This window comes from Hylobates moloch, unplaced genomic scaffold (genome assembly GCF_009828535.3).
Source record: "Hylobates moloch isolate HMO894 unplaced genomic scaffold, HMol_V3 SCAFFOLD_6, whole genome shotgun sequence".
Classification (NCBI taxonomy): domain Eukaryota; kingdom Metazoa; phylum Chordata; class Mammalia; order Primates; family Hylobatidae; genus Hylobates; species Hylobates moloch.
Window position 1 is genome coordinate 146,510,781 of NW_026652281.1, and position 245,044 is coordinate 146,755,824.

At 39.8% G+C, this 245,044-nt stretch overlaps 1 protein-coding gene, 1 long non-coding RNA gene and 1 other non-coding gene across 6 annotated transcripts; 2 read left to right on the plus strand and 1 right to left on the minus strand.

Annotated features, from left to right (window-relative positions):
* Positions 1 to 120,965: 120,965 nt before the first annotated feature.
* On the minus strand, positions 120,966 to 221,781 carry LOC131383757 (uncharacterized). Its single transcript, XR_009213997.1, has 3 exons — positions 221,630 to 221,781; positions 216,633 to 216,697; positions 120,966 to 121,070 (listed from the first exon to the last, which is right to left on the minus strand). It is a non-coding gene; the product is annotated as an uncharacterized LOC131383757 (long non-coding RNA).
* On the plus strand, positions 193,599 to 193,705 carry LOC116471993 (U6 spliceosomal RNA). The gene has a single exon (XR_004248921.1). It is a non-coding gene; the product is annotated as a U6 spliceosomal RNA (small nuclear RNA).
* A 185-nt stretch (positions 221,782 to 221,966) lies between the features above and the next one.
* SPDL1 (spindle apparatus coiled-coil protein 1) lies at positions 221,967 to 243,352 on the plus strand. 4 transcript variants are annotated; one of them, XM_032158598.2, is made up of 12 exons: positions 221,967 to 222,127; positions 226,455 to 226,631; positions 229,097 to 229,273; positions 231,395 to 231,589; positions 232,186 to 232,335; positions 232,435 to 232,533; positions 232,612 to 232,722; positions 234,743 to 234,883; positions 236,759 to 236,862; positions 237,250 to 237,437; positions 239,558 to 239,903; positions 242,644 to 243,352. In XM_032158598.2, the coding sequence occupies exons 2-12, from the start codon at positions 226,473 to 226,475 to the stop codon at positions 242,789 to 242,791; spliced, it is 1,818 nt and encodes a 605-aa protein (XP_032014489.1). In that variant the 5' UTR covers positions 221,967 to 222,127; positions 226,455 to 226,472; the 3' UTR covers positions 242,792 to 243,352. The 4 variants fall into 4 exon arrangements, with proteins under 4 accessions (XP_032014489.1, XP_032014487.1, XP_058296110.1 ...); XM_058440127.1 differs by lacking the exon at positions 221,967 to 222,127 and adding an exon at positions 222,182 to 222,405; XM_032158596.2 differs by lacking the exon at positions 242,644 to 243,352 and having other exon boundaries at positions 239,558 to 240,534.
* The last annotated feature ends 1,692 nt before the right edge of the window (positions 243,353 to 245,044 follow it).

The window sequence follows — 245,044 nt, forward strand, 5'->3', positions numbered from 1 at the left end:
TCAAATGAGATTTAGATTTTTATATAAAATTGCCACCTAAAAATATCACTTAGAAACCCTGCAGACCCAAATCTCAACATGTGGAAGACATCATCTTACCACCAAAACTTGACCCTCCCTTCTCATGCCCTATCTCACTGAAAGGAACCTTAATCAATACCGTGAACCAAATAAAAAATGTGAGAATCACTCTAGACTCTCCCCTCTACCACAACCACTTTCTTCTCATCTCATCCTCCCTCTTGCCAAGGTCGCTAATTCCATCTCCTCCAATATCATTTGTATTTGTCCCCTCTGCCCCATTTCCACCACTGACTGTGGCTTTAGTTAGTATCCATCCCTTCTAACCTTGATTACTGCCACAGCAACCTAACTGGACTCTCTGGGTTTTGGAAAGGTCCTTTTCCAATTTATCTTCCACACCACTTATAAGAGCCCTCTGTCTAAATGACAGTTATAATCATTTCACTTTGTTGATTACAATCCTTCAATGACCACTGTAATTTTCAGAATAAGAGTGCAAACTCCTTATCTTAGCAATCAAAGTTCTTCACCATCTGGCTGCTGACCACTCTGCCCCCATCACTCTCTTACAGTCAACATATTATGTGGTCATCCAGCAGCATTTGCAGTTTCCCAAATTTGACAAGTGTCTTTGCTTCCTTTCCCTCAGCTGCTTCCCTGATTTGGCATGCCTTACCTCCCCTTACCAGTCCTTTTCATCCAACCAATATCTAGTGCCTGCTCAAAAGTCAACTCAAGCTCTATCTCTGTGAGAAACATCCTAGGAAACATGTTCAGCTTGACTTTGTATCTGCAGCACTTAGCCCAGTGTCTGGTACAGAGTAAGGGCTCAATACACATTTGGAATATTCATAAATTGAAAATCTACAGTTGAATCTTCAGGCACATGTGCCTGAGCTTGTTGCAGCTCCATTTTGCAGACATTCTGGGCAATGACTACTCCTCGGCTCTTCTGTCATCATAGGATTCCCCACAGACTCCTCTGATGGCTTCTCTTGGCTCAGTGTATCTCAGGGCGCTAACCACAGCCTCATAGGGGTAACCAGATAGCCTTGAGGTTCAGCTTTGCTGCCAGGCACCAATTCAGACAGAAGGAAGACTGGGCAGGCACAGAATAACGCAAACGGATTCCTGAGATCTCCAAGAACCACAGAGTGCCTCTTTGCTTGATTATGAAAAAGTCTACACTCAAAGACTCATCTCTTAAGAGTTTGGGGTTATAGCTCTTGCCTTTGCTGATACCTGTAGCCCACATTGACCGCTTTCCTGACCATCTTGAACATTTCTCTGTCATTCATTTTAGTACTTGATTATATTTTATATAACTTTCCACTTATTGTCTAGTTTCTCTGTTTCATGTAAGCATTTTGTAGGCAAAACCAAAATCAACAAAAATGCCATATTTCTCGAAGGGAGAGGTGCCAGAAACTTGTAGAAGGATAAATGTGCTGATGTTTTTAAGAAAGAAGAGATGATTCTAGAATTTATAAACTTATCGTGTCTGCAAACAAATTATTGACAGGTAATTTGTGAGTATATTTTTAAAAGAAACTCACAGGAGGCCACAGGTTCACTGAGGACAAATTATAGAAAATAAAACTAACTTTTTTCAGTAGAATTTCCAACTATTAAACTAAATTATAGCAATAATTGATATCAATTTAGAGCTTTAAAATACAAAACACTTTCACATGTATTATCTTAGCAAGGTACCACGGCTTTGTGGAAAGATGATGAAATTTCAAGCAAGACAGATATGAGTTTGATTCTTGTTGTGCTTTACGTCTCTGAGCCTCTTTTCTTCATTTGTATAGGATCTTCAAATCATATATAAGAATAAAAGATAATCTATGTTCCAGTCTAGTTACTGAAACACAATATTTGCATTTTATGGAGAATCTATTATAATTATTATCAATTCTTAATTTTCTCAATAAATGGTGATGAAGGGATTAGTGTTGCCTTTTTTTACATATGAGTAAATCAAGGGTAAGTTTAAGTAATTTTCTACAAGACACACTACAAGTGTGTTAAAGAAAAGAGATGTGAATACCTGTTCTCTGCTATATTCTTTCTCCTATGCCATGGGGAAATGAGATCACCTTCTCATTTCCTCAATTTGCAATCACTAAGTATGTGAAATGGTTGAGACCTATGAGCTGGATTTCATTAAATAGTGGAAGGTTTATAGCCATTTCATGGACCAGACCCCCATAATGTTGATTAAAATCCACCTGGATGTGGGTGGGGTGGGCTCTCTTTCATCCACAGAGCTCTGGTTTCACCTATCCTCTTCAATAATTTAATTAACTGACAATTCCACAAGAAGATATAACAATGTAAATATATATGCACCTAACTCTGGAGCACCAAGATTCATAAAACAGTCACCATCATACCTAAGAAAAGAGATAGACAGCAACACAATAACAGTGGGGGACTCAATACTCCACTGACTGCACTAGACAGATCATCAAGGGAAAAAGTCAACAAAGACACACTGGACTTAAACTACACTCTAGAACAAACAGACCTAACAGATATATACAGAACATTCTACCCAAGAACTTCAGAATATACATTCTTCTCATCAGCACATGGAACATCCTCTAAGACAGACCTATGATAGGCCAGAAGTCTCAATAAATTTTTAAAAACCAAAATTATATCAAGTATCTTCTCAGACCACAGAGGAACAAAGCTAGAAATCAGTTCCAAACTGAACCCTCAGAACTATACAAATACATGGAAATTAAACAATCTCTTCCGGAATGATTTTTATGTTTATAATGAAATCAAGATGGAAATTTAAAAATTCTTCAAAATGAATGATAACAGTGACAAAGTTGTCAAAACCTCTGGAATGCAGCAAAAGTAGTACTAAGAGAAAAGTTTATAATGCTAAATGCCTACAGCAAAAAGCAGAAAGATCACAAATTGACAACCTAACATTTCACTTCAAGGAACTAGAGAAATAAGAAAAAACCAAACCCAAAAGCTACCAGAAGAAAAGAAATAACAAAGATCAGAGCAGAACCAACTGAAATTGAAACAAAATGCAAAAGATCAATCAAATGAAAAGTCGGTTCTTTGAAAAGATAAACAAAATGGATAAACCACCAGCTAGATTAGCCACAAAAAAAGAGAGAGGAGTCAAATAATCTCAATTAGAAATAAAAATGGAGACATTACCACTGACAACACAGAACTACAAAAGATCATTCGACACTGCTATAAATACCCCTACGCATACATACTAGAAAACCTAGAGGAAATGTATAAGTTCCTAGAAACATACAACCCCCTAGCTTGAATCAGGAAGAAAGAGAAATCCTGAACAGACTTATAACAAGCAGTAAGACTGAATCAGTAATAAAAAAAAAATCTGCCAGCAACAACAACAACAACAATAAAGCCCAGGACCAGATGAATTCACAGCTGAATTCTACCAGACAGTCAAAGAAGAATTGGGACCGAGCCTCCTGAAACCATTCTAAAAGATTGAGAAGGAGGAAATCCTTTCCAACTCATTCTACAGCCTGTTTCACTCTAATACCAAAAGCCAGGAAAGGATAAAACAATGACAAAAAGAAAACTATAGACCAATGTCTCTGATGAATATAGATGCAAAGATCCTCAACAAAATAGTAGCAAACTGGATCCAACTGCACACTGAAAAAATAACTAACCATGATCAAGTGGGTTTCATCCCATGAAGGCAGGGATGGTTCAACATACCAAAGTCAATAAATGTGATTCATCACATACACAGTATTAAAAACATAAGCCATATGATCATCTCAATAGACACAGAAAAAGCATTTGATAAAATGCAGAATCTCAAAAAAGCATTTGATAAAACCTTCAAAAAACTAGTCATAGAGGGAACATACCTCAAAATAATAGAAGCCAAATATCACAAACACACAACCAACATCATACTGAATGGAAAAAAGTTGAAAGCATTTCCTGTAACAACGAGAAGAAGACAAGGATGCCCACTTTCACCATTCCTATTCAACATAGTACTGGAAGTTCTAGCCAGAGCAATAAGGCAAGAGAAAGAAATAAAAGGCATCCAAATTGGAAAAGAGGAAGTCAATGATATGATCTTATACCAAGAAAACTCTAAAGACTCTTACAAAAGACTCCTAGACTTAATAATGAATTCAGTAAAGTCTCAGATTATAAAATCAATGTACACAAACCAATAGCACTGTTCCATACCAAAAAGGACTAAGCTGAGAATCAAATCAATAACTCAATCCCTTTTTCAAAAGCTACACACACAAAAATACCTAGGAATATACTTAACCAAGGAGATGAAAGATCTCTACAAGGAAAACTACAAAACACTGCCGAAAGAAATCATAGATGACACAAACAAATGGAAATACATCCCATGCTCATGAATTGGAAGAATTAATATTGCTAAAATGTCCACACTGCCAATAGCAATCTACAGATTCAATGCAATCCCTATCAAAATACCAATGTCATTTATTCACAGACTCAGAAAAAACAATCCAAAAATTCACATGGAACCAAAAAGAGCCTAAATAGCAAAAGCAATCCTAAGCAAAAAGAACAAATCTGGAGGCATCACGTTAACCAACTTCAAATTATACCATAAGGCTATAGTAACCAACACAGCATGGTACTGGTATAAAAGCAGGCACATAGACCAATTGAACAGAATAGAGAACCCAGAAATAAAGCCAAATACTTACAAGCAACTGATCTTTGACAAAGCACACAAAAACATAAACTCTAGAAAGAACACCCTATTCAATAAACGGTGCTGGGAAAATTGGACAGCCACATACAGAAAAGTGAAACTGGATCCCTATCTTGCACTTTATACAAAAGTTAACTCAAGATGGATCAAAGACTTAAATCTAAGACCTGAAACAAAGGTTCCAGAAGAAAACCTAGGAAAAACTCTTCTGGATATTTGCCTAGGCAAAGAATTTATGACTAAAGCCCCAAAGGCATATGTGACGAAAGTAAAAATAAATAGGTATGGCCTAATTAAACTAAAAAGCTTCTACTCAGCAAGAGAAATAATCAACAGAGTAGACAGACAACCTACAGAATGAGAGAAAATATTTGCAAGCTATGCATCTGACAAAGAATTAATATCCAGAATCTATAAGGAGCTCAAATCAGCAAGGGGAAAAAAAAATCCAATTAAAAAGTGGGCAAATGACAAGAATACACATTTCTCAAAAGAAGATACACAAATGGCCAAGAAACATATGAAAAAATGCTCATCAACACTAATGATCAGGGAAATGCAAGTTAAAATCACAATGACATACCACTTTACCCCAGTCAGAATGGTCATTTTTGTTTGTTTCTTTTGTTTTCGTTTGTTTTGTTTTATTTTATTTTCTGTTCCAGGATACATGTGCAGGATGTACAGGTTTGTTATATAGGTAAATGTGTGCCATGGTGGTTTGTTGCACCTATCAACACCTCACCTAGGTATTAAGTCCAGCATGCATTAGCTGTTTTTCCTGACGTTCTTCCTCCCCTTGTCCCACCCCAACAGGCCCATGTGTGTTGTTCCCCTCTCTGTGTCCATGTGTTCTCATTGTTCAGCTTCTGCTTATAAGTGAGAACATGTAGTATTTGGTTTTCTGTTCCTGCATTACTTTGCTGAGGATAATGGCTTCCAGCTCCATCCATGTCCCTGCAAAAGACATGATCTGGTTCCTTTTTATGGCTGCATAGTATTCCATGGTGTATATGTACCGTATTTTCTTTATCCAGTCTATCATTGATGGGAATTTGGGTCGGTTCCATGTCTTTGCTATTGTGAATAGTGCTGCAATGAACATATGCGTGCCTCTATCTTCAAAATAGAATGATTTCTATTCCTTTGGGTATATACCCAGTAATGAGATTGCTTGGTCTAATGGTATTTCTGGTTCTAGGTCTTTGAGGAATCATCACACTGTCTTCCACAATGGTTGAACTAATTTACACTCCCACCAACAATGTAAAAGCATTCCTGTTTCTCCACAGCCTTGTCAGCATTTGTGGTTTCTTGACTTCTTAATAATTGCCATTTTGACTGGCCACTCCTTGTGGTTTTGGTTTGTAGTCCTCTAATGATCAGTAATGTTGAGCTTTTTCCATGTTTCTTGGCCGCATAAATGTCTTCTTTTGAGAAGTGTCTGTTCATGTCTTTTGCCCACTTTTTAATGTTTTTTTCTTGTAAATTTGTTTAAGTTCCTTGTAGATTGTGGATATTAGACCTTTGTCAGATGGATAGGTTGCAAAATTTTATTTATTTAGTTATTTTTTGAGACAGAGTCTCGCTCTGCCGCCCAGACTGGAGTGCAGTCGCATGATCTCTGCTCACTGCAAGCTCCGCCACCCGAGTTCACGCCATTTTCCTGCCTCAGCCTCCCGAGTAGCTGAGACTACAGGTGCCCGCCACCACACCAGGCTAATTTTTTGTATTTTTAGTAGAGACGGGGTTTCACCATGTTATCTGGGATGGTTTCGATCTCCTGACCTCGTGATCTGCCCACCTTGGCCTCCCAAAGTGCTGGGATTACAGGCATGAGCCACCGTGCCCAGCCAGATTGGAAAAATTTTATCCCATTCTGTACGTTGTCTGTTCACTCTGATGATAGCTTCTTTTGCTGTGCAGAAGCTTTTTAGTTTCACTAGATCCTATTTGTCAGCTTTTGTTTTTGTTGCAATTGCTTTTGATGTTTTCATCATGAAATCTTTGCCTGGGCAGAATGGCCATTATTAAAAAGTCAAAAAACAATAGATGTTGATGCAGATGTAGTGAAAGGGAATGCTTATACACTGCTGGTGGTAATGTAAATTACTACAACCTGTATGGAAAACTATGGAATTTTCTCAAAGAACTAAAAGTAGACCTACCATTTGATCCTACATTCCCCTTCCACCCAAAGGAAAAGGAGTCATATCAAAAAGACACAAAAAACAAAGACACCTGCACATGTATGTTTATTGCAGCACAATTCACAATTGCAAAGATATGGAATCAACCTAAGTGTCTATCAACAATGAGTGGATAAAGAAAATGCAGTATGTGTATATGTGTATATACATATATATGTGTATATATATATAGTATATATGTAGTATATATATAAATGCAGTATATATGTGTGTATACACACATATATACTGCATTTTACATGTGTAAAATAGTATTTTATGATATATATATTATGTAATACTATTCAGCCATAAAAAAGAATGAAATAATGTCTTTTGCAGCAATTTGTATGGACTCAGAGGCCATTGTCCTAAGTGAAGTAACTCAAGAATGGAAAACCAAATACCACATGTTCTCACTTATAAGTGGAAACTAAGCTATGTGTACACAAAAGCATACAGAGTGGTATAATGGACATTGGAGACTAAGACGTGGGGAGGGTGGGAGGGGGATAAGGGATGAAAAACTACCTATTGGGTGCAACGTACACTGCTTGGGTGATGGGTACACTAAAATCCCAAACTTACCCACTCTACAGTTCATCCATGTAACCAAAAACCACCATCGTACCCCTAAGGCTACTGAATTTTTTAAATGTTTTTAAAATTTAATTAAATGAATTGAGGGTGTCCTCAATCTGTGAATGGAGATAGTAATAAGTAGATAACATGCTGGATATCAAAATCCAGATTTACTTTTAAAGCAACTGGAAGAGAAAAATGGGTCACAATAAGAAGAATTTTATTAGAGATAAAGAAAAAACATCCTAACCGAATGTACAGAATGGTGACTATAGTCAATAACAATGTACTGTGGGGGGGATCATGGCAGATAGGAGGCAGGACTAGGTTGCAGCTCCCACTCGGACAAAGCGAGCAGTGTATGGAGGCTTACATCATGAACTTTTGTGCCAGAACAACTGCAGGAATAAATCAGGAAAACCGAGAGAACCCACAGACCCTCTGAAGAAATGGATTGCTCCTGCAGGACCTGGAAGACACCCCAAATACTGTGAGTACCTAAACTGTGGAAGTGGCAGTGGGGGATCGTCCATGCCTGAACACACACCCTCATTGGGGAACCTGAAGGTCTAGATCACAGGAGAAGATTCTGACCTTACCTGGAGCTGAGTCAATTTAGAGAGCCAAGCAAAATACAGGGGTAGAGGAAGCAGCAGAAAAAGCCCTGTGGGCTTGCTGGATCCCCTAGCAAGCCATTTCTGTCTTGCCTCACAGGGTCTTTGGGGCGGGCTGTCCAAGGTACTGGGAAAAGGCTACAGGGAGAAGGAAACCTCCAGCTGAACTCTGTAACAAGTTGAGCTGATCGAGAGGTCTCCTGGCCAGAACTCAGGGGAGGGTGTGCCGACTCCACAGGTGGAGGAAGCAGGAAAGCCCTAGTTGCTTTTGCAACTGGGAGGCGGGTAGCCTGGGACAAGTTCTCCGCCCTGCTCACCCACTGCCTGGAAACAGACTCAGTGCTATTGGAGGCGGGGCACAGTGGGAGTGAGACCAGCCCTCTGGGTTGCAAGGGAGCTGGGCAACTGCTGGCTTTCCCCCACTTCCCTGGCAACCTGCATGAAAAAGTAAAGGCAGCCATAATTATCCTAGGAACATAACTCCATTGACCTGGGAACCATACTCCCGTCCCCCACAGCAGGCACACCAAGCCGTGCCCAAGGAGAGTCTGCACTCAGACACACCTAGCCCTGCCCCCCACCTAATGGTTCTTCCCTAGCCACCCTGGTAGCTGAAGATAAAGGGCATATATTCTTGGGAGTTCCAGGGTCCTGCCAACTGTCTGTTCCTCCCCATATTACCATAGCTGAGGCTCTCTTGAAAGTGCCACCTCCCAGCAGGAGGCCAACCAGTATAAAAATAGTGCATTAAACAACCAAAGCTAAGGCCCTTCAGAGAGTCCATTTCATCTCCCTGCCATTTCCACCAGAACAGGTGCTGGTATCCACGGCTGAGAGATCCAGATGGCTGACATCACAGGACTCTGTGCAGACAACCCCCAGTACTAGCCCAAGCCTGGTAGAATTGCTGGGTGGCTAAATCAAGAAGAGAGCTAACAATCAGCTGAACTACAGCTCAGCTGTCAGGAAGCCACATCCCTAGGAAAAGAGGGGGAGTACTACATCAAGGGAACACTCCGTGGGACAAGAGAATCTGAACAACAGCCTTGAACCCTAGACCTTCCCTCTGACAGACCCTACCCAAATGAGAAGAAACCAGAAAACCAACTCTGGTGATATGACAAAACAAGGTTCTTTAACACCCCCAGAAAATCACACTAGCTCACCAGCAACAGATCCAAACCAAGAAATCATCGATTTACTTGAAAAATAATTCAGAAAGTTAGTTATTAAGCTAATCAGGGAGGCACCAGAGAAAGGCAAAGCCCAGTGTAAGGAAGTCAAAAAACGACACAAAAAATGAGGGGAGAAATGTTCAGTGAAATACCATAAATAAAAAACAATCAAAACTTCAGGAAAAAATGGATGCACTTATAGAAATGCAAAATGCTCTGGAAAGTCTCTGCAATGGAATCAAACAAGCAGAAGAACTTCAGAGCTCAAAGACAGGTTTTCAAATTAACCTAATTCAACAAAGACAAAGAAAAAGCAATAAGAAAATATGAACAAAGCCTCTAGGAAGTCTGGAATTAATGTTAAATGACCAAGCCTAAGAATAATCAACGTTCCTGAGGAAGAAGAGAAATCTAAAAGTTTGGAAAACATATTTGGGGAAATAATCGAGGAAAACTCTCCTGGTTTGCTAGAGACCTAGACATCCAAATACAAGAAACTCAAAGAACATCTGGGGCTGGCCGGGTGCGGTGGCTCACGCCTGTAATCCCAGCACTTTGGGAGGCCAAGGCGGGTGGATCACATGGTCAGGAGATCGAGACCATCCTGGCTAACATGGTGAAACCTCGTCTCTACTAAAAGTACAAAAATTAGCCAGGTGTGTTGGAACATACCTGTAGCCCCAGCTACTCGGGAGGCTGAGGCAGGAGAATGGCATGAACCCAGGGGGTGGAGCTTGCAGTGAGCCGAGATCACGCCACTGCATTCCAGCCTGGGTGACAGAGCGAGACTGTGTCTCAAAAAAACAAACAAAAAAACACCTGGGAAATTCATCACAAAAAGATCATTGCCTAGGCACATTGTCATCAGGGTATCTAAAGTTAAGACAAAGGAAAGAATCTTAGAAGCTGTGAGACAAAAGTACCAGGTAGCCTACAAAGGAAAACCTATCAGATTAACAGCAGATTTCTCAGCAGAAACCCTACAAGCTAGAAGAGATTGGGACCCTATATTCAGCCTCCTTAAACAAAATAATTATCATCCAAGAATTTTTCATCTAGAGAAAGTAAGCTTCATAAGTGAAGAAAAGATACAGTCTATTTCAGATGAACAAATGCTGAGAGATTTCGCCACTACCAAGGCAGCTCTATGAGAACTGCTAAAAGGACCTCTAAATCTTGAAACAAATCCGGGAAATGCATCAAAACAGAACTTCTTTAAAGCATAAATCTCACAGGACCTATAAAACAAAAATACAGTAATAATAAAAAAACATATACAGGCAACAAATAGCACAATGAATTGAGTGGTACCTCACACCTCAATACTAGTGTTGAATGCAAATGGCTTAAATGCTCCACTTAAAATATACAGAATTGCAGAATGTATAAGAATTCACCAACCATCTGCTGCCTTCAAGAGACCCACCTAACACATAAGGAATCACATAAACTTAAGGTAAAGGGGTGGAAAAAGACATTCCATGCAAATGGACACCAAAAGTGAGCAGGAGTAGCTATTCTTATATCAGACAAAACAAATTTTAAACCCACAGCAGTTAAAAAAGACAAAGACGGACATTATATAATGATAAAAAAGCCTTGTCCAACAGGAAAATATCACAATCCTAAATATATATGCACCTAATGCTGGGCTCCCAAATTTATAAAACAATTACCAATAGACCTAAGAAATGAGATAGACAGCAACACAATAACAGTGGAAGACTTCAATACTCCACTGACAGCACTAGACAGGTCATCAAGATGGAAAGTCAACAAAGAAACAATGGATCTAAACTATACCCTGGAACAAATAGACTTAACAGATATTTACAGAACATTCTACCCAACAACCACATAATATACATTCTATTCATCAGCACATGAAACTTTCTCCAAGATAGACCATATGATAAGCCACAAAATGAACCTCAATAAATTTATGAAAATTGAAATTATATCAAGTACTCCCTCAGACCACAGTGGAATAAAACCGGAAATCAACTTAAAAAGGAACCTTCAAAACCATGGAAATTAAATAACCTGCTCCTGAATGATCATTGGGGTCAAAAATGAAATCAAGATAGAAATTAAAAAATTATTTGAACTGAAATACAATAGTGACACAATCTATCAAAACCTCTGGGACACAACAAAGGTGGTGTTAAGAGGAAAGTTCATAGCCTTAAACGCCTGCATCAATAAGTCTGAAAGAGCACAAACAGACAATCTAAGGTCACACCTCAAGGAACTAGAAAAACAAGAACAAATCAAACTCAAACATAGCAGAAGAAAGGAAATAACTAAGATCAGAGCAGAACTAAATGAAATTGAAACAAACAAAAAAATACAAAGGATAATGAAACAAAAAAAACTGGTTCTTTGAAAAGATAAATAAAATTGATAGACCATTGGCAAGAATTACCAAGAAAAGAGAGAAAATCCAAATAAGCTCGATTAGAAAGGAGATGGAGATACTACAACTGACACCACAGAAATACAAAAGATCATTCAAGCCTGCTATGAACAGCTTTATATGCATAAACTAGAAAACCTAGGGGAGATAGATGAATTCCTGGAAAGATATAACCCTCCTAGCTTAAATCAGGAAGAATTAGATACCTTGAACAGATCATTAAAAAGCAGTGAGATTAAAGTGGTAATTTAAAAATTACTGACAAAACAAAAAGTGAAGGACCAGATGGATTCACAGCAGAATTCCACCAGACATTCAAAAAATTAGTACCAGTCCTATTGACACTATTCCACAAGATAGAGGAAGAGGGAGTCCTCCCTAATTCATTCTATGAAGCCAGTGTCGCCCTAATACTCAAACCAGGAAGGAACGTAACCAAAAAAGAAAACTACAGGCCGGGTGTGGTGGCTCATGCCTATAATCTTAGCACTTTGGGAGACCAAATTGGTGGAACACCTGAGGTCAGGAGCTCAAGACCAGCCTGGCCAAGATGGTGAAACCCCATCTCTACAAAAACACAAAAATCAGATGGGCACGGTGGCACATGCCTGTAATTCCAGCTACTCGGGAGGCTGAGGAAGGAGAATTGCTTGCACCTGGCGGGTGGAGGTTGCAGTGAGCCAAGATCGCACCACTTCACTCCAGCCTGGGTGAAAGAGTGAAACTCCGTCTCAAAAAAACAAGAAAAGAAAACTACAGACCAATATCCCTGATTAATATAGATGCAAAAATCCTTAACGAAATACTAGCTAACCAAATCCAACAACGTACCAAAAATATAATCCACCATAATGAAGTGAGTTTCACACCAGGGACGCAGGGATGGCTTAACTTATGCAAGTCAATAAATGTGATACACCACATAAACAGAATTAAAACAAAAATCACATGATCATCTCAATAGATGCAGAAAAAGCATTCAACAAAATCCAGCATCCTTTATGATTAAAACTTTCAAGTCGGCTTCATCCCTGGGATACAAGGCTAGTTCAACATATGCAAATCAATAAACGTAATCCATCACATAAACAGAACCAAAGACAAAAACCACATGATCATCTCAATAGATGCAGAAAAGGCCTTCGATAAAATTCAACATTGCTTTATGCTAAAAACTCTCAATAAACTAGGTATTGATGGAACATATCTCAAAATAATAAGAGCTATTTATGACAAACCCATAGCCAGTATCATACTGAATGGGCAAAAGCCAGAGCATTCCCTTTGAAAACCAGCACAAAACAAGGATGCCCTCTTTCACCACTCCTATTCAACATAGTATTGGAAGTTCTGGCCAGGGCAATCAAGCAAGAGAAAGAAATAAAAGGTATTCAAATAGGAAGATAGGAAGACAAATTGTCTCTGTTTGCAGATGACATGATTGTACATTTAGAAAACCCCATTGTCTCAGCCCAAAATCTCCTTAAGCTGATAAGCAACTTCAGCAGTCTCAGTATACAAAATCAATGTGCAAAAATCACAAGCATTCCTATACACCAATAATACACAAACAGAGCCAAATCATGAGTGAACTCCCATTCAAAATTGCTACAAAGAGAATAAAATACCCAAGAATACACCTTACAAAGGATGTGAAGGACTTCTTCAAGGAGAACTACAAACCACTGCTCAAGGAAATAAGAGACGATGCAAACAAATGGAATAACATTCCATGCTCATGGATAGGAAGAATAAATATCATGAAAATGGCCAGACTGCCCAAAATAATTTATAGATTCAATGCTATCCCCATCAAACTACCATTGACTTTCTTCACAGAATTAGAAAAGCCTACTTTAAATTTCATATGTAACCAAAAAGAGCCCGTAGAGCCAAGACAATCCTAAGCAAAAAGAACAAAGCTACAGGCATCAATCATGCTACCTGACTTCAAACTATACTACAAGGCTACAGTAACCAAAACAGCATGGTACTTGTACCAAAACAGATATATAGACCAATGGAACCGAACAGAGGCCTCAGAAATAACACCACACATCTACAACCATCTGACTTTTGGCAAACCTGCCAAAAACAAGGATTCCCTATTTAATAAATGGTGCTGGGAAAACTGGCTAGCCCATGCAGAAAACTGAAACTGGCCCCTTCCTTACACCTTATACAAAAACTGACTGAAGATGAATTGAAGACCTAAACATAAGACCCAAAACCATAAAAACCCTACAAGAAAACCTAGGCAATACCTTTCAGGACATAGGCATGGGCAAAGACTTCATGACTAAAACACCAAAAGCAATGGCAACAAAAGCCAAAACTGACAAATAGGATCAAATTAAACTAAAGAGCTTCTGCACAGCAAAAGAAACTATCATCAGAGTGAACAGGCAACCTACAGAATGGGAGAAAATTTTTGCAATCTATCCATGTGACAAACGGCTAATATCCAGAATCTACATGGAACTTAAACAAATTTACAAGAAGAAAACAACCCCATCAAAAAGTGGGCAAAGGATATGAACAGACACTTCTCAAAACAGGACATTTATGCAGCCAGCAAACATATGAAAAAAAAAACTCATCATCACTGGTCATTAGAGACATGCAAATCAAAACCCCAATGAGATACCATCTCACACCAGTTAGAATGGCGATCATTAAAAAGTCAGGAACAACAGATGCTGGAGAGGATGTGGAGAAACAGGAACACTTTTACACTGTTGGTGGGAGTGTAAATTAGTTCAACCATTGTGGAAGACAGTGTGGTGATTCCTCAAGCATCTAGAACCAGAAATACCATTTGACCCAGCAATCCCATTATTGGGTATATACCCAAAGGATTATAAATCATTCTATTATAAAGACACATGCACACATATGTTTATTGCAGCACTATAGCAAAGTGCTCATGATAGCAAAGACTTGGAACCAACTCAAATGCCCACCAATGATAGTCTGGATAAAGAAATTGTGGCACATATACACCATGGGATACTATGCAGCCATAAAAAAGGATGAGTTTATGTCCTTTGCAGGAACATGAATGAGGCTGGAAACCATCATTCTCTCAAACTAACACATGAACAAAAAATACCAACACCAGATGTTCTCACTCATAAGTGGGAGTTGAACAATGAGAACACATGGACACAGACGGGAACATCACACACTGGGGTCTGCCGGGGGGTGGGAGGTTAGGGGAGGGATAGCATTAGGAGAAATACCTAATGTAGATGATAAGTCGATGGGAGCAGCAAACCACCATGGCATGTGTATACCTATGTAACAAACCTGCACGTTCTGCACATGTATCCCAGAACATAAAGTATATTAAAATAAAACCTCTCAGCAAAATCAGCATACAAGGGACATACTTCAATGTAATAAAAGCGACCTTTGACCAAACCACAGCCAACATAATACTGAATGGGGAAAAGTTGAAAGCACTCCCTCTGAGAATGGGAATAAGACAAGGATGCCCACTCTCACCACTTCTAGTCAACACAGTACTTGAAAGTCCTAGCCAGAGCAATCAGACAAGAGAAAGAAATAAAGGGTATCCAAATTGGTAAAGAGGAAATCAAACTGTCATTGTTTGCTGATGATATGATTGTTTACCTGGAAAACCCTAAAGATTCCTCCAGAAAGCTCCTACAATTGATAAAAAAAAAAATTCAGCAAAGTTTCTGGATACAAAATTGGTGTACATGAATCAGTAGCTCTGCTATACACCAACAGCGACCAAGCTGAGAATCATATCAAGAACTCAACCCCTTTTACAATAGCTGTGAAAAATAACATACTTAGGAATATATCTAATCAAGGAGGTGAAAGACCTCTACAAGGAAAACTACAAAACACTGCTGAAAGAAATCATAGACAACACAAACAAATGGAAACACATCCCATGCTTATGGATGGGTAGAATCAATATTGTGAAAATAACCATACTGCCAACAGCAATCTACACACTGGATCTGTGGAATTCAATGCAATTCCATAAAATTACTACCACTGCCTGGGCGTGGTGGCTCACGCCTGTAATCTCAGCACTTTGGGAGGCCAAGGTGGGCAGATCACGAGCTCAGGAGATTGAGACCATCTTGGCCAACATGGTGAAACCTTATCTCTACTAAAAATACAAAAATTAGCTGGACGTGGTGACACGTGCCTGTAGTACCAGCTATTCAGGAGGCTGAAGCAGGAGAATCACTTGAACCTGGAGGTGGAGGTTGCAGTGAGCTGAGATCGTGCCTCTGCACTCCAGCCTGGCAACAGAGTAAGACTCCGTCAAAAAATAAACAAAGAAACAAAAAACAAACAAACACCCACCATAATTCTTCACAGAACTAGAAAAAACAATCCTAAAATTCATATGGAACCAAAAAAGAGCCCAAATAGTCAAAGCAAGACTAAGCAAAAAGAACAAATCTGTAGGCATCACATTACCTGATTTCAAATTATACTATAAGGCCATAGTCACCAAAATAGTATAGTACTGGTATAAAAATAGGCACATAGACCAATGGAACCAAATAGAGAACCCAGAAATAAACCTAAATACTTATAGCCAACTGATCTTCTACAAAGCAAACAAAAACATAAAGTGGGGAAAGGACACCCTATTCAACACATTGTGCTGGGATAATTGACAAGCCACATGTAGGAGATTGAAACTGTATCCTCATCTTTCACCTTATACAAAGATCAACTCAAGAAAAATGAAGGACTTCGATCTAAGACCTGAAACCATAAAAATTCTAGAAAATAACATTGGAAAAACCCTTCTAGATATTGGCTTAGGCAAGGATTTCATGACAAAGAACCCAAAAGCAAATGCACTAAAAAGCAAAGATAAATTGCTGGGACTTAATTAAACTCAAGAGCTTTTGCAAGACAAAAGCAACAGTCACCAGAATAAACAGACAACCCACAGAGTGGGAGAAAATCTTAACAATGTATACATCTGACAAAGGTCCAATATTCAGATTCTACAAGGAACTCAAACAAATTAGCAAGGAAAAAACAATCCCATCAAAAAGTGGGTTAAGGACATGAATAGTCAATTCTCAAAAGAAAGTACACAAATGGCCAATAAATATGAAAAAATGCTCACCATCACTAATGATCAGGGAAATGCAAATCAAAATCACAATGTGATACCACCTTACTCCTGCAAGTACGGCCATTAAAAAAATGAAAAAAATAATAGATGTTGGCATGGATGCGGTGAACAGTGAACACTTCTACACTGCTGGTGGGAATGTAAACTAGTGCAACCCCTATGGAAAACAGTGTAGAGATTCCTTAAAGAACTAAAAGTAGAACTACCATTTGATCCAGAAATCCCACTACTAGGTATCTACCCAGAGGGACAGAAGTCATTATACAAAAAAGATACTTGCACACGCATGTTTATAGTAGCACGATTTGCAATTGCAAAAACGTGGAACCAACTCAAATGCCCATCAATCGACGAGTGGACAAAGAAACAGTGGTATACATATATACAATGGAATACTATTCAGTCATAAAAAGGAATGAGCTAATGGCATTCACAGAGACCTGGATGAGATTGGAGACTATTATTCTAAGTGAAGTAACTCAGGAATGGAAAACCAAACATTGAATGTTCTCACTCATAAGTGGAAGCTAAGCTATGAGGATGCAAAGGCATAAGAATGACACAATGGACTTTTGGGACTCAGGGAGAAAGGACAGGGAGGGGGATGAGGGATAAAAGACTAAAAATTGTGTGCAGTATATACTGCTTGGGTGATGGGTGCACCAAAATCTCACAAATTACCGCTGAAGAACTCATGTAACCAACCACCACCTATTCCCCAATAACCTATGGAAATAAAAAATTTAAAAGAAATAAAGTGTATTTTATCTGAAAAAATAAAAATAAAAAAATAATAATGTACTATGTACTTGACATTTGCTAAGAGAGAGCTTAAGTATTCTCACCAGGCACACACACGCGCAGGCGCACCTGCACATGCACACATGTGCAAGGTAACTGTGCAGTGATGGATATGTTAATTAGCTTGATTGTGGTAATCATTTCACAATGCATACACATATCAAAACATCACATTGTACACTTTGAATCCTTGATACAGCTGAAAAGAATAAAAAACAAAAAAGAGAAAATGTCCTGTATTTATAATTAAAAACATTAAATTTCATGAGAATAAAATTGGAGAGACATAGCTTATCAGCAGTAAATGTGAAAATGACTTCAGGATTTAAGTTGATTGCAAGCTCAGTATTAATCACCAATATGGCATATCTACCATTTAACTTTTGGCTGCATTCTAAGAAGCTTTGCATCACATATAATGAAGCTGATGGTCTCAAAGTGCTCTGGGCTGGTCAGCTGGTGCCTCACAACCCTGTGATGTAGGCATTATTTCATTTACAAAAGAGCCTGAAGCCACCAAATTTGCCAAAGGCCAAAGGACTACATGATGGAACTGGCTTAATAAACAGGCTAATTGGTGCTAGGACATGGGCAATACATTTCACATGCATAATATCTTTGAAAACAACAATGGCTTGCGATGCATTTTGTTATTTATCCCTTTTGTACAGATGAGGAAACCGAGACAGAGGTAGATAAAGCAACCTGCTCAAGCTCATACACATAGTAAGTGACTGAGGTCAGATTAAAACCCAGGACTATTTGATTTAACCACTGAGCTATGCTGCCTCTCTCAGAGAAACAGAAAGAATTTTCTACCAGTGAAATCTTTTAAAAAATGTCTCAAGTGGCTCAAGTAGAAGCCGGTGGTCCCTATGTGTGGGTAGAACTGTAAACTGAGATACTTGGAAATTCCCAGCCTTTATGATTCTGTCCATTTGGTCTTTGGAATGCATTTTTTCACAGGGTATACTGAACACCAACTCAATGCTAATCAGTAAGCAATTGTTGACCTGAGTGGAATAGAACTGCACTCTCTAGAACGGGACCAACTCGGTGCATTGCTGTGGGAGTTGTGGCTTTGCAAGTGAGCTTTCTAGCTATTTGTGTCAAAACTAAATTAGAGGGAGGCAGGCTTCCCAGCGCAGCTAGCAATTAGAGTTCAACCCACAAATTCCTGCACTGGGCTGGCTGCTTTTGTGGGAAGGACAGGAAAGGAGGCAACCTTCAAGGGACAGTGGGACAGAGCAGAGGCAGCAGCGGGTAGCAGCCCCAGGAGCTGTGGCCACAAGAACAGCCTGGACAGCTGGCCTCAGTCTTGATTTGGATAAAGATGTTTATTCTGTTCTGCCTCCCAGGCCTCTCCCTTCCTGCCCTAAGGGCCGTCCACTGGAGTGACTGACAAGGTGATTAATTAGATACAGACTCGCAGACCCAGCCAAGAATTGTTCTCAGACTGAGGTTCATATGGGGGGTTGGAGATACCCTGCCAGCAGTACTATATAGATAGCCTCCCTCTTTGCCCTCTCCTGTAGTCTAAAGGTCATGATCCATGAAAAAAGTCTGAATCAAATGCCTACCACCCCAAGGTGATGCCTGAGCACATAATTAGCTGGTGTCGTGGAAATGGTGATGTACAGAGCACAGAACTCAAGTCTTGATCAGTGGGGTGGGAGTGGGGGGATCCCTGGAATCCAGTGCTCTCAGAGGATCAGGCATAGATTGTCCAGTTGGTTTCTGGAGGGAGTATAAAAAGCCCCTCTTACTCAACACCCATCCCACTGTTTTTCTTAAACAAACAAACAAACAGCCAAATAATCACCTCCTTGGTCAAAGCAGTGGTTCTCAAACATTTTCATCTCAGTCCCCTTTTTACTCTTAAAAATAATCAAGGACCCCAAAAAGGACTTTTGTGTAGTGAGTTTTATCTCTCACGATTAACCACATTTGAAATTAAAACTGAGAAATTTAAAAAAAATGTATTAGTTCATTTAAAAATAATCCACCATTATATGTAAACATAAATTATTTTTTCAGAAAAATAATAACTATATATTTTCCAAAACAAAAATATTTGGCAAGAAGACTGGCATTGTTTTACATTTCTGAAGATCTCTTGAATGTCTAGCTTAATGGGAGGCAGCTGGATTTGAATATCTGCTCCTGCTTTCAATCTGTTGTGATATGTTGTTTGGGTTGGAGGTTATGAAGAAAGTCTGGCCTCACACAGTATGTAACTGGAAAAGAGAGAAGTATTTCAACAGCCTTTTTAGTAACTGTGGAGATTCTTTTTTCTTTTCTTGAACTACACCAAACAGGTTAGCTGCACTGTGGGATATGCATCCATATTGGTAAGCTTCTAAAACTGTTTTGTTTCATTAAAATCTAATGAAAACCTAGGAAATACCATTCAGGACATAGGCATGGGCAAGGAGTTCATGACTAAAACACCAAAAGCAATGGCAACAAAAGCCAAAATAGACAAATGGGATCTAATTAAACTAAAGAACTTCTGCACAGCAAAAGAAACTACCATCAGAGTGAACAGGAAACCTACAGAATGAGAGAAAATTTTTGCAATCTACGCATCTGACAAAGGGCTAATATCCAGAATCTGCAAAGAACTTAAACAAATTTACAAGAAAAAAATCAAACAACCCCATCAAAAAGTGGGCAAAGGATATGAACAGACACTATTCAAAAGAAGACATTTATGCAGGCAACAGATACATGGAAAAATGCTCATCACCACTGGCCATCAGAGAAATGCAAATCAAAACCACAATGAGATACCATCTCACACCAGTTAGAATGGCCATCATTAAAAAGTCAGGAAACAACAGGTGCTGGAGAGGATGTGGAGAAATAGGCATGCTTTTACACTGTTGGTGGGAGCGTAAACTAGTTCAATCATTGTGGAAGACAGTGTGGTGATTCCTCAAGGATCTAGAACTAGAAATACCATTTGACCCAGCAATCCCATTACTGGGTACATATCCAAAGGACTATAAATCATGCTGCTATAAAGACATATGCACACGTATGTTTATTGCAGCACTATTCACAATAGCAAACACTTGGAACCAACCCAAATGTCCAACAATGATAGACTGGATAAAGGAAATGTGGCACATATACACCATTGAATACTATGCAGCCATAAAAAAGGATGAGTTCATGTCCTTTGTAATGACATGGATGAAGCTGGAAACCATTATTCTAAGCAAACTATCGCAAGGACAGAAAACCAAACACCGCATGTTCTCACTCACAGGTGGGAATTGAACAATGAGAACACTTGGACACAGGGCGGGGAACATCACACACCAGGGCCTGTTGTGGGGTGGGGGGGGATCGGGGAGGGATAGCATTAGGAGAAATACCTAATGTAAATCACGAGTTAATGGGTGCAGCAAACCAACACGGCACATGTATACATATGTAACAAACCTGCACATTGTGCACATGTACCCTAGAACTTAAAGTATAATAAAAAATAAAAATAAATAAATAAATAAAATGAGAACTATTCGTTAAAAAAATCTATTGAACTGTCTTGAACTGTGAATGAATCTTTTTTGGGGGGAGGGGCTTAGAATTGTATTGTTGGTTTACACTTCCATAAATATTTTGTACTAAAAACTCTATGCATAGGTACTTGGATTTCTGCAAGTATAAATTCCCAGAGGTAGGATTGCTGGACCAAAGACATGTTTTTGTTTTTGCTTTTTTAATTCTCACAAACAGCTATACAAATTCACATCTACACAAATGATGGATCAGGGCACCCCTCTTCCAACATCCTCACCAGCACTTGTAGTTAGCAGTCTTTTTAATGTGCACCAGTCTGATGGATGAGAAGTGGCATCTTAGTGTGCCTTTAATTTGTATTTTCCTGTTTACTAGTAAGCATCTTTCCATCGGCTATGAGTTTGTTCTTAATTTGAGTTTGTGAGACAGAATGGTATTTGAGATTGTGAGGCAGAATGGTATTGATGATGTTAAGCATATTTTTTGGTCCTTTGGATTTCCCATTCAACTGCTATTCCTATCCTTTGCCTGTTTTTTTCTTCAGGGTTTGTCTTTGCACTACCAATGTGCTGGAGCTCAGTGCAGGGTATTTATTTTTTGACATTTTTTTAAGTTCTGGAGGACCTGTGCAGGATGTGTGGGTTTGTTACATAGGTAAACATGTGCCATGGTGGTTTGCTGCACCTATTACCCATGCATGATTTTCTGACATCAAACATTGACCATTTGAAAATTATTGATTTTCTGAGTTATGTAGATTTTCTAACTGTTGACACATATCATTGTATAATATAAAAAAATCACATCTATTAATATCACCACTGATCTTACCAGAAAAAAAAATCTGTAAGTATTGGGAGACTGCCAAGCTCACTGTGGCAGATACAAATTTTTCAAAATTCTAATTTTTGCTTGAACACTCACATTTTATCATTGACATCAAATGCTGTCAGTTGCTCTCCTTGAAACGACAGGCTCACTTTGTTCATTTTTGAGAAAATGTCTGCCAAATACCCAAGTCTGAATAACCAGTTGGCCTGTCAGTCATTTTTTCATGAAAAAAAAAAAAATGGTGTTCCATGACAATAGTGGCTAGCTCAACTCACAGCTCAATCACACAAGTGCTTTCCCTTGAAAATTTGTTATGCAGCAGAAGTGCTTTATGTTTGCGTCCCATTTTGTTGCAGAATATATTTAAAAGTATATGCAAGGGTAGAGATGCAATAAAATTAATAATATTTACTGCTTCATCATAAATATTCTTAGGAAAATAGACTTTTTCCCCCCATGAGGATGATGTCGATGAATGCAATGACAGTTGAGTGCCACTACCTTGATTTGTTAGGCTGGCAGTTAGGTCCACCATTGCTTTTTCACCATTAGTGCAAATGCTAACACAGTGAAGATGACAAATAACATCTAAGTATTACTAAGAATATAGTTTCGACTTTGCAGACTTCCTGAAAGGTTTTTAGGGCCCTGGAGACCCCTAGACTGTACTTTGATAACCGTTGAGCTAAAGTGTTGAAGAACCTTATTAAAATGCAAATGCCATCTAGAAGGGATGAGTAAAAATATAAACTCTTGGCAGTCACTGACAGCTTCGTGTGGAGGCAAGAGAATGCAGCAAGGCTGACCCTCAACTTTAGGAGTCAGATAAATCTGAGTTAGAATACCAAATCCTACACTTTCTAGCTCTGTAAATCATGTAATTTTTGAGGTCTCTCTCATTCTTTTTGTCTGTAAATGAACATAATGATCCTAAACCTTTACATTTGCTAAAAGAATTTAATAGGACAAGGGAGTACCTAATGCATAGTTTGTATAATTAACTCAAGAATTATTCACTGCTTTTATAATTTATGTTCTTATAACCTAGTGAAAGTAGGATACAAGATGGCTAAGTTTTTATGGGTTTGGGGAATTGGAAGCTTCCTTGAAGTCACAGCGTAGATATTTCCTGAGTATCAACCAAGATGAGCCTTCTAGGGAGTACACAGAAAAAGGAATGAAGAAGGGACTCCAGGGGCTCCACTTTTTCATTCATTCATTCAGCGAATATTTGATGATCACCTACTGCATGCTAGTCTCCAATTTTGTCCTAAGAAAGGCCATAACGTGATGACAGTAACTGGTAGGATAGACCAGATGTTGGACTCAAATCAAGGAACCTGGCTTTTGGTAGCAGTTTTATACTGGTTGTGTCACCTGGGGCATGCCCTTTAAGTTCTCTGCAATTCTGTTTCCTTATTCACAAAATGGGAAAGATAATAAATGCTTCACTGTGATGTTTCAAAGAATAAATGTAAAAATGCGGTTAAAGTAGTCTTTCATTCGTGGTGGCTGTGGTTCTTGAAGTGACTCACTTTTTGACGTCTTGAAAAGCAACATCACATGGAAAAAGGAATCCTTTCTGACTTTTTTTGTTTTTTTGAGACAGGGTCTTGCTCTGTCATCCAGGCTTGAGTACAGTGACTCAATCATGGCTCACTACAGACTTGACCTCCCGGGCTCAGGTGATTCTGCCACCTCAGCATCCTGAGGAGCTAGAACTACAGGTGCATGCCACCATGCCTGGCTAATTTTTTATATTTTTCTGTAGAGATAGGTTTTTCCATGTTGCTCAGCCTGGTCTCAAACTCCTGGGCTCAAGGAATCTGCCTGCCTCAGCCTCCCAAAGTGCTGGGATTGCAGGCATGAGCCGTCGCACCCAGCTCTTCTGATTCTCGATCTCTTTGACTGTAAATTAGAATAGTAATACCTGCCTCCTTTTGAGGGGTTTTAGGATGTATAGTATCAATATAGTTCATATGTGGCACATAGTAGGTGCTCAACAAATAGCTACTAGTTATGACTTTGTGGTGGGACAGATATACCTCCCATGGAAGCTGGCATATAGTAAGCCAGTGTAATAAGTGGAAGAGAAAAACTTTTAGCACAATACCAAATAAAACATATACCTGCAAAGATTTAATATTGATGGATGAAAGTTCTGATCATTTAGAAACTCATTCTGTGGCTAAGTCATGGTAAAGGCATCTTCTTCCCTTCCTAGCTCCATTCTCAAGATCTAACCTCCTACCTTTAAGCAATGTTGGAAGCAAAAGAGCTGTATATGTGACTAACTGCACTGGTCAGAGCAAATGATTAGGCAGAATCTTGGTGAAAGGTAAGAAGTAAACATAGGGGAAACAAAAGAATTGAAAGGATTAAGAAAATATGGGAGCAGACAGACAAAGTGGCACCTAAGAAGCGATGTGAGATGCCTCTGTTGACCACTGGAGCATGCTCCATGGAGCACCCCAGCCTACAGCTGATATCCCAGGCCTGTCAGATGAGCTGGATGGCACAAGAAGCCTTCTCCGCTCTACCTCACAGCAGAATGTGGATGAGATGGGAAATGCTACCTAACTCAAAGACCAAACATTTTCCTGGATTCCTCACGGGAGCTTGGCAAGCTGGCAGTTAGTCTATTTGGTTGTGGGCTTTATTTTATGATATTTTACAACAAATACTCATATAGCATTTGCTAAGTTCCAGGAACTACTGTAATTCCTTTATGCATATTAATTCCTGTAATCCCCTAACAACTTTATGAGATAAATCAGAGTGCCTATTTTATAGATGAAGAATCTAAGGCAAAGTAACTTGCCTAAAGTCATTCCATTCATAAGGGGCAGATTCTCTTGAGCTAGAGGATCAAGCCCCAGTGTTCAGATGCCTAACTATACAGCTCTACCCTTACAAAGGGAGCAAATGGGGACTTCAATGATTTGGATGCTGGTGACAGTGATCAATCATGATGTGATGGTGAGAAGGAGGAGGATGGTGCTCATTGTCAAGGCAATCTCTGCACCACAAGATAAGATCTACAGACTGCAAACAAAATGAATGCTAATCCCAGTCTTTAAAATGCAAACAGTGTGTTTTAACTCCCAGCTTAATGTGCTGAGGAACCATGTGATGTCTACACAGGGGCAGCTTGGTGGAATAGGAAAGTGAGAGAGCTTATTAATATCTTCTTCCCCTATCCAACCCTTTTCCTAAACTCCTCATCCTCCCCCAAGACTCCCCACAGGAAGCAACTAGGCTCACCAAGTTGCTGCCACTGGAGCCCCTAGAGATGGACTTCCAGGAACCAGTCATCTCCTGCTAGAAAACAAATTGCTGGAGGATGGGAGGAAGAGAGATGTGAATTGCATTCGCTTGGGGTTCTTCAGCATGAAATGAATTTTCAGAGTAGATCTAAAGCTATAGTTCACATGATCCAGTGTAACCAGAAAGCCCCCAGAAAACCTTCTTTACTATGGCTGCTTCTCAAAGAATTCTCTTGTCCAAGAACAGCACTTGGAGTGCTGTGGTCTCCCCATCAGACTCTAGTCATCCAACACTGAAGCTGCCTGCTAACCATAAAGGGAGATGAGAAAGAGCCCAAGAGGGTCGTCTAAACCTGAAGCTGGAGCCCAGAATCCATGACAGTCCAATTAAATCAGACTACCTGTGGGTAGGACCACCATTCTTTTATAAAAACTCTCCAGGTGATCTCTTATGATGACAGACACTGACAGACAAACTTAAAAATCCTTCTTCACAGCGAGGACTATTCCTGTAGCTTTCTGGTCACTATGGAAGGCTTCAGTGTAGAAGAGGAGATGTCATCACAGCAGCATTGAAAAAAGCCCAGGCTGTGGAGTTCTGAGTTTAAATTCTGGTTCAGATAGTTATATTGTATACTGTATAATTTAAGCATTATGTTTCTTGGGTACTAAGAAACATGGCAGAGACAAACCAGACATGGGATCTGTCTGGAAATGAAAGGGGCCTGGGGTGGGGCCCAGGTTCTTCCAGTCACCCATTAGCTGTGTGACTTCACATCTACATCTCTTCATCTGTAGAAAGGGTATGTGATTCCTCTCTTGCAGAGGGTTGTGCTTTGAGATGATAAATTCTGTGAGTGTAGAGCTGAGCATATGGTAGCTATTATTACAAGGACTTTAGGCTCTCTTACATAATCTCCCCACCACACCCCACCAGGCCTGTGGGGTCTGAGATTTCTAAGAAGCTGGGGTAGGCAGGGGCTAGATTTGAGGTAGATTTGAAAAGACCTCTGTAATTACTAGGAGCAGCATGCAATTTATACAAAGTATGGAGAGGTCTAATTTACCCTTTGGGAAGACCCCTGTGGCTGCTGTGTGATGAATAGGTTGGAGATGGGTGAGAATGGAAGCTGGGGGCTAGGGTAGTAGTTCTGGTGGAAATGCCCGAGGTTCAGAGGAAGGCAGTGGCAGGAAGGATGCAGAGACACTGTCTCAGTAAATGAGTTTCGAAAGTAGCATGGGGAAGCTTTGTGGAACCATTTCAGGTGAGAGGAAAAAGGCAGGTTAGTATGTTTCCCAAGTTTCTGGTTTGGACTCCTAGGTGGAATATGGGTCTATTTATCAATATTGGAGAACAGTTTTGGAGGGCAGTTAAAAGTTGAGTTTTAGACATGTAAACTTGGAGATTCATGTGAGTCATTAAGTTGAGAAAACATATAGACAGTTAGGCATGCGGGTGTGAAGCTCCAGGGAGAGGACGGGACAGGTGATATATGTTTCTCAGTCATCTTCATAGAAATGGTGTGAATCCATGAGGACGACCAAGCTCATCTAGGTGAGAATAGAAAGGGAAAATAAAAGCACAGGAAAGGAACTCAGGATGCATCCCTGCAGAACACTCAAAGAAGCTTGCTGTGCTTTCTGCACGGAGTATAAATTCCCCAATGTCAAGGACTGTATCTTATATACTCCTTGGCTCCTATTACCTGACACACACTTACCAAATATTGAATAAATGAATGAATGAATCAACCAATTAATGAATCAATGAGTGGATGAAATCTCCAAAAAAATCTCTCTTTCGTATAATCCAGACTGGGGGTATCCACGTGCGTGTTTGTATTTTCTGTGACATAGGAGCAGAGAGTTTTGGAGGGAGGGCCCCGCCCCTGGGCCAATATGAGGGCTCTTGGTCATTCAGAGAATTATCACTACTGTAGCTCCATGGCTCCCACTGTCTTGCCCGAGGAAGTTATTCAATGTTAAGGCCTCCACACAGACAGGTATTTAAGGCATTAAGAAGAACAAAAATGGTTTCATTTAATTACATGCTTTCAACCCATTGGTTCTATTTAATGAGGCTCATCTCTTGAGACACTTTAATCAAGATTCAAAATAATCGTTTCTGAATGAGACTGACATTTCCGCAGAGACCAAGGTGGGGGCTATTTCATCTCTGATAGCTGTGACCCCCTGCCTATTTCTGGTCACCTCTTCATGCCCTCTCTGAGCTGTAGCCTCACTCCACTTTAAGATTCAGTGAATTCTCCCATTACTTCTTGTGCAGCTCTGGCTCCCACAAAGCGGCAGTTCCTCTCCTGGGCTCCCTTTAAAAAAAAAGCCACCAGCCACCTGGTTTTGATTTGTCAATAATGGTATGTTAGAGACCCAAAAGGAGGTTATTGAGGCACGTTGGAAAAAAAAAATTATAAGGAAGAATGTTCTAGCTGGTCTCTTTTCTCCCACTTCTGGGTGGGACAGGAGAGCAGTGCAGTGGTTAAGAACACTGGGTCTCAAGCCAGCATGGCTTGGCTCCTGGCTCTCCTGATTCTTAGCCATGGTACCCTGAGCACATTGCTTCATCTCTCTATACCTCAGTTTCCTCAACTATAAAATGCAGAGAATAAAGTTACCTATAGCCTAAGGCTTTTGGGAGGAGGACATGAGATCATGTGTATGCAATGTGTTTAGCACGGTACCTGCCCCAAAACAAGTACTCAGGAAACATACACAATTATAGCTGAAAATGTCCCAGGTTCCTTGTCCTTCAAGCCATCAGTTATGAATACAATCTCAAATTAGCATTCTAGGTATCTTCAAAGCTGTCTACAGAAATGATGACTGATGGACCAAAACTGGGGGCTTTCCCAAGTGGCTATTATCACTCTGGATCTCTCTGATTGCTTTCTGATGCTTTAAAAAGTCCAAGTCACATCTTGACATACCTAAGCAATCAAGTATAGATTTAAAAGTATGCACGCAACATTAATAGAACTTTCCCCAACAACATGCAGATTAAGAAAACACGTTCATCACTTAGAATGGGAGTCATGTGTCCAAGGTGTCTGCATCCCATACCTGGTGCAGAATATTTGCTGGACTAACGACTAAGGATTCTACTGGTGCATACATATGTAAATTAAACCTCTAGCTGCCTGAAACACCTTGAGGGATAAGAAATAACAGACACCATGTTATTCATGTCTGGCATTTATATTACATGCAGGGCCCTATCTAAGCACCATTCTGGAACTCTATCAGGTACATTTTTTACATTACAAAAGCTGTTTTCTCAGATCTCGCCATGTTCCTTTTGGGAGCTCTATTCTGAGACAGATATTAACAAATAAAGCTTGTTTAATGAGGACATCCAGGAGACAGAAGGGTTGAAATCATGTCATAAATATGTGGCAGGGGCCCTGTTAGGAAGATAATTTTGTTGTTTAGGAAAATATTTTGATAAATAGCTTTGGTATTGAAGATAAGACCCTGTGGGCATAGCTTTGAAGGAGAGAGCTCTGTGTAAGTAATGAGCAGGAATTTGAATGTTGTTAGGAAGTGGGGAGAGTAATGGAGAGGGGGAACTAGGGCAATATGCTAGACAATATAACCTAAGGAAAAAGGCAAATAACTAATTCCTGGTGACAGAATGGATAAGGGACTTGAAGAACTATAATGTCAAATATTTTATTTTCAAATTAATTATTTGGCAGCAGAAATTGCCTCTATTACCACCTTTGGTAAACTCTGCCATGCACCCAAAGGTGCTGTGAATGCAGTTTAGAGATTCAAGGGGCTGAGTACCACCATGTCAAGATGGCCATGCAGAAAGTTGAGAAAATCCAAGGCAAAATAAAAATAAAAACCCACACATGTGCTCTGTGGAATTAGGAGCTCAAAACAAGGGGTCACCTTAAGAACATAAATCCCCAGGAATTCACAGAAACCTTGGTTTGAGCTTTGGATTTCCCGCAGGATGTGGGATAGGAGGCTCTAGCCAATTTTATTTCAATCTCAAAGAAGAAAGTGTCCTCTGTTGACATCTGGTTTACATGAGTAATAATGCAAGTTGCTGGCATATCTGGACTGGAATGGAAGTTATCAAGTAGATCTATGAGCTTGAGCTATAGTTCAATATCTGAAAGAAGACTAAGGGAAAAACAAACAAACAAACAAACAAAAAACATGAAATATTCCATGTACCTCCAGAATGTAGAATCAGCACTAACACTCTGAATTTGCAGATCATTCATTTGCCTTATCATAAAAGAAGACTTTTCTAAGAATAAGAATTCTTTAACAATAAACTGTGTTGCCTTGCAAAAATGGTGAATCCATTAATTGCCCTCCCTCTTTGGATGTTCCCTGAAAAAGGAATCTTTCAATGAGTCAGGTTGAATTAGATGACTTCTAAGGTCCTTTTATAACTCTAAGATTTAGGTGATTTCATTTTAAAAAATATTTATTGGGGACTGTACTAGGCACTGAGATGTTACAACAGTCGAGATAGCCTACCCAAAGAAGAAAATGGTCTATTGGAATCTACAGTTCTTTTTTTTTTTTAACTTTTATTTTCAGTTCAGGGGTAGAAGTGCAGGTTTGTTACACAGGTAAACCTGTGTCATGGGGGTTTGTTGTACAGATCATTTTATCACCCAGGTTTTAAGCCTAGTACCCATTAGTTATTTTTCCTGATTCTCTCCCTCCTCCCACCCTCCACTCTCCAAAAGGCCCCATTGTGTGTTGTTTCCCTCTATGTGTCCATGTTGTCTCATCATTTAGCTCCTACTTATAAGTAAGAACATGTGGTATCTGGTTTTCTGTTCTTGTGTTAGTTTGCTAAGGATAATGGCCTCCAGCTCTATCCATGTCCCTGCAAATGACATGATCTCATTCTTTTTCGTAGCTGCATAGTATTCCATGGTATATATGTACCACATTTTCTTTATCCAGACTATCATTGATAAACTAGGTTTAGGTTGATTCCATGTCTTTGTTATTGTGAATGGTGCTGCAATGAACATATGTGTGCATGTGTCTTTATAAAAGAATGATTTATATTCCTTTGAGTATATACCCAGTAGTGGGATTGCTGGGTTGAATGCTATTTCTGTCTTTAGGTCTTTGATGAATTGCCACTCTTTGTGTTCCACAATGGCTGAACTAATTTACACTCCCACCAACAGTGTATAAGTGTCCCTTTTTCCTCCACAACCTCGCCAGCATCTGTTATTTTTTGACTTTTGAATAGTAGCCATAACGACTGGTGTTAGATGGTATGTCATTGTGGTTTTGATTTGCGTTTCTCTAATGATCAGTGACATTTAGCTTTTTTCATATGTTTGTTGGCTGCATGTATGTCTTCTTTTGAAAGGTGTCTGTTCATAAATGTATCTGCCTTTGTAGCCAAGTAATGATATTGAGTACTACTGCATGCCAGGCATATTGCATAATTACCTTATCCAATCATCCCATCAAAGCTAATTACTATTTACCATTTTACAGGTGGAGAATATAAAGTTTAAAAGCTATGTAAGAACTTACTAAATGTGTCAATTTGGATGACTAATTAAACTTTCTTTGCATCTATTACTTCATGGACTTGTTGTGATCATAGCGAGTTTAAACATGTAAAGTACTTAATAATTCATGTCAGTCTTTATAATTATATTTTACTACTGTCATTATTGCATAGTTTTAATAGTGAAACTTAAATGGAACATAAGCCTAATGCATTCAGATTGCCTTGGCCTCACACAGAATGGGGCAGGATGAGCAGTGAAGGAGTTTGGAACCCTTTATTTTTCTTGAATAGGAAAACAAAAGTCATTAGAGCCACTGGATATGGAGGACAGGTATCTGAATCTCCAAACTGATATCATCTCATTTCAAGTCTCACTAAACTTGGCCGTCACTCCTGCCAACAGAGAGCTCTCAGCTGAAAGATGAAAGGGGAAGAAATTAAAGTACCCCCATAGACTTCGTGACCTTTTATTCATTCCATATTTTGAGAAATTAATACACTGTGTTGCCTCTCCTATAGACCATGTAATCTTGGAGAGTGTTAAGTAGATGAAGACTAAAAAGACCAATAGGATTTATTTTCCAGCAGACACAAAAAATAAAACATGAGATAAAAAACAAACCAGACAAATATCTCTTCTATAGTCAATGGATAATTAGTTAAAACTTTTTAAGAAGTAGAAAAGGGTTCAAACCATTCTTTAATGATTTCTGCCCACTCCCTCCCGATTATTTTAGCCACAGAAGTAAATCTGAACTGGGAAAATGTTTTCTTTCAATTTGCATAACTTAAAGTTCTCAATGAGGTGCTAATTATATGATCATTTTTCCTCCTGCAAAAGAGATTTAATAGTTGCTGCATAGATGTAACAATTAGTAAGATGTAGTCCTTGCTAATAACATGATGATAACAATAGCTATTTTTAGTTAAGAGTTCATTATGTGTCACATATTTTGCTAAATATTTTGTTTATATATCATTTGGGTTCTCACAGATCAATATTTATGGACCCTATTTTATAAATGAAGAAATAAAATTTTGTTGGGTAATGGTAGATTAAGCAATCTTCCTGCTGAAGAAAATTTTTTAAAATTCTAGAAGAAAATGTAAAACATACTCCTCTAAGAGCATCAAAGAGTAATCAAGTTAGATTAGAAATATTAGGCAAAGATATGGGAGAAAACAGACATCTGAAAAGTGAGCCTACATTTGGTCCTTTTTTAGCCCACAGGATATTTACTAATGTGGGAGAAGTAGATGAGAGGCTGAGCAGTACTTTTTACAGTGTCATATAGAGTTAGGCAAACAAAAGTCAAAATCCAGGGCTTGCCAAAGTAAGGAGTCCTTATAAAATACTCTACACCAAGGATTAGGACCTGGAAGGACTTGATCCTAGAAATAATCACAAAATCACATTCATATGGAGTGCACCCTGGTTTTAAGTCATTTTGGTGGCCTAGAAAATTTCAAGCCCTAAAATTGAATTCAGATGATTTTATATTGCTATTATCCCCCACCCCTACAAGTACCTGGAAAAAAACAAGTGAGAATCCTCTCTGGACAAAGACAACAGCATGATAGTCATCAAATTATTTTTATAAATTAATTATTATATACAATAGCCAGACCACAATCGATAACAAGCCAGGAAGAGATAAGAAAACATTAAAAAAGAAAAGCAAAACAACAGAAATGGACCACAAGTACTTCAAATAGTGCAATTTTCAGGCATAGACTGTAAAAACAACTAGCTTACTATTTCCATAGATATGAAAGTTGAATTTAAGGTATTTAGCCAAGAACTGGAAATTATGAAAGCTGGCTTAGGAGATTTGGAAAATAACTAAAACCTATAGAGCTGAAAAAGGGACTCATTGGTTGTACTCAACAGTCTGTTAAATACAGCTGAAGAGAGATTTTATAAACTGGAAGAAAGGTCACAAGAAACTATTCAGAAAATAGCATGGGGAGAAATAAGTATATAACACAGAGAAAAGCAGGTAGGATCCTCAAGGATATAGTTAGGAGAGCCAACATACCTGTAACTGAAGACCCAGAAGAAACAGGGAAAAAGAGATAATGGCTGAGAATGGTTTAAAATTGATAAAAATATTAATTTACAGATTTGAGATATACTAATAAGTCCTAAGCAAAATATAAAAAAAGGTTCGATACATTATATTGAACCTTTTACAAAAGAAATATTTTTTTAAATAACTAAAGGAAAACACAGATAACTTTTGAAAGAATAGCAATAAGAGTGACAGATAAGTTTTAATGGCAATCAGGAAAGCCAGCAGAGTGGAATGACAGCCTTTTATTTGCTTTAAGAAAATAATGCCATTATAGAAATCTATTTTCAACAAAAATTATTTTCAAGAATAAAGGTGAGAGGAGAATTCTGGGAAGATAGCTATAGTGACGGCAGTGAGTGTTTTTCAATCTTTCTAAATCATTTTATAAAAATTAGAGCAAGTGAGATTGCAAAACTAAGAGACCAAGAACAATATCTAAAACAAAAATAAAGTATAAGGTATCTTCACCTACCCAAGACACAAGTGATTTGGATAGATAGCTACTGGACATGTGTGGTGTAGCATGTATGTAAGAGAAATCAGAGGGAAGCAACAGGGCATTTGATTGTCCTGAAAAGAAAACCACAGGATCCCCAGTAGTTATTATCTGAAAAGTGTGAGTCCAAATTGAGATTTAGGAGCTTTAACTGGGAAGAATTTTCACATTACAATTGACAGTTGCAGGCAAGGGACCTGTGGTAAGATTCAGTAGCTGGAACAGCCAGACCCCTACAGATTCTCAAAACTAACCAGCTCAAGGTTTCTTTCAGGACGAAACCCCACACGAGAGAAAAACTTCTATAAAAGATTTCAAATTGAATACAACAGGATCAAAAAGGGAACAGGAAAGTGAAGAGCCAGATAAAAGTAGGGGAAAGGTAAAAAAGCCAGGAGGTCTCAGGAAATATGAGGCCATTTTTTTTAACACTCTACAAAACAACAGAAGGAGGAACTCTTGAGTAGCAAGGTTAGAAAAACTATACTGATTCACTCTTCTTCCTAAATGTTCAATAACACAAATATCATATAAAAAGAAGGAAAATGGAAGAGAACATTAATCATTATCCATATGAAGTTATGATGAAAGAAATAAAATGAAGAATATAATAACATTTCTACAGGGCTGAAGATACACCACAAAGACATGTCTACAAAGATTGTAACCTAATATAGCAAATCATGCTACAAGAGATTAAGAAAACCATAAAAGACATAAAAGAAGAGCAAATATTAGAAATTTTAAAACTCAGAAATAAAGTAATAGAATTCCAGAAAGAATAAAAAATGAAAACAAATGTATTTCGAAATAATGATTAAACTAGAAGGAACACATGAGCAAACAAAATAGATAATGGCTCAAGAGAACTAGAAGGTGAAAGGGAGAAAAAAAATAACTGAAGTGAAAAGACTAAAATTATTCGAGCGAAAATAAGAGAATGGAAGTGAGGAACCATATTAAACTACAATTTACCAGGCGCAGTGGCTCACGCCTGTAATCCTAGCACCTTGGGAGGCTGAGGCGGGAGAATCACTTGAGTCCAGGAGTTTGAGAACAGCCTGGGCAACATAGTGAAACCCCATCTCTAAATAAACAGAAAAAAATAAAAATAAACTACAATTCAAGAAAACTTTGTAGAAATTGAAATGAAGAGACATGAAAATACATATTGAAATGACACACTACTTAGCTGGGAAAATCAAAACTGAACAACTAATATCAAATGTATTCTAGAAAAACAACAGAACCTCATAGAAATAGAAAAATTCCTTTGAACATCCAGACAAAATTATGAAGTCACTTATTTAAAAAATTATACTGTCATCTGATATTTCAATAGTTATATTTTATGCCAGAAGACAATGGTGTAATATATTTAAAATTCTCACGTGGGAGAATGTGAGCTGATTATGTATTCAGTTAAACTCTCTTTCAATGATAAAGGCCCCAAACAAACCATGAGCATGTAAGAATATTATTGTCATTGGTACTTTTGAAGAAGGTACTAGATGAGAGGCAATAACCAAAATTAAGAGAGAGTTACTGGCATAATATGGATGGAATTGATCATCAGTAACTTCTGTCACCAAAAAAAGGGCAATCTGATATTATGTACCTCTTGATGCATATTATCATTATCACTCAATATCATGCCTAACTGGGAAGGCTTGTTTTCATATTTAGGTCTACAATCCACTTAGAATTATTGTTTTGTGTGTGTATTGTGTTAAGATACTAGTCAAATTCCTTTTTCCCCATGCACATATCTAATTATCCCAGCAATGTTTATTGAAAATGCCATCCTTTCCTCACTGCTCTGCAGTGACACTTGGACATAAATCAAATAACCATGTATTGTGTAGCTCTGCTTCTGTTATGCCCAATCATTGAATCTGAATCCAATAAATTCTTTAGATCTAACTATCAATTTGTGGAAAATACAAGAGAGAGAGGAGCATGTTAAGTGACACTCCAGAGAGGCCATCAGCAAAAGCTAAGTTAACGGGAAACTACACAGGATAAGTAACAGTAGCTTCAAAAAATAAATTGCAAGAAAAGAAAAGCTCTATAGAGATAAAACTACAGGTTAAAAGGATTAAAATTTTTATTAACAAATTATGATGTATAGACTTCATTAGGATCCTTATTCAAACAAACAAACTGGAAAAAGATGAAGGTGAAATATAGACATTTTCAGACCAAAGAGACAATGGAGAGAATTTGCCACTAGTGGGTTTGCACTAAAGGAAATAATAAAGGATGCTGTTTAGACAGAAGGAAAATAATGTGCAGGAAGGGTCAATGCATAATGAAGATGGCAAATATGTGAGATAATCTAAATGAAATGACTAAAATAATCAACAAGATCAATATAAAAAAATCAACTGCATTTCTAAATTTAAGCAGCAGTTTGAAAATCAACTTTATAAAAAGATGCCATTCATGATAGATTTTAAAATATCAAGTTTCTAGGAATGAATCTAACAAATATCTGCAAAACCTCCTCACAGAAAATTATATGAGAGAATTTTTTAAAAATCCTAAACAGATGGAGATATACCTTGATTGTGAATTAGAAGACTCATTGCTGCAAAAACGTTCAATTCTCCCCAGATTGATTTTGCATTAAAAAAATCCAAACTGTTTGCTTTAGAAATTTTAAATATGATTTTAAAATATAAATAGAATTTCAAAGGGACAAGAAGAGTAAGACAACTTACAGAAGGAAAATAAAATGGAAAGACTTGCTCTATTGGACATTAAGATTTATTATAACGTTACAGTAATTAAGATAATGTTTTGGGCCAGGCGAGGTGGCTCACACCTGTAATCCCAGCACTTTGGGAGGCCAAGGCAGGCGGATCCCTTTAGGACAGGAGTTTGAGACCAGGCTTGCCAACAGGGTGAAACCCTGTCTTTACTAAAAATACAAAAATTAGCTAGGTGTGGTGGTGTGCACCTGTAATCCCAGCTACTTAGGAGGCTGAGGCACAAGAATCACCTGTACTCGGGAGGTGGAGGTTGCAGTGAGCCAAGTTGGCAGCCACTGCACTCTAGCCTGGGCAACAGAGTGAGACTCTGTCTCAAAAAAAAAGAAAAAAAAAAAAAGAAAAGGTGATGCTAAAAGGTAAAAGATGGGCAATATCAAATGCTGATGAGAATGGAAAGCAACAGAAATTCTTATACACTGTTGGTAGAATTATAAATTAGCACACATTGGAAACACTTCTGCATTATCAACAAAATTTGGACATAATGCATGCCTGCAACCCAGCAATTCGGAAATCCATGCCCATGTGCCCCAGGAGACCAGGACAAAATTCACAGCAGCATTACTGATCATGGCCCCAGCTGAAAATAACCCAAATACCTATCACAGGTAGAAGGTCTATACAAATTGTGGTATATTCATACAATGGAGTACTACAAATAACAAGAACAAATGAATTATATCTACAAACAAAAAGGAAGTTGAATCACAAACATAGAGGAAAATAAGCCATGCACAAAAGAATACATGCTGCAGAGTTTCACTTAACTACATTCTAAACAGGCAAAACAAACTACAGTATTTGGGAATATTTAGGTGGTAAAACTAAAGAAATGCAAGGAATTCCACCATATAATTCAGAATTGTGGGTGTATTTAGGCAAGAGGGACAGAGTGTAATAGATAAATGGCACAGGGAGGGCTTTTAAGGTCCTGGTAAAATTGAATATCATGCCCTGATTGGTAGTGACCTGGATGCATTCATTTTATATGAACTCACTAAGTTGTATACTTATGTATATGTATGTTTTATATGTTTTTTGCATGTCTATTTCATGTTATACAGTTTTAAGGGGTTTTAAAAGAAGATAGAAAATCAACGCTCAGAGATTTTGAGATTTCCAAGGAGATATACCCATCAACTCAAGGCTGCCCTGGTTTTCCTAACCCCTGAAGCCTGCACTCTCAAGCGCTACCTACAAGTTGGTCATCATCTAGTAAAGGATATTGGTTATATCTATAATACAAGAAAGAAAAGAGACAATGATATCAGAGAGGCAGAAGGAGAACCAAACAAAGGAAGAGATCGTGTCAACCCAGCTATTGGAAGGGATGTAGCATGTACAAGTCCAAAGGGCCACAGCTTTAGATTCTCAAAGCTACCAGGTTGTATGGATGTGGTCGTCCTAACCTCGAAGGGTAAATATGATGCCAGTGTTGCATCTGGTAGCCTGGAGACACAGCCTCTTCAGCACTCCCTGAAACAAAGGTAAGACTTATTTTCGGAGTAAGCAGCCTGGAGAACAACCATCTCAGACCTCAGCACCCACGTTTTCCACACAGGAAATCATGCCTTCCATGAATAAACTTTGCCACAAAATTGCAGTTCTTTTCAAATTACAGAACATTTAAGAAGGACCAGCTCTGTCAAGTTGTCCGACAGGTGGTGTAGACATGACCTAGACTCATGCCCATTCTCAGAAGGACAGTCTAGCAGGTGAGTTGCCACATTAACACATGAATGCCTTTTAAAGGGACTAGTATTATCACGGAGAAAGATTAGAAGGTGCTAGGGGAGTGGATATATTCTACCTGGGAGAGCATGGAAGGTATTCTAGAAGAGATGGCATTTCAACTGGATGTTGAAGGATGATTTGGTTTCTACCAGTTTCACAAGGGGAAGGGCCAATACAGATAGAGGCAAAACATGTGCAAAGACATGGGTACTAATTTGATATTTGTCCTAATTCTAATTTCAATTCCAATTGGTAATGCTCATGCTAATTCTAATTTATTGAGGATTATTGTGAGTTGGGATGCTATACCAATCTCTTTACATTACTTGTTTTATTTAAATCCTGTAAAGCCCATATGGTATAGAAATTATTATCATCATCCCCATTTAGATAAGGACCTGTGGTTGGAGGAGTCATACTCCTGGTAGTTGAGGGAACCTGGATAGTGAGATATTGAGGCATGTATTTGGGCACTAGGTTCCACTACCCTTGGGGGTACAGGCACCCTAACCAAGAGTGGAGTTAAGATTCAATAAGGAAGATAATCCAATATTTAGAGCCTTTCCATTTCTCCTAGAACACCAAAGAGATGAGAAGGGAGATGTGTGAGTGGCTCTTTAAACACGTATCTGTACTTGTGAAGAAATTCTTTCTTGTAGGAAAGAACTAAAGAGAGGTGTGTAATAGCATGCTGGGCGTTGATAGAGTGAACAGAGATAGGTTCAGACAGTCCCAGAAAACTAGACCTCCAGGGGTCAGATCAGCAGTAGCTAAAAATGCTATTTTACAAACCAGGCAGGAATCCTTGGATTCATTAGCTTGTGCACATAGAAATAACTCTAAAAATGGTTTAGGTAAACTCCTGAATAAAAATCAATATGTTTGGGATATAAAGCTCGCATCAAGAACATACACATCTACTTGGGCCCCAGCGAGTCTTGCCCCTGCCAGTCTGTGCTATAACTATGGAGAACAGAAAATAGGGAAGCCAGTTTCAGAGAATCCCATAGGATAAGGCTGTGTCTTTAATTTAGGACATTTATAAACACCTTTTAAAAATTTATGTTTAACTGAAAAACAATAACTGTACATATTTATGGGGCACATGTGATATTTGATACATGTATATGATGTGTAATGATGAAATCAATTGTATCATTTCTTTGTGTTGGGCACATTCAAAATTCTCCCTTCTAATTACTATAAAGTATACAATAAATTATTGTTAACTATAGTCACCCTGCTGTGCTATAGAACACCAGAACTTATTGCTCTAACAGTAATTTTGTCCTTGTTAACCAACCTCTCCCTATCCCCCAGTACCCTTCCCAGACTCTGGTAACCACAATTCTACTCTCTGCTTTTATGAGCTCAAATTTTTTAGTTCCCACATATGAGTGAGAATTTCTAATATTTGTCTTTCTGTGTCTGTTTTATTTCACTCAACATAATGTCCCCAGCCTCATCCAAGTTGCTGCAAATGACAGAATTTCATTATTTTTATGGCTGAATAACATTCCATTGAGTATACATACCACATATTCCTTATCCATGTATCTGCTGATGGATACTTAGGTTGATTCCATATCTTGTCTATTGTGAGCAGTGCAGCAATAAACATGGGAGTGCAGATGTCTCTTCAACATGCTGACATCCTTTCCTTTGGATATACAGCCAGTAGTGGAATTGCTGGATCATATGGTATTTCTATTTTCAGTTTTTTGAAAAACTATTTATACTTTTTTCTGTAGTGGCTGTAGTGATTACATTCCTACCAAAATAAGGGTGGTTTTGATTTGCATTTCCCTGATTATTAGCAATATTGAACATTTTTCGTATATTTCTTGGCCATTTATACGTCTTCTTTTGAGAAATGTCTTTTGAGACCATTTGCCCATTTTAAAAATCAGGTTATTATTATTATTTTGTTGTTGAGTTGTTTGAGTTCCCTATATATGCTAGATATTAATACCCTATGGGATGATATCCAATTATTGTAGAGATCTTTCATCTCTTTGTGAGTGAGTGTGAGAATATCCCCCTGTAAGTAGCATCAGGAGGCCCAAGGAGGAGAAAGACCAAATCTGGGGCTTGATGCAGGTAACTCCCACTAGCATTAGAGGCCCAGCAAAGTCCCTTGCTCAACCCCTGAGTTAGCAGTGCTTTGTTAAGGTGAATATGTATATATGTAGGGGTGGGAGTGGGGGTATAGAACTTCCTTCCCTCTAGACTTAGGCAGAATTTTGAAGTAGAGGGGTGAAATTCTTCTTCTCTGCACAAAGGCCTTTCCTCAGATTAGGATGCCCCATTAGGCAAACTCCATATGAAAATGACCTAATCTAGAAATTATCATTCACCAAGATGAAAACTGACCCTGGGTCCTGTGTTAGTGAGACAGGGTGTGTCTGTATATAAGTGCACCTACATGAGTGCTGTGAACACAGCTGGAGAGAGACAGTGCCTTGGTAAAGAGAGCCATCCCTCACTCCTTGTACTCACAGGAACACATAGTGAGACTGTGGAAGAGTCATTTTTATATGAAACATAGCACTTATTCTGTATATATTTTGTGAGTGAAATATAGCATTTATTAACACTATACAAGCAGAGCAGTGGGGAGTGCTTGAGTCACAAGCTTCAGAAGCCCTCTTCCTTCTAGCACCTTCTCCTTAGACCAGCTAACCTGCCATGAGACTGTTGTGTAGCCATCTCCACCTCCTCATCTTCAGGGAAGGGGATGGAAATATCTGTGCACTGCAAATGTAAACTCTCTCTCTCTCTCTATATATATATAGTAGGCCCTCCATAACCTGACGTTCCACATCTGCCTATTTTACCAACTCTGGTCCCTGCTACTCAGGAGGCTACTTGGGCCCCAGCCCAAGGGAGGATTGCTTGAGCCTGGGAAGTCGAGGCTGCAGTGAGCTATAATCATGCCACTGTACTCCAGCCTAGGGGACAGAGCAAGAACTGTTTTTGATGGATTTGGGGGCAGGTCTTTGAAGCTGTGTTGCCTCTTCTCAGCACTTGGTTCTCCTCTATCTCCAAAGAGGAACTTCAATCCCAGCCATTACAATGGGATACAGCTCAGTGATTCTCTCCTACTCCATGAGGAAATAACTTGTCTACCTATTTCAGACACGTGTCCTTTCATTTGGACCTAAAATATTTCTGGGAAAATGACATCACAATTTAATTTGAAAACTCTCCTCAGTGTCCTGAGAGGAATTCTTCCGGTTGTCCACTTGCAATGGGAATCTATGTCCTTTCCCTAGGTCCTTGCTGGAAAGCGTGGGTGGACTTTATTAAGCCATTTGTTGGCGTTGACTCTTGTCACTAGGTAATCATGATCCAGTCAGCATTTCCTCATATCCCACTTGTCAATAATTAATCAACCTCTCTTGAGATCTCTGAGAGCTTTGATAAGCTTAAGTGACAATATCCAGAGTCCATCTTGTCTGACTGTCAGGTCTAAGACTTGCCTCACTTCCCGTGCACTGTGAGAGGCCATTCCTGCTGAAATGTGTAGATATGAACTAATTTTTCTCATTAGGAAATCTAGAAATCTGTGTTTTCAACTACTCATTCATTCTACTATCCTATCTGTGACCTGCTAAATTGTAGGATGACTGGTGCCAAGCTGGGCCTTCCAAAATCACAGTCAAGAGACAGAGAGATGTTCAGGCCACTTTGATGGAGGCTGGTGGCATTTTGGGTTTTGCAAACAAAATATTGAATCACTTCCATGCATTCAGGCATCAGCATCACAATTTGAAAATGACATCGTGAATCTGATGTAGGAGATGGGCCCCTGCAAAGCTGGGAACGTGCAAAATTTTTGGAAACCAGAATTAACTTCCCATATGGATTGGCAACCACATTTCAAAGTTCCTGAATTTCTGATTCATTGTGGTCAGTTTTAGGTTTCTCTCCAAATTCTTACTCCATCCTATTCCTAGATGAATAGTTAATTTTATGAAAAACAACAATAAAAACCCAAACTTTGTGAAACTAGTGGTGGCCTCTATTAAAGAGCAGATTATTTTCATAAAGGAAACTCTTTAGGCATAAGGAATGAAAATAGATATGTCCTATTACAATGATTCCCACACTTTTAGATTTTACTGAGTAGTAAAATAGCCTCAAATATTTTAGGACTGACAGAGGACTGACAACATTTTATTTTACCAAGTTAGGATATTATAAAATAAATGTTAAAAACAAATAAATACCATTTGCAATTATCCTTATTTCATAATAATAGATGGGATATCAACACCGAAATGCAAAAAGGCTATAATCTCAAAATGAATTAAGAGATGACAGTTGGCATTAGTGCGCTGGTTTTTAAATAGAGATTTTAAAAGCTTCTAAATGTTGAAAAATTGCAAGATACATTTAATTTGTGGTGTTATTTTGAATGTAACTGATTTTTTGGTACAAGTTTGATCATGTTAGAAACACACATTCACCAGAAGTACATAAATAGAAGCTCAAACACTCAATTTTTGTTTTTATCATAGACCTTATTTAAAATCCAGGTTGGACCAGGCGCAGTGGCTCACTCCTGTAATCCCAGCACTTTGGGAGGCCGAGGTGGGCGGATCACAGGTCAGGAGATGGAGACTATCCTGGCTAACATGGTGAAACCCTGTCTCTACTAAAAATACAAAAATTAGCTGGGTGTGGTGGCACGTGCCTATAGTCCCAGCTACTTGGGAGGCTGAGGCAGGAGAATCACTTGAACCTGGGAGGCAGACATTGCAGTGAGCTGAGATCATGCCACTGCACTCCAGCCTGGGCAACAGAGCGAGACTCCATCTCGAAAAAGAAAAAATAAAAATAAAATAAAATCCAGGTTGACACAGGCATGTGGACCTAAGTGGAAGCAATATAACTAATAATACCATTGCTCTCAGTAAACATTGTTGTGGGCTGAATTTCATCTCCCAAAAAGATATGGCAAAGTCCCAATCCCCAGTACCTGTGAATGTGACCTTGTTTGGAAATAGAATCTTTACAGACGTCATCAAGTTAAAATGGGGTTATACTGGATTTGTGTGGGCCCTGGTCCAGTGATGGGGGTCGTTATAAGAGAAGGGAGGGGGACACAGAGACACACACAGAGGAAAAACAGCCATGTGAAGACAGAGGCAGAAATTGCAGCAATGGGTCTACAAGCCAAGGAACACCAAGGACTGCTAGCAACCACGAGAAACTACACAGAGGTGAGAAAACAGTTTTCCCTAGAAGCTTCAGAGGGGGCATGGCCCTATAGCACTGATTTTAGATTTTTGCTCTTCAAAACTGTGAGACAATAAATTTCTGTTGTTTTTTTTTTTTTAAGCCATCCAGTTTATAGTAAATTTGTCACAACAGCCCTAGGAAACTAATGCCAAGACTATCCTGGGTGAACTAAAGAAGCCAGGAAAAATAGCCCCTCACTTTCTAGTTCCTTGCTCTGTCTTCTTGCTACATGGTCAAAAAAAGAAGAGCAGGGAAGGTAACCAGGGGTCTCAGCAACAGGGGTTGCAGGAAAGTGTGCCCATTCAGCAGAGTCATATGTGGGGACAGAGGTTTGCAGGGCTCTGGTCACTCTCAAGAAGTAGAAATTTACATAAAAGGATTGCAATAAATTTCATCCCAGATAGCATTGGTCATCAGAGCTTTCCCAAATGGTAAAAAACAAAACAAAACAAAACAAAACAAAACAAAACAAAACAAGTAATCATGACAAAATAGCAGAACACTGTGCAAGTTCCCATTTTCACATAGTAGATTTTCTTAAAGTGAGGCACCCTTGAACTGAAACATCCCATGGACCAGGAAGGCTCCTCTGGAAACCTAAGCCCAAATGGCCAAGACTGAAAAGAAAACTCCAGGGTCTGTGGCCTTCTGAGTGAACAATTATCCTCCTCTGCCTTATGGGCTCTTCAGCTGCCTCCATTAACCTTAAGTTTCGGGCAGAGCCCAGCTGTCCCCAAGGGTGATGGGGCAATATCTCTAGGGGGACCACTGTGGGGCCATTCAGAGCACTTAAACAGCCCTATCAGAGCGGCTCCTGGACCAAACACAAGTGTTCCCATCTGTGTTTGCCTTCCTCCACTCTTGTTTTCAGGCCTAGGGAGGGTGGTATCTGTCCAGAGGCTCCTGGGTTATGGAATGTATTTAAATGCCTGGTTCAAAACCTCGTCCGCCTCTCTCAAATTTGACAATTGTTTAAGTATTATTGCTTGACTGGATGCAGATGTTCGGCTCATCTTTTGATGGGAGGAGTACTTCTTTAGATGAAGGGGGAAAATTGGCTTTTTTCTTCTTTTTTTTTCAGACACATATTTTATCTTTATGTTTGTATCAAGGGCTGCCAAGAGATGCATCTGGTCCCCAAATCAAGAATCTCACACTCCTCCTCCCAACTCACAGCTTTCCAAGTGTCTTTCTTTGTGATTTCTGCCCAAGCAAGCTGTCGGCAGAGCTCAATGGACAGATGACCAACACCTCCTGAAAGAAAGCGGAGCCTGTTCTCATCAATGCCAGGAAGAACAGCACCGATGGCATTTTTAATGTCATCTCCTGCCTTTTACTTTTTTTATACAACTCATTTTCTGATTAATATTTTCAGCAGCTAGAGTAAATGTCAGTTTAATTACATTTCCACACCACCCCCCCTTTATCCAATTAGTGGGTTCACTGGCTCCTCAACAACCTTCAGCGTCTGCGTTTTCAGTGAATGCTCAGTTGCTTTTGGTCTCGCCAAAAAAAATCTGTTACATATTAAGTTATAATAAGATATAGGCAATTATAGTAGCAGCAGGACAAATAGATTTGTATGGTTCATTACAAGGGATTTCTGGAACATACGTAGTGTAAATAACCAGTTTCTGGGGCAAAGCATATTTTGGAGGAAAATATTAAAAAAAAAAAGATTGGAGGGGAAGAGGCCATTATTAGTTATGATAAGAAAGCTCTGAATGTAAAGAACTCCTACCAGTTCAGTAGCTCTCTGTTATTTCAACACATGAACCAGAAACAGAAATAAATGATGAAGGGGCTTTCCATGGAAAATGGGTAGTGATCTGTTTTTCATATTTAGAAAGAAAGAGTAAATAATACTATTGTTATTGCCTTAGAGGAGACTGAACAAACAGGAAAACAAACTAACCTGAAGGGAGCATCTGATATGTGATAAGCCATGTGCCCACACTTTGCCATTTGCACACATTACCTCATTTAAATCTCATGACAACCCTGGGAGATATTAGGGTGAGATATTGGAATGACAATTTCATAGAGTTCACCCTAATAGCTATTGTTTTATAAAGGAGAATACTGAGGCTCATGAAGTTGGTGACTGCTCAGGGCCACCCAGCTAGTAAGTGGCTGAGTCAGAAATACATTATGGGTCTTTCTGGCTCCACAGACAGTGCTATTTCCATGATACTATTCTAGGCCAAGACACTCTTCTAGGGTCAATACATAAATAAAGTAAAAGAGGAGCCTTCCTGCCTGCAACAATTTCAGAAATGTCAGAGAAGTTCCTCTCCTAAATTAATTAATATATTGGCTGATGAACATCACTCAATATACATTAGATTATGCATCATGTCTAGCAGATCTTAGTAATGAAGTAAAGGACTGGCATTCCACTTCAAGGGAAAGAAAGGGGATTCCATAATGGGAATGAAAAGATATAAAAAGAAATGATAGATTAGGAAAAGCAAGATTGCCTGCATTTACAATTTTTTTCTAAGTAGACCCAAAGCTGGTTGACCTTAATGACTCAGCTCTGCCTCAAGGATGTAATTTTTTAAAAATCTGACATTGGGAAATATATCTTCTTCTTTACTATACTTAAGAAAAATACTACTTCCTAAGAGCTGCACCTGAACAAAACCTTGAGAAATCTTGCTCTTCCTGTCACCCAACTTATCTCTAAGCCATAAGCATTATTGTTTTTATCTTAAAAAAAAAAAAAACTTCCAGGAAGGTGGTTCTTCAGCACTCTTCAACGTTCCATATGGAGAACTATTTTTCAACCAATACCACTCTGCAGAATCCATTTTATGACTCCCAGGATAAATGCACGGCATTTTGCCTAATTCTTCAGCCCACATTGAAAAGTTGGGTTGAAAAATCCCATATAAGTAAATACTCCATGAGTTTATACAGGCTGAAGTCACTAAGCTCAGAATATTATCCAGCTCCCCAGAGAGCCTACTGCAGCATGTGAACATGACTTTAAAGAGATGTGCCAAGATGCTGACCTCTTTCCCTTTGAGAAACAAGGGTGGGAATGGAAGATTCTGAGCCAATGCTGATCACTGGGATGGGTAGAGAGCGGGGCTGAGTGAAACTTGCATTCAATCTTAGAGGCAGGTCAGCTGGATGCAGATGCCAGCAGCCAACCTGGCAGCAGAAATCTGGCTGTTGAATTCTCAGGTGGTGAGCATGGGGGTTGGTGGTGTCAACATGAGCCCACCTGCTATCTTTTGAGCTCCGTGTGTCCACTTTCACTGGCTCCTAAGTTGCCTCTTCCTTCCAGGGAAGCAGTGCAGTGAAGTGAGGAGTGCTGGATTTGGAGTACTGAGAGGTGAGTTTTGTAGGTCTCTGCCTTTACATACTTACAAAATGTTTAATCAATCCATTTCTAAAGTCTCTGTTTCCTCATCTCTAAAGTAAGGGGTCCAGAATTTATAACCCATTCTCTTTTCAAGCACTGAGATACATGAGTGTATTCTCTGAGTCATGGACAACAAAGGCCAAGGTTAAATTCCAGGATTCATAGAGTCTATTCTAATAGAACTCATATGTGGCAGAATTTAAAAAGCCGCAAACTGGACATCAGACATAATAAGACAGGGGAACTCAAACGTACCTCTCTGGACTCCTGGTCCCTTTAGAGTTGCACTACTTTATTATCAAATCCTATGGGAAAGAGCAAAGGAAAAATAATTTGTATGAGACATGTCTCCTAGAGGGACCTCCCTACCCATGGTTGTATTGAGAAGGCAAACCTGGGTTGCTATGTTGAATGCTATTGGGCCCCACCCAAATCTAGCCATAGCTGATGGGACGGGGTCCAAGAGAGCAATCCACGTGCTGTCCAGTGAATCTCGGATCAAGCGGAGTCCTACATCAAGATTTTAAAATTTGAGAACTGGATGATTAAGCCAGTAAGAGTAGGGACAGGAACTGAAACAGTATCCTGGAAAAGTGTCTAGAGAGTCCAGGGGCAATTGTCAGGGTGGATCATGAGTAAATTAAAGCTATGAGGGAGCATACGGTATGGGTGAGCAAAGGAGTGGTCCTGTGGTACCAGAGATGGCCCTCCCAGTCCACCAGTCCTCTTGGCATTCATGCCCTTTCATAGTCTTCTCACTTTGAATTGGGACTGACCGTATAACTGGTCAAACATGGTGGAAATAACAGAGTGTGGTTTCCAAAAATAGGCCATAAAAAGCCTTGCAGCTTCCACCTGGGTATCTTGGGATGTTCTCTTAGAACCCAGCTGCCACGCCAAGAGAAATCCAAGCCACATGGAGAGGACACAGTTACTGGAATTGGCAGCCTCAGCTAAACTCCCAGCCAGTAGCCATGTTAGTGGGCTACCTTGCAAGTCTAGCTAGGTTCAGCCTTCAGATCAATCTAGCCCCAGCTGCCACCTGACTGCAACTACAAGAAACACCTTGAGAAAGAACTAGAGAGTGCAGTCAACCCACAGAGGCATGAGAAATAGTGATCACTGTTCTTTTGAGCCACTCCGTCTGGGAGTGGTTTGTGGCATAGCAACAGGACCATAGAGAAGGAACCACCGTAAATATTAGGTTGGTGCAAAAGTAACCGTGGTTTTTGCAATTACTTTTTGTGGTAAAAACCACGATTATTTTTGCACCCACCTAATATATATACCTACTATATACTCACAAAATTAAAAAAAAATTTCTTTGAGACAGAGTCTCACTCTGTCACCCAGGCTGGAGTGCAGTGGCGTGATCTCGGCTCACTGCAACCTCCACCTCCTGGGTTCAAGTGATTCTCCTGCCTCAGCCTCCCAAGTAGCTGGGATTACAGGCGCCTGCCACCACACCCAGCTAATTTTTGTATTTTTAGTAGAGACGGGGTTTCACCATCTTGGCCAGGCTGGTCTTGAACTCCCGACCTTGTGATCCACCCACCTCGGCCTCCCAAAGTGCTGGGATTACAGGTGTGATCCACTGCGCCCGGCCAAAAAATGTTTTTTTCAAAAGAGACGATATCGGATAGATGGAAAGAAGACACTCTCCAAGAAAGATATTGGTGCCCAAGATTTCTAGCTCTCAACAGAGCCATATCTATCTTTAAACCAGCATTCTTTTATTTGAAGCAATTTGAGGGGATCTCCTTTCCTTATTACATAAACAAACCAACTAAAGTCCAACTGGAACAAGATAGAAATAGATACTTAGTGAGTAGAGAGTCTAGGACAGAGGTTTCCAGAAGCTAGTCTATGAATAATTACTTGCACTAACAAGGTTTTTACAACTCTGTAATGTAATGAGAAATACAAAAACAATGTAAGAATTTATGTGCATGAACCTAACTTTATTCACACTAATAAAGGCAGCCTGTAAAATGATCTACTCTGAGAGTCTGAAATATGAAGCACAAGAGCATCAGATCCCCAGCACCAAGGGTTACTCACCAGATTCCTGGTCATCAAGCGATGAAGACATTTATGTCTCTCCCTGCCTCTCCTCCCTCTGTCTTCCTTTTTCTCCCTGTAAGCCCCAGAAATGCAACGGCTGAGAATTGCTTTTACCTCCCCTTCCTGGTCGCCTGTACTGTGCTTAGGGAAGAACTCTCACTTCTGCTATGTCATGTCCTTCTTCCTCTCTACCCTGGAACCATGGCTGGGCATCAATAGCGATGGCAAAAAAAGGAAAAACAAATATTGGGGAAAGGGAGAGTACGCATAGCTTTTATCAGAGTCAATAAAGGAAGCCCCCAATATGACAGGTGGAGAATCTATTATTTCTCAATGCCTTGGCCTTGTTCTAAACTTAGCTACTTAACCTATATTTGAATAAGATAAATAGATATCTGTTAAACAAGATGCCCTCTCCTGTCTAGCTCCTCCAACACTTCACATGGTGTACATTACTGGAACTCAGGTAGTTTAACGGCTGCTGCTTTTCACAAAGACAAAAGAACAGTCCTTCCACAGACTCCACCTCGCCCAAGGTTACAGAGAACCTGGGGCTTGGGCCCATGGCATTCCCTGCCAGCCTTCTCTTAGGTAGGAGATCAAAGCCTGGGCAGAGAGCCCGCCGACCCTGATTTGCATCGTGAAAGTCACCTGTCCAGCTCTGCCCCAGAGGCAAAGAGATCAAAGCTGGGAGGGCAGCTGGGAGCAGGGAGGAAATAAAATATTGATTTAATGAGATGCATGGTAATTCTCCTCCATCCACCTTCTCAGTAATGAAAGTGAGGCTGTGAAGTGACCGTTATCCATGCTCCTTCCATGAACCCACATTATGGCTCCCACTTGCCCTGCCATATGGGCCTCATGCAGCCTTTCCCAGAAAAAGAAAAACAGGAGGGAAAAGACTGAGAGAGGCCATGCAATCAGATGGTTTCCCAAGCACCACCACCACCTTGGTGGAAGTATGCCATAAGGAGGTGTGTTCTGAACTGTTTCAGTCCCAGTTCAAAAATAATTACATGCAGAAACTCAAAATCTAAAACAGATAAAAGAGCATCTGCTCAAAAGACATGGGGGAAGGGTACTCTAGAGCCACCGATGCTTCTTCTCTAGTAACTGAAGAAGCCACAGAGGACAAATGGAAAATAACTTTGCTAACTTTGAGAATTTCTATTGCTGAAGTGCTCTGAAGTTTACCATACTCGAGCTGGGCTTCAATTAAATGGGGTGAGGGTGGGCAGAGATGAGAATAAGAAGGTATGTCAAGCTTGGTGGCAAGCTGAGATCTTAAAGCAGCAGACAAAACTCAAGTAATGGGCCTATTTTCTGGCTGGAAAGGCAAAGGAGGGCAGAGACATATTGATTTCGAGGTCTTGGGGGAATTCTCCGTCTGAAACTCCTGCCGAAGATGACGTCACTGACCCTCATCAGAGGCTGGGCCCTGGGGAGCTGTGGCTCACCACAGAAGCAGCTACAGTTTCTGTGTAAGAGGAGCCAAAGCCCTTTTGGCCCTGGCTGCAGAGTGTGGGAGGGCAACGGAGGATTTAAGGATTAAGTGGTGAAAATGTTAAGTGAGCACGGGCTCCTTATTCATTGTCTAGATTTTAACATCTTTCAGCTTTACTCCAATACCCAAGAAGGACCGTTTATGTGTTTGTTCACCTTATTTTTTTAAATATGATTAAGTTTGTCTTCAAAAAAAACTGGCCTCTCTCCCCAGGACAGTTAACCTGGTGCCATTTGCAATCTGGTCAATCTGGTTTCCAACTGAATTTGACTTGCCTCAGCCACCGTGAACTTCTTACTGGTCCCCAGCCATGTCGGGCCCTAAATGAAGGGGTGCTTCATCCTTTATCCTATATATGCACATCATCCTCTTCACAGATGGTCTTTCCACCTTTTTTAAAGCAAAGTACTGCCATCAACAACAGGGGATTTGGGATTCTGGGTTCAAATTCCGGCTCTACGATTTACTGGTTATGTGACTTCGGGAAGGTTATTGAAAGTCTCTGAGCCTCAGCTTCTGCATTTATAAAATAAAGTAAGGATGAAAAGAGACAACCGATATGCAGCTACCTCTGTGCCCAGCAAGAGCATGTGCTCGTGAAGACTTGCCATTTCCCTGGCAAACTCCAACACCATGCTTCAACATGGAGCTCTGGGGAAACAAGCCCTGAGAATTGCCAGTGACTGGGGGCTCACTTCTTCCCAAGCAAGTCTCTGCATGATTGATAGAAAGTTGCCATTGCATTGCAGCAAAACTGACTTCCACCAGCAGACGCCAAGAAATGAGCACGCCCCACTTCTGTCACACTGTTTGGGGGAGATAGACCATCTGCTGCCCCAGCGTGCCTGACTCCCGCCTAAGGAGTCACAGTGGAGCCAGGAGGATGAAATTTGCCTCTTCGAGGTTCCATGTGGATCCAAACAGGAAAAGAAAGTCACTGAAGGTCTCCTTTTTCACTATCTCTGAATCCAACCATCTCATCTCCAGTAATGCAGCAGCCCAATGATTTTCAAGCCCAGTTATTTCTTACACGTTTCATCTAGGCCCAACTATCCTTTCTTTGCCAAGAATCCACCCAAAACATCTGGAGCTTTGAATGTAAAGCAGGTATATTGAATGCTAGAATCTAATTAAGGAAGGAGAAAAAAAGAACCTTTAGAGATAGCTGAAGACTGGCTGTGATGCAGAAGCCTGATGGGCTTATACTTGTGGGGCCTCAGGGTGATGGGGTAGAATGTTCCAGTGGGCAGGATGTAGACAGTAAGAGAACTGGAGTCTGCAACATTCAAGGTGTCTGTCCCAAAACCCAAGCTCAGCAAGGGGAAGAGATGGAATCTCCATGGTACTAAACTACACAAAAGCGAAAGAAGAGACCAAAATAGTCTGAGAGGGATTTAAAACAAGATGGCCCTGCAAATATGTCTCAGTCAGAAGAATTTTCTTGGCTTCTGCTACTTCTCATCGCTCCCTAGGGGATCCCGTATTTTCAGCAGACCATCAGCCCCAAAACACATAGACCACACGAAGATATCATTCATTCATTCATTCACTGACAAATCTGTATTGCAGGTCCAGTACACTCCAGACACTGCTCTAAGGCACATTTAGACACAGTCAAGAAAACAGATGACAGTTCCTGCCCTCATGGAGTTTACATTCTAGTGAGGCATTCTTGTCTGGCTAATGCAGAACATATCATTGAGATTCAAGGCCAGGATTCATAAACCCAATGCATCCAGGGGCTGGACAGGGAACAGCCATGGGCAGAGTGATCCAGTTGCAAGGCAATAGGGAAAGGTGTGGACTGTGGGGACCAGAAATCTCATACCTCATCTAAAGGAGGAAGCTGCTGTTTGGTTCCAGGCCATTGTCTCCACAAAAGAATATAATGTCATTGCTTCCAGATTTCCTGATTTTTCAGTAGAAGTAAAAAATCTAGAATTCTGTGAAATTCTCTGATTTTTATTTTTATTTTTTTATTTTATTATTATTATTATACTTTAAGTTTTAGGGTACATGTGCACAATGCGCAGGTTTGCTACATATGTATCCATGTGCCATGTTGGTGTGCTGCACACATTAATTCGTCATTTAGCATTAGGTATATCTCCTAATGCTCTCCCTCCCCCCTCCCCCCACCCCACAACAGTCCCCGGAGTGTGATGCTCCCCTTCCTATGTCCATGTATTCTCATTGTTTAATTCCCACCTATGAGTGAGAACATGCGGTGTTTGGTTTTTTGTCCTTGCGATAGTTTAGTGAGAATGATGGTTTCCAGTTTCATCCATGTCCCTACAAAGGACATGAACTCATCATTTTTTATGGCTGCATAATATTCCATGGTGTATATATGCCACATTTTCTTAATCCAGTCTATCGTTGTTGGACGTTTGGGTTGGTTCCAAGTCTTTGCTATTGTGAATAGTGCCACAATAAACATATGTGTGCATGTGTCTTTATAGCAGCATGATTTATAATCCTTTGGGTATATACCCAGTAATGAGATGGCTGGGTCTAATGGTATTTCTAGTTCTAGATCCCTGAGGAATCTCCACACTGACTTCCACAATGGTTGAACTAGTTTACAGTCCCACCAACAGTGTAAAAGTGTTCCTATTTCTCCACATCCTCTCCAGCACCTGTTGTTTCCTGAATTTTTAATGATCGCTATTCTAACTGGTGTGAGATGGTATCTCACTGTGGTTTTGATTTGCATTTCTCTGATGGCCAGTGAGGATGAGCATTTTTGCATGTGTGTTTTGGCTGCATAAATGTCTTCTTTTGAGAAGTGTCTGTTCATGTCCTTCGCCCACTTTTTGATGGGGTTGTTTTTTTCTTGTAAATTTGTTTGAGTTCATTGTAGATTCTGGATATTAGCCCTTTGTCAGATGAGTAGGTTGCGAAGATTTTCTCCCATTTTGTAGGTTGCCTGTTCACTCTGATGGTAGTTTCTTTTGCTGTGCAGAAGATCTTTAGTTTAATTAGATCCAATTTCTCAATTTTGGCTTTTGTTGCCATTGCTTTTGGTGTTTTAGACATGAAGTCCTTGCCCATGCCTATGTCCTGAATGGTATTGCCTAGGTTTTCTTATAGGGTTTTTATGGTTTTAGGTCTAAAATTTAAGTCTTTTATCCATCTTGAATTAATTTTTGTATAAGGTGTAAGGAAGGGATCCAGTTTCAGCTTTCTACATATGGCTAGCCAGTTTTCCCAGCACCATTTATTAAATAGGGAATCCTTATCCCATTGCTTGTTTTTGTCAGGTTTGTCAAAGATCAGATAGTTGTAGATATGCGGCATCATTTCTGAGGGTTCTGTTCTGTTCCATTGATCTATATCTCTGTTTTGGTACCAGTACCATGCTGTTTTGGTTACTGTAGCCTTGTACTATAGTTTGAAGTCAGCGTGATGGCTCCAGCTTTGTTCTTTTGGCTTAGGATTGACTTGGGAATGTGGGCTCTTTTTTGGTTCCATATGAACTTTAAAGTAGTTTTTTCCAACTCTGTGAAGAAAGTCATTGGTAGCTTGATGGGACGGCATTGAATCTATAAATTACCTTGGGCAGTATGGCCATTTTCACAATATTGATTCTTCCAACCCGTGAGCATGGAATGTTCTTCCATTTGTTTGTATCCTCTTTTATTTCATTGAGCAGTGGTTTGTAGTTCTCCTTGAAGAGGTCCTTCATGTCCCTTGTAAGTTGGATTCCTAGGTATTTTATTCTCTTTGAAGCAATTGTGAATGGGAGTTCACTCATGATTTGGCTTTCTGTTTATCTGTTATTGGTGTACAAGAATCCTTGTGATTTTTGTACAGTGATTTTGTATCCTGAGACTTTGCTGAAGTTGCTTATCAGCTTAAGGAGATTTTGGGCTGAGACAATGGGGTTTTCTAGATATACAATCATGTCATCTGCAAACAGGGACAATTTGACTTCCCCTTTTCCTAATTGAATACCCTTTATTTCCTTCTCCTGCCCGATTGCCCTGGCCAGAACTTCCAGCACTGTGTTGAATAGGAGTGGTGAGAGAGGGCATCCCTGTCTTGTGCCAGTTTTCAAAGGGAATGCTTCCAGTTTTTGCCCATTCAGTATGATATTAGCTGTGGGTTTGTCATAGCTAGCTCTTATGATTTTGAGATACATCCCATCAATACCTAATTTATTGAGAGTTTTTAGCATGAAGCGTTGTTGAATTTTGTCAAAGGCCTTTTCTGCATCTATTGAGATAATCATGTGGTTTTTGTCTTTGGTTCTGTTTATATGCTGGATTACATTTATTGATTTGCGTATGCTGAACCAGCCTTGCATCCCAGGGATGAAGCCCACTTGATCATGGTGGATAAGCTTTTTGATGTGTTGCTGGATTCGGTTTGCCAGTATTTTATTGAGGATTTTTGCATCAATGTTCATCAAGGATATTGGTCTGAAATTCTCTTTTTTGGTTGTGTCTCTGCCAGGCTTTGGTATCAGGATGATGCTGGCCTCATAAAATGTGTTAGGGAGGATTCCCTCTTTTTCTATTGATTGGAATAGTTTCAGAAGGAATGGTACCAGTTCCTCCTTGTACCTCTGGTAGAATTCGGCAGTGAATCCATCAGGTCCTGGACTCTTTTTGGTTGGTAAGCTATTGATTATTGCCACAATTTCAGAGCCTGTTATTGGTCTATTCAGAGATTCAACTTCTTCCTGGTTTAGTCTTGGGAGGGTGTATTTGTCAAGGAATTTATCCATTTCTTCTAGATTTTCTAGTTTATTTGCGTAGAGGCGTTTGTAGTATTCTCTGATGGTAGATTGTATTTCTGTGGGATTGGTGGTGATATCCCCTTTATCAGTTTTTATTGCATCTATTTGATTCTTCTCTCTTTTCTTCTTTATTAGTCTTGCTAGCAGTCTATCAATTTTGTTGATCTTTTTAAAAAACCAGCTCCTGGATTCATTAATTTTTTGAAGGGTTTTTTGTGTCTCTGTTTCCTTCAGTTCTGCTCTGATTTTAGTTATTTCTTGCCTTCTGCTAGCTTTTGAATGTATTTGCTCTTGCTTTTCTAGTTCTTTTAATTGTGATGTTAGGGTGCCAATTCTGGATCTTTCCTGCTTTCTCTTGTGGGCATTTAGTGCTATAAATTTCCCTCTACACACTGCTTTGAATGTGTCCCAGAGATTCTGGTATGTTGTGTCTTTCTTCTCGTTGGTTTCAAAGAATATCTTTATTTCTGCCTTCATTTCGTTATGTACCCAGTAGTCATTCAGGAGCAGGTTGTTCACTTTCCATGTAGTTGAGCGGTTTTGAGTGAGTTTCTTATTCCTGAGTTCTAGTTTGATTGCACCGTGGTCTGAGAGACAGTTTGTTATAATTTCTGTTCTTTTACATTTGCTGAGGAAAGCTTTACTTCCAACTATGTGGTTAATTTTGGAATAGGTGTGGTGTGGTGCTGAAAAAAATGTATATTCTGTTGATTTGGGGTGGAGAGTTCTGAAGATGTCTATTAGGTCTGCTTGGTGCAGAGCTGAGTTCAATTCTTGGGTATCCTTGTTAACTTTCTGTCTCGTTGATCTGTCTAATGTTGACAGTGGGCGTTAAAATCTCCCATTATTATTGTGTGGGAGTCTAAGTCTCTTTGTAGGTCATTCTGGACTTGCTTTATGAATCTGGGTGCTCCTGTGTTGGGTGCATATATACTTAGGATAGTTAGCTCTTCTTGTTGAATTGATCCCTTTACCATTATGTAATGGCCTTCTTTGTCTCTTTCGATCTTTGTTGGTTTAAAGTCTATTTTATCCGAAACTAGGATTGCAACCCCTGCCTTTTTTTGTTTTCCATTTGCTTGGTAGATCTTCCTCCATCCCTTTATTTTGAGTCTATGTGTGTCTCTGCATGTGAGATGGGTTTCCTGAATACAGCACACTGATGGGTCTTGACTCCTTATCCAATTTGCCAGTCTGTGTCTTTTAATTGGAGCATTTAGCCCATTTACATTTAAAGTTAATATCACTATGTGTGAATTTGATCCTGTCATTATGATGTTAGCTGGTTATTTTTCTCGTTAGTTGATGCAGTTTCTTCCTAGTCTCAATGGTCTTTACAATTTGGCATGTTTTTGCAGTAGCTGGTACCGGTTGTTCCTTTCCACGTTTAGTGCTTCCTTCAGGAGCTCTTTTAGGGCAGGCCTGGTGGTGACAAAATCGCTCAGCATTTGCTTGTCTGTAAAGAATTTTATTTCTCCTTCACTTATGCAGCTTAGTTTGGCTGGATATGAAATTCTGGGTTGAAAATTCTTTTCTTTAAGAATGTTGAATATTGGCCCCCACTCTCTTCTGGCTTGTAGAGTTTCTGCCGAGAGATCAGTTGTTAGTCTCATGGGCTTCCCTTTGTGGGTAACCCGACCTTTCTCTCTGGCTGCCCTTAACATTTTTTCCTTCATTTCAACTTTGGCGAATCTGACAATTATGTGTCTTGGAGTTGCTCTTCTCGAGGAGTATCTTTGTGGCATTCTCTGTATTTCCCGAATCTGAATGTTGGCCTGCCTTGCTAGATTGGGGAAGTTCTCCTGGATAATATCTTGCAGAGTGTTTTCCAGCTTGGTTCCATTCTCCCCGTCGCTTTCAGGTACACCAATCAGACGTAGGTTTGGTCTTTTCACATAGTGCCATATTTCTTGGAGGCTTTGTTCGTTTCTTTTTATTCTTTTTTCTGTAAACTTCCCTTCTCACTTCATTTCATTCATTTCATCTTCCATCACTGATACCCTTTCTTCCAGTTGATCGCATCGGCTACTGAGGCTTCTGTATTCTTCATGTAGTTCTCGAAACTTGGCTTTCAGCTCCATCAGCTCCTTTAAGCACTTTTATGCATTGGTCATTTTAGTTATACGTTCATCTAATTTTTTTTTCAAAGTTTTTAACTTCTTTGCCATTGGTTTGAATTTCCTCCTGTAGCTTGGAGTAGTTTGATCATCTGAAGCCTTCTTCTCTCAACTCGTCAAAGTCATTCTCCATCCAGCTTTGTTCCGTTGCTGGTGAGGAAACCGCGTTCCTTTGGAGGAGGAGAGGTGCTCTGCTTTTAGAGTTTCCAGTTTTTCTGCTCTGTTTTCTCCCCATCTTTGTAGGTTTCTCTACTTTTGGTCTTTGATGATGGTGATGTACAGACGGGTTTTTGGTGTGGGTGTCCTTTCTGTTTGTTAGTTTTCCTTCTAACAGACAGGACCCTCAGCTGCAGGTCTGTTGGAGTTTGCTAGAGGTCTACTCCAGACCCTGTTTGCCTGGGTGTCAGCAATGGTGGCTGCAAAACAGCGGATTTTCGTGAATTGCAAATTCAGCTGTCTGATCGTTCCTCTGGAAGTTTTGTCTCAGAGGAGTACCCGGCTGAGTGAGGTGTCAGTCTGTCCCTACTGGGGGGTGCCTTCCAGTTAGGCTGCTTGGGGGTCAGGGACCCACTTTAGGAGGCAGTCTGCCTGTTCTCAGATCTCCAGCTGTGTGCTGAGGGAACCACTACTCTCTTCAAAGCTGTCAGACAGGGACATTTAAGTCTGCAGAGGTTACTGCTGACTTTTTGTTTGTCTGTGCCGGGCCCCCAGAGGTGGAGCCACAGAAGCAGGCAGGCTTCCTTGAGCTGTGGTGGGCTCCACCCAGTTCGAGCTTCCTGGCTACTTTGTTTACCTAAGCATACCTGGGCAATGGAGAGTGCCCCTCCCCCAGCCTCACTGCCGCCTTGCCGTTTGATCTCAGACTGCTGTGCTAGGAATCAGCGAGACTCCATGGGCGTAGGACCCTCCGAGCCAGGTGTGGGACACAATCTCCTGGTGTGCCGTTTTCCAAGCCCATTGGAAAAGCACAGTATTAGGGTGGGAGTGATCCGATTTTCCAGGTGCCGTCTGTCACCCTTTCTTTGACTAGGAAAGGGAACTCCCTGACCCCTTGCACTTCCCGAGTGAGGCAATGCCTTGCCCTGCTTCGGCTCGGCTCGTGCACGGTGTGCTAAACCGACTGTCCTGCACCCACTGTTTGGCACTCCCTAGTGAGATGAACCTGGTACCTCAGATGGAAATGCAGAAATCACCCATCTTCTGCGTTGCTCACGCTGGGAGCTGTAGACCGGAGCTGTTCCTATTCGGCCATCTTGGCTCCACTCCCGAAATTCTCCGATTTTTAAAACCTGGAACAAATCAAACTAACCATATGTGATAGCCAGTTCCCATCTGAGAGACATCTGCTTGTGACTCTCACTCTTGATGTACAATAGGGATTGGTGGGCATTGAGGGATTGAGTAGATCAATTACAAAACCTGGATCAGAAAGACATGGTCTCAAAGCAGCTTCACCCTTTGCTACCAGTGACTTTTTAAAGGCAGGTCATTTGGACTCCTGAGTCCCCATTTTTTAATCTGTAAAACAGGAATAAAATCATAGAATTGTTATTCATTACAGGGTTCTGGCAGGAAGCAGATGCACATTTAAAGGTTTCAAGTGAAGGAGTTTAATTGTTCTATTGAAGAGGCATACACAGAGGTCAGTGGGGAATGCCTAAGAGCTGATGAAACACCCTGGGACTAGAAATACCAGGGAGCCATTACTACCCCTGGCCTGAAGGAGTAAAGGCAGAAAAAGATCCCAGATTCTGGTGAGAGACACAGCTGTGGATGAAGGGCACTCGGCAAGAGCTGTGGTCCTAAAGGGATGCCAATCCTCCCAGTGTTGAGGGAATAATACCCCTACCTGACAGTCTCTCCTTCTAATCTCCTGCTGCTGCCTCCTATTGGCCCTACCAATCCAGAAGCCAGAAGGCAAGAGAGCTTGGGTGGTGTAGTCTGCAGAGCTCAGTCTCACAGGGCACAGGCCAGGGTGAAAAAGAGCAGAGCATGGGTCAATGGATCTGGAAGAGCACACAGTTGTCCTTTATGTCTCCTTTCAGTTGAGTATGCACCAACTCTCTTTCTCACTCCCTCAGCATCCTAGGGGGAAATAGTCTGGTGGAGTCCTCTCCACTCTACCTCAAAAATGCTCATGACTTTGAACTTGTCAAGCAAACTGAGAAGTGCTCAAAGGGTGATTTTCTGGGAAAGACTAGGGTCCCCATGGAAGGGCTGGGCTCTACGCAAACTCGGAGCTAAAGTCATGGTTGGTCCAAATGATTAATTATGAGGACTCCTCTTCATTACAGGTCACCAGGATGGGAAGCCAAAAAAGAATCAAGTGAGAGAAAGAGCCCACTCAAAGTGAGGAGGGGAAGGCAAGGGAGTGGTAGGAGGTAGGCTAACCTTCTCTATTGCCACCTTGTACTGGGAGTGGAGGGCTGACTAAGAAAAAGGGTGATCCGGAAAAGCTAAACTTCAAGCAACACACATGTTAGGCTGCAAGTAACTGAAAACTCACTGGTGTAACCAAACAAATCCAGGGGTTAGCGCAGTGATCAGTGTGGCTTGAATAGATCTGTGCAACTATGGCTGTGGGTCCTGCTTTCTTTCACATGAGGCTTCCTCCTCTGGCTCATCATGTGAGGGCTGCCGCAATCTCAGGACTCCCATTCAGACATGACAGTATCTAGAGGGAAGAAAAAATTTAGCTTATGATAGCTCAGAAAAGCACACTGTTTTTCAGATGCATCCTTGAATACATTCCTGTAAGGAAATACCATGTGATGATTGCCTTAGGTCTGGTTACAATAAACAATTTCTATAGCAACAAGGGTGGGTGTGATTTCTCTGATAGAGTGACAATTCTCTCAATTCTCTCGTGGCTGGTACATAATTAGTACTATTCAGAGGTATAGGAGAGAAAATAATTCATTACGTATAATGGATGTCTGGGGGCATTTAGACTTAATTCTCTTGATGAACCCCATCAAAAACGATAATCAAATTTCAGTCCTTTTTAAAAGCAAAGGTTTATTTCTTATTTATGCAAAGTGTCCAGTGAGGGTTGACGGGGAGTTTTCTTTGCCCCAAGTCTCCTCCCCTAGAGACCCAGGCATATAGAGCTTCCAACATCCAGAATGTCCCTGGTTGTCCTGGCAGGAGGACAAAAACTAATTTTCACCTGGCCACGTAAGCTTCCATCTGGAAGTGACATATGTCAATTTCAATCAGTGGAATTTTAGTGACCAAAGCAAGTCACACAGGCACTTCTAACTTCAAGGCAGTAGAGTAGTGTAATTTTACATTATGCCTAAAAGGAGGAGAAAGAAAGTTGGCAGTGCATGTTAAGGAACTAAAGGGAAGTTTATATGCTTCTTCATGTCAAACCCTCAGGAAGTAAAAACTCAGAAAATGATTTATGTACAAACATGTATACTGAAGCACTGCATACGCAAACAAAAAATAAAAACAGAAACTATCAGAACATCCAACAGTAGGTCCTAAAATATTTATTCTTAAATAAATCAGTCTAGCCATAGGATAGATAATTTTCTCGTGTTCTAAAGTGTTGCTTGTGAAGACTGTTTAATGATACAGGAAAATTCTCACAATAAGTTAAAGTGAAGTAAAGAATAAAGAATTGCACTGTTTTATTAATATTAATATAAAAGTAAAGTACCAAGAAAACAAAGGAAACATACCAAAATATTAATGATGGCTATCTCTACATTAATGTTATTATTTTCTTTGTGCTTTTCTATATTTCTTTAGTTCTTTATGCAGATGAGTAAATTTTTAAATAATCAATTTAAGAAGATTATTTAACATAGAAATATATGGATGTTTATCACAGCAATTTTTGTAATAGCAAAAATTGTAAACATCTAAAGTCTACAAGAGGGAGTTGGTAAAAAATTATAGTTCAGTCAAATAATAGATATGATGAAGCATTTAAAAATTGAGATCTATTTGATCTGCTATGGAACATTTGCTAAGATATATTAAGTGAAAAAACGTGGTGCAGAAAAGTGGGTATAGTATACTGCCATGTATTTAAACGTGTATGCATACACACATTTTTGAAAAGAATGCACAAATACTGCTAAAAGTGGTGCCTTTGGGTGGGGAAAACTAAGAGACTGAAGAAATGACTCACAGCTGTCTGTGGAAGGATGACTTTCAATTTTAAGTCCTTTACATTATTTGATTTTTTTAACCCTGTGTGTGCATTATTTACCTTGAGTTCTATTTTACAAAAAAATTATAAACAAATAAATAAATCAGATGCCAGCTCTGGCAGATATGTCATAACTGCTGGTTTCCTTCCCTGCCCTTTTCCTATCTTTAGGCTATTTCACTCAATGCCTCAGTCCTAGGCTAGACCATAGCTACAGTTTAACAAGGCTTAGGGATTGAAAATGAATTTCTTTGATCTGTCTGCCATTCTAAGCACAAATAACAAAGGGTCCCCCAAAGCTGTCTGACTCAGGTATAGGGAATACCAGTCATCTTTTCACCTGGGCTACAGGCAGCTGACACTTTTCCCATGGACCCATGAGCTAAAAGCGCAAAGGCCTCCACACGGCTGAGAGTCAACATTTCCTGCAAAATAGTTGACATTGTGAGCCCATGCCTTTGTGTCTGCTCAGAACCATTTAATTCTTGGGAGTTGCTTATATTCATAGATATTGAACTGGACCAATCACTGTGGATAACTTCAAGGTCAAACTTTCTGAAGAAAAAGCAGCACCAATACTGAGCAAGGCATGCCCTGGAGCAAGGCATTAGAGAATGGCTTCTTGCAGTTCCATGTCCCAGGACAAATTTGGTGACAGGACAGTCAAGAGTAGAAGAGATTTTGCACCTTAACTTTGTTCTGAAATTAGGCTCTGTAGTTCCCTCCTTCCCATCTCCACTGGGAATGGGCTGTGATAAGTGTTACTTATTCATGCAGCAAATCCCCGGTCCAGGCACTGGGGATATAGTAGTAAAGAGATCCAAGTAGGAAACAACTCTGCTTACAAATTATAAACAAAATTTAAATATATAGGATGACACAAGTGCTATGGAGAAAAATTAAGCAGGAATGTGGACAGGAGGTGCAGAAAGAGGCCTCACTCCAAAGCTGAAGCTCTGGTAAAAATCCGAGGGCAGCAGAGAGGGCCTGTGTGGATATGGGGGATGCGTGTTTTGGGAGAAGTGGCTGAGTTTTACCCCCAGTTTGGCAGAAGGTAGAAGTAGTCAGCCAGTGGAGGAGCAGAAATAATGTTTCAATATTTCTGCAATGAAATGTTTTAAAATTTTGTTTCCAAGATCTGAATAGTTATGAGAAATAATATAAATGTTCAGCAGCAGTTATGGTATAAGCATGAAGTAGACTATAATCTAGTCACTAACAACCCTGGATTTGCAAGAATATTCAACAAGGTGGGATAACACACTCAAAGTAAAACATTGAGTGAGAAAGGCAGAATATAAAATTATCGTCACATTTGTCATGCTCACTGTAATAACCTAGAGTGGCACCCAGAACAGTGGTTGGTACATAGTGGATATGCAATCAGTAGTGATAAATAGCTGTTGATTAAGTTAATTGCTGAGCATAAGCATGGTGGAAAAATAACTTGAAGAAAACGCATCAAATTATTAACAGTGGTTGGCCCACAGTGATGGAATTCTTGATAATTTTCATCGGTGTATTTTAAAGCTTCCCAGATGATTCCAATATGAAGCCAGGGTTGGAAATGACTGTTTTATGCGTGTCCGGTTTTATTACCTGAGGTGCGTATTTCAATCCTCCATGCATAGATAAGGAACTGAAGTTCAAAGAGGTGAGGGTCAGCTTGCCCAAGGCCATAAGGTAGGCAGTGAGAGAGCAGGTGATCTAACCCCAAACCTTATGGAACTCATTTAGCCTGCTATTTTTACTTGAAACAGCTGATACCCAAGGAAAGCTCTGGGAGGACTTCCCCAAGGCACAGACTGGTCACTGGTGAGTCAGCACTCAACCTGAAGTTCCTACACACTGTTTGGGATTCTTTTCAGACACCTCGTGCTGTTGAGACAGGGAGAGCAGATGACAAAAAAACACTCACAACTGTGACAGGGAGTTTCACCTCCGACCAAGCTCAGTCTGAATTCCAGGTTTGGCTCCATCTAGTCCTACCTTAGTGAGAATGCAGAGGCTTCCCTCTCATGCCAGAAGCTGGCCTCTAAGAGTGCAGTGTCCACTCTTCTCTTCAGGATACATGAGAATCCTGGGAACCCATTAAATAAGGGTTGTCTGCATGGGGTGCTTGAATGGAGGCCAGGCAACATCTTAAGCACAATTATTACTTGATTATGGGGACTCTCTGGCTGATGATTGGTCATCCTCACTGGGTGACAGTTACAAAGATAAATGTGTGCTACCTTGGCTGCTATTTAACTCTAGTAATGAGTAGTTTCTGCTGTGTTGGAAGCTCCTAGTTCATCATTCTCTAACTGTGGGGTCTCCCTCGTTTTTCCTCAACCCAACTACCTTTAGTCTTAAGGTAGGAAAACTGATCTAAAGGTGTCCACTAGAAACTTCCTTCCATCTCACCTTTTGGAAACATATAGTATGGATTTTTGTGGCCTTTGCTTCTTGTTTCTGCAGTGGGTGACTCAGGCCTTGTGACAGAAACAAGGAGGAGGATGGAGGAGCCTTCAGGGTTATACTCCTCTTGTCTTATTGACTCAAATGTAGAGAGGAAACCAAGATGACTGGCAAAGCAATACCTCCCTGTGACAAAGGCAACAGGCCAAGAACCTCAAGGTAGCTTTTAGAATGCTTCTTTTTACCCCTGGGTGATATATGTGAAAGAAAACTGAGTATTATCAATATTATTGCAACTATTATCTACTGTAGTCTATTACACTAAAGCTTAAAATAAATCTGTCCAGAAGCCTGCCCCTCCAACAATTGATTTCCTTTTCAGGCAGGCTGAAGAATTCCCTTGGAAGGATAAAACTACCAGGCAGTCTGAGCTGGATGGAACAAATGCAAAAGGTCACCGTTGGACTTGGCCAAGCTGGTAAATGTCAGTAAGCTGGAGCTCCTTGCAACTTCAGCTTCTGCATGTCGGGCAGTGCACCTCACCATCAAGCCTAGGCCCCCACCTCTGCAGCCCACGCTGACCCAGCTTGTCTCACTGAGAGACCCCTTCTGAATTGTTCACATGGGAACCTATCCATCCAGAGTTCTCAACATAACAAAAGCTCTGGCCAGGCCTTTTTGCAAGCTAGCCTTTTTCTGCATATAACCATTTACAGATTTGAGCCTTTCCCTCCTTGATACGAAGAAAAACAATAACAGAGAGGCTTGTGAAATTGCTAAATCATGGAACACAATTCTCTGTACCCCTTCTACAGGCACACCCGCTCAGCTCCATGAAGGAGCCCAATTCTTCATTGTTCCCAGGGCTTTTTGCCAAGAAGTGAACTTTAAAGAAATAAGATCATAAAGATCCACATATCAACAAGTCCATAGAAGCCCCTGGGAATCTCATTGGAATGGGAGGCCTAACATATCCTAGACATTAACTTCCCCAGGCCCACTGCATTGGCTCAAGCCAGTTGAGAACTTGGCTTTCTACTAAAATATATGCCTTCCTGGGAAAGGTTCTGTTCCTGGTTCGGTATCAGCATCTCTGGGAATCTGTACTGTGTATGCAGATTGTCTGCATTCAAATCCAGGTTCCAGCACTTGTTAATTAGGTGGAGTCAGGAATGTTCACCTAACTTCCTTGGCTCTCAGTTTCTCCATCAGTAAAATGGAAGATAGTAATATCTATCTTATAGGGTGTTGTAGGTAAATGTACTTATTCTATTCCTTAAAAGTAGGATCTGATCAGGAATTGTACTTAGGCAGAACAGGATCCTTCTGGGGAAAAGCGATAAAGAAGAAGGTGGAAAAGGATACAGTAAAAAAAGAAAAGCTGGGGTTACTGAAATTGAAAGGCCATCTTCAAATGGTGCCCCTGGGATCAGCTGCCGACAAGTGCACAGGCCCAAGTAGTGATAGGGGCACAGGTATCAGTGATAGGGACACAGCACTGGCAGGGTGCCAGGGAAAGCATGAGTGGCCTAAACAATGCTCTGCAGCTTTAAGGGATTCAATGTACATTAACATTATGAACATAATGAATGCTGCTATTAAAAATTTGGAAGAATGCAAATAAAAGTTTTGTAAATCAATACTTCTACTATCCACTGATCATTTTGAAGTATTTCATTCCAGTCTTTTCTGCCATGCATAACTTATAATATTCATTTTGTCCCACTTTATGTCCAATTTTAACCATATTGGAGTCATATTTTAAACTAGTTTTTCCCACTTAATACAGCTTGAACACTTTTCCCTCATTAAAGATGGCTTCTAAGGGCTATATTATATTTCATCATATGGATTCATTTATCCAATTCGCTGTAAACATTTAGGCTGTTTCTAATTTTTTATTATTGCAAAACATACAGCATTGAGCATCTATGTACATAAATCTTTATGTGCACATCTGATAACTTCCTCAGGAGAAATTCCTAGAAGTGGAATTACTGGATCAAGAGTTATACTCATTTTGAAGGACCTTGATATATATTGCCCTGTTTCTTGCTATGAATGTGCACACACAGGTATGGCACAGTCATAATTCAAACACCCTTTCTTCCTACCTCTATTTTCTTGCCTTAGTTAAATCCTTCTCATACTTCCATATTCAGCCTGCCTTACTCTATCTTTCCAGACTGGTTTATGTGTCCCTTTGTCTATACTCCTACAGCTCTTGCCCTTCCCTCTTATGTTGCATGTAGCATGCTATGTTGCACTTGCTGACTTACATATACGTCTACCTGGCTGGACTAGAAACACCGTAAGGGTAGAATAATCTCTATAGTCCTGGCACCTGGTGCAAAATGGATGCTAAGTCCATTTGTGTTGCTATAAAGGAATACCCAAGACTAGGTAATTTATAAAGACAAGAGATTTACTTGGCTGACAGTTCTGCAGGTATGACACCACCATCTGCTTCTGATGAGGGCTTCAGGCTGCTTCCACTCATAGCAGAAGGAAAAGGGGAACCATTATGTGCAGAGACCACAGAGATCACATGGTGAGAGAGGAAGCAAGAGGGTGGGGGAGGTGCCAGGATCTTTTTAACAAACAGCTGTCATGGGAGCTAACAGGGTGAGAACTCACTCCCATGAGAATGGCACCAAGTTATTCGTGAGGGATCTGCCTGCATGAACCAAACACCTCCCACTAGGCCCCACCTCCCAACATTGCCACCCTGGGGATCAGATTTCAACATGAGGTTCAGAGGTGTCAAACATCCAAACTACAGCAGATGCTCAATGGATTGTTGGAGTAAGTGCAAAGCAAGCATGTGCGTGGGCCAGCACCAGGTAGGAGTGCATACAGTACACAGCTCTGCTTGTGTGAATCGCCTCCGTCATAACCACTCTAGGTAATGTGCTCTGGGGCAATGCTGTCTGTCCTTCCAATGACCTCTGAGCCACTGAAAATGCTGGTCCAGGAATATTATTTCATCTCTCACAGAAGGCTGACCTACCTGCAAGATTGAGGAAAGTAACCTAAAGGCTAGTTTAGTAGAAGCCAAGACTCTTAACAATCTTGACTCCTGATCAGAGGTGCCAGGAGAAAAGGGCCCTGAATGACCCACAGCAGGCCATTAATGAGATCACAGATTCTTACCGTTGAAAGGAAACTAACAGACTACCTTGGATTACAGCTCAGTATACCAAGCCCTAGAGAACTACAGATAGTAATAATTATACCATAGTGGTGGTGTAAGAACTTAAAAAACAAAGAATTTTAAGTTCCTATAAATATCTGATATGTAATATTTGCTCAACCAATGGGATTCATTCATTCATTCATTCGTCTGTTTACCTAATATTTACTGAGTGTCTCTTATGTGCCATGGTCCAACAGCTAACATGTGATAGTGCTCACATATGATGTAACCTGTTCTGGGAGATGATAAAAAGACAACTGAGATGAAATGGAGCAATATCCTTTTGATCATTGTGGGGTCTGTGTTTTCTCATTAATGGAGGATGCTTCCCTGCTCCAAGCTGAAAAGCTAGCCATTCATTACATTCTACCAGCTGCCACTTACAGCTGGCACAGAAATGTGAGGGGGGCAGCTTGCTGTCCCAGAAAGAGCAGGCACCCCTGAGTCATGCAGACCTGGGTCTGAATCTTAGGTCCATCAGTTACTACTTCTGTGACTGTGGGAAAGTCATTTTGCCTCTCTGGGTCGTGGTTTCCTCATCTGTAGCATGGAGCTATTTGGCATAGATTTGTGGAAAGCAGGCCAGGTGCAGTGGCTCAAGCCTGTAATTCCAGCATTTTGGGAGGCCGAGGTAGGTGGATCACCTGAGATCAGGAGTTCCAGAGTAGCCTAACCAAAATGGTGAAACCCCATCTCTACTAAAAATACAAAAAATTAGCTGGGCATGGTGGCACATGCCTGTAATCTCAGCTACTTGGGAGGCTGAGGCAGGAGAATCACTTGAACCCGGGAGGTGGAGGTTGCAGTGAACTGAGATTGTGCCATTGCACTGCAGCCTGGGCAACAAGAGCGAAATTCCATCTCGAAAAAGTAAATAAATAAATAAATAAAAGATTTGTGGAAAGCAGAATAATTGCTCCCTAAATATGTCTACACCCTAATCCCCAGAACTTGTGAATATGTTATCTTACATGGCAAAAGGGATGTTGCAGCTGTGTTAGCACTTTGAGATGAAGATATTATCTTGCAACATCCAGGAGGGCCAATCTAGTTATACGAACCTTAAGAGCTGAGAACATTTCCCAGCTGTAGTCCTAGAACGTGGTCATGAAAGCAAGTGCGGAGAGAGAGCAGCATGAGGAGGATTTGACCCACTGTGGCTGGCTTTGAAGATCAAGGGGCCACAAGACTAGGAATTCAGGCTGTCTCTAGAAGCTGTAAAAGAGAAGGAAATTGGTTCTCTCTTAGAGTCTCTAATGCATCCCTGCTGATAACCTTGATTTTAGCCCAGTGAGACCTGTATTGGACTCCTGACCTAAAGACAAATTTGTGTTGTTTTAAGCCACTAAGTTAGTGGTAATTTGTTACAGCAGCAATAGAAGACTCATACAACTTTATAGGATTGTTATAAGTTTCAAAAGAGAATATGTGCTTGTCACCTAGGAGGCCTGCTACACATCTTTCTTTATGGTCCTCTATGGTATCCAGGCCCTCAGTGAGCTTATGACAGCCTTTGCCTGCCTGCTTCATGACTACTCTGCCCAGAACAAAGGCTTCTTGAAAGAGAGCAGGAAATAATTATTGAAGAGAAATGCTGTTTGTATTCAAATGTCTCAGAATAAGGGAAGCAAAGGAACAGATAAACAAGAGTCTCTTAATCACTGACGATGGATGTGTGCTTGGCCTCTGCTCTCTGCCTTCCATTTCTCACCATGTCACTGAATCAGCAGCAGCAGCTGGCACAAGCTTCTTTCCCTGTGGCCAACCAAGGGCCTGGCTCGCAGCCCCAGCCTCCACCTTTCCCTCTGAGGACACACATCTTCTCCCCTCACCCCACCGGAGGTGGGTTCCATAATGGGTTTCTTAAGCTCTAGCACACACATGGGCCAATCACCTAGCCCTGGGTTCAGGTTTTGGTGCTGCCATGACTCGGTTATGTGACCTTGGGCAATCATTGCACCTCTTTCTGTCCTGAATTTCCCTCTTGAGAATTAAGGGTAACTCCTTTATATGGTTGGTCAGAGCATGAAAACAGATAAATTTGCTACTTGCTTAATATAGTGCCTGTCATATAGATAGTGCCAGTAAATGGATTCATTTACCCAAGAATATAAAAGGAGTACTGAACAAATAATATGTGTATACACAAGCAAGAAATATATATTACATAAAATATATCTATATTGTTATACATAAATATCATAAATAGAAAATATGGATATATATATATATATATGAGATGAGACATAAGATCTAGGGCTTATATTTAAATTTTTCACAGTCCAATGTGGACAAGATGGGTAAAATAGGCAATTATAAGATAATGTAGTGAGTGCTCAGACAGGAGAAAGTACCAGTATTATGGCTTCTGAGAGGAGAGGCAACTAAATCCAGTTCAAGTGTAGTTTGGGTGAAGTCACTTCTAAACTGAATCTTTCAGGATTAACCGGGATCGAGTGGGTAAAAGGCAGAAGAAGTAAATAGTATATGCAGAGGAAACAGCAAGTACAAAGCCCTAAGTCTAGGGAGAATACTAGAAAGAAATCAAGAAAGGAACATAATATAATATTGCAGTGTTGATAGAGAGGAAAGAATAAAATAGGTACTTATTGATGTAATTGTTAGGTATGGGTATGACTATTATTATTAGATGTGTCAGACAAAACACATCTTTACAATATGCATAGTCTCATTTCCTCCTTTATCCACCAAAGAAAATTCTGGTTGCCACGCAACCCTGTCCCTTGCCTTTGCTTCCTGAGACTTAATGGTAAGAGTGAGGTAATCAGTGAAGCAGAGACACACTGAAAGAGGAAGGGTAATTCACCAGAAGGATAAGAACCTAAGGGGAGAGAAAGATCAGTGGTAAGGGGCAAAAGTAGTCCAGCTCTTGCGTTTTTTTAAGAAGCTATATGGGTGGGCCTGGTGGCTAATACCTATAATCCCAGTGCTTTGGGAGGCTGAGGTGGGAGAATAGGCTGAGCCCAGGAGTTCAAGACCAGTCTGGGCAACATAGCGAGACTCTGTCTCCAAAAGAATTTTGTTTTTTAATTGGCCAGGCATGCTTCCTTGTGCCTGTAGTCCCAGCTACTTGGGAGGCTGAGGTTGGAGGATCATTTGAGCCCAGGAGTTCATTGCTGTAGCAAGCTATGATCTTGCCACTGTACTCCAGCCTGGGCCACAGCATGAGACTCTGTCTATAAATAAATAATAAACATTAACATAAAATAAAATAAATAAAAAGTAAAAAGTTGTAGTAAAGATTCAAATTAGTTTCAACATTTCCAACTGTTCTTTGAATTTGATTCCATGCCAAGAGTGGACTTTGCAGAGCCTGGTTTTAAATAGCTTTCACTTCTATAAATAAATCTGAACCTTCTCTAGCCATACAATTTTATTAATTGTTCCTTTAGAGATAGGTTAGAGAAATACCTATCTCTAACCCTTCACCGATGTAGTGTGCCCTACCTGGAATGTTTTCCCTACTTACATAAATCCCTCCCATTCTTTAAGGCCTAGTTCAGGCTCCCCATGGGCTCTGTGAAACCTGCCTCTTTGATGAATCTAATGCATTTGTCTCTGTAGCATGGACTTACTACTTATCTTCCAAAAATCTTCATAAGATCAAAGGAAAACGTAGAGGAAAATGCATCACTCATTAAGACTACTGCCCTAAAAAAACAATTATTTACAACCATCCCTTCCAATCCTTTACTGTAGATATATCTAGATAATCAGTAATATCATAATCACAGTAGAAATTTTGATTTCACCTTCTAACCTTCTGCATTACAACGTTAGTGACTTTTTATGTCTACATCTAGAGAGCATATCCCTCTATGTTTTTGGCTTTTACATCGCATGGGGTCTTATAAGATTATAATCTTAAATCCTTAGTAAAAAGCAATATTTTAAATGGAGATAATGCCCAATAAATGTTCAGTGCTCCCTTGAGTAGTTTTTTCTTTTCTTTTAAATCTCCCCAGCAACTTTACAAAGGTCACTGACTCAATCACCTCTAGGAGCCAAGCATATTTTAGAAATGAATCAAACAGTAAGGCGATATGGATAGATTCAGTAATGTGCTGGAATGACTGTTCATTTCTTGCAAGAGCTGGTCATTATCAGGTCATTATTAGCTGGTCATTGTCAAGAACTTTGTGAGCAGTTTAAACAAACCTTTTATTAACTTACCATTAAATAAATTATATTATAAATAAATTACATTAAAAACAAAGATAATAAATACTCAAAACTCATCACTTCCTAATTATTTTACTAAATGTTGCTCTGAAGGTCATTTGTGTCTATTGTATCTGTATGATGGAAATGCTGTATGATGCTATATAATCCTTCATGTGTCTTCCCAGTTCCTCATTCAGGGACGTCACTTTGGAAGATTAAAGCTGGCTATGGTGGGAGTATATACATTATGTAAACTGGTAAATACCACGAATCAGGGTGTGGTTTATAGTTTTGTTGATTCTCTAGACTCAAGAGAGTGATGAAGAAAATGTCATGAATGAAGATAAAACTTAAAATTGTCTTATGTGTACAGTTGTTACATTCCAAACAACACAAAAAAATTGAGAGAATGTTCTTCTAGCATTCAAAAACTATCATGTGATTCAGCATAGAAGTTATGTCACTGAAGAACAAGTGAAGTTCTTTGAGCTGGATACAAGCTAGGATGCCCAGTTAAATCTGAATTTCAAATAACCAATATTTTTAGTATAAGTGTATCCCAAATATTGTTCAGAGCACACTCATACTAAAAATTTAGTTGTTGTTCATCTGCAATTCAAATGTGGAGTTTCCTTTATATTTATTTGCTAAATCTGGCAATCCTAGACATATATCTTTATTGTTTCATTTTCATCTTATTTGTCAACATAAGCAAAAGCATCAGTAGTCATAATGGAACTATGCTTGTTCGTCAGTTTTAACCAAAGATTGTCTGTGGATATAAAAGTTTGATAGCAATCATCAAAATAATTCCACAAGAATCAACTGGCTATATGAGATTTGCAATAAAGAGTATTTTATATGGTATTGTTTATAAATTTCTTGCAACAAATCCTTTGTATCAGTAAAATGTATAATAAACTTACATGTGTATGCGTATGTATATATATATACACACTTTTTCATTTTTGGAGAGCTGGTCATTAAATATTTATCAGCAAACCACTGGAGACAGTGACAGAGTGGTACACCATCCCTTCAAAATGCATACAAATTCACTTTTCTAAACACTGTTCTTCCAAACCAAACTTTCTCAGCTACTGTCTTCCAACTGTTCTTTTGCTGTGTCAGACTTAGGACAGGTCAAAGTCAGGGCCCCATTGAGTAATAATGACCAAGCTCACACTGTTGAGAAATCAATCATCTCCAAAGTATCTGAGCACAAACAACTGAAATAAGTTTTCTCTCTGCTTAAAGGCTAAGTTTAAAAATAATAAAGGGAGGAAGAGGATAATTCCACCCTACCCCCCTGCCCACCCTCTTTGTGAGCCTAATTCCATCATCTGAACTATTAAACATTCACTCCCATCTCCACCCAATTACCCACCCAAGCTGAGAGGCATCTCTGGGTGCCACCAGGCTCTGACATATGGGACTCATAACCATGAGCAGATAGCATCCCCATTCTTGCCAGAGTAGTGCTACATCTTGGAAAGATTGATGCAGTTGCAATACTGCCCAGTTATGCTTCTGCTACTATTCTTTCTGACTATGACTAAAGGCCAAATGGACTGTGATTAGGGCAGCCATGGGGCCCAAGAAGTCCACGGAATGAAGAGTTCTCAATTACGGTTAAATGCACGAAGAGCAGGAAGCACATCAGTGAGGCAACATCTTTAGGTCGTCCCATCCCCAGAGAGACAGACTGGCAAGGGCAGACAGGAAGACAGGCTGGGCCTCCAATCCAGATGCCTGGAAAGAGCCAGGGGCTCCAGACAGGCTGGGTTTCCACATTCCAGGGCTTAGCTCTGCTCCCACTTGATTCTCATGCCATACACTTGCTTTGTGTTAGCAACAAGAAAGAATCCACAAACTCTGGAGCAATGCACACTCTGTTGCTTATTTTATGCTCACTCTCTCTGTCTTTCTCTCCCCTCCCCTCCCTGTCTTCAGAATGAGCAAAGACACCATAGAAAAACACGTAAGTACAGAATCTCTAGTTTTAAGTAGGGAAAAGAAATTAGTAGAAGCTTGACCCTAAATGTAGGACATTAAACTTCTTATTTGGGTGTAATTATAATATTGCACATAGTATTAAACACTCCCATGGATATATTCCCAACTCTAAATCTCTGTTCTAGGCCAGCATTTCCCAAAGTGTGTTCAGATAGCTGTTTATGCATATTTTATGGAAAAATGGAGGAACAGTTCCACGGTCAAATAAGTTTGGAATATTTCATGTTAAATTTTTAATTAGATGTGTTTGCCACAGGACTTCTCAGAGACTTCAATATGCAGATGTGCTTTGGCAATCTAGTCACTGGAGGGAAGCTCACCACGTTTCCTAAATTTATTTCAGTGCAGAATCCCTCTTTCATGGAGTATCTTGTAGAACTAGTGTTCTAAAGAGATTTATAAAATGCTACTTAGGCTCCAACTATTTTCAATAGCTTCCCGTTAATCAGTGTTCAGATTTCCATGACTTCATTCACCTACTGTCTTCTCTCATCTTCAACTATCAAATGATTTGTCTTTCTTCGAGATCCTTTAGGTGCTCTCAAAGCCCCCATCATAATTCTCTTCTCTTCTTTCTTTGCTTGCACAAGACTTTCTCTGTGCCAATGCCACTATCATCACCATAAGCTTTGGGAAGGCAGTGGAGCTTGGCGGGGCAGCGGGTGGTGGTGGCCTGGACAAGAAGCCAGTGATTTGGAGTCAAAGGCCAGCCCCACGTGACCTTGGTCATGCTACTTTACCTTCTAGAGGCTCAGTTTCCTCTTATCCAAAATGGAAAAAATAATATTTTTGTCGCAGACCCATTGTGAGGAACTCATGAAAGGGTTTCATGAAAGTACTCTGCTATCATAAAGTGAAACTGAAAAATTATAATTTGCCTCATTTTTCCTAAATTTCTTTTATCATAAGAATCACCTGGGGCCCTTATTAAAAAGAGAGATTTCTCTGAGGAATCTGTTTCTGGGACCTAGAATTTGTAATTTTAACAAGCTTGCCAGGTTGTTAAATCAGAAGAATTTAAAAGGCACTGAATTATCTGAAAGAAATTAGAAATAAATGGTGATTCTCATAGCAAAAGCCACAGACAAGTGGGAGATAGTTGGCTGGGGGGCGGGAGGAAGGAAGTAAAGCCAAACACTACAGGTATCCTCTTACTGATTACACCAGGTAGGTGTGTGTATATCCCTTCGTCGGCCAGAGCTTGGTTGGATATTTGAACTTTGTGCAGTAATTCTTGAGTACACACTTCTGAAACTATATTGTAAAGTACCCCACTGGTCAGGATTTCTCTAAAGTGGTCCTGATGACTTCTTCATTTGAATCTTGAGTCTTAAAAAAAATCAGTCATAACCTATGGATCATCATAGAGATCTTCATTCAAGAAATCAATTTCACTGCATTTCTAATTAAGGATTCGCTGAGCCCAAGGAAAGGAACGTATCTATGCACCTCCTGGTGACACATAAGGCATTTATAACTCTGTATATAATTGTTGAAGTCTTTATGAATGACCAAAAGAGAAAAAATGACCCATCTCTGAAATAATCTCTTTGTGTGTATTCTTTATGCTTTCTCCATCTAAGAGCTGGGATTACTTTGGGAATTTATGTCTTCAACAGAGGAGCAAAGAAACAAAAATGATATTTGCTTTATTAAAAATAGAATCAACACCCCAAACATAAACTCATTATTTATAGAAAATCCCCTTTTTGTCAAACCACCAACGGACCCTCTACTGCAACTGATTTTTTTAAAAAGTTCAAATAAAAGCTGGGAAAATCTTGTAGCCATTAGACCATAATCGGTATGAATCACCAATTTGTTTTTCCTGACTTTTTCTGCATTCCTTCTATATTTTGCAGTTTATTTTGTTCAATGTTTTCAGCAACAGCTTTGCCAAATCCCAGAATCGAGAAGTCATCCAAGCAAGGAGTGCGTGTGTCCCACTCTGCAAGCTGCTTGCTCAAGTAACAAGGCACACGTTTGACTTCTCTCCCTTCTCATTCTTTTTTGTCTGGTTACAGGGACAGGCAGAGAACAATCCATCCTAAACACTGATAGGTAAGGCCTTAAAGAGTTGAGGATGCCACAAGAAAATTCCGAGCATTAGGACCCTTTCTTTTCCAACTACTCAACGTGCATCTTACAGAGATTGAGGCCTTTAAGAAAAAAACAAAACAAAAAAACTGCAGTTGTGACCAGTTGGCAGCAGCCACACTGTGGCTTAGTTAGTACAATAAATAGTTTACTTTAACTTAGCTCCAGCCTACTGAGTCTCTCTCTTCTACTCCTATACACAGTCTACTTTTTATTTACAAATATTACACATCTGCATGTGAAACCACACTCTCTCTTGTTAAATAGGTATTTATTTCTCTTTCTCCTAACATGGGGAACTAGTTTTGAAGTAAGTTAATCAGATCAGCTCCTTTCACTGCACTAAATATACTGGTATTTCTGGATCTATCCTAGTGGTGGCAGCAGGATGAGTATCAAGTTTATTCATTCAACCATCAATTCATTAATCCATTTATTCATTTATTTATTGTGTAAATATTATTAAGTGCCTATTCTGTGAGGCACAGGCATTGGGTTAAGTAATGGCAATTAAATACATGAAGTCCCTGCCTTGGTGAAACTGTATGGTCTAATGGGAGAAACAAACATTAAGTGAATGATTATATATATATATATGTTAAATTTTAATTCTAACAAGGGATGCAAGGAGAATTAAAGGGAGCTATGAAAGTTCGTAAAAAGGGAACTAAAGACCATGTATTATATGATTCCATTTATTAAAAATGTCCAGAGTAGGCAAATCTGAACAAACAGAAAAAATAGATTAATGCTTGCTCAGCACTGAGGAGAGAGACTGGAGGGGTTGGGAATGATGGCTAAGGGGAGCAGCAGTTCTTTTTGGGTTAATGAAAATATTCTAAAAGGGATTGTGGTGATGGATAGACAACTCTGTGAATATACTCAAAGCCATTGAATCTGCTTTTCTCTATGCAACACTACCTTCTTTGGTGCTGGATTCATTCTCAGGGTACTCCTGAGACATTACTCAGGTCTGACCTGGTAATGTCACCTACCTCTGCATCATTCATTTGTTGGCAAGAGAATGTGGTACCAGCATGGGTCACATGCTCACCCCAGGAGATGGAGTCAGCTCCACCAAAACCTTATGCTCTAAGAATAGGGGAAGAGATGGCTCTGTTACCAGATTAAGAGAGGCTAAGCATGCAAAAGCAGTCGACATCCACTTTGTCCAGTTTCCTCTTGCAGCCTTGGAATCAAGCTTTTGTCTTGAGGGGCCATGGCCCTTCTGGATACAGACTCACTATATTTCAGCTGCTGGATGCAGCCTGCAATTGCTGGGTCATTCAAAATGTCACACAGAGACCCTTGCACTCTTAACAAATTCTATTACTTAGTTAAATACAACAACAACAAAATAGTCACTAGCTATAACGTAAGATTTTTTTAAAGTTACTATTTTTTGTAAACTGACTTACACAAACATATTAATAATGCCAATTTGCATTGTGGGTTTGAGGGGTTGTTTTTTGGTGGAAGGGGAACTTGGGATTTTTGTTTGGTTTGATTTCCCTCCTATGCACATAATCAGCTTCTAGGAGCTCTGAAGTTCCAAGTGGTGTGTAATAAAAGGTAGTCAAGTAACTTACATCTTGAGATATTTCCACTAACAAATGTAGAGGAATTATAGGCAACACGTTTATCTGCTAATTACTGTCATATGAAATTTGCTTTGCTAGCAGGAAAATGGAATCACACAATGATGGCAAATTCATAACAGGCATGTCTCGCTCCCCTCTCACATGCAAACATAATGGTTCTCATTTCTACTGTGATCAGATGTGACCTCAGAATCTTCCTCAACACCATGCTTTTGGGACCTATCACCAATCAAATGGAGTTAGAGACCTAGATGAGCTCTGTGAGCGTGGAAAAGTTATTAAATCTTATGAAGCCCTAGTTAACTTGCTTGTACTTAAAAATATACTTGCACTTGATAAAAGGTAGTTATGATTGGAATTATTATTATCATGATTGCCTTCAGATTATACCAAAAAAGAATTGCCTCTGCAGCTTGTCTCCATAGGGTAGTGGTGAGGAGGGCAGGCAGCATCAATGATTCCTTTTTTGGTTTCTTTCAGACTTTTTCAATGCCTCAGAAAGAGAGTTCCTGATTACTAGGAAATGTATACTTTCACGAGTGGCCAAGATGAGAACCTCCAGAAGAAAAACTGCACAATTCCGTAGGAAGCCATGGAAAAAGATACTGTCCATTCTGTCTCTCAGTGTCTTTTATACAATGACTCATGTGATAAATGCCTAAGTATAGTTCCAGGAAAAAGTTTGTCTCTACAGAAAAATTTGTATGTTGTCCATTGTCATACAACCAAAACTAAGTAACCCAACATGTTTCCACTTCTTCTTTGCTGCCAGAAAACTTGTGCCAAGATGTATTACCCAAGTGTTATAATTAGCCCCAATCAGGTGCCTAAAGCCATCAGCTTCTTTTGCATCCTTCAGACAGTCCCAGTTTTCTTTTACCCTTGAATGGTTTATTTTATGGTGATTGAAGCTGTAAGTTTCTTCAGTCTCCCTGGAAGAGTTGGGTCACCTGACCTTTTAATGTCTCTTTCAACTACAAAACTCTATGAAGTCTTCAGTAACAATCATTAGAGCAAGATGATTAGCTCTAAATGGAACTTATAGCCTCTGGTATTCCAATGAAGAGATTTAAAATGCATTAAGAACCTAAATAGGCTAAGCACTCTACTACTCTAGTGTTCTTAAGCTTACCAGCCTGGGAGTACAGATGTGGCCATGTTGACATTTGCAGCCACATCTGCAGCTCAGCGTCCCCACCACCCCTTGCAAAGAAGCAGAGCTTCAGAGTCTCTCTTGATTATTCCTGGGAGTCAATAGCAGTGTCTCATGGGAATTCCATGTTCTTGGGATGTTGCTATCGTGAATACAGGTTTTGTCAGCTGGGCATGTTCCCATCCAGTCAACCCTCACTGCTCCTCTGGTAGGCTCTGATCTACATAGAATGAAGTCTTCTGAAAAAAAATCCCAAACATGCAAACAATGTGCCAAAATATTGCTATATATTTTCTTTCCCTTGGTGCCGTTCCATGAAGTAATGGGAAAACCATCTCCCCACTCCTTCCAGTGGAGTAAAAATGGGTGTAATATGGGCAGAATTGCCCATGACAGGAATATCAAGGGTGAAGACCATTGTTTCTAGATCTAGCCTTAAGGAGCTTCAACTCAAGCTGGCTGGGGAGGCAGCAAAGGAGACTGAAGAGGAGGAGCCAGAAAGGTGGGAACAAAATGCAAGACAGGATGGTGTTGAAAACTCTGAGAGCCGAACATGTTTCACACAGGAGCACCAAACACTGCTATAAGCGTTATTAAGCTTTCACAGCACCAAGAGGCCAATGCTGTCCCTCCCGTGTTGCAGGTGAAGAATCTAGGCTCAGACAGATTAATGTGGTTTGCCCAAGAGCATAAAGCTGGTTAGCATCGGGCTGAGACTCAAAGCCAAGTTTGCTGTGCTCTGGCCATGACACGCCTGTGTGAGATGGATTGCAGAACATGCCTTTTCTGTTCCTCTAATCTTGTCAAGGTTTATTTCCCAAACTTACAATAGACTATGTTTCTATTATTATGCTTCCAAAGTCAACTTCTCCCTCTGACAAATGCCAAGGGCAGCGACTGAACGGCTGAAGAAATCAGACACCCATCCTCTTATTTGGGCCATGGCAACAAGGAGGAAAGAACTTACAAGGGCAGATTTGAAACTGAGATAGGGTTTGGAGATTTCTCTTTTTAATGTTGTTTTCTACCAATATTCTAGTAGATGTAAATATGCTTCATAAAATTATAAAGCATATATATATATATATATGAGATTATCAGCTTTATTGGAGCATGAGAAAAGAATGGATCTTTGGGGATTCGGTATTTGCTTATTCTAGCTACAAGCCAACATCAATACATAAAGCAAGATTGAGAAACTCTATAATAATATTCTATTTTTACTAAGAGAAGTCTCTGCCCATCTGTGTCATCTGTGTGACTGACTTTTTTTGGAAGTGGGGTGGATGAAAAAGACTAGAAATACTCTGAGAGTTAGGAGACAAAATATTGTTTTGAGGGGAAAAGCATATTATCTGAATATTTTTCTAGGTTCTGGCCTTCCATTACTGCAGCCTCCTTGACTCTTTAAAAAGGGACCAACAGTATTTTGAAGCTCCTGGGAGCAAGCTGGAGGATGCTCAGCCAGACTGGGCACTCAACCTATGCTGCTCCTGAGTTCATTAACATAAGACGTGTATTGAGGCATCTCATACCACCAGGAAGCTTTATTTCCCCATAATCATACGATAGTTAGAGAGAGTAAACACTCTGAAGACGTGGCCAGTGTTTTTAATATTTTTTTAAGGATATGGAACCCTCTGTGTGCATGTGTAAATATAACAAGTTGAAAAATATTATCTTGACATTTGACATCTTAATCCCTCTAAGAGAGGAAGCTATCATTGTTTAAAAAATACCTTGGTAAACATGCCTGGGATATGACATCAGTGGGAGCCAAGACCTCAGAGGAGAAAGAAGACAAACTATTCTGGATGAGAACAGAGGAGGGACATGGGCAAATTTTTGTTTTTGCTCCTGAATGGGAGGAGGACTGGTGAGTGAGGGGGAAAAAATGGAGACAGGACTGAGAAGAACCAGAAATTAAAATAATAGTAGCAATAGCCTAACATGTACACATATATGAGATCTATCTATCTATCTATCTATCTATCTATCTATCTATCTATCTATCTACCTACCTACCTACCTATCGATCTATCTATCATCAATATATCTATTATCCATCATCTATCTATTTGCATATATAAACTATAATATCTGGCTCTGTTCTAATCGTTTTACTTACATTAACTCATTCCATCTTCATATGAATCCAAGTGGATACTATAATACTATAGTCCTCATTTTAAATATGAGAAACTGAGGCACAGAAAGGCTAAGTAACTTGCCCAAATCCCACAACTAGCAAATATGGAGGAGTTAAGGAGTAGGGGAAATGGCATCTTAAAACCAGAAATGTCAGCTATTGAAGTTAATTTGCCTTGCTGTAAAATAAAACTGTTTTTACTTCTTCCCCCTCACCCCAATCAAAAAATGCCTTTTGTAAAATCTACACATATTTTGGGTAATTGAGTTCATTTTTATGGAATCCAAAGAAAGGACCCATGTCTGGGCCCAGTGCAATGTCACAGGGTGATCCAGTGACCTGAGAGATAGGAGGGGCCATGAAAAATGTGCTCCAATTCCGGGAACTCAGAGTCTTGCAGAAAATTTTGAACTTTGGAATTGGTGGATTTTAAGCAATTTAAACAAGATCTCAGGAGGCAAGGAAAGCCCACATGACGTCTGGGAACCCTGATGGAAGCAGAGCTCCTCTGGTTGAAATGGGTGGGGCAGTGCCCTATCAGGATGGCCTCCCTCCTGCCCCAATGGCAGCCCTGAGGTTATTATGCAGATGCCAGACTCCACTGACTTAGAGCTCTTATTTTACCCATGATCAAGCTGAGAGGAAGGAAGGACTTCATTTTTACCCTAAGAGGCTGTAAACTGGCTTAATTTTGTGTTGATCAGTGATTTAGAAAGAAAAAAAAAACCTTTTACTGTAATTACTAATATTTAAAAAGTAGTGAATTTTGTATTTTAAAGGTCAGCTTTCTTGTTTGTCTTGAAAATCTGGACACCAGTGCTGTTTTCCAGCAGAAAAACACTTCACCAAAGGTGGGTCACACCACCACCTTTGCAGAGGAAGGCATGAAATTTCCAGAGTAGCCGGGTCTCCACTCTACCAGCTGTAGTTATTTACTACCTGATCAGGGGTAGAATCTGAGGCCCCTGCTATAATACACAGATGACAGAGTTAGTGCCAACTCAGACTTGCACCTAAATTTCTGGCTTCCTTGTTCAGAGTTTTTCTGTATCATAGTGATCAGATCCCAGAACCAATTTTTTTTTAACTAAAGTATTCCAGTGCCTGGTATAGCACTTGGCACGCCAGAAGAACTCAATACATATTTCTTGACACAAAGATAAATAGGTGGATGAAAGCTCGCAGGGGCCAAGGAGCAAAAGGAGATACATCCCCTTCTCTCCTTCCCCACACCACCATCACCAAAGAGCTTCACAGACAGGACAAGGGTCCCTGCTGACTTTGCTCCTTTAAAGAGAATCTGCAAGATACACTATTCTATCGAGGCCTGAAGCTCTCCATCTAAGGAAGAAATGCACCACCTCTTCTTAAGTATCAACTGTTCCAGCCAGTTCCCAAGGTCATGCTTCTCAGACTCTGGACCTGAAGAGGACAGGGCAACTCAAGCCAAAAGCAGGGGTGTGGGCAACTCAGAGGGGTTTCAAAAGATATGGTGGAACTCAAGGAAAAATCTCAAGGGAATCAGAAGCTGAGTCATCATGATAAACCCCAGATCCCACAGCACAGCTCTGAGCAGCTCTGCTGTTGGCTGGGTTGTATTTTAAGCCTTAATTATTATTCTTTTATGTTTGCAGTCTTGGAGCCTTGCTATTAAAGTGCTTTCAAATGTTTGGGAAGTCAGTGGTGTTTAAGTTTATCCTCTTACTGTTTGGATGACAGGAACTATTTGTAAACGGAGCACCCTGCCAGTTACCAGCATTTATTTGCAGTTATATCACTAATGTTTTTGAAACTTGTGTTTATCTATAATTTGACACATCAAGAGGACTTTTGCTCTTGGCCCAAGCTCCTGCCAAAGCAAAGGGTTATGTGTTAAAGTTGCTTTCATCAGACCTTCACAGACCCAATGGCCGACTCTCACACCTCCCTCGCATCAGGGTTACCCAAACTGAAGTTAAGAAAGCAATTGAACACATATGTGAAAAGTTGGAGAGCCCAAGTAAGAGAAAAGGGGGTAGGGGGTGGAGGGCAAGCTCCACTTGGAGTAATGTTTTAAATAAAGGGCTGTTTTCAGAGAAGCTGGCTCTGACATCCACAAAGGCAATTTGGCAGAAGACCTAGCAACTCTCATCCACCTCTGTACTGATTATGATGATTGCCCTTTGCTCTGCTTCAAAACTCAGAGGAAGCTGTGTCGGCACCCGGAGGCATCTGTTTCACTCTGCTTGCTTACCCACCATTGCAGTTAAGCCCTGGGAAATCCTATCTTGGCCGATATGTGGAGAAAAGCTCTCAGTTGGAAAGACGAATGCTTTTTGTGATGGATTTTGAAAATCACAGTACTTCATAGCTGGAAGGAGACCCTCAGAGATGATCTAGTCCAAACCCCAGCTTATCTAATTCATGTATTCATTCAACAGACATTTGCCAAGCTGCTTCCACATGCCAGGCACCATTCAGCACGATGGAGAAATACCACAAACCGAACAGACAGACAAGGCTCTATTTTCATGCAGCAAGTAAACAAATACCATCATCTCAGGGAGTGCAAACTTCTTTGAAGAAGACAAAACAGCGTACTGTGCTAAAGAGTGATTGAAGAAGTGGTTCTTTAGATAAGAAGATGCTGAGAGGAGGCAATGTTTGTCCTGGGAATAAATGATAAGAAACTAGTCAAGCAAAGATCTCTGAGAAGGTAGACAGAAAAAACAGCAAGTGCAACTGAGATAGAGCAAGCCTGGTATGCCAGAGAGCAGAAAACTCGAGCTTATATGGTGAAGTTGAAGAGGAGCAGGGACCAGGTATGTCCAGGGCTCACCCTGGAGCCCAGGGTGAGGGGTTTTATCTAATCCAAATGGAAGCATGAACAGTAACAGGACTCAGTGGCTGTCACAGAGCAGATGCAAGCACAGGTCTCTCCACCCCTATTTGGGACTTTTCAACCAGCACATGTTGTCCCTAAAACAAAAGCTGCTATCCTTTCTCTCATATTTTCTCACCAGATTTGTGCTTCCAGGAGGCACTGCATATAGGAAAATAGGGTTTGGCACAACACAGAGGAATTAATCTATGAATATGTCACTCTCATAATGAAAATTACTCTTGATTAAAATGATCCCTTGGCCTGAGTTGTTTTATGTTTGTGATGGTTAATATTGAGTGTCAACTTGATTGGATCCAGTGAGCAACGAGTAGCAAACGGATTGGACTTATTGGTGAGACATTTGTGTGCCAGGGGATGGGAGATAAATCCAACTAAAATTCAGGGACCTTCTACCTCAGTAAAATTTCTAGCGGTCCAATGGTGTGGGGCATGTTGAGATATGCCTTCTAAGGAGAAGGATAAGTTGCTGCATTTGGCCCCTCCTACAACCGAGAAAGAGGCTCAATGCCTAGTGGGCCTACTTGGATTTTGGAGGCAACACATTCCTCATTTGGGTGTGTTATTCCAGCCCGTTTGTTGAGTGACCCAAAAGGCTGCCAATTTTGAGTGGGGTCCAGAAAAGGAGAGGGCTCTGCAACAGTTCCGGGCTGCTGTGCAATCTGCTCTGCCCCTTGGGCCATATGACCCAGCAGATCCAATGGTGCTTGAGGTTTCAGTGGCAGATAGGGATGCTGTTTGGAGCCTTTTACAGGCCCCCATAGGTGAATCATAGTGGAGGCCTCTAGGATTTTGGAGCAAGGCCCTGCCATCTTCTGCAGATAACTACTTTCCTTTTGAAAGACAGCTCTTGGCCTGTTACTGGGCTTTGGTAGAAACTGAACATTTGACTATGGGTCATTAAGTCACCATGTGACCTGGACTGCCTATCACGAACTGGGTACTTTCTGACCCATCTAGCCATAAAGTGGGTCATGACAGCAGCATTCCATCATCAAATGGAAGTGGTATATACGTGATCGGGCTCAAGCAGGTCCTGAAGGCACAAGTAAGTTACATGAGGAAGGGGCTCAAATGCCCATGGTCTCCACTCCTGCCACCCTGCCTTCTCTCCCCCAGCCTGCACCAATGGCCTGTGGGGAGTTCCCTATGATCAGCTGACAGACGAAGAGGAGACCAGGCCTTGGTTCACAGATGGTTCTGAACGATATGCAGGCACCACCTGAAATTGGACAGCTGCAGCACTACAGCCCCTTTCTGGGACATCCCTGAAGGACAGTGGTGAAGGGAATTTTTCCCAGTGGGCAGAACTTTGAGTGGTGCACTTGGCTGTGCACTTTGCTTGGAAGGAGAAATGGCCAGATGTACAATTATATACTGATTAATGGGCTATAGCCAATGGTTTGGCTGGATGGTCAGGGACTTGGAAGAAGCATGATTGGAAAATCGGTGACAACGAAATTTGGGGAAGAGGTATGTGACCTCTCTGAGTGGTCAAAAGTTGTAAAGATATTTGTATCCCATGTGAGTGCTCACCAAAGGATGACCTCAGCAGAGGAGGATTTTAATAATCAAATGGATAGGATGACCCATTCTGTAAACGGCGTTCAGCCTCTTTCCCCAGCCACCCCAGTCATTGCCCAATAGGCCCATGAATAAAGTGGCCCTGGTGGCAGGGATGGAGGTTATGCATAGGCTCAGCAACATGGGCTTCCATTCACCAAGGCTGACCTGGCTACAGCCACCACTGACTGCCCAATTTGCCAGTGCCAGAGACCAACACTGAGCCCTCAATATGATACCATTTCTTGGGGTGATCAGCCAGCTACTCGGTGGCTGATTGACCCAGACTATCAAGACGAAATCAGTCCACTACTCCACAATGGAGGTAAGGAAGAGTACATGTGGAATACAGGAGATCCCTTAGGGCGTCTCAGTATTACCATGCCTTTGATTAAGGTCAATAGGAAACTACAACCCAATCCAGGGAGGACTGCAAATGGCCCAGACCCTTCAATAATAAAGGTTTGGGTCATTCCACCAGGTAAAAAACCATGACCCACTGAGGTGCTTGCTGAAGGGAAAGGAAATACAGAATGGGTAGTACAAGAAGGTAGTTATCAATACCAGATACAACCACGTGACCAGTTGCAAAAACAAGGACTGAAATTGTCATGAGTATTTCCTTATTTTGTTAAGAACATTTGTGCATGTATACACTTGTCCTAAGAAAATATCTTCATTTTATTTCCTTTATTTTTCCTGTATCATGGGACATAAGATTTATCGACTTTATATCAGCATTTAAGAGTTGTTAACTTTATGTAACACTATTCAGATTAAGGATTAGTGCACTTCCAGTTGTACGAAGGATAGCTGTATTATGTTGTGCATAATTGCGACCTTATTGTTGTCTTTATTTGACAATTATGTGTGATTTCAGGGGATGTGTAATGTGTTCAAGTTGACAAGGGGTGGACTTGTGATGGTTAATACTGATTGTCAACTTGATTGGATCAAAGGACGCAAAGTATTGTTCCTGGGTATATCTGTGAGGGTGTTGCCAAAGGAGATTAACATTTGAGTCAGTGGACTGGGAGAGGCAGACCCACCTCAATCTGGGTGGGTACCATCTAATCAGCTGCCAGTATATCTAGGATAAACCAGGCAGAAGAAAGTGGAATGAAGACTTGCTGGGTTTTCCAGCCTTCATCTTTTCTCTTGTGCTGGGTGCTTCCTGCCCCCGAACATCAGACTCCAAGTTCTTCAGCTTTGGGACACTTGGACTTACACCAGTGGTTTGTCAGGGGCCCTCAGGCCTTTGGCCACAGACTGAAGGCTGCACTGTTGGCTTCCCTACTTTTGAGGTCTTGGGACTCGGATCAGCTTCTCTGCTCCTCAGGTTGCGGACGGCCTATTGAGGGAGTTCACCTTGTGATCATGAAAGTCAAAACTCCTTAGTAAACTCTCCTTCATATATACATCTGTCCTACTAGTTCTGACCCTTTAGAGAATCCTGACTCATACAATGTTCTTGTTTCTCCATGTGCTTTTCAGCATTTCCCATTCTCTCTGATCCAGGTTAATAGGAGAAGAAAATGCCCATATCCAGCATTTCCCAAACTACACTAATTTGTTGATTAACTTTAGAGGTTTTGCCATATCTGTGGCTCATATTTACTATTTTTTCACCTTTTGTTTTTTGTAAGAGACAAGGCCTCATTCTGTTGCCCAGGCTGGAGTGCAATGGCATGATCATAGCTCACTGCAGCCTCAAACTCCTGAGCTCAAGCAATACCCTTGTCTCAGCCTCCCAAGTAGCTGAGACTACAGGCGCATGACATCATGCCCAGCTAATTTTGTATTTCTTTGTAGAGATGGAGTCTCACTATGTTGCCCAGGCTGGTCTCAAACACCTGGTCTCAAGCAATCCTCCTCCCTCATCCTCCCAAAGTGACGGGAGTACAGGTGCGATCCACTGCACCTGGTCCTTTTTTACTGAATATTTTTATTTAAACTGACTTATTATTTTAAAATTATCTCTACCTGCCCCAATTGATAGCACTCATAAAATTATGTTTGATATGCTAACCAGACTGTTTTTATTTTATTGCATTGTAAAGTAAACACAATATTATAGTTTAAAAGTTTTGACCTTTGTACCACCTAACATCATACCCCAGGGGCATAGTTTTTAGGGGAAAACCCCACTTCTTATACCTAATAGAGGGCATGCTCTCTAAGAAGGTAGGGAAAAGATTCCCTTTCTGCTTCTCTATTTTATTTTATATAATCCAGCATATAAACAGAACCAAAGACAAAAACCACATGATTATCTCAATAGATGCAGAAAAGGCCTTTGACAAAATTCAACAACCCTTCATGCTAAAAACTCTCAATAAATTAGGTAATGATGGGACGCATCTCAAAATAATAAGAGCTATCTATGACAAACCCACAGCCAATATCATACTGAATGGGCAAAAACTGGAAGCATTCCCTTTGAAAACGGGCACAAGACAGGGATGCCCTCTCTCACCACTCCTATTCAACGTAGTGTTGGAAGTTCTGGCCCGGGCAATTAGACAGGAAAAGGAAATAAAGGGTATTCAATTAGGAAAAGAGGAAGTCAAATTGTCACTGTTTGCAGATGACATGATTGTATATCTAGAAAATCCCATTGTCTCAGCCCAAAATCTCCTTAAGCTGATTAGCAACTTCAGTAAAGTCTCAGGATACAAAATCAATGTGCAAAAATCACAAGCATTCTTATACACCAATAACAAACAGAGAGCCAAATCATGAGTGAACTCCCATCCACAATTGCTTCAAAGAGAATAAAATACCTAGGAATACAACTTACAAGGGATGTGAAGGACCTCTTCAAGGAGAACTACAAACCACTGCTCAACGAAATAAAAGAGGATACAAACAAATGGAAGAACATTCCATGCTCATGGGTTGGAAGAATCAATATCGTGAAAATGGCCATACTGCCGAAGATAATTTATAGATTCAATGCCATCCCCATCAAGCTACCAATGACTTTCTTCACAGAATTGGAAAAAACTACTTTAAAGTTCATATGGAACCAAAAAAGAGCCCGCATCACCAAGTTAATCCTAAGCCAAAAGAACAAAGCTGGAGGCATCACGCTACCTGACTTCAAACTACACTACAAGTCTACATTAACCAAAACAGCATAGTACTGGTACCAAAACAGAGATATAGATCAATGGAACAGAACAGAGCCCTCAGAAATAACGCCACATATCTACAACTATCTGATCTTTGACAAACCTGACAAAAACAAGCAATGGGGAAAGGATTCCCTATTTAATAAATGGTACTGGGGAAACTGGCTAGCCATACATAGAAAGCTGAAACTGGATCCCTTCCTTTCACCTTATACAAAAATTAATTCAAGATGGATTAAAGACTTACATGTTAGACCTAAAACCATAAAAACCCTAGAAGAAAACCTAGGCATTACTATTCAGGACATAGGCATGGGCAAGGACTTCATGTCTAAAACACCAAAAGCAATGGCAACAAAAGCCAAAATTGACAAATGGGGTCTAATTAAACTAAAGAGCTTCTGCACAGCAAAAGAAACTACCATCAGAGTGAACAGGCAACCTACAAAATGGGAGAAAATTTTCGCAACTTACTCATCTGACAAAGGGCTAATATCCAGAATCTACAATGAACTCAAACAAATTTACGAGAAAAAAACAAACAACCCCATCAAAAAGTGGGCGAAGGATATGAACAGACACTTCTCAAAAGAAGACATTTATGCAGCCAAAAGACGCATGAAAAAATGTTCATCATCACTGGCCATCAGAGAAATGCAAATCAAAACCACATTGAGATACCGTCTCACACCAGTTAGAATGGCGATCATTAAAAAGTCAGGAAACAACAGGTGCTGGAGAGGATGTGGAGAAATAGGAACACTTTTACGCTGTTGGTGGGACTGCTTCTAATGTAAACATTTAAGCCAACTTCCAATTGCTGCTCTTATTTCAAGTATCAAATGTACAAAATCCAGCCTGGGCAACATGGTGAAACCCCATCTCCACAAAAAATATGAAAACTAGCTGGGCATGGTGGCACACCTGTAGTCCCAGCTATTCAGGAGGGGAGACTGAGATAGGAGGATCACCTGAGCCCAAGGAGGTCAAGGCTGCAGTGAGCCATGATTGTGCCACTGTACTCCAGCCTGAGCGACAGAATGATACTCTGTCTAAAAAATAATATAAAAAAAGGAATATGCAAAATCACCAGAACGTCTTATTTCTGAAAAGCGTAAGAAACCATGAACTCTTCAACTTCCTTGGAAAGTGCCACCTGTAAGTGACTACTGTAAGTAACATGGGAGAAGAGCAGACAGAATTCTCTCTGGACAGCCATCACCAAATGGCAGAGGCACGCGTGTGCCACCGAGCAACAATAGCCAACATTCAACAAAACCAAGCACATTTTAAAAAATCTTTAGTGTGAAAATTCAAACATTTAAGAGAACAATATCTCATGGACCCATCACCTGCTTTTGGCCAATTTTGTTTCATCCATACTCACACCCATTTCTCCCTCCCTAGTGTGTTACTGAGAGGCAAAATCACAAACATGGTTTCATTTCACCTGTAAGGATTTCAGTATGTGTCTTTAGAAGGAATTTTATTTTGACTATGATCATAGTATCAGTAGGTTGCAACAAAACTAAAAATTCTTTAATATCATAAAATAATTAGTGTTCAAAACATAATTTTTTACCATTGTTTTGTCCAAATCAGGATCCAAGTAAGATTCACATAACCTATTTGATTAGTATCTTCATAAGTAATTTGTAATCCATTGTCCCTCCGCCCACCTTTTTCTTGTAATTTATTTGTGAAAGAAATTTGCCCTTTCTTTGTCCTAAAGACTTACCTACATTGTGGATCTTTTTTGATTGCATCCTTGCAGTGTGCATTAAACATATTGCTCTGTTCTCTACTTGCTGTTTAACTCCGGAGCTGTTCTGTCCAATATGTAGGCACACGTACCTATTGAGCACTTGAAATATGGTCTAAACAGGGATGTTCTGTCAGTGTAAAATACATACCAGATTCCAAAGACTTAGTTTTAAAAAATGTAAAATATCCACTAATAATGTTTATATAGATTATATGTTGAAACAATAACATTTTGTGTTGGGTTGAATAAAATTATTAAAATTAATTTATACTTGTATTTATTTATTTATTTATTTATTTATTTATTTATTTATTTATTTTTGGAGACAAAGTCTTGCTCTGTTACCTGGGCTGGAGCACAGTGATGTGATCATGGCTCACTGCAGCCTAGGCCTCTGGGGCTCAAGCGGTTCTCCCGGCTCAGCTCCCCAAGTAGCTGGGACTACAGTCATGCGCCACCACACCTGGCTAACTTTTTTGTATTTTTTGTAGACACAGGGTTTTGCCATGTTTCCCAGGCTGTTCTTGAATTCCTGGGCTCAAGTGATCTGCCTGCCTCAGCCTCCCGAAGTGCTGGAACTACAAGCATGAGCCACCGCACTTAACCAATATCTTTTTATTTTTAATGTGGCTATGAGAAACTTTAAAATTATATATGTGGCTCACATATTTTTATTGGCCAGCATTATGTAAGAGCCTTAATCAGGTTCAGATTTGACGCTTCGGCAAGAGTATCTTGTGTGTACTCTCTAATATATTATACCAGGGGACACAGAATGACTGTTGTCTTTGTGTGTGTGTGATGTTAGGATTGATTAGTGGGTCCACATGTTGTTAGCTTTATCCATTTATCCTAAAACTACATATCAGACTGTCACATAACAATCTTAGCAGCCATTCATAGTTACTGTCTTAAACAAGTTTCTCAGCCTGAGTACTATGGACGTTTAGGGCAGGAGAATTCTTTGTTGTGGGAGGCTGTTCTGTTCATTACAGGATGTTTAGCAGTTTCCCTGGTCTCTATCTACTAGATACCAGCAACACTTTTCCTGGCCTCTAGATGGGACAATAAAAAAGTCTCTAAGAGATGGTCAAATATGCAAAATCACCTCTCAACCCATCTCCCCACCCCCAATTTAAGATACATTTGGTCTAGAGCCATTATCTCACTAGGGCCAAACATAAATTGAACCTCTTCAGTGATGTCTTCCCTAACACGATCTTCCTACAACCCAAAATTAACCATCGTCATTGTGCTACTTCCCTAGCACTGTGTTGCTCTCTAGGAGCATTTATTGTAATATTTCACAATTGCTTGAGTCTGTTTTCCTCTCTGGAATGTAAGTTTCTCAAGGGTAGCTTCCACACCTATGTATTCTACTGCCTGGCAAAACACCTGAATGTTGGCTCAATGGATTAAATGCCAAGTAAAGTTAAGAGCCAAAGTCTCTAGGAGTTCCCTGATCCATCAAGTGGAAAAGCGGGACCACCCAACCAGTTCCTCAGTAATTATTTGTGGAGTTTGCCTATAAGAAGATTCTTAAGTAAAATATACTGTTTTTGATAAGAAAATTAGAGTCATATCTGCCATCAGACTTGGGAATTTATTCGCTTATTCAAGAAACAGGTACTGGACAAACTATTGGACAAATGCTTTTCTCAAAACTAGAGATACAGTGAAGAATAAGCTGGAGAAGGTCCTCCCCTGCAGATGGTATATCCTTACAGTAGAGAGTACTGCTAGGGGCCAAAAAACAGATACAGAAATAAATACATAAATAAGCCAGAGAATCTCAACTTGGGATATAAGTGAATAAAGAAAATAGACAACATGATGTGCTAAAAGTATGAACGGGAAAGCAACTACACTAGACAGATTGAAAAAAATGAGATGGGAAAAGCTACGGACAAAGCAGGGAAGAGAATTCCAGACAGAAGAAAGAGAAAATGCCAGGGCTCTGCAGTAGAAAAGAGCAATCCGTTTTCAAAGTGCAGAACATCGGCCTATGGGTCGGGGTGAGCAGAGCACGCTGAGCAAGAGGCTGTGGAGCATGATAAGTCAGAGGCATGGGCAGGACAGCGTGGCTATAGTCCAGATCTGGGCTTTATTCAAAGAGTGAGAAGCTATTGCACAACTTAAACCATGGATGTAAAATAATATGAGATACATATTTTTAAAATAACAGCTTCATTGAGATATAATCCACCTACCATACAATTCATTCTTTTAAAGAGTATAATGCAGTGGTTTTTAGTATGTTTACATACTTGGACAACCATTACCACTATCTAATTTACAACATTTTGTCATCTTAAACAGAAACCCCATACCTGTTCACAGTCACTCTCATTCTCTCCTACTCCCAGATCCTGGCAACTGCTAATCACTTTTTTTTTCTATGGATTTGCCTATTCTGTTTATTTCATATAAATGGAATCAACAATATGTGACGTTTTGTGTCTAGTTTCTTTCACTTAGAATACATTTTCATGGTTCATTTATGTTATAGCATGAATCAGTACAGTACTTCATCCCTTTATATGGCTGAATAATATTATATGGTATGAATATATCATTTTATTCATCTGTTGATTAACATTTGTGTTGTTTTCACTTTTTGGCTATTATGAAAAAGGCTGTTATAAACACTTGTATACAAGTTTTTTGTAAACATATGTTTTCATTTCTCTTGGGCATAGGTTTAAAAATGGAATTATTGGCTCATGTGGTAATTCTATGTTTAATTTTTTGGGGAATTGCCAAACCATTTTCCAAAATGGCTGTACAATTTTACAGTCCCATCGGCAACCAATGGTGGCTTCACTTTCTTCACATCCTTGCCAACACATATTAATGTCTGTCTTTTTTTATTTTAGCCTTCTTAGTGGGTATAGAGTGATATCTCACTGTAGTATTGATTTTCAGCTCCATAATGACTAATGATATTGAGCATCTTTCCATGTGTCTCTTGGTGGTTTTACATCTTCTTAGAAGAAATGCTTATTCAAATCATTTGCTCATTTTTAATTGGGTTGTCTTTTTATTTTTGAGTTGGAAAAGTTCTTTATATTTCTAGATAAAAGTTCCTTATCAGATTTATAATTTGCAAATATTTTCTCCCTTTCTGTAGGTTGTCTTTTCACTTTCTTGATGGTGTTCTTTGAAGCACAATTTTTTAAAATTTTTATGAAGTTCAAATTTCCTATTTGTTTCTTTGGTCTATGATGATTTCAGTGTTATATCTAATAAGGCTTTGCCTAACTCAATGTCACAAAGATTTACTTCTATGTTTTCTGCTAAAAATGCTATGGTTTTAACTCTATGTTTAGGTCTTTAATCCATTTGAATTAATTTTTGTATGTGATGGGAGAAAGAGATCCAACTTTATCTTTTGCATGTAGATATCTAGTTGTTCCAGCATCATTTGTTTAAAACATTATTCTTTTCCCATTGAATGATCTTGACCTCTATGTCAAAAGTTAGTTGAGCTGCGCGTGCTGGCTCATGCCTGTAATCCCAGCACTTTGGGAGGCTAAAGCAGGAGAATCACTTGAGCCCAGGAGTTCAAGACCATCCTGGGCAATATGGCAAAACCCTGTCTCTGCATAAAAGACAAAAATTAGCTGGGTGTGGTGGCACACTACTGTAGTCCCAGCTACTTAGGAGGCTGAGGTGGGAGGATCACTTGAGCCCAGGAGGCAGAGGTTGCAGTGAGCTGAGATCGTGCCACTGCACTCCAGCCTGGATGAAAGAGCAAGACTCTGTCTCAAAAACAAAACAATAACAACAAAAAAGAAGTCAGTTGACTATAAATGTGAGCGTTTATTTATGATTTCTCAATTCTATTGAATGAACCTGTTGTATGCCAGTACCACACAGTCTAGATTACCATAGATTAGTTTTGAGAAGTGTAAGTCCCCAATTTTCTTCTTTAATTTCTTTCAATAGTGTTTTATACTTATCACTGTATACATCTTGTCTTCTTTATTGAGATTATTTCTAAGTATTTTATTATTCTTGATGCTACTGCAAGTGTAATGTTTTAAATTTCATTTTGGATTGTTCATTAGTAGTGTATAGAAATATGCATATGCTGCAACCTTCCTGAAATCATTTAATAGTTTTAATAGTATACACTATTCTTGTGCTTGGTCTTAGGGGTAAAGTTTTCACTCTTTCACCATTAAGTATGATGTTAGAAGTACAGGCCAGCTGCAGTGGCTCACACTTGTAATCCCAGAACTTTGGGAGGCTGAGGCAGGAGGATTCCTTGAGCCCAGAAGTTTGAGACCAGCCCAGGCAACATGGAAAAACCCCATCTAAAAAAATTTAAAAATGAGTCAGATGTGGTGGTACATAACCTGTAGTCCCATCTACTCTGGAGGTTGAGGTGAGAGGATTGCTTGAGCCTCAGAGATTGAGGCTGCAGTAAGCCATGATCATGCCACTGCACTCCTTTCAAGACCCTGTCTCAAAAAAAAGTCTGTATTTCTTAGATATCCTTTATCCAAATGAGAAAGTTTCTTTGTATTTTTAGTTTGTTAGGTGTTTCCGTCATGAAAGGGTGTTAGCATTTTGTCAACACCTTTTCTGAGTCAATGGCATTACCATGTGTTTTATGTTATTTATTCTATTAATATGATGTATTACATTGATTTTCATATGTTAAGCCAACTTTGCATTCTTGGGATAAATCCTACTTGGTCATGGTATATAATCTTTCAAATATGTTCCTGGATTTGGTTTGCTAGTATTTGTTGGGAATTTTTTCATTTATATTCATAAGGGATATTGGACTGTAGTTTTCTGGTGATACTTCTGCCTGGTTTTGGTATCAAAGTAATACTGGCTTTACAGAATGTGTTAGAATGTGCTCCCTCCTCTAAATTTTGGGAGTTTGCAGAAGGTTGATATTAATTATTTTTAGACATATGGTAGAATTAAAGAGTGAATCCAACTGGGCCTGGGCCTTTCCTTGTGGGAAGATCCTATTACTACTAATTCACTCCATGTAGTTATTGTAAGTCTACTCAGATTGTCTATTTCTAAAAGTTTGTCCATTTCATCTATGTCATCTAATTTGTTGACAGACAATTGTTTGTAGAATTCCTTTATGATACATTTTATTTTGTTAAGTTCAGTAGTGATGTTCCCATTTTCTTTCCTAAGTTTAGCAATTTGAGTCTTCTCTTTTCTTGCTCCATTTAGTTAAAAGTGTCAGTTTCATTGATCTTTTCAAAGAATCAAATTTTGATTTCATTGGTTTGCTCTTTTCTTTTTCTAATCCCTTTTTTCCTAATAATTTCCACTCTCATCTGCATTATTTTCTTCCTTCTGCTAGCTTTGCATTTAGTGTAATCTTCTTTTTCTAGGTTTGTAAAGTGGCAGTTTAAGCTGTTGATTTGGGATTTTTTTTAATATCAACAGTAACAGGTAAAGTTTCTCTCTAAGCATTGCTTTCACTACATACCATAAGTTTATGGATCTGTGTTTTTGTTTTCATTCATCTCAAAGTTTTTTTTTTTTGTTTTTTTTTCCTTTTGAGATGGAGTATTGCTCTGCCTCCCAGGCTGGAACACAGTGGCGCAATCTCAGCTCACTGCAACTTCCACCTCCTGGATTCAAGCAATACTCCTGCTTTAGCCTCCTGAGTAGCTAGGATTACAGGTGTGCATCAACACACCGGCTATTTTTTTTTTTTTTTTTTTTTGTATTTTTAGTAGAGACAGGGTTTCACTATTTTGGCCAGGCTGGCCTCGAACTCCTGACCTCCAGTGATCCACCCACCTGGGCCTCCCAAAGTGCTGGGATTACAGGCATGAGCCACCATGCCTGGCCTCAAAGTATTTTTAAATTTCCTTTGTGATTTCTCTTTGGCTCATTGGTTATTTAGGAGTGTGTTGTTGAATTTCCACATATTTGCAAATTTTCCAAATTCCCTTCTGTTACTGATTTCAAATTTAATTCCATAATGGCCAGAGAACATATTTTGTGCGGTTTTAATCCTTCTAAATTTGGGGGATTTTATGGCCTAAAATATGATCTACTTTGGGGAACGTCCCATGTGCCCTTGAGAAGAATATCTATTCTACTATTGGGTAGAACACTTCTATAATTATACATTATGTCTACTTAATTTATACTGTTTTTTACGTCTTCTGTTTCCTTTTGAATTTCTGTATAGTTGTTCTAGCTAGTGTAGGGTATTGAAATCTCCAACTATTATTGACGAATTACCTATTTCTCCTTTCAGTTCTATCAGTTTTTGCTTCATGTGTTTTAGGTTGTGTTGTTAGGTGCATATATGTTTATAATTGTTAAGTCTTCCTCGTGTATTGACACTTTCATAATTACAAAATGTTTTTCTTTGTCTCTAGTAACACTTGTTGTCTTAAATCCTATGCTGTCTGATTTTAGTATAGTCCCCCTACCCCAGTTCTCCTGGGTTATTGTTTGTATAATATCTATTTTCTATAACTTTATTTTCAACCTAGTTATGTATTTGACTCTAAAGTGTGCCTCTTTTGGATAATGTACAGTTGAAACATGTTTTTAAATCTATTTTGCCAATCTTTGTCTTTTGATTAACGTGTTTAGTTAATTTACATTTGATGCAATTACTGATAAGGCACAATTTACATCTGTCATTTTGCTACTTGTTTTCTATATGTTTTATGTCTTTCTTGTTTATCTGTTTACCATTATTGCCTTCTTTTGTGATAAATAGATATTTGCTGCTATACCTTTTTAAGTCTCTTCATTTTCTTTACTATGCATATTTTTAAGTTAGTCTTGGTGGTTGCCCTGACATCTAAACTTAAAATAATTTAGTTCAGATTAATATCAACTTATTTTCAATAATGTAAGAAAACTTTTCTCTAATAAAGCTTCATTTTTCCCCTTCTTCATGCTGCTATCATCATATCAATTACATATTTATATATTAAAAGTCCATCAACAATGCTTGCTTTATGCACTTGTGTTTTAAGTCAAATAGGAAAAAAAGAGTTACAACAAAAAATACATTTATACTTTCTTTTATATTTACCAAGGTAAGTCTTAGCTATGTAGTTATCATTACTGGTGTCCTTTATATTTTTTGTGTGTGTGAATTCAAGTTGCTGTTTAATGTTTTTAAATTTCAGCCTGAAGGACTTTCTTTAATATTTCTTGTAGGGCAGTCTGCTAGTGACAAAATCTCTCAGGTTTTGTTTATCTGAGAATGTCTTAATTTCTCCTTTGTTTCTGAAGAATAATTTTCTGGTTGCAAAATCTTGGTTGGCAGTCTTTCTCTTTTAGCACTTGGAATGTGTCATCTCAATGCTTTCAGGCCTCTATATATTCTGAAGAGAAATCAGTTTTTATTATTATTGAATATCCCTTGTTGTTTTTCTCCTGCTTTTTTCAAGATTTTCTCTTTGTCTTTCAACAGCTTGACTATTATGTGTTTAGATATGAACCCCTTTGAGTTTTTTCTACTTCAGATTTGTTGAGCATATTTGAAGTGCAGGTTTAAATATTTTTCACTAAGCTTGAAGAGCTTGGGCTATTATTTCTTCAAATGTTCTTTCTGCTTCTTTCTCTTTCTCTCTTCTTTCTAGGACTCCCATAATGGGTATGTTGATAGGCTTGATGTTTCCCACAGATTTCTGAGGCTTTGTTCATATTTTTTATTGTTTTTTCTTTCTTTTCTTAAGCAAACTTTGACTTATCTTCAAGTTTGCTGATTCTTTCTTTCTCCAGTTAAAATTTACTTTTGTGCTACTCTAGCAAACTTTTCATTTCAGTTACTGTACTCAATTCCAGGATTTCTATTTTTTAACAAATAGTTTCTATCTCTTGATTGATATTCTCCAGTTGGGAGATATCATTTTCATACTTTACTTTTTACATGGATTCTTTTATTTCTTTGAACCATTTTATAACAGCTGATTTAAAATTTTTGTCTAGTAAGTCTAATGTCTGGGATCCCTCAGGAACAGTTTGTATTTACTGCTTTTATTCTTATGTATGAGCCACACTTTCCTGTTTCTTTGCATATGTCATAATTTTTTTTGAAAACTAGACATTTAAAATAACATAACATAACAACTCTGGAAATTGGATTCCAGTCCCTTCCCAGAGTTTGTGACAGTTTCTATGTTTTTGTTTAATGACTTTTCAGGACTAATTCTGTAAAATCTGTATTCTTTATTGTGTGCAGCTCCTGAGGTCTCTACTTGGTTAGCTTAGTATTCAACTAATGATTCAACAGAAATTTCATCAAATGCCTTGACCCAATATGTCCCTCAGGTGTCATCAAGAGGTTCTGTATCTGTGTTGGGACATGTTTTCAACACCATAGTAGTTAGCTTACAACTCTGCTTTAGCCTTCAATTCTTGATTGTGAGCCAGAGGTGTGAGATTAGTGCCTTCTCATGTCTTTCCTGGACATGAGCACTGCCCTGCCTATGAATGGCCAAGAATACGTTAGGTCTTTTAAATTTTCCTATAAACATCTCATTCCCCAATTTTCCCTTTTAAGGTTTTTCTGTTTTTGTTTTTGTTTTTTGTTTGTTTGTTTTTTGTTTTCTGTAGTCTCTTGTTAGCCCCAAATGGTATGGACACCTCAGGCAGCTGTGATGTTAATCAATTGATACTGCTTGTTTTTGACAAATTCCCCAAAGATAAGGCTGTCCATACAGAGCAGAGCTCTGCATTAGACAAATAAAACAAGCCCTAAGATTGGATCTTTTTACATTTTTTTTAAAGTCAGGTTTATTGTAGCATATTCATATATAATCAAATTTACTATTTTTAAGTGTACAGATTAATAAGTTTTGACAATACCTACACTCATATAACCAATGCCACAATCAAGATATAGAACATTTCCATCAGCCCTAAAAAGTTTCCTTTCTCGAGGCGGAGCTTGTAGTGAGCCGAGACCGCGCCACTGCACTCCAGCCTGGGCAACAGAGCGAGACTTTGTCTCAAAAAAAAAAAAAAAAATTTCCCTTTTTCTGCTTTGCAGTTAATACCCTCCCCTAGACCTAAGTCCTGGAAAACATTGTTTCCTTCTAGTTTGGCCTTTTCTATAATGTCGTATACACAGGACCATATAGTAGGTAGCTCTTTTTGGGATATGCATTTTTATAAAGTACATTCCTCCACTTTGCGGGGAATGATTTGGAGAAAGCCAAGAGAGGAAGCAGTGAGAACAGTTAGAAAGCTATGATCCTAGTCCAAGTGCAAGCTGGTGGGAACTAAGGTATATTGGTAACAGAAGATGGTTGTGAACTCTACTGAAGTGGGGTAGAGGGAAATAAGAGTTCTAATTTAATCACATTGGAAATCTTTTAGGTTAAGAAAAAAAATTATGCTTCCTACAGCAAGCTATCAAAACTTACATACTTTAAAATATAAGACCATTTATCTTTTCTCATGGGACTCAGAGTTCCCCACACAAATACCCATTTCTACATGCACTCAAGAAAATGCCACTGTCAAGCAGCTCTATTGTGGACTGTATATTTATGAGCAGAGTTCTAAGTAGAGCTTTCATCTTCTCCCCAAGTACTGACAAGCTGCACAGGAGACACTCTGCTTTGCTAATCTTCCACTTAAGACAGGACCTAATTAGATTGTCTTCTGGCTTTGATCAGAGAGGGTCTTTGGAAAGTTTAACAGCTCTGAACGACTCAATTGCCAGAGAGAAACCAGCCTGCCAAAAATAAAGCATTAACCAAAGCCAAGAAAACAGTGTTGGCTGAAACATGGCTTGGTATGGGGCGCTAGGTATTTCAAACAGCCGAGTTTGATGGAAACAATTAGGAACAGCAGTAATTGCCTGTCAGGCAACATTGCCATTTGCTGAGGACAAAGCTGATAAATTTAGACACAAAGGCTGCTGGGACCTCCATTGTAGCCTTTCACTTTTGAAGATTGTCTTCTGGTTTCCATTACAATGAAGCTCAAACTGCCAGCCCCATTAAAATGTCAAGGTGGGAGGGAGGGAGAAGGTCTTGAAATAAGTCTTTCAAGGCTATTGTTATAGTTGGTTTTATTTATGGAGTAGGGTTCCTGTACACACTTACTTTACTTTTTCTTTACCTTAAGTGATGAAAGAACCAAGTCCTTTAGCCCTTATCGCCAGGGAACTGAGGAGCCAAATTTTGATCTCTGTAGTTTTTCAGGGGACGGTGGAGGGGTGCAGTCAGGTCACACTCTGCCCTTATCTGCTCTTTCCCATACCTGGAAGAGTAAGTTCAGGTGCTCCATAGAGACTATTCTGCAGAAGTCCCTTAGCCAGTGACTTCCGACCTTTCACAGGGCTTTCAATCCCCATCCCATAATTAGAAATCTTGTAGCAATCTGGAATTCCCCTATTCCTCCCTCTGTTCAGAAATGCCCCATCATCAACAGCTGCTCTCTCATTGGATTATTTGTAACCCAAATTCTGGGTCAAGGAAAAGAGACAGGGTGTCCATTCTTAGGCCTAGAAAGGCTGTAATGATACATGTAAGGTATCTGTGGGGAAATATAAGTTCATTAGTAGAGTTCACTGAGATGTCTGTGACTCAGGCACATTCATGGTCACTATAAGCACTGTCAATGTTAAAGTCACTCCTTACTTAGAGAGGACATAATTGAAATAAACCAAAACTGAAATGCTGATCTGGAAGCCTAGAGACTGGGGTTTCATATTACTTGTCTCTAAAAAGCCATGTGCCCCAGAGTACAATTTTAACTTTGTTTGGTTTAGAACTGAATACCCAAGGCCCAGAAGACCACCCAGCACATAGTAGGCTCTTGACAATTAACATTTGCCAATTAAACTTTTTCAAACCTCAGCATACTGACCAGAAATAGGGATTTTATTAGTTTCCTGAGGCATCCAGAACAGTATACTACCAACTACGTGGCTTAAAACAATAGAAATTCATTCTTTCAGTTTTAGAAGATAGAAGTCCAATACAAAAGTGTCAAGAGGGCCATGCTCCCTCTAAAATCTGTAGAGAAGAATCCTTCCTTGCCTCTTCCTAGCTTTTAGTGTTGGCTGTCAACCCTTGGTGTTCCTTGGCTTGTAGCTGCATCATGCCAAGCTCTGTCTGTCATCACATGGCATTCTCCTGTGTGTTTCTGTGTCCTCTTCTTAAAAGGGCACCACTCATATTGAATTAAGGGTTCACCTTACTCTAGTATAACCTCATCTTGACTAATTACATCTGCAACCACTCTATTTCCAAGTAAGTTCTCATTCTGAGATATTGAGGATTAGGACTTTAGTATAGCTTTTGGGAGTGCATCATTCAACCCATAATAGGGATAATTCCAGTTGTCAATCCACGTCATCATTTATTACAAGGACCTATTAGGATAACACATGGAAAAACTCTTTAGAAATAACAGATTATTATTCACATGCCTAGAGGAGTTTCTTCTCCATACCATTTACTGTGAGGATATAGTAATATGTCATAAAACTTAAATTGTCAAGTTGGATACTTAATAGGACTTCATAACTCTATTAATATACATTATCCCTCTTTAGCCTGCAAAGTGGGCAGGGCAAGAACTATTATCTCATTTTAGAGATTAAAAAACAAAACCAAAAAAAAAGAAAAAAAGACTGAGATACAAAATTAAATGACACAATCAAAGATATACAGAATGACAGCAGAAGAATTGGTACTAGATCCCATGGTGTCAGCCTCCCATTTGTAACCCTGTTGAGCCCATCATAATGCTGAGATGACAATTTCTCCCTGGAGCCTTCATTTTCTCATCATTAGGTGGTCTGTTGCGGAGAACTAGAGGTTCAACTCCTGATCCATGGAGACTCACCAGTGCTAAGGGACTTCTGTTCAATTGGATCAAACTTGGCTGTATCGTGGTGCTGAAGATGCAAGGTGGGAGAGAAGGGGATGGTGAAAAAAGGGATGAGAGTAAGGAGTAATTACAATGAGTAGGTGAACTAGCAACTCAGCCAACAAGGAATGAATTAAGTGTGGTGTACAGGATAATCAGCAGTTCTTTAGTGCAGGAAAATTGCTACCAGCTGTTCATAACCCAAGAATGAAGAGCTGATCTGTAAACAGTTATCTGAACAACGAGGGAGACGGCTCAAAATGAAGCTGTGCCTCAGGGCCTGAAGGCTATGCTTTATTGTCCAGAAACAGCCTTGCCCTGGGACGAATCCATTATACTCATTAATAGTTGTTACACACATTTCTTGTTCTAGCCACAAGCCCCTCGAGAACATTGGGCCCAGGGTCTGTAGGAGTCAGACCAAAAGGAATAAATAGGAATGTCAGAGTCCTGAAATCCCAGGATTCCTCCTCAGTTTGTTACTCCCACTTTCTTCTTTGTAGCCTAGTCAAAAAACATGATCTTATCCATCTTCAGTGCCCATTTCCTCATTGAATTTCCCTGCCTTACCCCAGACAGGGTAGATGTGTCAGACAGTCTGACGCATCTTCAATTTGGCACGCTAATGTAGCTGCTCTTCTGAGTTAACCAAGAACCTTCAGAACAACAACAAAAATAACATAGAAGAAAATGTTATGACAAGATCCTGGAATGTCTTGGCACACTGATGGCAAGAACACCATCAGAGCTTGAGAGTCATGCTAGAAAGTCAGGAGTCAACTCAATGAGGCTTCCATTGACTAAAGTGGGATGAATTGAACATTGATATAAATCATATCAAACCAAGAGATTAAAACACTTCAAATACGTCAAAAATCCATGAGTTCATAAAGATACTAAAACCAATATTCACTGTCCTCTTTGGAGTTTCTGGGGGACCAATACGTTACCCTGGAAACTGGTAAATAAAGGGAAGAACCAAGCATCCAGACCTCTTTCCTGTAGAACTGCACCTCAGATACTAAACAGGTAATGGAAGACTTCTCTAAAATAAATGAAGAATAAATTATATTACCCTTTTGCAAACCCCTAACTAAATAAGAGATATAGGCAAGGATCAGTGATGGCCACTAACAACACAAAAAGAGAGACAATGAGACATTATGTTTCTCTTGATAAAAGTGCCATTCACTTTACCTGTAAAGGATCCTTGTCACATCAGATCAAGCCTCTAGATTTAACTACCAATGTATAGAAAATGCAAAGAACAGGCCAAGCATGGTGGCTCATGCCTATTATCCCAGGACTTTGGGAGGCCAAGGCAGGCAGATCGCCTGAGCTCAGGAGTTCGAGACCATCCTGGGCAACATGGTGAAACCCAGTCTCTCTTAAAATACAAAAAATTAGCTGGGCATGGTGGCACATGGCTGTAGTCCCAGCTACTCAGGAGGCTGAGGCACGAGAATCGCTTGAGCCCAGGAGGCGGAGGTTGCAGTGAGCCGAGATCACACCACTGCACTCCAGCTTGGGCTACACAGTGAGGCTCCATCTCAAAATAAAAAAAGAAAGAAAAGAAAACACAAAGAACAGAGAAATATGTCAAATGACACTACAGGAATGCAGTCAGAAAAATCCTGAATGTGAGTAATACCACGGGACAAATGATTTGGTTTCCTCAACAAGTAAACAATTAGGAGGGAGAAAACAAAGAAAGAGAGACTGTGATAAAGTGAATTATTGGCCCCCATTCTTCATCCTTTCCTGCACCCATACCTATGCCACAGCCTCATTGTGGGAGGAGTATACTTCCCTCCCTTTGACTCTGGGCTTGGCAATGATATTTGCCGGAGTAATTGGATGCAGTGGAAGTGGCAGTGGACAAGCTCTGAGCTCAGGCCATCTTGTGCTCCTGCTCTTGTCTTGAGAAGAGCTTCCTTTAGATAGCTGTTGAGTCTTCAGCCTGGACAGTGAGTATCTCAATGACAATAAAAATGGATTGAAAACAAGAAGCCACAACTTGATATTCTAGACAAGACACATGTTATAAATTGAACATGTTCCCCATTTAGTCATATTTTGAAATCCTAAGCCCAGGTATGATGATGTTAGGAGGCAGGACCTTTGGGAGGGGATTAGTTCATGAAGGTGCAGCGATCCTTCTTGAATGGGATAAATGTCCTTATAAGCTTATGAGCTCATAAACTCAAACCATCAACCCAAGAAGACACACACAAGAGTGCTGGCTTTTTTCTCTCTCTGCTTTCTGATATATGAGGATGCAATGAGAATGCAGCTGTCCACAACCAAGGATAAGGCTCTCACCAAACACTGGATCTGCTAGCACCTTGATCTTGGACTTCCCAGCCTCCAGAACTGTGAGAAATAAATGTTTGTTGTTTAAGCCCCCCAGTCTATGGTGTTCTGGTATAGCAGCCAAAACTGATTAAGACAACATACAGACCTAAGAAAGGGAGAGCTTCCTCCCTAGCCTAGTACACACCCACTAATCTGCCACCACCACTATCCCCACTACAGTCACAACTACATTTATATTTCCTGACTTTTCTGCAGATATAACGAAACCAACAGAATAAGAAAGAATGACATATCTCATTCAACTCCATTATAGATTAATTTCAGTTGCCAATCTTCAGTGGCTTGAGTACCAAAGACAGAAAAATACATCAATTGGCCTCTAGGACAGAATCCTTTCCTCTTAGGGCAGAGAAAAATAGAGTTTGTTATCACCATCATGAGGTTAAAATCTTTATGTGGAATGTTTCCAGGCAGAGACCTGAATATGTAAAGAGGAAGAGACAGATATTTCTTACTAGCAGCTTTTCTACAAGAAGAAAGACTGCTTTTCTAATTTGGTATATTTGTTCAGGTCTCCACTCTGGGCTCTTCCCCACAAGAAGTCCTAAGGAAGCATGTGGGTCCATGCCATCAACTGGGAGGACCTTGGAATCCAAATGTTGGGAGGTTAAGTACCAAAAACATGTTCATCAAAAAGGTAGATGTGCTCAGTTGACTCTTTTAACTTTTATGAGCTGAATTTATTTTTGGAAGGTTTGCAGCCTAGAGTATGGTGGGGAACATATAATAAGATTATCTGCTGTAGGTCTTCACTTTCCTGCCAGAGAAAAACAACTGGGAGAAACCCTAAAATCCAGGGCCACATTCAGCCCTTAGCACAGCTCATAAACTCAAACCATCAACCCAAGAAGTTCCAGACCACTTCAATTAGCAGTCAATCCAGAAGTTCCAAGTATGGAATGGTCTCTTCCATTCCAGGAACTTCAGAGCTTGTAAACTGTGGCAAGTTGTAATTCCAAAAATGGCTACAGCAATATTTCTGGTCCCATATACTTTTCCAGAACTTTGTAACTCCCTATCAAGAGGTGGGATCTATTTCTCCTTCCCTTGAAACTGGGCAAAACCTTGTGACTGATGTGATGAATGCAATACAGTAAAAATGGCACCCTATGGATTCTGAGGCTAATTCATAAAAGGCTACCTCTCTCAAGATGCTTGTCCTTGGAACCCAGTCACCATATGAGAAGGCCCAATCAAGTCCATGTGGAGAGACCATTTGGTGAGGCCCATGTGAAGAGAAACTGAGGCCTCTAGCCAACAGCCAGCATCAACCACCAGGCATGAGAGTGAAGAAGCCTTCAGATGATTCCAGCTCCCAACAAACGAGTCTCCCAAATGAGGCCTCAGACATCCTGGCATAGAGCAAGTTATTCCTTCTGTGCCCTGTCCAAATTCCCAACCCATTGAATCTACAAGAAAGCAGAGTTAGTATGTAAACTCAGACTCCGAATCTCAAAAATCTCAAGGACCAAAAGCAGTAGTGTCCTGATACTCCTCTGCTGGTGTCCGATCACAATTGTATTGGCCTCAGCAATGTGTGAATAAAATGACCAGAGGAGTTAGCTCAGGCTGGAAGAAGATTGAGTCCATGCTTTGAGTGAGTAAGTTTTTGCCTCTTTAGAAGAAAGTGCTTAAGGGGCATAAACTGGGAAAGTCAAGAGTGCCATGGTAGCACAAAGTAGGATCATGGCCAGGCATGATGGCTCATGCCTGTAATCCCAGCACTCTCAGAGGCTGAGGCAGGAGGATTGCTGGGGCCTAGGAGTTTGAGACTAGCTGGAGCAACATGCCAAAATCCCATCGCTACAAAAAATATAAAACAAAAAAAATTAGCTGGGTGTGGTTTTGTCCACCTGTAGTCCCAGCTACTCAGGAGGTTGAGGTGGGAGGATCACCTGAGCCTCAGAAGTCTCAGAAGCTGCAGTGAAATCGCACCACTGCACTCCAGCCTGGGGGACAGGAATGAAATCTTGTCTCAGAAAAAAAAAAAAGAAAAAAAAGAGTGACCGGGCACGCTGGCTCATGCCTGTAATCCTAGCACTTTGGGAGGCTGAGGCGAGTGGATCACTTGAGGTCAGGAGTTCGAGACCAGCCTGGCCAACATGGAGAGACCCCCCATGTCTACTAAAAATATAAAAATTAGCTGGGTGTGGTAGTGTGAGCCTGTAATCCCAGCTACTCAGGAGGCTGAGGCACAAGAATTGCTTGAACCCAAGAGGTGGAGGTTGCAGTGAGCCAAGATTGTGCCACTGCATTCCAGCCTGGGCAAGAGTGAGATTCCATTTCAAAAAAAAAAAAAAAAAGAAAGAAAGAAAGTAGGGTCATATGGCAGAGGAAGAGCCTCCTAAGAAAAGAGTACACAATAGTGGAATGAGAGAAAAGAGCAGAGAGAGCCACATGCCCACATGAGAAGGGTCTGTAAGTTATATAATACATTGTTTAAAATTCTAACCTGTAGGCTTGAATCTCTAAGTAGAATAAAACAGTGCAAAAGGAACTTGTTTTTCTCAAGGATTACCATGTTCCCAAAACTTTCATTTATGTTATCTCAATTTAACTTTATAACTTTGTGAGATATTTACCATTTTTATCACCATGTTCTCTTTTTATCTTTTATCATAAAAGAGTTTCATTGTAAAAAATTTAAAAAAGTAGACATGTGAGAGTGAAAATAAAGATTCCCGGGGTGGAGCCAAGATGGCCGAATAGGAACAGCTCGGGTCTCCAGCTCCCAGCCCCAGCAACACAGAAGACCGGTGATTTCTGCATTTCTGCTTGAGGTACCGGTTTCATCTCACTAGGGAGTGCCTAACAGCGGGTGCAGGACAGTCGGTGAAGCGCACTGTGCGCGAGCCGAAGCAGGGCGAGGCATTGCCTCACTCGGGAAGCGCAAGGGGTCAGAGAGTTCCCTTTCCTAGTCAAAGAAAGGGGAAACAGACGGCACCTGGAATATCGGGTCAGTTCCATCCTAATACTGCGCTTTTCCAACGGGCCTGGAAAACGGCACACTAGGAGATTGTGTCCTGCACCTGGCTCCGAGGGTCCTATGCCCACGGAGTCTCGCTGATTGCTTGCACAGCAGTCTGAGATCAAGCTGCAAGGCGGCAGCGAGGCTGGGGGAGGGGCACCCGCCATTGCCCAGGCTTGCTTAGGTAAACAAAGCAGCCAGGAAGCTGGAACTGGGTGGAGCCCACCACAGCTCAAGGAGGCCTGCCTGCCTCTGTAGGCTCCACCTCTGGGGGCAGGGCACAGACAAACAAAAACTCAGCAAGAACCTCCACAGACTTAAATGTCCCTGTCTGACTGACAGCTTTGAAGAGAGTAGTGGTTCTCCCAGCACGCAGCTGGAGATCTGAGAACAGACAGACTGCCTCCTAAAGTGGGTCCCTCACCCCTGAGCAGCCTAACTGGGAGGCACCCCCCCAGTAGGGACAGACTGACACCTCATTCAACCGGGTACTCCTCTGAGACAAAACTTTCAGAGGAACTATCAGACAGCTGAATTTGTGGTCTCACGAAAATCCGCTGTTCTGCAGTCACCGCTGCTGACACCCAGCCAAACAGGGTCTGGAGTGGACCTCTAGTAAACTCCAACAGACCTGCAGTTGAGGGTCCTGTCTGGTAGAAGGAAAACTAACAAACAGAAAGGACATCCACACCAAAAACCCATCTGTACATCACCATCATCAAAGACAAAAAGTAGATAAAACCACAAAGATGGGGAAAAAACAGAGCAAAAAAACTGGAAACTCTAAAAAACAGAGCACCTCTCCTCCTCCAAAGGAACGCAGTTCCTCACCAGCAACAGAACTTAGCTGGATGGAGGATGACTTTGATGAGTTGAGAGAAGAAGGCTTCAGACGATCAAACTACTCTGAGCTACGAGAGGAAATTCAAAACAATAGCAAAGAAGTTAAAAACTTTGAAAAAAAATTAGAAGAATGGACAACTAGAATAACCAATGGAGAGAAGGGCTTAAAGGAGCTGATGGAGCTGAAAGCCAAGTTTTGAGAACTACGCGAAGATTGCAGAAGCCTCAGTAGCAGATGCGATCACCTGGAAGAAAGGGTATCGCTGATGGAAGATGAAATGAATGAAATGAAGAGAGAAGGGAAGTTTAGAGAAAAAAGAATAAAAAGAAATGAACAAAGCCTCCAAGAAATTTGGGACTATGTGAAAAGACCAAACCTACGTCTGATTGGTGTACCTGAAAATGATGGGGAGAATGGAACCAAGTTGGAAAACACTCTGCAAGATATTATCCAGGAGAACTTCCCCAATCTAGCAAGGCAGGCCAGCATTCAGATTCAGGAAATACAGAGAACACCACAAAGATACTCCTCGAGAAGGGCAGCTCCAAGACACATAATTGTCAGATTCACCAAAGTTGAAATGAAGGAAAAAATGTTAAGGGCAACCAGAGAGAAAGGTCGGGTTACCCACAAAGGGAAGCCCATCAGACTAACAGCTGATCTCTCAGCAGAAACTCTACAAGCCAGAAGAGAGTGGGGGCCGATATTCAACATTCTTAAAGAAAAGAATTTTCAACCCAGAATTTCCTATCCCGCCAAACTAAGCTTCATAAGTGAAGGAGAAATAAAATACTTTACAGACAAGCAAACGCTGAGCGATTTTGTCACCACCAGGCCTGCCCTAAAAGAGCTCCTGAAGGAAGCACTAAACATGGAAAGGAACAACCGGTACCAGCCACTGCAAAAACATGCCAAATTGTAAAGACCATCGAGGCTAGGAAGAAACTATAGCAACTAACGAGCAAAATAACCAACTAACATCATAATGACAGGATCAGATTCACACATAACAATATTAACGTTAAATGTAAATGGGCTAAATGCTCCAATCAAAAGACACAGACTGGCAAACTGGATAAGGAGTCAGGACCCATCAGTGTGCTGTATTCAGGAAACCCATCTCACGTGCAGAGACACACATAGACTCAAAATAAAGGGATGGAGGAAGATCTATCAAGCAAATAGAAAACAAAAAAAGGCAGGGGTTGCAATCCTAGTCTCTGATAAAATAGACTTTAAACCAACAAAGATCAAAAGAGACAAAGAAGGCCATTACATAATGGTAAAGGGATCAATTCAACAAGAAGAGCTAACTAGCCTAAATATGTATGCACCCAACACAGGAGCACCCAGATTCATAAAGCAAGTCCTCAGTGACCTACAAAGGGACTTAAACTCCCACACAATAATAATGGGAGATTTTAACACCCCACTGTCAGCATTAGACAGATCAACGAGACAGAAAGTTAACAAGGATATCCAGGATTTGAACTCAGCTCTATATAAAGTGGACCTAATAGACATCTACAGAACTCTCCACCCCAAGTCAACAGAATATACATTTTCTTCAGCACCACACCACACCTATTCCAAAATTGACCACATAGTTGGAAGTAAAGCTCTCCTCAGCAAATGTAAAAGAACAGAAATTATAACAAACTGTCTCTCAGACCACAGTGCAATCAAACTAGAACTCAGGATTAAGAAACTCACTCAAAACCGCTCAACTACCTGGAAACTGAACAACCTGCTCCTGAATGACTATTGGGTACATAATGAAATGAAGGCAGAAATAAAGATGTTCTTTGAAACCAACGAGAACAAAGACACAACATACCAGAATCTCTGGGACACATTCAAAGCAGTGTGCAGAGGGAAATTTATAGCACTAAATGCCCACAAGAGAAAGCAGGAAAGATCCAAAATTGACACCCTAACATCACAATTAAAAGAACTAGAAAAGCAAGAGCAAACACATTCAAAAGCTAGCAGAAGGCTAGAAATAACTAAAATCAGAGCAGAACTGAAGGAAATAGAGACACAAAAAACCCTTCAAAAAATTAATGAATCCAGGAGCTGGTTTTTTGAAAAGATCAACAAAATTGATGGACCGCTAGCAAGACTAATAAAGAAGAAAAGAGAGAAGAATCAAATAGATGCAATAAAAAACGAAAAAGGGGATATCACCACCGATCCCACAGAAATACAATCTACCATCAGAGAATACTACAAACACCTCTATGCAAATAAACTAGAAAATCTAGAAGAAATGGATAAATTCCTCGACAAATACACCCTCCCAAGACTAAACCAGGAAGAAGTTGAATCTCTGAATAGACCAATAACAGGTCCTGAAATTGTGGCAATAATCAATAGCTTACCAACCAAAAAGAGTCCAGGACCTGATGGATTCACAGCTGAATTCTACCAGAGGTACAAGGAGGAACTGGTACCATTCCTTCTGAAACTATTCCAATCAATAGAAAAAGAGGGAATCCTCCCTAACACATTTTATGAAGCCAGCATCGTCCTGATACCAAAACCTGGCAGAGACATAACCAAAAAAGAGAATTTCAGACCAATATCCTTGATGAACATTGATGCAAAAATCCTCAATAAAATACTGGCAAACCGAATCCAGCAGCACATCAAAAAGCTTATCCACCATGATCAAGTGGGCTTCATCCCTGGGATGCAAGGCTGGTTCAACATACGCAAATCAATAAATGTAATCCAGCATATAAACAGAACCAAAGACAAAAACCACATGATTATCTCAATAGATGCAGAAAAGGCCTTTGACAAAATTCAACATCTCTTCATGCTAAAAACTCTCAATAAATTAGGTATTGATGGGACGTATCTCAAAATAATAAGAGCTATCTATGACAAACCCACAGCCAATATCATACTGAATGGGCAAAAACTGGAAGCATTCCCTCTGAAAACTGGCACAAGACAGGGATGCCCTCTCTCACCGCTCCTATTCAACATAGTGCTGGAAGTTCTGGCCAGAGCAATCAGGCAGGAGAAGGAAATAAAGGGTATTCAATTAGGAAAAGAGGCAGTCAAATTGTCCCTGTTTGCAGATGACATGATTGTATATCTAGAAAACCCCATTGTCTCAGCCCAAAATCTCCTTAAGCTGATTAGCAACTTCAGCAAAGTCTCAGGATACAAAATTAATGTATAAAAATCACAAGCATTCTTGTACACCAATAACAGACAAACAGAGAGCCAAATCATGAGTGAACTCCCATTCACAATGGCTTCTAGGAGAATAAAATACCTAGGAATCCAACTTACAAGGGATGTGAAGGACCTCTTCAAGGAGAACTACAAACCACTGCTCAATGAAATAAAAGAGGATACAAACAAATGGAAGAACATTCCATGCTCATGGGTTGGAAGAATCAATATCGTGAAAATGGCCATACTGCCCAAGGTAATTTACAGATTCAATGCCATCCCCATCAAGCTACCAATGACTTTCTTCACAGAATTGGAAAAAACTACTTTAAAGTTCATATGGAACCAAAAAAGAGCCCGCATCGCCAAGTCAATCCTAAGCCAAAAGAACAAAGCCGGAGGCATCACGCTACCTGACTTTAAACTATACTACAAGGCTACAGTAACCAAAACAGCATGGTACTGGTACCACAACAGAGACATAGATCAATGGAACAGAACAGAGCCCTCAGAAATGATGCCGCATAGCTACAACTATCTGATCTTTGACAAACCTGACAAAAACAAGAAATGGGGAAAGGATTCCCTATTTAATAAATGGTGCTGGGAAAACTGGCTAGCCATATGTAGAAAGCTGAAACTGGATCCCTTCCTTACACCTTATACAAAAATTAATTCAAGATGGATTAAAGACTTATATGTTAGACCTAAAAACATATGTAACAAACCTGCACATTGTGCACATGTACCCTAAAACCCTGAAGTATAATAAATAAAAAATAAAAAAAAAGAAAAGTATGCAAATAATTGGAGAAACTCCTCTCTCTAAGTCCCATAATTAACAGGTGGTGGCCACTTGTAACTAGTACCATTGGAATGTGAAGGTGTTCATTATTTTATAGTTTTTGAGTTATTTTCTAATTAAAATAATTTTTAAATGAAAAAAAAATATTCCCCTTTATTCTCTTACCTAACTCAATTATTCTCCCCATTTCAGAAGTGCCTACTGGTATGCTACATCTTTGTAGATGTACCACTAGAGTCTTATGCCTTTCTAGAGCTTTTTCTTTGTGCTAATATACTTCTATAATTACACATATAGAGCTATTTAAAGAACATAAATGGAATTATATTATTTTTGTGCATTTTGCTTTTGCATTTAATAATATACTGTGGACAGGTCTCTTGTATCAGCATATATGATGCTAATCTCATTTCTTTATAAAAAGTTTTAGGTATTCCAAAGTATGGATAAACCATGAAATTATCTAGCTTCTCCCTCACTGATGGACCTAACTTTAGGCTATTACACATAATACTGCAACAAGTATCATTATACATATATTGTTGGACACATGTGGGAGTATTTTTATACGATCAATTCCTGAAGTACTTTGATATGATGACTCTGGACCAAGGGCATGTACATTCTAAATTTTGTATTATTCTAATTTTTAAGATAAGAAAACATATTGAGAGGTTAAGAAACTTGGCCAAGGTCACACAATTGGTAAGTGGCAGACCCAAGATTCAAACCCAAATTATCTGATTCCATGTGTTTGCTACTATGTCACGCTATCTGGAAAGACCCAGATAGCATGAATCACAGCCAATGCCTATTAGATTCATCCCTACATTTTCTTAAACTTGTGCCTACTCTTCAGAAAGCGTTTCATTGTAAAAAAAAAAAATTAAAAAAACAGACATGTGAGAAAAAGAAAACTTCTTTTCCTTCAGGAAAGAAGAAGGGCAAACAAAGCCATGATTCCCACATGAATTTTAAGCAAAGAGGCTTACTTTGTATTAGTCAGGGTACATTAACCGCTATAGCAAACACCCAAACATCAGTAGAAAACACAGCAACAGTTTATTTCTTGCTTGTGTCACAGTTCAAAAACAGAATGGTGGTAGAAGGAGGAGCTCTGCTCCACACAGTCATTCAGGGACCCAGCCTCCTTGCACATAGTTGCCTAAGATTCTGGAGCACTGCAAAGGACATAGACAAGGTACCCCTCTCTTAATCACCTTGGTTTGGAGGTGGCACATCAGTTCCACTCAGATTTCATTGGCAGAATTCAGTCATATGTCTGAACCAAACTTAAAAAAAGGTTAAGTATTAACATCCAGCTGTGTGCCCAAGAGGAAAGAAAACATGGTTTTGATGGGCACAGAGTATTGTCTCTACCACAGTGAGGAATGAGAGCACATGAAAAAAATCAACTTGTATTGAGCAAATTACTATATGCCAGAAAATGCTCTAAGTGCTTTCTTGTACAATCTCAAGTGATCCTCGCATCAACTCTGAGGTAGGGACTATTTCCTCTTTCACATTTTACATACGAGAAAACTGAGAAACAGGGCTATTAAGTTACTTGCCTAAGTTAACACAGTCAGTAAAGGGTAGAGCAGGATTCAGATAGACCAGCCCAGGGGCCACACACCCTGGAATTTCTTTACATAACCTTTTAGTTCTCAAATCACCTTCTCTTTTCTTGAAAAAACTAACAAGCAGCACTATTTGTGTTACAAAAACAGTTTTACATACAAATTTTTTTCATGTAAATGTATATGAATTTGTTCCATGAATGTTCTTTATTGCATCCTGGCCTTGACACAGGACCTAATTAATCATCTCTTTGGTTCCCCCATTATTCTCTGTGGCAACCCACAAATCCCTCTCTAAAAAGAAAACCTTCAAGTCTGGCTCTAAGAGGAAGGCTGGGGGAGAAAAGGAGGGGCCTTGTTCCTGTTTGAACCAATTGTTTACTTAACCCTGTGGCTGAAATATAAACAATTTTTTTAAGGCTAAAGAGAGAATTAAATTATTTCAATATAATGACTGAGAAGGGAAAGAGCCAAAGTCTGATGAGGTCTGAATGTGCATGAAAGCACCCACTATTTTTCATACTTTTTCTTATATACTGTGTTAAAAGTGTGGAGGGAGAGAAAGATGAAGGGGAGGGTGGAGAAAGAGAAAGGGATGAATAAGAGAGAGAGGAGGAAAAGTGAAGGAGGAGGAGGAACTGAAGGCAGCTCCAGGCACCTTGACAAACTCCTTGGAGATAAAGTTAACGTTTGTTCGCTTGTCTGAATAAACAAAGCTAGTCTGATACTCATCTGATAGTCTCAGTTAAGTCAGTACTGAAATAGTTGTAAACTGAAAATACTGAAAGATTTGCACACTGGTTGGTTAATATCCATTGCTCCCAGCCCCGTGAGTGTTCCACCATCACACTGGGTGCTTGGTCCATCCCCCATGACCAAGATGTCCACACCACCCTGCAACCAAAAGAGTATGCCTAATACTGCAGGGAGCTCCTGGGGCCTACTCCAGTACCAAGTGGGCATTGGCCAATCTTCCTGCCCTACAGGTTGTAAAATATTTTAAATATCACCCCTGTGCAGAAATCCTTATTCTGCAGCCTGGGAATGAGGTTGCCATTCTCCCTAGTCTTCCTCTCTTTGTTCACTCCTAACTGTCACTGGTTGAGCATCTGATGGTCTGAGAACAACAGTCACCAGGTCAGTCTGATGTCAGCAATTAACTTGCCTTTGGTCCCATGCTCTCACTGCCCTGTACTCAAAACGATCATAGCTAGAGGGGATTGTGTGGGCATGGAGGTGATGGACAGGCTGGGAGACAGCTGGGGTATGGGGCGGGGTCACTGTTAAGTTTTGAGGATGAGAAGAAAAACCAGAAGTCTTCTTGTTCACATAAAAAAAATTCATATGACTCCCTGTTTTGGGTGCTGTACAGTTTATATGATGTCACACAGTTTGTAAAACTCACATGCCTGATCTCACTTGATCTTTGTGCCAAATCTTTTGGTAGGCAGAGCAGGGGTGATGATTCTATTTTCACAGAGAAGGAAATATAAGTCCAGAGAAGAGATGTGGCTTGCTGACTCCTGCAGCTAAGATTTGAACTGTCGTGTGTAGATGCCAAGCCCAGCTTTGTTAGGAACGAGCACTTGTTATCATGTTCTGCATTTCTCACTTTCCTGCCTGCTCTTTCTGGCAGTTGTGAATTCCATTCCCAGACTAAAGAGGGTCAAGGCTGCTTAAATTTCACACCAGCAGCTCACCACTCTCTCTGTGCACTTTCCTAGGGGCCACAGAGGGGCTGCCAGATGGCCATTGCCTGAGGACTTGTGAATCTCCAAATGGCCTGACCTCCAGGGCCCAACTCTATTTAGGGTCAGGCTTGACTATGAGGCTACTGAGGAGAAAGTGGGGACTACCTGAAGTTCCCAAGAAGAGTGATAGGCTTGGGTCTGGCATTAATCAAGATCCCTGGATTTGTATAGCATGTTACTCATTTTGATTTTGAGGATGAAATATCATACTCAATGCTAATATATCATCCTCATCCTTTCATAGGTTTTTCATAATAACCATGTGAGGACATCAGAGGACACATCATTTCTAACATTTTATAATTGGAAATGGGATCCAAACAATATTCAGTGATTGACAAGGTCACACATGATGGGTGATTGCAGCCAGGCTGGGGATCCAGTGTTCTGGCCCCTGTCCAATGCTTGTCACTGCCCTGTGCCACCTACTACTGCACACGTATCCCAAGTCCTTCCAGGGAGGAAAGAGGCTGTTTGGGTAGAAAATGCTGATCCTTAGCTGTTGACTCTGTCAGCACAAAGAGAGTGGGACTGCAGATGACCTCCAACACTGAATAAACCAAAAAGGATTCATTTAATGTTTGAGAACATATTCTCAGGTAAGAAATCTACTTTGTTCACCATATTTTATTCTGTCTTAATAAAAAGTAAGAGAAAGCTGGGTGCAGTGGCTCATGCCTGTAATCCTAGCACTTTCGGAGGCCAAAGTGGGCAGATCACTTGAGCTCAGAAGTTTGAGACCAAAGTGGCCATCATGCCAAAACCCCATCTCTATAAAAAAATACCAAAATTATCTGGGTGTGGTGGCACAGACCTGTAGTCCCAGCTACTCAGGAGCCCAGAAGGTTGAGGCTGCAGCGAGCTGAGATGGCGCCACTGCACTCCAGCCTGGGTGACAAAGTGAGACCCTGTTTCAATAAAAAAGCAAGAAAGGAGGCTGAAAAGAAGTGAATATTTACTATCTCCACTACATTATTTCATTTAGCCATCATAACAACTGTTATGCAAAAGTATTATCATCCATTTCACACAAATGAGGAAACAGGATCAGAGAGGTTATGTATGGTATTTTGCTCAAAGTCTTGTAGCTAGGAATGAGCCTTCCCAAAAGCTCATGCATGTTAAGGGGTCCCCCCTTTTTTGGGTGCAGCTTTGCCATTTGGAAGGAAGAATATGAATTCTGGCTCTATCACTTAGATTTCTTTTGATCCAGACTAGTTATTATTTTGGTCCCGGACAATAACTTCTCTCATTTCCAAAATGCAGATAACATACCTCCTTTCCAAGAAGGTTATGAGGATTAGCATCAACTGCTAACATATTTTGCACGTTTTCTAAACACTTCTTCTAAGTGCTTTCCACCTATTATCGTATTAACTGCTCCAAGCGTCTCTATGGGAATGGGTACTACTTTTTTAGCCCCAGGTCCCAGGTGAGAAATCAGAAACAGAGCATTTAAGAGATGCTTCCAAGCCAGGAGCTGGAAAGGCCAGCTCCTTGAAGGCCTTGAAGTCAAGGCATCTGACTGCACAGTCCACACTCCCAACCACTGCACTCCATGACCTCTCTGATTTAAAATGACTGAGACATAACAAGAGCTCAATAAAGAGGGTCTGTTATATCATCGTGATGGCTGGTAGCTGAAGTGAATGGAAGGGACCTTTCACCAGGACCAACCCACAAAACAGCTGAACATACCCACATCAGGAACGGAAATGAGGGAGGAGCACTGAGTACTCCACAGACAATGGAGGTGACATGGTTTGGATGGGTGTCCCCTCCAAATCCCATGTTGAAATGTAGTCCCCAGTGTTGGAGGTGGGGCCTGGTGGGAGGTGTTTAGGTCTTGGGGGCAGATCCCTCATGAATAGCTCGTTGCCCTCCTTGTGAGAGTGAGTTCTTGCTCTGAGTTCATGTAAGACCTGGTTGTTTAAAAGAGTGTGGCACTTCCTCCCTCTCTCTCTCCCTTGCTCCTTCTTGCCATGTGACACGCTTCTCCCCCAGTGCCTCCCCCTTCACCTTCTGCCATGAGTAAAAGCTTCCTGAGGCTCTCACCAGCAGATGCTGGACTCATGCTTCTTGCACAGTCTGCAGAGCCATGAGCCAAAATAAAATCTCTTTTCTTTATAAATTACCCAGCCTCAAGTATTTCTTTACAGCAATGCAAAAAAGCCTATCCCAGGAGGTAAGGTAGGCACTGGCCTCATAGCCCCTAGGGACCCTACTCCATCCCTGACAGGTTTGAGCCTCCCATGCCATTTTTCCTTCCCAGGCTTGGATGGGAGAATAATCTTAAGGAAGTCAGCATATGTTCTAGAAACATTCAGAAGACAAAAGAGTCTGTTATGAAAGAACAAAGTATTTGTAATAATAAATTCAATGTTACATGGACACACCCAGACATACACACACAGACACACACACACACAGTTTTTCTTCTCTTTCTCTCTCCCCCCACTCCCCTCTCTCATACTTTGCAAACATGCTCCTCAGCAGCTGGTAAGCTGTTCCCTGTCCTCCCACTCAGCCGAATGCCAGTTGTCCCTCCATCCCAACCCAGGCTCTCATAATGGTTTCAGCTTCCAAGAGACAGCTTGACTCAAAATGCCACCCAGTCTGGCTGCCAGGGGAAGCATGAGGGCTTATCCAGCAGAGAGGGACAAAAAACACGACAGCCAGAGCCCTCATGCCAGAAGAGCTCTAGGAACGTGAGCATCTGCGAGGTGTTTCTGCCCACAGGTGAGGCTGTGACCTCTGAAAATTACCATCCTATTAGGGAATGTTTCATGAGGCAAGAGGGATCTTCCTCATTAGCCACTAGCCTCAGCCTACCTTTCCAGGAGTTAAATGTAGGAGACAAATTATGCATTTTATGTCACTTGTATGCATCTTGTTTCTCTCACTCAATGGTGCATCATAAATACCTCATTTTGCCCTATTTACTCATATTTTAGCAAGAAACCCCAGAGACCCAAGAGGGACAGAATCTGAAATTCTGAGAGTTCTCTGATTTACCTCTCTTTGATTCTATCTCCTTTTACCTCTCAATTCCCTGTAATGGACTAATGACAATCCTCTGTGGAAATGTCTGTGTTTTGTCTCCTTTATCTGGGAACAGACCCTGACCCGGCCCATAGCCATAGGGGTGGATGGCTGCCCTAGGCTAAGCCAGTCAGAGCTTATCACCTGTCCACAGAAGTTAGGTCAGTGGGTGAGCACAAGACCCAAGCCAGCCAGTCAGAATCCTTTCCCTAGGTTTTTCAAAGCTAGGATTGAAAAATGTACCTTCTTTTTTGGTTGTACCATAAGTTGAGCACTGCTTGCAGCCACCATTCTAGTCCACTGAAGGCAGCTGGTCAGAGAAAATGGAAAGATAACAAGCTGAGAGGATGACTGCTGTGGTTTCCCGATTCTCCATTTCACGGTTACATGAGCTAATAAATCTTCCTTTTTGAATATGGCAAATTGTTTGAATTGGGCTTCTGTTGTTTGACTAGTGGCCAGCCAGCATTTGAAATGTGGTGGTATGGCAGGGAAGGAGCTATTAAGCCATCTAGCCACCTAAACCTTGCAAAATATAGTAGTCAAAGAGAAACAGACTTTTAGGATATCTAAAGTAAGGCAATGTATTGGCAAGTTACCAAAAAAAAAAATCAATTCAAAACAGCTGAAATATTAGCGAAATATATTGGCCCAGGTAGTTGAAAAGTCCCAAGGTGACTCTCACATACAGACAGCAAAGCTTAATCCAAGAGCTGAAAAATGGTCACCAACAGCTTAGAACCTTGCATCTCTCCTTTCACCTTCTATGGTGTTAGCTTCATCCCTGGGCCCCATTCAGATCACTGAGAAAATCACTGTAAGGCAGGTAGACTCCCACCCCAGTTTTGTCACTTGCAGCTGTTTTTAGTTATGAAAGTATCTAAAAAGTGCAAGTATGATGAAAATGAGAATCGTGCTTCCATTTCTATAAAATAATCTTAAAATCATCTATCTGTATGTGTATATGTGTTTATATGTGCATATATGTGTGTGACTGTATATGCATGAAAATGCAGGAAAAGATACATACCAGGTCATTAACATTGTTTACCAGGGGTGCGGAAGTAAAGACCAGGAAAGGAGGGCGAAAGACTCAGGAGAGGAAAAGTTGTTGATAATAACGGTATTTACGGTATGTATAGAGTTCTATGGATTTTCAGCGTTTAGAGGCTGCCCACATTCCATAACTCCTGGTTCTTCCATCTTCAAAGCCAGCACTCGCTAGTCAACTCCTTTTCATATCACATCACTCTGATATCAACTCTTCTGCCTCCCTCTTCCACATTTAAAGATCCACGTGATTACATTTTTGCCTGGCAATGTAACATATTCACAGGTTTTGGAGATTAGGACAGTGATGTCATCAGGATGACATTAGGATGTCCTTGTCCCCAGAAGCTATGAAGATGTTAAATTTCATGGTGAGGGGAGTTAAAGTAGCAGATGGAATTAAGGTTGCCATTATTCCACCTTTTATACATTATGATCCCATTTGTGCAAATGTGGATGCATAGATACATAAAGTGACAAAGAGGAAATGCATGTATATATATGTAAAGTAACAAAGTGATAAAGTGGAAGATGAGTCATCAAAATGATAGTGGTTCTCACAGGGAGTAGAAGTCAATTCACTTCATGTTTTTCTCAAAATGTTATGCAGTGTTTTATCTGTCTGAATATTTGTAAATCTGGCCAAGCGCAGTGGATCACACCTGCAATCCCAGCACTTTGGGAGGCTGAGGTGGGAGAATTGCTTGCTATTTTGCCCAGGAGTTTGAGACCAGCCTAGGCAATGTATCAAGACCTCAGCTCTACAAAAAAAATGAAAAACTTAGCTGGATGTGGTGGTGCATGCCTGTAATCCCAGCTACTCAGGAGGCTAAGGTGGGAGGATCCCTTGAGCCCAGGAGATTGAAGCTGCAGTGAGCCGTGATTGAGCCACTACACTCCAGCCTGGGTAACCGAGCAGCACTCTGCCGCAAAAAAAAAAAAAAAAAGCAAATTTATGTACAGCAAAAAGCAACGAAGCTTGTTTCATTGGTGAAAATCATCAATTTTAGTGGGGTGTGAGACCTGAGCTCCCTCAAGTATCTGAAGCACTGGATCTGAAAGGTCTGTGAGAGATGGCAGTAGCACCCTCAGAGGAACTTTGTACTGACTAGATCTCCCTCCCGCCAAACACTCTTCTTCTGTACATAATAGGAGACAGTGAGCCAAAGCAATAGAAAAACTCCCATCTGCTATTAATCCAATTAGAAAGATTCAAAGCCAAGTAGAACATGCAGACTGATGGATGTGCAGAAACTACTTTGCAGCAGCTCTGCATGGAGCTGGGGGAGGCAGGGAATGAAGGCAACTCTGAAGGTCTCAGAATACGCACCCTGGAGGAAGTCACTTTCCCTCCTTCCCCAACAGCCTGGTCCAAAATGTCTACTCATTTTTGGGATCCTTCAGCCGTCCCTTTCCACATCCTTGGTCACCCTCATGCATGTCCTTTTCAACTTCTCCCTTTCCTGGTCCCAAATGGCTGGCATAACAGCAGCCCTCCAAGAGCACCCTCCCCACATTAATTCTTGCTCTCTAGAAGACAACCTGCAACATCAGTGTTCCCTGGATCATGAGATATTTATTAAGTGTTCAGTGAAACATATGATTCTGTGGTCAAAACTTTGACCACAGGTTTTCTGTGGTCAAAACTTTGACCACAGGTTTTCTGTGGTCAAAACATGGGAAGAGAGAGCTAACACAATTAAATTCATTGTTTCGCTGCAGGACACCCCAGAGGCCTTGACATGCTCATGTGCCCTGCATTGCACTGCAATACACCAGGAGGTGGCTGTAGTAAGCAGTAAATCCACCTAACTGTGGGATCATCATGTTATTAAAGGATAACAGGTGAAATTATTGCTCCATATGCTGGAAACAGTGTTAAAGACCTCTGTGTGATGGTAGGGCAAGTTAAGAATTTAATTTTGCAGCCCAAAAGAGCCTTAGAAACCATCTTGTCCAACTCCTTTATTTTAAAGCTTAAGAAAGGCACAGAGAGGAAAGTGACTTGCTTGAAGTTCCACAGCTAGTTACTAGCAAAGAAAAGAATCTCTTTCCAGTGCTCTTCTTTGCTCACTATTTTATACCATCCCAAGTTACATTTACTAACCACAGAAAGGAGGTTCCTCTCATATGGCACATCTGTGGAAATCACAAAGTACCCCTGGAAGCTTTAAGCCTTATCTAAGTTGGAATATTGGCTCTGTTACCTACTGAAGGTATTTTAGACGTCATGGTCAAATGGTGGGTTGTTTTGATTTATGATGGTGGTTGGACAGCAGGGCATGTAGAATTGTAATTCACCTTAAAGATCTCTTCATCCAACATTTCACATGGGGCATGAATGTTACCTATAGAAATCCGGAAAAGTGATTACAGTGTTTTGTAAAACTGTTTCATTAAGATTTGATATACAATCAACTATCCATTATTAATAAACTACTCATTTATAATTTAATACATTTTGACACATATATACACACATAGAACTATTACCATTATCAAAACAGTCAGTATATCCACCATCCCCAAATATTTCTTTTTTAAAAACAATTTAAAAAATTTTTTTATTTCCATAGGTTTGGTGGGGAACAGGTGGTATTTGGTTACATGAGTAAGTTCTTTAGTGGTGATTTGTGAGATTTTGGTGCATCCATCACCCGAGCAGTATACACTGAACCCAAATGGTAGTCTTTTATCTCCCATCTCCTTCCCACTCTTTCTTCCCACATCCACAGGGTCCATTGTGTCATTCTTATGCCTTGGCATCCTCATTGTTTAGCTCCCACTTATAAGTGAGAATAACGTTTGGTTTTCCTTTCCTGAGTTACTTCACTGAGAATAACAGTCTCCAATCCCATCCAGGTTGGGGTTTCCAATCCCATCCAGGTTACTGCAAATGCCATTAGTTCATACGTTTTTATGGCTGAGTAGTATTCCATCATATATATATATGCCACAGTTTTTTTATCCACTCACTGATTGATGGGCATTTGGGCTGGTTCCACATTTTTGAAATTGTGAATTGTGTTGCTATAAACATGCATGTGCAAGTACCTTTTTCGTATGATGACTTATTTTCCTCTGGGTAGATACATAGTAGTGGGATTGCTGGGATCAAATGGTAGTTCTACTTTTAGTTCTTTAAGGAATTTCCACACTGTTTTCCACAGTGGTTGCACCAGTTTACATTCCCATCAACAGTGTAGAAGTGTTCCTTTTTCATCTCATCTGCACCAAAACCTACTATTTTTTTATGTTTTGATTATGGCCATTCTTGCGGGAGTAAGGTAGTATTGCATTGTGGTTTTGATTTGCATTTCCCTGATCCTTAGTGATGCTGAGCATTTTTTCATGTGTTTTTTGGCCATTTATATATCCTCTTTTGAGAATTGTCTATTCATGTCCTTAGCCCACTTTTTGATGGGATTGTTTTGTTTTTTCTTGCTAATTTGCTTGAGTTCATTGTAGATTCTGAATATTAGTCCTTTGTTGGATGTATAGATCGTGAAGATTTTTTTCCCACTCTGTGGGTTGTCTGTTTACTCCACTGACTGTTCCTTTTGCTATGCAAAAGCTCGTTCGTTTAATTAGGTCCCAGATGTTTATCTTTGTTTTTATTGCATTTGCTTTTGGGTTCTCGATCATGAAATCCTTGCCTAAGCCAGTGTCTAGAAGGGTTTTCCTTAAGTTAGTTTTTAGAATTTTTATAGTTTCAGGTCATAGATTTAAGTCCTTGATCGACATTGAGTTGATTTTTGTATAAGGTGAGAGATAAGGATCCAGTTTAATTACCCTACATGTGGCTTGCCAATTATCCCAGTACGATTTGTTGAATAGGGTGTCCTTTTCCCACTTTATGTTTTAGTTTGTTTTGCCAAAGATCATTTGACAAATTGGTTTATTTCTGGGTTCGCTATGCTTTTCCATTGGTCTATGTGCCTATTGTTATACCAGTGCCATGCTGCGTTGTTGACTATAGCCTTGTAGTTTAGTTTGAAATCAGGTAATGTGATACCCCCAGATTTGTTTTGTTTGGTTGGTTGGTTGGGGTTTTTTTGTTTTTTATTTATTTTTTATTTATTTATTTATTTTTGCTTAGTCTTGCTTTGGCTATGCAGGCTCTTTTTGGTTCCATATGGATTTTAGGATTGTTTTTTCTAGTTCTGTGAAGAATGATGGTGGTATTTTGATGGGAACTGCACTGAATTTGTAGATTGCTTTTGGCAGTATGGTCATTTTCACAATATTGATTTTACTCATCCATGAGCATAGGATGTGTTTCCATTTGTTTGTGTTGTCTATGATTTATTTCAGCAGTGTTTTGTAGTTTTCCTTGTAGAGGTCTTTCACCTCCTTTGTTAGGTATAAAGTATTTGGGGTTTTTTGCATCTATTGCAAAAGGAGTTAAGTTCTTGATTTGATTCTCAGCTTGGTCACTGTTGGTGTATAGAAGAACTGCTGATTTGTGCAAATTAATTTTGTATCCTGAAAGTTTGCTGAATTCTTTTATCAGTTCTAGGAGCTTTCTGGAGGAATTTTAGGGTTTTATAGGTATACAATCATATCATCAGCAAATAGCAACCATTTCATTTCCTCTTCACTGATTTTAGTGCCCTTGATTTCTTTCTCTTGTCTCATTGCTCTGGCTAGAACTTCCAGTACTATGTTGAATAGAAGTGGTGAGAGTGGGCAGCATCCTTGTCTTCTTCCAGTTCTCAGAGGAAATGCTTTCAACTTTTCCCTGTTTAGTGTTATGTTGGCTACAGGTTTGTCATAGATGGCTTTTATTGCATTGAGGTAGGTCCTTTGCATGCCAATTTTGCCAAGGGTTTTCATCATAAAGTGATGCCAAATTGTGTCAAATGCTTTTTCTGCATCTATTGAGATGATCATGTGATGTTAGTTTTTAATTCTGCTTATGTAGTATATCACAATTATTGACTTGCATATGTTAAACCATCCCTGTGTCCCTGGTATGAAATCCAGTTGATCATGGTGGATTATCTTTCTGATATGCTGTTGGACTCAGTTAGCTAGTATTTTGTTAAGGATTTTTGCATCTATGTTCATCAAGGATATTGGTCTGTAGTTTTCTTTTTTGCCTATGTCCTTTCCTGGTTTTGGTATTAGGGTGATATTGGCTTCATAGAATGATTTAGGGAGGATTCCTTCTTTCTCTAACTTGTGGAATAGTGTCAATAGGATTGGTATCAATTCTTCTTTGAATGTCTGGTAGAATTCAGTTGTAAATCCATCTGGTTCTGGACTCCTTTTTGTTGATAATTTTTTCAATTACCATTTCAATCTTGCTGCTTGTTATTGATCTGTTCAGGGTTTCTAATTCTTCCCAATTTAAGCTAAGAGGGTTGTATGTTTCCAGGAATTTATCCATCTCCTCCAGGTTTTCTAGTTTATGCATGTAAAGGAGTTCATAGTAGGCTTGAATGATCTTTTGTATTTCTGTGGTGTTGGTTGTAATATCTCCCGTTTCATTTCTAGTTGAGCTTATTTGGATCTTCTTTCTTCTTGGTAAATCTTGCTAATTGTCCATCAGTTTTATGTATTTTTTCAAAGAAGCAGCTTTTTGTTTCATTTATCTTTTGTATTTGTTTGTTTCAATTTCATTTATTTCTGCTCCGATCTTGGTTATTTCCTTTCTTCTGCTGGTTTGGGGTTCGGTTTGTTCTTGTTTCTCTAGTTCCTTGAGGTGCGACCTTAGATTGTCTATTTGTGCTCTTTCACTTCTTGATGTAGGCCTTTAAGACTATGAACTTTCCTCTTAGCACCACTTTAGCTGTATCCCAGAGGTTTTGATAGATTGTGTCACTATTACTGTTCAGTTCAAAGAATTTTTAAAGTTCCATCTTGGTTTCATTGTATACTTAATTATCACTCAGGAGCAGGTATTTAATTTCCATGTATTTGCAAGGTTTTGAAGTCCCTTTTGGAGTGGATTTCCAGTTTTATTCAACTATGATCTGAGGGAGTACTTGATATAATTTCAGTTTTCTTAAATTTATTGAGACTTGTTTTGTGGCCTATCATATGGTCTATCTTGGAAAAAGTTCCATGCACTGATGAATAGAATTTATATTCTGAAGTTGTTGGGTAGAATGTTCTGTAAATATCTGTTAAGTCCATTTATTTCAGGGTATAGTTTAAATCCATTGTTTCTTTGTTGATTTTCTTTCTTGATGACCTGTCTATTGCTGTCAGTGGAGTACTGAATTCCCTCATTATTATTGTGTTGCTGTCTATCTCATTTCTTAGGTCTAGTAATAATTGTTTTATAAATTTGGGATCTCCAGTGTTAGGTGCATATATACTTAGGATTGTGGTATTTTCCTGTTGGACAAAGCTTTTTATCACTATATAATGTCCTTCTTTGGCTTTTTTAACTGCTGTTGCTTTAGTTTGCTTTGTCTGATATAAGAACTGCTTATATCAACTGCTTGCTTTTGGTGTCCATTTGCATGGAATATCTTTTTCTACCCCTTTACCTTAAGTTTATGTGAGTCCTTATGTGTTAGGTGAGTATCCTGAATGCAGCAGGTACTTGGTTGGTGAATTCTTATCCATCGTGCAATTCTGTATCATTTGAGTGGAGCATTTAGGCCACTTACATTCAACATTAGTATTGAGATGTGACATACTATTCCATTCATCGTGCTATTTGTTGCCTGTATACCTTGGGGTTTTTTAATTGTATTTTTGTTTTATAGGTCCTGTGAGATTTATGCTTTGAAGAGGTTCTATTTTGATGTATTTCCAGGAATTATTTCAAGATTTAGAGTTTCTTTTAGCAGTTCTTGTAGTGCTGACTTGGTAGTGGCAAATTCTCTCAGCATTTGTTTGCCTGAAAAAGACTGTATCTTTCCTTCATTTATGAAGCTTAGTTTTGCTGGATACAAAATTCTTAGCTGATAATTGTTTTGTTTAAGGGGGCTGAAGATAGGGCCCCAATTCCTTCTAGCTTGTAAGGTTTCTCCTGAGGAATATGCTGTTAATCTGATAGGTTTTCCGTTAGAGGTTACCTGGTGCTTTTGCCTCACAGCTCTTAAGATTCTTTCCTTTGTCTTGATTTTAGATAACCTGATGACAATTTGCCTAGGTGGTGATCATTTTACAATGAATTTCCCAGTTTTCTTTGAGCTTCTTGTATTGTTTTCCAAACTTTTAGATTTCTATTCTTTCTCAGGAACACCAATTATTCTTAGGTTTGGTCATTTAACATAATCCCAAACTTCTTGGAGGCTTTGTTCATTTTTTAAAATTCTTTTTTCTTTGCCTTTTTTAGATTGGGTTAACTCAAAAACCTTGTCTTCAAGCTTTGAAGTTCTTTCCTCCGCTTGTTGCATTCTATTGCTGAGACTTTCCGGAACATTTTGCATTTCTCTAAGTGTGTCCTTTATTTCCTGAAGTTATGATTGTTTTTTATTTGTGCTATCTATTTCACTGAAGATTTCCCCCTCATTTCTTATATCATTTTTTTAAATTTGCTTAAATTGGACTTCACTTTTCTCTGGTGCCTATTTGATTAGCTTAATAATTGGCCTTATGAATTCTTTTTCAGGTAAATCAGGGATTTCTTCTTGGTTTGGATCCATTGCTAGTAAGCTAGTGTGATTTTTGGAAGGTGTTAAAGAATTTTGTTTTGCCACATTACCAGAATTGTTTTTCTGGTTCCTTCTCACTTGGGTAAGCTATATCAGAGGGACGATGTGGGGCTCAAGGCTGCTGTTCAGATTCTTTTGTTGATGTAGTACTCTCCCCCTTTTCCTAGGGATGTGGCTTCCTGAGAGTCAAGCTGTAGTGATTGTTATTTCTCTTCTGGATCTAGCCACCTAGCAGGACTACCAGGCTCTAGGCTGGTACTACGGGTTGTCTGCACAGAGTCCTGAGATGTGAACTGTCTGCAGGTGTCTCAGCCGTGGCTACCAGCACCTGCTCTAGTGGAGATGGCACAGGTGAAGTGGACTCCATCGAGGTCCTTAGTTTTGGTTGCTTAATGCACTATTTTTGTGCTGGTTGGCCTCCTGCCAGGAGGTGGGGATTTCAACAGAGCATTAGCTGTGTTAGTATAGGGAAGTTCAGGCAGTAGGCGGGTCCTGGAACTCCCAAGAGAATATAGCCTCTGTCTTCAGCTACCAGGGTGGATAAGGAAGGACCATCAGGTGGGGACAGGGTTAGGCGTGTCTGAGCTCAGACTCTTCTTAGGTGGGGCTTGGTGCGGCTGCTGTGGGAGATGGGGGAGGGTTCCCAGGTCAATGGAGTTATATCCCCAGGAGTATTATGGCTGCCTCTGCTGTGTTATGTGGGTTGTCAGGGAAGTGGAGGAAAGCCAGCAGTTACAGGTCTCATGTAGCTCCCACACAATCCAAAAGGCCAGTCTCACTTCCACTGTGCCCTCCAACAACAGCACTGAGTTTGTTTCCAGGCAGTGGGTGAGCAGGGCTGAGAACTTGCCCCAGTATACAGACCTTCCAGCTGTGAAAGCAAGCAGGGCTTTTGCGCCTCCCTGCTTGTCAAGTCTGCACACTGGATTCACACCTCCCCCAAATTCTGGCCAGGAGACTTGGCATTTGGTTGGAATTGTTACAGGGTTCAGCTGGAGGTTTCCTTCTCCCTGTACCTTGCATGTACCTCTGGCAGCCCTCCCCAAAGACCCCTGTGAGACAAGTCTGAAATGGCTGTCCTGGGGACCCAGAGAGCCCACAGGGCTTTTCCCACTGCTTCCTCTACTCCTGTATTTAGCTTGGCTCTCTAAATTGACTCAGCCCCAGTTAAGGTCAAATCCTTCTCCTGTGATCTAGATCTTCATGTTTCCCAGTGAGGGTGTGTGTTTGGGGGCAGATAATCCCCCTTTCCCACTTTCACTCACAGTATTTGGGCCGTCTCCCGGGTCCTGCAGGGGCAATCTGCTTCCTTCAGAGGGTCTGTGGGTCTCTTGGCTTTCCTGGTATGTTCCTGCAGTAGTTCTGGACCAAAGGTTCACAATGAGAGTCTCCACACACTGCTCTGTCTGTTCGAGTGGGAGCTGCAATCTAGTCCTGCCTCTTATCTGCCATTTTTCTCCCATCTCGCAAATATTTCTTTATGTCGCACTGTAATCCTTCCCTGTTACCCTCCTGACCCCTCACTCTCAGGCAACCACTCATCTGTTTCCTATCACTGTAGATTAGTTTGCATTTTCAGGAGTTTTGTATAAATGGAAACATGCAAGGTACTTTTTTTTTAGTCTTGCTTTTTTTACTCAGCATAGCTATTTTGAAACCTATCAGTACTGTTTCCTGTATCAATAGTTTACTCCCATTTATTGATAACTAGTATTCCACTGTATGTATATATGACAATTTGTTTATCCATCCACCTGTTGATGAACTTTGGGGTTGTTTCCAGTTTGGGGATATTACAAATGAAGCTGCTATGAACATTCATGTTCAGGTCTTTATATGAACATATTCTTTTATGTCTTGGGGAAAAACTTAGGAATAAAATAGCTTAATATTTAAGTCATATATTTGATTTTTTAAGAATATGCCAAATGTTTTCCTGAAGTGATTGTAGCATTTTGCATTTTGCAACAAGAGTGCGTGACAGTTCCAGTTTCCTCTACATTCTTGGCAACACTTAACAAGGCTTAGTCTTCTTAATTTTAGTCATTCTGATAGGGGTATATCACTTCTATTTTGGTCGTATATTTTACCTATAGCTATGTAATAAATCCAAGAATACATGGCTATTATCATTGTTTAAAGAGTACTTTTTTTTTTTAGTGACACTTAGTAAGAAAAACTGTATATAATTACCCATTAGAATCTATATCTTCTCATGCCTTTGTGCAAAAATTTCCATCTGGTATCATTTTTATCCTAGTTACTTTCTCTAAAATTTCCTGTAGTGCAGGTATTCTGTTGATGAATTCTTTCAGTTCTTATATGTTTGAAAATGTCTTCATTATGTCTTTAGTTTTGAAAGATATTTTTATTGGGTATATAATTATGGCTTTAAAAGTTTTTGTTTTTTCTTTCAGTGCTTAGAGAGATTATCCTACTGTCTTCATTATTATGTTTTTAAGTAAGAAATCTGTTGTCATCCTTATCCATATCTCTCTGTATATAATGTGCTTTTCTCTAGCTGCTTTTACCATTTTTATCATCAGTTTTGAGCAATTTAATTATGTTGTGCTTAGATATCATTTTTTGTATATCTTTATATTTGAGTTCATTAAAGTTCATGATGTATGGGTTTATAGTTTCCATCAAAATTCAAAAAGTTTTAGCCACTAATTAACTCTTAAAAAGATATTTCCTGTTCTCCTTCAGAGACTTGAAGTACATGTATGCTGGCTTCTTATACTTTTTCCACAGCTCACTGATATTCCCTTTATTTTTAAAAATTCTTTTTTGCCTAGTGTTTCATTTTGGATAATTTCTATTGCTATGTCTTTGAGTTCACTAGTATTTTCTTCTATAATGTCTAATGTGACATTAATCCTATACATTGTATTTTCATCTCAGACACTGTAGTTTTTATCTCTAAACATCTGAGTTGGCTTTTAAAAATATCTTCTATGACTAACTAACTAATGTGTTCAATCTTACCTCTAGATTTGTGAACATACAGGATACAGTTATAACAATGTTTTAATGTCCTTGTCTACTATTGTTATCATCTGTGTCATTTCTGAAGCAGTTTCAATTGGTTAGCTGGTAATTTTGGTTGAATACAAAACATTGAGAATTTAACCTTATGGGCTATTGGATATTTTTGTATTCCTATAAATACTCTTGAGCTTTCTTCTGTGGAATTCTTAGGTTAATTGAAGAGAGTTTGATCCTTTTAATCTTGGTTTTAAGATTTATTATGTGAAGGCTCAGGAGGCAGGGCAAGATGGTGGAACAGAAGGCTCCACTGATTGTCCTTCCTACAAGGACACCAGTTTAACAACTATCTACACACACAAAAAGCACCTTCATAAGAACCAAATATCAGGTGAGTACTCACAGTACCACACTAGCTGGTTTTAATTTCATGTCTCTGAAGGAGGCACTGAAGAGGTATAAAATAGAGTCTTAAATTGCCAATGCCACCCCTCCCCACCCCCAGCAACATGGTGCAGAAAGCTTCTCTGGTCCCCGGGGGAGGGAAAACACAACAACTGTGAGGTATTGAAATCAGTGCTGTCCTGTTAGAGCAGAAAGGAAAACTAGACCAAATTCAGTTGTGCTGATGCCCACCCTTAAGGCAATCTAGGCCTTAAGGACTGCAACCCTTAGGCCAGGCCTAGTGCTGAACTGGTCCCAAAGACAGTGGACTGAGGGGGGCATGTGACATACACAGCACCAGCTGGGGTGGCTAAGGGAGTGCTGGCATCACCTCACCCACAACCCCAGGCTGCACAGCTTGTAGCTCCAAAAGAGAGCCCTCTCTTTTGCTTGAGGAGAGAATAGGGAAGAGTGGGATGGACTTTGTCTTACATCTTGGATACTGGCTCAGTCACAGCAGGATAGGACACGAGTTGAGTTGCGAGGCCCTCTTTCCAGGCCCTAGCTCCTAGATGACATTTCTAGACACATTCTGGGCCAAAAGGGAACCTGTTGCCTTGAAGGAAAGGACCCAGCCCTGGCAGCATTCATCACCTGCTAAATGAAGAGCCTTTGGGCCCTGAATAACCAGTAGTAATGCCCAGATACTATATCTAGGGCCTTGGGTAAGACTCTGAGACTTGCTGGCTTCAAGTACCAGCAAAGCCACAGGGGTCAGAGCAACAAATGGGCTCTAGGGGCCCCCAATTCCAGGACTTTGCTCTTGGATGGAATTTCTGGTCTTTCCCTGGGCCAGAAGGTAGCCCACTGCTCTGAAGGGTGAGTCTCAGGCCAGGCAGCCTTCACCACAGCTGACTGAAGAGCCATTGGGCCTTACAAGAACGTTGGTCACAGTCTAGCAGTACTCCACATTGGCCTGGGGTGGTGATGGCCATGGGATGAGGCTCCTCAGGCTTCAGAAAGGGGAGTGAAAGGACTATATCTTGTGGTTTGAGTGCCAGCTTCGCCACAATATAATAGAACACCAGATAGACTTCTAAGGGTTTTGGCTCTAGTCCCTGGCTCACAGACAGCACCTCTGGACATGCCCAGTGCCCAGAGGATCTCACTATTCTGAAAAGAAGGACACAGGCCTGCCTGGCTTTGCCACCTGCTGATTGTAGAGCCCCAAGGCCTTGAGTGAACATAGGCTGTAGCCAGGGCGTGGTTATGGCAGGGCTCGGGTGACACCCAGTGCTGTGGCTAGCTTCAGATCTGATCCAGCACAGTTCTAGTGGTTGTGGCCACAGGGGTGCTTCTGTCATACCATACCCAGCTCCAGGTGGCTCAGAACAGAGCCACCGTTTGCTGGGGAGAAAGTAAGGGACGAGTACAACAGTCTCTGCCTGATAATCCAGAGAATCCTTTTGGATCTTGTCCAAGATCATCAAGGCAGTAACTCTTCAAGTCTGCCAGAACCACAGCATTACTGGGCTTGGTGTTCCCCCTAAAACAGACACAGTTTAGATCACAACACCTAAGTCGTTTTGAATATATGGAAAGTGTTCCCAAGGAGAACAGGTACAAATAAGCCCAGACTGAGAAAACTACAATAAATATCTAACTCTTCAATGCCCAGACACTGAAGAACATCTACAAGCATCAGCACTATCCAAGAAAACATGACCTTGCCAAATGAACTAAATAAGGCACCAGAGAATCCTGGAGAAACAGAGATATGTACCCTTTCAGACAGATAATTCAAAATAGCTATGTTGAGGAAACTCAAAGAAATTCAAGATAACACAGAAAGAATTCAGAATTCTATTGGATAAATTTAACAAAACGATTGAAATTATTTAAAAGAATCAAGCAGCAATTCTGGAGCTGAAAAATGCAATCAACATACCAAAGAATGCATCAGTCTTTTAATAAGACAGAATTAAGCAGAAAAAAGAATTAGTGGGCTTGAAGACAGCCTATTTGAAAATACACAGTCAGAGGAGACAAAAGAAAAAAGCAATAAAAAACAATGAAGCATGCCTAAAGGATCTAGAAAATAGCCTCAAAAGGGCAAACCTAAGAGGTATTGGCCTTAAAGAGGAAGTAAAGAAAGAGATAGGGGCATAAAGTTTATTCAAAGCAATAATAACAGAGAACTTCCCAAACTTAGAGAAAGATATCAATATTCAAGTACAAAAAGATAGTAGAACACCAAGCAGATTTAACCCAAAGAAGACTACCTCATGGCATTTAATAATCAAATTTCCAAAGATCAAAACTAGGCTAGGCATGTGGCTCATACTTGTAATGCTAGCACTTTGGGAAGCTGAAACAGGAGGATTGCTTGAGTTCAGGAATTCCAAACCAGCCAGGGCAACATAGTGAGACTCTGTCTCTACTAATAAAAAAGAAAAAGAAAAAGAAAAAAAAAATGTCAAGGATAAAGAAAGGATTCTAAAAGCAGCAAGAGAAAATAAACAAATAACATACAATGGAGCTCTAATACATTTGGCAGCAACTTTTCAATGGAAACCTTAGAGCCCAGGAGAGAGTGGCGTGACATATTTAAAGTGCTGAAAGAAAAAAAACTTCTACCCTATAAGAGTAGATTCAGCAAACATATCCTTCAAACATGAAGAAGAAATAAAGAGTTTCTCAGACAAACAAAAGCTGAGGGAGTTCATCATCAAACCCATCCTACAAGAAATGCTAAAGGGAATACTCAATCAGAAAGAAAAGAACATTAGTGAGAAATAAGAACTCATCTGAAGGTACAAAACTAACTGATAATAGTAGGTACACAGAAAAACACCAAATATTATAACACTGTAACTATGGTATGTAAATTTCTCTTATCTTAAGTAGAAAGACTACATGATAAACAATAACTACAACAACTTTTCAAGACATAGACAGTATGATAAGACATAAATCGAAATAACAAAAAGTTTAAAATTGGGGTATTAAATGAAGGCATAGAGTATTTGTTTTCTTTTTGCTGGTTTCTTTGTTTATGCAAACAGTGTTAAGTTGTCATCTGCTTAAAATAATGAGTTATAAGATACTATTTGCAAGCCTCATGGTAACCTCAAACCAAAAAACATACAACAGACACGCAAAAAATAAAAGCAATAAATTAAATCATATCATCAGAGAAAATCGCCTTTACTAAAAGGAAGAGAAAATCGCCTTTACTAAAAGGTAAATAAAGAAGGAAGAGAAGACCACAAAATAACCAGAAAACAAATAACAAAATGGCAGAAGTAGGTCCCTATTTATCAATAATAACATTGAATGTAAATGGACTAAACATTCCAGTAAGAAGATATGGAATGGCTGAATGGATGATGAAAAAAGACTCAATTATCTATTACCTACAAGAAATATACTTCATCTATAAAAATAAATACAGACTTAAAGAAAAGAAAAAAAATATTTCATGCCAATAGAAACTAAGAAGAGAGAAAATCCAAATAAATAAAATCAGAGATGAAAATGGAGTCATTACAAACTGATATCACAGAAATTTGAATGATCATTAGTGGCTGCTATGAGCAACTATACGCTAATAAATTGAAAAATCTTGAAGAAATGGGCAAATTCCTAGAAACATACAACCTACCAAGATTTAACCATGAAGAAATCCAAATCCTGAACAGACCAATTACAAGTAACAATATTGAAGCTGTAGTAAAGTCTCTCAGTAAAGAAAAGCCTGTGACCTAGTGGCTTCACTGCTGCATTATACCAAACATTTAAAGAAGAACTACTCCAATCTTACTCAAACTATTCCAAAAAAAATAAAGGAGGGAATACTTCCAAACTCGTTCTACAATGCCAGTGTTACCCTGATACCAAAACCAGAAAAGACACAACCAAAAATGAAAAAAAGAAAACTACAGGCCAATATCTCTGATGAATATTGATGCAAAAAGCCTCAACAAAATACTAGCAACCCAAATTCAGCAATACATTAAAAAGATCATTCATCATGGCCGAGTGAGATTTATCCCTGGAATGCAAGGATGGTTCAACATATGGAAATCAATATGATACATCACATCAACAGAATGAAGGACAAAAACCATATGATCATTTCAATTGATGCTGAAAAAGCATTTGATAAAATTCAATATCCCTTTATTAAAAAAACTGTAAAAAAAACTGGGTATAGAAGAAGCCTACTTCAAAATAATGAAAGCCATATACAACAGACCCACAGCTAGTATCATACTGAATGAGGAAAAACTGAAAGCCTTTTCTCTAAGATCTGGAACACAACAAGACACCCACTTTCACCAGTGTTGTTCAACATAGTACTGGAAGAACTAGCTACAGCAATCAGATGAGAAAAAAATAAAGGGCATTTAAATTGGAAAGGAAGAAGTCAAATTATCCTAGTCTGCAGATGATATAATATTGTAATTGGAAAAACCTAGATTCCACCAGCAAAAACTATTAGAACTAATAAACACATTTAGTAAAGTTGCAGGATACAAAATCAGCATACAATAATCAGTAGCATTTATATATGCCAACAGTGAACAATCTGAAAATGAAATCAGTAAGGTAATCCCATTTGTAATAACCACAAAAACAATTAAATACCTAGGAATTAACTTAACCAAAGAAGTGAAAGACCTCTATAATGAAAACTACAAAACATTGGTGAAGAAATTGAAGAGGATGCCAAAAAATAGAAAGAAAACCCATGTTTATGGCTTGGAATGATCAACATTGTTAAAACATCCATACCACCCAAAGCAATCTACAGATTCAATGCAATCCCTATCAAAATACCAATGACAATCACAGAAATAGAAAAAAAAATCCTAAAATGTATGTGGAACCACAAAAGACCCAGAATAGCCAACCCTATCCTAAGCAAAGTGAATAAAACAAGAATCACATTACCTGACTTCAAATTATACTACAGAGCAATAGTAACTAAAATGGCATGGTACTGGCATAAAAACAGACACATAGATGAATGGAATAGAACAGAGAACACAAAAATGAGTCTACACATGTACAGTGAACTCATTTTAGACAAAGGTTTAAAGAACATATATTGGAGAAAGGACAGTCTTTTCAATAAATTGTGCTTGGAAAACTGGGTATCCATATGCAGAAGAATGAAACTAGACCCTTCTCTCTTGCCATATACAAAAATAAAATCAAAATGGATTGAAGTCTTAAAATCTAAGACCACTGGCTGGGCACAGTCACTCATGCCTGTAATCCCAGCACTTTGGGGGGACAAGGTGGGTGGATCACCAGAGGTCAGAAGTTCGAGACCAGGCTGGCCAACATGGCAAAACCCCATCTCTACTAAAAATACAAAAAAAAAAAAAAATAGCTGGGCATGGTGGCAGGTGCCTGTAATCCCAGCTACTTGGGAGGCCGAGGCAGGAGAATTGCTTGAACCTGGGAGGCAGAGGTTGCAGTGAGCTGAGATCATGCCATTGCACTCCAGCCTGGGCAACAGACTGAGACTCTATTTCAAACAAACAAACAAAAAATCTAAGACCTCAAATTATGAAACTGCTACAGGAAAACATCAGGGAAGCTCTCCAGGACATTGGTATGGGCAAAAATGTATTGAGCATTAACCCACAAGCACAGGCAACCAAAGCAAAAATGGACAAATGGGATTACAGCAAATTAAAAAGCTTCTTCACAGCAAAGGAAACAATAAATAAAATGAAGTGGCCCGGGTGGAACATGGCTTATGCCTGTATTCCCAGCACTTTGGGAGGCCAAGGTAGGCAGATCACTTGAGGTCAGAAGTTCGAGACCAGCCTGGCCAATATTGTGAAGCCCCATCTCTACTAAAAATACAAAAATTAGCTGGGTGTGGTGGTGTAATCCCAGCTGCTTGGAAGGCTGAGGCAGGAGAATCGCTTGCACCTGGTGGGGCAGAGGTTGCAGTGAGCCGAGATTGAGCCATTGCACTCCAGCCTGGGGAAAAAGAGCAAAACTCCATCTCAAAAGGAAAAATAAATAAATAAATAAATAAATAAATAAATAAATAAATAAAATGAAGTGAATAACAAAGTGAAGAGGTAACCCACAGAAAGGGAGAAAGTATTTGCAAGCTACCCATCTGACAAAGGGTTAATAATCAGAATATATCAGGAGCTCAAACAACTCTATAGGAAAACATCTAATAATCAAATTTAAAAATAGGCAAAATATTTAAATAGACATTTCTCAAAAGAATACACACAAATGGCAAAAAGGCATTTGAAAAGGTGCTCAACATCTCTGATCATCAGAGAAATGCAAATCAAAACTACAATGAGATATCATATCACCCCAGTTAAAATGGCTTTTATCAAAAAGACAGGCAATAACAAATACTAGCGAGGATGTGGAGAAAACAGAAACCTTGTACACTGTTAGTGAGAGTGTAAATTATTACAACCACTATGGATAACAGTTTGGAAGTTCCTCAAAAAACTAAAAATAGAGCTACTGTATGATATAGCAATCCCACTGCTGGGTACAAATCCAAAAGTAACTAAATCAGTATATTGAAGAGGTATCTGCGCTCTTACGTTTGTTGCACCAGTGTTCACAATAGCAAAGATTTGGAAACAACCTAGGTGTTCATCAACAGATGAATGGACGCAGAAAATATGGTGCTTATACACAATGGAATACTATTCAGCCATAAAAAAGAATGAGATCCTGCAATTTGCAACAACATGGATGGAACTGGAAGTTATTATGCTAAGTGAAATAAGCCAGGCACAGAAAGACAAACATTGCATGTTCTTACTTATTTGTGGGATCTAAAAATCAAAACAATTGAACTCATGAAGATAGAGGGCAGAAGGATGGTTACCAGAGGCTGGGAAGAGTAGTAAGGGGTTGGAGGTGGGGATGGTTAATGGGTACAAAAAATTGTAGAAACAATGAATAAGACCTAGTATTTGATAGCACAACAAGGTGACTATAGTCAATAATAATTTAATTGTACTTTGAAAAATAACTAAAAGAGTATAATTGGATTGTAACACAAAGGATAAATACTTAAGGGGATGACTATCTCACTTTACATGATCTGATTATTACACATCGCATGCCTGTATCAAAACTAAAAAAAAAGAAAGAATTGAAAAAATACCTATTAGGTGAAAACAGATCAGCATTGATTGTAGGGCTAATTTACCATACTACTCGATAAACTCCTTCTGAGTACTCTCCCTCATATTAATACACAATGAAGTATGAGCTTTTCACTCTGGTTGGTAGTCCTGACACTACTTCCAGCCCTGTATATATGAGTCCTGGTGTCAGGTCATTTTTTCTTCCTTGGTTTGGGGGTAGTTTTCTTGCAAGCATTGATTAGTGCCCTTCTGAATACTCAACGGGCACCCTCTAAAGTTCTTTTTTCTGTGTAGTTCTCTTCCTCTGGTATCCTGTCCTATGAATCCTAACTGCCTCATCTCCCAGACTCTCCACTCCGTCTATTTAACTCATAGACTCCAGAGGGCACTGCCAGGGTCTCCAGAGGTCCCTCCAGGGGTCCCTCCTCTGGGCTGAAGCCCTAGAAACTTTCTCAAGGCAGGAACTTGGTGCAATTTTAGGATTTGCTTCATTTGTTTTCTATCCCACATGCATCATTATCCGTTGTTGCCTGATATTCAGTGTCTTTACATTTTGTTTTATAATATTTTTCTGTTTTGTTTATGCTGTTGTTTCATGTGGGAGGGCAAATTTGGTCACATTTATCCTCCATTAAGTGAACATGGATGTTCCCGATTATAGGATTTCAATTAAGGCTGTGCCTCCTCAGTTTTTCACGGATATTGCTCCTGTTCACTCTAAAACTTCATGTTTTCCATGCAACCATTCCTCACCTCATCTTTTTCTCCCTAAGAGATCTTATTCCAAAGTTTCAAACAAACCTATATATTGAATCTCAAATTTCCATTATCATCTCAGTCTATCTTAATTCCTAGACCTATTTACTGAATGACTTACTAGTCATATTTTTCTAGATTCCCATAAGCTGCTTGAACTCAATATGTAGAAAATAAATAGCACCCCACCCTACAAGTTTCTATCATCCCTGTATTTAAATCTCCCTGTAGCATTCATCACACTATTTGCATTTTTAAAAAATATTTTTTGTCTTTAGATTGTTAGCAGAGATTATGTTTTTATCATTTTTTAGCACCTAGCACAACTCCTGAACTAAAGCACTTCTCAATGAATATGTTTAATTAAATTAAATCCTACATACAAAGGAAATTGTCAGAGAGAGGAGAGAGAAATAATTTAAGTGAAACTCTATCATATTGAACAGGACCTGCCTTGTTCCTGAAAGGATGGATTAGAAAGCAGATCCAGTGTGGGGCACTGTCTGACTTCCTGTCTCCAGCCACTGTGAAGGAGATACCTCGGAATAAGCAAGGATGGAAAATTAAGTGTAAAGAATGGAAGGAAGCCAACTTTCTGGGCTCCCAAGTGATAAACATTGCTGCTTAGAACCATGTCCAAATTAACCACTTTTATTGCTCCCTTCTGTGCTGAATGTGCTTATACCAAATGCATTATACATTGCTTTTTGAAGTGTTTTTGAGTCATTTTAGGCAAAGATGTTTCATCTCATCAATCATATTATAAATTCCAACTAGACATAACAACGCCCATTTTCTCGGTAGTTCAGAAAGACTTTAGGAGCAAGGACCATGTCTTTCTTAAGAGACCAGGTGCACCCCAAGGATAAGGACCATGACTCTTTCTCCCAGGGAAAGGTAGTGCCCACGAATATTGATTATCTATGCAGGAGTGGCGATGCAGGGCAGGCTTGCGGTCTGCAGTCACAGCTGGTCATAAGCCTAATTTCACCACACTTTCCCTATTCATGTAACAATCCTGCTCCCATCACACTGAGGAGCTGGGCTGTTCCACACTGGCAAATCTAATTCAGCTTTGCCTAAAGCTTGTTTGCCAGGGAAATCTTGGCCCAGCTCCTCTGGACACAAACTCCCTGGCAGAGCATGTCTGTCTGTCTTTGGGGAAAGTTCTCAGCATGTTCTGCTTCTGTTCAAACTGACTGGGTGGAGCTAGAATCAACAGGGGATTTGGCGAGCAGGCCAGGCAGGTGTGAAGGCTTCTTTCAGTAACCCAAATAGTAGAAAGTCTTTTCAATCATCTTGTCTGGTGCCCAGGTCTTGTTCCTCTCAGAGAAGAGCTGGAATGGCTCAGCCCGCCAAATTCCAAGACCCAGCATTATAGAGAGTGTGAAGTAATCAGGCCCGGCTTAGAGGACTATTAGTTATAAAGAACAGTCCAACTTCCCAGCAGCTACATGGTACTCACATCCTAGTCTAATAAAGTTTAATAGATTCTTCAAACTGGAGATATAAGGTCAAAAGTAGCTTAAAATAAAGATTCTAAAATGATGTTTAACACATTAAAGCAACTATGGGACAGCATCATTTGCCCAAATTGACAAGCTTTAAAACAGATAATATCCAGTGTTGGCAAAAGGCATGGAGAAAAAATAATTCTTATATACTGTTAGTAGGAATATAATTTGGTGCACCATTTTTAAGGGAATTTTATAAGTGTCTGTCAAAACCTAATAGGAGTGTATGCCTTTCAACCTAACAATTCCAGTTCTAGCTATCTGTCCTTGACAACCACTTTCACATGTGTACAAAGATATACATGTAAAGATGTTCAAGTCAGCATTGGTTTTTTCTGTTTGTTTTTTGTTTTTTGTTTCTTTTTTGGAGATGGAGTCTCGCTGTGTCGTCCAGGCTGGAGTGCAGTGGCGCGATCTCGGCTCACTGCAAGCTCCGCCTCCCGGGTTCACGCCATTCTCCTGCCTCAGCCTCCCGAGTAGTAGACTACAGGCACCCACCACCATGCCTGGCTAATTTTTTGTACTTTTAGTAGAGACGGGGTTTCACCGTGTTAGCCAGGATGGTCTCGATCTCCTGACCTCGTGATCCACCCGCCTCGGCCTCCCAAAGTGCTGGGATTACAGGCTTGGGCCACCACGCCTGGCCTCAAGTCAGCATTGTTTTTAATGTCAAAAAGTTGTAGGTAATCTAAATCTCTATTAGTAAGGTTAAGAGGAAATTATTTCCAGTGCATCCACATTATGAAAGACCATGTGACACTGAAAAGAATAAAGAAGCCCTTTGTAATATATAATCTCTGAGAGACATTGCTAAATGACAAAAGCCAATACAAAGCAAGATAGATATATGATCATGCTCACACAAAACATAAAAGAATCTTGAGATTCTATGTCTATGTATGAAATGCATCTTTGCAAGGCAGCACATTGAACTGTTTACTGTGGTTAACTCTGGAACCCTGAGGAAGTGAATGGATAGGAAATGGTCAGAAAGGGGAATGGGAAAAATGAGAGTTTTAAGTTTTATTCTATACTTGTTTTGAAAAGTAAATAAAAGAAAATGACAGCAAGAAAAATTTTGTTGTATGTGATGTTAAAGAAATGGGAGTTCAAGTATTTTTCAGAAGCAGTGTTTCTCAATTCTGGCTATATTGTAGAATCACTTGGGGAACAAAGAAAAAAAGCCTATCTTAACTCAGGTACTGTAGAAGCAACCCTGAGGCAAGGATTAAAATGCTGACACTTTATTTGGGTGGCATAAGCCAAGGGTAATAAAGATAAGGAAATACGTGGGCCAGGAAAGATGCTACGATTTGTTATGTGGTATTTCTTTGCTGGCCAACACTTCATAAGAAGTACTGAAGAGACAGAGCAGAGACACAGCATTTGCTCAACAGGACTTGTCCAGATATACACAAGGAGAAGCCACACCTCGGGACAGTCCACAGAAGAGAAAGAGAGGGGAATCTATCACCCAGTTCTCTCCTGTCCCCACTTTCTCTTCAGTCAAGGTGAGCTGCTCCCTGCCTTATCTAGCTAATGGCTGCTCTCAGAAAGTCAGATCCTCTGCCTTGAAGTATGACATTTATCAAAATCTACATCAAAAGATACATGACTTGGTGTACCATGAGCTCAGAATATGGGGCTTGAGCTGTGCTCCTAGGATTTTGCCTTGAGCTCCAGCCAACTCATGGGAGGTGGGGGTTGGAGGGGTGGGGAGTGGTCAGTAAGGGTCAGCAAAGACAGAAGCAGTAGGACATGGTCAGAGAGCCAGGAAGAGATTTCAGCAAGATGGGAGAGATCAAGCGAAGCTTAGAAGGTACACAAAGCTTGTGTCCATTATAACTCTGACCCTATCTCACCCCTGACCAGTTAAATCAGAAGGTCTGGAAACTTATAGTATTTTAAAGGATCCCTAGATTATTGGAACGTTCAGCCAGAATTGAGAACCACTGCTTTAAAATTCCCATCCAAAATAACCATCTGGTGCAAATTTCATATCATGGTGCCCCATTTTTCTCTTTTCCATAAAAAATGACAAAGCCACCTGAAAGGACATCTTAGGCAGCCATTGTGCTTCAGAAACTTAAGTTATTTCAAAGTAATAACTTAAAGCGTTTTATGACCTTGACTTTCTGTTAGACAAAAGGCCACAGAAATTCTTGATGCAAAACAATGAAATTTTCTATTAGGTTACATTTAAACAGCAATTTTGCAAAGGGTAGCAAGAAACAGCAGGTTTCTCGGTCAGGCTAAATAGGTTTTTTTTGAAAAAGTAATAATCAGTTCACTGTCTTGGATTTAGAGGGCACATCCTTCCTCAAAACTAACAATGTCACATTTTATTTTCTCCACATAAATTGTGCTCTAACCATGTGTATCCAGACGAAACCAAAACATAAAGTGATTCCTTGAGCTTTTCCTATAAATGTATTTCCTTGTACAAACCTTCATTTTTTACATTTTGTACTCAATCTATTGCATGCTGATTTATATATGGATAAAAAGCAAGACACTCCTCAGAAAAGAAGTTAAATACTGCAATCAAATGCAACCTTCTTCATGGCCTAATATTGGAATGCCTTTGCTGTCACCCCTTCGTCAGTTCAACAACTTGAGTAAAACTGATCATAAGTGGTAAGAAATTTAGAGTCTACCAGGAATAAGATATAAGCAGTACCCTGAGACAGAATGTGTTCTTGGTTATGTCACTTCTCCTATCTGGACACAGTTTCCCCAGATGCAAATGAGGGGTTAGGTCTTGATAATGTTTTCGATCCTTCCAATTCTGAAATTTTACATTTCTAAATTCTTGGATAATTTTCCCTATGCCTCTGTCAACATACATGCTTAGCTGTGATTTCTGCCCACCATGTCTCCAAAGACTTGGTAGAGAAAATATATCTCAAAATAAAATGATCAAAATGCCTATTTGAAACAAGCCCACATACTGGGTGCACTACATGCTGCAAAATGATGGAGGAAGATGTGGAACCCTCAAGCTGAGAACTTATATTTCATTCCAAGTTATTAGCAGATAAAGGGAAAAGGGATCACAACAGCAGAACCCAGGTGTTTAGAAAATGTATGCCAACTAAATTTTTTTCAAGTATATATTATGGTTTTGGGGTTTCAAAGATTATATTTGTTGATGATGATTATGAACTAAGCAAATACGTTTTTTTAAATGCCAAATAATGATCAGGATACAATTCTTTTAAAAAAAAACCTTACAGAAATGGGGTCTTGCTGTGTTGCCCAGGCTGGTCTTCAACTCCCGGGCTCAAGCAATTTTCCCTCCTTGACCTCCCAAAGTGCTGGGATCACAGGAGTGAGCCACCATGCCTGGCCAGGTTCCAATTCTTAATGTGTAAAGCATCTCCTTCAATCTGTGTCTATAGGTATCAGCCAAAGAGCTTAGTGATATCTACAACTCAGATTCATGGAGTACTAGAAGCCTTGTTAGAGAATGTGTGTGTGAAGACCATGTATTCCCATAAATCCTGTTTCACATTCTCATAGTACCTTCTCCTTTTTCAGTAATTTAAAAAATTATCTGTAATATTATTTAATATCCAGTGGATTATAAGAATCATGGAAATGGAGGCAGAGGGTCTTATTTACTTCAGATTTTTCTGCAAATAGCACAGTACATAATGTACACCCATAAATATTTGTTGGGTAGTTGGGTGAGTGAATAAACGCACAAATAACATCTACTTCCAGAAGAAGATTTGAGGTGACTCACCATAAAGTATACACTGACTATTTTAAGGATATTTGATTAAGATCCATGTAATGGTGGAGAAGGGAAATATAATTTGCTCATAACCCTTTCTTGAAGCTGCTTACCACTATTAAACACATTTTTTTTTTAAAGAGCTGCCTTTTATTTTATTTTAGGTTCAGGAGTCCATATGCAGATTTGTTATATCAGTAAATTGTGTATCACAGGGGTTTGGTATACAGATTATTTCATCAACCAGGTAATAAATATAGTACCTGATAGGTAATTTTTTTATCCTCCCCCTCCTTCCACCCTTTACCCTCCACCCTCAAGTAGATTCCCGTGTCTGTTGTTCCCTCCTTTGTAATCCATGTGTACTCAATGTTTGGCCCCCACTTATAAGTGAGAACATGCGATATTCAGTTTTCTGTTCCTATGTTAGTTTGCTTAGGATAATGGCCTCCAGTTCCATCCATGTTGCACAAAGGACATGGTCACATTCTTTTTTATGGCTGCATAGTATTACATGGTATATATGTGCCATATTGTCTTTGTCTGGTCTACCATTGATGGGCATTGAGGTTGATTCCACGTATTTGCTATTGAAATTTTAACTGGGAAATTCTAACACTGGGATTTCTGGTATCTAAGGCATCAAAAGTAAACTTCATTATGAGCATATAAGAAAAGCATACTGTTTTCTGCCTAAATAGAAGAACATGAAAATCAGAACTCATTTATAAAGTATTTTAAGGAATAATGGCCAACCTAATGGAAACATTGTCACTCACTTTACCTGAACTCACAACGCAGCAGTTACGTGAGTGTCTGACAGTGAGCCAGTCCTCACACACGTTTTTCCCAGGTAAACTGTGTTTGGCAAGCATTCCTTTGGCCTGCTTAGGACCTTGTTCAATCCAAATTGTTCTGACCCACAGCCTTTTAGTTGGCAGCATTCTCAAGGATGTTGAAATCAAATAAGTGCCTTTCTGATACAGCAAAACTAGAGAGACAATTTTAAGGCACTCATGTCAAGTGGGAGGAAAATTCATTTCTCAGCACATCATTGAAAACCAAATGTCCATTTCCAAATAAGTCGCAAATTGCAATAAACTACAAAGAGGCTCTTCTATAACTGGTTTCAATCCAATGCTCAAGAGCCCCAATGTCAAGAACTTCATTCAGGGTAGTTGAAACGTCTATGGGTAAAATGGAACCCTGCTTTGATAAAATATTTAATACAGTTTTAGGCAGGTTCACGAATGGGAAAAAAATGTCTGTTCTAACAAAGTGACTGGAGGTACATAGGAAAACCTCAATGTTATACTACATGTGTAATTTTATATAGTCCTCTCACTAACCTTGGTACAAGAAGATTATTTATTTCCATCTTACAGATAAAGAAACTGAGACACATACATATTAATTAAATTGCCCAATGTTACAGACCAGTAAGTGGCATATTAGGTACTTAAACCTATTTATTTTAGACTATAAATTTCTTGCCCATTTTACTACACTATTATAGCCTTCAAGAAATACAGACTTTATTGCTTTTTTGAGAGGCGGGGGGGACACAAGGTCTCATTCTGTTGCCCAAGCTGCAGTGAAGTGACACAACCACACCTCGACCTCTGCAGCCTCAACCTCTTGGGCTTAAGTGATCCTCCCACCTCAGCCTCCCAAGTAGCTGGGACCATAGGCATGCGCCACCATGCCCAGTTAATTTTTTTTATTTTTTGTAGAGACAGGTCTCACTAAGTTGCCCAGACTGGTCTTGAACTCCTGGGCTCAGATGATCCTCCCACCTTGGCCTCTCAAAGTGCTGAGATTAAAGGTGTGAGCACCCAGCCAATTGCTTTTGAAATCCCAGAGTACCTGGCATGATTAACTTGGGAGACTAAAAATGCTTCCCTTAATATGGTTAACCTTTAACAAATGGCTAATTTCTCAAGCACAGTTAGTAACACTGGTAACAATGGAAGCTTCTATGGATATCATGTCTCTATGCAAAAGAGTCTATTGATATCAGTAATTATGTTAACAGTAAGGATGATTTTTGCTACAAGTAACATACGCCCCAATAAAAGTATTGTCATCAATAATGAGGGTATGTATTATTTCATAAAACAAGATATCCAGTGGCTAGGCAACTGCAGGGCTAGGTTAGGGTTAATTCAGCAACTCAGCAATATCATCATAGGAGGTGATTTCCCTCATTCAATCACGCTATCTATCTTCAACATAGCTGATAATATTATCCCTTGTTTTCATAATAATACTTATTGAATGCCTGCTGTATTCCAGACAATTCTAAATGTTTTACAATCATTAGTTGGTCCTCGCAACACTCCTATGAAATAGATACCATTATATCGAGGTGGGTAGCGGCCCTTCATCGTCACAAGGGTCTGCAACAATGCCAAGTACCACATGCAACCAAAAGAGAACCAGTAATAAAGAGAAGGGGTACTGTCTCCTGTGTGCTTCTCCTTTCCAGAGTCTGCTTCTCCACCTGGCAGACTTTCTCTAAGGTTCCATGATCCAATTAATCACTAGTAAGAGGAATGGAAAGTATCACAATGGCTTTAAGGAAATCAGGATTCACACAGGCTCCCCAAGAGCAGGATTCCCTCTTTCTCAAGCACATGGCCACAAAAAGAGGCATCCAAACCAAATCTGGACTCTGACAGAAAGTATGCCACACTATGGCTAACTTCATCTCTAGCTATAAATGGAACATCTTTAGGCACAGTCACGGTTGATGGGTTTCTTGGAAAAGCAAGATAGGAAGCTGGAGATTTAAAGGACTTGCTAATTTCATTGATAGGTACCAGAATAAGTGTCCTGCTTGAGCAATTGTAGAAGCACTAAGGAAATCTGGGAATTGGGTTGAAACAAGCAAAAAAAGCATTGGCTCTTGCAGGAGACAAAGTCAAGGTCTGAGTTTCACAAGCGTAGCATTACTTAAAGTAGCACCATTTGGATTTTACAGACATGGGGAAAGAAGCCCCAGTGTGACTGCAAAGAGTGCTGCAAAAGAGGAGACATTCCTAGTGGGCTACACTGTGCTGTATTAGGTAGAATTTACTGGATGTCCCCCACCACCATGCCTCCAGCAATGGCAGAACTCCTTCAAGCTTCATGAAGATGTATGTGTCTTTTTAATGCAACAGCTAAAAACATGTATGTCTTCAGATGTAGATGGTGCATTTAAATGTGTGTATATGTGTGTAGAAATTTGCCAAAACTGCAGATGCCTTACTGATATGGGCTGAATTATGCCCCTCCGCCAAAATTCATATGTTCATTGTCACCCTCAGTACCTCTGAATGTGACTATATTTGGAGATAGACCCTTTAAAGGAGGAACTAAGGTAAAACGAGGTCCCGTGGGTGGGCCCTATTCCTATAGAACTTAGTGTCCTTATAAGAAGAGGTGATTAGGACACATAGAAAACAGACCGGGGAAAGACCACATCAAGAAAAGGGAGATGGCGGCCAAGGAAAGAGGCCTCAGAATAAAGTCAACCCTGCCAACACTTTGATTTTGTGTGTCTAGCCTCCAGGGGTGTGAGGAAGTAAACTTCTGTTGTTTAAGAGAGTTTGTGGTATTTGTTGTGGTAGCCCTAACAAACTAATATACTTACCAATTTGCACAAGATAAAACTATATATGGAATGTTTCATTTATATTTTACAAATGGCTGGCTTGCCCTTAATTCCTCCTTCCTGAGTGTGTTATGGAATGAAAGCTAATGTCATTGAGGCCCCAAATATCTTAACTGAATCAGATCAACTCTGAGGCCATTTGGGTACGTTGTGCAAAAATTAATCCTTTAAATAGCCCTAAAACATGGTCCAAGCAGCTGCTTCCCCCACTCCACACTCTGGCTCTTGAATCAAGGGAAGCATTTTTGGTCATCAACGTGAACATATGACTTAGCTCCCCTTTCTCTCCCCCCAGCCCCCGAATTGGAAGGTTTCACAGGAGAGATGGGGAATGAACTAGAAGTACTTTACACTAGTCATCTTGCAGAGAAAATCTTAAAGCCTTTTTCTTCTCTCTCCATTTCTTTTTCTTAAATTTGGTAACTTTGAAAGTCATTACTCTTCTCTTTCCCCAGCAGCCTTCACCGTGAAGACATCCCCTCTAGCTGCCCCCAGGAAAGCTAAATCCCCAGTCCCCTTCTCCTTTGTTTAGTAGCAAAGCCTCTCTTTCACTCTTTTAGAACTTGGATATCAGATGATAATACTAAGGCCCTGAGATCCTAAAGTGAATTTATCAGAGCATTTTCTCAACAAAAGCCAATGTTTCAAATAAGAGATTCTGATATCAAGCGTTGAGAGAATAAAATTATTTCCACATCTATATGAGAGAAGGAAAATAAAAAGAAAGCAAATAAAAGAAAAGGTGTTTGAATACAAGAATGTTAGATCCTACAATTTTCTTTTGTCAGGGAAGAGAGCCTGGTGTTTTGTGCCCTAAATAACTAGACGAGCTTACTAGCCTAGGAAGACGACTGAAAAATCACATAGCTCTGCCTGAGTGGGGGTCAGCTAATCCCATTCCCAGAGAGACAGAAAAAAAACATTTGTTTTCCTTTTGAATTAACATTAACTCGCATTAAACACATGCACACATACACAGTAAAATTATATTTAGAAATGTTTTAGCTCTGGCTTCTCAGCAGGGGTAAGTGCCTCAATTTCCTGCAAATCATTGTCAAGTGTCTAGACAGGAGAAGTGGAAGCAAAGATAAGAGATCCTGAATTTCAACAGAGGGGCCATCAAGCTAAACCAAACTCAGCTGTGCTTTTTCACTTGGCAACAAGCGATAACCCTCTGATAGCCACAAACCTTACATGTTGCTTCTGACTTCTGATAAGAAAGAGGAAAGTGGGAAACAATGATGAGCGTTGGTGATAAACACCCGGGCTGGCATTTGCCTCAGTCTTTTTAAATTAACTGACCCCCAGAGGAATCCCAAACCCTACAGGCCTATCTAGTATCTGGAGAGGTTTATGAGGATTTGAAGCTACAGCTGAAGATGAACCATACTTTAAAGGGTTTGTGAATTAGCACCTTAAATGTAAATACACCTCTAAGTCAATCACACTTTGTAGAATTCCCAAAGTCTCAATACCCTTCCTGAAAGCAGGTTTTACAATCTCTTAATCTTTAGGAACTGGACAGGGCCTAAGAGGTCAGCAGCAGATCATATATACCACATTAGATTCACTATGGGAATACCCAAAACCAGTAGCAGTTTCTTCCCTTGCAAACATTTATAGAGTATTTGAGTACCTCATCTCTCACTATGCAGCAAGACTCGGACATGTCATTTGCTGAATTCATTCCTCATGCATCCATACATCCGTCAAGTACTTTTTTTGAGACCTTTATTGAGACCTTTATTCAAAATAAGGTGGAAGTCAAATGGGTGTTCCGCAATCAGGTCACCTAATTTGAAACTCTGACTCTATTACTCACTAGCTGTGTAAATTTCAGAGAGTTGTTTGACCTCTTGGACCTCACTTTTCCTGTCTGTAAAATGGGGATAATGACAAGACTTACCTCTTAGGATTGCTGTGAGAGTTAGAGAGTTATAGATGCAAAACACTTAGAACAGCGTTTCAATATATGGTAAGTGCTTAATGAATTTAAATTATCTCTCTTATGTGCCAAACACAAGTCTTTGGTTAATCAGAAGATGAAAAGATAAATGAAAAGAATATTTTAGGGATGATGGTGAAGAAGAGCAGCTCACCAACTGCTTAAGAATTAAAAATCAGTCAGCACAGAGGTACCAAGTCAGATCCTAGCACTTTTCTAGATTTATAATACAATATTTTGTAAGACAGTGCTAACTTAGGTTAAACTTAGAACAAATCATTAAACAGGTTGTCTAGAAGTGCAAAGAGTGAGAGATCACTGTGAACTGAAGGAGCAGGCAAGACTTCATGGAGGCATGACTTGTCCTGGGCAGTGTTGGACAAGCAGGATATAGATGAGCAGACAGAGGAGGAGGTGACTGGGGAAACAGCATCAAAAGCAGAGAGGTAGATATGATTGTGACATATGTTGCACTGAACATCTTGCACTAATTTTCGGTGGTCAGTGCTGTGACTGGCTTCCCACCATCCTTATCCTGTGCCTTATACCTTTAGGTGGGCCTCTGCACAAGCCTCAGGCTACCTCTGGGTTCATCCCTTCCAGTACATCCTGCACACCCTCCCCAAGGTCAGCCTTTTCCAACACTGCTGCTCTCTTGTCTCTAGCCTGCCTCTAAGTATTCAGTGCTTGTCTGTTTTCCCTGTCTCTACCCTCACCTCTATCCCTACCTTATTGCTTTCAGGGTAAAACCAAGCTCCTTAGCCTAATAGTCAACCCTCTTCAGAATCCGAAATTAAACTGCTTTCAGTTATGTCTCCTAGCACACTTTTCTTATCATTTTTCTGACAATTCTTCCATCTAGGCCTCTATTTCCTGCTTCTATCCAAACTCCAATATGAAATTACCTCCATTCTCCCCTCAACCATCGAATTCATTGTTAAATCTATAGATAATCTGTAAACTTTCTGATTCTTTGTCAATATCCTAATTCTTTAAAAATTTGTTCCTATCTTTCCAATCTCTTTGCTAACATCCCTAATCCACCACATGTTCTCTCTTTTGAAGTCACAGAGTATGTCTGTTCCACTCACTAGGCAAAGAAATTTGTAGTATTCCTTCAGCTGGAATTTTATATTGTTATTTTAATTGAATGGAGGTTAGCTAATATTTTTTTGAAATCTTGGTTTTCAGTCTAGACTTCAAGTTCCTCAAGATCAGGACTTGTATCTGATTCTTCTTCTTGCAAGCACAGTAGTTGATTGACTACTAGGGATGATGGGAACCAGGGATGTCCATTTATAAGACTAATTTACACTATTTAAATGGCAATAAGTATAAGAAAAGGTTGGATTTCAAGGTTGGTAGGTGGCATAGACCAGATTTCTTGGAAAATAGATCAAGAGATTCTGAGGTTTTGGTTGTTGTTGTTGTTGTGTTATTGATGATGATGATGTTTTGAGATTCTGATATATGCATTCAGAAAGTTACCACTCTTGGGATCGACACCTCTGGAGGATGATGGACAAGAGATGAAGGATGAGGCAGAGAAAGAAGTAAGAAGTTGATTTGTGATGTAGTTTTAACAGCCTTCATTCAGTCTCATAGGGAGCTCTGGTCCTGGCGTGATCATCAAATTATCTCAATTGAAGCAAAGAAACCAGGTCGTTTTATGTCCACTAAGACCACTCTTTGGGTGTGTGGTGTACCTGGGGAAAGGAAACAACTTTGAGCAAGACAACTGCTTTCGATAATTCCATAGGAGGGATTCAGCTGTCAGCAGTCAGGAGCCAACACACCTAGCAGCTGGGGGAATGAGTGCCTTGTTCCTAAAGGCAGAGTCTGATAATCTACCGTAGTATCATCCACTACAGTTGGGTAGCATGACAACAGGAGCTACTGACTTTTTAATCTTAACCTCTGTGCTTGACACTCAGCTCTACCTGGGATCATTCTATTTTCTGGCTATGATGTCCTACATGCTTAATCTGACTTTATGTTCCCTTGTAGATCAAAAATCTGCTCCTTCACAAACCCTCTTCCTTACAGTTTCTTATTCCACTTATCAAAAAGAAAGAATCAAAAACTGTTTATTAGCTGGACCAGCAACTGGTCAGTGTCCAAATCATCAGCACTTGCTCTGGAATCAAGTAAGTAACTGACCTATCAAATAATTTTTGCAATCTCCAGTGAAGGGCTTCCCAGGAGAGTCAGCTTCCATGGTCCATTTGAAACAAGACTGGCAAGATAGCTTTGGGGTTTCAGCATTTCCCGGAAACATTGGCTGACCAAAGACTTGGAAATGTTGAGAAGCCAGCAACAGGATAGAGCTAACTTAATGTGGAAAGAAAAACTGACTTAACATAGGGCAGCAAGGGGACTGTACTAGCCTGCCAATTCATGGTTGCCTTGGAGGGCTGCTGCTTCCACTGGGATGATCCTTTCCTCCAATCTGCCAACCCATGCTATTTCTCATGTTTAGATGCTCGGGAGTTGTTGTTGTTGACACTGATGATGATTTGAGACATTTAACAAATGCAGAAAAAAGCCAAAAATAATAAACAAACATTTACAGATTGTTAACTTGTTTGTCATATTTGCTTTTGTAGTTTTGTTTAAAAAGTGAAAAATAGTATAGAAAAATTCAGATCTCCTCCATTACCACTTTCCATAGGCAAAGGGGATCATAATCTTAACATGTATCTTCCCAGTGTATTTTGAATATTTTAAATGTGTGTGTTGATATCCATGAAAAATACAAAATATTGTTGTGTGTGTGGTTTTTCAGCTTACATAAATGGTATACTATGTGATACTATGACTTGATTTTTTAAATTCATTCTTTTTTAGAATTTTTACATTGCTATATGTAGATTTAGTCCATTGATGGACATGTAAATGACTTCCTAGGTTCTCCTTTCTTTGCCTTTTTTTTTCCTGACTTCCTTGACAGGTCAATATGAATGAAATGTCTTTTTTTTTTTTTTAATTCTTGCTGAAATTTAACAGGCCTCCAGAGAAGAATTCCTGCAATATCTTTGCTCTTTGACCCTCTGCCTCAGCTATGACAAGCACCAGGTTCTGGTTTCTAGAATTCCCATTGTTTTCTGAATGGGAAAATTTGTGTTTACACACACACACACACAAATTTAACTCCCAGCCAGACCTAAGGAACAGATTATGGAAGTAATTAATATGGGCAAAATGAATACAGTACCTTGGGCCTCAGAATAAAAGTAGAGCTTCTTTTGGAAATCTATCCCAGAAAAATAATTCAAAGAAAGAAAATAATTTATATATGTAAAGATTGTTATTACAGAACTATTTTTAATAGGGAAAAATGAAAACCAAAATGGTCAACAATAAGAAGTCCCTGCATAAATCATGGTACATCAACTTCAAAGAATACTATTTGTTCCTTTACAATGGTGATTCTCAAAACTATGTATTAGGTGGAATCATGAAATTGCTCTTTCTAGCTCAAAATAGTTGCGTATCAGCCATTTAATGCCATTCACCTTAAGAGTAACAGAGGAAAAGAGATGATGGTATAATGTTAGATGAAAAATACGGAAAGCAAAATTACATCTACAATATGTGAAAGTATCTTTGCATTTGGATAAGAACTTGAATGGAGAACAACAAAATTTAAAAGTTACACTGAGGACGGAGAGTAAGGAAGAACTAAATTTACTAAACTTACATGTCCAGGACCTTATATAATAAATTATTTCTTTACCACCCCCAACCCCCCACTCCACACACACACACACACAAACAGGAAGTTGTTATTATTGCCACTTAGAGATGAAGAAACTGTGGTTCAAAGAAATTTAGTCAATTGCTCAGTGTTGTAAGTTGATGTAGTAGCACAGCTGGAATTTGCATCTAGGCCTCTTTGAGTCAAAGCCTGAGCTTTGCCTGTATCCCTCTCTGGAGTGATAAAAAACCATCTTTTCTTTCTAGTCCTCATATTATTTGTACAATAAATAGAAATTCAAACTAAAACTTCCTGAAGCAGGAGGGGATAAGGAAGAAGGGTAATGAGGCATCTTCCTCAGTCCCCTTCTGGTCCAGAGTGGCATGGCACCTACCAAGATGGCTCTTTGATTTTCCAGCTGTGCCCTTAGGGTTCCTCGTATAAAACAAAAGGCTGCTGGATAGAAGGTGACAGTCAACAGACAGAGCCTATTGAATTGGGAATGAGATGAGCCATGTACTGCCTCAGGCCACTTGATCAAAGCTCTTGAACAAAGATACCTCAGCTACTAAGTGAGGCTATCAAGAGCAAGCTGAAACCCTGTGCAGGAGTGTGGATGTTCTCAGGGAAGGGGCACAGTGCTAGAAGGAGGGACTTCTGGGTTTTTTGATGCAGTTTCTAAGCAGACATGTGACCTTGGGCAAGTCACCAAGGTTCTCAGTTTTCTCATCAGCCACATGAAGACTTTGCCTCTTGCACCTCTGTTTCTCTGGTTCTTTTTCCTATCCAGAAAGAAGAGTTTTACAGTCTATTACTACCTGGAGAAACCACATGTCACACATCTGAGTGTTGAAGGAAATGCTTATTCCTCTCACCTTCGCTCTTTCAGAAAAGAGGGGACGTCTGCTGCCCATGCTTCTCTTCTCTCCACCCACTAATGTGGTCACTACCCCCCTGCCCAGTGAATTCTCAGAAAAGCCAGGTCCTGGATCTAATGAGTGGAGATGCTCTACCACAATGGTGCACAGTCCACTCTCTCTACATCCCACCTGGTGGCAAGCGGCCTGTGTTGCACCCTCTGCTCCTGTTGCCAGGCAGAAAGCATGCCAAGCCAGCTGTGGATCTGCATCCAAGGGAAGACCTGGAGTCTTAGCCCCCTCCTCAGTTTCCTGTCCCACCAATCACCAGGTAGTTCTTGCTACGGCCTTCCAGATAGCTGTCTGGCTAAATATCGGCTGTGCAGACACTGAGAGCATACCAAAATTTTAAACTTGGGGCATAGAAAAGAGGAAGTAGACTAATTGGGACTTGAATTGGGAAGCCCAATTAGGACTTCAAATTTCAAGTTCTTATCCAGCCCCAAATTTGGAGTTCATAAAGTTGATACTGATCCTGGAATTTGATTATCTTCAACCTCTGCTGGCCGCTAGTAAAGAACCCAGAAGAGAAAATAAATGGATAATTGGCATCCTCAAACCTCAAATACAGAACCAAACTATGGAAGAAACACAAGCCCAGGTTCAGGCATAACCTCTCCTCATCAAATTGTTGCTAGTCATAAAAGAACGAGAGGGTCAGAGGAGAGAAGGAGGAAAAGTGTATGGCAAAACTGAAATAACATTTCCACAATTGAACTTTTGAAGGTACGGAGCTGAGTTCAAACCAGAATGCCGAGCCTGAACTCCAGGACCTAGAGGGAGAGGGCAGATGTTTCTAGGTGTGTGTCCTGGCTTCCCTGGCATCAGCACACACAGAAACAGGGCAGAGGTAAGATATTTAACTGTCTATGAGATAGCATTGGGAGGTAGGGTAACAGGATGGATAGGTGAACTACCTTCTGCCTTAGAGTACCTGAAAACCAAATGCCACCATCACCACATCTGTGATTTGTGAATATAAGCAAAGTTAAACCATTTGCACCCTCAGTTTCCCAGCTACAAAACAGGGATCATAATATGCCCCCCACAGGGTCATTAGGAGTATTTAATAAGATAATCCACATCACATACCAGCACATCTGGAGAGCTCTACAAACATTGGGTTCCCCTCCTGACACACTGGACCCAAAATTCCAAGAGGGCAGGGACCATTGCTCCATTTACTAATCAGTAGCTCCCAACTCCTAACATGGTACTTCAGAAAATATGTATTGCTATTATTGATATTGTGGTATTGGAAAAGGGACTTCATCCTCCCCAGACCACCTTCCCCCCTTATCTGAAGCCAGCTAAATACATTGCTAAGGGAGAGCCTCTTTCTTTCCCACCAAAAGATCCCGTTTTTCTATGCTGCTTCAGGAAGTGTCATGGTATGGGGAGATAGGAATTAACCCACATCAACCAAACTAGAGCTTTTGTCTGATTCTTGCTCCCCAAGATGGGGCCCGCAAAGCAGCATGCTACACACTTGCTTTGATTTGATTGATAACATTTAATTTGATTAATTTGATTTCATCTGATTGATTTGCAAATTCCTTTATTTTCACCCCCAATTCTGCCACATCCAAGTGGGAAAGAACAACCAGGAATCAGGAGATAATATCCAATTTCAGAATAAGTTGGGAGTGGCTGGAGAGGAAGGGGCATCTCTCCAAGGAAAGACTAGAGGAGGAGATACTGTTTCCAATCTAAATAACTTACTTTTTGAGGATAAAATTTACCCACTTTCTTATATCCAGACTAAACAATTGGTGATGAGGCATTTGGGGCCTGGAATCCTGTCAGTCAGAAGGAAAATTGAGTTTCATTCGTGGTAGACCAGAGCTAGTAGCTCGGGCAAGTTCCTAGTTGTCACTTAGGATCTGGGTTCTCAGTAGGCTGTAGGTAATGTCTTTCCCACTAACTATCCTGTGGCCCCTGAGTTTCCACAATCACACGACATCTTTGGTGGCCAGTCCCCTGGTGACTGTCTGTAGGCCAGTGTAGCATCAGACGCATCTTGGATAATTAACAGATGTGCAGTCAAGTTCAAACATTGAGGCCATCTGTCTAGACAGCTAGGCAAACCTCTTTACATCTCCCATGAGCCCTGCCCTTTGCCTCCCTCCCTCCAGCTGTGGAGATGACTGACATGCCGGAATCCTGAGGGATTCCTTCTCAGCATGGAGTCTTAAAGCAGGAGAGGGGGAGAACTAAGTGGGGACCATAGGACCTCTCTGCTATGAAGGGCTTACAAGGGAGAGAACCTGTTCAAGACCCCACAGTCTGTGACAGAGTAAGAACTTGAGCCTAGGTCTTCAGATTCCAAAGCCCATGCCGTTTCTACTATCTGGCTTGGACACTGAGGCACATTTTGCCATTTTCCACACTTGATGAAGTATTGACATTCTGTGAAAACAGGATTTATTAATCCATCTTCTGCACCTGCTGCTGAGCATTAGAGGCACTTAGAGGGTCCCATTCATTAGAAGCCCACATCTCATGGATAGCAACAGTCGTCCACCAGGCAACTGGCTTCAAGCATAGAAAATAAATTCTTTTTTTTTTTTGAGATGGAGTCTTGCTCTGTCTCCCAGTCTGGACTGCAGTGGCGTGACCTCAGCTCACTGCAACCTCCATACCACAGGTTCACGCCATTCTCTTGCCTCAGCCTCCTGAGTAGCTGGGACTACAGGTGCCCACCACCACGCTTGGCTAATTTTTTGTATTTTTAGTAGAGACGGGGTTTCACCATGTTAGCCAGGATGGGCTCGATCTCCTAACCTCGTGATCTGCCCGCCTCAGCCTCCCAAAGTGCTGGGATTACAGGTATGAGCCAAAGAAAATAAATTCTTTATTAGTTTCCTCAGGCCTCTGTAACAAAGTACCATAAACTGAGTGGCTTAAGCAACAGAAATGAGTATCTCACAGTTCTGGACACTGGAGGTTCTCAATCAAGTCGTTAACATGGTTGGTTCCTTCTGAGGGCTGTGAGGGAAAGCTCTGTTCCAGGGCTCTCTTTTTGGCTTGTTGTTGGCTGTGTTCTTCCTGTGTCTCCACACTGTCTTCTTTTGATGTGTGTCTGTCTCTGTGTCTGAATTTCCTCATTTTCTAAGGACACTAGTTTTATTGGATTATCAGGGTCCACCCTAATGACCTCATTTTAACGTGATTACTCCATCCCAAATAAGATTACATTCTGAGGGACTGAGGGCTAGGACTGCAATGTATGAATTTGGGAGAGGAGGGAGGCATGGTTCAACCTACAACAAACTTTAAACCAGTGTTTCCCAAATTTCAGCCATTTATGTATCATCATCGCACATTTCCTCTATTCACATACCATGCACATTACTCACCTTTAATATTTATACATCACCTTGTTTTCATAAAATAGATATATGTTAAAAGGTAGCTTTATCTGTTGTATGAATGGTAAGCCAATGCTTTTCCAATATGCATTAAAATAATTATGAAAATTTAAAATTTCTCATACCAACTAACATTATCTCTGGTATCACCCTTGGTATGCATATCACTGTTTTGGAAACACAAATCCAAATGGTTTGTGAGTATGCAGGTTTGCACACATTCCACATGAGATGGGATCCCATTTGTCAATGGGCATTTTATTAAATGAGGCAAATCCCATTTAATTTAAGAGGTAGTAGTTCCTGAAGCTCGAGTGCTGCAAAGCAATTCTCAGCATCTCTCCAACCTCATAGGAACAGCCCATCCAGCTTTCTATATGGTAAAGACATGAGAAAATTCTAAAAATGGGAAAGCAGGGTCTCAATCCTCATCTCTCTCTTCTCTAGGGATTTGTCTATCTGCTGTGAGTGACACATAGGAGAGCTATGGAATAGTGACACGGAATAGTAAGATGGGGTCAGGTATATTCAACTCTGAGGCTCATTGGCTAGTTGTTTTCCGAATGAGGTGTTGACCCTTCTGCTGTTAAAGGATGGAGGTGGATAGCAGTGGGCTTGAACATCATCCCCACTGTCTTCCCAGCTCACTTCTTGGACTTCAGGCCACTGGACAAATAGAGCCAGAAGAGTAAATATGCCCCTGGAACACTCCACTCCCATGGCAAACATGACCAATTTTTATGGACCACTTTTCTAGTAAGCCATTAAGGATCTCAAAATTCTTTTCAACACAATAATCTGGGAAGCCACTACCAATTTGTCAGCATTGCATAAAGAGAGAAAACCAACAGTCCAGCCCCTATTGGGTGGTTTAGGCTGCTTTCTCTGTCTTCAACAAACAGCCAATCCTATAGATAGCCTAGAAAAAGCTCTTCACATCCCTGTTATCCTATCCTCTCTACTCCCTTCCCATCTTTGTCTTCTTACTCTCTAGGACTCAGCTTGAATGCACCTCTCTAAAGAGACCCTCCTTTCCTTCTTCTTCACTAACTAAATAAATGCCTCCCATTATTTATCTCAGGTTTTTGCTGGGTTGCTTCATACAATGTATTAAGACTAGTGATTATGTATTTGCTTGGGCACTTATTTTTTTATTTTTATTTTTAATTTATTTGACTTTTTAATTATACTTTAAGTTCTGGGGTACATGTGCAGAATGTGCAGTTTTGTCACATAGGTATACACATGCCATGGTGGTTTGCTGCACCCATCAACCCGTCACCTACATTAGGTATTTCTCCTAATGCTATCCCTCCCCCACCCCCCCACCCCATGACAGGCCCCGGCATGTGATGTTCCCCTCACTGTGTCCCTGTGTTCTCATTCTTCGACTCCCATGTAAGAGTGAGAACAGGCGGTGTTTGGTTTTCTGTTCTTGTGTTAGTTTGCTGAGAATGAGGGTTTCCAGCTTCATCCATGTCCCTGCAAAGGACATTAACTCATCTTTTTTTATGGCTGCATAGTATTCCATGGTGTATATGTGCCATATATTCTTTATCCAGTCTATCATTGATGGCCATTTGGGTTGGTTCCAAGTCTTTGCTATTGTGAATAGTGCTGCAGTAAACATACCTGTGCATGTGTCTTTATAGAAAAATGATTTATCATCCTTTGGGTATATACCCAGTAATGGGATTGTTGGGTGAAATGGTATTTCTAGTTCTAGATCCTTGAGGAATCGCCACACTGTCTTCCACAATGGTTGAACTAATTTAGGCTCCCACCAACAGTGTAAAAGTGTTCCTATTTCTCCACATCCTCTCCAGCATTTGTTGTTCCTGACTTTTTAATGATCACCATTCTAACTGGCATGAGATGGTACCTCATTGGGGTTTTGATTTGCATTTCTCTAATGACCAGTGATGATGAGCTTTTTTTCATGTTTGTTGGCTGCATAAATGTCTTCTTTTGACAAGTGTCTGTTCATATCCTTTGCCCACTTTTTGATGGAGTTATTTGTTTTTTCTTGTAAATTTGTTTAAGTTCTTTGTAGATTCTGAATATTAGCCATTTGTCAGACGGATAGATCGCGAAAACTTTCTCCCATTCTGTAGGGTCCCTGTTCACTCTGATGATACTTTCTTTAGCTGTGCAGAAGCTCTTTAGTTTAATAGATCCCATTTGTCAACTTTGACTTTTGTTGCCATTGCTTTTGGTGTTTTAGACATGAAGTCCTTGCCCATGCCTATGTCCTGAATGGTATTGCCTAGGTTTTCTTCTAGTATTTTCATGGTTTTAGGTCTTATCTTTAAGTCTTTAATCCATCTTGAGTTAATTTTTGTATAAGGTATAAGGAAGGGGTCCAGTTTCAGTTTTCTGCATATGGCTAGCCAGTTTTCCCAACACCATTTATTAAATAGGGAATACTTTCCCCATTGCTTGTTTTTGGCAGGTTTGTCAAAGATCAGATGGTTGTAGATGTGTGGCATTATTTCTGAGGCCTCTGTTCTGTTCCATTGGTCTATATATCTGTTTTGGTACCAGTACCATGCTGTTTTGGTTACTGTAGCTTTGTAGTATAGTTTGAAGTCAGGTAGCCTGATGCCTCCAGCTTTGTTCTTTTCGCTTAAGATTGTTTTGGCTATGTGGGCTCTTTTTTGGCTCTATATGAAGTTTAAAGCAGTTTTTTCCAATTCTGTGAAGAAAGTCAATGGTAGCTTGATGGGGATAGCATTGAATCTATAAATTATTTTGGGGAGTATGGCCGTTTTTACAATATTGATTCTTCCTATTCATGAGCATGGAATGTTTTTCCATTTATTTGTGTCCTCTCTTATTTCCATGAGCAGTGGTTTGTAGTTCTCCTTGAAGAGGTCCTTCACATCCCTTGTAAGTTGTATTCCTAGGTATTTTATTCTTTTAGTAGCAATTGTGAATGGGAGTTCACTCATGATTTGGCTCCCTGTTTGTCTGTTATTGGTATATAGGAATGCGTGTGATTTTTGCACATTGATTTTGTATCCTGAGACTTTGCTGAAGTTGCTTATCAGCTTGAGGAGATTTTCGGCTGAGATGGTGGGGTTTTCTAAACATACAATCATGTCATCTGACAATCATGTCATCATGTCATCTGCAGACAGAGGCAATTTGACTTCCTCTTTTCCTATTTGAATACTCTTTATTTCTTTCTCTTGCCTGATTGCCCTGGCCAGAATTTATTAATTATAATAGTGGGAAACTTTAACACCCTACTGTCTTCCCTGGCTCTTAGAGCCTGTTCCATTCTGCTGGTACTTTCCTTCTACTGTTTAGGGTGGTCAGCCTCCCTGGTAGATTGTTGCTGTAGGGGCAAGGGACATTTATGTCCTATTCAGTTTAGCACCACCACCTCATCAAGCACCCTGTCCTAGAGACATGAGAAGTGGTTTAGTTTGATTTATTTTTTCCGATTGTCACATTCTACATGCTAAAAAGAGGTCACATACATGAATTTCATATTGCAATGTGCCTGCTATAGGCCAGGAATTATTCGGAGATTTAAAGCTACCATAATATTGAGGATGATGAGGATAATACTAATACTTCTACAGTTAATAATGGTTATAATAGCTAACAGTAATGAGTGCTTACTATATGCCAGGCATCATTATAAGCACTCTACATATATTATATCATTGAATTCTCATAACAAATTTATGAGGTAGTTATTATTATTAAGCCCATTTTTCTAATGAGAACACTGAGGTACAAAGGGAATAACTGCACCATGGGCCCTGCCTTTGAGCAGTTCATGGTCTGGTGGGGGTTTAGGATGTAAAACTGTGATGCTGCTGCTAATGATGATATAATAAACGTCATTTGAATACAGTTTTAAGTAAAAAATAAGAAGACTATACATAAGACAGAAGAAGATTTGGCAACCACGTGAGCGGTGCGTGTATGTGAGCGAGGGAAAAGATGCAATTTAAGTGTAATACGACATCTCAATTAGATGAATGAGGGCTTCTTCTCTGCATAAATTTAATGGCTGTGATGTTGATGAATGTTTAACAACTAGATTTCCAGGTGTAGTTGCTGATGAATGTTGGTTGATATTTTCATTTACACTAATGAGTAAGATGAAAGTGAAATATGTAATGAAAATATATGTCAAAACTTCGTTTGTTTTTGAAGAATCTGAGTAACTTTTTTGCTGAACTGGGCAATAGTTTTCAAACATTGGAAGAATATTTCCTCAGGCTTTTCTGCTATTTACAATGTAAAAACTATATACGCAACCACTTTCCCCGCCCCTCCACCCCTACCCCACTGAGACGGAGTCTCGATCTCAGCTCACTGCAACCTCCGCCTTCTGAGTTTAAGCAATTATCCTGTCTCAGCCGCCGGAGTAGCTGTGACTATAGGTGCACACTACCGCACCCAGCTAATTTTTATTTTATTTCATTATTATTATTATTATTTTTTTTTTTTTTTGAGACGGAGTCTCGCTCTGTCGCCCAGGCTGGAGTGCAGTGGCAGGATCTTGGCTCACTGCAAGCTCCAACTCCCAGGTTCACACCATTCTCCTGCCTCAGCCTCTTGAGCAGCTGGGATTACAGATGTGTGTGCCACCACGCCCAGCTAAATTTTGTATTTTTACTAGATTCAGGGTTTCACCATATTGGTCAGGCTGGTCTTGAACTCCTGACCTTGGGTGATTCACCTGCCTTGGCCTCCCAAAGTGCTGGGATTACAGGTGTGAGCCACTGCATCCAGCCCACAACCACTTTTAAGTTAAATCTGCATTATTAACATTTTCTCTATCACCAGCGCTTAGCCAGTTACAGCTCATGGGCTCCTAGTTTTGGAAAGTCCATTAGCTGATTTTTTTTTTATTTCTTTCTGATTTTTAAATAATTACAAAATAGGAGGAGGAGAAATGATGGGGTTCGAGTCATTATTACCTTTTAAAATATAAATTATTCCGTTGTACATTTACAAAGTTTTATTTTTCATAATGTCTGTGTTAGTAACTGGCTCGCAACATTTTTGAAATTTTAATCATGTCTTGCAGACCAAACAAGCTAACCTCAGCATAGCACAGTGTGATCACAGAAGCAGTTGGTTGTCCTTCATATTAATGTTGATGCTACAGTAGTCTATGTATTCCTGTAAAGTAGGCAGGTCTTTAAAGAGGATATTCATTACAGCCTTGTTTATAATTGTGAAGATTTAAAAATTATATCTAAATATCCAGTGATAACAGAATCAATAAATAAAACATTGTATATTTGTATTATGGAATTCATTTTATGCCACAGTGATAATGCATTAACTAGCTCTATATACATCAACATGGATAGTCTCAAAAACAAAATGGGCCAGGCATGCGGTGTGCATCTGTAATCCCAGCACTTTGGGAGGCTGAGTTGGGAGGATCACTTGAGTGCAGGAGTTCACTGCTGCAGTGAGCTGAGATCACACCACTGCACTGCAGAGCAAGACCTCATTTCATAAAACAAAAACAAATAATGAAAAAGAAAAAAAGTGTGAAAAAGGAAAATTTAAGAAAATGCACGATGATGATTTAAAAAACAAAGAACAGAGACCTATTATTTATGGATCCATCAATGTGCAGTAAAGGTATACAAACATGGAGGGGGAGAGCACCTCCCAAATTGTGCTACTGATACAGAAGTGCTGGGTAGAGAAGGGCATGGTCCCTTTAAATGCTACAGAAGAGAGGAAGGGAAGTGCTCAGTAGAGGAGGGCATGGTCCCTGGCTAGGGCTCCACCTCCAGGCCTGTGCCCAGGGACCTAGGTGAGGACAGGCATTTTTGTTTTCCTGCCCAAATGTTGCATTTCCCAAGACCACCCTGGCTTGCCATGCCCCTATCCTGTGCATATAAAAAACCCTGAGAGCCTAGCAGGCAGACACACAGACAGCTGGATGTTGAGAGGAATGCACCACCAGCATAGGAGCACAGCTGCATGCTGGCAGACCACCAACTGGCATAATGACATGGAGGTTGGCCAAGGCAGTCAAAGGAGATCCCGGCCGCCGAGTGGCCCGACTCTACAGGAAAACCATCTTCCTTCTGGCTCCCCTATTTGCTGAGAACTACTTCCACTCAATAAAACCTTGCATTCATTCTCCAAGCCCACGTGTGATCCAATTCTTCTGGTACACCAAGGCAGCAACCCCGGGACACAGAAATCCCTCTGTCCTTGCAATAAGGCAGGGGTCTAATTGAGCTGACTAACACAAGCGAACTATAGATGGCAAACTAAAAGAGCACCCTATAACACACGCCACTGAGGCTTCAGCTGTAAACCTCTGGACGCTGCCGTGGGGTCAGAGCCCCACAGCCTGCCCATCTGTATGCTCCCCTAGAGGTTTGAGCAGCAGGGCACTGAAGAAGCGAGTCACAACTCCATTGCACACTCTGCGAGGGGGGCAAGGGAACCTTTCCCGTTTCACTATCAGTTAGTTGCCTCTGTGGGTTTAGGGAGAGCAGGAGAGAAGTGAGATGGAAAGAGTGAGCAAACAGAATTTAAACTTGATCTATTTGTAATGTTTTGTTCGTTTTTTAAAAATTAAGCAAGTAGAAGAAATCTCAACAATATTATATGGTGGGAATAAGGGTGTTTGTTATATTATTATCTTTGTTTAAAATTATACAAATGTAATTTTTAAAAAACCTATTAATGTAACTTAGAAGACTTAAACCTATCACTTTAGGTCCTGAGTTGTCCAGTGTACATCATCTGAAAAGAGTTTTCCTCCCATCCCACAGTATCTAAGCAAGAGGACACATACCAGTTTCCTGATGGCAAAGCATAATTGCAGAATCTACCTCAAGCAGCAGCAGCCTGAGTAACGCAGGTCTCTCGAAGACGTGCCATCTTATTTTAATCCATGTTGAAGTATCTGGTTTTACAAGTTGGGTTGTGAATGGTCCTCACTCCCTACCCAGTTATAGTCCAAAATACAGCAACCACTCAGCCCTCCCATGGCCAACTTGGCAGGGAAGCCCTGTCTTTCCCCCACATGGGGCTCCCTTCCTCTGTCATGCCCATAAATGCAAACTGTGTGGTGCTTACTCATCATGCTCCAGGATGCAGACCTGCTTGCTCTCTCCTCAGAACTCCAATTGAGGCTGGGGTTTCCCAGCCACCGCCAAAGAAATCCTGTTTCCACAGATGCCTTAGTTGGAGCTAGAGTGTTACCCATTGGAGTCCTGCTCACTCCAGAAACAGGCATCCAGACAGGGTCATAAAAGCCTGGGACGTCACCACTTGTTGCTGCCCAGGTCAAAATTCAGGGAAACCCAGCAGTGTGAAGAAATGTGACTGGGGCAGAGTTTCCTGTTTGTGTTGCTGACACTGCAAGTGTTGCAAATCACTATCACAGTGTGATGGTGGTGGTTTGATTCTGACTGTTTCAATTCATTCCTGCCATCTGTGTTCTACGACTGAAGTCCAATGCATGTATCAGGACAAGTTCTGGTGCATCTGTCAAGTCACAGCCTCTTTTAGCCACCTGTCCGCTGGCCCTAAATCATTCTACCACCAAGATGATTTTACTTCAGGGTGTAATAATGCATTCCTGCCCCCAAGGACTTAGCAAAGACCAACTGCAACTTATCCTGATGGAGTTCAATTCCTGTGGGTGTCTAGTAAGAAAAGTTTCAAATGCTTTCCTTCCAAAAGGTGCTTGGGTTCCAAATGTAAATATACCCATCCTATTATTTAAGGCTTCGAGCTCCAACAAGAGTTCTTCTTGCAAAACAAACACTAAAATATTTCAAGGTGCCAGCTATAAAGGAAAGGCTTTACTTACACCTTTCATTTAGTCCTCACAACTTTAAGAAACGCATGCTCTTCATTAGCCCCATTTTACAGAGAGGAAGAATGGAATAGCAAGAGGTAAAGTTACCTTTCCAAAGCCACATTCTTATTAAGTGACAGAATCAAGACGCAAATTCAGAAGTGGCAATGGCCTTCTTTCTGTCCAATTTGAGCTGCCTCACAAATGCTTTCAGTGCCATTTCTCTGCTCCTCATTCCCTGCCACTGCACTTTTTCTTAGTTGCATTAAAAGTTACCTATCAGATACTATTCTTATTATGTGGGTGACAAAATAATCTGTACACCAAACCCCCATGACCTGTAATTTACCTATATAACAAACCTGCACACACACCCCTGAACCTAAAATAAAAGTTTAAAAAAGCTAATTAAGTTAAACCTCTGAGTCCTTTCCAGGATCTCAACTTCAATGAAAGAAAACGTATTTTTTACTTTTAAATTATTAAGAGAGATGCACACAAAAGAATATATGCAACATACATGTAAGTTACCAAGAATAGTAGTTGTATTAGCAGGGTCCACCAGAGAGGCAGAAGCATTAGAAGATTATATATTTATATACACACATATATATCTATATGTGTTTGTGTGTGTGTGCACGTGTGTATAAAATGAAGAGATGTACTATAAGAATCGGCTCATGTGGTATAGAAGTTGGGAAGTCCCATGATCTGCACTCTGCAACCTAGAAAACCAAGAAAGCTGCTTGTGAGATTCAATCTGAATCCCAAGACCTGAGAATCGGGGAGAGGGAAGTGTGATGGCCCTGGTCCTAAGTCCTGGTCTCAATTCAAATGCCCAAGAACCAGGACCACCAATAAGTCCTGGCTCAACCAGAGACAGCAATTGTCTTCCTCTACCTTCTTGTTTTATTCAGACCCACAAAGGATTGAACTACGGTTCAATTTTGAACGCCCAGTGGCATTCACAAGGGAGATTTCCTACTGATTCAAATGCTAAACTCTTCCAGAAACACCCTCACAGACACACCCAGAATAAAAGGTCATACCAGCTACCTGGGCATCCCTTAACCCAGTCAAGTTGCAATCAACCATCACAATAGTAAAGCTAGAACATTACCAATACTTATGTGCTCCTGCTCAATCCTATCCCACTACACTCCCAAAAGTAACCATTGTTGGGCTTTAGGCTTATCATTAATTTTTTAAAATGTTTTATGCATGTATCCCTAAATAATGTATTATTTTATTTTTAAATGAGCTTTATGTAAATAATATACCCTATGTCATCTTTTGTGACTCTTTGTAGTATATTATTGATTTAACATGTAGATGGGTATTAGGCAAAGATTAACAGGTCTGACAATACCAAGTATCAGTGAGAATTTAGAGCAACCTGCACTGCTGGTAATAATGTAAATTGGTATAAGCACTGCTATGGATTAGATATGGTTTGTTTGTCCTTGCCAAAGCTAAAATTTGATCCCCAGTGTGGTGTGTATTAATCCATTTTCATGTGCTGATAAAGATATACCTGAGACTGTGAAGAAAAAGAGGTTTAATTGGACTTAAGTTCCACATGGCTGGTGAGGCCTCAGAATCATGGTGGGAGGCAAAAGGCACTTCTTACATGGTGGCGGCAAGAGAAAATGAGTAAGAAGCAAAAGTGGAAACCTCTGATAAACCCATCAGATCTTGTGAGACTTATTCACTATCAGGAGAATAGCATGGGAAAGACTGGCCCCATGATTCAATTATCTCCTCCTAGGTCCCTCCCACAACACATGGGAATTCTGGGAGATATAATTCAAGTTGAGATTTGAGTGAGGACAGAGCCAAACCATATCATTCTGCCCTTGGTCCCTCCAAATCTCATGTCCTCACATTTCAAAACCAATCACACCTTCTCAACAGTTCCCCAAAGTCCCAAAGTCTTAACTCATTTCAGTATTAACCCAAAAGTCCACAGTCCAAAGTCTCATCTGAGATAAGGCAAGTCCCTTCTGCCTATGAACCCGTAAAATCAAAAGCAAGCTAATGACTTCCTAGATACAATGGGGATACAGGTGTTGGGTAAATATAGCCATTCCAAATGGGAGAAATTGGCCAAAACAAAGGGGTTACAGGGCCCATGCAAGTCTGAAATCCAGTAGGGCAGTCAAATTTTAAAGCTCCAAAATGATCTCCTTTGACTCCAGGTCTCACATTCAGATCATGCTGATGCAATGGGTGAGTTCCCATGGTCTTGGGCAGCTCCACCCCTGTGGCTTTGCAGGGTACAGCCCCCCTCCTGGCTGCTTTCACGGGCTGGTGTTGAGTGTCTGTGGCTTTTCTAGGCACACAGTGCAAGCTGTTGGTGGATCTACCATTCTGGGGTCTGAGGGACAGTGGCCCTCTTCTCACAGCTCCACTAGACAGTGCCCCAGCAGGGGCTCTATGTGGGGGATCTGACCCCACATTTCCCTTCCACATTGCCCTAGCACAGGTTCTCCATGAGGGCACCGCCCCTGTAGCAAACTTTTGACTGGGCATCCAGGCATTTCCATACATCTTCTGAAATCTAGGCAGAGGTTCCCAAACCTCAGTTCTTGACTTCTGTGCACTTGCAGGCTCAAAAGCATGTGGAAGCTGCCAAGGAATGGGGCTTCTACCCTCTGAAGCCACAGCTCAAGCTGTATGTTGACCCCTTTCAGCCATGGCTGGAGCAGCTGGGACACAGGGCACCAAGTCCCCAGGCTGCACATAGCACAGGGACCCTTGGCCTGGTCCACAAAACCACGTTTTCCTCTTGGGCCTCCAGGCCTGTGATAGGAGGGGCTGCCATGAAGACCTCTGACATGTGCTGGAGACATTTTCCCATGGTCTTGGGGATTAACATTAGGCTCCTTGCTACTTATCCCAAATTTCTGCAGTCAGCTTGAATTTCTCCCTAGAAAATAGGTTTTTCTTTTATATCACATAGTCAGGCTGCAAATTTTCCAAACTTTTATGCTCTGCTTCCCTTATAAAACTGAATGCATTTAACAGCACCCAAGTCACATCTTGAATGCTATGCTGCTTAGAAATTTCTTCCACCAGATACCCTAAATCATCTTTCTCAAGTTCAAAGTTCCACAAATCCCTAGGGCAGGTACAAAATGCCACCAGTCTCTTTGCTAAAACATAACAAGAGTCATCTTTATTCCAGTTCCCAACAAGTTCCTCATCTCCATCTGGGACCACCTCAGCCTGGACCTTATTGTCCATATTGCTATCAGCATTTTGGGCAAAGCCATTCAACAAGTCTCTAGAAAGTTCCAAACTTTCCCACATTTTCCTGTCTTCTTCTGAGCCCCCTAAACTGTTCCAACCTCTGCCTGTTACCCAGTTTCAAAGTCGTTTCCACATTTTGGGGTATCTTTTCAGCAACACCCCACTCTACTGGTACCAATTTACTGTATTAGTGCATTTTCACACTGTAGATAAAGACATACCCAAGTCTGGGAAGAAAAAGAGGTTTAATTGGACTTACAGTTCCACAGGGCTGGGAGGTCTCAGAATCATGGGGGGAGGTAAAAGGCACTTCTTACATGGTGGCCACAAGAGAAATGAGGAAGAAGCAAAAGTGGAAACTCCTGATAAACCCATCAGATCTCATGAGACTAGACCAGCCCTCCTTGTGGTTCAATTACCTCCCCCTAGGTCCCTCCCACAACACGTGGGAATTGTGGGAGATACAATTCAAGTTGAGATTTGGGTGGGGACACAGCCAAACCATATCATGGTGGTATTGGAAGGTGGGGCTTAGTGGGAGGTGTTGGGATCATGGGAGTGGATGAATAACTTGGTGCTGTTTTTACAGTAATGAGTGAGTTCTCATGCTTGTGAAGCTGGATTGGTTTTGGGGGCAATAGATTACTTCTTGCAAGAGTGAGTTGTTATAAAGTCAAGATGCCTCTCAAATTTGGTCCTTCTTTGCATGTGCCTGCTTCCCTCTTGACTTTATCCACCATGTTTTGACACAGCACAAGAGGCTTCACCAGAAGCTGAGAAGATGCAGGTGCCCTTGTACAACCTGCAGAACTGTGAGCCACATAAACCTCTTTTCTTTATAACCTCAGAAATTTCTTCATAGCAACACAAAACGAACTAAGACAAGCACTTTGGAAAACGATGAAACATTGTTTTGTAAGATTGAACAAATACATTTGCTACCTTCCAACAATTTCTCTCCTAAGCCCATGCACCAGACAAACTTTTGTGTACATGCACCAGAAGACAATGCAAGAATGTTCATAGAAGCCTTGCTCATAATAGCATGTAATGAAGTACTTTTGTCCTTGGGGATTAGTCATATGCTCTATCTCTGAATGAACAATTATTGAACTAGTTAACATGTTATTTGCCTAGGAAAAGACTTAGGAAAAGTGGTTTTCTCTATCGTATTAATAGTAAAACAATTTGGACTAGTATGAGGCAAGAGCGTGGCTTTTGTGATTGCATCATATCTTTAGACAACATGTTTTTTAATGCTAATTTCTAACTCTTGAAATCAACATGGTTGATGTCCTCACAGTTTAGCAAGAAGGTATCTGAATTCATTTGTCAGAGGTTGGAAGGTGTGGCAGAGGTGACAGAAGAGGCAGATTGATGGAAAATGAAAAGCTTGTAGACTTAAGACCCGTGATTATCTCCCTCCTCTCCCCCATCTTTTGAGCATCAAAGTTTGTCTCCAGTGCAGAGAACCATGTTTGTTGAGTCTGAGAAATTATTAGATTAATTTTTGGCCCTTGTAGCCTATTTAGAAGTGTAGAAATTTTGACTTCATATTCAACTCCAAAGGTTCTCTTCCTTGGAAGAAGAACTGAGAGAAATTTGAGGTTTGAACTTTTCCACCAAAACATTTTTGGTAAACAGAATAATTCATTTCAGATTTTTACAAATGAGCCACATAAGAACAGACACTTCTCAAAAGAAGACATTTATGCAGCCAGAAAACACATGAAGAAATGCTCATCATCACTGGCCATCAGAGAAATGCAAATCAAAACCACAGTGAGATACCATCTCACACCAGTTAGAATGGCCATCATTAAAAAATCAGGAAACAACAGGTGCTGGAGAGGATGTGGAGAAATAGGAACACTTTTACACTGTTGGTGGGACTGTAAACTAGTTCAACCATTGTGGAAGTCAGTGTGGCGATTCCTCAGGGATCTAGAACCAGAATTCCAAAATCTAACGCTCCCTCAGAGTGACTGTTCTGTGCTCAACGTGCAATACAAAGATATGTTGTACATGTACAAATACACCAAGTGTTAGATACTCCAAATTGCAAAACAAAATTCAGTAGTTGTAAGTGGATGTCCCATTGCTACCCTTCTCCTCTAATTGCCACCAAGAAAGTTCATGCCAGCTTGCCCCAGAACTCACAGCAGGATGCCCCCGCACTTCTGAAATTTCCGAAAAGACAAGACTTATCCCCCAAGAGGTTAAGTGGCCTGCCCATGATCTCTGGTTGAGCAGCAGGGTTGAGACCAGGACCCAGACCTGAGAAAAATCTTTGTTCCTAATCAGGCTGTTTCCTGTTCCTCTGCAGCTTTCGCATACAATTCTCTGAAAAGGAAATGCTTTGTTTTTATTTGTTGTTTTGTCTCCACTACTTCTCAGAATGCTTTGAGAGCCCTTCTTTATTTGGCTTCAGAGACATTGTTTGCATTTTCTTCAAATAAAAAGGAGCCCTGACGAGTTCACCTGATAACCTCATCACTGCGCATACATAAATGCCAATTACCACTCAGAAGACCAGTTTAATCCTCACTTGTCAATAGTTTCCTTCCTGATAACCCTTCCCATAGATTCTATAGATGGCTGGCTGGGCTCTGAGGTCCACAGAGCAGACAAGAAGCTTCCTGCAGACTGAAGGGGAAGCTTTTCATAAACTTGCACCCCTTCTACCTCCTGCCCTCTCTGATCCCTTCCAAGAATAGTCACAGACTTAGAAGCAGTCTTTTAAGTACTAACTGCATAAAGGCATGCGGGGGGCGCCATTAAAAATGGCAAGAGGATGCTTATAGCCACTCTAAGGACTTCAGCTTTTTTTCTGCAGAGGACACAAGAGAATGAGAAATTCTCATTGTCCTAGAGAAGAATGTGACATTTTACTGCCTACCCTCCAATGCAGCATATACTGTTTGTGTGTGCACACACATACCAGATCACATCTAAACTGTCCTTCAAGATGTGAAGTGGTAGAACCTAATATCTTCACTGTGGTTTGAGAGTGACTGCACTGCAAAATAGTCTCCATGGTTTAAAAAGAAAAAATGTTTCCCTAGAGGTAGGGCGACAGTAACATGGGAAAGGTAGGGTAAGGAAACTAGTGCCATAGGAAACTCCTGAAAAATTCAGGGGGATGCGTAGAATTCAAGGCAGATTGGTAATTTACCTCTCACTTAATCTGTTTGAATATTCTTTGCATCCTGATCCACTGTGGTAAAGAAATCTGTTCACTTAGCCCATGCCAGGAGGGATATGTGCATGACACACAGGCCAAAACACAGGAAAGGAGAAGGCAGAGCATCCCTAATTTTTCAGAGGAGTAATTCTCCCAACATCCTGCAAGGCTGAAACATGAAGATGCCCAAAAAGCCCTAGAAACCAGCTGAGAAGCCCTTAGTCCCAGAGGCTGCCCTGGGCCATTTCATATTGTACATCCTGCCTTCCCCAGAACCCATTACTCCAGATCCAACAGCCTCATGTTCTCCCTAATGCTTCCAATGTGCCAGTGAATTAAGCAAAAGCAGATGGAATTTAAAAAGGGTCTTCTGTGTAGATGAACAAGGTGGAGGAATTGGATGTCAAAATCAAAGTGCAAAGATAGAAATATTTCTCAGGCTGTAGGTGAATGCATTTGCAACTGCGTACAGAAATATTTCTCCCAGGAATTTTCAGAAAAAATTCACTGGTTGAGACCTTGAACAGGAGTCCTGTTACCACAGAAGGGTGTCTACGTCATTCCTGGCAAAATAACTATGGATATACAGACCCATTCTTAAAGGAGGAATGATTCCATAGCTCCAGGCTTAAGAAAGCCCATACTGGTGAACAGGTTGGAGACAGGAATCCCAACCCTTTCCTTCTTGGTGCTTCACACACTTGGAAGAGGGTGAATCCCTTTCTTACAGGGATTTTGTGAGTAAAGAATATACCTGAGGTGACAATGTTTCAAAAAAGACAAAGTGCCACATAAATGGAACACCCACAGGCTAGAGCAGGAGATTTGAGCCCTTAGTTCCCAGATATACCTCAGCCAATCAAGAGCAGCTGCTTATGAAGCATGGGCAGTACCCTTGGACAAGCAGCCAGGTAACAGGAGAACAAACTGCTTTTACTGAATGTGCACTGAATGCCACACATTATGCTGGAAACCTTTTACCCACCTACCTCATTTAGTTCTTGCAAAACTGCTGCAAGAATACTTATTACCAGTCCTATTTAATAAAAGAGAAGCTTGGGTGTGGTGGCTCACGTCTGTAATCCCAGCACTTTGGGAAGCTGGGATGGAAGAATTCCTTGAGGCTGGGAGTTCGAGACCAGCCTGAGCAATATAGCAAGATCTCATCTCTAAAAGAAAAAATTCCAGGTGTGGTGGAGGCTGAGGCAGGAGGATCACTTGAGCCCAGGAGTTTGAGACTGCAGTGAGCTCTGATGGCACCACTGCACTCCAGCCTAGGCAACAAAGTGAGACCCTATCTCAAAAACAAACAAACAAAAAAATAGATGAGACACTGAGGCTTAGATTGGAGAAGGGCTTGGCAAGTGCAGGAAGCTGGTAAGCTGGTAGTGACTGCCCTTCATATAGGAGACTACAAATGCCAGGTGCTCACTTTCAACACCTCTCCTACCTGGAGTGTTAGTGTGTGTCCCAATTCCCACTGATATGACCTGAGGGGGATCTCTTGGGGGATTGTATGAAGATTGACTCCCTAAGAGGGAGCATCTCACTTTTCTTCATTGCACATGCTCACCCTTCCCATGACATTTGGAGCTGTTGCATCATTCCACGGCCACGATGGCAAACATCATCAATGGCCACTATTGGGATCAACTGTCTACACAAGCTATAGAAGCACTGTTGTGTTGATACACAGAGGAAGAGGGACAAACAGGTAGAGGCATGTCCTATGACTCTGACCCACTCCGAAGCAGCCCTCCAGTGTCTGTATTGGCAAAGAGCTAGGGGAGCTGCTGTGAAGTAGAAATGTGGCTTCAAAGCCTCAGCCACAGCATCACGGAGCAGAACACAGAAAGGAGTACTTGAAGCATTAGACAATAAGAAATGCAAAGGGTACGCTAACTTTCTAGAGCTGCCATAACAAATTACCTCAAATTGGGTGACTTAAAATAACTGGAATTTATTCTCTCACAGTTTTTGAGGCTAGACGTCTGAAATCAAGATGTTGATAGTGTCATGCTCCCTCGGGAGGCTGTAGAGAAGAATGTTTCCTTGCCTTTTCTGGCTTCTAGTGGTAGCTGGCAGTCCTTGGCATTCGTTGGCCTGTAGCTACATTGATCCCATTTCTGCCTCTGTCCACATGGCCATCTTCCTTTTGTGTGCCCGTGTCTTCCCCTGGCCTTCTAATAAGGATATCAGTTATTAGACACTCTAATTTAATATAATCTCATTTTAACTAATGAGCATCTACCAAATAAAGACCTATTTCCAAGTAAAGTCAAATCCTGTGATCCCAGGCGGACAGAAATTGTGGAGGGGACACTGTTGAACCTAGTACAAAGGCTTTAGTCTTTTGTGGCAGGGTTGGAAGCCAGGAGGAGCCCACGGCTGGAGTGAGACTTCGTTCACTGGATTATCTGTCTGAGTAAGTGGTCAATAGGATAGCAGACCCAAAGAAAAGAGGCATTCGTATTTCTCTAAGAATACAAAGCACTTGGGTGGTGGGAGGGAGAGCATCAGGAAAAACAGCTAAGGGATGCTGGGCTTAATACCTAGGTGATGGGATGATCTGTGCAGATCTGTGCAGCAAGCCACTACGGCATACCTTTACATATGTAACAAATCTGCACATCCTGCACATGTACCATTGAACTTAAAAGTTGAAAAAATAGAATACAAAGCTCTTCCTGACTGCTCAAAGCTCAAGGTGTTGCCTTTTCCAAATGGGATGCAATAGCCTACTCATTTTCCAAGATTAAAGCTAGAGAAAAGAATGAATGAATAAATAAATAAATAAATGGGCAAAGTTAATATTAGCTGGAAAAAATAGGGTACAGGTGGAAGGAATGAACCCATATTGAGAGTCCACTATGTGTCAAATTCCTTGCATGGAATCTCCAAGGTCTGGCTAGCTTAAAAGCAATGCCAGCCTTGCTATCTGTACTTCATGAGGAGGTGGATCAGAAAGCAGTGGAGAACACAGGATGTGTGCTGGTAACTCTGAAGTGTGGTTCAAGCAGAGGGACACAGAAAGCATTAATGCAGTAACTTCAATAGCACAAGGGCTAATAAACAGGAAAGAGTGTATTTAATATATTTAAGTTCTTTTCAAAGAAAATGTTTCTAGGCCATCTGGATTCAAATCCAGGCTCTGACACCTACCACCTGTGTACAGGTGCCTTAGCCACTCTGAGCCTCAGTTTTCTAATCTGTAGAATGGGAATAACAACAGTATTTTTCTTTTTGAGACAGTGTCTCACACTGCAGCCAGGGCTGGAATGCAGTGGTGTGATCTCGGCTCACTGCAACCTCTGCCTCCCAGGTTCAAGTGATTCTCCTGCTTCAGCCTCCCAAGTGGCTGGGATTACAGGTGCCTACCACCATGCCCAGCTAATTTTTTGCATTTTTAGTAGAGACAGGGTTTCACTATGTTGGCCAGGCTGGTCTCAAACTCCTGACCTCGTGATTCGCCCACCTTGGCCTCCCAAAGTGCTGAGATTACAGGTGTGAGCCACTGTGCGTGTCCCAACAACAGTATTTACCTCATAGGTTTGTTAAAAGATTTGAGTTAGTTGGCCAGGCACAATGGCTCACACCTATAATCCCAGCAGTTTGGGAGGCCAAGGCTAGCGGATCACCTGAGGTCAGGAGTTTGAGACCATCTAGATAAGCATGGTGAAACGCCGTCTCTACTAAAAATAGAAAAATTACCTGGGTGTGATGGTGCACACCCATAGTCCCAGCTACTCGGGAGGCTGAGGCAGGAGAATCTCTTGAGCCCAGGAGGCAGAGGCTGCAGTGAATTGAAATCATGCCACTGCACTCCAGCCTGGGCCACAGAGTGAGACTCCATCTTAGAAAAAAAGAAAAAAAAAAGACCTGAGTTAGTTAATACTTGTAAAATACTTAGAACCATGTGCCTGGTACATATGTTAGATAAAACAGTGTTTGTGAAATACATATTGTAAGTGGCATCAGGGCATCAGGCAACTGTCTGTGGGGTTATGATGAGATCCTAAATGACTGTAATTTGTTGGTCATGCCATATTTATTTATGTTTATCATATGAGGTTTCCTTTCAGAATATTTTAGCAAGGGGTAGGGGTGTGTGTGTGTGTGCACGCACACACATGGTGAGGTGGGGCAGGGCAGGTTTCAGAAAAGAGGAGTAGAGAGCTGACAAAGATGGGTCAGTACAGTGAAATTTTGCATTTTCCTTCCTACTACATCTTTAGGAAACCCATCCATACACATGAATCACAGAATCATAGAACTCCTTGAAGTCTGATAGAGACATGACAAGAAAAAAGAGGCTCCTCTCTTCCTTTGGATGAGATGAGAACAGGAGGTTGCTAGCTGCCGTCTTTCCCATCTTTCTCAGTCTGTGTAAAAGCCTACCTGAAAACATCTAGTGGGAACCTAAGGCAAGAGATGAGAGAAAGAAAAAACTCCTTCATACCATTTGATCCCCCCTGGATCAGACTGTACCTGATGCCCTCCTTGCATATCCCAGTAACATCATTCACTATTTTTTCTTATATGTATATACCAGTTTGGGCTGGTTTTTTTTTCTTGTGCTACCAAAAGAATACCATCTGATTTGCTTGAGTCATTCAGTGAAGTTATTTTTAATTTTAAATGGACACGAGTAAATAAAAATTATGGCATTCCTAAGAGATAACCAAAGCTCAACCCAAGAATCTCTGACTTAAGCTTTCCAAAATCTGGACACACATTCGGAATTTGGCTTCTTCATGGGGGACCTTCTCAGACATTCTATTTCTCATAGAGTTTGCACTTACCCCTGGGCCACTGTGGGGTGGCCTTCCTGCCCAATCAAGCCATGCCCCCAGGTCCCTGCACCAGCATCAGCCCACTTAGAAGTCCAGGAAGGGCAATGAAGCAATCAGTGTCCCAATTGGCAGACTCAAGGGGAAGACTCCTGACCCCAGTGCCCCATCAAACTTCACAGTGCATTGACTTGATTTATGAAAAAGGTTATGAAAGCAAGTAAGAGCTCCTGCTGGAAAGAAAATTATCTGTATAAACAAAGTGTTATTATGGGAATCAGGGAGGCTGCATGCGGGAAAGGTCATTAAAATAAGAAAAACACTGTCATATCAGTCTTTTCTAAATCACTAAACTTACATGAGAGAAGTTAAATATCTTTATATCTCACCGGTTCCTTTTTGATCATTAGTCTTTCTAGCTCACAAGGGGACATTCACAGATGCTGAACTGTAGAGTACTTTAAATTAGAGGGAATTTCTAAGACATCACTTGTGAAGTTGGATTTTTTAAGGAGGGCTCAATTAGAGAACGTTGGGTAATACAGAGCAGGCTTTGGAGTCCCTGGGGTGTTATTTTCTCTTCTACAAATGAAAGACCAATTTTTTTCCTTTGCTTCATTTGACAGGATTTGATATTTTCCACTCTTTCTCCTAATGAGGGGAATATACAACAATTACACTATATACAGTGGTATACTTCACAGACATGGCTTTCAGGCTTTGGGTTAAGAAAACAAATCCTCTTAGTAGATTAGTTTGTATTAAAAATCTTTTTGAGCTAGGGCCAGATTCTCCCATGAAAATCATATTAGTAAACAGTCGGTTCCATTAAGATGTTTTACTCAAGTTTGGTTGTCGGAGCCAGATTCTTTTATTCTTAAGAAGAGTTTTGACAGCCAAGTTCAGACTACTGATCCATATTCTTCAAGCACATGAGCAATATAATGTGCCTTTGATTTCCCCTTTATTTGTTCTTTGGACCTTTAATTCTGGATCTTAAAGACAATGAGATTTAACTAAATGTTCTCAAAAGTTGTGTTTGGAATGTATAATTAGGTGCAATTAAATGGTAATAGGAAGATAATATGGTGGTATTTTAGCTAAGGACCTTAGCACTACCTAAATTCTTGCCTTTGGTGCACCACTACTTCTTTCAGAATATCTCCAAGGGAGATATTCAACAAAGCAGACAAACAAAGTACAAGGGCTTTGACCCCAAATGCCAAAGTGGAATTCAAGCTGGCTGGACTAGAATCCATAGAGAGCTTCTGTAGTCAAGCAAGACAGGTTTGAATGGACTAGAAGCAAGTGGAAATACTATTCTGGCTGAACAAAGCCTAACTAGTTGTATGTTTATCCGTGGGAAGCTTTCAGTGCCTAAAGCTGAACTGGGCATTCTTAGAATCGAGTGGAGAAAAACATCCAAAAAGAGATGCCTGGACCTTCTCCCAGTGCAACAGGGCCAGGCCAGTGTACCACTCAGAAGGAGAGGAAATGGAGCTTTTAATGCTGTACAGTGACTCACTCCACCCAAAGTGGCTGACCCTATCCATAATTCCCCTTTTGCCAGGTGCAGGAAAGGGGTTGGAATGAAGGAGAGAAGAGTTAATGAGCTCTTCTCCATTCCTAGAACTAAAATGTAAAAATCCTTCATATTCTCACAATTGTATATGTTAACATATGTCTTCTTGCTTCCTATAGGAGACCCACTATCTCAATTGCATTAGTGTTGTCTTTATATAATGCCAGACATAATTCATATCCCATTTGTGGATTTGGACACATAGTAGAACGGAAAAAAACTGTGATAGGTGCTAGAGCCCTCATATATGCCCAAAGTCTTCCAAATCTATTTAAAACACAATCATACTGTGAACATCTATTATTTTGCTGTCTGGAATCTTGTAACATTTTTTCTGGTAGTGACACCCTAATTTCCCCACTTTCAACTCGTGCTTCCAGTGGAGTTGACTCTAACCCTAACTCAAGAGTGGGGTGGATGAACCAGATCTGGCCAATCAAAGTCCTGATTTTTTATGGCATCAGTAATCAAACCAAAGCTAAGCACATGGACTAACCTACTCCAATAAGAGTGGCATTTTCTTTGGAAATACTAGAATAAAGATGCTCACTTTTTAATTGGATTTTAACCTAGAATCATGCAGTTCCAAGAGCTGATGACAGTAGTCTTTCAACCATAAGAAAGAAATCACAAAGAATAGAGAAACATAGAAGCACCATAGCTGAGAAATGTACAGAAAAAAATTGAGTTCTGGTGACATCATTTGGGCTCTTGGGCTCTGTATCAAGCCATATCTGATGCTGTTATGCTCCTAAATTGCTTGATTTACAAGAGACAATAAATTCCTTCCCATACTTAAGCCAGTTTTGGTTAAATTTTTATCTTTTATATACAAATAAATGACATGAATGTACATTTTATAAAAATTACCCGGCCGGGCGCAGTGGCTCACGCTTGTAATCCCAGCACTTTGGGAGGCCAAGGCGGGCGGATCACGAGGTCAGGAGATCGAGACCATGGTGAAACCCCATCTCTACTAAAAATACAAAAAAAAAATTAGCCGGGCATGGTGGTGGGCGCCTGTAGTCCCAGCTACTCGGAGAGGCTGACGCAGGAGAATGGCGTGAACCCGGGAGGCGGAGCTTGCAGTGAGCCGAGATTGCGCCACTGCACTCCAGCCTGGGCGACAGAGCGAGACACCGTTTCAAAAAAAAAAAAAAAATTTCCCAGGATAAACTAACAGTAAAGGATGAAATAAAGGCAATTCTGTAAATTCTCACAGTAATAATAACGGTTAGAGCGGAAATTGAGTACTTAACTGTGCGTCAGGCCCTGTTTTAACTTCACTGTATGTTTTAACTCATTTAATCCTAACCCCAAATCCACCAGGTAGGTGTTATTATTTTTTCCTTTAACAGACGAGGAAAGTGTGGCATTAAGAGGTCAATAAAACTGCCCAAGATCACTCAGTAATAAGATGGCACTCAAATACTAACCAGGGCAATCTGATATCCCAGAGCTTGAGTGCTTAATTGCTATATTTTATTGCTAAGAACCTCTTGCCACCCGCCCCCCACCAAAGATACTTTTAAACACCAGCTATAAAGGTCACTGGGTCACCTTATTGGTATAAAGATTAAAAGGTGGCCTTAATGGGAAAATAAAGAGCCTCTTTAATCTGTATTATAACTGGAGTCTTCTATGTTAAGAGAATGTTAGCATGGCCTTGAGCATCAGTCTGTTCAGTCCAGGCACAAAAACTGGTGTTTTCAAATCTTTTTCTGTGGGATGGGTATTCGGGAAAGAATATGTCTTAGTCTGTTCAGGTTTCTCTAGCAAAATGCTTTAGATTAAGTAACTTATAAACAACAGAAATGTATTGTGCACAGTTCTGGAGGCTGGGAAATTCAAGATGAAGATGCCAGTAGACTTGGTGTCTGGTGGGTGCCCATATCTCACAGATGGCACCTTCTATGTATGAGCACATGGTGGAAGGCACCAAGGAGCTCCCTCTAACTTCTTTTACAAGGGCACTGATCCTATTTATGAGGGTGGATCCCTCATGACTTAATCACTTCCCAAAGGCCCACCTCTTTATACCATCACATTGGGTATTAGCTTCCCACATATGAAAGTTGAGGGGATTCAGACATTCAGACTATAGCAGGGTAGAAGTCAGAATATGCGGCAATGGGGCATAAAAAACAAGACTTAAATTTCCAGCTGTCTTCACATTCAAAGGGGTCCCCTCCTATAGGGTAGTTCAGGACAGTAGTGCATTCTAGCAGGGCCAAGAGTGGTGGTCAAAAGCAGTGAGATATATTACCAGAGACCCAAGTAATCAATTTATTGGCAGCAGGCCCTTCAATCTCTGTTATGGGCTAAATTGTCTCTCCACCCCCCCGCAAAAATGCACATGTTGAAGCCCTAACCCCCAGAACCTCAGTATATGACTATAACTGGAGACAGAGCCTTTAAGAGGCAATTAAGTGAAAATGAAACTATTAAGGTGGGCCCTAATCCAATCTGGACTGGTGTCCTTATAAGAAGAGGAGCTGAGAACAGAAGGAGAGACATCAGGGACGTGCAACTAGAGAGAAAATGTAATGTGGGGGTATAGTGAGAATGTAGCCATCTGCAAGCCAAGAAGAGAAGCCTCAGAAGAAATCAAAGCTGCTGACACTTGATCCTAAACTTTCGACCTCCAGATTTGTGAGTAAATAAATTTTTGTTGTTTACACCACCCAGTCTGTGCTACTTTGTGATGACACAGCAAACTAAGACTGTCCCTACCTGATAGTTCAGAGTAAGAGATGCACAGTCAACCTCAAGGCTGGGACCTCTGCATCCACCTAGATAGGGTTTATTAAAATTTAGGCAGGATGCCATGGCTTCCAGCCAGATAGAGAACTAGAATGCTAATCAAAATGCCTAGGTAAAAGTGAAATTGCAGGAACAGGACAATGGACAGGGTTCGAGAGGCATTAAATCTGACATCCAGAGTAGAATCCTAGCTCTGCTTCTCACTAGCTGTGTGATTTTGTGTGACTTTAATAACTCTGAGCCTGAGTTTCCTCATCTATGAGGCTCCTTACCTCATGGAGGTAGCAAGGATTAAATTAAAAAGATAATGTGTGAGATACATTTAGTGCAGTTCCAAACCTGGTTGGTACTCAACAAATAGAAGCTATGTGGTAGCTGAGTTTTGGTAGACAACACATGCCTAGGGTTCACTCTAGTTAGAAACTACAACTTTATACCTGGATCACTGCCCAGCCCTGGCTGGTGGACCTGAGCCTCTAGGCTGTCTGTCTGCCTTGGTGGAGATTAACTTCCCTCTTGGGTTGTGCTGCAGTTCAAGGTCCACATCTGAGCAGGCTGAGAAAGCCAGGGCTGAGATTTTTTTTCTCCATGCCCTTATACATAGATAAATCTATCCAATAGGGTCATCTTTCAACAAAAAAGGACAAAACCAAGCATAAATTCCAACATCTTGTTTAGTGCCCCCTTCAAAGCACCCTGTCCCTCTAGGCCTCCCTTGAATACTGGTGGAAGAAAGCTCCAGATGAGGAAATGCAAGAAATAGCATGTAAGGAAAGGATTATCATTTTGATATGTGGATGCCATTTGCCTAAAAAACAGCTTTTGAATAATCAGAAACAAACTAAAAAACAGCAAACTAGAGCTGCACATCAAAAATGCCCCAGACCACTGCTACAACAAAATTTAAAAGATCTTTTTAATTAATTATGATTCTAGGAGAGGAGTTTTCTTAAATGAAAGCTAGATTTCAGATCACTTATTGAAATTCAGTCATGTTGTAAGGGTGGGTGGGAATCTTTTCTTAAGACATTTCCGTCAAGGGTGACTTTGTTTACTATTTTGTGTTTTGTTGTTGTTGTTTTTGAGACAGGGTCTCACTCTGTTGCCTAGGCTGGAGTGCAGTGGTGCAATCACAGCTCACTACAACCTTCATCTCCCAGGCTCAAGTGATCCTCCTCCCGCAGCCTCCTGAGTAGCTGGGACGACAGGCGTGTACCACCATGCCTAGCTAATTTTTTTAAAAAAATTTATTAGAGAAGAGGTCTCGCTGCAATCCCCGGGCTGGTCTTGAACTCTTGAGCTCAAGTGATTCTCCTGCTTCGGCCTCCCAAAATGCTGGGATTACAGGTGTGAGCCACTGCACCTGGCCTTTGTTTACTTTCACTGCTGAATAAGAAACCCATTTACAATGCCAAACCATGATAACAAAATCGATCATGTTATGGCAAATATCATTGCCCTGGCCTACAGACTACTCATTGCAAACTATATTTAATAATAAACATTTGCAGAACCACCAAGAATGGAAAAACTATGAATGCCATTTCCCATTCAAAGGTCTAGAGGAAACCAAATGGGAGACCCACACAGTGTAGGAGGGTCTCTGCTGTTGAACTTGGTGGAGTGTATACTTAGCATATCTCGAGGGAGGATGGCTGGAAGTGGGTAGGGAAGGAGGAATCAGAATCATGGGGGAGTCAAAATAGTCACCAGGAAAACAACTGCAGATGTCAAAATAGACGTGTGAGGCAAGGAAAGAAATCGAGAGGTGAGTAGCAGCCTTAGCAGACATGAACCTAAAGCGTAAGTGGGAGAGAAGTGGGAAGTCAGAACTGGGGCTGTGAACAGTGCATACCACCTTTCTTTATGAGGTTGGGTAAATAAAGAATATAGGGCTGGACATCAACTAAAATCTATTTCCTGATATGCATTGTTGGGAAAGCCTGTCTTACTGAGAAAGACTCGATTATTGTACAAAGCCATCAAAAACTATTCTAAGTGGTGTGCTGAATTTCTGTAAGAGTAAAGAAAATTTTCAACGTTAGTGTTTATGCCTACAACATTACTGCAAGGTTTAGTCCTAAAAATTGAAACTAACTGACAAATTAAAAACAGAATGACTATAAGCCAGAGGTTGCAGATTGGGTATCTATGGGTTGAGTCTATCTGTGCTTGCCTTGCACAGTGTTTTTTAAAAAGAACTACTTGCAGTTAGAATGGAACTTCCATACCTTTGGCTTTGTATTTTATACAGACATACCTCATTTTATTGCACTTTGCTTTATTGAGCTTCACAGACATTGCTTTTTTTTTTTTTAATACAAATTGAAGGTTTGTGGCAAACCTCCATCAAGCAAGTGTATCAGAGCCATTTTTCCAACAATATATTCAGGTCTCTATGTTACATTTTGGTAATTCTCACAGTATTTCAAACTTTTTATGATTTCAAACTTTTTATTGTTATCTGTTATGGTGATCAGTGATCTTTAATGTTACTATTGTAATTGTTTCGAGATGCTGCGAACTACACCTATATAAAACAGGAAACTTAATTGATAAATATGCGTCCTCTCTGACCAGCCAACTGGCTGCTCTCCCACCTCTCTTCCTCTCCTTGGGCCTTCCTATTCCCTGAGAAACAACGAAATTGAAATTAAGGCCAATTAATCACCCTACAATTGCCTCTAAGTGTTAAAGTGAAAGGGACAACTGATAATTGAAGGAAAGGAAGAGAAGATAATTGATGAAGGTAGCTATACTACACAACAGATTGTCAATGTATTAATAGCTGAAACAGCCTTTTATTGGAAGAAGATGCCATCCAGGACTTTCATAGCCAGAAAGTAGAAGTCAATGCCTGGCCTCAAAACTTCAATGGACGGGATACTCTTTTGTCAGGGCCTAATGCAGCTGGTAACCCTAAGTTGAAGCCAATGCTCATTTGCCTTTCTGAAAATCCTAAGGCCCTTAAGAATGATGCTAAATTTTCTCTGTCTGAGCCCTAGAAATGGAACAATAAAGCCTAGATGAAAGTACATCTGTTTACCAGTATGATTTACTAAATTTTTTTCCTTCTTTTTTTGAGACAGGGTCTCATTATGTTGCCCAGACTGGTCTTGAATGCCTGGGCTCAAGTGGTTTTTCTGCCTCAGCCTCCAGAGTATCTGGGATTATACACACGCACCACCACATCCAGCAGTTTACTGAATATTTTAAGCCCATTGTTGAGACCTGCTGCAAAAAAAAAAAATTGCTTTCAAGGTATTACTGATCATTGACAATGCACCTAGTCATCCAAGAATTCTGATGGAGATGTACAATGTGATTAATGTTGTTTTCATGCCTGATATCACAACATCATTCTGCAGCCCATGGATCAAGGAATAATTTTGACTTTCAAGTCTTATTATCTAAGAAATACATTTTGTAGGCCAGGTGCAGTGGCTCAAGCTTGTAATCCCAGCACTTCGGGAGGCTGAGGCAGGTGGATTGCGAGGTCAGGAGTTCAAGACCAGCCTGAACAACATGATGAAACCCCATCTCTACTAAAAATACAAAAATTAGCCGGGTGTGCTGACAAGCACCTGTAATCCCAGCTACTCAGGAGGCTGAGGCAGGAGGATCACTTGAACCCAGGAGGCAGAGGTTGCAGTGAGCTGAGATGGTGCCATTACACTCTAGCCTGGGCAACAGAGTGAGACTCCATCTCAGAAAAAAAAAAAAAGAAAGAAATACAATTTGTAGGGCTAAAAATGCCATAGATAGTGATTCCTCTGATGAATCTGGACAAAATCAATTGAAAACCTTCTGAAAAGGATTCACCATTCTATATGCCATTAAGAACATTCATAATTCATGAAAGGAGGTCAAAATATTAACATTAACAGGAGTTTAGAAGAAATTTATTCCAACCCTCATGATGACTTTGAGGGGTTCAAGACTTCAGTGGAGGAAGTAACTGCAAACATGGTGGAAATAGCAAGAGAACTAGAAGTGCAGCCTGAAGATGTGACTGAATTGCTGCAATCTCATGATGAAACTTGAACAAATGAGAGTTGTTTCTTATGGATGAGCAAAGTGGTTTTTTGAGGTGGAATCTACTCCTGGTGAAGATGCTGTGAGCATTGTTGAAATGACAACAAATGATTTAGAATATTACATGAACTTAGTTGATAACGCAGTGGCAGCATTTGAGAGAATTGACTCCAATTTGGAAAGAAGTTTACTCTGGGAAAAATGCTGTCAAATAGTATTGCATACTACAGAGAAATCTTTCATGAAAAGAAGCAAACTTCATTGTTATCCTAAGTAATTGCCTCAGTCACCCCAACCTTCAGCAACAACCACCTTGATTAGTCAGCAGCTGCCAACAACCAGGCCAGACCCTCCAACAGCAGAAAAAGATTATGACTCAGTAAAGGCTTGGATGATCGTTAGCATTTTTTAGCAATAAAGTATTTTTAAATGAAGTATATTGTCTTTCTGCACATAATACTATTGCATACTTAATAGACTACATTATAGTGTAAGCATAACTTTTATTAGCATTGGGAAATCAAAAAATTCATGTGATATGCTGTATTATGATATTTGTTTTATTAGAGTGGTCTGTAACCAAACCTGCAAAATCTTTGAGGTATTCTCGTGTATGTAGTAGTGTGGTGGTTTGAAGTAGGGGGAGTTTCTACTCTAGGAGCTCTCTGAACTCTCTCCCTGATGGGGAGGAGGTTATTTCCAACATTCATTAGTCCTTTCTTTATTGGGTAAAGTTACTAACAACCTGAGAGCACCATGATTTCTCTTTTTTACCCTTTCTCCCCTGACAAGGCTGTTCTGCATACCCAAGATGTCTTGTGAGAGCGGTAATTAGAAAATATATTTTGGCTAGAGATTGCAGCGTTGTTCTCCAATCAGTTTTATCAGTAATAATGCTGACATCTTGATCTCCATCTGTCTTACTCTTGTGTCATTTCTTAATTCACAATGAACAAAGAGGAGAAGGGGGGTGTTTTTATTAATTGGCTGCCTCAAGCTCCAAGAGACTGCCAGCATTTAAACATTGGGAAATTTCATATAAAGATCTAGATTTCTGACATGTTAAAAAATGGATTATTTGGCAGGGCTGGGACATATTTCCACATGGTATCAATTGGGCTGAAGCTGAGTAATGGATGTCACCTTTACATGGGACATGAATTCTCCTGTTTGCCATAGTCTCCACCACTCCATATTACCTTACACCCAGTCATTTAATTTAGCCATCTTGTCTTGGCATTTAAGTTTGCAATTCCTACTTTAATCATATAAATGTCCCTGTTTAGAAAATAGATTTTTTCTACGTTAGTGCAATCCTGATTATTGAATAGAATGGTTAGTGAAACGTTTGAAAACCATTGGTATGGAAGATCTTGTATCTGTTAGTCTCATTGTGAAGCTAGTGTTCTGGCATTCCGGTTCCTGATTCAGAGGAGCTACAGATCTCTGTTGTTTCATCCCACTGCACCCTCAATGCAACATAGAACTACATCAACTATTTTTTTTCTACTTTTAGGTGAGACTGCACCTGTCAGCTCAGGAAAAAAAAAAAAAAAAACTATTTAAAGCCCTATAGTTAAGAAAACTCCCCATATATAGTTTATATTTTGTGTCCAGGCATTGTAGATTGTATCTTTCTGGCCAAAGTAGAGAATTGGAAAAATTATTGAACTAGTTTAAGCAAAACACATGTCAGACGACCCAGGTAATTTCCAGAAAAGCCAATGTTTTCTCTGTATTAGAGTACTTGGAGAATTGCCCCAACCACCTGTATTAGTTAGGTCATGGAGACTGAAACTGTATTTTCACAACTAAAATAACTGTAGTTGAACCAGCCATGGAGTCCCATCTCAAAAACAGAATTTTGCTGCATCACTGTGGATCAAACGACCCTTAACACAATCAGTTGTGGGGATAGTAAAGCATATTAATTTCATTGTCCTAAAGCAATTTAACCACATTACATAGATATGACTAACATTAAACTTTTTCTCCCAGTTTCATTTTATAAGATAGCAAAATGACTAGTCAACCAACCAATTGTCTAACCCAAATGATAACAACAGCTGACTTGACATTTTTATTTAATTGATGGCAAATTTGCAATTCTTTTAGATACTTATATTCTAGGTGCTACAAGCTAAGATTTAGCCTTCTTAATTATTTTTTCCTTTTTTTTTTTATAACCTTGCATTTGCCTCCTTCACACATCCTGCTTAGATGACTTTCAAATAAAGCTAAACTCCCCCATTGGATTGCTGTCTATGGGCTCTTGCCCATGTCTTCTCTGTTTGAAAATAAAGTCTCTCTTCTCGCTTACCTTCTGAAAATCTAATATTGACCTTTTTTGTAAGGTGAGGCATCCCCTAATCATACCTGGAATCCTGGCCACCACAATATCATTCACTTCAGAAAATAAATACAAAGTGAATATGACTCCAGATTTAAATGCAGAAACTTGAATAAGCACCACAAATTGGAGTGTTTGGCTTTATTTCTTGCTGTGAGTCAGAGCCAGGAGGTTCCCATTAAGGTGTATATGAATTATATTACTCCATGCTGAAGTTTGTGTATAACGTAATGTTGTAAGGCAGCCAAGTTCTTCCAGCAATCTCATGGACCAATATTCAAAACATATCAGTATCTCATTAGATCCTTCATTTGTTAAAAAAAAAAAAAAAAAAGCACTTTACATTCTACTCAGCAAGCTATAGTTACATAGATATTTTATTTTAGGGAAAAGTAAAATCCGTTTTAAATAAGCTTATTACTTCCATTGTATTGGTACCTATCACGTTGTCACATTCATCTGGAACGAGTTGCCGTGAAAAGAGGAAATAAATGCACAGAATTATGGATGGAGTGTGCTTTGATATAGTTCAAAGAAATAGGAGGGGCATTTTCAGGGAAAATTTGTTCTACATCCCCATTACTGTCCTAAACCAGCAAAAAATTCCTCAAGCTAAGTCACATGGCAGGACAAAAACTGTTCAAATAAGCTCAAACCATGAGGAAAAAGGGCAACAAGTATTTTCTCTTCAGCTTCAAACTTCTTTCTTTTCTTCTTGCTCCTCTCTTTTAAATGAATCCATAAGAATTTTAGGCAAACATATATTTTAAAAAGTGCTGAATTCCAAAATATTTAATAATGGAAGAAAAGAGTTGACTGCTAACCCCCTCCCACATCTACTCCTTATTCTTCAAAAGCCACTTCAAATGAGAACTTGTGAAGACATCCTCATCAGTAAGTCATCTCTCACCCTAGTGAGTCACCACCTTCAGAGGTGGATGACCTGGTAAGATGAAACATACTGAGATTCAAAAGCTCCCATGGACTGATGGTCCCAGCACTATAGCTGGAAGGTCCCTTTTCTTGCTTTTCTTATGCTGGTGTTCTATGCTAAAAAGAGAGTGATTATTTCATCAACTCCAGAAGCGAGACATGAAGAATTAAGGCTGATAGAACTTGGAACTAAGGAATATAATCCCATGTTTTCTAGGAAGAGGAAAGGAAATAAACACACTGAAAAAGAAATCCAGCACAAAATAAAAAATTAACACGAATGTATTAAACCTTTAAAGAGTGCATATTGAGAGTCCTTGAAGAAGTAAACATGTATTCTCCATGGCCATTGAGAAAAATAAAATAAAATGGCATTGACATATACCAGGAGAAGACAAGTTACATATTAAACAATGCTTCATAATCAGGCAAGCATCTTCTTCCAAATAGGTCTTTAAAATTGAAATAATGATCATTTCTTGCTCTGAGCAAGCCGGTGAATGAACTCTGTAGTGGAACCAGTGCATCATGTTTTCCTCCTCTTCCAACCTATTTCATAAACTCTCACTGCTAACTGGTAACAAATGGGTTGGTCCTTGTGTGTTTTGCTCCCATCAAATGTTGCCATGCATTGTCTGTTTGCACATGCCTTATGTCTTCTACTAGTTGGAGAGCTTTTGAAGGAAATCACTCTGGTCTTGCTCATCTTTGCAAGAGTATGCTATGGAAACATCGTTATTAAAGTTTCAATTTATAAAGCAATATAAGGCAAAAGTCTTATTTGGCCAAATCATCCTTGGAAATTTCTTAGAAAGGGGCAATTTGACAACCATGGGTCATTAAGTCCAGCATGGCCAGTTTTCTCTCAGTGCTGGAACAGGCCAGTGTATCATTAAATCCTTTATTTTTATGAAGCTTTACATTCTACTGGTTTTGGTTGACCACCAGTTGGCTGGTGAGTAGGCTTATATCGTTTGAAAATATAAATATAAACATGAGTGTTACGAGATGTCTCAACCATGAAAGGTACACAAAGTGTGATACTGGATAAGAAAAGAGAACATTGCTGTCTCTCATCTCATGCTTTTTTTTTTCTTTTTTTTTGAGACGGAGTCTCACTCTGTTGCCCAGGCTGGATACAGTGCAGTGGCGTGATCTTGGCTCACTGCAACTTCCGCCTCCTGGGTTCCAGCGATTCTCCTGCCTGTCACCCTAGTAGCTGGGACTACAGGCGCATGCCACCACACCTGGCTAATTTTTGTATTTTTAGTAGAGCTAGGGTTTCACCATGTTGGCCAGGCTCGTCTCAAACTCCTGACCTCAACTGATCCACCTGCCTCAGCCTCCCGAAGTGCTGAGGTTACAGGCATGTTCCTGGCCTCTCATCTCATTCTTACTGCAGTCAGGATCCCATCAGGAAAACAGAAACAGAAATCATGCCAAGTGTTTCAAACAGAGGTGATTTAATATAGGAGATCAGTTATACAGAGACTGGAGGGCTGAAAGAGCAAAAAGAAAAAAAAAACAAACAAAAAATGGTGTTCAGGTACCTCTGGTATTTGTAGTTTAGAAAGCAGCTATGATTCTTAGGGCTGGAAGATTAAAAGAGAATAAATGGTGTTACCAGGACACCATTTCTTGGGGGAAGGGTCTCCACAGAGCAGATTCTCCAACCACGAATGTGTCACTGCACAGCTGGCTCAGCAACCTCTGAGGGGATGTCACGTGATTGCTACTTGGACTGCAGTGGTGAGTGCTAAGAGGGAACGTGGTAGTTCCTAGTGGTACCTCTGAAGGAGCCACTGTGGAACTAATGCTGGAAATGCTAAAATAAGCTGGAGTCCTACTGGAGTGCTACTGATGGCGGGACTTCGACCAGAACTGAAAACAGAAAGAGCATCCCTTCTACCCTCCTATCACCCTCTGATATCCTACCAGTGCCTCCAGTCGGCAGAACCTAACCAGAAGCTAGATAGCAAAAAAGTCTGGGAAATGCAGTCTGCAGATTCCTGCCTCCAGTGTCACAGAGCAGAGTATAAAAGCCTGGGCTTAAGGCTGAGAGACAGAGAGTAGGTACAATTACTCCGAGGCATAAATATGGTAGGAAATTGCAGAATTTCCTACAATTTGTATATTATTTTTCTTTCATTTTTTTGCCATAGTTGAATTTCAGTAAGTTAAATGTATGCATGCTATGAACTCACTTTTTCTTGTAATCCCATAGTTCATTAGCCCAATACCCTGCTTATAGCATGTGATTAATGGAGGTATTGAATGGATAAACGAGTGTCTTTTTGGCTTTTTGGTGCTAAGGGGATTTTTCTCTGATTATTAGTCCTGTTTAACTGCCATTGAGAAATGAGTCTAGAGAAAATATATAGGAACCTAAGGGTAAACTTTGCTGTAATTCACTGACATTGCAAATGTACCTATCCAAACAGTTCAATTGGTTTCTAACCCCAGCTATATCCTGTAACTCTCTACCTTCAGTTTACTCTGGAAAATCTCCACTGCAGCTAGCTACACTTGCATAGCCTAAGAGTGACATCCAGTGGCTTATAACTTAACCACTCATTGTAATACATCTGGAAATCTAACCAGCTCTCCATTATCCTTTCAAATAGAAAGGAGGACAATACATAAAACTCTTAACAGAAGATGATACTTAGACAATAGTTCATTAGATTTACTTTGGGAGATTATTAAAGTAGATTTGCCTATCTAGTTGTTTGAGATCTCATATTCAAGTTCAGTTGTCTTTTTTCCTTTTCTGAGCACATGCCTGTTATAATTCCGGTGATGTCTGCCAATGGCATAGGCTGGTAGATAGAAAAGGAAAGTGGGGATAGATAGGACCAGGACTCAGAGAACTAACTGACTCTAGACCTGGCTCTGAAGACTAGAGGCTCATTACTTTAGGCTCCCAATATTGGAAGCCTAAAAGAATGTGGGAAAGTCAGCTTAGATCCAAGCTTGAACTAATATCTAAATGTTCCCAGTCTGGTAGTAGAGTCTGTCTGTCCAGCATTCCAGGCAGAGACAATCCTTAGCGTTAGGTGGGCTCTTCACTCACGGTCCCACAGGATCAGGCTACTCCAGAAGGATTCCTAGTCAGCAGCTGGGGCAAGGGAGCCTAGGATCAGCGAAATGTCACGGCAGCAATATAGCTGTCTCAAGTTCAGGATGGTGCTGCATTCAATGGCAGGAAGCTGAAGGTGGTTTTTATATGGAGCTCATGAAGTCAATTTCATTCTAGTATAGACACAGTCTCAAAAAATAAAGCAATTTCATGTATGTTTTAAATTCTCCCCTTTCTTTCAATAGAATAGCCCAAGAAACCAATAACTTCATCATAACATCTCACACTTAAATGAACTAGGAATCTCTGTTTAGATGGACCTTAGCCTGAAAAATACTACCAATTCAGAATTCACAGTAGTTTAAATATGTTCTCCTGCTCAAAGGAATTCATCTCAGACAAGCTCCTTCCCCACTTAATAATATTTTCCAGAGCTAACCCAGCAAAAATGTATTTATTTGTAAATATGCAGCAGTGACTTCAAATGAAACCTCATGGCGGCTATAGTTAGAACTATTCAGACATCTCTGTGATTCGGCTAGATTGTACTAAGAGTGAGTCATGAATATAATTAATTTACCTTATGATGTCAATAGATGGTAAGAGATGTGTTGTGCCTTTCTTCCATTTAATCAAATCCCACAGGGAAGTGAGATATATTTTTCTAACTAAGAATTCTGTAAGGAAACAGTTTCCACAAAGTCTACTTGCCCATTACACCAAAGTGATGGACAGGTTTAGTGTCTCCTATGGAAATTTCCATGCATTTTTAGAATATATGGAAACTGCAAGGCAGAGCTATGAAAATTCAGAGATGCTTACAACATCAAAATGTTCTTTTCCTCAGTGAGAATGTGCTGTCATATGACAATGAGCAGGAGGAAGATAGTGAACTTAGCTTTTATCAAGGCACTTACTTCTGTGGAAAATAGGAACTCTCAGGAATCAGGTGTAAATAAGTTCAAAGTACGGACTCAAATGATGTTTTAATTATCAGTAAAGAGGGAAATGTCTGAAACTTAAATAGAAACTAGGTGATATACATATTTCACCTTTTCCAATTAATCAATCTAACGACAGCTGGTTGGCCAAGAGAGTATAAGGTAGACATTTCAACTAAAACAGATACATCTTTGTTAGTATTGTGTCTAGTGTTTTTTCCCCACAAATGCTTTTGCTAGGACATCATATTTTAATAGAAAACAGATTATGTGTCTCAAATCTAATCAACAAATGCAAGAATTTTCACTTACCACCTCTAGTTTACTGTCCATGGGCAGCCTGCCTTTGTGCTTTGTTTACTTAACCTTGTGCATTTCCTACCAAAAAGGGGAGCAGAAGAGATGAAATAAATCTGGGAAATGCTCCAGAACTCAAAATGCCTGAGTGGCTTATTCTGTGTGATGGCAGACTTGGTGATAACAGAAGATACTATTTTCGGGACACCCCTCAACATCTCCACTGATGGTTCACATCTGACTGCAACTCACTTTACTGCACTCACTGCTCACTGGCAGTGCCCCCTTCAGGTGGGAAGACTTGTCCTCATGACTGCCTTGTCTCATGAGCCGGGAAGATTTTCAGGGGGAAGACTCACAAGAATCTATAAAGAGGTCAAAGCTATATTGCAGAAATTGACTTTAACTCAGTGATAAGACTTTTGAATTAATTTCTGTCTTTGTGGAGGGTGAGAAAGGTCATTAGTTAAATAGGCAATGGAGAGTTAAAATACAGAAAAAATATATTTGACTAAGTTGTAGGGTGGATGTAAAAATGAAAGGAGGCCTGTAACTGAATTTCTCTTAAACACCTGATTTAGACATTCTATATCAGTTTGCCTAAGGGACAAAGAACAAAATACAGTATCAAATATTTATTAAAGATCCAGTAAAGCATAGATTGTTATTGAGGTATAAATAGAAAGAATATTTTCTAGGAAAGCAGAATACAATTCTACCTACAAGCTCAAATTCTGTCTTCTCTGAAAATTATCACGGAGTCAGGGCCTCATAAAAATGGTCCCTTTGTATATCCAGGTGAGGACTCTCATGTGGTTCCCAAGAAAGAGAAGTGTTCATATTAAATATTATTTCTTACTCTCGGTAACATAACCCCTTTTCACTCCATGCCTAAGGCACCCAGATATGAATTTCTGCTTGCATTTACAGCAAATCAAGATAAAAATACTTCACTATTCAGATATTTTAGCTGTTTGTACCCAGTTAAGGCACCCATCTAAATGAGGCACTTAATATAGATATGTGTGACCTTGAACAAATGACATCTATGTTGAGTTTCAACATTGCTCAAAAAGTGAATATGTTATAGTGGAAGGGAAAAACGTAGTAAGATTAGTAAAAGCAAGATGAGTAAAGTTTAAAATTTTAGGAAAAAAGTATAAGTCGATGACATCTTTGAATAAACAAAATAAGACAGAGAAGATGTGTTCATGTTCTTGTGACCACAAGAAAAAGCATAACCAACAGCACTATTAGGATTCAACCAACAAGACCTGAGGAGGTCCCAGTGAGAGAGAACTTTGGTCCCTACTCCCAATCCCCTGGGCAAAAGGACTTCCTAGGCATGCTAATTGCACCATTATAAGACAAGTCAAATACAAACGAAATAAACAGTAATTTGGGTCATAGCAACATCTGGACTAGCGAACTCCTTCTTAGAGACAAATCAGGGGAGGAGTATTGGAGAGTCCGGGAAACAAAGAATGAGATCATGGTATAAAAGATAAATTGGGTTTGAGGGCTCAGGCATTTCTCAAGTCCTGAAGGCATACCTGTTATATCATGCTCTGAATTTGGTCATGGTCAAGGTAAATAAAATGCAATAGGCCTCCTCTTACCTGAATGATAACACTTTGCAACGCGCATGTCTTTTGACCCAGAGAATGCATTTTTAGGGCTCTATCTTACAGAAATATTTGCACATGGACACAAAGCCATAAACAAGGATTTCCAGTGCAACATTATTTATAATAATCAAATTGAAGTAACTTAAGTATTCAAGAACAAGGGAATATTAAATAAAGTATGGTATGTTTATATTAGGAGCAAAGTGGAACGAAGCCTCCAGAATTCTCCTGCTTGGGTTCATACCTCAGTTCTACTGCATACTAGCTGTGTGACCTTGGTCAAATTGCTTAGCTTCTCAGTGATTCCGTTTCCCTCAAATGTAAAAAGAAGATGATAAGATTTTCTTCTTTGTGGAGTTTTGCTGTGAAAATTAAATGAGGTATCCCTCTTGAAGAGCCAGAACACTGCCTGACATAACAGGTACACAATTCATGTTAGCATGGTTGCTATTTTGAATCTACTATCATGTAGCATTTAAAAAGACTAGGGGTGCTCACTTTGGCAGCACATATATTAAAACTGAAACAATACAAAGAAGACTAGCATGGTCCCTGCACAAGGATGATGTGCAAATTCATGAAGCGTTCTGTATTTTTACAAGGGAAGTGAAGGACCTCTTCAAGGAAAACTACAAACCACTGCTCAAGGAAATCAGAGAGGACACAAACAAATGGAAAAATATTCCATGCACGTGGATAGAAAGAATCAATATCATGAAAATGGCCATACTGCCCAAAGTAATTTAGAGATTCAATGCTATCCCCATCAAGCTACCATTGACTTTCTTCACAGAATTGGAAGAAACTATTTTAAATTTCATATGGAACCAAAAAAAGAGCCTGCATAGCCAAGGGAAATTGTTCCCAGATAAAGGCCACATGAAGTGGTATAAAAAGGGACCAAAATTTCCTAATAAATGAGAGGGGGTGGAAAAGTGATTGGGGTTTTATTTTACAAAATGAAATTACTTCTGTTTTTATTTTATAATTTACAAAATTTAAGTTATAATTACCTTCTAAATTATTAGGACAAAACAGAATCAGCTTTTAATTGTATTTAGAGAAACAAAATTTGTCTAATAAATTGAATGGAAGTGAATACAACAGCCTTCATTTCAAGACAGTTTATCTGAGTGTTTTGTAAAAATAGGGCATTTGACAATTTTTTCCCAAGGGCATCTCTTAATTGTTTGATAGCCAAATCATTCCCTTTTGAAACATTATAATTACTGTGTGTTTTGTTTTGTTTTGTTTTGTTTTGTTTTGTTTTGTTTTGTTTTGTTTTGTTTGTTAGCTGGCCTACCCTCTGATCAATAGATCTGAGTAGGAATCAAGCATTTCTCTAAACATCATTTTCATTGATGTCATTAACTTTTGCTGCAGTAAGTAGAATTCTAAGACAGCTCCCAAGATTCCTGCCCCCGGTGTACACCAACTGTATAATTTCCTCCTCATGAGTGAGAGTGGGGACTGTACATATGACGGGATAGTCACACCTGTAATGTTATTCTTTTTGTAAGTCTCTGTTGTAGCCAACTGGTGTGAGCTCCTCTTGTTGGCCTTGGAGAAGCAATCTGCCATGTGTGAACTGCTGATACAGTTTGGATATTTGTCCTCTCCAAATCTCACGCTGAAATTTGATCTCCAGTGTTGAAGGTTGGACCTAATGGGAGGTGTTTTTGTCATGGGGACAGATGCCCCATGAATTGCTTGGTGCCATTCTCCCAGTAATGAGTTCTGACTCTATTCATTACCCCAAGCTCTGATTGTTAAAAAGAGTCTGCCACCTCTTCCTCCGTCTCTCTTGCTCCCTCTCTCACCATGTGACATGCCTGCTCCCCTTCACCTTGCAGCATGAGTAAGGCTTCCTGAGGCCTCACCAGAACCCAAGCAGATGCTGGTTCCATACAAGTACAGCCTGCAAAACTGTGAGCCAAATAAATCTCTTTTCTTTATAAATTACCCAGTCTCAGATATTCGTTTATAGCAATGCAAAAATGGACTAAGACAACTGCCCATGGAGATGGTCATGTGCAAAGACAAGACGGTGGCCTCTAGGAGCTGAAAACGATCCCTGTTGACAACCAGCAAGGAAATGGGGACTTGAGCCCTATAATCACAAGGAACTGAATCCTGCCAACAACTAGCATGTTTGAAAGACAACCGCAAATCTCAAATGAGATCAGAGTCCCAGCTAACACTGTAATTTCAGACTCATGAGATTCATGAAACCCTGAGCAGAGGAACCAGCTAATCCACACCAGGGCTCCTGCCCCATGGAAATTGTGAGATAGTAAATGTGTGTTGTTTTAAGCCACTAAGTTTGTGGTGATGTCTTATGCAGCAATAGAAAGCTAATATGCTGGCATTTTTTAACTATTTATATTATTTGGTTAAATGTTTAGAGAAGCTCTCTATTATAAAATATTGGCAGAGTTGTTGGCAAGCTAATTAGCATAGAATGTGTTTCTGAGTGAGAACAAATTTCATAAATGGTCAGCTTATTAACAAATATTTTATTGGGTATTTTAATTCTCTATGATTTTTGCTTCCTTAAGTAGCCCTGTAACTATAAGTCAAGGGACATGAAAACAAAGACTCTTTCCCCAACTTTTTTTTTTTTTTTTTTGGAGACAGAGTCTCGCTCTGTCGCCCAGGCTGAAGTGCAGTGGCACCATCTTGGCTCACTGCAAGCTCTGCCTCCCGAGTTCACACCATTCTCCTGCCTCAGCCTCCCGAGTAGCTGGAACTACAGGCACCCGCCACCATGCCTGGCTAATTTTTTGTATTTTTAGTAGAGATGGGGTTTCACCATGGTCTCGATCTCCTGACCTCGTGATCTGTCCACCTCAGTCTCCCAAAGTGCTGGGATTACAGGAGTGAGCCACTGCGCCCAGCCTCTTTCCCCACCTTTAAGATAGAATCCCTACCCTTAAAATTTTTCAATTTACACTTTCAACAATGACAAAATAGTGTGTTTAAGATAATCTCTCTGCCTACTCTTTCTTCTTTCCCCCTGACTTTCACAAGTTTTTATCCCAAGGGAACCCTTTAATAAACATCCTGTACAACACACTGTCTCAGAGTCCTCAGAGCTGGCATCCCAGGAAACCCAAACTGCAAACCCAGACTTCTACAATGAATTCATTGCAATTTATTCTAAAAGATCTGTACACACACACACACACACACACACACTTCCCATCCTATTGCTCTTCGCTACTTCCTTCATCTCTGTGCTATAATCTGGGATCATTTTTCTTCCCCTTGAGTAATTTATTATGTCTTTTACAGTGAGTCTGTTGCTCAAAAATTCTTTTAGTATTTATTTGTATAAAAAGTCTTAATTTTGTCTTCATATAAAATTTTGTTTGACATTCTATTATAAATTGACTGTTATTCTCTTTCCATTTTTTCCAGACATCGTTCCATTGTCTTCTGACTTCTATCGTTTATGTTTAGAAGTCAGTATTGTTTTTGGCTTCTTTGTGAGTAATTTGTCTTTTTTCTTTGTCTATTTTCGTTTTTTTATTTTGAAATAGTTTAAAAGAATAAAAAATTTGTACACAAACACAACAAACTACATCATATACATATGTCCTAGTTTTATAAACTAATACTAATTTATTGTAAATTTAAGTCAATGGTCTTAAAATCTCTCACCCTTTCTCTTTTCTCTTTTTATATTTTTCTTAGATTAAATATTTTTATTATTAAATTTTCTTTCTCTATTGTCTCATTAGTCATACATTCTTACCTTATAGTGGTTTTCCTGGAAATCACAATATTCATTCTTTATGTATCCAAGTCTAATATAAATGAGTATCTTGGCCACTTCCCAAGAAACTCAAAGATGTGCAAGCATTTTAACTCTATTGACCTTCCTCCTGCCTTTTAACTTTCATGTTACTGTTCAGATATATATTCCATTAGAGAAATTTGTCCATTTTCCTATTGAGTTGCCTCTTTTCCTTATTGATTTGTAGCAACATTTTTCATCTTTAATATAATGGATGTTAGTTCTTTACCAGTTTTATGTATTGCAAATATTTTCTCCCAACCTATGCTTTTCTTGTTTTAATGGCTTAAGGTATAATTGACATATAATAAATTACATATATTTATGTGCACAACTATGTATACATACTTAATGTGCACAATTTGATGAGTTTTGACATATCTATACACTCATGAAACCATCACCACAATCAAGATACTGAACACATGCATTATCCCCTTAAGAGTTTCTTCATGTTCCTGTGTAATCCGTCTCCCCTCACCCTGCCTCCTCTCCATCCCCATTCACAGGCATCCACTGGTATGCTTTCTGTTGCCATAGATTGTATTGCATTTTCTAGAATCTTATATGAAAGGAATAATACAGTATGGACTCATTTTTACCTAACTTTTTCACTCAGCATAACTATTTTGAGGTTTATCCATGCATGCTGTTGCCTCATCCCTGCTTATCGTATTGCAGAGTAGGAACTCATTGCATGAACATGATAAAAATTGTTTCTTCATTCACATGTTGATGGACATTTGGGTTGCTAACACTTGGTATCAGTACTCTTTTTAACTTTAGTGGGTGTGAAGTGATATCTCACTGTAGTTGACATTTCCCTGATGACTAATGTTACTGAGCACGTTTTTGTGTACTTACTAGCCAAAGTGTTTACACCTTTTGCCCATTTTTTAATTGAGTTGTTAGCCTTCTTTCTGAACTGTAAGAGTTCTTTGAATATTCTTGATATAAGTCCTTTGCCATATAGATACATAGATAATATTTTTCCCAGTCTGTAACTTGTCTTTCAAAGGGTCTCTTTTCTTTTCTTTTTTCTTTGCTTTTCTTTTCTTTTTTTCTGTACATCTCAGCAGCAGCAAATCACGCTCTGCGAGTTATTGAGTAAATCCCAGAATCCAAGCTCAACTGTTTATGCTATTATTTGAAAAAGAATAATTACTGTTCTGTGTTTCCACCAGTGAAGTATTTACATAGTATCTCCCTGATGTCAAATAAAATACTGTTTAGCACAAAGGGCTTTTATTTCATTGTCATAAAGTTTTTGGCTTTATAATACAAGCATCTCAAAAGTAGTGACATTGTTAAGCTGGAAGCCCGTGACTGATTTAAAGTTCAGAAGTTATCAGCTGTAATTAATAAATTGAGCTCATTCTCCAAAAAACATTTTCAGAGACTATCAAAAAACAAAGACACTCTTAACTTGCAATATTTAATTTGAGGCTGCTACTGAGGCTTTTAGCTAAATTAGGCCTGTGTGAAAGCAATTCACTTCATTACCAGGGTCCTTCAAATTTTCCTCCACAATATCACTGACTTCATACTTGATTCACATAATTGTCCTTTAAAATTTAGGGCATGCCCAAAAAGTCCTTCCAAAAGCCAGCTAAAAGAATTTGCTCTCTGGCGTCAATTGCAATAATACACCTGTAGGGAGGGAATCAGAGGAGAGACAGACTAAGATGAGAGGGAAGAACATTGTCCTCCAGAAGCTGAGTTCTATAAGGCAGAACAAGATGACCTGGGAGGACTGTCAAAAACTCTCACAGTAGAAGAATCCACTTCAATGAAAGATACGAATCCATTGGGCAGGACAATAATTGGAAATGTAATATTAATATTAACTAGTGTGCTTTCTTCCCCATTCAGTCTTCCTTGGCTGGTACTCACTGCTCACAGTTTAGGCATCTAAATGCAAAAATGCAAATAATGACAAAAGAATTAATCTCTTGGATTCTAAACTTTAAAAACCAAGGACTAGACCTAAAGAATAAAATTAGTTTCTCCCTCCCAACTTTCACCTCCCCGCCCATTGCTGCACTCTGACAAGATCATTCTTGGAGCTGATATTCTCAATTAAAGAAGAGTGAAGATCCGTGATGACCGAATGCAGTCAATGATTTCAGATAGGATCCTAGATGAGAAAGAAAACATTCTAAGAAGGGCATTGCTAGGACAAGTGAAAATTGTTGTATATGTATGTATATTAGTAATAGCATTGCATCAATACTAAATCCCCAAATTCGATAAGGTAGAAAAATGCTTTATTCTACAGAGACAAATGATGAAGTATTTCAGGGTGAAATGTCATGATGTAGGTAACTAACTCCATTGATACAGGGAAAAAAGAGAGAGAGAGGAGAGAGAGAAACAAAGCAAATGAGACAAAAAACGTAACCATTGCCATATCTATATAAAAGGTATACAAATGTTCATTATATTAGTCTTACAACTTTTGTGAAGGTTGTAAGACTTTTTGAGGTTTTTCAAAACTAAACACACTTTTTATATGGGAGACGAGAATCAGAAAGAAAAACTAAATAGTGACATGCTAGTTGGGGACTCTCAGCAAAGGAGCTAGTGTTTGAGCTAGTGTTTGTCGCAAAAGGAAAAGTACATGCCAGAGTATGTTTGGGAAAATCACGGTAGAGGGAATTTGTACCCCACTTCTCACCTGGATTCATGGGAGGCAGCAACCTTGCACAGAGGAATAAGGGAAAGAGGGCTGCATGGGATGTTGAGGGCCAAGAGGGCTGAGGGCAGCCAACCACATCACCCAAGGCTTTGCATCATTTCCCATACTGCAGAGGAATTTGTGAATGGCTGACAGTGGGCTTCTCTCCCTGATGCCATGATGCTACCTGCCATTCCAGGAAGAAGGGTGGAGAGAAAGAAATGCTCAAACTACTGAGTTTAACCTGGAAAGACTGATCTTACCCACAACTGACTAATTTGATTCCACTCCACTAAATTTATTCCACAGAATGGGGGCTCTGGATTGATATGAAGTTCAGTGCTTAAGAAAAAAAAATGGAGTGTTACATTTTTTATATACCCATGTTTCTGTGGCATGAGAGTCTATACTCACAGCAATATTTTCTAACAAACACATATTGTTTGGAGAGTAGTAATTTATTCTCTACTTTGAACACTGGTAATTTAATCTGTATTCTCTTCCCAGGGATCCCCTGTGATCAGTATTAATGGACTGGGGCGAGAAGAGAGAAGGTGACTTCACATTTATGAATATCAAATAATGAGGGCTGAGCTTTTTGCCTTCCAGCAGTCAAGCTCTTCTTCTGGGAAGTGCCTGTCGGGGTAACAAACATTTTTAAGTTGACCAATACATTTTAAAAGTAGTATGTAGAAAGGCTTTCTAAAATCAAAATCCAATTTTAGTGATTACATAGTTGTTTCCTTAAGCTCAGGCAAGGCACTTTGTATACTCATAGAGTTTTGGAAGAATTTTACAGTTATAATTGTCAGCTTAAATTGTGTTTGAATGTCAGTCCTCTTTTAAAGAAAGAAAAGACGAGAAATATTCCTTCTACTTTGTGTCATTAAGCTGGATTTTTATTTGGCAGCACTCAAGGTGGGGATTTTTGCAACATTAAGATAACAATCTCTTCTCTGTAGATTTTTAGTACCCCAGGGATTCAAAGATCAAGTTGCTTAGAGATCCCATGGAATTTGCAGAAAAAGCAAACTCTAATCTTGACATCTGTAATTAATGTTTTTATCTTACTCCTAAAGTTTAGTTTGCTGGCAGCTTAGCTGCTCTTTGGAGCGGAATAAGGCTCTTTCTACACCACATCCCACATGACTTTCTATCCTGAGAGTGGGGTGGGGAGCTCTGGGGCTCTCTATGGGCTCTTTTCTCTTGGGCTCAGTGTCAAGCTCTTCTTCTATTTATGTAGTGGTTGCATATATCCTAGGTTTCCTTCCAATCAATCGTGCTGCAGGTTTCCTAAGCTAGGCTAATGCCTGCCTTCTTTCCAGTGCATTTTATATTGGGCTCACCGACCAATTCATATGCATGCATAGAGCACAGGATCAATTGTAGGTTGTGAAAATATCTGTATAACATATTACTCAGTGAAATGTGAAAAATCCATAAAATTCTGGTACAATTTAAATATATATCTTTTTCTCAGTAACGAAGACCACTGGCCACTCAGGCAAAAACAAATTAACCTGAGCTGTATCTGCACATAAACACACACACATACATGCACATGCACAAATATGAATTTGTGACTGAGGCATGTGCCAGTTCTAATCGCTCCCACATTTTTTTACATATTTATATTGTGACTCTTTGGACTAAGGCGCACAAGTGCTTGGCTGACATACCAGTGAAAATGAAGAGAGGTAATCTATCATCCCTCCCACCCTTAAAAGACAACATAGTCACCTAAGTAGCCAAAGTTGTCACAGAGAATATCATGATCATCTTTTGTGCATTCCACAAACATTTATGGAACTTCTAGTCTGGGGCCTGACATCTTCACTCACAATGCTACAGCAAGCAAGACAAAGTGGGTCCTGCTACCTCTCAAGTGCTAGAGGGGAGAGAGACAATGAACAAAGAACAGAATTGATAAAACACCGGATGGTGGTAAAAGCCAAGAAGAAACTAAAATGGAGTGATGTCATAAAGCGACCGTGGGACTGCATCAGATTGAGGGATCAGGAAATGTGCCACTGAAGGTTACTTATGAGCTGAGACCTGAATCACGAGTGTGTAGGATGTAGCTCTATGGTCTAATCTTTCAGTTCATTTTATGATGTGGCTCCTTCATACACATTTAAATGAAGTGAATTAGAATACACACCTGGTGGATAGGGTTCTGTATTATACTGTCAGCTACCTCCCACTTCCTTTTTAAGCTTCATTCTAAAATGACATTTTAGAAACGTAAGTGGCAAAGCTAGACCCGTTAGCTATAAGTGATATAGAAATCCCAAAAAGATGTTCCAGCAGGGATTGAGCTGGCCTTTTAGACAAAAATAATGAGGTCATTGCTTTGTCGACTGCCATCGACTTGCATATCTCAGCCTCTATCAGTGACCAAAATCATCCAACAAAATGACTCCTTAAGTGCTTATGATGAAGAACAGCTACCAGAACACCCAGGCAAGCATTCTTACACTCATATCTTCTGTGAATCCATCAGCCAGCAGTTCCCATGCTCAGGGTAAGGAGCAGACATATTTCTTGTCAGTAAGTTTATCTATTGAGATGCTGTAGAATGTTCTTATCTATCATCTTGTACATCATATACCATAACTCTTATGGCTTATGACTTGTAGACAACACAAATAGCCACCTGAAGGTGTCCTCATGCAAAATTCTGCTGTTGAGAAAATAACCACTAGTCTTATAACCCTGTGGCAATCCTTTATTCTCCCTAAATAGTAATGCATGTCAAAAAAAAGTTAAACAGATGAACTCTAAATTTGAATTTTAGTCTTCTAGATTTCCTAAAAATGATTCAAACAATATTTCCTTGCAAGGGAAGATATAAAACATTTGCTTGAATTCAAGAAATAATAATATCTGAACATTTTGAGCCTGTATCCATTGGGAATATGCATGGCTGCAACTAATGAAAAAGTAAACAGTGGCTTCAACAAATAAGGCTTTCTTTTTCTCTCATAACAAGAAGCCTGGAGGTAGACTTCAGCTGGCTTTTGCTCAGCAGCATCACAATGTTAGGGTCAGCATATCCCTTGATCTTTCCCTTATCTTGTCACCTCAAGTTCACAAACTGGCTGCCACAACTGCAAAAATCATATCCTCATGACTGACTGAAGAGCTAGAAGATTAGTAGAGGCAGGAGGAGTGCCATCCAGGTTTATCTTTCTATTTCGGGAAAAAAAGTATTTTATAGAAGCTCCTGCAGCAGCCAATTCCCTTGGTTTCATGTGTCACATGACTAACTCTAGGTCCAAAGTGCCGATGACTTTGCTTCTCCAGCCTGAATTATGGAAATCCCAGTCTTTTCTATGGTTTTTGGGTCAGCCAAGCAACCATGTCTACCACAATAAGTTCTGTATTATATCTTCATATCCCTACACCTCTCCTTAATTACAACTCCCAGGATAGTTATCTACGGTTTGACTAAAATATGGACATAGAGCCAACATTAAACTATTGAGTAACTGAGATTTTTGAAGGCACTGGCTTATAGGAAATGTTAGCAGGAAAAACCAGTACCAATTGAGTCAAACAGGAAAGACTGCCTCAATGTTTGCCAAAATACATTAAGGCTAGCAGTTGGCTGATTTTAAAAAAATATATTTTCTAATTGTAAAAGGAACATAAGCTTATTTAACAAGAATTTTTGATTGTAGGGATCATAAAAAGAAAGTGAAAGTCATCTAAAAGTAACTCTCTACATATTTGGTATAGTCCCTTCAAAACATTTTTTGTAAGTGTTCTACATATTTTCTTCCTTTCTCCACTCTGTTCTTTCTGTAACTATGCTAAGTTCTTCTGAAATCTGCTTTCATCTATCGAATATATCCTCGTTCCCTCTGCATATGGTTGCTGTGTTATATCCCATTATGAAGTACCATTGTTAAGAACACAGATCGCCCCAGACCGTCTGGGTGTCACCCCCAACATGACCACTTATCGGCTGCATAACTTCTTTGTGGTTCAATTTTGTCATATTTAAGATGAGATAATAATACTATCTATGTACAGGATTGTTGTGAAAATTAAGCTAGTTAATCCCTGTAAGGCACTTAGTAGAGTGACAGGCAAATAATAGTGCTCTATAAATGTCAGCCAGTTTTATTGTATGGAAATATGTCAACTAATTTTATTAATCCTGAATTGGTAGATATTCAAATTATCTTAAAATATTTGATTTAATAAATGGCCCATCCATTAATATCCTTGAAAATACATCTTGTCAAATAAAGTCCTAAGGATACATTCCCTCAAATATACTTGCTGGGCCAAAGGATATCCACACTTTAAATTTTGACACTTATTTTCAAGCTGCTCTTTAGAAAGCTTGTTCAAAGCAATGTAGGAAGTGACCGTTTTTGGGTAAAGGAAGGTCTGCTTTCCCATTCTAGACATTAATTTTTGCCAAACCAGCAGTGAGAATTCTCATTACTCTTTTAATTCACGTTTCTTTAATATGTAAAAAGGTTTAACATTTTCTAAGTGTTTTTTAATCATTCATATATATATTGAGATGGAGTGTGATTCTTGTTGCCCAGGCTGGAGTGCAATGGCGCGGTCTCAGCTCACTGCAACCTCCGCCTCCTGGGGTCAAGTGATTCTCCTGCCTCAGCCTCCTGAGTAGGTGGGATTACAGGCATGCACCACCATGCCTGGCTATTTTTTTTGTATTTTTAGTAGAGACGGGGTTTCACCATGTTGGCCAGGCTGGTCTCGAACTCCTGACCTCAGGTGATCCACCCGCCTCAACTTCCCAAAGCGCTGGGATTACACGCGTGAGCCACTGCACTCAGCCAATCAGTCATATTTTTAATGAATCATTTGATTGTGTCCTTAGAGGCTTAATGGACTTTTTGTTGTAGGGGTCAGGTGACCTATATGCCCTTTAAATTAAAGAGTCCAACAGCAAAAGGGAGTCTGACAATATTTCAAACATTTCTTTTTGCACTCTCAATGACTGCTACCAAATTTTTCTCAGTTTGAAAGAAATAGCTGGTTAAGAGGAATTTTCAGCCTTTGTGCAATATGCATCTGTTTAGAAAAATCTATGAAAAGGAAACAGTAAAAAGATGTGGGGAAAAAAACAGAAGAAAGCTATTTTAAATGAGAATGAGTTACTGAGTTATCTATTTGATTATTTTTAATTTTGATTATATTCGACTTATTATTTTGACATGCCCTGAGTTGGCAAGGAGAAAAAACGAGACTACTGTTTTGCTAAGTATTCCTGGTACGCATCTTTGTGGGGGTATGAATCACATAAGGCAACTTTTCAACTTTCCTAGGACCACTTGCCTCAGCATCACTCGAAGAGCTTAAATATCCAATTCTGGAGTTTAATCCTCCAGACACTAAAGATGAGAGTCTTTAAAGATATATACCAGATAGCTTCATCTTGTAAAGGCCCTTTCTAGGAGATTCTTACATGCACCAATTTTGAAAAAAAAAACTTTGGAAAATACCCATTTAGCAACTTCAGTTCATTCAATTGTTCATCCATTTGTTCAAAGAGTAATTAAAATAATTACTGAGCACCTACAATGTGCCAGCCACTGTTCTGAAGATGGAACAGTGAATTAGGCCCATGGTCTAATAGGGCTTACATTATAATGGAGGAAGTCAAACAACAACAGCAAAAAACATGCATTGTTATGCAAGGTGGTAAGTGTCATTACAAAGAGTAAAGCAAAGGAAAAGGAAAGACAGTGATGTGGGGTGGGTACTTCTGTAGGTTTATTAATAATCTATAACTTTCATTTGTCTCTTTTTTTGAACAATAAAGTTACTTTAACATCAATCTTAGAGGCATTCCAACTTCTCAGTTCACCTGAGTTTGGGGCTTCCTCTCTCATCCTCAACATATTCTTGCTTCCTTCCACCCTCACCTATTCCTGGGGACCTCTGGCCCTATGGGGTATTAGCAAGCGATAGACTCAGTGGCCAAAGGGCTAGCCTTCTCCATCAACAAGACCATGAACAAACTAATGTGTGGTAAATAAAGAGCCTAGACAGCAATCAAGCAGTGATAAAATATGAACCAAGGCAATATTTACAGCCTACCTATGCCCAATAAATTATCAACTGAAATCTTCAAGAAGCACACAGGCCAAGACGTGGTGGAAGCATCCAGCACATCGGACAGCGCCAGTAGCATGGTAAGGTACAGCTGCGGAGGTCGTGCTGGCAGCTGCCAACTAACTTCCTGAGCATTATATTGCTCAATGCTTGGGTTAAATGAAGGTCAAGGGGTGGGAGGTGGAAGAATGAACCCAGAGCTTCAAAAGACCCTGAACCAAATCTGGTCAAACCAAGCACTGGTCAAGGAGCTTTTAGACCCTAAACCTAAAATGCAGCCAGAAACCCATACCAACAGTTACTCCTCTTTCAGAAGTAGCTGCAACAGCAACAGCAATGGAAATAAATATCTGGCAAACAGATTATATGGCAGTTAGAGTTGACTATGCAGTTTTAGGTATACAAGTAGAGGTCTGCTCAAGTAAGACCAGAGTTTATTCTCCTCCTTCTCCTTCCCTTTCCTCCCCTCCTCCTCCCACTCCCACTCCCCCTCCTCCTCTTCTTCTTCCTTGTTTCTTCTTCTTCCCTCTTTCTTCTTCTCCTCCTCCTACTTCTTCTTCCTTCTTTCTTCTTCTTTCCTCTTTCTTCTCCTCCTCCTTCTACTTCTTCTTCCATCTCCTTCTTCCTCTTGTTCTTGTGCTTCTTTCTTCATCCTCCTCCCTCTCTTCTTCTCCTTCTTTTTTTAAGAGAAGGTCTTGCTCTGTGGCCCAGGCTGGAGTACATGGAGTGCAGTGCCACAATCATAGCTCACTGCAGCCTTGAACTCCTGGACCCAAGCAATCCTCCTGCCTCAGCCTCCTAAGTAGCCAGGACTACAGGCATGCACCACCACACCCAGCCAATTAAAAAATTTTCTTTTAAGAAAAGGGGTCTTGCTATGTTGCCCAGGCTGGTCTTGAACTCCTGGGCTCAAGTGATCCTCCCACCTCAGCCTCCCAAGTAGCTGGGATTATAGGCTTCACCCACAGCACCCAGTAGAGTTTCTTAACTGGTATCCAGGCACTGGCTGGTCCACAAACCCTATGATATAAGCAAGCTTCTCTCTCACTCTCTCTCTCTCACACACACACACACATGCACACGTGCACACACACACATTATCTATAGGTAGAGATCTGTGTGTGTGTGTGTGTGTGTGTGTGTAGCAAGGGGGCTGTGTACATGTACGTTATTTTTTCTGGGAATAATTTTTATAGATTTCATCAGATTCTCAAAGGAGACTGTAACCCAGTAAAGCTTAGGAACTATCATCTTAGACCAAGGATGAGTATTCTTTAGAACTTGAGCTGGAATATATAATTCAGCCACAGAAGGCTCTTGGTTAAAATGAATGTCATGGAATACTACTTCCACACAAACCCCAGCTACTGACACTCACCCTCAGGGTTATAAAATGTCTCATGCCTTGTGAGTTCAGTCCTTTGGACAGGAAGCTAAAAGTTTCGTGTTTGCTATATATGAAGATCCGTGTTAGGGATTTTAAAAAAACACATTACTATGTGAGGTAGCTGTCAGTGCACGGTAAACCACTCAAAACTTAGTGGTGTTATTTACTTATGAATTGGTAATGTCAGCAACATGGATTAGGTTCAGCTAGACAATTCTTTGGCCTAGGAATTACAAGGCATGGGTTTAGAATCCCACCTTATTTTTGCCACATTCATTAGTCAAGGTGCATTACAAGGCCAACCCAGATTCAAAGGTGTTGAGAAACAGACTACTTCCTCATGGGATGAGCTGCAAAGTCACACTGTAAAGGGGCTGCTCATGGAAGAATCACTGTGGTCATCTTGAAAACAACCTTCCACACCTACATGCTGAAGAATTCATAGTTAAAATAATATGTTACCTGTGATTTGCTTGAAAACATCCCAGAAACAAAAACTGATGGGAAAATAATTGAAAGAAAAATGGCAAAAAGTGATCATTGTTGAAGCTTGATGATGGGCACATGAGGGTTATTTACATTAGTCTTTTTACTTTTCCATGCATTTGTAATTTTTTAAATTAAAAGGTTAAAATTAAATTAACAAAACACATGCTCTCTATGAATCCTTATAACAATTATCTTTTCCCCTTTTACATGTGTGGACAGTGACTGGGGCAGTCATGTGACTGGTCATTGCTAAGGTCACTCATAGAATAATAGCTAATATTTACTGAAGACATATAATGCACCAGCACCTTCCCAACATTGTACATCATATCTCATTTAGTCCTCACAATACTACGCATCAGGTGGTATTATTGTCTCCATTCCTAAGGTAAGAAACACCAGAAAGCTGCCCAAGTTTACAAAATAAGTAGCAAAAGCCTGATTTGGATCCAAGAAATGTGGCTTCCAAGCCTCCACCCTATGAAGAGGCAAAGCTGAGATTAGAATCAAGCTCTGTATGGCTCCAGCAGCAGGACCTCTCACTCCACGGTGCTAGGCTGGGACTTTCAGAGCCAGTGATTCCCACATCATTTTCCTTTGCTATACTGCCTATCTGAATTTCCCTTCCCAAATTTGCACATTGCACATTAACACCACACACTCAATAGGGATCTAAGTGGCACAGCCCACTTCCCATAGGTGGAACACCTCTATTTTCTTCTACTAAATATAGCATATATTTGTAAGTGCTTTATAAACTGCAAGGTAATTTGAAAGGTTCACTTGTTCTACAAATTAAGTAGCATTTTAAATGAACTAGCTGAAAAATTATTTTTAAGACTCTCCAAAGAAGTTAAATCTTGTGGTAAAGCTCTCCTTTGGAATTGTCCTTACCAACATCTGCAAGTGTAAGGGCGTTTTCATTCAGGGTGAGAATTGTAGGTAAGAATTATCATTGCAGGAGGAAAAGCAAGAAGACTCATGAAGTGGGAGTTTGGGCTATCAAAGTTTGTTTCCAGGAATGACCTAAGAAGAACCAATTGGGAGCAGCTTGGGATTTTTCAATTACTCTTCTTTCAGAGTGAAGATACTATGTGCTACTCCTAAATGCTCTCCTGTCTATGTGTTAGAGCCTCAGCCACTCCAGCCTGAGGCTGTAGCTTGTCACTCTCGACTCTGAGGAAGTAAGAGAGACAATGTACCAAAATACTTGGCAGGAAAATCAGGTTGGAGGGATTTCACTCCCATGTTATACGAAATAGCACTAGGCATTGCCTGAAAGGATCCTTTGTCCAACCCCATCAGCAGCAACACCACATCCCAACTGCAACAGAGAGGTCTATAGATGCAGAGTTGAAGTGTGTCTGTGTGTGTGTGTGTGTGTGTGTGTGTGTGTGAGAATGGATTCATGACTTATTTAGAAACATACCAAAATCTAAAAAGAGAACGTTCGCTCTAAGAGTTAGTTACTGATACAAAGAAATGTGACAGAATATTTTGAGGTTCAGAACAAAAATTGTTCTTCCAGGGTCCCAGGTATCTGTAAGATAGGCTTGTGTTCCTTCCATGATAAAGGGAAAGTAAGTAAAATGGTGTCTTCCACACATACAAGACTTGTCAAGAGTCTTCTCCCAAGCATCCCAGCTGTGCAGAGGACATTAAATGATTGAAGACATTAATTGAGTGATAACATGGAGCTATGCAGTACTTTCCAATGCTTCATCTTTCTAAGAAATCAAAATTAAGGAGCATGAGAAAGTAGAATCAGCTAATTACAAAACAACATTATATAAAAATATAGAAGGAGAGATAGAGAGAAAGAAGAGAAAAAAGAAGAAGAGAGACAGAGAAGCAACCTTCTTACAGACAAGCTCCTTAATTACTCAGGTTTCAAACTCAGTCAATTACAATCACACATAAAACAGTCAAATATTTAATAAAAACACAGTTGAAACTTGACCTCAAATACTTGTAGATGCATTGTATGTATCAGGTTTCCCAGAAACAGGAGTCATAAAAACACATTATTTATCAAGAAGTATTTTCTCTCCCCATGCAAGTAAACTCTTCCCCTGGAAACCACACAGCTGTCGCCTTTGGGAAAGAGGTTGGATTGCGGGTGCTAACTTTCCTATCTTTAAGTTCCCTCAAACTAGGCAGAGGGAAATCAAAATTTGAATTCTCTTTAGCTTTCAGAATTTCAGAGAAACCAAAAGTCTATATCAGAATATCAGCCAGATACTATGAAGGGATCATAGTTGAGAGACTTGGAACTGCTGGGTTTTTAATTTTAAAGTTGGCGCTACTCAGCCTGGAATGCACGCTAGGTCACAGCTCTCAGCACATGCCCCCTTGCAATCACAGCCACCAGACATTTTTCTCTCACTGTGGGAAAGTGTCAAATCGTTTCTCTTTGCGTGTGCATATTTGAGTCACAGGAAATGGTCTTTATATCCCACTCATAGGAATGAATGAAGTGTGAGAACATTTTAATTTCATACAAATGCTTCATGTCTTTATCAGACTGGATTTGCTTTTGTTTCCTTCGCAGAGCTGCTTAAAAATTCCAGTAATTCTAAAAGTGATGCGGATTCATTATGGGAAATGTGTATATACAGATAATAAAAGCAAAGAAGCAGAGGAAGCTATCTAAAGACATGCAAAGACAACTACTGTTAGCATTGCCTGTTGTCTGGAAGCCTTTCTTAAAATACAAATTTTTCATTATTAAGGGTCATCTTCATATTTTCAAGAAAAGTGCCTTTGAAAGAATTTAGTATTTCATCACAATTCTGATACTTATAATTATAGAATTATGACATGATTATTTTCACTGTAAATAATGCTTATTGTAATAAACTATAAAGAACATTGAAAACTAAGAAATAAACCTAAACCAGTATCTATGTAATTACAGGCAATTAAGGGTAATTAAAATATAATTGGCCTTGGTTAAAGTCAAATGAGATATCATTTGGGCCCTAGTTCTGACACTAACCCATAGTGTGATCAAGAATAAATTACTTGGCTGGGCGCGGTGGCTCATGCCTGTAATCCCAGCACTTTGGGAGAACGAGGCAGGTAGATCACTTGAGGTCAGAAGTTCAAGACCAGCCTGGCCAACATTGTGAAACACCGTCTCTACTTAAAATACAAAAATTAGCCAGGTGTGGTGACGGGCACCTGCAATCCCAACTACTCAGGGGCTGAAGCAGGAGAATCTCTTGAACCCAAGAGGCGGAGGTTGCAGTGACACGAGATCATACCACTGCACACCAGCCTGGGTGGCAGAGCAAGACTCAGTCTCAAAAAAAAAAAAAAAGAATAAATCACTTTACCTCTATTAAGTTCAGTTTTATTTGCAGAATGAAGTGGCCAGATTTTATTCGTAAGGTCCCTTCTAGCATTAAAGTTGTCTGATATCAGTTGAAGCAGAGTCAACGGTTAAGCACCTCTTTGCTATATTTTACCTATATAGGCAATCACTTCTAAATATTCAAATTACTAATTTTATTTTTCATTTATAGATGAGCTTATCCAGATGATATTTTAATTCTTCATCAGTGAGAACACAAAGAAGTAAACCAACTTAAGAGTTATTATGTTAGTCATAAGTTTATTCATATGCTAAGCAAACTAAATTGAAATGACAAAAATGACTTTTAGAGCTACCACACAGTCAAATTTTTCCTCAAGCAGAGTATCAGATAGTCTATTGCAATGTTAAGAACTTCATTTGTATAAAGGAGAAGAATCCTAGAATCAGGTTGGAGGATATTGGAGTGATAATGTAACTGAATCTTGCCTCATGGCATGGATGGCAAATTCAAATGCATACAGGAATCATACACACAGGTAATATAAATGTCTTCTTATCTGGCCCTTTTGAGAAAAGCCGATGATAAAGTGACAGGCCTTGGTGAACCGGAAAAAGCATACCCAGTATAAGATCCAAGGAACTGGTGGATTGTTGACATGAGGAGTATGGACACAAAATAGCCAAATCTGATTTTTCAAAATATGCTGGAAATCCACAGTGTGTGTGTGTGTGTGTGTGTGTGTGTAAATTCCCAAGTTTCTAGCTTTAAATCAAAGATTTTTTTTTCTTCTGCACTGTGTGTGGGCCAAACAGCACAGTGGTGGGCCACTAATTTGCAAACCTACAACTTATACTGAAAAACTGGCTTCCATTTTCTGGAAGAAGAGAGACAGAGAAGCAACCTTCTTACAGACAAGCTCCTTAATCATATAGACGTGCAACTGAAACACCCAACAGTGGAAGACCAAAGCAATCATCTGTGGAGGGGAAGAGTAAACCTATATTGTAATAAAACAACCACAACATTTATGCCTAAGGAGATAAATTTTGAATATATTTTCTCCAAATAGCTAATGATGATTGGATTGTTTTATCCACAGGCAAATAAACATGCAACTCTTTGCTTTTCAGAGTTGACACCCTACAAATACAAACTAACCATTTTTAAATGAACTTGGTAAAAAGCCTTATTATCAATGTATGTAATTTCCTTGAATTTAGGTTGGGCAACAAAATTATCCCAAAGCCTCTGAACAAGTCCCCACCCTCATCCAGCCACAGTGAGAAAGGAGGAACAATGCTAACAAAGATATTCCACTGCTGTGCTAATGCATCCAACACTGCACACTTTTCCCTCCTTCTTGTTCCTATAAAAACATCTGTGCAAAGTGGGCCCAGCTGGCTTGCAAATATGTTCCAAGATGCAAGCCAGTTTCCAGCCCTTTCGTGTCACCCTTTGTCTTGTCTCCTTTCTGCCATTGTGCATTTCTCTCTTAAGTAGCTAATGCTTAGTGAAAAAAAATCAATGTTAACAGGTTAAAAGTTAATGTGCTTCACCTGCTTCACCTCCATCCATTAGTAAACTTGGACCAGCAAAGGGGAATTTGACATATTACCTGTTTGCCTATCTCCTCCATGGGGGAAATTATGAGGGGTTCTCAAGAGTTATTCTTCAAAATATCAGGCTCCAATTTGGTAAAATCATTATAACACCTGCTTTCTGGGAATTATTGTGAAATTTCACTCCTTTTCCCTTTATAGAAAACCTGCTGTTGGCTAAGAAATACACCCACCCACGACTTTTATTTACAGTTCAAGGTCTATTTGGGATGGTGGGAAGGAAGGCAATTTCAGGAATCAGCTAGTAGTGAACAGTCCTTAGAGACTGAGGCAGAAAAGCATCCAGACTGCTTGGGAAGCCTCCTGAGATTAGGAGGTTCTTACAACACTGCAAAGGACTTCCAAAGTTTCCATTAGTTCAGACTCACTGAGTTATGAGAGCAGTTCCACCTGGAAACTATCTCAATTTCAGCCAAGCCAGCAAGCATTTGATATTCAGATAGATTAAGAAGAAATAATAACGTGTAAAAAAAAATGTGAAGAGGGTTGGGGAATATGGGAGCAAGTCTGAGGCACTTGAAATCATCAAAAAAGTTCAAAGTGGCAAAATAGTGATCCCTTGGAGAGTACAGAGCTGGGGTTCCTGGAACCAAAACCCATACTCAAGATTCAGGTCTTCACCTTTAGCCACATCCTAGTTCTTGCACAGTAAACCTCCTCGGTCTACTTGGCTCACTGGGGGATTTTAGAAGTTTTTTAATTCCCAAACTGCTGGTGGCTCCACCTTCGCAGCAAGAAAGTAAGTGCTAAAAGGCCACAAACCCTGAAGTTTCAAGGGATGGTGCTCGCCTCAACCTGAATTCAGCCGCTGACTTTCCCAAGAATAAGCCATGCTCTCCCACCATTAGTGTTGCCAGATGTAGCAAATAAAATTGCAAGGTGCAAGTTAAATTTGAATTTCAAATAATAGTAAATAATTTTTATTATAATCCCAAATATCACATAGGCATACTTACACTAAAAATATCCATTTAGTTGAAATCAAATTTAACTAGGTATCCTGTATTTTATCAGGTAACCCTGCTATGAACAGATTCAGAAAGATGGTTGGACTTTACAGCCTAGTGCATTGAAGAAGAAAATTCATTCAACAAAGCTAGCGAAGAGGAATTTTTAAAATGTATGAAGCTCTTAACTGCCAGAAAAGTGCCAAAAGATCCACCTTACGTGCCTCTTTATGTGATCGGCTACTCCAGAGATTCTACACCCTGGCTGCACGCTAGAGTCACTAGGGAAAGCTAAATGTTTCTGATGCGTGCACCCTGCCCTAGACCTAATGAATCAGAATGAAATTTTTTAAAGATCCTCCTTGATCCTAAAGAGCAGTCAGGTTAAGATGCACTGAGCTAAAGAGGCAATGAAGAAAAGCTGAAGTGTGGTAGAGAATGTATGATTGTTTCAACTCAAGGTTCCTAAACTTTGCTGCACATTGGATTCACCCAAGGATTTTTGAAAATCACTGACACCTTGCACCCACCCCAGACATTTCGGTTTAATTAGTGCTAGGTACAGCCTGGGCATCAGGATTTGTAAAAGTTCCTCAGGCTTTTCTAATACAAACAAACAAAGTGTGGAAAACACTGTGTGATCCTAATATACCTGTGTTTCTTAAGAAGAGAGCAGCTATAATTAATTTCGTGGGAGTAGGAATGAAATCTGACCTTCCAACCATATTGAAAAATAAATTAGATGTTAGTTTTTAAACCTATTTTTCCCATGTTGACTTCAAGATTTAAACCTTATTAATGGGATGTTGTTTTCAGGAACTTAACTCTGGCTCTATTTATAGGATGCATATTAATCCCTTTGCCAGGAGTTTTATAGATGGGAGAACGACAGTCACCCAAGACCCTTCTATAACTCCCTGCTTTCAATCATATATAATGATAATGATTATACACCCATGAAACTCAGAGGCCATACTTCATTTGTATATCAAGATTGCACAAACTGATGGAATGACATGAGAAGAGTGTGATGCCAACCTCCAGACTAAGTCAAAGAAAAAGAATAATAATCTGTGCCTTGCTAATGCAAATGTGGTCATAAGGGATGCTGACCTTTCTTACAAATTGCTAAATGCACACTGATCCCTCCAACATTTGAAAGGTTACTCACCCTCAAGAGATTATTCATCCCTGACTTGACAGAGAATGCAAGAACATTACTTGAGTGCCAAAGCCAATAGATACGAATTTCCAAAGAAGCATGCTTTGTGGGAGGATATGGGCTTTATCCCAGCTGCTTGGGTAATCTGAGAGCCAAAGAAAGATATGACTGTCAGAGAAGACACCTGATGAGTTCCAGAACTTCAGTTTAGGGAAGTATTTCACATGACTAAACAATTTATCAAAAGTAGCCAAATACTGCTAGTAGTGTGTAGTATGTCATGGGTGAGTTGATGGGATTCATTTGTGATGAAGCCAGAGTCCCAGCATCTTGCCAGGCAGTGGAGAGGTAAACAGACCAGAAAAGCAATGATTAATACAAAGAAAGGAACACATCTACTGTCAGGGCCACCTCAACTTTTATCACCATGGTAGGAAGAAAAGGAGATTTTGCATCTGTCTAGGGTATTTCAAGTCCACAAAACCTTCTCATTCTTAATATTTTGAGAAAACTTTGGAAACATAAAATTATTTTTTAAAAACAAACATCTAACCTTTCTCGTGACTGTACTTTTGGACTTCCTTACTTGCTCAGCTGATCATTTCATAACTAAAGGACTTTAAAGATTCCAGAAATTTTACAATGTGTTTAATATTTTCTAGTTTGAAATATTAATAGAACATGGGCCAGACTTGTTTTGAAGGATACGCAAAAAATCTGTCTATGACATGATAAAATATTAGGAAATATATGTTTTAAAGCTTTAAGTTCATCAGAGTAGCTCTTGCTTTAAGATAACTTAATACGTGAAATTGAGTATTTACACAAAAGTGAACATTTACTTCAGCCAAGGATTCTTTACTTTCCAGGCCTCTTCAATTATTTTACATAGCACGTTCCCAAGTACATTTAAAAATGCCTGAATTACAGATACTACATCAATAAATAAATTCTTGGTGAAAAAATGGTGGTTCAAGTGAGGAACACCTACATTGTCATAAGTGAATGAAGCAATTAAACTTGCAGAGGGTGTTAAATACCCCAAACTAGTTATTTGCTATACTGGTATACTCAAGAACATTTAATTGATTCCATGTAAACTGATTAATAAATGCTCAGTACTTTTCACTCAGAATTAAGAATAACAATTCTGCTACAAGTTACTTTGATCTCTAACAGATATAAAAGAGTTCACAGATTTCCCACTTAAATCAATGAATTTCATTTGATACTAGTGATTTGAGTATGCATTTTTTCATTCATTCATCAAACTTAACTTTAGCCCTTGGCATGTTTCAGGCACTATGGTACTTGCTGGGAGATACAGCTTAGCGAGGGAGGCAAACATAAATTACACAAATTACTACAAGCTATTATAAGTGGCCTGAAGGAGAAGCACAGGGTATTATGAATTGTATATAGGGGACGTGCCCTAGACTAGGGACTCAGAAAAAGAGTCCTGGAGGGAGTGACATTTAAGCTAAGATAGCACTCTTAATAATAACAGCTCCCAATTACTGACATTATGCTAAAGGTGCTTTAAAAGTGTTAGAGATGATCTACTAAATTAGATACTTTGATTTTGCCACTTTGTGCATGGGGAAACTGAGACTTAAAAGGAGCAAGTGTCTTGTCAAAGGTAGACACATCTAGGAAGTAACAGAGCCTGCAGTTAAACCCATATGCTGACTCCAGAACATGTATTGTATGCTTAACTATTAGTTATAGGACCTCTCCAGAGAACAGGATGAGACGAGTGAATTAAATAAAGGGAGGAATAGAGTGTTCCAGATGAGAAATAACTATAATCTCAAATGACTAAGAGCGCAGATTATAACAAATATGTGCACTTGGCAAATCTAACTGAAACTAGCAAAGAAACATTTCCCAACAGAATCTAATTTCTGTTACAGAAAGAGGCTTCCTTCAAACAAAATATTTGCAAAGATTGTCACCTAGTGGCAACAGACAGGAGGTGGGTTTTGGGCTGGTATTTCTGAACAGGTGTATCCAGTTGCTTACCTGGGGATGCTGATCATCAATTTCCATGTCTACCGTGTGCACTGGGCAATCCCAAATGGATTTTCCTAGAAATAAAATACATTAACCTAAACATTATGAGATCAGCAACCATTTCTTTCAACTGAACTGAGATACAAACAGAAAAGTACGGTGTCACAGTTTCAAGCCCTCAGAGACAGAAAAAGATCCCAAGTTTTATCCTATCCCTCTATGACTTGGGCCAAATAAATTTGGGCCAACAGAATGGTGAGCAATCTAAATCATGGCTAACGAATATGTTTTATTGGAGAGTGAAGCTTTAGGTTGCTTTACTGGATAAAGAGCCTCCAAGTAGTTGAGGGACTGTCAAAAAATATAAGGGACATGTAGTGAGTGCTATAAAGGAGGAATCCATAACAACTACAGTCTTTTAAATGGTTGCGAAAGTTAGGACTCTCACTTTTAATATACACGTATATCTTAAACTAAGCAGAGTGAGTGCATTCCTTAGCAGTAAAAACCGTAACTGATATAAACATGCAGTCTTAATTCTAACTGGCCTAGGCGCTAAAATCACCTGAAGAAGTTAGTTTAGAGGTGGTGTTGTGGTAATCTGAAGTGGAACGAAGAAAGGGATTCCACATAAGCTGTTTGAATCTTTATTTTCCTCCACAAACGATTAAGCCCCTTTATTTAGGATAAGACTTTCTTTTCATTCAACTAAGGCATTTTTCTCAAAGAAGCCAGATCCAGTCTCTGGAAATTAGCAACTTTCCATTTTAGCCTAAATGTAGAATGGGAACTTGACAGGTTAAACGTCACAGACTAGTCTACGCAAGATCAGACACAAGTATTGCTATGTGTATTGGTTAAAACCCTTTACGTTGCTGGCTGGCCATGGTGGCTCACGCCTGTAATTCCAGCACTTTGGGAGGCCGAGGCAGGTGGATCATTTGAGGTCAGGAGTTCGAGACCAGCCTAGCCAAAATGGCAAAACCCCATCTCTACTAAAAATACAAACATTAGCCAGGCGTGGTGGTGGACACTTGTAATCCCAGCTACTTGGGAGACTGAGGCAGGAGAATCGTTTGAACCCAGGAGGCAGAGGTTGTAGTGAGCCAAACTCTCACGACTGCATTCTAGCTTTGGGTGACAGAGTAAGACACCATCTCAAAACAAACAAACAACAACAAAAAAAGCTTTATATTGCAAACAACAGAAAAGAGAAAACTCAAAGTGAAGCTGTGTGGTTTGAGCAAAAACTGAACGGTCCAGGGATAGCTCTAGCTTCATGAGAGGCTTGATACAGGGCTCAAATGGCATGACCAGAACTCTTTGCTCCCTCTCTTTCAAGCAGATTTGTCTTTCATGAACCCAAGTTGGCAGCTGGAAGCTCTGGGTTATAAAGTTTAAGTACAGAGGGTGTATTAATCTGCTTAGGCAACAGTAACAAAATACTACAGACTGGGTGGCTTAAATAACAGACATTTTCTCACAGTTCTGGAGGCTGGGAGTCCAAGACTAAGGTTGGTTTCTGGTGAGGTCTCTCCCTGGGTTGCAGACAGCCCCCTCGCTGTGCGCACTTGGGAGTAGTGGGGGAAAGAGAGGGAGAGATAAAGAGGAAGAGGATCTATCTCTGATGTCTCTTCCTCTTCTTATAAGGACAGTAGCCCTATCAATTAAGGCCCCCCCCTTGTGACCTCATTTAACCTAAAGGGCCCTGTCTCCAAATACAGTCACATTGGGAATTAGGGTTTCAACATATGAATATGGGGAGGGGGCGATGGGGGTGAGGACACAATTCAGACTATAACAGAGGCAGTTAACAAAATCCATTTTTCCAGCTGTCCCAGTGGAAAATCTCTTTGGCTTAGATTCCATCACATGCACATCTTTGAACCAATTACTGTAACCAGGGTAATGGGATAGTCTAGAGATGAAAGGTAGCATCAATTATGAAGAATTCATATGGCTGAAAATTGAGAAAATAGAAATTATACAAAAGAATAATCAGAATTCTCTTGGTGAGAATAGGAGGAAGGAATTCATGCTAGGATGTTAGCTGATAAATGTCTACTATATTGGGATGGTGCACTCTTTCTCTGAGAGAAGATTCCCCCTATTTAAAGAAAAAATAGTATAGCAATAAGGCTCATTCAGAGTTCAAGCTGGTGCTATACATTGTTGATATAGGAGAGATCGCAGACTGGGTTTCATTATCATTATTACTATTAAACAGTCAAACCCACCTGCCTGGTGGCAATCATTGCCTGGTACAATGATTTGGGTGAAGCCTCTCATGAAGCTAGAGCTATCCCTGCACCGTTCGGTTTTTGCTCAAACCACACAGCTTCACTTTGAGTTTTCTCTTTTCTGTTTTTTGCAACATAAAGGTTTTTTGTTGTTGTTGTTTGCTTGTTTTGAGATGGTGTCTTACTCTGTCACCCAAAGCTGGTGACAATGAATCACTGCCTGGTACAATGATTCATTCTGATACCTAATTATCACAGTGGAAGTTGTGACAATTCAATTTCCTGATCTCTTCTCATATGGCTACTGTTTTTCTTGTTGGATCCTTATTCTCCTCCTGTGCCATGGATTAGGACAATCCCAAAAGTCCTGCACACACCCCTCTGTTAGCTCTCAAAGCTTTTTTTCTTCATCTCGGCCATCCCCCAAGTTTCAGTGACCACAACCTTGAGTGTAACTTTCATAACTTCATATTCCAGCCCATCCTATAAATCACAGAACTCTACAGCTTAATCTTATTCTTATTTGCAGACTCTGTGTCTCAGAGTCCTGAGCTTGTTTTTGCTTGATCCCAGCGAAGACTAGCTTGCAGCTCTACTTAATAACATGAAGGAACAAGAAAGTCTAAGTCACCCTCTAAGTAAGGATTTCCTGTTTATTGTTTGGTAAATGTCTCTTCCACTAAACTCTAAGTTCGTTTAATACAGAGACTATTCATCTGTAGTGCCCAAAACAAATGATCATTCAGTAAGTTCCTGTCAAAATATATGCAGCTTTCAATACAACGTAACAGTCTAATCCTCTCGTTTCGTCTAGAACAGTCACAATGAAGAAATGATGACAAGTTCACTACAGGAGTCTATCCCAGTTCTGAACAGCTATAATATTAGGAATTGCAACTGAGGGCCACAGAGTTGGGGGGTGGGTGTTGTTTCCCAGAATCTGAACTCCCATCCTATGCTTGGTGAATCCACTACTGTGTGAGGAGGCCAAGTCCCATCTCTCCTTAGGTAAATGGAAAATAACAGACACAAGGTTGCTGTTTTTTGCTTTTTCCTGACCTTTGGTATTTAGGCCATGGTATGCGGACCTTGCCTGACTACGGAGATCTGTATCTGGTACTGCGAATCAGAAGTTCCATGTAAGTTATCTTAAAAGTAGAACCCATCTAGAATTCATTTCACTTGTGACATCTAGCGTCCAGTGATGGTATTGGCAGCCCTGTATTCAGGCCATCCCTAAAGAATGACCTTTATTATGACATGGGGTAGCCTCTACGACTTTGCTAATGCTGTCCCCTCCCCTAGAATGCACCCCTCCTTAGCTCTGCCATCCTTCAAGGCCCTGCTTGAAGTGTCACATGCACTGGGAAGTTTTAAAGGAACATTCAGACAAAATATACCTCTCCCTTCACATAACTCCTTTAGTGTGTGGGGCACATAACACTTGTATAGCATTTACAGCCCTGTAAGTTCTATTTGTTTTTTAAAATCTCCTACTATATTGCGAGCATCTTCTAGGCAATAGTCGAGTTTACCACATCTCTGAATTCCTCCAGTATGCTTAACACATTGCAGTCAATGAATAGTTTAAAATATATATTTTTTAAAATAGAATAAGAAGAAACATTAATAACATAGGGTATACCTTCTCTTGTAACAAAGGAGAAAAAATAAGTTCAGATCGATTTTAGATTACCTAATTGCAGCCAGTCATGATTGGCCTGAGCTAGAACAATCTTTTCCTGGCTCCTGAGTTAAGGAATCTTGGTTAAATGATAGGGAAACGGTATTTGTTTCATTTATCCAAGAACATAGGTGTGATTACAAATGAATGAGCATCTGGTTCATTGGAGTCCCCGATAAATCTGTGAGACTACACTGTGAGCAATTTGCTGCCAATCTTAAAGCTCAGATCAACCCTTTGAGTCTGGCTTAGCTCAGGCAGAAATTGTAGTCTGCAAAAGAAACTGAGAAGAGGAGGGCAAGAAGAGTGTGGCATCCCAAGACATAAAGACTCAAATCAACGAGAGCAAGCAACTCTGTCAAATTTCACCAGAAGTGAGGACTAAATATTGACTACCGAATTTTGCAAGGTAGGAATCACTGGTAAACCTAACAAGAGCCACTTCATAGTATTGGTTGGGACCAAATCCTGGTTAAAGTGGAAAAAACAAACAAAAGAACAAAAGGTAAGAAAATGGAGATAATGGATGTAAAGATTTTTTTTCCCCAGAAATTTTGTTATAAAGAGAAGAAAACAAATGGGGTGGTTGCTGATTGGGGTCAAGGAGGATTTTTTAAAAATGAAATCATGGAATGATTTTATGGCAATCACTGCAGCATGTTTATGAGCTGCTAGAGAAGACCCAACAGAGAAGAAAAAAAACTGAAAATGCAAAAAAGAGCAGTTAGAGCCAAGTTCTCAAATAGGCAAGAAAAGATGGGCTCGAAAGAACGACATGATTCATATAACAGTTACTAGGACTCATAAGTGCTCATTAAATGTTAGCTATTATTATTTCTGATCGCTTCAATTTTTGAATAACAGGCATCAGGTTTACAAAACATCATTATTAAAAACACATGCAAACAGCTTGGACTCTAAGACTGCATTCAATTCTAGTTCTACCACTTGGACAAGGCATATTTTTTCTTCGGGCTTTGTTTTTCTCTGTAAAAAATGAGGAGTAATATCTGCGGGCTTAACTGAGATAATCTGTAAACTGTAGCACATGGTGGGAACTCAAATATTAACGCCAGTATTACCACTGGTAGGGTGCATGAGATCGCACGATGGTGCCAAAGATGACTCTCCACCGCCCAGCCCAGCGACACTGTTCCCCTAGAAGGCACTGTCGTAAAAACAAACAAAAAATGAACAAACAAAACACCAAAACACGGAAACTAAAAGCAAATACTTAGAAGACGTGCAGGAAACCAGCCCAAGGAAAAATTTATGCGAAGGAGCCACGTATGCGCCTGCGCCAAGCCCACGGCGCGCCACTCGCACATGCGCAGTAGCTGTAGGAGGGGGCGGGCGCTCCATTGGGCGTTTTTCTTAGTTTTTCCTTTACGCGCGGCTTGGGCGGACGTCTCGTGAGACGTGGGACTTCTCGCGGGAACTGCATTCAAAAAGCCCAGGCGCTTACTCGGGAGCTAGCAGAGTGAATGGGCCGGCGACTGGGGAGTTCGCGTCCTGAATGTGGACTCCCTGAGCTCCCGTTAGGAGCCGCTGGCTGCGGCAGCAGGAGACCAGCGTGAGAGGTAGGGGCAAGGGGCCTGGTGGGAGGTGGGTGTGGACAGCGGCAGTGGGGAGAGTCGAACAGGCCCTAAAGAAAGCTAAGGGCCGGGGTCTCGGCCGAGGCCTTTAGCTGAAACATCTCCTTCCCCGGAACCTTGGGGTCTTATACACTGGGTTCCGAGCCGGTCTAATCTTCCGTTGGACCGCCTCGTCGCCCTCAGAGATTCTGGACAAATATGGAAGGCCGGGTCGGTTGCCGGGTCCTCAAAACGATAACCGCCACTGGATCTGCGCTGTGCGGGTACGGTAGCCTCTAGCCCGAACTGAGAAATGGTGCAGATAGGAGATACACACTGGGTTTCAGAGATAGCGCACAAAGAGTAATACCTCATTAATAATTTTTATAAAGATTACATGTTGAAATGATGATGTTTTGAGTATATTTGGTTAAATATGTAAATTAATTTTTCATCTGTGTTTACTTTTTAAAACATGATGGCTCCTAGAACATTTAAAATCACCTACATGGCTCGCGTTATATTTCTGCTGGACAGCACTGCCTCAGCCGTGTCAGATTCTACCCTAATTGCTTTTCATTCGTCATCTCATTTAATCCTTTCAATAACCGATTAGGTGGGTGTTATTGTGCTTGTTTTTATAGATGATTAAACAAGAAATTAAATAACTTGTCCAAGTTCATGCAGCCAGTGAGTAGTGGAGGCGGGGTAAGAACTCAGGCAGTTTGATTCCCAGAGTTTCCTATCTCCCAAATGCTTTGTGTGTGCTATATTTTTGAGAAGCAGGACAGAAAAATGGTTGCAGCACCAGGGTTTGTAGGTAGATTCTAGTTCCCATCACACTTCGCCTGTAAACTTGAGGGTAACCCTAAGCAAGTTACCTAAACTTTCTATGCCTCAGCTTGCATGTGTAAAATGAGGGAAATACCTTCAACCTCTTGAAGTTGTTGAGAAGATTGACTAAGAATGTATATAAAGCACCAAGCACAATGTCTGTCACACATTAGTAGTTTTTAATCAACCACGGCTATCTCTCTTTGTAGATTGATAGGTTAACTCTTTCTCATCCATTACACCTCTGCTGAAAAGTTACCTCCTCAGGAAAATTTTTTTGTCCATGTTCCCTTCTACCCGCTGCCCCCCAGATTAGGACAGCTCCCCCTTGTTACAGGCTCAGGTAGCGTACATCTCTCTCTCTTGCACTTATCATACTTGTAACTTGATTGTTCAATTACTTGATTTAATGTCTTTTCCTAATAGACTGTAGGATTCAAGAAGACAGGAATATTGTTTTAGGTTACCGTTGTGTTGTCAACACTAGCACAATGTCTGACACAATAAGAATTCCAGCAAATCTTTTGAATAAACTAGAGCAAGTTTTTTTTGGCTTCTCTGGATATGCCTGGCTGGAATGTCTTCAGGTTAACCCTATTTTTGTTTTGGTAGTTGAGATGACAGTATTTACTTAACTCAGGCTCATCAAGATAATTAGATGAGATAATATATTTGAAGCACTTAGCATGGCAAATGGTAAATCCTCAACGAATGTAAGTTATTGTAAACAGTACAACATTTAGTTAGCTGGCCCTGTCATGTACAGGCTTTGAAAAGGTCTTGCATTTTAGAGCAGTGACTGCCAAGCTGGGATTACCTAGAACACCTTTTTTTCTCTCTTAAAACTCTATATCTCTTCCCTTGTCTTCATTCTCAGTTAAAGAGCTTGCTTCCTAATTCATTGATAAGTTGAAGCAGTTAAAAGGTTACTTACACAGACTTCCACCACTATACCTGCTTATCAGCATCTGAACTCATGTACTTTGCTTTAAATGAAATATCCATGCTTCTATTAAAACCAGTCTCTCTACATTAAACCTCATCCTGTTTATTCAGGGACATCACTAGCAATTCTCCAGTGTCTTCTAGATCATCAGTGTTTCTTCTCTCCTGGATTTATCCCATGGCCTACAAACACTGTTTTTTTTTCCATCTTAAAAATAAACAAAAAAACTTGTCCCCACTTCCTCTCCAACTGCTGCTCCGTTTATCCATTATCTTTTGCAGCAAACCTGTGCTTGCTATCTTTATTTATCTCCTACCATTCTCTCTCGAAAGCATTCTAGTTAGGCTTTCACCCCCACTTGTATATCAAAACTGTTCTTGTCACCAGAGACCTCCAGGAATTCAAGTTCAATGGCCAGTTCTCTGCCCTCACCTTAATTGCCTTAGCAGCAGCATCTGGCATGATTGATTACTCCCACCTCCTTAATACACTGTTTATTGCCTTCTAGGACAACACATACTCCTGGTTTTCCTTCTACCTCACTGGTCACTCCTGATTCTCCACTGTCTTCTTCCCTACCTCATAACAGGGTTCAGTCCTTGGTCCATTTCTCTTTAAATATTTTTATCCTCTATAGACTGATAATCTCAAATATACATATGCAGCCAAGATTCCTCTTCTCATATATCCAATTGCCTACTTGTCATAGTTCATGTTCAAAACTCAAATTCCTGATTTTATTTCCAAAACATTAGTTACATCAGTGCTTCAGCTGATGGCAATTCCATTTCACTAGGTGCTCAGGCCAGAAGGCTTGGAGGCATTTTTTACTTTTCCCTTTTTCACACATCACAAATTGTATCTTTCAGAAAATCATATTGACCTTACCTTCAAAACTTTCACAATCTGGCCATTTCTCACAGCCTCCTATGCTGCCACCCTAGTCTGAGCCATTTCACATGGTCTCTCCTTCCAGCCTTGTTCCCCTTCTAAACTAGTCAACATAGCAGCCCAAATGATTCTTTTAAATTATATCAGATCCTCTACTCCAGACTTTGGAATGACTTCCCATGTCACCCAGAGTAGGAGCCAAAGTCCTTATAATGGCCTAATTTGCCCACTCTCTACTATTCTCTTAGCCAAATTTCACTCCCTGGGCTTCTTCCTCCCTTAAGGATTCCCCTCTTGCTGGAACATTCTTCTAAATAGCTGCATGGCTGATTCTCTCATCTTCTGCCTCCTGGTTACATCACCTATCTCTTCTTCCCAGATTATTATTCTGTTCTATTTTTTCTCATCTCCCCTTTCTAATTTATTAATATTCTATTACTGTTTATCTTCTCCTCCTAGAATGTAAGTTTCATGAGGGAGGAGATTTTTTTCATCCATTTTGTTCCCTAATGAATCTGAATTGCCCAGAATGGAACCTAGTATATAAGGCATTCAAGAAATACTTGTTCAGTGAATGACCACATTGACTTGAGACATGGGGGAACATCTTGTAATGGCCTGGTGCGCTTTGAAGGCAAAGGTGAATTTGAGTCTAGCTTAGGAGGCTGGGACCAAATAGTAAAGGATAATTAGTAAGATTGATTAAAGTGGAATGTTTCTATATATAATGTTTAAGTCTTTGTTTATAAATCTAGAATGAAAGCAACATCCTTTAATTCTTATGGATATGGTTTCTATTCTTGCATACTTTTATGAATAACTAGAAAAATACTAGTGAATCTCTTTCCAGGAGAGCAGATTTAATATATTCAGGAAGTTAACACTGTTGTGAAAATTTACAGACATGATATTCCTTACTTTACCTTATGAGCCTTATTCACGGCTGCCTTTTTATATTTTATGTATTTATAGTACCCAGACCTTCCTTTTCTGGTGGTATTATTGTTATTATCATTATTATTTCTCAAGACAGTGTCTTGCTCTGTCAGTGCCATGTTCATAACTCACTGAAGCCTCTAACTCCATCAATTTTCCCTCCTTAGCCTCCCAAGTAGCTAGGACTACAGGGGCTTGCCACCATCCCCACCTTATTTATATTGATTGATTGATTGAGATGGAGTCTTGCTATGTTGCTCAGGCTGGTCTCGAATTCCTGGCCTCAAGTGATCCTCCCCAGTTGCTGGGATTACAAGCATGAGCCACCATACCTGCTACTATGAGGTTTCTTGATTACTTTTTTTGTTATTCCCTTAATTTTGATTATATGGATAGTGGTCCAATTATGAGACCAACCTTACCTTAACATATTGGAAGCTTAGCATACAACAACTGAACAGTTTTCTGATGGTGAACTGTTTCGAAGCAAAATTAAATGTATTCTATTCTGCTCTTTAATTTTTAATCCCAAATCAGTAACAGAATTGTCAGAACAGTTCTTGATCTTGGAACAAGAATGCAAATTTGACTACTTATTAGTCAGGAAGAAAATTTTAATGTTTTTATATGGCAGTAGTATTGAGTAGATATATTTCTTCTATTATTGATATTATTGCATGGAGTTTTTTGTATAAGCTTAAGTAGTTTTATTTCCTCTATTTACAGTTGGCTAAAGAAAAGAACATGGAGGCAGATATAATCGCAGATCTTCGATGCAGGCTCAAAGAGGCTGAAGAAGAGCGACTAAAAGCTGCACAGTATGGTTTACAACTAGTAGAGAGTCAAAATGAATTACAGAATCAGTTGGATAAATGTCGTAATGAAATGATGACCATGACTGAGGTAGGACTCTGGACTCCTCTGTCTGCAAGAGTGTACTTAGCTATTGAAGATTTGTCCTGTTTAGCAATTAATAGTAGCACTAGTTTATTCTTTTCTGAAGATTTTAGATCTAGTTCCCTCCCTGCCCCGTCCCTGTTAAAGAAGAATGAACTAAATGAATTCCTGTTATTCTTTCCAACCTAGTGTATTCAGAGTTTGAAAGATCAAGTTATCATTACTCTCTTTGCCACATTTACTACCAGATTTTGCTTTGTCTGCACACTTCCTAGATGACCTCGCTTGTTTTAGACCTCTAAACATCTAAGTGCCCCATGACACTACACCAAGCCCTTAGTTCCCCCTCTGAAATCTAGGTTTGTGTTCAACTGCCCACTAATAGACTTCTCAAACTTAACACAGACAGAAGAGTGGATTCCCTGTCCATTAACCAAATATTCTTTTACGATTTTCTTTAGCTTATTCAGTAAATGTAATAGCATTCAGTTTCTTGAACACCAAAAATCTTTATATACCAAAGATTTTTGGTATATTTTTGGTTTCTTTATATACCAAAAATCTAGAACTTTTAGTCAATATCTTCCCTTTATTTCTCACATTTCACTCATTAATAAGTTCTAAGAACTGGACTACAAAGCATGTATCTTTGCTACTGGCACTGTAGTCCAGATCACCGTCATCGCTCCTAGACAAGTACTGTAGCCTTCTGGCCGGGTTGCCTGCTTCCATTGTTGCCGTTCATGCCATTCATTCTTCACTCAGCATCTAAGTGGTCATGGAAGAATACACCAAAGGTAATGCCACAGCCCTGCTAAAAACCATACAACAGCTTCTGATTGTATTTACAACAAAATCTGAGCTCCATCCTTGGGTTTGTAGATCCCTATGTGACCTGACCCCTGCCAAGCTTCTGACCTCACCTCAAACTGCTTTGCCTTATTCTTGACTATACTAGTCCTCCCTTATGGGCTTTACACCAGCTGTTGCCTTTTTTTGAGTTGTTTACCCCTCACTGCTCTTGGATTGAGTCCTCAGACTTCAGCTTTCAGTTAAGTGTCACCTCAGCAGAGAGGCCAGCCCTTACTATGTAATGTAAAGTTGCCTTGATTCACTTTTTTTTTTTTTTTCTTTTGAAACAGGGTCTCGCTCTGTCGCCCAGGCTGGAATGCAGTGGCGCAATCTTGGCTCACTGTATCCTCCACCTCCTGGGTTCAAGAGATTCTTCTGCCTCAGCCTTCCGAGTAGCTGGGATTACAGATGTGTGCCACCACGTCTGGCTAATTTTTGTGTTTTTAGTAGAGGCGGGGTTTCACCATGTTGGCCAGGCTGGTCTTGAACTCTTGGCTTCAAGTAATCTGCCTGCCTCGGCCTGCCAAGGTGCTGGGATTACAGGCATGAGCCACTGTGCCTGGCCCTGATTCACTCTTAATTATCTGCATTGCTAATTATCTCTAGATTATAAACTCCCTGAGAGAGGGAATTTTGTGTGCCTTGTTCACTATCCTGAATGCCTGCCACACAATTATTTCTTAAAAGAATGAATGAATAAATCTGGGTAATTTAGCAAATGCTCAGTAACATATTTAAACTTGAATCTCAACATTGTAAATATGGCAGGTAAAAAATATCTGTAGCAGGTAAAAATAACTAGTGATGGCAACCTTTGTGTTTCTACATAGTACTGTTGTAAACCAAGAACTGAGTGCAAAGTCATAAAGGCAAAGTAAAGATTACGAATATCACTAATAGAAAATAAAACTGTTATACTTAATCATTTTGAATCATAACTTGTCAGATTTCAGTGTTTAACAGTTAATACTCTTTGCCTTCCTTCAAAATAAAATGGTTTTTGAGGGGAATATTTTAACATTTTTTAAAGCCTCTCGAAGGAGTTCATACTCATAACCTTTTTAATGTCTAAACTTCCCTGTGAGTAAGTAAAAGCCCTTTTAATTACTCCTTTTGTCTCAGCACTGCATTCATTCTGATAGACATTTTGTGAACATTTCTCAGATGACTACATTCTGAAAGTAAAGGCTAATTCAGTATTTCTTTTTTTCTACTATTATTACTACTACATTGTGTTCAGAGCTACAAGTAGAGCATCTCATTATCAAACTAATAATTCTCATGAGGAAAGCTTAAGTGCTGTTAAATCTTTTTTTGTTGTTAGCAGAGATTACTTGACTTGACATGTTGACATACCGTGGAGCACATTTTACTTCATTGACAAGGCACAGAAGCAGTAAGGTATCCCTTGCATGGGTTTAACATAGTCTCGAAATACACCTCAGGGGTTTATTAAGACTGATTAACTACAAAGTTATTCCAGGTTTAACATGTCTTTGTTATTTGGAAAGCAGCAAATGCTTGAAATAAAAATGAAACAATTGAAGTTGAAAACTGATTATATGTAATGGCTTTAGGCTATTTTTATGTAATAGAATTGTAATTGAATCTGTTTTCAGAGTTATGAACAAGAAAAATATACCCTTCAAAGAGAAGTTGAACTCAAGAGTCGAATGTTAGAAAGTTTGAGCTGCGAATGTGAAGCTATTAAACAACAACAAAAAATGCACCTGGAGAAATTGGAAGAACAACTAAGCAGAAGCCATGGACAGGAAGTGAATGAACTAAAAACTAAGGTTGGGATATCTGTGTATTTCAGCGCAAAATATTCCGTATTTATGCAGCCATCTGTAAACTTTAGATGATAAAGATTTTCTTAAGTGTCAGCTTTGCAAAATAGCCAAGATCTAAGTCTTCTTTATCTTAATATTGGAGGTGGGAACACTGAGATACAAGAGTTCGTCTAAGGGACTTGTATAAATTATATCCTACTAATTAAATACAATTATTTAATTTTGGTTGCTGGATATTTGTGAAGGTTTAGTTTACTGACTAGCATGGCCTCCTTGCTGATAGTGAGTACAGTAGTCCCCTTGCAGAAAGCCTGGTCTCCTAGCCTTCCCTGCAGTCAGTGGTATGCTTTGTAATTCTGTAAAACAGGCCAGTAGTTTCTTACTAGTTAATGTGCATTACAAATGACACTTCATAGTTTGTTTACTGAAGATAAACTAATATATGTGATCCAGTTCTTAAAATAATTCTGTGGGAAGGTACCATTATTATCTCCATATACTAGATGAGAGAGCCAGTGTTTAGACAGACCGAGTAAATTGGACACAATTCAAGAACTAGAAATTCTCCATCTAGATTTGAACTGAGGCTGTCTGACTCCAAAGGCTGTGTCACTGAATCACTACATAGTCTAACAACATGTTACACTGGCTCCATTTCAAACATAAATGCAAGATAAATGATTGGTCAGTGGTTTTCCCTTTTCCCAGGTACCCAGTGCTTTCAGGTTGCTTCTAAGGAATCCAGAACTTTTTATCATGTATCTGCTTTGTGTATAGTCTGTACTCTTGACTTTTCCAGACACCTGTCTACCAAAACTTGCCTGACTTTTGTCCTCCTCTCTCAGAAGTCTGTTATCCAATTTTCAGCTTCTTGTATAGCAGCGTGTAAGATTTTTCTTTTTCTGTATACCACCTATACTATTACTTAATTTCTCATTGAGTCTCTTTAAATGTTTACTGATTTTAAGAAACATCAATGAAATTACTTTTTTTTTTCTTTTTTTTTTTTTTGAGACAGTCTCACACTGTTGCCCAGGCTGGAGTGCAGTGGCATGATCTCGGCTCACCTGCAACCTCCGCCTCCCAGGTTCAAACGATTCTCCTGCCTCAGGCTCCTAAGTATCTGGGATTACAGGTGTATGCCACCACGCCCGGCTAATTTTTGTATTTTAATAGAGACGGGGTTTCACCATGTTAGTCAGGCTGGCCTCTAACTCCTGACCTCGTGATCCACCCGCTTCGGCCTCACAAAGTGCTGGGATTACAGGCCTGAGCTACCGCGCCTGGCCAAAATTACATATTTAAGCTTGCTTATTTTTTTCTAGTATACACTAAAACAAACATAGCTATCTGAATATACCTTTGTGTAATATATAATCATCTTGCATACCATTCTGACAGGTAATATCATCCAGCTTGTCTGAAACTAGTCGGATTTGAGGCCCTAATGACTGATAATGATGTGCTTTTTTACCCCACTGGTTGTTATTTTTGTTTTTGCGAAAGTTTTCATCACCTAAACAAAAAAGAGTAATATAGGGAGTATTCAGGGACTGAGGTAAGGCTAATTATAGAGATGGCTTTTTTTTTTTTTTTGGTGGAGCAAAGAGTAAATTAGTGAAATATTTTGTTTTACTGATTTTCTCAAATAACTTATGCCAAAATGTGGAGTTTTTTCAATACCTTTTCTTCTCTTATTTCTCACATTTAATTCATCAAGTTCTAAGAACTTGAGCTACAAAACATCTATGACGCTACTGCCACTCCAGTCCAGACGTTCATCATCTCTTCCCTGGACTACTGCTGTAGCCTTCTGACCAGGTTGCTTGCTTCCATTGTTTCTCTTCATGCCACTCATTCTTCACACCGTAGCCAAGTGGTCACCATCATAGTGCCTCCAGATTGCTTCTGAGGCATCAGACCCACCCTGATTGCTCATGGATTATTTCTGTGTTTATTAAACAAGGTGTGTCACTATCTGTTAAAAGATGCCTAACCTTGGGCAAATAGGAAACTCCAATAGTATCATCATTCAGTAAGTTTCGTTCAATCAGTTCAATCAGTGATGTTTTTTTAGAAGGAAAAAAGTTTCAATTTATGACTTTTTTTTTTTTTTGGCTTTAGATAGAAAAACTGAAAGTGGAATTGGATGAAGCCAGGCTTAGTGAAAAGCAACTGAAGCACCAAGTAGATCATCAGAAGGAACTCCTCTCTTGTAAATCAGAGGAACTGCGCGTAATGTCTGAACGTGTGCAGGAAAGCATGTCTTCAGAGATGCTGGCTCTTCAAATTGAGCTGACAGAAATGGAGAGTATGAAGGTAATTTTTATGGCATGTGTTTCTCAGGGTTTTCTCTCTTTTTTTCCGGCATATTTTTACATGTTTTGGTAATAATTCTTAAGAGCTAGTTTGAAGGCTGAAACATTTTTTGACCGAACTTGCATCTAACTAATTAAAAAATGGGTTTTTTTTAGGTGAATGACTTCATTCATAATACAGCTTTAGCTTATATGATTATATAAGGCAGCCTTTCTTTTAGATTAATGAAACCTCTGGAAGAATTTAGAGGCATATACTCTGATCCCAGATTTTATCATAAGAGCCCAGTGTAAAACGTTGGCTCAGTGGAAGTTGAAATGCATGTGAACTTGGTTTTTTCATTGAAAGCTAAGGTTAATTAAAAATTAAAGCCTGAAATTCATAGAGGAAAAAGGGCAGTCTCTAAATCCATTTGTTTCCTTGTTGAAAAATTTAACAGTAATAGTAATTTCTATTATTTTAGTATGTACCTGACAGCTTTTGACTGGTTCTTTAGTTTTAATTTTGGATGTGAACCACAACTGAGATAAATTGAGCAGCTGACAAATGAAAGATTATTCAAGAGAATTTCCTCCTTTTCAATTCCTGTTAAATAGACCACCCTCAAAGAAGAAGTGAATGAACTACAATACAGACAAGAACAGCTAGAACTTCTTATTACTAACCTAATGCGCCAGGTAGACCGGCTTAAAGAGGAAAAAGAGGAGCGAGAAAAAGAAGCAGTTTCTTACTATAATGCCCTAGAGGTACTGTGATTACAGTAACATCATATTTTCCAATTTATCATAAATTATTTTCTTGCTAATCTAATCTCTGTTGCCTAAATTGTTTTCTTTTGAATTTAGAAAGCTCGTGTAGCAAATCAAGATCTTCAGGTACAGTTGGACCAGGCACTCCAGCAAGCCTTGGATCCCAATAGTAAAGGCAACTCTTTGTTTGCAGAGGTACTTATAAGTATCCTAACTACTAAATTGGTATTTTCATTTACTACCAGAACAATTAAGCATGTTAATATTTTGTAGGTGGAAGATCGAAGGGCAGCAATGGAACGTCAGCTTATCAGTATGAAAGTCAAATATCAGTCACTAAAGAAGCAAAATGTATTTAACAGAGAACAGATGCAGAGAATGAAGGTATAGAACTATCACTACCAAAGGTTTATTAAACAAATTTTGTGTCACCATTACATGTACAAATACATCAAAGAAACTAGCTTTTCCTGCAAGGAGTGTACTTATATGGTTATTTCTAGAACTGCATGATTTCAAAAAATCAGTTTTGACTGAGGCAGGAGAATGGCGTGAACCCGGGAGGCGGAGCTTGCAGTGAGCCGAGATTGCGCCACTGCACTCCAGCCTGGGCGATAGAGCGAGACTCCGTCTCAAAAAAAAAAAAAAAAAAAAAAAATCAGTTTTGAAATTAATCAAAAGATTCATTTATACTTTAAAAATCTTGGAATGAATATTTAGTAATAGTATATTTAGCAGTGATTTTTGTTTGTTTGTTTTAATGGTTACTCACTAGCTTTGACTTAAATCTTTCTTTGTGGAGTAGAAGAAAGAAAAGTATTTCTTATTCTTGGCCTGATGTCTTTCCAAGCATAGCCCTAGGGTTCCTACTTCAGCTGAAACTCGCTGCCTCACCTTTCCTCTGCTCTTTCACCAAGGCTTATTACGGAGTGAAATTTGGATTATTCAGGGTTCCCTTTCCTTAGCCCCTCAAGTCAAGCACATAGACCCTTTTAATTTTACGGGTTTTGTTGGTTGTCATTCTAGCCAAATAAGAGGTAGCAGAAAAACATGTGGAAATTAGAAAGATTTCAGTATTGTAACAGTCCTTAGAATCCTGATCCTTCATCCATTGTGCCTCACTCTACTGAGGTAGTAATTGGAATCTGGAAAGGCTTCCTTCCTTTTATTCAGAATGATGGGCTTTGCCAAAGAAATGGGAAAGGTTAATGATTAAACTTGGGAGTTAGGTGGATTTGGGTTTGAATCATAGTTTTGTCACTTGCTAGCTCTGTGATCTTGGACAAGTATTTTAACTTTCAAAGCGTCAGTACCTCATCTATTAAGTGGAGATGATAGAACCCCCTCTTAGAATTGTCCTACAGTTAAATGAAAGTGTAGTAAAATACTTACCTGCTACTTGGCAAATGAGTGTTTAATGAACAACAGCTGTGAATTTTATTTCTAAGGATGTGCAGACTCTGCTGCCTCATTTCCTGAGACTCTCCCCTGTCTGGGAAGTATTCCTTTATAAATTTTCTCACATTTACTTTAGTTTTCTTACAGTATTTGTTGGGGTTACTTTTAATCTACCAATGTTGCATGATGTCCCAAACTATCTTTAGAGACTAGAAGCATTCTGAATCTTAGGCTAAGTGGACCTAGCCTCCAATCTGGAACAGGAACAAAAAGGGTATCCTTTAAAATGTTAAAAGTCATCTGCAACCTCATATCATTGCTTGTTTTACTCAAAACTATATTTAAACTAATAGGCACTCTTTTCAACTCCAGAAATTTCCAAAGGCAGAAAGAAATGCTAGATTTAGAGTCTACTTAATTCCCCTCTGGTAGCTTTGCAACTCCAGATTTGGGGTGGGGGAGGTATAATTAGGTAAGTTGAGTGCTGCTCTAAAAAAATTAAAACATGGTGTGTTGAAGATTACCCCAGTATACCAAGATAGCCTTTTATCTTTGCTTTTCATGTCATTTGTGAATCTAACATTTGTGGCTGTCAGTAGCTTAGTTTTCCTCACTTAATTAAAGTTAATTAAAATTTTTGAGAAACCCATCAGAACCTTAATAAGAACGAGTGCTTATGATAAGCAGTCTGCAGCGTTTGGCCAGGCTTACTTACCAGTTCAGTGGTGTGCTTTCAGACCACAGCCATGCAAGTCAGTTTTATGTTTCACAAAAGTACAAATAATTACATTACAGACTTCAGTTATTATTCATAAGTAGTCAAAATAAGTATTCAAATGTTATGTCTACAAAAAAATTTATTATTAGATTAGAAATAGCTAATTAGTTTAGTTTCCAAAATGAGTTCAAAGTAATATAGTACAAGCTATGAATTGTATCAAAAAAGTAGTTATCAGAATCTTTCTCTCACTTAATTTTATTAGAGGCGGTAATTTTATTTTTCTAGTTACAAATCGCCACGTTGCTACAGATGAAAGGGTCTCAAACTGAATTTGAGCAGCAGGAACGGTTGCTTGCCATGTTGGAGCAGAAGAATGGTGAAATAAAACATCTTTTAGGTGAAATTAGAAATCTGGAGAAATTTAAGGTATGTATAACACTTAAAAAAACACACATCGAAATTTTGATTTGAATACCTTAAAATTTGGTTTGTATTTTAAGTTTAAATTATTAATAAATATCTTGTGGGAGATACTTTGAGACTAAGTAAATGCCTGTTTGTCCTTATACTTAAACATCCATTGGTGATTCTTGCCTGAAATATAATTCTGTGATGATTGCTAAATGGGTAATTCCATCACTTCTTCTATATTTATTAGTTGGAATTTTAATAAAGGGACAGAAAATAAAAATCTTTTTCCTCACTTATTCATTCATTTATTTATATCAGTATAGCCTCATGGATTCATATTTTATCCTATGAGTTTAATCCATTGCTTGCTTTATTTACTCTGATACTCAAATTGTCCCAGATTTGGTAGTCGAAGTGCTCTTACTTGAATACTTCCTTACTCTATGGCACAACAAGGTTTTCCTAGCTCACCTGTCCCACCTCTGGGATTAGCATTTCTTCAAGGAACATTGGTTTATTTTAGTGGAGAATGGTATTTGTGTAAGCATTTGTGTGTGTGTGTGTGTGTGTGTGTGTGTGTGTGTAAGAATTCACCCGTGTTTCCTACTAGTACGTGTGTGGTTTCATTTTTTACATTTAGAGATCTGATCCCCATTGAAGTTCATTCTTGTATATAATTTGAGGTATAAATCTAATTTTATCTTCTAAACAGGTAGGCAGTTGTCCCAGAGTCATTTGTTAAAAAATCAATCTTGATCCCAGTGATTTGAGTTGAAACCTTTATCATACATCAAGTTTCCCTATATACTTGAGTCTGTTTCTAAATTTTCTGTCTACCCCATTGGTCTGCTTCTCTGTGTGTCAGTACCACACTGTTTTATTAATTATAAAGGCTTTTAAGTATGTTTATCTGGTAGGACTGTTTCCTCACTATACTTTTTATTTTTTCAGTATTTTCCTGTCTATTTTTGAATGTTAGCTTTCATTTACAAACATCTTGTCTAGCACCAAAAAAAGCTTGTTGGCTTTCTATTAAAATTGCATGCAATTTAAGATTTTATAAATTAACTTAGGGAACATTGATATCTTCATTAACCTCCTAATGAACTAAAGTTTTAAATGACAAATTTTTGTAAATGTTAATAACCTCTTAGGCATTCTAAATTGTAGCCATTAGTATGTCATAAAATCTTAAGTTTACATAACTTTATTTCTGTGTCTTATAAAAACTGTTGAAAGAACTACAGATTTGGTTAAATTGGCAGCCTTATGTGTTCCATCAGTGGGCTCAGAACTATACTTTGAAAATTATGGCCTTAAATCGGGGGAATTTTATTTATAACCTGAAATTGTTTCAAGTTTTTAAGCAGATTTACCTTTTTTATCCCACTAGAGAAATGTATAGTTTCCATCAGTCTCAGAAGAGCTTGCACTACATTCTTGCCTGGGGTGGGGGGTAAGAACCTCAGAAGAGGGGTACATCAAATGTAAGTGTAAGGCTCTCATCTTTCTTTCATATTTTTCCAGTTTATGGTTTTGTTACAAAGGCCAGAATTCAATCCAGCAGGCATTTATTTTTCTATTTTAAAAGCCAGGAGAGGGAAGGCAGAGCATGTAGGTAAGGCTAGAAGCCTAGGCCTTGGAGTCAGATTTGGGTTCAGATTCTCTCTTCTTGGTTTACTTTCCTCTGCATTTGGAGCCTGTTTCCTTATCTGTAAGAGAGGAATGTTAATTATTTTACCTACTTCAGAAGGCAAATAAGTTAAATGCATAGTTCTTAGTGTAGTACACGCCAAGGGATATAAATTCAGGAAGTGATGGTGCTATTATTAATAAACATACACCAACCTTACTTGTTATTTAAGTAATACAAATTTTTGCTTTTTTAAGAATTTATATGAAAGTATGGAATCTAAGCCTTCAGTCGACTCTGGTGCTCTGGAAGATAACACCTATTATACAGATTTACTTCAGATGAAGCTGGATAACTTAAAGTAAGTGTCTGAGTTGGTGGATGGAAAGATGGACATGTCACTTGCTTATTACAGTAGTGTCAATGACTACAAAGTTTTTTTGAAATTGCCAAAGGAAATTTTCCAAAAAGGTAACAAAATCATCTTTGTGGAGATATTCGTGCATGAGTACATGTGAAAGACTATTTCCTGCTCTGTCCATTTCCTTTCAAGAATGCACGAGTATTTTTTAGATTTAACACTACTATTGTTAAGGATTATTTAAATTGTTTATTGTTTCTTTGTTACTAAAAACCCCAGAAAAATGTATTTTTAACTAAGAGTTCAAATATGCAATGAAATATTTATACCACTACACTTATTATATGTGTTTTAATACTCGTTGGTTCTCCTTTTTCATTATCATAGCAAAGAAATTGAAAGCACTAAAGGTGAATTGTCCATACAGCGAATGAAAGCATTATTTGAGAGCCAACGGGCTCTGGATATTGAGCGAAAACTTTTTGCAAATGAAAGATGCCTCCAGCTTTCAGAAAGTGAAAATATGAAACTGAGAGCTAAACTAGATGAATTGAAACTAAAATATGAACCTGAAGGTATATATGTCTCATATATTTTTGTCTTTTAAATTATGAGTAATCCTGAGAAATTATATCAAATTATTTTCTTACCATAGATTTATGCAAATATATTACAAACTCATTTGTAGTTATATACCTGTAGTTAATAAAGCAAATTTATTGTGTGAAATAGGTAGGAAAATTCAGAGAGAACTGGATACTGGGTGTGCATGAATATAACATGTATCCTTTTTGGATATCTAAATTCATCATACTGTATAGTAGAAACTTGAGATTTGAGACTTTCCCATTTTAAGATTACAGTATTTTATGTCATACCTAATAGTTTAATTATGTTGAAGCAGCTGATGTTTGGAAGCTATACGAGGTAGGACTGTTAATAGAAAATCTAAAGTAATGGAGACTTTAAAAAGGTGGGTCTTTATCTCTGCCTCTGATGGAAGTCTGGAGGAGGCCTTCCAGGACTGGGAAAGCACTCCACGCTATCAGGATTCAGGCTTCTTGTGTTTGTTGGTCTGCTGCCATCCCATTGAGCAGAATTTAGTCATGCAGCCTCACCTGCTGACAGGAAAGGCTGAGAAATGCAGTCTTGATTCTCAGGGGCCATGTTCCTAACTAAATATTGGAAATTCTTTTATTAAGGAAGAACAGTGAGCCAGGCGTGGTGGCTTTGCCTGTAATCCCAGCTCTTGGGGAGGCAGAGGGAGGAGGATAGCTGTGCCCAGGAATTTGAGATTTGGTTGGGCAATATAGCAAGACCCCATTCTCCACCAAAAGGCGGGGGAAAGGAAAGAACAGTGAAACGTATTAGGGAATATCTAGCAAGTCTAATGACTGAGCTAGAAAGTAACCTAACCATACAGTCTCTGCATCTTACATACTACAGAGAGTGAAGTTTACTGTATATAAATTCAAAAACAAAAGGCCAAGTGTGAAGGAGTCTAAGAATGTGATGGTTCTACAACACCCCTTCCCTGAAAGAGTGTTACATGTTTTAGGTTAAGGATTCTCAACAAGTTTTTGTCCCTGCACTCTGTACATGCCTCAGTCTCTCTTCATATTGTCTCAGTGAACTGCTATGATTCTTAACAGTAGTGGGGAGGTTGCCAAAAATAGGAAGGTTTTTACACAATTTTAAAAGGATTCTCTTGCTCTTACTCTTTTTTTTTTCTTCCATGATTCTGATAGGCTCCCCTGATTAACAATTATCCATTATGAATTTCAAACATCTGTTGAACTGAACACAGCAAATAGATAGGAGGCAGGGTAGTGAATCCTGATAATGTGGGTTTCAAAGGAGCAGTGCCCGAAAAAGGGGAAATCATGGTCTAAAAGCAACAATGTAGAGCAAAAACAGCAACCCCTTGTGCTACCAGGGTTCCTCAGACTCTACGAACATTTTCATGTTGAAAATGAAACATTGATAATGGGCATAGGGAAAAGACACTAGAGCAGTTAATTCAGTGGCTGTGTGTATGACCTGTTTAGATAGAATGATATTAGGCCATGAGGATAGAAGGCATTGCAGTAGTCTTTGATGAGACATGATAGGATTGGACTAGGGAAGTATCCATCATAAAAGTAGGCTGATTCTGCTTATATTTTGTAGGTAGAGCTAACAGGCATATATTATCAATATTCAGAAAGTTTGGCCTATTCTTATCATTTAATCCTTCTAACACACAATACCAAGTGAAGTGGGTTCTTTTAATCCCCACTTTACAGATAAAATGAAGCTCAGAGAGGTTAAATAATTCCCCAAAGACATGACTGCCAAATACGAGGATTAGGATTCGAACCTGGACTCTGCCACTGTCTCTTCATCTCCACACTGAGATCTTATGAACCACCTTTTTCAAAACATCAGAAGAGAACACTGAAGCATTCATGCCTAGAGTCAAAATATTGAATTCCCAAGGAAAAATATATAGCCAAATAAACTTTAAAGTATATAGTTTATATAGATTCCATGATAAAGAATAAAAGGTAGACACAAACAATGCATTTCAGTGAGGAGATGGTTGCATTTTAAAAGAATGGAAAAAGGTATACATATAACTAATTCTGGCTTCTTGTGTTGATTGTGTCTTTGTTTTCTTAGATTTTTTCTTTTTCCCACTCGTTTTTATTCTCAGAGACAGTTGAAGTGCCTGTACTGAAAAAGAGGCGTGAGGTGCTGCCTGTGGATATAACCACCTCTAAAGTCGCATGTGTCAACGACAGTGCTGTCGGGGGAGAAGTTTATCGATTACCGCCTCAAAAAGATGAGACACAGTCCTGTCCTAACAGTTTAGAAGATAACAACTTGCAATTAGAAAAATCAGTTTCTATACACACACCAGTAGTCAGTCTCTCTCCTCACAAAAATCTGCCCGTGGATATGCAGCTAAAGAAGGAAAAGAAATGTGTGAAACTCATAGGAGTTCCCGCTGACGCTGAGGCCTTAAGTGAAAGAAGTGGAAACACCCCTAACTCTCCCAGGTCAGTGTCCTCTTTTCCTCCAGGCAGCCAGCAGACCCCTCCATCTCTCCTCTCTCGCTGCATGAACTGTGCTGTCTGTTTCTTTATCTACTTTCTTACTATTGCATGCAGTATAATTCCTCAGTTTCATCTACCTACCTTCAACTTTTCCAGAACTTTAAGAAAGACTAAACTGATTGCAAAGGGAAAGGACTCCTGAATAAGGCAATCACATTAAAAAGTTACACGTTTCTGTTTCATGAAAGGAAATATCACAGTCTAACACATCTCTGAATGTTTTATCAGTTTGAATAAATGTACTGTTATTTTTCTCCTGGTTCAAGCATGGCCATGAAAGAAAAATTAACTTACTTTCTCAAAGGGCTTTCCAGTAGTCTAAGAAATTTCAGCCTTCTAGAAAACGTAGGTGAATTTTTTATGTCTTTTGAAGTTGCTTATCCTAGGCCTTCAAAAATGGGCTTTAATACTTATTTTGACATTTTTACATATCAAAGCTAACTCATTTTCATTGTTTCCAAAACTTGAAAGCCTCTAGTTTCTGCATAATTGAGTTTATAACTAAAAGAAATAGTGTCAGATATGTGTGCCTGAAGGAATTAATGTCCTAAGGGCTTAGTCCTTTAAAAAAATAAAAATAGGGCCGGGCGCGGTGGCTCACGCTTGTAATCCTAGCACTTTGGGAGGCCGAGGCGGGTGGATCACGAGGTCAGGAGATCGAGACCGCGGTGAAACCCCGTCTCTACTAAAAATACAAAAAATTAGCCGGGCGTGGTGGCGGGCGCCTGTAGTCCCAGCTACTGGGGCGGCTGAGGCAGGAGAATGGCGTGAACCCGGGAGGCGGAGCTTGCAGTGAGCCGAGATCGCGCCACTGCACTCCAGCCTGGGTGAGAGAGCGAGACTCCGTCTCAAAAAAAAATAAAAATAAAAAAATAAAAATAATCGAGGTCAGAAGGTAAGAGAAAGTGAATGGAAGGGAAAGGTAAGTAGCAGTGGCTGAGGCTCGAGTTCTGGATGTGCGCAGCAGGAGAAGTGAATGAGGAAATTGAAGAAAGTAAAAGAAAGATGAAGGATGTCTGCATGCAGTGGGATTGTTAGAGGCATTTAAAACAAATATCTAGACATTCAAAAAGATATGCCAATAGCTAGCCTGGATTATCTCCTATGAAATGAGATGTTGAAGGTGCTACTAGGGCTACATTAGTCTTAGAGAGTAGAGACAGATTAATAAGACATTTTACTAATGTGCATTTGAGTAGAGAGAGTTAAGACAGCCTGTGTAAAAGGGCTTCCTTATATGTTTTATCTGATTTCTCTCCAAGTCTTCAGTGCCACTAAATACTCAACAGTAAAAGCACTTTAACAATGTTAGCTGCTATTATTATAAGGAATAATAATTTATTACTCCCTCCTTGGATTTTTATATAATGTTATAACCTCTGAGTCACATAAAATAAAAACTTGCCATTCTTAAGGAAAAAGTAACTTCAAATGAGTATCTGCCACATACCCATGGTTTCAAAGAGTTCTGAAATGAATCCAGCAGATTATGCCTGTTTATATGTGATGCATTGTATAAACATCCTTGACCAGTGTATATTTCTGGAGGTGGATTTCCAGAATTGATAAGTGCCAGCCTTGCTATCTGTATTGTCTTCATTCCTTTTTCTGCCTTTTTTTGCTTGATAAAAAATCACTTAAGCAAATGTATGTGGCTAATTGACTCAAGTAGCACGTTGGAAACTTTTTGTCTTGTTAAACAAAAAATAAAATACCAGAAAACATTTGTGTGTATGTGTGTGTGTGAGTCCATCTGCTAACTTAAGATGTTTCCACCTCTTGTTTTCTGCCTGTTTAACTTAGATACACAATCCTAAGATAATTTTGGAACAATAAATACGGCTTTTATTGGGAACTTCACTATTGCATGCTTTACAAAACTAATTGGTGTTCTTGTTACCAAGAATCTTTACATGCCTTTAAGAATATCTCCCTACTGTTTATCTTTTCTTTATTCTACTAGTTGAAACTCAAATTTTTTAATATGAAACAAGTAGACATCTATTCATGCAGCCCAAGATTCCATGTTATTTTTGTCTTGCCTTTTGTATGTCATGTTAACATTAAAATATTGCTGTAACATTTCAGTTTTTGTGTTAGGTGTGCTTATCATGATAGGTGCCCTGTCATATTTTAATTCTTTAATTTAGGCCTTGCCATGGCTTTTTAAAGATATTCTTTAGACTTAAAAAATAATTGGCCCAGCGTGGTGCCTCACACCTGTAATCTCAGCACTTTGGGAGGCTGAGGCAGGTGGATCACAAGGTCAAGAGATCCAGACCATCCTGACCAATGTGGTGAAACCCTGTCTGTACTAAAAATACAAAAATTAGCTGCATGTGGGGGTGCACACCTATAGTCCCAGCTACTCTGGTGGCTGAGGCAGGAGAATCGCTTGAACCCGGGAGGCGGAGGTTGCAGTGAGCCGAGATCATGCCACTGCACTCCAGCCTGGCGACAGAGTGAGACTCTGTCTCAAAAAATAGTAATAATAATAATAATTGAGCCTATTGATATAAAAAGACTCTTAGGCAGTGACTTAATATTCTTACAGTATTAGAGTCAACTATATTTTTTTTCCTTGAATACCATGCCTTATTGGAGGTCCATTATACTGGGGGTTTGTTTCTTCAATCCTTCATAACCACATTTGAATTCAGAGTGGATGCTTTAATGCCTGTAGGTTAGCTGCTGAATCAAAGCTTCAAACAGAAGTTAAAGAAGGAAAAGAAACTGCAAGCAAATTGGAAAAAGAAACTTGTAAGAAATCACACCCTATTCTATATGTGTCTTCTAAATCTACTCCAGAGACCCAGTGCCCTCAACAGTAAAGACTTTTCTTTAATAAGAGTACTGTACCACTGCCTCAAAAGTTACTGTGGTGCTTAAGTTTGTCTTTATCTGACGTATATCACCTTCTGGGTTATTTATTCATTGTGCCAGGACCTGGCATTTTCATGTGCCTTTGACCAGGTGTTCAGAATTTGCTTGACTCTAACCTGGAGAGCTTCTTAAGTGATGACCCTTCATGGAGCTTCTATGACAGTGAATAAACTATTAACTGAAGGAAAATGTTATAATTAATGTATCTATTTGCTGCATTGTATATGGATTAAATGATAAAAACAATCTACCCTCAGAGCCATGTATTTGAGAACGCTTAAATCGTATTTTCCTATGTACTTTTTTTTATATAGTTTTAAACTATGTTGTAAAAATAGGAAGGTTGTAAACTATGTTGTAAAAATAGGAAATGTGGCTAAAAATATATGCATTATATTGTTTCAGGATTTTGTCAGTGTTTAAAGAACCAATGTTCATCTTTGTATTTATATACATGATTTAAATTTTGTCTAAAATTTTAAATAAAACTGTAGTGATTTATCCTTAAATCTCTTACTCTCTATAGATAACAGGATGTTATCAAAAGGGAATAAAAAGCACTTTGGGAGGCTGAGGTGGGTGGATCGCTTGAGCCCAGGAATTCGAGACTAGCCTGGGCTACATGGCAAAACCCCGTATCTACAAAAAAATGCAAAAAATTAGCTGGACATGATGGTGCACACCTGTAGTCCCAGCTACTCCAGAGACTGAGGTGGTGGGATCATCTGAGCCCAGTAAGGAGGTCGAGGCTGTAGTTGAGCTGTGATCATACTACTACACTCCAGACTGGGCAACACAGCAAGACCCTGTCTCAAAAAAAAGTGGGGGAAATAAGAGGAAAAAAGAAACCTCAGGAATTCTTAATTCCCTTATGTATAATTTTATGGTTAATTGTGTGTACATATACGGACAGTCCCTGACATAACAATGGTTTGACTTAATGATTTTTCGACTTTTCAGTGGTACAAAAACAGTATGCATTCAGTAGAAACTGTACTTCAAGTACCCATATGACCATTCTGTTTCTCACTTTCAGTACAGTACTCAATAAATCACATAAGATATTCAACACTTCATGATAAAATAGACTTTGTGTTAGATGATTTTGCCCAGTAGTAAACCAGTGTAAGTTTTCTGAGCACAAGGCAGGCTAGGCTGAGCTATAATGTTCATTAGGTTAGGTGTATTAAATGCATTTTTGACTTAATATTTTCAGCTTATGGGTATATCGAATTGTAACCCCATTGTAGGTCAAGGAGCATCTGCATATATACATAGATATAGATAGATGAGATGATAGATAGATAGATAGATTCTAAACTTTCCAAATACTCTTTAAATGATTATAGTTTTATATACATAGATAGATGATAGATTTAATTCTAAACTTTCCAAATACTCTTGCATTTAAATGATTATAGTTTTACAACTTAATTTCATATATTCTATAGGTAGGAGAATTAGGGTTTTCCAGAGAATTAGAACCAATAGGATGTGTGTGTGTATATAAAGGTTTATTTTCAAGAATTAGTTCACATGGTTGTGGGAGCAAGTCCAAACTTGTAGCGTGGGCCAGCAGACTGGAGACCAGGGAAGGGAAGAGCTGATGTTGAGTTCAAGTCCGAAAGCCGTCACACTAATAGACCCAGGGAGGTAACTGCCACTGCAGTTCAAATTCAAAGGCTGGGCCGGGCGCGGTGGCTCACGCTTGTAATCCCAGCACTTTGGGAGGCCGAGGCAGGCGGATCACGAGGTCAGGAGATCGAGACCACGGTGAAACCCCGTCTCTACTAAAAAATACAAAAAAATTAGCCGGGCGTGGTGGCGGGCGCCTGTAGTCCCAGCTACTCGGAGAGGCTGAGGCAGGAGAATGGCGTGAACCCGGGAGGTGGAGCTTGCAGTGAGCCGAGATTGCGCCACTGCACTCCAGCCTGGGCGACAGAGCGAGACTCTGTCTCTTCAAGGCTGTCTGCCTCAGAATTTCCCTTTGCTGGGGTAGGTGAGTCTTTCCATCTAGGACTTCAATTCATTGGTGAAGGCAATCTGCTTTAAGTCCACTGATTTAAATGCTGATCTCACCCAAAAACGTCCTCACAGAAACGTTCAGAAGGATGTTCGACCATGTATCTGGGCACCGTGGGCCAGCTAAGTTGACATTCACAACGGGTATCTGTTCCAATTAGTCTATTGAAGCTGCGTGC

What these genes read in the sequence shown, in the direction of transcription:
- SPDL1 (XM_032158596.2), top strand. Translation starts at nt 226,473, where the DNA reads ATGGAGGCAGATATAATCGCAGATCTTCGATGCAGGCTCAAAGAGGCT. An exon ending in AAATGATGACCATGACTGAG is followed by an intron (nt 226,632 to 229,096) that starts GTAGGACTCTGG and finishes ATCTGTTTTCAG; the next exon opens with AGTTATGAACAAGAAAAATA. An exon ending in CAGAAATGGAGAGTATGAAG is followed by an intron (nt 231,590 to 232,185) that starts GTAATTTTTATG and finishes CCTGTTAAATAG; the next exon opens with ACCACCCTCAAAGAAGAAGT.